Genomic DNA, 261,425 nt, shown 5'->3' with positions numbered 1-261,425 from the left:
CCTTAGTTAATAGTTCCGCAACTTCACATTTGAGTTCTTTCAGAACTCTTGGGTGAATGCCATCTGGTCCCGGTGACTTGTTAAGGGGGATTGTCTGCCTCACTGGGCCCCAGAATGGACCCGGCTAAGGGGTCCCTTTCGCTGTACCGACAAGCTCTGTTTTGGACCGTGTTCCTGTCATCGAATAAACCTCTGTGTTACTGGCTGGCTGAGAGTCACGTCTGACTGCAAAGTGCGGGGGCAGGACCCGGTGGTTTCCCCAGGACCCCGCCTGGGCGGACTCGCTGTGGGAAGCGCACGGAGGGGCAGAGGATGCTGAATGCTCCAAGGAGAGACCCAGGAGGTGAAGCCGTGTGAGCTTCTTGCCCTGAAGACAGTCTGCTCCGAGGGAGAGGAGGCTCCCCAGAGTCCTGCCTGGCTTGGTGGGGAGCAGTTCCAGAGCATCGCCCGGGGACTCCGTGACAGGGGGCACGGAGAAACATTCATTGGGGGCGCAATGGGGCCTGGGCCAGCCTCCACGGGGGCAGGAAGGGAGCGCCACCCAGCCCCACTCCATTCTCAGCTCTGCTCTGGCCCCGCCCCCACCCTCGGCCCCCAACTTTGGCCCAGTCGCGGCTCTGCACCCAGCTGCAGCCCCAGTTTTGGCCCCCCTTTCCCTGTTCACATAACCCCCTTGTTTGATATGAGTGTCACTGTGGGTGGATAAAGGACGGGTCTATCAGAAAGTTTAGCCTCTGGGTCACAGACTCATCGAGTTTAAGGGCAGAAGGGCCCATCAGGAGCATCTAGCCGAGTTACTCCAATGGAGACCGACTCCTCTGGTCATGAACAAACTACTTGGCAATATTGTGTAACCAAGGGCTTTGCCTAGGTCCACACTGCTTCTCTGGGGGCCTGATCTGAAATCTGTGGGTGGCTTCCCGCTGCCTTCCCCGGGAGCGCGCCTGCTCCTGGCACTGCAGACGAAGCTGGGCAGTGACACTGGCTGGCTTATGGCACACAGACCCCAGCGCGCTGCTGCCGTCTGCCTGGCCGGGATGGCCACGCACCAGAACCATGCCCTACCTGGCAATGCGCCCTGCATGTTACCACCGCCCCGCCAAGGGGCGTCAGGCCGGAGGAAACCCACTAACTGAGCCAATGGAACCAGGCTTGCCTGGTATAACTCCCCAGTTGACCTGCTCCACCTAGCCTTGGACTCTGACATGGGGGGGGAAAGGGATCTGGGTTTGATACCCCAAAAATCTTACAGTGCCCCCCCAAGTTCACCCCTGTGTACTTAGCACTCCCCAGGCATTGATTTGACCTCATGGCCACTGTGTTAAATAAACCGTATTATCCCCATCGCTCTGATGGGGAAACTGAGGCAAGGCGGTCCCCAACTTCCCCAGTGGGCATTGGTGATGCCCAGGCCTGTACACAGCCACCGCCTCTCCCCACCGACTCCCCAAAACATTATCTAACCCCGGAGCCAGGCAGGGATTCCCACTCCATTCCCGGGGGTATCTGGAGGGGTCAGAGGATGGGCCCCTGGCAGGGTGATTGGCTGCCGCCCCTGGCCTGGCCTTTGTAATGGAGCACCCCCGGGAATACAGGGCTACTGCTGCAGGCCTGGCTGGAGGAACCTCCCCCACTTGGTCCTCCATTGCCCTTCTCCTGGCGCGGGCCTAGGCCCGGGGACGTTGGCGTGCAGGCCTGTGCCCTTGCGTGTGCGTGTGTGTGTGTGTGTGTGTCCGAGCGTGGCCCCAGGCACAGCCAGCGCGTGCCCACGCACGTGCGAGCCCCGGGGCTGGCGTGTCATCTCTCTATGGCTCCACGCAGCCCTGTCGCCTCCGCCGGGCCACGTGCCGAGACCTACGGCAGCCACAGGGCCCCGGCCTGCCCCCAATCCCTCCTGCGCGCAGAGGAGGGGGCCGCGTCGGGGAGCTGCCATGGCCCAGGCTGATGCAATTACCCTGGAGGGAGGCAGTGGCTCTGCACTGTGCAGGCAGAGCGCTCAGTCGCTTTCTCCTCCGTCTCTCCCTCCATCCCCCCGCCCGGCGCTGCAGTGCCTGGCACACCCCCTGCTTTCTCTACAGAGAGGAGAGGGAAAAAATCCTGCTGACATCATCCAGCATGACAGGGCTCTTCGAGCAGCAGCAGCCCCGGCCCCCCCCTCCCGCGCAGCACTAATGCACTGGCTCTCGAGGACCGCTACGGCGCAGCCTCCAGCCACATCTTGGGGCCGTGGGGGGAGGGAGGGGGGCAGGTCACAGAGCCCATTCTGGGCTGCCGAGCTCCCTACGCACTGTCCTCGCTGATTAGCCGCGGGATTCCTGCCTGGCACGCAGATCGAGAGCGCTGGCTGCAGCCGGAGAGTCGCACGCGCACGGTCCCTCCCCGGCCTTCCCTCTGGATGACAGATCATGCCTGGAGAATCCGCCAAGGCTGAAGGGGCTCTGCTGCGGATGGACCCCGGCGGCCTGCGCCCGGCAGAGGCAGGTGAGTGCCGAGGGGAGCCCTGGCATCTCTCCTGGCGCCGGGAGTTGGCGACGTGAACGCGCACCCTGCTGGGGAACGGCCGAGAGGGCTGGGGGGGGCGTGTGAAGGGGTCCCAGACTGGGTGTGGAAGCAGCTCCCCCCCCATCCCCAGAGCAGCCAGAATGGCAAAGAGAAAAGGGGGGTTGGAGGAGGGAGGGAGGGCAGAGGAGAAGGGGTTGGAGGGAGTGGGGAAGACGGTGTGGGGCTGGATGGAGGGGGAGAGATGGTGTGGGGCTGGGTGGAGGGGGGAAGACAGCAGGGGGCTGTACCCCAGCAGTGAGGGGCTGTACCCCAGCAGTGGGGGCTGGGAGAAGGCAGTGAGCATACTGGAGAGTGGCAGGGGAGAGAACGTACCTAGCAGGACGATAACAGAGGAGCTTGCGTTTGTCTTGGGGGAGATCAGAGGGGCTTTAATGTGGCGGGGATCTGGGCCCTTAACACCGACACTAGCAGCCGGCTTGGGGCTGGGGGGGCCAGTGGAATTTGCGTTCTGGGGGTCTCTGCTGAGCCTGGTTATGGGGCAGGGGAGGTGGCTGTCATACACATGCCCTTTCTGGGGACACGGACGGCAGTCGGGCCCCAGTCCCTTCCCCGTCTGCTGGGGGAGCTCACCAGGGACCCAAAGCGCCCTGCGAAGTTAGATCAGAACACACTGCTCAGCTGTTTGACAGGCTCCCCCACCCCCCAGCCCGGCCGAGCTGTCAGCTGCACTGATCTTCCTGCTGGGCTGAGAACACGAGGGCAGATGTCTCACAGGGCAGCCCTCCGCACTCACACTCCCTCCTTAGATCTCCAGGCCCTCGGTATGCCTGTCCCCATTGTACAAAGAGGGAAACCGAGGCATGGGGCGATGGCAAAGTCTAGTCGGTGACGGGATGAGTCTCGCCTGCCTCCCAGGAGCAGTGTAGGCCTGAGGCCAGTATGTGAAGTGAACATGGGGTGGGGCTGGGCGGCGTTTCCCTGTCCTGGGGGGATTCAGCCTCCGTCAGATGCTTTCCAGGAGCCACCATCCGGCCCCTGGAATACACCAAAGGAATCTCCCATCCCCCTGGGCTCCCCCTTGCTCCTCCCACCCATTCCCATCTCGTTCACCAGCGCCCAGGCCTGGCTTCCTGCTGCATCCAGGACAGCCGCTGAACGGGGTCACTCAGAGACTGGGCATGTGGGTTTTCCTGTTTGATCCCTCACAGTCCAGTGAGCCTGAAAGTCATTCCCAGCCCCACTGACTCAGCTGGCATTTCCAGGGCACCTTCCACCCCCTGTTCTCAGAACCCGGCTCCGCCCTGGGAGGTCAGTCAAGATCACTAGCCCCATTTTATAGATAGGGAAACTGAGGCACCAGGCAGTGCGGTGACCTGCCCACAGTCAGCGACAAGAGACAGGATGAGAACCCAGGAGCTCTGGCTTAGTCTGAGGCCAGCACTTGAACCGTGCCAGGGCAGCTGTGAAGCTGTGCGCTGTGATCCCTCCTTACGCCTTTCCCTGCCCTAATCCTGGTGCTAATAGCACTCAGGGTCCATCATGGAGCTGCAGCCCCTGAGCCCTCCCGCACGCAAAGCACACAGGCCATCGCTGCCAGGCCTGGCCCACGTCCTAGAGCGGCAAGTGGCCAGAAGCGGGGGGAAGGCAGGGCCCGGGGCCGGGTGGCAGAGCTGAGGAGCAGGGGAGAGGTGCTACAGGACTCCTGAAGCCGCAGCACCATGCAGAGCTGTCAGGCGAGGATTCCCTCCCAGCCGCGTCTCCTCTTGTCACAGGCTCGAATCAGAGTCGCCAGCAGTGCCCGCTCCTCAGCTCGCCCTGGTCTCCTTGGAAAGGCCGGCGGCACCGGATCCCACCCCGGCCCTGCACATGGGCCTAGGGACATTTCCTCACCCCACAGGACGTCCTTGCTGAGCCTGGCCGGGCAGGGGCAGCCCCGGAGGCCTGAGCAGTGCTGGCCCTGGCAGCTCCCTCCCCTTCCTTGGGGGACCCCCAGGCCATGACGTGTTTGCTCTGGGCCTTGCCCTGCATGGGACACACACACATGTCCCAGCCGTGTCCGGGCTGCCAGCACAGCTCCTCCAGGGACAGGGTGGGCAGGACCTGCCAGATCAGCTGCCCAGTACCGTAAGGGCTACGTACCCTCTGTACACGAGGGGGGATTTTTCCCCATTAGCGGGCAGGCAAAGGTCAAACTGCTGGGCATAGCCTTGCTCCATAGCCCTCAATGCCACCGCGTGGGGCTGTACTCGCCGCTCCCTGACGGGATGGCTCGGGGGAGTGTCATCTAGTGGTGAGAGCAGGGGCTCTGGCCTGAGGCCAGAACACAAAGCCACACAATCCCTGCCCCGAGGAGCTCCGGGGCCTAACTGGGCAGGCAGAGCCCAAAACCCAGCATGGACCAGCGCTTTCTAGCCCCAGCTCCGTCACTGAGGCTCTGTGGGAAGATAGACCCAGCTCGCTCTGTGCCTCAGTTTCCCCATCTGTAAAATGGACAGCACTGACCTGCGGCACTGTTGCGGGGAAGGGGATGAGGGTTAACTAATGCATGTTTGCGAAGTGCTTTGAGACCCCAGGCAGAAAGGGACTAGAGATAGGTACTGGGTTATCATTAGTAAAGTGTGTGTGTGTGTGTGTGTGTGTGTATACACACACCACAATGTGTGTCTCCTGCTGTTTAGTGGGTGTATACAGATGTGCATGTGTCTGTGTATGCATGTGTTTGTCTGCCCATATTGTGCATGTGTACAGATCTCTGTGTGTGTGTGTGTATGTATCTGTCTCTGACTGTGTGGTGGGTGTGTACAGATCTCTGTGTGTGTGTATTTGTCTCTGGTTGTGTGGTGGGTGTGTACAGCTCTGTGTGTGTGTGTGTGTGTGTGTGTGTCTGCCTGCCTGTCTGGTGGGTATGCACAGATCTGTGTGTGTGTTTGTCTCTGCCGGTGTGGTAGGTGTGTACAGATCTGTGTGTGTGTTGGCAGATCTGCATGTGTGTGTGCTTGCCAGGGAGGAGCGTGTGCGTGCGTGCATGTTTCGGCAGGGGGTGGTTTGGAGGCACCTGTGTGTTTATTTCAGTTGTCTCGGTATCTGACACAGCATTTAAAATGTCTACAAACCCACCACTGAAAAAAGCCTGATGGCCTAATTATTGCCAGGGTGAGTGCGGGGAGGGAGAGAGAGATGGAGAAAACCCGCTCCTGGCGAGAAAGGCAAGCAGCCGTCTTGCAACAAAAGCAGCTATGAGAAGAGAACATTCAAAAGCCAGGGGCTCTGGACTGAGAAGCCCCATCCCGTCTCCCATCCTCTGGGACAGCAGCTTCTACGCCCGCTTACACCTGCCATGAGGCAGAGAGGGCCCATCAGCTGGACCAGAGGACTTTAGGCTTTAAATACCCACAAGGCCTTGAAGTAAGCTAGCTTAGAACTGAGGCAGCGTCCTTGTCCTCTCCTGGAAACCTTTCCCCAGCGCGCTATGGGGGCAGCCTGGCTCTGTGTATCCGTCACAGACACGGCCTACAAGGGTTTAAGCCCTGACAAAACCCACTGAAATCAATAGAAAGGCTGCCTTTGATTGGGCCCTTAGTGAGTTCATCTGTAACATGTGTGTCGATGAATGTGTGTAAGTGCGTTGTTCAGCACTGAAGGGGTTAATTTGAAATACATCCCGAAAAGGACTCTGGAGATTTTAGGCCCCAGCTTGGCCTGCTCTGAGATGATTCTAACCAGACGTGAGGGGGGGTTCGCTGGTTTGATACATCTAGCTGAAAGGGCCGTTGTCAGGTCTGCGTAGGCTCACAATGTAGATTTGGGGACAGTTCCCGACCTGGAGAAAGATCCTGATTTATAAGCCCTGGGACTCTGGCTCTGTTTAAAAAGATTTCGCAACGTCTCTTATTAGCAGAAATGTTTTCATGATTTTTTAAAAAATAAGGTTTTCAGTAACAAAGTAATAAAGGGAAGAGCTATGATAACATAACAAACGTCCGGTAACTGGGACCAGGCACCATTGCATGAAGGCACCAGAACCTGGATGTGAAACTGACAAGAAACAAACATGAAACTGACTAGCTTAGTTTCATAGTCCCAGCTGGGAGAAATTCCTTTTTACTTCAACAATCTCATGTTATTTGCAACATAGATAAGCAAATGGGCTTTTAACTGTGTGGAGCCCAATGCTGCAACCTTTTCTCACCAGATTATTTCCCACACAAGTAGTGCCCTGGCCTCAGCAGGGCCACGCACATCCAGATTACTTGCAAATAGAAAGGGTTTGCAGGGCCCGGAGTTTTAACCTGACAGTGCCTCTTTAAAGGATCAAAAACAAACCTGACACTTTTTCTGCTGAAAAACAATCATCATTTCAAACAATCAGCAACATAATAGCTTCTAGTTTTTATGGATCCTAAAAAATAAGTGTTTTCTTTGCTGGATTTGCAACAAAAGCAACTAACTAAAATCACAACCCCCATCCCAGAGCAGTGCTGACTCCAACATCAGGCGACATGGCTGGTGCTACATAGACAAAGAGTGGCCATTGCATAGAGTCTCAGATTTTAAGGCCATCTGATAACCTAGCCTGATCTGTATCCCACAGACCACAGACCTTCATCCTGTCACTCCTGCATTAAGCCCAATCCCTTGGGGTTGAACTAGAGTGTGTCTTTTAAAGATCCCCACTCTTGATTTAAAGACCCCATCCCCAAACCTTAATGCACTCCAAGATGCCATTGAAGGGGGAAATGTTAAACCCCAACAGCCGTGTTCAATGTTAAATTATCTCAAACCAGGAGTGATCTTTGTCCCACCTCCATTCCAGCCTCATAGGAAAAAAACCCAGAATTTGCCCAAGAATAAAGCGTAACCCACTGGTCTGACTGTGTCACATGTCACCCACTCTCTGCCTGAGCCACCCAGAATGAGAGGCTGTTTTATCTCACAACCGGAGAGCTCAGCTCTTTAGCTCACGGTATAGCAAGCAAACTGTGGTCCCTAGCTTTGCAGCAGCTCCCCACTGCAACCCCTGAGGGTGGCCAGCCTTTAAAATCAGCCTGGTTAAGGTTGTTGCTAAGTTGGACAAAAATCCACAGAAGAATTTTCAGAACAAATGGCCTCTAAAATCTTCTGTGATATTGTTGGTTGTTTCCCCCTTGGCAGAGGATGCTCGAAAAGCCCTGGGGCACTCAAAATAGATACACCTATTGCTCTTCATTCTCAAGTACATTACAAGCTGCATATACGATAGACTGCCATTGTTTGACTCCCTGCTGAGATGCAGCCACCTCTAAGGTGAAGGACACCATTCCAAACAGTACTGAGGAGACGCTAACTGGCCAGGGAATTACTCCTTTTGCTCAGGCACTAGCAGCTCACCTATTCAGCCTCGCTGATGGCTGAAGTAGGATCAGCTATATTTATAGAAGGATGTTACAGCAGATCCCTGTTGTGTTGTGACAGGCATTGAGGGCTCAGCCATGACCAGACATAGCACGGGGAGCCTGGTTGTAAGGTCTCAGCTGAAAGATCTAGTAACCATTCCATGGCTGAAGAAGAGTTTATAGCCATGATCAGAACTCAGGCCCTTTGGCTCCAGACCCACAGACATAAGTGCCGACTCCATGGGTGCTCGGAGGCTCAAGCACCCACAGAAAAAAATGGTGAGTGCTCAGCACCCACCAGCCATAGCTGTTGGGTGGGGCCGCAGATCAGCTGTTAGGTGGAGCCGCTGATCAGCTGTTTGTCAGCTGGCAGGAGGCACTTGTGGGAGGGTGCAAAGCAGTGAACGGTGGGCAGGAGGGGCAGCCTTGGGGAAGGGGACAGAGTGGGGACAGGAAGAGGTGGCATGAGGGCGGGGCCTCAGGGCAAGGGGGTTAGGGGTGGGGCCTCAGAGTGGAGCTGGGGTGGAGCACACACAGGGAAAAATAAACATCAGTGCCTGTGCCCACAGGCCCCTAGCAATCTGAGTTAAAAGAGAACCCCTGATAGCTGCCACAGCAGCATGATTTGTGTGGTCCGCGGAGGGCAGCCTGCTCATTGGCACGCTAGAGAGCCTGCCTCTGCAGCTAGGAGAGAGGGCACTGGTACGGTCACACCCAGCGGGCACACCTCTCTCTCATCCACAGGGACGAAGGCGTGAGTGCATTCTCCCAGGATTTGAGTCTCCTGCGCCCTCTCCTGGGAGGGAGTCCCTTTCCGCCTAGCCTTGCGCTGGGCGAATCCTCATTTACGCCCCATATGGTGCTAGTGATGGCACAAAGCAGGCCTCTGGATCTGACCCCCCTTGGGGGAATTCAGAGCTGGCCCCCACTTTGCAGCACAGGCCCGTCGCTACTGGCTGCCAGCACCGGGGAGAGGATCCCGAGCAGGCCTGGCAGTGCCTATGCAGCAGGGAATCGGCTGTGCAGGAGCAAGGAGAGTGCTCCAGTTCTGCTCAGAGCTAGGTGCATTCATTAGGCAGAGGCTGCTTTTCACCGCAGGCAGGAAGGGCAGGGGAAGTGCTGAGTGGAGGGGGAGAAAATCTCCTCAGCCTTCCCCAAACTGCCCCGATAGCTTACTGTGGAATTCTTGTACCTTAGCCTGGGAGCCAGGCGCTGGAAATCTCGCCTCGGCGTCTTCCAGAGAGCTCGGCTCAGTAACGAACCTACCCCGGCTTCCCACGCAGCTCGGCCAATGCAGCGGGGTCCTGACCGGCAGCCCCCCGGCTAGTCCACATCGGGGTTTCACCGCGTCTTCCCCAGCGAGCGGGCAGGAGATGGGAAAAGGCTGAAGGAGCAGCTCTTCTTCGGTTCCACTCCAGCCTTTTCACTTTGCATCTGGGGGGCCGGGCTCCTCTTGTCGGGATCCCCCCCCCTTTTTCACTAACATCCCTGGGGGGTGAATTCAGGGCGGGTGGAGGTGCCAGGCTGCCCGTCCTGGAGCTCCCTCATTAGCCACAGTGCTGGGGCAGCACAGACAGCAGCCGGGCTCGCTCCCCCGACACACCCTGGTGTCTCAATCCAGGGGACCATCTCCGAGGACAGTGGGGTTCAGTCTCCATGGCCCAGCCAGTCTGTGGCCTCTCTGCCAGCAAAGAGGCCGGTTTGGGGGTATCACAAGGGCTCAGGCGAATAGGGATGTTTTTCTAAAGCTGTTCACAATGTAAAGCCAAGTTGAGGCCATTCCTCATCATGGTTTTGCCCTTATTAAAAATGGCCTCCATTTCCCACTGTTCCCAACAGGACTGAAGCAACATGTCGCCCTCAGCCAAGATGGCCACCATGCTTTCCTCTCCCCCTCCCCCTATGAAAAGATGGCTCCTGTCTCCCATTGTCCTCAGTGGGCGGGAAGCCGAGCTGCTCTCAGTGGAGATGGCCACCGCCCATGGCCTCGTGTGGCAGGCAGGAGGCAGTGAGGGGCCAGAGCAATGTGGAGGTGCATGAACTGCTCGAGGGAGATGGGGGCACTGAAGAAAGGGTGGGAGCAGTAGGGAGGGCAGCTGAGGGGCAGGACAATGCAGGGAGGAGAAGGGAGACAGAGCCGGCATCGGGGAATGTGGGGAGCAGGATGGAGGCTGGGGAGAGGGGCCATGGAGTGTGGGAGGAGGTCACCGGATCTATGCCCTGGCACAGGAAAATGGCGAGCAGCCCAGAGGAGAGAGATGGGTAGTAACGAGCCAGCGCGGAGCTCAGCTGGGTCTGATTCTGCAGGGCGCAGTCTGGGATGGGCCTGGTTGTTCCCCCCATCAGCTCGAGTGAAGGGGGCCCGAACCCGGCAGGAACTGGGTGGGGAGCACAGGCAGGAGCCGCACCTCCCGAGCATGTCGCCCTGGAAGCCTCTCCCAGCACAGCAGAGGGGCTGAGCTTGTGGATGGGCCAGAGTCTAGCACCAGGCTCTGCGGGGCACACTCCCCTCCTACCAGCCAGGCTTTGGCTAAGCAAGCTAAGTGCAGTGCGCAGCTGTACACCCCACTCACTCCACGAGGAGCTCCGGCCTCCTGTGCTGGTGGCTGGTTCACAGAGGATGGGCCCTGGAGATCAGGAACCAGCAGCTCACTCGTCAAGATCCAGAGGCCCCAGGTCCGATCCCCAGCTGGGGACACGGCATTCGGTGGGGTCAGTAAAGTTCCAAGCAGCATTAACTCCTGCATTGGGCTGGAGGACAGGGGTGGCAAGCCCCCCACAGCAGCCCCTCTGCCAGGCTACCCCAGTGCCTGCAGGGTTCATGCCCCCTCAAAAGCTGAGTGCATTGATGAACCTGACAAGGCTCCCCATGCCCCCCATCCCTGCTGCTGGCCCTTGGTTACTAAAGTCCAGGCAACTGTTCCCACAGAGCCCTCGCGCCCTAGGGAAAGGGAGCAAGGCGATGTCATGTTGTACCCCAGATTATAGCTGCGCAGGGGGCCTCAGGGATGGTGAATGGGAGTAAAGCCAGGCTCCTCCAGCATTTACACCGCTGAAGGATGCAGTTACACCAGAGGGGGATTTGACCCGCAGACCGACTCATGAGATAAGCAGCTGCAGACAGGCTAGGGTGTGAGCCCTCTAACCGCAGGCTGACGGGTCCAAAGGCAGGCCAGGCACCAGGCTGGGACACAGGCAACTGGGGGGTCACATCCAGGCTGCGTCACTGCGGGTGGGTCACTTTGTGCCTCAGTTCCCGCTCCCTGAAAAGGGAATCAGGATAAGCCTGCATCTGTCTTGGCCAGCCCTTTGGAGCAGGGGCTGTCTCTCGCTGGGTCCTGACCTCAGCTGGAGTCTGGGAGGCTGAGACAGGCAGTAACCGCGCTGAAGGGGTAGTCAGGCTTTAAGTTACAATGTGGGCCGGGGGAGTTCTGCTTAGCAGAATCATTTGGGGTTTAGTTCTCCATTGGAAGTGGTTCCCAACAGACACCGCACGGTGCGTGATGTGCTCTTTCTGGGGGTGCTGGAACGGGGGCGGGGGGGGAAGAGGCCCCCCGCTGTTTACCGGCCGTAAGGGCGACGGCGGGAGGGGGCGGAGAGGAGGGTGGAGCCTTAGGGGAGAGAGGCGGCGCAGGAATGGGGTCTTGGGGCAAGGAGTGGTGCAAGGGCGAGGCCTTGGGGGGAAAGGGTGTGCGGGGGCGGTGCCTCACGGGGGAGGGGCAACGCAGGGGGGCCAGACCACGGTTCGGGTGCCTGTGTCCCCCCCGCTCCCTTTTAGGGTGCTGCCACCGCTCCTGGCCCTGTCTCTCCCCATCTGCCCAGGGGCCATGTCGGCAGTGGAAAGGAACGGCCATGCTGATGGGGTGAGCATGGGGTGACCCAGTGGCCAGCTGGCTTGGGGCAGGGAGTCCTGCTGGGTTAGCAGGGCTCAGAGCCAGCCGCCCGCCGAGCTAGCCGGGTACAAGGGGGCCTGGCTGCTCCGCTTGCTCACAGCAGCGTAAGCCAGCTCGCCTCTCCACCGGCTTTTGCTTTAGGGGCCTGGAGCAGGTAAGAATTTGGGTGGGAAAGTTTCTCCACATAGCTCTGCTGCTGCCCCTCAATCCCGACCCGCAGCCCCCTCTGCTTTCCAGACTTGGCCCCTTGCACCCCACTCACCTCACCCCACCCCGGTGAGTCTCCTCCCGGCCAGCTGCCTTGCGTGGTGGCTGTGAGGCGTACAGAGCTACCCATCCTGGATCGGGCCTCCGTCTCAGCCCGCCCACTCCAAGCAGCACAGGGCCTATCTAGAGGGGGACGTCTCTAAAGGGGATCAAAGCTGCTGCAGAAAGTGGGGCTGGCTGTTTGGGGGCGGCAGGGGGGATGCTCTGCCCTCTAAGTCAGTCCTGAGCCACTGCCCCAGCCCCGTGGAGGGGGGCGCTGCGCTGCTGAGATTGAAAACTAAGGGCCGCGTCCTGCTGTGAGCACAATCCATCCGCGGTGAAACGTGCACAAGGGAGGGTGAATCCAGCAGGTCTTTACATCCTGCTTCCCTAACCTCCTGCGGCTGGTTCAGCTGGCTACAATATTCCTCTTCACTTCCTGTCCTAAACACTGTCGCGCACAGCGTGGGTCACTTCTGAGCCGCTGAAACCCACTGCTGCGTGGGGCACAACCTTTCACGCTTGCTGGCTGTGGGCTTTGGGCCGCCGTGGCTTGCCGGGCCTCCCTGAGAGAACAGTCCCCAGGCCACAGCTTTGTAAAGCTGCCGTTCAGGCTGAGAGAAGAGAGTAATTTAAGGGTTAATGAACCTTACAGGGCCGTGGGGTTATTGAACGGCAAACAGCCCCACACCTGGGCATTCCAGGAGGTCAGAGCAGCCTGGAAAGAAACCCACCAGGTGGAGGAGTCCGTGGTTAAGGCACTCGACTGGGATCCAGCAGATCGAGCGTCTAGTTCTTCCTTCTGCCACTTGGCAAGTCACTTCCTCGGGCTGGGCCTCCGTTCTCCAGCCATACGTTGGAGCTACTGAGCCTTCGTTCCCCCAGCTGTTGTCCAGGGAGGCTGTGGGCTTGGCGGGCCAGGGCCTGTCTCTCGCTATGGATTTGTGCCCAGCACCATGGGGCCTTGGCCTCGGGTGCATGCGTAGGCTCGCATGTAATAGACCTAACGCTACAAGCTACGGTGGTGCCCCATCAGCCCTAACATCTCCCCTTCCCCTGGCCCTCCTCCTGCAGCCCCAGCCAGGCTGCGTGTCCTCAGCCCCCCGAGGGCCAGCTGCTGTCATGGGACCCAGAGGCTAACCAGCCACCTTGGCCCATCCAGCCTTTTCCCGACACTCACCTCGCGACAGGAACGACAGAGGCAGTTGGGGGTGAACCTCCGCAGTCCAGAGCCAGGCTCAGGTGTCCTTCGACCTGGCAGCACCCACATGGCTTTGCAGCTTGGTTCGGCTTGAGGGCACCGTAACCTAATCTTCTTAGCCGCCTGTTTTCCTCTGCAGCAGGCCAGGGAGAGGCTGTTTTACTGGCCAGCGAAACACAAGGTCCAGACAGAAGAGAGGGTTTGTGCTCCCTGCCTGAGGTGTGGGCAGAAAGTGACACCCCGAGTCCCCGCATGGCTGGGGAGCAACCCCCCGAGCCACCCCCGGGGAAGCGAACCCAGCCACCCGCCCTCGATAATAATAATTAGCATGTAACATCTCCCAAGCACTTTGGGAACATTAGCGAATTAATCCTCCTGCCTTGCCTCATTTGGATTATCCACCTCCTCCCTGAGCAGATGAGGGGAGACAGAGGCCCTGAGAGCAGGTGAGCATCTGGCTATGGAGGGGGCTAATTTACTGACTCCTTCCTTGGGCACAAAGCGAACCGCTGGCCTGGTGGATTCCCAAGGACATGGAGCCATGGTTACTAGTGCGAGGAGAGGGCACCACTAGGCATTGCACTCCTGCAGCCATGCTCAGAGCACGCTCCTGCAATGTGCACGGTGCTGTACGCCTTACGTACCCATCCCGGCCTCTCCGTGCCGGGCAGGCTGCTGTGAGCTCTTCGAGTGGCTGCTCCACGCTCGATCACGCTAACGCCACTATGGGGAAAACACTGACAGCCAGGCCAGATTTAGCTGAGACCTAATTGCTTAAATTGACGGCAGATGGTCCCCAGGGCAGGACGCTGCCTTGAGCAGCTCATAGAATGCGGGCCCAGTGGCGGCGCATGGGTTAGCTCAGCCCTAGAGATGGTCTTCTCTCAGGCGGGGGGGGATTAGCTAGTTCACTGCGTGTTTTAGACCTGGTGCGGTGCGTAGTGCACTAGACGACGACATGAGCTCGAGCCTTAGTTCTGCCACTAATGACTTGGGTGACCCTGGGCAGGTCACTTCCCCGTTCCCTGCCTCAGTTTACCCATCTGCTGAATGGTGAGCATGACACCGCCCTCCTTTGTAAAGCGCTTTGAGAACTGGCAATATGTATAATCAGGGTGGCGTGAGCTGGGAGTACGGTTATTCCTGTGCCGCTGCACCAGCCCCGTCTTTCTTTCGCCTGACCCGTTTGGTCCCGTTTCTCTAGCTAGTGTCTTGTGGGAAGAGAAAGGCAGGATCGACTGGTTTCCACATTCTGGGACCCCAGGGAATGGTGGCAAGCCCACCTGCCAGCCCAGCCAGCTTGGGTTCTCCAGAGGGGCCCCCTTACTTCATAACCCTGCCCCCCAAACCCTCCGTGGCTGTCGGGCCCTAAGACAACCCTCCATTCTGTGCCCCAGGGTTTTCTAGATTCCAAGGCCAGAAGGGACCCATCTACTCTGACCTCCTGCATAGCCCAGGCCAAAGAACTGGCCCCAAATAATTCCTAGAGCAGATCTAGGGTCTGCTGCCCTGATTGTCTCACCCCCAGCAGCTGGGAGAGCCCCCCTGTCTGAGCAGACCCCACATTTCCCAGCACCACTTTCCCTGCTGTTCCCAGAAACAGGCTCACGATCACCAGGCTCCACTGCCTGGCTCCAGCCCAGCCATCTCTGGCCTAGATCTGCTCCTGCTCATTCCTCAGTTCCTGGGCACGGTATAGAGTGTCGGAGTGGGCGGCCATGGCTCGGCAGACAGGAAGCCGGCAGCAGGTGCAGCTCTGGCATTGACTTGCGTCCTGCACAGCTGGGATCATGTGACAGGCTCCAGGCTGGAGTCATCCTGGCTCAGGGCTTGGCTAACGGCAGAGTCAAGGTGACCCCCCACCCCAGGCTGTAGGAGGGAGGAGAGGGGAGCCCCTGCTCGGCCCTGTAGGGCCAGGAGAGGAGGTGGTGTTTGGCTGCCTAGAGAAATGAGCATGGGGCCGGGAGCTAGCAATCCCCACGCGCTAATCCCACCTCTGTCACTTACTGCCCTTAATAGCTTGAACTGCTATAGCACGTCAGCATTTCATTCTGACCCCGACGAAGGGCAGCAGGGCTGTGACAGGATCTAGCTACAGTGGGGTTAGGTGAGATTCAGGGAGGTGACACCACCATTACCTGATGGAGCCTGCGCACGGCCCCAGGCAGGCGGTTGGCAGGACCCCTGCTTTTGTGTGAGAGGAAGCAGGGTTTGTAGTTACAGAAAAGGACTCAGAATCCAGAGCTTTGGAATCTATTCCTGACTCTGCGACTGACTCCCTAGGTGACCGTGGGCAACTGACTGTCCTTCTCTGCCTCAGTTTTCCCATCTGCAAAATGGGGATAATGATACTGGCCGACCTCACCAGCATTCGAGAGGCTGAGCTGACTAATGTGTGTCACCTGCTCCGGTTCTCTGGTGATGGTTGCTATGATGAGATCTGTGAATGGAAGCTCTTATGGAAATGCAAAGCCAAGGCCTAGCCATCCCCGCTGCCACCTTCCTAGTATTTATCCCTGGGCTGGAAAGGCTGCAGCCATTTTAACCCTTCCCCTTCCACCGCAACCAGGCTTGCAGTGCTGAAGACCTCTTAAGCCCCCCACATCCCATGGCTCAGGCTGCGTACACGCTGCTGTGGAAACCAGAGGCCAGGTGGTTTGAAATGTTGCATCATCAGGTGCAATGCCATAGCAACAGAGTCTAAGAAATCCTTAGCAGCCCAGGTGCCGACCAGTGCTGCGGCTGTCAGCTAGCCGCCATGCTTGTCATAGGCACAGCTCTCTGTCTCGGGGAGGATCCCAGGGATACGAGGACACAGTTAAGTTGATTTGGGTACCTTAGCCCTGCATTCACCTCACTTCGAATGGGCCAGCTTTCCGCTTGTGTTTCTTTAAACGACATTCGCATTTTCCCTGTAAGTCAAGGCAATATATTTACTGCCTTCACCCCGGCCTCCGTGTTTTGCCTGGCAATGTACGTTACACAAAGTGCTGATTCAAAGGGAGCCCAGCAGACAGTTCAGCTATAGGCACAGTACAAACAAATCTAGGCAGAACAGGAGTTTGCTTTCTGAAATGTGCCATGCTCCCAAGACCCATTACGAGGTGACCTTGGACAGGTCATGTCCCCTCCCTGTGCCTCAGTTTCCCCATCTGTATAATGGGGGTAATGACACTGCCTTCCTTTGTAAAGCGCTTTGAGATCTACTGAGGAGGAGGAAGGCGGTAGCTGAATGACAATACACAGCCATGTCCTACTATAATTTAGGTCAGAATAACTGAGCCAATAAAAACCACAGGGGAATTTATGGAGGCAGAATGTAGTTACCCGAGTTGGAACAGAGAAAATAAGTTGGCAGGATGCCCTCTAACTAGTCCCCTTTGTAAACTCTGTGGCACTGGTATGGTGAAAAGGAAAACCTGCCCCTTGTGGTGGTTAAGGTTGACATAAACACATCAGCCCAAACACTGGCTGGAAAGACGCGAGGGAGGCTCTGACTGCACAAAGCTAACGGGGATAAAGGCAGGTGAGGGGTGTCTCCGTAGGATTTCCCAAGCTACAGAGCCAGGTCACTAGCTAAGGTGTTACAGCTTCATTCTGCTCTCTCCTGCATCAGAGAACCCAGAGTTTAAGCAAAGCCTTGAGCTGGGGCCAGTCTGGCCAGGACATGGGAGGTTAGGACTGGGCCCAGCTGTAGGTTAAAATCCTCAGCAAACCAGGTGGCTGATGCTGGTTGGAAAGGAGCCGTTTCTCCTGTTTGCCTAGTTTGAGGCCAGGCGTATAGATTCACTGATCCCTCCGCTCAGCCTGTTGCACCGACAAACAGCTTGGGGATGTGGGCAGCAACTTAGCTGGAAGCTCATGCAGCAATGGGCCAAATTCCAGCCCGAGGTAAGCAGGGGCAGGCTCCGGGCTAAGCCCGTCAGCATGAGCCGCGATCCTTTTGCAAACCCACCCCATCCCAGACGGGTCCCTTTGCTGCTTACACCCATTTTCTGTCTCACCTCCACCACTGCTGACTTTGGCTCATAGACACAATCACCCTTGAGCAGAGCTACAGCAGGGGTGAATCAGCCATAATCGCTGCGCTGGCTGCATTTACTAGTGCATGGCTCCTAAAACCTGAGCAGGGTGTTTAATAGCAGGCACCCCCGTGGGCACTGGGGAGCATTGCTGTGTCAACAAGAGAGACTCACCACAGCGACCCAGGGAAACCTACGTCAGAGCCAGTTCCAGAGCTGGAGGGGACACCCGTACCACCCCCTCTCCCAAGTGCTGCAGGCAATGCCTGCCTCTTAAAGAGCCAGCACGAATTCTTCCTTGCCAGGTTAGGTCTCTGGCTGTTCCCACAGAGCTGCACTCACCCCACAGTGACAGGGGTTTGGGCCTGACATGCCTCTTCCCAGGATGCAGTGCAAGAGTCACCACATTCCAAGCCCCAAGCAGCGTAATACTCTATGGAAGTGACCCATGTGACTTAGCTTTTCTATGGCGCCTTGAATGATTCAGGGATCTCGGAGCCCTTTATCCATTAAACAGGCCCCAGAAATAAGGCTTAATTCAGCCTCACAGTGATATCTATCTGTGCAGGTCGGGCCTCACTGTTCATTGATTTTATATTAGCCCAGTCATCACTGAACTGCAGCCACCTCTGGGGTGGAACAGGGCAGCTGTCTAACAGCCCATATGATGTAATTGGGCAGGAGGGACTTTACAAGGGAGAATGGAATTACCTAAATTAAGTTTAGGCAAGACACTGAAGCAATGCTTACAAGGAGTCTCATGGGATTTGCAATGCCACAGCTGGTCAGAACCTTATTTCAAGACACCTCCCACCCCCAAAACCTCCAGGTAGCCATGGCACCACCCTGCACTGGGCTGGTGGCTCAGTGCAGCCTCAGAGAGAGGAGAGCTACAAAGCAATTCTCAGGTGTTCCTGCCTGGTGGCCCATCCCCCAGCCCAAGCTTGCTGAGTGTGGGAACACTGACAGGGCCCCAACAACCCACTGCCTGTGGAGGCTGAGCTAGAGAAGCACCATTGCCCTTTGCAGGGGTCCAGAGCCCAGCTCTCCTTCCTCAGAGCACGTCTCCGGAACAACCTCTGACCAAAAAGCATATGCTGGGGGTGCAGGGCATGAGGGAAATACAGCAAGGACTCAACTCCTGAGGAAAAAGACAACTACCTGCTCCCCCAGTAACTCAACATCCTCACTCCCTTCGACCCCTGTCCCAGTGCCCAGCTACCCTGAGCGAGGTGACTCTCACCAAACCCACTAGCCACCTCCCTCCATCACACTGTGCCTATGCAGCCTGCCTCTTCTTCCCCTTAGTGCTCAACAGTGAGCTGTGGTTACACCCCCCTGAAACTAGCCTAGCAACAGGCACAGCCAGGCCCTAAAGGCAACAGGAGAAGATTAAAAAACCTTCCCTCTGAAAGCTACCAATGTGGTTTATATAAGGCAGATTTTTAAACCACGCCCCCTGCCTCCCAGAAGTCAGTGCAGTGCTCAGGCTCCGCCCCTTCTCCTACCTGATAAAAGCCGGTGTCCTGGCTGGGTGTGCAGGTTTCTAGGGGATGGTAGACTCCTCTTAGTGGCTATTGGTTTGGAGAGCTGAAGGGGGTCCTGGGCCCCACCCTTCTTGTTAGGAGGAGGGTGACTTTACTGCTCTGGCTGGAGGGGGCTCCGTTCCTCCAGCCTGATGAAGACAAAGGCTCTCTGAGGTCCAAGGGCATTGGGCTTGACTCTCCAATGTATTCAGGAGAGAATCAGCTGCAGCCAGTTACAGGTAACTCCACAGCACTGGGGGGAGGGGTGTGTGGGAGCTGGCTGGTCTCTGTTCCTGGGCTGTGCTTGTCTTGCTGTTCTCCCCCATGGGGCTGGGCAGACAAGCCACAATCTGTGGCTGTTGAATGGGCTCTGGAGTGAGTTGCTGGGCCCAGCTCTTACTCAGTGGAAGTGTGTTGCTCCCTGACTCTCTAGGAGTCTTGGTGGCTATGGGGGCTGGCCTTGCCCTATAGGAACCTGGCAGTGGGCCCTGCATTGTAGGGCTTGGGGTGGGAGATGCCTACCTGGTGGTCTCTTTGCTACCCCTGTGCTGTGGGCTCTAGGGCTCTGGAGGCTTCCAATGCTCTTTCCTAGCCCCATCCTTGCTGTGGGTGCTAATGGGGTGATGGACTGGTGCTGCCACCCCAGGGCAGTGCTGGGAGCTGGACAATCAGGCTGTGCTCAGCTGAGCTAGGGGTGTTGCTCAGAGTGACTGGCAGCTCCTCAGCCAGCTTGTGGCTGTAGGGTCAGCTGGGGGGGGTAGTATTTGGGGGGGAATCCTCCATGCAGAATGGAGGCTCTGCAGGGAGTGAGGCTAATGACTTGGTAGGTGGCCTTCTCCCTCTGGGTCAGGTCAGAGCTGCTGTGTGAGCCTGCGGTAGTGACTGGTGTCAAACCTGACAGCTTGTGGTACTTCACACCATGGGGTTTCTCCCCAGTGTCTTGGGCAGACTGTGCAATAATTGTGCAGCTAGATTCTGTCTGGGGCTTCAGCTGAGTAAGGCACTTGTCGCTGCCTCTCCAAATGCTCAAGGGGGTGATTGTTGTGCTCCACCCCAGATGTGGCTGCGTGCTGGGGGTGAGGGTGGTTCTATCTGTAACTCTGTGAAGTGCTTCGGGGATTTTTCCTTCTAAAAATGTAAAGTGGAAAGCCCCCCCCCCATGCTGAGGCAGGACCAGATAAACCTTGACCACCCCTGACAGGTGTTAGTCTGACCCAGGGCCGGTGCAACCATTTAGGTGACTTAGGCGGTTGCCTAGGACACTAGGATTTGGGGGGCACCATTTTCTTTGGCAGCAACTGCAGTGGCCGGATCTTCGGCCGCCCTGGTTGCCGCTGGCATTTAGGTGGAGGGAGCTGGGGCAGGGGAGCATGGGGAGGGCTGCCTGCAGCAAGTAAGGGGGTGGCATGCAGGGTACCCCCTGCCCCAGCTCACCCCTGCCCCGCCTCCTCCCCCCAGCACACCGTGGCTGCTTCACTTCTCCCGCCTCCCAGGCTTGTGGTGCCTAGGCTGATTGACACCACAAGCCTGGCAGGTGGGAGAAGTGAAGCAGCCACGGTGTGCTGGGGGAGGAGGCGGGGCAGGGGTGAGCTGGGGTGGGGGGGGTGCCTCAAGGTGGAGGGTGGGGAGCTGCTGCAAGGGGGCGCCTCAGGGCAGAGGGGAGCTGCCACGGGGTGCCTCAGGATGGGCGTGGGGGGGGGCGCAAGGTGGAAGTTTTGCCTAGGTCATGAAACATCCTTGCACCAGCCCTGGTCTGACCTGTTCTTAAAAACCTCTAGTGACAGGGATTTCACAACCTCCCTTGGAAGCCTGTTCCAGAGTTTAACTACCCTGAGAGTTAATTTTTTCCTGATACCTGACCTAAATCTCCCTTTCTGCAGATTAAGCCCATTACTCCTTGTCTAACTTCCAGTGGACATAGAATCATAGGCCTGGAAGGGACCTGGAGAGGTCTAGTCCCCTGCACTCATGGCAGGACTAGGGATTATCTAGACCTGGAGAACAATTGGTCACTGTCCTTTATAACAGTCCTTAATATATTTGGAGATTGTTACCTGGTCTCCCCCCCCCCCTGCTCAGTTGTCTTTTCCCCAAGACCAAACATGCCCATTTGTTTTTAAGCTTTCCTCCTAGAAAGCTTAGGTCAGGTTTTACATCGTTTTGTTGCTCTCTTCTGGAGTCTCTCCAATTTGTGTCTTTTTCACCCTACACCAGCTGAGGACTTGCCAGTGCAGAGTAGCCTGGGCCAGCTACCTCCTGAGTCTTGCCTAAGACACTCCTGTTAACGCATTGTGATGCAGTTGCAAAAAAGATTAATATTCCGCACTGACTCATTCCATTTGTGATCCACTGTCCCCAGATCCTTTAAGCGGTATTACTGCCTAGCCCATTATTCCCCAGTTGTTAGCTGTGCAGCTGATCGTTCCTTCGGCGGTGAAGTGTTCTCGGAGGGGAGTATTCTCTAAATGTGTAGAGATCCAACGTGTCTTGGAGTCTAGACAGGTGAGATGGGCTGGCCCTGCCCTGCCAGGCTTACAATTGAAACTTAGTCTCAAGAGACTAGACATTTACCCGGAGATGGACCACTTGGGGAGACAGGTTACAGCCTTCTATGTTGGGGCATAAAACAGTGACTAACTGGTGGGGGTGGAGTTAGGAAAACTCCTGTGTATTCCACAATAGTCCCGTATGCTGTTCCTTGTGCCTTTTGGAGCATCTAGTATTGACTCCTGCCAGAGATGAGATACTGGACTAGAGGGGCCATTAGTCCAATAGAAACTGATCATTCCTGTGTCCTGTGATCTAAATAGACAAGAGATGGTGCTGGATGGGACAAGCATCAGCATTGCAAACTGTCCTAAAAACTGTCTTGGAGCTAGTACCAGCTCCTCAGTCTACAAGGATGCTGAAAAGACTAAGATCTGACTCATGACACATGTTAGTCATATTCCCCTCCCCCCCCCCACCAGCAACTATCAGCTTGTTGCAGTGAGAACCTTGCAGTGACTCGCAGGAGTTCAGCGCTGTATCTCCCTGATTGCTTGGGCGGGATGCGGAGCTGCTCTGCAGTGACCTGCAGATGTTGTATATGGACCTGGCTACTGGGGATGGTGCTGCTGGAATGAGGGGTTCTCATGAGAACCGAACAGGAAGGAGAACAATGGCTCAGGATGTCCCACACCTCAAACACTGGAGTTGTGAGGAGACAGTGCTGGATGGGACAAGACCTGGCAACTCCCAATCAAAGAGCAAAGCAGCTTCACGGGGGCAGTTGGGAAGCAGTTCCAGGAAACCAGACACCACCACCCCCTTTCCGGGTACCTGGACGGAGGGAGGGGGCAGGAAGGTCTGCAGAGGCTAGACCTGCCTCTGCTACCAGCAGGGATGGGGGGGGAAGCCTAGGGTTAGGCTAAACCGGGGCAGGCAAACGTTTTGGGCTGAGGGCTGCGTTGGGTTTTGTAAATTGTATGGAGGGCCAGTGAGGGGAGGGGGTCATGGCCTGGCCCCACCTCCTATCTGCCCCCCCAGGACCCCTGCCCCATCCAGCCACCCCTTCTCCCTGTCCCCTGATGGCCCCTGGACCCCTGCTGCCCCATCCAACCCCTCCTCCCATTCCTGACTGCCCCCTGGAACCCCTGCCCCCATTAAACCCCCTGACCACTATCCACACCCCTGCCCTTGACCACCACCCTGAACTCTCCTGCCTGGAGCATGGGTGGCTGGAGCCGGGCCATGCTGCCACTGCGCAGCACAGAGCCCGGGTCAGGCCAGGCTCTGCAGCTGCGCTGCCCCAGGAGCTCACAGCCTCGCCAATGCACCAGAGCGAGCGACCTGAGGCTGTGGGGGGAGGGGGCACAGCAGGGGAGGGGCCAGGGTAGAGCCTCTCGGGCCAGGAGCTCAGGGGCTGGGCAGGATGGTCCCACAGGCCCGATGTGGCCCACGGGCTGTTCACCCACCTCTGATCTAAAATACAAGTTTCTTTAGCTGCCTTAAAATCCACTTTCTCTTGTGCTTTGATCCCCCGTGGGAACAGCCAGTCTGGTTTCAGAAGGCGGCTGGTCGCGGTGGCTGTGGCTGGTCAGGCTCCCACAGGCGAGAAGTGCTGGCACCAGAACGCAGGCAAGCCCCCCGGGCGAGTGAGATCGCTAGAGGGGCTGGAGCCCTGGGCCTGCTCCACGTGGTAGAATTGCAGCCTGCCACCCGAGGAGAAGGAAGGGCGCGAGGCCGGACCCCCGTGGGTGTGCTTGGCGACCAGCAAGCCCTGGAAGTGTGCTGGGTGCAGTGCCCGTGAGGGACTGTGCGCCTGGACTGGGTTTCTTGCCCCCGCTGTAGCCTTTTGGCCGTGGCTGAATCACAGCTGTGGGGCTCTGGGGGGAGATCCCAGGCAGCAGGCCACACTGTTTAGCTGCAGAAGTGGCTCAAGTGAAAGAATCCAGCGTGGCTTCTCAAGGGTCCCAAGTAAATCTGTTCTCCTCCTGCCCCAGGCGCCTGAAGCCAGTGATCCAGCAGTAGTCAGGGCCGTAGCCTAGGACTTAGAGCAGGGATTTGAAGCCTGCTCTGCCATAGGCTCCTGTGTGACCTTGGGCAAGTCCCTTAGTCTGTGCCTCAGTTTCCCATCTGTGCAATGGGGAGAACAGCCTTGCCCAACCTCGCAGGGGGTTGTGAGGATAAATACATTGGACTGTGAGGTGCTTCGATGTTACAGGAATGGGTGGGGGGGAGCAGGCAGAGAAGTATTTTAGATTAAATCAGGTTTCAGAGTCGCAGCTGTGTTGGTCTGTATTCACAAAAAACAGGAGTACTTGTGGCACCTTAGAGACTAACAAATTTATTTGAACATAAGCTTAAATTTGTGAGTCTCTAAGGTGCCGCAAGTACTCCTGTTAGATGAAATCAATGACCAAAGGCCTGACAGCAGGAGCTGGCTCTAATTAGCTGCTGCCAGTTGGTGGCAAATAATTATCTTGCTGGAAGACCATTCCTTCCTGCCAGAGGCCACTACACCAGTTCAAACTGGTCACTCCCCAGCAAAAGGCTCCGGAGAGGTTCTGGGGAGGGGAGTGGTTTGCCGTTTCCTCTAACGGGGTCAGTGTCACTCTGGCTGCCTCCAGCCCTACCTTCCATGCAGCTCCTGATCCTGGCAAGCCTCTTCTCTGGTAATGGGAGCTCCTTGGAGACACCAGCTGAACACAGCACTTGCTTGATGCTCAAGTAATGTCTGAGCTCACTAGAGGTGGGAAGCTGGCAAAACCCAGCTGTTCTCCCCCCCCCCCCCCCGTCTCCTTGGTGCATTTGAGTGCTCTGCCTTGCTGGCGTCCCAGAGCACTCTCTGGTCTGTTGCACTTGTCTTGTGAGCTGCGTGGACTCCCTCTCTGAAAAGACCTTGGTATCTCAGCAGGGAAGCAGGAAACCTCCCTTAGGGGCACTCTGCTGCAAGCTTTTTAAATCCATTTGGGAAAAAAAGCTGAGCATCCTTTTAAGTCAGGGCGTGGTCTCCATAGCAAAGACCGAAACGATCATTTGTCTCTGGTGTAGAAATTTTCCTGTAATGCTGATCATGCTCCCAAGGTCGTGCTTGGCATCTGCTAGGTTCAGTGCAGGTTCTCTGCGGAGGCTCCCACAGCGCCACGTCCCGCACAGGGATCTAGAGCAGACGTGGAGCCCTGCTGAGCAAAATGGAGCTGGAGTCAGAGTAACACTGGGTGTGGTGCAAAGCCGAACATGGCAGGGGAAGTTCCAGCAGCTACTCCCATCAGTGCTTGGTGTGAATTCAGGGAGTCTGGTTGGAGCTGATCTGGGTGTAGATCCAAACTCCCTGTGCATGCTCCCTGGGGGAAATGCTGAGTTAGGCAGGATTTCATAGCTCGGTATTGCCCTCCCGGAGAGTGTAGGGAATGGTGGTGGAGAAAATCAATAGTCTCTGTCCTCTCCTCCCTGATAGATGCACCTCACCTTGCATGGGAGAGCAGCTGAATGTAAGCAGCAAAATACGGGTAATAACTACACTTACAGGCTAGGGGCAGGAGGGCAGGCTCCCTAGGCAGATTCTAGCCTTACAATGTGTACATACCCGACAGTTACGTTACTGGACATCTGCCAGTAGAGCCTGACAAAGGTCCTGTGTAACTAACGCCAGGCACTAGTGTCAAACCAAACTCTCCATCATCCCGCTGGGAGGAGAACCGCCCTCCTGTCCTAAGCAGAGTCTGTGCGACAGGACGGACACAGCCAATGGCGCTGCTCACTTGGCTGGGGGCTCGGTAAGGGACTGCAAAGCCGCTCACCAGTCAGGGCTGCAGTGCCTGGAAGTCGCTTCCCCTCAGCGGTCAGATCAGGGTTCTGTTCTCGGCCCTGCCACAGCTTGCTGAGCAGGCTGCTGAATCTCAGTGGCTCAGACCCCACCTGGGGGGTGGGAGGGAGGGATGGGGAGAATCATCCTTCATGTCTCAATCAAAAGAGCAGCTTTGGAGGCAAAGACCCTCAGTGGACGTATGCCAGGCACAATGGGGGCTCTGATCTCGGAGGAGGTCCTGTGTGCCCCTATCCATCACTAACAGGGCTTGTAAAATGTACATCAAGGCAACCAAGCTGGTTTTAAGGTGGACCTGACCAGGGGTTTTCCCAAAGATCCTCCAGATAGGAGACCTGGCCCCCAAAGTCCCTTTCTTTCCAGTGCCATGGGCTGAATGTGAACAAGAGACACTTCGTAGCTCCCGGGAATGAAGGGTAAAAGCTTTCAGTCGGGGCGGTCTTCAGAGTGACCCCGTCTCCTTCCCACACGGTGTTTCTGGGAAGGCCGATAGCTAGAAATCCCCAGTGCCTCGCCTCTCCTGTCTGAGGCCTCGCTGCTGTGCCCGGGCGAAGGGGAGCGGTACTTAGCAGCATATCGCTGCGCTGGCTGGAGTTGAGCAAAGGAACCTCTAGGTTAGACTGTTGGATGAACTACAGTCTGTCTTGCTGGTGGGAACCGAATAAGAGATGCAAGCTGGACAGAAGGCCTTGAGCAGACTCTCGTGAGTAGCAATCCAGCCCAGGGCTCCTGGGGCTCAGCCACCTTAATGGAAGCTAGAGGTGGATCAGTGTGTTTACTCCACCCCAGAGGTGGCTGCATCTCGGTGAACTATGATGTCTGATTAATATAGCAGGTGCCTTCTGGATGAAAGGGGCTGTGTCTAAATAGTGACCCTCCCAGCACCTCCCTCTTCTGCTCATCTAACTTTAATACCTTCCAAATATTGAGGCAGTGGCTTAAGTGGATTTAGCTGCAGGTGGCTCCTGCAGTCTGTGCACTTCATGGTCCTGCCAATGACCTTGTAATCCCTGGGTTTATTGTGTCTCGCCTTCTGATGCTCTTATCCACCCAGCAGCTCGATCGTGGTGGGGTTTGAAAAGGAGGTGGGCTTGTGGCATTCCCCCCCAGGGAAATTTCCACTGTCTGAGCTGCCTTCCTCCCTCTCATTTAACTTCCAGGGCATGGTTGGGATGGAGCCTGGGCCATTCCACTTCCTCTCCCCCACCCCACCCCCCAGCTTTGTGTGCTTGGCACAGTCAGTCCAGCTCAGACTGTCAGAGTATATCATGAATCTCTGCCAACGCCGAGCATCCTCTCTAGACAGGTGAATGGAGGAGCAGATCCAATGAGTCTGCAGCTGTCCTGGCCTCAGAACCCCAGGGCCCCTGTTCTTAATGTAGTACTGCCCATCCAAAGAGCTCACTTCACAGCTACAGCCTCACGGCATCACTGAGCCATGCGAGCACTGTCCTCGTTGTGGAGGTGGGTAAACTGAGGCATAGTGGCCAACGTGCCCAAGGTCTCAGACTACAGGTCTGCTGTGTCCTAGGCCTTAACCTCAAGGCAGAATAAACACTTTCTTTTGCCTTCCTACAAACTGTCTGTTTGTGCTTGGTAATCAGGGGGGATGAATTATTAGGCCAGGACCCAGGTTGGAAACCCTTGGATTCTTGGAACCACAGGTTCCAAGCCCCACAGGGTTATCTCCAGACCTTAATCCTTCTGCCTTGGCTAAATGGAGCTGCCTGCAGCTGACAGGATAAGGATTAATCAAGTCCTGTCTGAGCTTCCTAACTCCCCTGGCTACTCTTATCAGGAGTAGCTTCATAGAATCTCAGGGTTGGAAGGGACCTCAGGAGGTATCTAGTCCAACCCCCTGCTCAGAACAGGGCCATCCCCAACTAAATCATCCCAGCCAGGGCTTTGTCAAGCCTGACCTTAAAAACTCCTAAGGAAGGAGATTCCACCACCTCCCTAGGTAACCCATTCCAGTGCTTCACCACCCTCCTAGTGAAATAGTGTTAGCTAATATCCAGCCTAAACCTCCCCCACTGCAGCGTGAGACCATTACTCCTTGTTCTGTCATCTGGTACCATTGAGAACTGTCATTGGGTAACCCTGTCTCATCAGGTAGTTGCACTTCTCTCCCCCACCCCAGAGATGGCTGCGTGTAGCTGAGGCAGTACACATGGAGAGGAAATAGAGATTTGTAAAGGCCGTGTGGGGTGCAGGTGAGGGGAGGAGGAGGATGGTGGCTTTGGGGAGAACCCTGGAAGAGGTAACTTGGGTTTCCGGGTCTGTGGCGTCTCTGATCGCTCGCTCCGTGAGGTCAGACTGTGACTAAGTCGAGACATGGGGAGATGGTGGCTGAATGGGAAGCTGCTATCCGGAGTCTAGGGTGGAGCAGGGCGTGGAGGCCATTCCCATTTGAATATCTATTCCACAACAGCGGCTCTTGTGCACTGCAGCACCCTGTAGACCGGGGGGGGGCCGGGCAACCTGAGCCCCAGAAGGAGCCAGCATTTCCCAATGTGCACTGCCGAAGAGCCACAGTAGCACGTCAGCGGCCCCCCATCGGCTCCAGCCCCCAGTGTCTCCCTCCCGCCAGCAGCACCACTGATCAGCACCTCCCCCTCCATCCCTGCACCTCCCGCCCACCGCACTCAGCTGTGTTGTGGTGCCCCGGAGGCTGGGCGGGGGGGAGGAGCAAGGGCAGACTCGGGGGAAGGGGCGGGGGCCTTGGGGGAAGGAGTGGAGTGGGGCTGGGGCTTGAGCAGTGAGCACCCCCCAGCACGTTGGGAAGTTGGAGCCTGTAGCTCCAGCCAAGGAGCTGCAATTAACCTCAGAAGAGCCGCATGTGGCTCCAGAGCCCCAGGTTGGCCATGCCTGCTGTAGCCCCAAACATACAGTCCCTGCCCCCAAAGAAATTCCCCTAAACAGACACAGGGTGAGAAGGAAAATGAGATCACGTCACCTTTGTCTGGCTTAAAGTTGCACAGCAGATCAGTAGCACAGTTAGGCAAGGAGCCCTGGTCCAGAGCTCTCCCCACTAGGCCACGCTACTCCCCAACACCCTGGAGAGTTTGCTGGTCTTGTGCATTCAAGGGGAGCTGCATTCCTCAGTGCTCCTTGCCCCCGTCCAACTGACCCTTCAGGTGTAGTGATCAGGTCAACAGCAGCTTCGGTCCATCCCGCCCCCTTCTCTCTGGGGAGGCAGCTGCCTTAGGAGTAAAAGAAATGGCCCCTCTGCAAGCCCTGCAGCGTACGCTGTGTGCGCTCTGGCTGCAGGCCCGGCTGTCTCCAGTGAGATTCTTTTCCAGACATCAGCCAAGCGGGCATGGGGGTGAGTCAGCATTTTAATGGGGAACATCTAGGGTGCTGCAGCCGGGCTCTGACTCCAGAAAGTGGCATTGTCTGTGTTTTCTGCACTGGTACTGTCAGTGTCCCGGCACCATGGCAGGATCTGTTCCCTGGGCTGTGCTCTTTGGGTGCAATTGAAACCAGAGTCTGCTGCCTTTGTCCAAGACTCCAGGCTATTCGGAGGAGTTAGAACACTGGTTTATCTCGGCGTGACTGTGCACCTGGGGAAGGCTCTGCTTCAGGTGCATCAGGGAGCCTTTGTGTCCTGGTCCAATGGGTCCTGTCGTGCATGGCATCCTCACACAGCTGCTGCACGCCCGGGCTGGGTAAAGTGACTGCTGGAGACAGAGAATGAGCTGGCAAGTTTCACTGCTACAGCACTGGGTGCTCTTGCATTAGAGCTTTCTCGTAGCCAATTGCTGCAGCTCTCCAGTCAAACAAGGCAACTGCATTAGCCTCCCTGGACACTTGTGCGTAACTTTCTCTCTGCTCTGCGTCCTACCTTGCCCAGGGAGCGGCTGAGGCCTGACACGCCATCTCTACCCACAAAACTGGGTGGGGGGATGTAATGGAAGCACATCTGAGGGGATGGGGATTTGGGGGGCGGGGGACTGGAAATGGGATCTAGAGCCATTCGTCCAACAGCTGCTTTGGCATCTGGGTAGCTGTAGTGCCTGAAAGCTGCTCCCCGTCCAATGGCTGTTTGGTTGTCAGCGTGAGACAAGCTGCTGATCTCAGCTCTGTTCCTAGTCTGCCAGAGCTGGAGACAGCAGCGGTGGGGTTTGTTGGCAGATTCCCTAGGCCTAAACTATGGGAGTAGCCCTCAGGTGCCAGTCAGGGCAGAGACTAGAGCTGTGTAAAGAAGTGAACAGAAGCAGGGAGTCCGTCCTGCTCCTCGCAGGTCCTGATCTGTTCCCTAGCCTGGCTGGGGGCTGGATGTGGGTGAAAACATCCAAGCCTGGGGTTTCACAATGACTGTTTGCCCAGAGGTGCTCAGGACGTGTTCCTTTATCTCCCTGCCAGTGACTGACCCACGAAGAGCCAGGTGCTGAAGGGAGCAGCTTTCTGAAATGTGTGTGTGGAGTGTTTGCCAGTGGTTTGTACAAACTAGGATCAATCCATGAACAACGTCAGGGCTAAACTCGCAGTTAACATGGCAAACAATGAATAATTTGCCCAACATGCTAATCAAATGGCTGGGGAAGCCTGCTCCATCGAAAGAATATCTGGGTCTCCAAGGCTCTGTCGGTTCCTTTCAGCAACACACAATTGACTTAGTTTCTTTAGTATGGGTCTGCCAAGCATGGCTTGCCCAACAATTAAATTGCCCAGTACTTATGTATCTGACTCTCTTACACTTACGTTATCACACGCTGCTGAGAGATGCTGTCTTGCGTTCACATAAACCTCTGACGTTTTAAATGGTAGCAATATTTTAGCTTGGTTTGGTCACTAAGCAGATGCTTATGTTGAAACTGTCCACAGTCAAGTCTGACTTCTGATCAACAGAAACCTGGTTAAAATCAGACACTAGAACTAACAAAACTAAAATCATAGGCTGAACTTTTCCTAAGGGAAACACTAAACTTCAGTCTCATGCACTATTTGTGTAGTCTGTATGGCAAGGAAATTAATGAAAGAGCATCCTCCACTAGCTGGAAGTAGCCTCTGCCCAGCTGAATGGGGTTGTACTTCAGCATTTGACTATCCCTACTTCGAAAAGTGACCCTGTAAATGGCACTGTTTACTCTAGAGTTCCAGATCATGGGTGACCAGTGCACCAGAGGGAGATGGTGCTCTTTGAATTGCCAGTGTTGCAAACCCTTGTGGGATCTAACCATCCAGCTGACATTCGTTCCTCATGCAGTCACAAATGTTCTGCAGGTCAAGCCCTGCTCCCTGCTGAAGGCAGGGGTTGCACAAGTGTAGCTGACTGGAGCTTGGTGAATGATGCTCATGCACAAGGGAGAACAGAACCAAGTCGACTTGCTGGTCCTTAGCTGGGCAGGTTCTGCAGAGGGTAGTGGAACAAGATCCGTGTCTTGTTGCAAACAGGATTGGCTGTGACTGGATATGAATGGGGCTGGATCTTGAGTGAGAAGGGGCCAGCTTAGCAGAGTCCCTCTCCAGAGTAGAACAGCACTTGAGACAGGCTTTTGGGGTGGGAGGAGGTGTCCTCTTGCTAGACTTCAGTCTCCCCACCTCCCTTGCCTGGAACCAGGGCTGGAGCTTGTACGTGGGAACCAGAAAACGCAACTGGCCGCTCCAAGGCTACAATGAAGTGCAGACCCCCCTGGCTGGTGAAAAGCAAATCTGGGTTGTGATGCTTTCATCCAAGGGGTCTAGTGGCCAGGCTGGAGCTCCGAGTCCTTGCAGGCTTAGCCCTGCTGCAGCATTGGGTGGCGTAGGGGAGTCATGGAGCAAGTGCCAGACTCAATGTGTCCTTCTGCTCTCTCCCCAGATGGCTCTCGGAACGCCTCCAGCACGTCCACCCCCAGTGGTGACTCTTCACCCGCCTCCGCCCTGACTCCACTGCAGGGCTCCCTGACAGCAGCCCCCGATTGTACAAGCCCCGCTGCCATGGAGCCCACCCTCTGCAGCCCAGGAGCCCTGGCCTTCCTGCCGGCCAAGAAAGAGGACAGGCCCCAGCCAGAGGGAGCCAGCTGCGACACAGCTGTCGGTAGTTCCCCCGCTGGCCTGGCTGCGCTGAGCGAGTGCGGCCAGGTCCTGCTGGAAACGCCTCCCAAAGGCCTCCATGAAGTGCTGAGTGTGGACATGCTGGACACCAGGATCGTGATGGGGGAGGAGACCCAGTGCAGCAATGACGAGCCGGACACGGGGGTGGAGCTGCACAGCTCGCTGCTGGACAATAAGGCTCCCGCATCAGAGGCAGCTGGCACCGAAAGCATCGCAGCCGATGCCGGAGAGGAGTCGAGTGATGACGAAAATCGGATCCCAGAGAGCAGCTCCGAGGCTGCTGGGAAACTCTCTGCCCAGGCCACACCAGGGGAGTCTCCCTGCCCCAAACCCAGAGACAACAGGCAAGTGTGTCTCTATCGGCCTCCTCGTCTGCTGCCCTGGGAGCCCGAAGAGCCGAGCATGGCGCTACAGGAGAAGTTGTTTTCTCAGGGTGAAACCACGGCCGATGTGCCTTCCCCATCTCCCGCACCTGCCAAAGACCCCCCCGATGAGCTGGCCGAGGCAGGGCCCTTGCACCCCTCCGAGGTCAAACCAGTCCTGGATCCGGACCTGTACTTCACGGCCCCTTCGACGCCAATCAAAACGGTCTACTCCCACCTCAAGCACCTCCCTTACGCCAAGGACCGCCTGAGCGAGGAGCAGAGCGACATGGACAACGAAGGGCTGTGCTCCCCGCCCACCTCTCCGTCGGGGTCCTACATCACCGCCGAGGGGGGCAGCTGGGCTTCCTCCGGCACCTCCAGCACCTCCCCGTCTTGTTCTCCCAACCTGATCGCTGAGTCAGAGACCATGGAAGCCTCAACTGCTTATGGGGAATCCCTGTTGGAGCTGGAGCTTTCTGAGGAGCCGGCTCGGTTTGCCAGGAGCTCCTGTCTGTCTCCTGAGCAGCTGGAGGAGGAGGAAGGTGACCTCTCTTTGGAGAGACTCTCCTCTGGCAACATGACTCTGCCTTCAGTGCCAGTGGAGGAGGAAGGGGATGGTCAGACCACGCCAGAAGAAGAGTGGGACTCTGAAATTGCTTCCTCTATTGCATGGGTCCCGCTCACCACAGAGCCAGAGAATCCAGGGGAGCTGCTGCCAGCTGAGGAGAAGGACCTGCCCCATCCAGGAGGAGACTCTGGGGATGAGCCACTGCAAAGCACCTTGGACAGGCAGCTCCTGAAGGTGGAAGTCTTCACCTCAGATAAAGCCAGCGCCAACCTGGGGACAGGGGATGCAGCGAAAGAGCCTCTGGAGTCCAGCCTGTTGTCCTGCTCCCCCATCCCCTTGCCAGGCCTCCAGTCAGAGTCCAGCAGCGTGTCTGGGGCAAGCTGCTCCTCAGATGCAGAGACGCCCAGCAGCCTGCAGGCCGAGACCACTGGCTCCTCAGCAGAGCTCCCATCAGACTTCACAGACAATGACCAGATGATCCCTGCCACTCTACTGCCCTTTCGCGGGAGCCTGATCTTCGAGGCCGAGTCGCTGGAGATCACACTGTTCCCCCAGGGGGAGTCTGTGGAGAACGACGTCGTCTACGGGGCGGAGGAAGATGACAGCACCTCTGCCTCCTTCCTGCACTCTCTGTCGGAGAACTCCATCAACGAGGGCGTGGACGAGTCCTTTGCCTACCAAGATGACACTTCCCAGTCCTCCGACTCCGCCTCGTACAACGGCGAGGCGGACGAGCGGCTGTACAGCACCGAGCAATACGCTGTGGTGACCCCCTCAGCTCAGGAAGAGGAGAAGCCAGCTGCAGAGGACTCTGAGCAGGGGGCCTCCTGCTCGGGCAGTGAGAGCGAGATGGAGACGTCATCGGATGCCTCTGACACCGATGAGGAATACGCGGCTTTCTCGGCTCTGGACATGGAGCTGGGCACAGTCCCCCACACAGGGGTGGAGGTTGGGTTTGAGCCAGAGGGGAACGTGGTTCACCAGGATAAGCTGGAAGGATCCACAGAGGAGGAAGAGGGGGAGGCAGAAGAGAGGCAGCCACCAGCCCAAAGTGAGGGGATGCCGAAATCAGCAGCACTCGCCGAACCCAAGGCAGCGCCGGTGGATGAACACAGCGACTCTGAAGACAGCCCAGGAAGCGGCAGCGTCTCGCCCGCAGGCCAGGGCTGGAGCCCCTCTCTGAAACCAGACAGCACACCATCCCCCGGGGAGTCTGCGCCGAGAGCCGAATCTGACCAGGCAGATGATTCTCCAGGGGATACTGGCCCCTCCTCAGAGAGCTCCCTAGAGCACCAGTCCTCGCTGTCAGACATGCAGGAGGCTCTGGAGAAAGGGCTCCCCAACTCAGGAGAGTGTCTGATCGCCTGCTTTGATACAGACGAGGAGACAGAGGCCTTCCCCGGGCTGGAGGTAGTCATGGAGAATGCAGAGCCACTAAGCCAGTCGGCTACTGCTGAAGTGTGTGTGGCACCATGGAGAGGCGGGGATGGGACGGGATCTGCGATACCCTTGCCTTGGAAACAGAAGCCAGCTCCCACTGAGCTCACTGAGCCTACTGCCAGGAAAGCCAGTGATGCCTCTGTGTTTGAGATGAGCACCAAGCTGAAGGAGTCTGAAGCGCACCTCCTGGAGCTCCTAGACCAGGACAGCGCTTCTCTGGGAGGGAAGAGGGAAGGTCACTTCATGGCCCAACTGGGAGCCTCCGATGATGCCAACTTGGAACAGCCTGAAGTGACCAGAGCTGACAGCGAGCCAGCAGGAGAGTGCTTGATCGCCTGCTTCTCCTCCTCTGAGGAGGAGGAGCTGGAGGAGGCCTCCTCTCTTGATCAAGTCAACAACAATGAGGAACAAGGGGAGCTGTTCTTGGAAGCCAGCCTGGATTCCGTGCCCCCTCTGGGACAAAATGACACGCAGCCAAACGTGCTCATGGACACAGCCAGCCAGAATGAGCCCGTGTTGGCTGTGGTGGTGGATCAGCAACAAGAGCCCCCTCTTCCACCTGGGGATGCCGAGTCTCAGAGCCTGGACCTCCACGCGATGCAGAAAGGCCTGCAGGAACTCCAGAGGCGGCTGGATGGGAGCAGCCAGCTCTTCAGGCAGCAGGAGTGCAGGGAGCTGGATGCGAGCTCGGAGTCTGAGATAGAGACCTATGTGAAAAGGTACTTCGGCACAACGGCATTCTCACTGCTCCCTCAGGCCATAGCAGCTCCAGAGAGCACCAAATCAACCTGGGGGCAAGAAGCCCTAGGCAAGAAGCTGGCCTTGGCAAACAGCAGCATCCCTGAGCCAGTCTGGCCATGCTCAGGGACTGGAGAGACCAAAGACTCCAACTCAAGAAAACCTCAACTGGACGAGAGCAGCCCTGCCTCTCCTGGCAGCTGGATGCCAGTGGAAATGAACAGCAGCACAGACCAGAATCGAGAGGCGCTCGTGGCAAGCACAGAAGAGAAGTGGCTCACAGCTGAGGCTGCAGAATCTGACTTGGAATCCACATTTAGTGCCTCACCCGTTGCTGCGATGGGAGAGACCCAGCCAAAGGTGGCTGTTCAGGCTCTGGCTCGCCTGGGAGAACCTGTGGAAGAGGTAACCCCAGCTCCCTGTTCAAGCACTGTCAACCGTGACTTGCAGACCAGATCTGCTGAGGAAGCCACCTACGCTTCTGTATCAGGAAGTGAGGCGTGCGGCCAAACAGATCCTGTCTCTCCTCAGGTTTGCCCCCTAGGAGACCAACTTGAAATGGAATCTCCCACTGCAGCTGCTCCAGGCCAAACGCTGCCTGAACCAGGGGCTCAAGCGTTCCAGGCCCCACATGTCTGTAGCTTGGATCCAGACTTGCCTGAGCTGAGGGACAGCAACATGAATGTACTGGAGACAGCTAGCTCGGAGTCTCCCTGGGAGCCTGAGCGTGGGACTGGAGAGGATCAAGACTCATCTGTCTTAACAAGCTGCAGCGAGAACGTGGTGCTCAAAGGGGACATGGAGAGCACTGAGGCAGAAGAAACAGCCAAGAAAACTGGAGACCAGCCTGGCCGTGATGAGCTGCCTGGTGGGAAGGGGGCCTCTACCCAAGAGCAGTGGGTGGGTAGCACCCAACTTCCTCGGGAAGTGAAGCCAGCCGCTCTACAGCAGAGTGAGAGTCTGGGCGATGTGCCGGAAGAGGAAGCACTTGGCTCTGAGGCTATGTCCGAAGAATGGGTCTGCCTCACTGACGAGGAGAGGGAGGCCGAGGCTCAGCCCAAAGAGAGTCAGCCAGGAACTCCCCCACCCAAAGGAGAGATGGAGGTGGAGCTGGCAGAGAGTGCGGAGGCAGCTTCCGAAGGCAGCTCTTCCGCATTCAGCAATGACCTGTCCAGTGGAGACTCCCTGGAAGGCAGGCAAACACCAGGCTGTGCAGCGCTCAGTCCTCCCCTTGGTCTTGATGACAAGATGACCACTGCGGACACTACACAGGAGGAACCCGACAAGGCCGTTTCCTCCAGAGAATCTTCCCCAGAGCCACCAGACACCGCACAGTCCTTCATGCACATGGATTCCAGCTTCTTCATGGCCTCTGAGGAGAGCACGGGAGAGAGCACCAGACTAGTTGAGCCAAAATCCTCCGGGGAGGGGAGAGAACTGGGCGCTCCTGAACAAGCCGAGAGCCAGTTAACAGAGCAGCAAGAGGGTGACGTTCCAACAGAGCTGACGGAAGCAGTTCTACCACCGGAATATCTCCACATGGGCATCAGCAGCGACTCTCCATCCCTGCTTGTGCCCAACGCCTCAGGGGTCTCTTCAGCTGAGCACGGCCTGGCCCCGGAGCCCCCTGAGCACGGCCTGGCCCCGGAGCCCCCTGAGCACGGCCTGGCCCCGGAGCCCCCTGAGCACGGCCTGGCCCCGGAGCCCCCTGAGCACAGCCTGGCTTTGTGTTTGCACTATTCCTCCCTGCAAGAAGCTCCACGTTCCACTCGCTCAGAGTGCACCAGACTAAGAGCCAACGTGCCAGTGCCTAGCAATCAGCAGCTGCTCTTCACTGCTTCTGAGAAGGAGATCTACATAGGCGAGCCTGCTGTTCATGACCAGCCCCCCGCAGAGCCTGGGGACAGCTACCCCAGCACAAGCCTGGAAGCAGAAGGTCCTGCTGAATATTCAGGGCCAACAAAAACGAGCCCTGACTCGCTGGAATCCAAAGCCGTCATTGCAGAAAGCCTGTCGGTCAGCCTTGGATTGCGTGAGCCATCTGGTGCCTTGGTGGAGAACCCTGCTGACCTGCCAGCAGCATCTCGCGAGCGGCAGCAAATCACCGCCATGTTACAAGGCTCCTTTGGGAACCTCCAGGCCTCCCAGCTCAAAGTGGGGCCTCTTTGTCCTGCGAGCAGCCAGATGGTGACAGAAGCACAAAGTGTCCTTGCCAGCCTCAAGGAGAGGGTCTTGGAGAGCTCCTCCGGAGAGGCCACCCCAGACTCCCTGGAGGCCAGTGAAGCACAAGAGAGGGTGGTCGAAGCTCAGCCTGAACCTGAAACGCCCACTCATGAACCTGCTGCTGGCAGTGCCTCTCGGCAGCCCAGCGAGGACCAGGGTACTCGGCAGCCCTCCGAGGACGAGAGCGCTTCAGAACAAGCACAACTGGAGAGCATCTGTGAGACGCTGCTTGCAGCGGAGGTGACGCCCAGCCCTGTGCTACTCGCTTCCTCCATGGGCAGCAGTGAGTCAGTGACCCCTGTGCTAGAGGAACAGGATCTCTCTGCAGAGGAAGACTCCGGCCTGCACAGTGAAGGGCCCTTGGCGGAAGAGGCCGTCCAGACTTCCTCTGGAACTCATGCCAAAGACCAGGACCAGAGGTCACTGAGCCTGGAGGAGCCTGCAGAGCTGGGGATCTCGCCCAGGGCAGAAGAGCCCTGGGAGAGCCCTGGGGAGGCAGGTGTAGATGGTGCCATGCCAGAGGCCAGCCAAGCAGGACACCTGCAGAGCCCACAGCATCCAGCCGACGGAGGTAATCAGCAAAGCCAAATCCCATTGGACGATACTGAAAGCAGCAGAGAGAATGAGATGCTTCCAACTACAGAAGCAACCAGACCATTGATGCTCCATTCCTCTCCTTCTCCTGAGCCCTCGGCAGCTTCCCTGGCGAGTGATTCCCAGCCTCCCGAGTCTCCTCCACCAGAGCCCTGCCCCATCCCTGCGGCTGCTCCCCTCCAGCCAGGTCGGCCTGCCTCTCCTGAAGCTGCTGTGGAGGATGCACCTTCTCCTGAGCCCTCGGCAGTGTCCCTGGCGAGTGATTCCCAGCCTCCCGAGTCTCCTCCACCAGAGCCCTGCCCCATCCCTGCGGCTGCTCCCCTCCAGCCAGGTCGGCCTGCCTCTCCTGAAGCTGCTGTGGAGGATGCACCTTCTCCTGAGCCCTCGGCAGTGTCCCTGGCGAGTGATTCCCAGCCTCCCGAGTCTCCTCCACCAGAGCCCTGCCCCATCCCTGCAGCTGCTCCCCTCCAGCCAGGTCGGCCTGCCTCTCCTGAAGCCACTGTGGAGGATGCACCTTCCCCTCCTCCTTGCTCTGAACTCATAGAAGTGCCTCCTGCTTTATCCTTCCTGCCACCTTGCTCAGAGGATCCTATCCAAGGCCAAAACTCAGGGCTCCTCGCATCTGAAGCACTCTCTGTCGCAGAGGACGCTCGCGCTGAAGACCAGCCATCTCTCCTGCTGGATTCCAGGAAATACTTAGAAGGTAACGTCCCTTCTTCCCCTTCCTGCTCCCTGTATTAGGGGATGGAACATCTGCTGGGAATGACCTGGTCTGCCCAGGTCAGGGAGGGTAGAAGGCAGGTGCGTCTCTAGCCTGTTCTGTAAGGGAGAGGGTTAATATCAGCATAGGCTTAGTGGACCTAGTGCCGGTGGGCCCTCCGAGGACAGGCTTCTCCAACACAAACATCCACCAGCAGTTCTGGCCTAGTCCTATGGAGACATGTTTCTCTAAAGCACTTGGCGGCAGCAGACCTGCTCCCTTGGGAAAGCATCACTTCCTCAGAAGAGCAGGGAGACCCGTGCAGTGCATTTGACCAAATGTTCAGCCCCAGGAGCTGAACAAGAGCTTTCCAGCTCCGCTTGCTGCCAGCCCCTAACTTTCCCCCATGCACCAATGGGACTAAACCCAAACCCTGGCTATGGGGCAAGTGTGAAGGCCCCAGTTCTGTTCGGATGTGGCTCAGGCAATGCCTCTAAGGTTCTTGCCCAAGTCCTGTGTTTGGACTCATTGCATCCTGTAACCTTCACGTGAGCCAGGTAGGCAGGGTGCAGTGGTGGGAATGGTTAGCACACTACTACCTCAAACGTGTCACATAGTGACGGCTCCATGGATAGCATCCTTCCCTCCAAGTTGGTGCTGAACCAGCGCCCATCCAAGGTGCAGGGGAAAGGGCTTGTCCTGCTGCTGGATGCCCCCTAACTGCTCCTCAAGACCAATGTCCTGACTCCTTTGGGCCACAAAGGATCCCATGGCGCTCCTTGAAAGAATAGGTGATGGGCTAGCCGAGCTCCTGTCAAATTAATCTGCAGCTTCAGCTGGGAGAGTGTCCTTGGTGCTAGTCAGTCAACTGGTGCTAGTTCCACCCCAGAGAGCTGCATTTCTGGCTATGGTGAGGGATGATGGACAATCTCAAGCATGCATTGCAACAGTCACTAGCTCTTGGACTGGGAAGAAGCTTATCTCAAACAGGAACAGCTGCGTTCCTCATGCAGGGGGTCCCAGATCTGGAGGCTCTTATCTCCTGGCCCGGCCATGTCCTCTCTGCCACATCAGTGACCTCTGCACAGCTCTGAACTCAAAGTGCTGGGTGATGCATCTCCCAAAGGTGGCAGCCCTTTTTGTTTAGCTGCTTGGCAGGCAGCCTTGCTCTGCTAAAACTAACTAGGCCAATTAATCACTCTTCTAAAGAAGCCTTCCCAAGAGGACAGGTCCAGTGGTCCTCCCAGCAGCTGGATGCTGATGCCATGCATGGCAGGAAATTTACTTATAGAATATCAGGGTTGGAAGGGACCTCAGGAGGTCATCTAGTCCAACCCCCTGCTCAAAGCAGGACCAATCCCCAACTAAATCATCCCAGCCAGGGCTTTGTCAAACCTGACCTTAAACCTCTAAGGAAGGAGATTCCACCACCTCCCTAGGTAACCCATTCCAGTGTTTCACCACCCTCCTAGTGAAAGTTTTTTTTTTTTCCCCGAATATCCAACCTGAACCTCCCCCACTGCAGCTTGACACCATTGCTCCTTGTTCTGTCATCTGCCACCACTGAACAGTCTAGATCCATCCTCTTTGGAAACCCCTTTCAGGTAGTTGAAAGCAACTATCAAATCCCCCCTCATTCTTCTCTTCTGCAAACTAAACAATCCCAGTTCCCTCAGCCTCTCCTCATAAGTCGTGTGCTCCAGCCCCCTAATCATTTTTGTTGCCCTCTGCTGGACTCTTTCCAATTTTTCCACATCCTTCTTGTAGTGTGGGGCCCAAAACTGGACACAGTACTCCAGATGAGGCCTCACCAGTGTCAAATAGAGGGGAATGATTGCGTCCCTCAATCTGCTGGCAATGCCCCTACTTATACAGCCCAAAATGCCATTAGCCTTCTTGGCAACAAGGGCACACTGCTGACTCATATCCAGCTTCTCATCCAATGTAACCCCTAGGTCCTTTTCTGCAGAACTGCTGCCCAGCCATTCGGTCCCTAGTCTGTAGCAGTGCATGGGATTCTTCCGTCCTAAGTGCAGGACTCTGCACTTGTCCTTGTTGAACCTCAGGACAAAGGGGCAAGGGGCTCCAGGCAATTGCTGTGCTTGCTACCCCCTGCTGCCAGCCCTGGGTTTTGTATGTAGAAAACCAGTTATGGCACAGGTGGGCCATGGAGTTTTTGTAGCATGTTGGGGCAGGGGGGACACCCTCAAAGAGGCTGAGAGCCCCCTGCTCTAGGGCACCTCACCTTTACCCTTCCATGGGCCCAGTTAAGTTAGGCACCTGCCACCCCGTTCCTGCAGCTGAGAGTTTGCAGGGCCTTTTATCAGCGAAGTGGCCTTACCCAGTAATCTCCAGAACCTCTCTGAACAGAGTGCCCATGCTAAGCACACAATGCTCACCACTCCCAAGAAAGCACATGCACCTTGGTGGCCAGGCAGGATCAGGTTGGGGGAGGGGGCTCCTCCAGCTTCCTGCATGATGTGGTTGGCAGGATGTTGAGGGCTGGCAGCTCTTATCTTTGGGGCTGTATCCTGGAGCTGGTTCCCAAAAAACTTCCTTCTGGACCCCAGTTTTTATACATAAACTTGAGTCCTGCTTAGCTCTACCTTCACCAATCGTTTTAAAGGGAAGTCCTACCAAGCAGTATTTTCTGCCAATGACAGCCCATTATGAAACGATTCTTTACCCCACCAGAGCCCACCACCTTAGTTGACTTAAATCTTGCAAAATTAGTTACACCCCAGTCCAAAACAATCCAAGACCCAGCCAAACAATAGGGAAGTGGGGCCCACAAAGGCAGAACAATGGAAGTGGAGATTTTCCACTCACAACTGAGTGATTCCTTGCCAGGCGGAACGATGTCAAACCAAGTTTTCTTTAAACATCCTAAGCCCTGTTTTTCTCTGACGGTGGGTTCTGTTAGGGCAGGAGCTCCTTCCTAACCGCCCGATATTGCATTGTTTTGATGCACTCTAGATGGAATGTGACTCTCCGCTGCTTAGCCCAGGGTTGCTGCTGTCCTGATGTGGCTTGAGCTGCTAGCCCCCATGGCTACGTACTAGCTCAATGAGAGAGCCACGGGTAGGGCTCCTTGAGTGGGAATTTACACCTCCTGCTTGAAAAGGGGGCACATCCGGAGGGCTCTGGCCTGGATTCCCTTTGTCAGGAGCTGGAAGGCTGGGTGGAGCAGGGGACTAGGAATAGGGCCTCCAGGTTCTGGTCCCAGTGCTGCCACTGATGGGAGAAACGTGTCCCCATGCAGCTGGCCCAGCAGTGGGTTCCACTGGGCCCTCCGCTCTGGAAACACTAATCTGTCAAGGGGGGTGGGGGGCAAGAACCCAGCCTAATGCAATTCCTCCCTCCACTGCAGCTCTGGAGAGCTCCGCGTCCCCAGTCCTATGCAGAGACCCCTTCCTCAGCACCCAGGATTCTCGAGGGAGGCCCCAGCTCCCAGGGAACAAAGACGCCAGAGGGAGGGGTTCTGCCTCCGCAGAAGAGAGGCGAGCCCACCGCGGCTCCATCCAGTCGGAATCGAGCTCTTCCAGCGAGAGCGAGCCACCCTACCGGTGCCCGGAGATCGAGACCCTGCGGGAGGCGGCTGGCATGACGCTGCTGGAGGACAAGCCACTGGTGGGGCAGAGAAGCTGTGAAGTTAACCATAAAGGTACATGTGTTGCAGGTGGGAGGAAGGGGAACGACAGCCTCCCCAACCCTACTGAGCTCCATGCAGTCCTCTCCTGTCCTGGCCTCTGCTAGCTCGCCGGAGCATGGCAGCTCTCCTGCGGCAGGCTCGCTTCAGAGGCAGGTGTCTCAGCAGAACCTCTGGGGAAAGCACCCTACAGGTCCTGGGCCAGATCCTCGGCTGGTCATTGGCATGGCTTCATTGGTCTCAATGGAGCTCTGCTAACCTCCTCCGGCCCCTGGCACTGCTGGGTGCCAGAGCCAGCCTCTAGGGCTAACGGTGCCAGGCTACATCCCAGGGGTAGGACGGGGCAATGGACTATTGCCGGGAATGGCGCTTGCCCTAGGCACTCACTTGTGGATGCCCACAAAGCAGGAGGCTGATCTAATCCTCGTCTCCCGCAATGGGCTCCTGTAGTAGCTGCTGGATAGCAGCTGACAGGGGTCTGCATGCCCGGCGCAGCCTCCTGTATTGTACGGCTCAGTGTGTGCCGCGGGGGCGGGGGAGGGGTTCTCCAGCTGGAGCTCTGCAAAGCAAACCCCCTCGAGCGCAGCGAACAAAGGGGAGCGGCTTGGCTGGCTGCGCTGCCCTACGGACCAGCTGCACGGGGGGGCTTCAACGCTTTCTATTCCCCTCTTACGCAGACAGGCCTGGTCCTTGTCCAGCAGGAACTGAAACACGGGGGGAGGGAAGGAAGCTTCTCGCCATGCGATTCCCAGCACTGCCGCAGAGGCCCAGATAAAACCTAGGGCTGTGCATCGCTGACCCTTCCCAGGCCCAAACCACGGGCTTGCTGGGCCTGGCGCCTGTGCCGAGGAGCCGATCGCTCTGCTCAGGCCGGGGTGCTGTTCACCACTCAGTTCCTGAGGGGCGAGTGGGGTTCCAGGCCCCGATTCAGGATGGTGCGATATTAAAGCAAACAAGAGTGGATGTGGCTGTGCCTGGGTCCCTACCTAGCGTGGGGCACGTGCCCAGCTGCCCGTCCCAGTCCCACTCCCACTCCGTGCTGGGGGGGGGGGTGGCCTGCCAGCCCCATGAAGAACACAACCAGTGCAGTAAGTAACCAAAGCTGGGGCAGAGGCCCAGTGTGGGTGGGAGGCTGCAGAGTTTCACACCCCTGCAGCTCTGAGCAGTGGCTCCCACCCCGTCCCCCCTCAGTGAAGAGGATGGAGGCTGGGGCATGAGCCCCTTGGGGTGGGTGAGAATTGAGGCGGTGCCTTGAGCATCAAATGTAGTGAGCCTGGGCATGGAGGGAGCCTGGGGCCCTCCCTGGCCAGGACGGCTCCTGTAGAATCATCCCGGGTCCTATGCTTAGGTCTTGCCAAAGCACCGAGAGCTGCTCTGGGCACATCCAGGAACCCGTCCGCCGTCCCCCCATGTTGTCAGTGACTCACCGGGGCAGGGGGCTCCAGCCTCTGGGTTGGTAAACCAAGGCCTTGACGTGCCATCCCGCTGGCTGGAGCCCCAGCGTAGCGACACTGCCGTAGCACGTCTGGCCCGACAGCGCCTGGCGCCTAAGGCCCCTAAGCTACAGGTACCGAAGTGAAGACGCAGACCACGCTGACAAAGGTTTGCTGTGGGGCTAGGAACCCCTCTTCCCAGAGCAACGGTAGCTGGGTCAATGGGGACATTCCCTCCTCCGCCTACCCAGGCCCACACCCGGGGTTAGGTCAGCACGACACTCAGAGTGCATTGTCCACACCGGGAGTGCCAGAGGTTGCCTTGTAAGGAATGGCTGGGCCTTAGTCCTGGCCCCAAGGGACTGGGTCTAAACAGACGAGACACAGGATGGGAGGGGAAGTGAGCAGCCCAACGTCACTGGCAGAGCCAGGAAACCGCTAGAGTGTCTAAGGCAGTAGCCTGGGCCCATCTGTGAAGTCACATGGCCTCCCTCAGTGAGGCTTTACAACTGAGGTGCAAAGCACTCTGGGTAGCAAAGGTCCCAGGAGCAGGGTTCTCTCTTGGTAGTCTTGGGCAAACTCCAATCTGAGGAGTCCCAGGGCTTGAGGGATGTGGAATGTCTCAGCTGGAGACAGGTGACAATGAGCTAACGTTGCTGGTAAATAGGTGCCCCTTCCACCCCAGAGGTGGCTGCACTTCACTTCTAAAGCAGGCAGGATCCACTGGAGATGGAAAAGGCTGTGTAAATGCAAGACAGACAGCACAGCCCATGAACAGGGCATGGGATTGGCTCTTAGGAACAGAGCACAGGTCTCCTGGCTCTGCCACTGATCCACTGGGTGACCTTGGGTGTGTCCCTTCCCCCTCCTACCACTTGTCCAGCTTGATCATAAGCTCTAGGGCTATATATGTCCAGCACCGAGGGACAAGTCCCTCCTGGAACAGAGCCAGGTGCATCCCACCCACTGTCCTGCATTCCTGCCCCTTGGATGCCCCTGCACCTCCTGCCGAGCAATGGTTTCAGGGCCACTGTCAAAAGGGAAGTGGTGCTGTGGCCTCAACCTGGGAAAGAACTTGCATGTGCAACTGGCCTTTCCCGCGGCCATCAGGGCTGTGACTCGGTGCCGGGAAGGGATTGAGTGTCCTCGCCCCGGTCGATAGGATGGGTTAGACGGTTGAGGGGCTCCAGCCGTGGCACTGATGGTCTCCTCTCTTCCAGGCTCTTGTAACGACTCGGAGAGCAACGATGAGTCTATTCCGGAGCTGGAGGAGCCAGACATCTCAGAATCCCGGACAGCTCAGACTCAGGTACGGGGCTGCCCGGGGAGAGGCCCACACAGCCTGAGGGTCCCAGCACAGGGGCTGGGCACAGTAAATGACTGAACTAGCCTGAATAACCAGCTCCCTTGGCAGGGGGGGGTCTCTGCTTCCCAGCCCCCTGGTGGGAAAGGGGAGGCCTGTGGTACAGGACAACAGTAACTCAGCAGCAGACAGGCCGAGGTCTGAGAAGAAACAGGCCCTGGGAGGTGGGATTGTGAAGCCCAAGTACATGGCATGCAAGAAGAGCACCCCCCATCCATGGCAAGGGGTTGTGAACAGATCTCCCATCAGGCCCACCCTGGCTATGTAACTAGATGGGAGGGAGAGTGTCGTATTGCTCCTTCTGCCTGGATAAATGGGGGCGGGGGGCAGGGCTTACCAATGGGTGTCTCCACCACCCATTGGTATCTGAGCACCCTTCTGGAGTGCAGAGACCTTGGGAGGTGGCCTCTGTAGCCCTGGAACTCCTACAGCTCCCAGAGTCACCAGGTGTCCCTGGACTGGGAGCTGTCCCTAGCTGTGCCCTGCAATCCCTGCCATGGTGACCTGGCTGCAGGATACTCATCTCCCAGGGCCATCCTTGTCTCTGGCCTGGAGACCCTTTGGGGCAGGGGCAGTGTCTGACATGCTCCAGTGTCCATCCCACCCACACGTTCGTGGCAATGCAAAGGACAATGAGCCACGTTTGGCTTCCTCCCCTCTCCCTCCAATGCCGTCCTGTTCAGGAGAGGAGTATGTCCGGCAGGCAGCTTCCTCCCTTGTGAATCAATCGGGGGTCCTGGCTCAGGGTTGAGCTGCCTGCGGGGATCAGCTGGGCTGGGGAGATCCTGCTCTGCAGGCTGTGCCCTGTCTCCATGGAGTGGGGCCCGTGGCATGAGGCACTATCTGTGGGTGGGTCAGGCTCTGCTGGAGCCTGGCGGGGGGGTGGTGGCATGAGGGAGACGCAGCAGAGAACAGGGCAGCTGCTGCTAAGCCAGCAGCCCCGCCTGCTGCTGCTGCTTCTCTCCCAGCACGACATGCAGCCCGAATGGCCGTCCTGCAGCGGGAGCAGCATGTGCCCCTCTGCATGTGACACAGCTGAATGGTCTCTCCTCCCCCCTCCCCACCTCAGGGTGGGGCTCTGGACTAGGCTGGGGGGCAGTGCTGGCTGCCAGGAGGAGAGCGCCTGAGGAAAGCTCTCCTGGTGCAATTCCTAGCTGGAGGGTGGGTCTGAGAACCAGCTGAGCGACTGGCCTGAGGCACTGGGCTTTAGTGAGCTGCAAACCCTGCACCATCTCCCCAGAGGGCAGGGCAGGGTGGTGGCTTTAGACCTACGTCTCTGCCAGAGCCTTTCCAGAACGCACGAGACAGATGAGGGGAGGGGGGGCTATGGCACCTGTCTCTGGGGAGGGGTGTGAGGCTGTTCGTACCCACCCTGAGACAGGAGAACTTGGGATGCCAGCACGGGTGTCGGTATGTTTGTGTGGCACTCGGCTCTAGGGTGACCAGACAGCAAGTGTAAAAAAATCGGGACGGGGGTAGGAGGTAATAGGAGCCTATATAAGAGACCCACACATTGGGATTGACTCTAAGATCGGGACATCTGGTCACCCTACTCGGATCCTGTGGGGACTGCGACACACATGCCCAGTCTGGGTCTAGCCCAGACTCTCTGGCTTTGGGGCTAATGACTTAATTTGTGCCTGTTCCCCTGCTGGACACGCCATCCGGGGGGTGAATGTTCAGGCCTAACGAGCCTGGCGCTCTGCTGAAGGGGCTGGATTCTGGCACCGCTCCAGCCTCCCCCTTCCCCGCCTGGCGGTGGCCGGAGGCACGGCTGTCCTGGCCCCTGCGCATGGCTCCGTTCTGCCCTCTAGACGCCGGGACGTGGGGGAGCCGCTGTTAGAGGGCGCTTGTGTCTTGCAGGCCCAGCTAACGCACTCGCTGAGCACCGGGGAGGAAACCATCAGCAAAGCCAAGCAGAGCCGGAGCGAGAAGAAAGCCAGAAAGGTCCGTGTGGCATGAGGGGAACATGGGGGTGCCGCACCTTGCGCGAGGGCAGGGGCCGGTGGGACAGCCCCCCGGGTGAGCTCCTGCTGTGGGGGAGGGAAGCCTCAGGCTGCAGGCTCCTGGCAGTGCCTGTCCCGAGCCACGTCAGGTCTCTGGGCAGGACTCGCTCTGTGCCAGGGCAGGGGCTGGGAGTCAGTGGCTTTACTGTGCTGCCAACAGGGACAGGGTCCTGCTGGGGGCTGGAGGAGCGGGTGGAAGCTCTGGGCCAGGCCAGGCCTGCATCCAACACCTGTTTCCATCTGCCTGGGCGGTGACTCAGCTGGGAGCAGCCTGTCCAGTGCAGCAGCTCCTGCAGGGGAGCTGCTGAATTGGCCAAATGATCAAAACACAGACGGTGACCCCAGCTTCAGGATGCACCTTAACCCTCAAACCGCCCAGCACACCTCCTCCGGAGCCCCTGGGGCACAGCTGGTCCCCCGCGTGCCGTCTGCGGGGTGACGCTGGAGGGACATCAGCTGGGGCTGGGTGGAGCAAGCGTGTGGGCAGCTTTTAAACACAGGGCTGGGCCATGGGCCGGCTGGCGAGCCAGGGCCTCCTGAGCAGCAGGAGCACAGTCCCACCCCTTCTGCCGCGTGACGGCCCAAGGGGCTGCAGAGCTGAGGGGAGGCAGAAACGGGGAGCCCCTCGTGGCTGAGATGAGACCCAGCCAGGCTGGCCGACTAGCCACAGGTTTGAGGTGGGGATTAGGGGCTGGATAAGCCCGTCTGTGTTCGTCACTGGCTCTGGCGATTAGCCCTGATTAAAGCACCTCTGACGTGGAGCAGGGCTCCAGGCAGCTCACAGGTCTCTGTGGCAGTGGCTTTGCTGGGTCTGCCCAGGGATTGTCTGGGTTGCCTCTGGCACTGTTCCCCAGGGACAGGACAGCTCAGGATGCTGCTGGAGAGAGCTCAGGCACTGGAGTGGCGGCAGCAAGGGGTGGGCCAGGCTCCCAAGGAGCCTGTGGACTCCCAGGGCTCTGGCTTGTGCTGCCTGACCAGGCCTGTCATCCCTGGAGCCTCCTGCCCCTTTCCACTGGGCTCCCAGCCCTCCTGCAGCTGCACCTGCTCTCCTGTCAGCCTGCTGGGCCGATCCCAAGGCGGATCTGGGGGGCTCCATTAACACACCTTCTACAACCACTTGTGCGTCCTGGCCACACAGCCCCATCGGAGAAGCTGCCCAACTAGCCCTGTCCTATCACCAAACTCCTCTGGGCTGGGTGGGCGTCAGAGCAACCTACCACTGCGCAGAAGGGCTCTGGCCTGGCCGGATGGGTGGCCTTGCTGTACAGGGCGCTTCCCAATGCCACGTCACAGCAACTAGGGATGGGGAACGCTCACCGGGCTGCCCACCCCTCTCCCTACCGGCAGGGTCACACGCCTACTTCTCCCCTGCCTCTGCTTCCAAACACTGGCTTGTAAAATCCCTGCGGGGGCTCGGAAGTGGCACCAGGTGTAATGCAAGTCACAGAGACTGGGTTCTCAGGCAGGGCAGAGCTCACGTGGGAGATGGGACACTGGCCCTGTGACGTTAGCCATGGGTGTCTCCTGGCACCCATCAATGGCCCATTCCGGCACAACATCCCCTTCTCCTGGTCTGCGTAGCTCTGTGCAAGATGAGTCTGGCATCTCCAAGGAGCAGAACCGGGAATGGGCCAGCAGGTGCTGCCCATGGATGCCCCTGGCCTGTGCTGCCCCAGGCAACACAACCCACACTCTGAGATGGAGGCCATCCAGCCTCCCTGGAGGCAAACCAATGGCCAGCCTGCCATGGTGACTCCTGGCATCAGCCCTTCCATTGCGCCAGCCAAAGGCCTCGGCCAGGTCACCGCACAAAGACTGAAGGTGATTCCCCTGCCTCTGTCCGTGAGGCCTGGTCCAGGGTCCCCGGTCCATCGCTCCAGCTGCAGAGGCTGCTGCCGCCTGAGGCCACTAACCTGTTGGTCCGTCTCCCTTGCAGGCCATGTCCAAGCTGGGGCTGCGTCAGATTCACGGCGTCACCAGGATCACCATCCGGAAGTCCAAGAACATCCTGTTTGTGATAACCAAGCCGGACGTCTTCAAGAGCCCGGCTTCTGACATCTATATAGTGTTTGGAGAGGCCAAGGTGAGGCTCTGGGGGCACCCCGACCCCTCGGCTGTGTCCTGGGGCTCCAGTGCTCAGCAGGTGCCTTGCCTGCTGTGTTCGCCTGCCACTGCACCGTGGCCCAGAGCTGGTCCCTGGCCCAGGTGGGCAAAGCCTAGAGTCCACCTGCTGAGGGACTCCCACGAGCTGCTGCTGCTCGGCCTGGAATCTGACTGGCTCCTGCTGGCCAGAGCCTAGTCCCTGGTGTAAATGGGAGCCCTGACTAGCTGCCACTCCAGGCTTGGCCCTAGCCTGGCCATCACTCACTCCAATCCCCAGCCCTGATGGGGCCATTCTCCGGGGGGGTGGGGTGCTGAATTCAGAGCTGTAGAGAAGGAAAACTGGGTCAGCACCTCCCACCCAGCTCCTGTGCGACAGGCTCCTCACTAGTACAGTGCATTGCTCACGCTGGGCTTACCCCACCCATGGGGCAGGGACTCCCCCTCCTCTAAGACGAGTCTGGGCACAGGAGTCTTCCTGCTACGACCCCCCCCACCCTGAACAACTCTTCTCCACTCGCCTGGCCTGCACCATGGCGTTCCTCCTGCCCTGGCTCCTGGGGGCGCTGGTGCACAGCTGGTGCTCCCCATGACCTACCCTCCTCCGTGTCCTCGGAGCTGGAGGCAGGCAGGAGCTCTCCTCTACTTCAGACAGGCTCCCCCTGCTCTCACCCCACCCAGCCCTTCGTATGGCTGGCAAATCGCTAGCCGCCTCCCTGGAGTCACTCCGCCGGCCTCCCCTCCTGACTCGGGTCTGTCCCTGCAGATCGAAGACCTGTCGCAGCAGGTGCACAAGGCGGCTGCGGAGAAGTTCAAGGTGCCAATGGAGCACTCGCCTTTGATCACGGAAACAGCCCCAGCGCTCACTATCAAAGAGGAGAGTGAGGAAGAGGAGGAGGTAAGGCCTGGAGGAAGGAAGCTGGGGGAAGTAGCAGTCTGGTTCCACAACACGCCCTGGGCACCAGCTTGAGCACTGAGTCAGGTTGGGGGTGAAGGGCAGAAGAGATTTAGCTGGTGACACTTCATCCCTCTCCAGGGTCCATGGGTGTAGCCAGTACAGCGGAGGGAAGGTGACTGCTGCAGCACCACTTGCTGTCAGTCCAGTGTCTGGTCCTGGACTCCACCCCATCCCTAGTGCCCAGCGATGAGCTGCTGGGCCCAGCCTACATGGTGCTGAGGTTAGGAGGAGACGTGAACCAGCCACAAGGGAGAGAACTCTTGTGTCCCTCTTGGCTGTAACCCACTGGAGGCTCATTCAGATGGCCAGATGCTGTCAGCATGCTACTGTCCTTCGCCCTGCCTGGGTGCTGGAAACTGGGATAGCTTCCTAGGTAGCCAGCTTCCTTCCTGTCCTTCAGAGCAGCAGGGGGAGAAAACAGTCTAGTCTCTGCCTGGTGGGGGGACAGACCTAACTGGTCAGTGCAGACTGGTGCGTTGACAGGGATCAGTGGGAAGAAGGCAGGATGCCGGAGCATTGAGTGCCATAGTGCACCCCAGGGCTCTCCTACTGAGCTCACTGAGAACCAGCACGGCTGTGCCTGAGGACAGGCAGAAAGGTGGCCAAGGAGTGGGCTCGGCTAGCTTGGTCTGGCTTGAGGATACAGACCTGGGCAGTGGCCATCCCTTGTCCAGGGCAGATCTGTCCAAGTGACCAGCAGGATGAAGTGGTAACGCTCCTGCCTTGGGAGCCAATTCCCCTCCCCTTCCAAATGCATTTGATGCTGGGGTGTGAACAGGGTCTGGGGGTGGTACTGTGCCCCCTCCCTGGCTGGAGCATGATGAGTTCCTCCTCCCCTCCCCAGGTTGATGAGACTGGACTGGAGGTGAGAGATATCGAGCTGGTGATGGCCCAGGCCAACGTGTCACGTCCCAAAGCCGTGCGGGCGCTCAGACACAACAACAACGATATCGTCAACGCCATCATGGTAAGAGCCCAGTGCCCAGGCTATGCCTGGCCACCTGCCATAAGATCCTGCCCTGTGGTCACAGACTAGTCTCCATCTGAGGAAGCAATGCTCCAACTTCAGAGGGGGAAACTGAGGCAGGGACACAAGCCTCCCAAGAAGGCAGTAGCTGGCCAAGCCAGGATTAGAACTTGGGTCCTCCTGGCTCTGTGCTGTGCTTGAGCTACTAAACCTCCCCTGCCTAGAGAAGCTCTGCTCATGAGCAGAAGGCTTGTAGGGGGAGGTACTGCCAAGATCTGATGGAGAGGGGCCCTTCCACTTCCCACCAGGGGCCCTTTTGCCTTCCAGCCAGGTGTCGTCCTCCAGGCTTTGTCCTGTGTAATGATGCTGAAAACAGGTGACTAAAAGCGTTAAGCAAGGGCCTTCCTGTAGAGATGCCAGAGAGAACCCCTAGTGCTCCCCTCCTTGTACCCTGCGGTCCCTATCTAACCCTCTGCTCTCTCCTGCAGGAGCTGACCATGTAGCTGCTGGCCCGGATGTGCAAACAGACCCACCCCCTCTGTATAGATGCACAGTTACTCCTATACAGTACAGCTGGTATTAAATACTCTAGAACTGCAAATATTCCTACTAGTCTGCATCTCTCTTGCTGCTCAATAAAATGGCCTCATGTATTCACTTGAAATGCACATGGGTGTGGTCTCCTTTCTTCTACCTCAATCTAGGTCGCACATGAGCAGGCAGGGTGGGGGCAGGGCTGCAGGCCCCCTGTGGCTGAAGCTCCAGTTTAGCTGGGTGGAAGCTGGAAAAGAGGGCAGGGCCTGTCTGGGAGGACTGGTCCCAGCTGCAGCATAATCTGGCAAGAGGGGCAGGTTCTAGTTCTGCTCAAGCTAGAATAGCAGAGGATGCTGTGGCCAGGCCTCGCCACCTGAGCTTAGACCCAGGAGCTCAGCCAGGCTTGTGTTCGGGTGGCTGGGCACCCCTTCTGCCACATCCACACTAGCTTTAGCATGCTAGCTTGAGAGGCACTAGCATGTCTCTCCTGGGGCTGCAGTGTGGATATACCTGGCTTGTTCTGCTGAGTGCCGAGAGAACTGGGCTGGGCTTATAGAATAGCAGGGTTGGAAGGGACCTCAGGAGGTATCTAGTCCCACCCCCTGCTCCAAGCAGGACCAACACCAACTAAATCATCCCAGCCAGGGCTTTGTCAAGCCTGACCTTAAACCTCTAAGGAAGGAGATTCCACCACCTCCCTAGGTAACCCATTCCAGTGCTTCACCACCATCCTAGTGAAAGTGTTTCCTAATATCCAACCTAGACCTCCCCCACTGCAACTTGAGACCATTGCTCCTTGTTCAGTCATCTGCCACCACTGAGAACAGCCGAGCTCCATCCTCTTTGGAACCCCCTTTCAGGTAGTTGAAAGCAGCTATCAAATCCCCCCTCATTCTTCTCTTCTGCAGACTAAACAATCCCAGTTTCCTCAGCCTCTCCTCATAAGTCATGTGCCCCAGCCCCCTAATCATTGGCTGGACTCTCCAATTTCCACACATCCTTTCTGTAGTGGGCCCCCAAAACTAGATGCAATATTCCAATTGTGGCCTCACCAGTCCCAAATAGAGGGGAATAATCACTTCCCTTGATCTGCTGGCAAGGCTGTAATGCAGCCCAATATACCATTAGAGATTCTGGCAACAAGGGCACACTGCTGACTCATGTCCAGCTTCTCATCCACTGTAATCCCTAGGTCCTTTTCTGCAGAACTGCTGCTTAGCGAGTCGGTCCCCAGTCTGTAGTGGTGGCTGGGATTCTTCTGTCCTAAGTGCAGGATTCTGCACTTGCTTTGTTGAACCTCATGAGATTTCTTTTGGCCCGATTTGTCTAGGTCACTCCAGACCCTATCCCTACCCTCCAGGCTATCTACCTCTTCCCCTGCCCCCGCCCCTCCCCCAAGCTTAGTGTCATCTGTGAACTTGCTGAGGGGGAGATCATTTCCCTCATCCAGATCATTAATGAAGATGTTGAACAAAACCAGTCCCAGGAGTGACCCCTGGGGCACACTGCTTGAGAGCAGCTGCTGACTAGACAGTGAGCCATTGATCACAGCCCAATGATCTAGCCAGCTTTCTATCCACCTATAGTCCATTCATCCCATTTATATTTTTGTAACTTGCTGGCAAGAATACTGTGGAAGATGTATCTCAAGCTTTGCTTAAGTCAAGATATATCCTGTCCGCTGCTTTCCTAATAACTGGCTCTGTGGCTATCTCATCACAGAAGGCAATCAAGGTGGTCAGGCATGACTTGCCCTTGGTGAATCGATAGTGGCTGTTCCTGATCACCTTCCTCGCCAAGTGCTTCAACATGGATTCCTTGAGAATCTGCACCATGGCTTTTCCAGAGACTGAGGTGAGGCTGATTGATCTGTAAGTCCCCAGAGTCACCTCCGTCCCCTTTTCTAAAAGATGGGCACTACCATTAGCCTTTTTCCAATCATCCAGGACCTCCCCTGATCGCCATGAGCTTTCAAAGATAATGGCAAATGGCTCTGCAATCACATCAGCCACCTTCCCTTCCCAGGTAAGGGAGGGGCCTCAGGCAGCACCCATGGGTGGGGTAAAAGTGCCAACTTTCTAAGCACACACAACCAAATGCCCCTGCCCCACCCCTTCTCCAAGGCCCTGCCCTCATTTGTTTTTACCAGGCTGAGGCAGGGGTTGGGGTGCAAGGGCTCCAGCTGGCAGTGCAGGCTGTGGGCCAGGGATGAGGGCTCTGGCCTGGGGTTGGTGGGAAGAGGGGTGTGGGCTCTGGATGCAGGCAGTGAGAGGTGGGGGTGGGGCCAGGGATGGTGGGGGTGGGAGAGGACTCCAGACTGGGGCAGAGGGGGTCAGATGCAGGGTTGCTGAGGCCTTTACCCCAGCTCCTGGGAAGCAGCCACCAGGTCCCTGCAGCCTCTAGGTGCATGGGGAGCCAGGGAGGCTCTGTGTGCTGCCCCCAGCTGCCACCCCTGGCTAATGGGAGCTGCAGAGCCAACCCTTGGGGCTGGGCCAGTGCATGGGGGCCCATGCATCTAGCAGCTACAGGGACCTGGCAGCTGCTTCCAGGAGCTGCAGGGAACCTGCCTTAACCCCAGGCCCCCACTTTAACAGCCTGGTCGGTGGTGCCCTTTGCAGCCAGGCGTTCCAGCTGGAAACCGGCCACCTGGCAACCCTAGAGTGCTGGGGCTTCAGACATAGACCAGCAGGCACCTGGCGTCTGCACTTCAGACAGCTCAGTGTCTGCAGCCGAGGGGGAGGGATGAACCTAGGGGCAGTGTGGGGAAATCACAATCCCCTAACCAGGGCTGCCCAGAGGGGGGGGCAAGAGGGGCAATTTGCCCCAGGCCCCGAGCCCCACAGGGGCCCCCACCAGAGTTTTTTGGGGCCCCTGGAGCGGGGTCCCTCACTCCCTCCGGGGGGCCCGGCAAACTCTTGCGGGGCCAGGCGCAGGAGCTGCTTCTGCTCCCGGTCTTCACCGGCGGGGGGTCCTTCCGCTCCCAGGTGGAAGGACCCCCCGCCGGCGAATTACCGCCGAAGACGGAGCGGGACCCGCCGCCGAGTTCAGCTCGGTCTTCGGCGATAATTCGGCGGCGGGGGGGGCCCTTCCCTTCCGGGACCCACCGCCGAAGTGCCCCGAAGACCTGCGGCGGGGCCCCCCTCCCCCGAATTACCGCCGAAGACCGGGCTACACTTCGGCGGCGGGTCCGGTTTCGGCAGTAATTCGGCAGCGGGGGGGCCCCCGCCGTGGGTCTTCGGGACACTTGGTCGGCGGGTCCCGGAACGGAAGGGCCCCCCGCCGCCGAAGACCCCGGGCCCCCGGAATCCTCTGGGCGGCCCTGTCCCTAACTCCAGGGGGCTAAGCCAGGGATCTCGCTGCCCTACAGCAAAGGGGGGGGGTCTCTTTGTGACACCACAGTGGTCTGGGCTGGGCCTGCCTCCCAAGCTCAGTGCGGTTTGTATCCCTCCTGGTTTTGCCAGGAGTCTCCCGGAATCGGGCTCTAGCTCCCGGGGGCTACTGAAGCCAAGCTGGGCGATTTTAAGCACTTAAAATCTGGTGGGGCGAAGGCAGGCTCCCTGCCTGCCTTCACTGTGTGCTGGGAAGTAGCCAGCATGTCCCTGGGGCCCCTGGGGGGGAGGAGCAGGAGGTCTCCATATGCTGTCCCTGCCTGCAAGCACCACCCTCGCAGTTCCCATGGGCCAGGGATGTGCTGGCTGCTGCTGCAAGCAGGGCAGGGCAGACAGGGAGCCTGCCTTAGCCCTGCTGACTGGGAGCCACCCAAGGTAAGTCCTGCCTGGCCAGAGCCTGCACCCCTCGTCCCCGCCTGCACCCAAACCCCAGCCTGGAGCCCCCTCCTGCCTCCAACCTCCCTCCCAGAGCCTGCACCCCTCGTCCTGTCCTGCACCCAAACCCCAGCCTGGAGCCCTCTCCTGCCTCCAACCTCCCTCCCAGAGCCTGCACCCCAAGCCCCCTCCTGAAGCCAGCACCCCAAACCCCCTCCCCCAGCCCTGAGCCCCTTCCTGCACCCAAACTCCCTCCCCAAGCCTGCACCCTGCACCCCCAGCTCTGGGCCCCCTCCTGAAGCCAGCACCCAAAACCCCCTCCTGCACCCCAACCCCCTACCCCAGCCCTGAGCCCCTTCCTGCACCCAAACTCCCCCCAGACCTTGCACCCCACATCTGCTCCTTTACCCCCGCCCAGTGAAAGTGACGGAGGGTAGGGGAGAGCGAGCGACAGAGGGGGCAGGGATGGAGTGAGTGGAGCAGGGCCTTGGAGAAGGGCTGGGGGCAGAGCATGGGGGTTCGGATTTGTGGGATTAGACACTTGGCCCCCCTACAGCTCAGTAGCAAGGTGGAGCCAGTCCTAGGCGCTGGTAAGTCTGAGCACAGGGCCCCTGGCCAGCGGGGCTAGGACAGCTCCCGTTTCCATAGTCACAGGGACTTCCCCCTCTCCCCCATGGGCCCTGCAGCGGGCAGGGGCCAGCAGGCCACAGCCTAGTAGTTGGATGCAGGCAGCAGCTGTACCGGAGGGTCAACGAGCTGTAACAGGGTCAAAGTTCCTAGCTGGGGTGGGAGTGGGGGGGGGCTTCCCCTGCCTAGGGCTGGCTCCTAGGTTTTTGCTGCCCCAAGTGACTGGGGGGAAGGGGGGGGGGAACAAAAAAACCCCACGAGCAGCAGCACTTCCATCGTGCTGCTTTCTTCTGCGGTGGCAATTCGGCAGCAGGACCTGCTGCCCCAAGCACCTGCTTGCTGGGCTGGTGCCTGGAGCGGGCTCTGCCCCTGCCCCCGCCCCCTTGCCCAGGCCAGAGTTCTAGGAGAAATCTTCCCCCAGGGAAGGGGGGTGCAAGTGAGAACTACACAGGCTGTTGGGGGTGTAGCTGGGCCTGCTCCATCTCCACTGCTTGCGAGCTGGGGCTCATGGAACCCAGCCGCTGACCCCAGAATTCTTCCCCTCTCCTGCAGGGAGCTGGCAGGCTCAGCCCCTGCCTCGGGCACCCCCCCGCCCTCTCTGCCCCTGCTGACACTGGGGCCCAAGAGCCCAGCCCAGCTGCAGGGTGCCCGAAGGATGCCCGGCCCTCCAGCCCATGGCGCTTGCCCCTCAAGCCCATTCTTATTACTGCTCAAGGGAACTATCTGAGTTCTCTGAACCCCACACCTGGCATTGGCACTGCTTTCCCTCCCCATACCAGCCCCCTTGGGCCTGTACCTCGAGTGCCATAAGACGTAGCTCTGACACAGCACTTTTCCACCCTCAGACTCAGGATCATTAGCCCCAGTTATAGGTGGGAAAACTGAGGCTTTTCCAAAGCGACTCACCAGGCCAGTGGCAGAGCCAGGACTAGAACCCACGTCTGAGGCCCAGTCTAGTGCTCTATCCACCAGGCCACACTGCCTCATGGGCCAGTTCCCAGCTTGAGTCCCCAGTATGTAAAGTGGTAATCCACGCCCCGTGGGTTGATGGCTGCTGCATTCAGGCAGGGGCCTCTGGCTGCCCTCACCCCCCTGCCCCTGCCCGAGCAGCAGGCTGTTTTTTTTGAAGGCCTGAAAGTTTGTTTAGTTGCAAAAACAGCTTTTTCTGCAGCTCCGAAAGATGAAAGGCTTGTTGGGGTGGGTGGTTGCTGACTCCACACTCCCCAGAACCGCTGAGCCTGCTGTTCCCGGTAGAGGCCACAACGGGGGCAAGGGGAACCTGCCTGCTCTCGCATCCCACCCCCACACCCCTTCTGCACGGGTGACGGCTGTCTTCTCCATCACACTGCTGGGGAGAGCTGAGCATTATAAAAAAAAAAAAGTCTAAGCTGTTGAAACCAAAAGGGGTAGGTCTGAAGAATTTCCTGATGCAAAGCTTTGAGAGGGAAAAAAAAGGATTTTTTTACACTTTCAAAATAAAATCATGTTTGTTTTTTTCCCTGACTTGAGACAACCTTTTGCTTCAAAATTTAAGCTAAGTAGGGTACACCTCCCACCCCTATTTTAAAGTAATGGTTAAAGCTTATACTCAAATAAATGTGTTCATCCCTCAGGTGCCACAAGTACTCCTGTTCTTTTTGTGGATTCAGACTAACATGTCTGCTACACTGAAACTGGTTAAAGTCAAAGCACTGGTTTAACTTTTTTAAGATTTCAGCTCCTGAAAATGTTACTTGCCATTCATCCCACTTGGGGATGGGAAAGTTTCCAAAGCTTGAATTTTTGTAGGCTGGGAAAACAGGCTCCTGCAGCACTGGCCTTGCAGATAATCAGTCACCAGCCTGAGAGGAACTCAGGGCATCCCACCGTTGCTAGTGGTGGTGATGATGAGTGAGGAGAGGGGTTGCTGAATGCTACATAGTGACATGGCCTCTTTCATGGGCCCTGGCTCAAGTCCAGTCCACATGAGCAGCAAGTTACTGGCTGGACTCTGGTTCCCTGTGCAACACGTTTGAATCTCATTTTAATATCTAACGGACAGGGCTGATATCCCAGTCCATCCCCACAACGGCCCCCCCCTGCAGCGGGACCCAGGCCTGAGGGGGGTTGGAGTCCACCTGCTCCTGTCATGCTAGAAGTGAAACACAGCAGGAGGCTGGACCTTGCTGTTCAACTGCAGCTGTTGTAGGGTTAAGTTGGTCCCTAAGTACAAAGCTGGGAACCTTAGAAATACAAGAGAGCCAGGCCGCTGGCATTTTGATCTATTTGAATAATCGAAGTGGTACTTTCCGGGCCTCCTTGGTTGCAAAGATTTGAACTGCTTCCTGAAGGTCCACACTCTGAGCCAGCTCATGCTCTATTGAGATGGTTGCAAGGCTGACCAGCCTCTCGGGTCATTGTGGAGCATAGATATGTTTTTATTAACTTCAGCTTGGAGAAGCTGCATTCTCCACTGGCAACTGTTACAGGAAGTGTTAGAAGAATGCACAGAGCAATGAAAGCAGTTGGAAAGAGGGTGGTCATCTTATTTGTGCGCACATATTCCAGAACAGCCTTTGGCGTTGATCCTGATGAAACGTATCTTGAAAGGGCTTTCAGATCACCACCTAAATCACTTGCATCAATATCGCACATGTCATCATGTGTCAACACTGTCTCTAGTGCCCTGCATTGCTGCTGTAGGTCTTCAGATATAGTGAGGAGTTTTGGAATATCATACAACATCCTAAATACACTGCTGTGTTCCTTGAGCTGCATGAAGTGTTCAACTGACTGTATTGCATAATCTAGCATCTGGTTAAAGAATTCAACTTTGAATTGTTGTTTGGGGCCTCTTATGGGATTATCCCGTGTGCCTCATAATCAAAATGTCGTCTTCTTCGGTGACTCTTGTATTCTTGAATGGGTGGGAAAATAGCCTCAGTGTGAAGTTCCTCTGCCAACTTCTGCGGACGCTTCAGAATGTTTTGAAATCCCTCATCTGACCGGTAAGACTGTAGGTGTGGCTTTGCTTTGTCCAGTTGTTCTATTGCTCCAGATATATCAAGGTCAACACCTGTGGGTCTCTTGCTTTCAAACAGTATGTCATGCCACAACACTAGGCCACATAACTTCAAATTTCTATGTATGTTTATCATGATTCCATTTCCCTCTGCCACCTTTCTCCCAAACAGTTCCTGTCCTAGCATTATCCTCCATAATGGCAACTATGGCATCATCTATCTTCCCAATTTGGTGTTTGATAGGCTTTATCACCTCCGCTCGACTTTCCCATCGTGTGGCACTCAGTGGTTTCAGTGTCAGAGACGATGTTCCCAGATGTTGCTTCAAAATTTGTCATTGATGAGTTGATGCAGAGAAAAATACATAGAGGGTTTGAATTACATTAAAAAAATTGGCAGCCTGACTAGAAGCTGATGCTGTATCACTGACCACCAAATTCAATGAATGAGAACTGCAAAGGACAAAAAAAGCTCAAAGGTTTAACTCTCGGATCCGTGTCTGCACTCCTCTGTTCTTTCCTCTTATGTTGGCACCATTATTGTAGCCCTGACCTCTCATGTCAGCTATCGCAATTCCCGTATCTTCCAGCTTTTTAAAGCACATTTGTCATACCAGCTCCTGTAGTATCATCAATGTCAATAAATTCTAGAAAATGCTCTAACAGTCACCATTGCAGGGACATTTTCACTAGGTTCTGTTGTTACAAAATGCACCATTAAAGTAATTTGTTCCGTATGGATGATGTCAGGTGTGCAGTCCAGAATAACAGAGTAATACTTGCTGACTTCAGATCTGCCACAATCTTCTGTTTGACTTTTGTTGCCAGTAACTGTGTGATCTCATTTTGAATTGTTTTTCCCAGGTATTGGTGTGTACACATTTCTTGGATGGTGACTCTTCTTAGATGCTCCTGCAGTACAGTATCAAACTCAGCCATCAGCTCCACAATTTTAAGGATGTTTCCATTGTTTGGCACATACAACTGATCTGAAGTGCCACACAGTGCTAGGTTTTGGGTAGCAAGCACTCTCACAATGGCAATGAGCCTTTTCAGAACATTTTGCCAGTAAAGAGACACCGATGCAATCTTCTCTTGATGCTGATCATCTACGGTGGCCTTTAACCTTAGTCTCATCTCAAGCTCTTTCCACCTATGGAATGCTCCCTGGTGATTTGCTGCCTTTTCATGGCATGCCAGATTTTTCCTTTGTTCCTGTACAACCCAATGTGGCTGGAACATTAGACTGGAAGAGTTTGCAACAAAACCAGTATGCAGCATTCTGGGTTTTTGAGTATAAGCCATGGACTCGCCACTTTGTCACCATTGGGGATTTCATACCAGTAATGTGTTGGATGGAAACTTCTATTTTCATTGTCTTTGGGGAACATGAAGTTTTTCACTTGCTGTGGCCCATGCAGTACAAGGAAGTCCCTCAGGCTACTGCTCAAGTGGGTCCACAATCCTGGATCATCTAGACTTAAGGACCTAAACTCAGCAGCAGCAGTTTCTTGCGCTTCCACCACACTCTTCTCTGATCTACACTGTTCTTCAGGAATGTGCATGGTTACATCTATTTGAGATGGAGATATGGATGCTGCAGTAGCTGCCAGGTCACCTGCACTCTGACTAACTGGAAGATCAGGCATCTCCTCACCACTCACATCCTCACTGGGGCCGGAAGGCTCACCGTGAACATTTGTGTCTATGTATCTGAGGAGAGCTCCTTCCTGCTTAGATAGAAAAGCTTCCTTTGCTTGCTTGCTTTTTCTGAATGCTGTCCCAGAGGGGCATTTTCTTCTTTCACTCATGACTGCTGTTCTGTGCCAGCTATAGTTGCTCTGAACACTCAACTGAAGGGGACAAATAAGCAGGCTGGCAGCAGGGCCTGAGTGAGGGAAGATATCAGCATCTTAAGGGCCAAACTGGCTCCTACTACTTCAGTTGGCTGCCTGTTCTCCTCAAGTGGGTTCAGGGAAGCAGCAGGAAACAGGAAGCTCCCTGAGAAGCTGGTGTTAATCAGTCCAGGCTCCTGGCAGTGCTGGAGAGGTACATAAGAGGCGACTCCTTCTCTCTCTCCCTGCAGCTCCTATTGCTGTGTTATTCCCTCTCACCTTTCCTGCCTGCCTGTTCTGTCTCTGGTGCCCTCCTTCCTCCAGCACAGCACTCCACCATCTCTGTGCATCTAGAGCAGAGAGAATACATATGCACCAGCGGCAGACACAATTTTCTACACTCTGGGTCCTAGTGGTGCCCCCCGCCCCCCACAGGCTGGCACCTGAGGCGGCCGCCTAGAGTGACCAGATGTCCCGATTTTATAGGGACAGTCCCGATATTTGGTGCTTTTTCTTATATAGGCTCCTATTACTCCATCCCCCCATCCCGATGTTTTACACTTGCTGTCTGGTCACCCTACGGCTGGTTCAGTTCACCTCATGGTAACACCAGCCCTGGTTAGAGCTGATCTCCACCTCAATCTGTCCAGCGTTAGGGCTGCCCTACGGTGTGACTTCCAGGCCCACGCAAGAGAGGCAGGAGGACAGGGGGGAATAGAACCCCCCACTGCTGCTGCCCAGGCCAGGGTCCTGTCTGCTGGACCCCCCTTCCGTTGCCTCCTGGACTGGGAAATATGGCACGACCTCTCCTGGAAGCGGAGGAACAGGTTAATTTTGTTGCTAGCCACAGGAGTTAACTGTGTCCCACCTCTCGGTCTTGCCACACATGCTAGCAAAGTTGCATGCAAGTTAGGAGGAGAGATTAAAAAGACTGGGACTGCTCAGGTTGGAAAAAACCACAAATAAAGGGGGCCATGATAGAAGTCTATAAAACCATGCTCTGTGCATAAGGAAGTGATATTTACCCCCCTTCACATAACACAAGAACCACGGGGCACCTGATGAAATTAATAAGCAGCAGGTTTAACACACATAGGGCAGCACTGCTTCACAGAATGCAGAGTCAATCTGTGGAACTCCTTGCTAGGGGACACTGAGAAGGCCAAGACTATAACAGGGTTCAAAAACGAACTAGATCAGTTCATGGGGGACAGGAGTATCAATGACTATTAGCCCAGCTGGTGAGGGATGCGCTCCCTGGGCTCTGACTGCCAGAAGCTGAGAGTGGACAACAGGGGATGGATGACTCAGTGATTGCCTGTTCTGTTCATTCCCTCTGGGGCACCTGGCCTTGGCCACTAGCAGAAGGCAGGACACTGGGCTAGGTGGACCATTGGTCTGATCCATTCTTATGCTGCCTGTTACAACAGCAGCAATTTAACCAGCCGCATCCCGCTCCAGGTTTCTGCATTTAAGTAGCAAGATTTAGGATTCTCCATAGTCAGCAGCAGACCCAGCCTTTTTCAGATCATCTCCCTCACCTGTGATGTCTCCCTTTAAAAGAACTCCCCCCTCTCATGCCCACCTGTTTGGTAGATGTGTGGTTGCCCCTAGTGCTGCTTTGGGTATAGGGCACATGTTAGCCTAAAGGTTTCTCCTAGCACCTGAACGCTGATGCCTAGAGGGGTAAAGTAGCCATGAATGCCCTGAAGAAAGGTTTGTGCTGGCATAGACCCAACTCAGTCTAGGCTGGAGAAACTTCTTTGACTATTCAAGTTCTGGTTGAAGATTTGGATCAGTTCAAAGTGTGTCCCTAGTGTCAGGGGGAAAGGGCCAGAAAGGCAGAGCATCCTTACCCTTCCCTGTGCCCAGGCACTTCCTGACCAAGGGCACCCCAGTCACAGCCACCTTGAGCCCCAGGGTCCTGCACCAAAGCAGTGCACATGACTCCTGGAGCAGATACCCACTGCAGCAAGGCAAGACCTTCCCCCGCCCTGAGGAACTTGCAGTGCAAATGCTGAAGTCCAGAAGTGGACATTAGGATTGGGCCAGCTGGAGGGTGAGCAAAGCTAGGAGCTCACTGAGCATTTACACTGGTCTTGCTACTAGCTGACAGGACAGACCTACCCTGGAAGCAGTGTATCATATGGACCAGTCACTAGCGCCTTCGCTCAAAGCTTGCACCTGGCTCTGTACCTAGCTCTGTACTCGGCCCAGAAGTGTTACTCTGGGTCCTCAGCCTTGTACGATGCAGCTCAGGCTGAGAAATCTCCCATGTTTGAAGCCATCCTCTTCTCTCCCCTTCCCAGAAAACTGGTGCCATGGTGGAGCTAGTGCCCTTTATCCATACACATCTCCTAGAAGCAAAGAGATAGCTCAGGCTGAGGAAACTGGGGTTATTTAGTCTGCAGAAGAGAAGAGTGAGGGGGGATTTGATAGCTGCTTTCAACTACCTGAAGGGGGGTTCCAAAGAGGATGGAGCTAGACTGTTCTCAGTGGTGACAGATGACAGAAGAAGGAGCAATGGTCTCAAGTTGCAGTGGGGGAGGTCTAGGTTGGATATTAGGAAACACTATTTCACTAGGAGGATGGTGAAGCACTGGAATGGGTTACCTAGGGAGGTGGTGGAATCTCCTTCCTTAGAGGTTTTTAAGGTCAGGCTTGACAAAGCCCTGGCTGGGATGACTTAGTGGGTGTTGGTCCTGCTTTGAGCAGGGGGTTGGACTAGATACCTCCTGAGGTCCCGTCCAACCCTGATATTCTATGACATTGATACCAGCCCCATTTCCATTCAACACAGCTAGAAAAAGCCCTTTGCCCCCTCAGCAAAGGCAGCTCTGGGGCAAGGCGTTAAACAAGCCTCACAAGCACAGTCTGCTCAATGTGTGCCTATCAGTTGTTAGGATGATATTCAACCAAAGGTTATTAACTAGATGAGCTAAATCAAAGTAGTGTCCTAAGGCATTTCCAAGAGCAGGGGAAACAGGGAGAGGTTAGAGAAAAGCCACTGAAAAGACCAAATTTCACTGAGATCGGAAGTGTGATCCTGGCACTAGAGGGCCTGGAAGGCTCGAGGTTGCTTTGACAATCCCAGTCTAAGTGAATTAAGTTGCCAGCTTCCACTCACTATCACATAACTCCTCTAACATCAATAGGAGCTGGGATTTGGGCTTCTTGGTGCCAGGCTTCTAACATTTCTATTGCTAGTAAAATAAATGAACAAATACTCTTCTGCCTTTCCAAAGTATTTAACAACCACCCCTATCTCTAATCAGCAGAGCTCAAAGCACTTCACAAAAGACACCTCCTCCTTTATCCCCATTTCACAGATGGGGAAACCAAGGCACAGGGCAGTGACTTGTCCCAGGTCACCCAGCAGGTCAGCAGCAGAGCTAGGAACTGAAGCCAACTCTCCTGAGTCTCAGTCCATGGCTCTGTTCACTAGGCCACAATTCACTGAACAGCTGGAGGGTGAGCAGCAGGCAGAATGGGTGGATAATGGCGACATCGCGCTTGCTTGGACATAATTAGAGTTAGTGGACAAGGAACGCTGGCAGGTAATACGTGGGTTTACTCAAACACTGCCACTGGTTCTGGCTTGGTAGAAACAGGTAGATAGACCAAAAAACTGGCTGACACTGAAAATGAATGGCTTGTGGCAAGTGGAAGAGGGACAGTGGCTAACGCTGGGTCCCACAGCTGTGTGATGAGACCCTTCTTTTAGATCTGCATTACTGATTTAAAAGCAGAACAATGCAGCCTGTTAGACTTCCGAGTCAATACTATAGCGAGAAGAGCTGCAGCTGTTAGTGAGGACAGATTCATCAGGCCCTTGAATTACAAAGCAGGGGGCACAAAATAAAAATGAAATTCAGCGTGGAAAAAAATGCACAGCAGGAGAAATCATCAGAACCTGCCCAAGGGGAGGGACAGATCAGGGAAGCCATCCCCTGGAGCAGAGCTAGATCCAATACCAGGAAGCAGCACATTAGACGAGTTTGCAAACAACTCCAGGAGAAGCCAGTGCGGAGTGGAGGTAAAATCATTGTAGCACAGAAGTGACAGGGACGCAGCCCTCTCTCTGCTGTTCTGCAGCAGCCCCTGGGGGAATGTTGTATTCAGCTCTGGCCCCTACATTAGCAGAAAGACATGGACAAGCTGGACAGAGACCACCATCAGCGAGGCTCAGGGGACTGAGTTCTGAAGGCGAAGGGCTAAGCCCATATAGAGTGGCTATGTGAGGGCCGTCTGCAACTACCGAGGGGTGTGGACACCAAAAGGGGAAGAGGATTTCACTAACGGAACAACTACGCATACGGGATACATAGGCAGATTATCTTGGGAAAGCTACAACGCCACCACACAGCAGCCTGGGCAATAGTCTATTACCGGCGTCTGGAGAAGCTCAATGGCTTGAGTGCAAGATTAGACCAGGAACTCGAAGAAGAACTAGCTTGCTGTGGCAGAAACTGACTGGATGGGCTCCTGTTTCTCTCTCAGACGTCCATGACCTAAGGGCTTCAGCAGCTCACCAGAGAGGGCAGCAGCCGCCCGTCCTGGGGAAAAGAGGAGAATGTTGCCAGACTCGGACGTTTCTGGAACCGCCGGGGCAGGGCAGGGCAGGGCAGGCAGCTGTCACCCGGGAGCACCTGGAATCTGTATTTTATTAGTTCCATTCTATACACGTTCTTCTCCATTACATTAGTAAAAGGCAGGCGGTAGGGAAGAGGCAAGGAGGTCACTGACGCTGCGTGTGGTGGTATCTGCATAGCATGAGGAGATAGGGGCAGAGCGTTTAGCTTTGGGAATAGATTAGTAACAGCGAGCCGGTCTCCTCTTCCCCACAACTCAAGGACCAATCATTTGCGCTGTCTACTGCAGCCATCCAGGTGACACAGCTCAGTCCCTCAGGGCCTTTTCCAAAGCCCACTGCAGTCAATAGGACACTTTCCAGCAGCTTTCTATGAGCTCTGGATCGGACCAGGGCTGTGATTCTTCAGACTGAAGCTGGACAAAGGTGCTTTCTGCTAAGCCCAGGAAGCCAGAGAGAAACAACACTTCCCCTGAGTGTATCATTGTCCAGGACAAACACTGAATTTAGACAGAGGACAGCACACTGCATGAAAGACCAGAATAAGCATCAGGTGCAGAATTATATTTACCTGTAACAAATACTCCATACATAAAAGCATACATACAAAAACACCAGCATAAAAATGATGTTGGGATGAAACCAAGGCAAAGATCATCACAAGGTAAAAACATACTTCAAACATGCAAAGTCCCCGTTTTAATGTACGAAACTCAACTGGATCTTTGGTAGCTTGGTTGGCTTCATAGTCCAACCAAAAATCTTTGAATGAAAAGGGAAAGAGACGTGTCTTTTACTGGTAGACCAAGGATCTGATGTGCTTAAGAATCACTCTGGGCCTGTCTGGGACGAAGCACCCATTGCTCACTCACTGGCTAAACTGAAAACTACAATTAACACAGTTAATACCAGAATTAAGTCACGTCTCCCAATGAATAAAGTATAAAAAATACTGCAGCTGATCTGTCTTTTATAGATTTCATTATACAATTGTTTCAAAAATATGATTTTATTTTCACAAATCTTCAATGACTGTTAAACTTCATTTCTTTCCAAACAGTGAATATATAAAAAGGCACTAAGAACTCAAACTACATAAAGACTCTGGATAAATGCTCTCACATCCCCCGTTTCTGAAGAATTGATGGATTTAGCATTGGACCAATGTTTTGTGCTGTTAAAAAAAAAAATCTGTACTGCACAAATCCTGCAATGCACAAATCCTGCAGGAATATTTAACAGGCATCCACAAGAGGCCTGCATCCAGTGGAAAGGTTAAAAGCATGTTATTACCATGGGTTTCCCACACCACCGCCTTGCACCTACCCATTGAGTAAGATCAACTGTGTCCCCTTTAACAGCAGTGCTCTCCAACACAACACTAACCAAGAAGCTACAATGCCTCGCTCCCCACGGCATAGGAAAGATTGGGTTACACAGAGCTGAAACGCACAATGATGCCAATTTAACCAGAAGACAGGCAAAAGGCGAACTTGTTAACCTGAAAAGAAACCACAACGTTTAATTTCAACCTCCAAGTTCACGCACCTTCTGGCATCTTACTTCTTTAGGTTGCAAGGATGTGAATTTGTGTTTTGCCCAGTTGATCTCAGACATTCAGAGTCACACATAGAAATTGGTGACTTTACATGTGGGCTGCCGTATTGTTCCACCCTGCCATGGGCCTGCCGGCTAGTTACTAGCCAAACGGGGGACACAAAGCTGTCTGATCAATTTAAGAACTCATTCAGAACACGCGTATATTTTTCAATTAACACGTCTTTGGCGTCAGCAGGCCTGGAGACCCTGCCGTTAAGGTGCCAACACAGTAAGCATCAGCAGGTGAGCACTGGGGAAATCCTGACTTATGGCATCATGGTGTTGAACTAAAATAAATGCAATAGGCTAATTAATGACAAAATGCAGTCAGTCATTCAGCTCAGGCAAACACTTTCCCACCTGCTCCCTCCCTGGGGCTTGTCACACGCGCTTTGCCCCAAAATGAACCCCAGACATGCCCCCTTTAGTGCAACGTTCCTCATGAGGCCCCATATCACAGAAAGCCTCTTCGTGAAGCCAGTCAATGGTGAAAGGCTCCCACTCCCAGGGTAGCATGCCAGTGCCACAGCAGAGAGAGGACTAAGCCCACTCCAAAGAGGCCTTCAGTGGGAACTTAGGTGGCATTACAGACACACTGGGGAAGAATTTAATCCCATGTAACTCCATCTGCTCCACAGGAGAGCTTCCACCAGGCCAGCGACAGCTGAAAGTGGACAGAGCAGTATCTCTCGATCAAGGAGGAGAGCCAACAATGCCTGGAGGATGTCCTGTCTAGTCAGAAGATGGTGGCAGCAAGACAGTATTGATGCAGCAGAATGTGCTAGGCACAGAGCAGCCTGCTTGGGATATAAAAATCCTCCCTCCCCATCTCATAGGGGTCACATTAGAAGCTTGTCATGGGGCCAGAGGCTCTTCAGGGAGTATCAGGGCCTAGCTGGCCCATGACGACTCTGTGGGGAACACCTGGGAGCCTGAGGTGATCCAGGTGGGGCCCCTTTAACGGATTAGAAATGGAGCAGCTGTGTTAGGAGGAGACTACCACTGTATAACAGGAAGTCACCCAGGGAGGGGAGATGCTCTCTAGAGAAGCCCTGCAGCTGATGCAGCCTGGAGGAACCCACAAGAGGAGGACTAGGCCTCTCTGGGAATAAGCCCTGAATGAGCGCTTAGATTGACAGTGAGAAGGGGAGCTCCTGTCAGGAAGCTCCAGGAAGAGAGCTGGTGTTTGCCTCAAGAGCAGAGGCACCTGCAGTTTGAGCCTGGCTCCTGGGAAGGGAGCAGCAAGGGGAAGAGCACACTGACCAGGAGACACATACCCCATAGAGGGAGCAAGTAGAGACTGAGGCCCAGCATGGACGAGGTGAAGCAGCTGAGTCTGGGAAGGCCGGGGGGCTGCTGGCAGTTTTCTGATGAGAAGAGGCAAGAAGACACTGGCAATTCTGGTAAGAAGGAAATGGAGACCTGGGACTATTTCTTTAAGTTAGTTATTGGTTATTAATGAATGAAGCTCCCATGAATAAGGGATTATTGAAGGCAAAGTGAGTCAGGACTGATTTATAGAGTCAAAAGGGGAAACTGAGGCCTGGCTCTTGGGCCTGTGGCAAAGCTATACACATTTCTTGATATTCCAGTTAGCTTAGAATCTAAAAGCATCACATTTGAATGAAAGATCCTAAATCTTGGAAACTAGTACAAAAATTGAGGGGAATTATTAATCCATGGAGTAACTCCACTGAAGACAATAAAGTTACACCAGAGATAGATTGGCCCAGTCAAAATGTTTCCCCAATAGAACAGTTTGGAAAATCCAACATCAAGACATAGTTGTGCACAGCAAGAGAAGCCTGCTTTTCTGTTGTTTGGGCGCATGCTGTGGGACTTGCCAGATGTCCAGGAATTCATCCAACAGGGCACAGCAGCCTCAGTTTTCCTCTGTCCTATACATTTAATTTGCAGGATGCTACTTTAACTGTCCCAAATTTGGGGCATCCTGACATGCTGTCCTGGCTTCACTTCAATACACAAAGCTGTCGCATCATCATGACCTGATGATGCTACCATGTACTGATGTAACACTGCATCAAGACAAATGTCAGGCTACAATTTTATTGTGCTGGACAGATCTCACTGCAGTCTCGGTCACCTGACCGTTTTACCATCTGCAGAGAAAGCATACCTCTGCTGCAAGAGCTCATGTCAATTCCCCTTTACTTCTCTGATGTTTTTCAAACCTTTTCAAAAATCGGAAGTTAGACTCCTGAAGAAGTGGCAAGCTTTTCGAGTGCTGTGCATGCCGTAGTCCCAGGGGAGGTCAATGGGAAACTCTGGTGCCCAGTATTCCTGAAAATGCAGGCACCTAACGGGGGCTACAGAATATACGGATTTAACTTTATGTTCCTGGGTTTGAAAGCCTCTCTTAAGTTGATGGAAACTGTAAGAATGATCCATGTAGAAAGTAATCACGTCACTGTCATCTTAGGGTTTCTGAAGAATAGAAAGGCTCTCTTCTGTACAGAAAACTAGCCTAAGGTAAATCAGCAATGGCTTTTACTTAGTCCAAATTGCATTAAGAACAACCCTGGAAACTGACAGAAGACGAAGATGAGGAAGTCATTTCAGAAGTGTTTTAGACTTAATACCATTACATAAGCTAAAACAAGCAGAGCTTTAAGGGTGTAGCAACAACCCAATTTCTTCCCCGTACCTAAACAAGGTTACTACCGTACTAGGCAGTCAAGATGTAGAAGGTTTTCTTGATATCGTCTGCCTCTCAAAATTATACAGAGTCAATACTGTATTTGAACTCAATTCTTAAACAGACCATTCAGTCAGAAATTGCAATTTCCTATCCATTTCTTTCCCAGAAAAACACAATTGTAAAGAGAGGTGGAAAGCACCAGAATAAATGCTCCTTTCAGCGTAAAAGAGAATGATTGTGGTCCGAGGGGAAAGCGCACCAACACCGGGACCACTTGTATGGTGCTACTCCAGCTCTTTCCAACACTCCTTTCTCCTCTGTGTCCGTGTGCACACGTGTGTGTGTGTGTGTAAGTACACACACGCACGTGCGTGCTGGGAAGAGGGGGCTGAGAGACAAGCGGTGGTTGTAATGCAGGGACAGCCAAGCTTTGAGAGGATGGAGGGCAGCACTGGTCATGAACCAGGAGCCCAAGAGCTGCAGCTGCTGCACACAAGATCTCCATCATTTTTGTATACAAATAAAAAAGCGCACACAATAGATCTGACATGTTCTTTGGTGACTTGAATGTTCCTGTTGGTTAGACACTCCCAGCAATACAAACCTGCCACTGATGGGTTCAGTCCTCCCCTTGTAGGTCACAGGGCTCCAGGACACCCATGCCGTTGTGTATTCCAAGTGCCAAGGGTAGCAGAAACCAAGTAATTGAAGGCAGCCAGCTTAGGGAGCAGCCGTGTGCTTCCTGCTCCAACTCCCCTATTTAAAACAGGCTGTGCTTCGTGAGGGGGTGTCTACACTGCGATTAAAAACCCGCAGCTGGCCCAGGCTGCAGGGCTATTTCACTGCAGTGTGGGCTTGGGCTGGACCCTGGGCTCTAGCACCCTGCAATTAAACAGCCCCACAGCCCGAGACCCATGAGCCCAAATCAGGCAGCATGGGCCAGCCGCGGGTGTCTAATTGCAGCACAGGCATAGTGAGAGCATTTGCAGGAGGCAGGTGATTGAATCTGCTGAAATGCAAAGCTAACATGTGGGGAGAGAGGGAAACCCCACTGGAGAGGCACAACAGGAGGGGAACCCCTAGAAAGCAGTAAGGCCCAGAGACACGGGGCTGCTAGTGGACAGCAGGAACTTGCAGTGTGATATGGAGGCAGAAGGTAGCCTATGTTCAGAATGCCCCTGACCAGGGAGATCTTAGTGCCTCTGCCAGCAGGCTCTGGTAAGGCTGCCTGCCGGAGACTACATTCAGTTCTGGGCACTGCGAGGCCAGAAAGATGGTCTGCAAGTAGGCCAGAAGTTAGAGAAGAGCAGAGAAAGGATTCTGGGGCTGAAGTGACTGGTATGCACGGGAAAAAATAAGAGTAGCTAGCGTGGCTAGATGAATAGCACTTGGGGAAGGCGGGTGTGATAATGGTCTATGAGTAATGGAGAGATAGAAACATCAAGGTGGAGGAATAGTTTAAGGTGTTTTTGGAAGGAGTAACGGGACACAAATGGGGGAAGGGGCAGAGGGAAATTAGCTGAATCAGGGAACACTTTCGAATGGTGGGGAGAAGTGTCTTGCGAGTGCTGGAACAATAATTGATACCACTTGGGATATCCCTAAATACTGGACTAGACAAAAATCAAAACGTACTTGGGGAACAATGCTACATTGGATGGGCACGCTGATTAAGAATGGTTTCCATCTAGTTTCTAGGGCCATGACCTTTTAGAGCCAAAGGCTTGTTTTGCAGGAAGAGCTGCATGTGTTTATCACATGATTAGAAAGCAAAAATAACCTCTGTGGTGCCTGTCTCTTTCCATGGTGGAGAGAGACATTTGGGGAACTTCAGCAGCAAGAAACTCACCAAAAGCATTCATGGTTTATGCTCTGCCAAACGGGTTTTTTAAAAGCACAAGCAAACATTAGGTATGTAACGAATCCCTACCAGATCCCATCCTTGAGCAGCTTCCTGTCTTCAGAGACCACGCCAAAGCATCCTCAAATTCTCCAAGCACAGTTCGGTTCTTATCAAAAGTCCCCGTCAGCCACTGCTGTGTGTCAATTCCTTACTAGTCACTTACGTCTGGTTTCACTGGACAGTACCATTCTAGCTCGGAAAAAATGAAATTTGAACCATCCAACCGTGGATGGCTTTGCCTTTGGGATTTGGTTTTAAAATTGTCATCCTAGGGTCCTATCTTTTAATTTCACCAACACTGAGGAAAAAGGAATGACTAAGAAGATGGTTCATTTTTATTTTTAGATCATAATCTATGAGCATTTTTCCTTATATCAGGCAGTGGACGTTACTGAAAATGTAAAGAATTCCAGTGAAGTTTCAGGCCAACAGCACTGTAGGGAAGGAGAACTGCATGCTGCAACCAGGTGAAGTTAACTGATGTCTTGAAGAGGAGGAGATCCCTCAGCCAGGTCAGTTTATGACTGTGCCACAGGGTCCTGTATTGAGCACAGAAAAATAGACTTTGGATATCTCTTGTTTCAGTGGAAGTATGCATGGGAACAGAATGCCAGCTCTGTTTGATGTCCTATTCTTGACATGCCCAGCCACCAGTACGGGATTTTAATTTACTTTCAGTTATATCAAAAAAAAAAAAGAAGTGAAGAAAGAAGCCTCTGGAGTCCATGGACAAATAGGGTTTTGCTACTGAAAGGGCTGAAATATCAACCAAATGTTCCTTTGTAGGTCAGTTATAGCGGCCACTATAGATATTATGGCATGGAATTCAGATACAAAAAATACGTGTATTTATAATTGCCTGTATAATATATACAACCTGTACATTAGATATCTATACATCCATCCCACTAATTTCATAGAAAGTTTACTTTATCAGTTTAACTTGTTACCATCTCACCCTTCAAGGGTGACCAAAATCCACTCCCCATGCAAATAGCTACTGATGTTGAACTCAACCTGGCTGAGAATTTCCTGGTTATTGTAACCTTAAAGGGGAAATTCTAAGCAATAGAATAAATTTATTGTCACTTCATGTCTGAATTCACCGCCATCTGTTGGAGTCAATCCTGCTAGATGCTCAGAGCCCTGAACTCCCTAACAGCGTCAGTCCTGCAGGAGGTGCCCAAGCACCTTGCGAGGACGGATGCTACGGGTGTTGGGGAGGTATATATGCACCATGGGGCCCTCCTCTGGGGAGCAGCAGGAAACCTGTCACGTCTACTTGTGCTGGACTGGGATTGAGATCGGCTTTTACTGAGTGAACAGTTGTGCTTGTGAAGGTTAAGGGGCTAGCAGCACTGGAAACGTGAATCCACGTAGCCCCAGGCCAGAGAGCACAAAGAGCCACAACAGGAGCTCTCACCACACACATGCACACGCACACACACACTAGCCCAATCAATAACTTTGCTAGAGGTAAAAATGTGGTTCCATCTCCTATTTCCCTCAGGTCCTAGGTTTTTCCTGAGCAAAGACTGCCAGCCATGCTGAATGGCAGGATTGGTTTTAGACCTAGACTGTCCACTAGGACAGCGCTAAATGCACCAACACTCGTGCCCTACTCTGCACTATGGGCTGAATTTGAACCAGAGTGCTAGAGGCGAAAGGCCAAGGTTACCGACTCCCCTCCTGCAAGGGGACAGCCCAGAGGTCACATCTGCAGAGTTCCCTCTGTGACCAATGAAGAGCAGCCCACGTTGGCCTTCGCTACAAAACAATCACGTCAGTATCGCAGCAGACAGCCTTCAGGTTCGGATTAGAAATGTTTCGACAACACCAACAATAGGTTTAAATTATTCACATTGTGGTAAACTTCATTTTAAAAAAAGAGTCTGAGTTACAATAGGAATATCATGTGCAAAACTGTAAACCCGCCATCGGGTCCCAGTGAGCTGTTACTGCTCAATGCAAGTTTCTTGCCTCAGCTTCGTTGCATCACTCCAGAGCGACGCCAGCAAAGAAAACACAAAACCAAAGAAAGTTCTAAGAAGTCAGAGGAAGGGACTCCGGTTCCATCACCCAACCCGGGTTTCCTCTCACACAGCACGCTCACCTGCACGAAGACACACACATGCCTTCACAGTAAGAGGGCACCAGCCACCATCACAAAATGGGCACCAGTGAAGCCATTGACAAGGCGGGAAAAACAATCACATCCCAATTCATCCTTGGAGCCTCTTTGAGACTGGAAGGTCAGGAAGACAGCAGCAAGCGTTGCTGCAATTGCTACATGGGGGTGAAAGAGAACAATAAAGCCCCTTTGAAAGGAGCTGTCTTCTCATCCTCCCTCCCGCAGCTGTGTCTCATGATGAATCCTGGTCCATGCTGCAGCCAAGAGCTTCAATGTCATTGCTTATGTCAGAGATCATTCGGTCCCACTCGTCTCCCTCGGAAGGGGCAGACTGGTCATCCGAGCTCCCCGCAGCTCCATTCCCATTGGTCGTTGAATTGGAGGTAGTGCTCAGAGTCCGTCTGTACCTCCCGAAACTGTCTGTGATAATTCCCCGGCCATCCTTCACCCCGATGGTTTCTAGGAAGTTCTCAAAGTGTTGGCTGTCCTTTTCAGGAATGAACGGTCTAAGGCCTTCCCCAGAAAATAAACAAGGAGGAAAAATTAGTCATTTGATACATTTAGCATGACAATGTTACACTGATCAAGACTATATTCGTGATGTTCTTATCAGGGAGAGCTTTGCCCAAGTAAAGGCTTCAGGATTTGGTTGTAGGACACCAAGAAAGTCAAGATGTAGCAACTGAACTCATCCTATCTCCTCTCCCCCAATATCTGAGGCTCAAATAGCCGAGTTTTTTGTTTTAACCAAAACTCAAGTCACCCAAACTGCTAGTGACCGTGTGTGATGGTGTCACGTCACTTCCTGTGCTACAGCAGCTTCCCCATCTCTAAAATGGGGTCACTTTCTTACTTCACAAACGGGTGGCGACACTTAATTAGCTCATGTTAGTAAAGCTCAAGGAGATCCTCAGACGCAAGGGACCAGAGGAGTGTAGAGCACTACTGAGTTAAAAAAAAGAGTCAAGAACAACTGCTCTGTATCTGACACAATGTACTCCCAAGCACACGCTCTTCAGTTCTGCACAGTCTGCAGGAGAAGGCTCCCCTTTCAGCGCTGCCACCTCCTGTGGGTTCAGAGAGAGGTACTCCAGCGCCAATTATTTCCACCTTTGTCCCCATGCAGCTATTAAACATCTCTCCCAGCCTGACCAGCAGGATTTGGGGTATCCGGAGCAGCTCTGACCCCTGGCCAGCTGAAGAACACTTAACAGCATACCCCGGTTATTGTTTAGACTGTATAGTGCCAGCCCCAAAGAGCGTACAATCTAGTTTGAAACCAGACACAACAAGCAAATGCAAGAAACAGGAGGCAGGGAGAGGGAGGAGAATACTAATGAGATTCGACAGACAAGGTGAGTGAGGTAGTATCTTTTACTGGACCAACTTCTGTTGGTGAAAGAGACAGAAGTTGGTCCGATAAAAGATATTACCTCACCAACCATGTGTGTCTAATATCCTGGGACCAACACCGTAAACTAATGAGATCATGCAATTACATGCTGTAGGCTCGTTAGGGGGACAAACTTAATTGTTTTAAAGCAAAAATCAATTGTCTGTGACTGCCATTCAGCCTCTCCATCAGAGCTGATTTCTTAGTAGGTCTTCCAACCTGAGCTCATGGCAATATATTCCTTCTGTATAAAAGGAGGTCCCACCCTTTGACAGGGTTCAGTATTGAGTCCAACCATGACTCTATCCTAAGAGCCCTTCTACAACCACAGCTAGAGGACCTGAGGCAAACAGGAACCAAAAGGCTGTTTAAAAGAGGATACAGGAAGCAAAGATCCCCCAAATCACTAATCCAACAGCCCAATTCAGCGCTGACTCAGAGGCAGTCCCAGTGGCGCCGGTGAAGTTGCAATGGGGTAGAAGTCAGCACTGAACCAAGTCTATGCATTTTAAGACCATTTCCAAAGTAGTTTCCCCAGCCAGGACCAGAGTTCGGGGTTGTTTACAGGCGAGTCTCATCTTACGCTGGGGTTAGGTTCCGCTGTCAGTGTGTCAAGTGAAAATCGCATAGAGTCAAAATTACATTGAGTGTAATGGCAGGCGGAATCGCCCGCACTACAGGTACAGTATTTAAATGGTTATTTTTCTCTTTTTTTTGTTTTTGCCAACCGCACAAAGCTGAATTCGTGCATGTTAAATGCGCGTAAGATGAGACTCGCCTGTATTTCATAGACAAGAGTTAACAGCATCAGCCTGATCAGTGTGGGGGAATGCTCTGCTGTAGGCACTGGTGGAAGCAAATCTTGCAAGGAGGAACATATTGCCGAACTCCTGGGTCCTGGCAAGAGAAACCCCATTTTGTTCACCCATGAGTCATGATCCTGCAGTAAGCCTCCCAAGGAGCACGCTCAGGGCCTTAAGGCATCTCCGTAATTTGCAAAACTACTTGTGGATCCTGTGGAATGATTACAGGGCTCTCCGAGTTTTGTCTCGCTGTTGGAGGGGAATCTGGCAGGTTACACAGAAAACTGTGTGTGTGTTGGGGGGGGGGGGGGAGGAGGTAGACCTACTCATCACATACAGCCTCCAAAAAACTGCAATTTACTGTTAAAAGCAAACTGCTCTGGCAGCCTCCGTGCCTGTTTGTGCTTCTGAAGACTATTCGCAGGAAAGAGATTTCACATTTTAGATGATTGCTGTGATTATGGTTAGGAGCAGAGAGGTTATTTTACCTCTGTACTTGGCACTGGTGCGACTGCAGCTGGAACACAGTGTCTAGATCTGGTGTCCACAATTCAAGAAGGATGTTGATAAATTGGAGAGGGGTCAGAGAAGAGACAAGAGATTGATTAAAGGATTGGAAAACCTGCCTTATAGTGTTGGACTCAAAGAGCTCAATCTATTTAGCTTCACAAGGAGAAGGTTGAGGGATGACTTGATCGCAATCGTAAGTAGATACATGGGGAACAAATATTTAATAATAGGCTCTTCAATCTAGCAGAGAAAGTTATAACAGTCCAATGGCTGGAAGCTGAAGCTAGACAAATTCACACCGGAGAGTAATTAACCATTGGAACATTTTACCAAAGGTCGTTCGTGATAGATTCGCCATCACTGATCAGATTGGATGTATTGCTAAAAGCTCTGCTCTAGGAATATCGTGGGGAAGTTCTCTGGCCTGTGTTCTACAGAACGTCAGACTAGATGACAGTGATCTCTTCTGGCCTTGGAATCTAGGAATCTATTATCCTGCACTGATCCTTTTGGTAGAATCTGACGGTCAAGGCTAGAATCAAGAATCATACCCAAACTTCTCATGAAGAATTAAGAACATAAGAACAGCCATACTGGGTCAGACTAATGGGTCATCTAGTCCAGTATCCTGTCTTCTGACAGTAGTCAGTACCAGAAGCTTCAGAGGGGATAAACAGAACAGTGATCCATCCCATCATCCAGTCCCAACTTCTGGCAGCCAGATTTACAGACATGGAGAGCATGGGGTTGCATCCCTGGCCATGCTAATGGCCACGGATGGACCCATCTGCCATGAACTTCTCTAAATCTTTTCTCAGCTGAGTTATACACAACATTTCCTGGCAACGAGTTCCACAGGTTGACTGTGTGTTGTATGAAGTACTTCCTTTTGTTTATTTTAAACGTGCTGCCTATTAATTTCATTGGGTAATCCTGGTTCTTGTATTACTGGAAGGGATAAATAACTTTTATAATAACCATTCACTTTTTCCACGCTACTCATGATTTTATATGCCTCTATCATATCCCCCCTTAATTGTCTCTTTTCTAAGCTGAACAGTCCCAGTCTTATTAATCTCTCCTGATATGGAAGCTGTTCCATACCCCTAATCATTTCTCTCCATCATAGAAGCAGAGACATGGCATGACAGGGTAGGACTTCACCTAAAATATCTCCTCCTTAACACTTTGGTAGGCTTAGGGTTTAACTACCTTATTTCACAGAATCATAGAACATTAGGGTTGGAAGAGACCTCAAGAGGTCATCTAGTCCAACCCCCTGTTGTGACGTTATGAGTGTTAAATAATATTTCGTTGAAAGGTGACAGGGCCAGAAAGAGTTAATTAACTCAGACTGACCTGACCCATGGGTGAACTGTGGAAACTGGTTAGGAAGATATGCAAATGACTAGAGCTTTGAAATGCAAGTCTGCATTGTTAGAGATCAAGGGTAGATGTTTGCTCAGGTCTTGTGATGTAAGCAAACAAGTCTTGTCTATTGCTATAACTTTAATTTAAAGATCAAAAAAGGAATATTAACATTTGTGATGATACTTGAGTGAAATAGTATTATTGTCTCTATGTCTCTTTGAAGGTTGTGGTAACCTGTATCTGAACTGTTTAATGGATAAGTTACCCTGTGTTAATTGCCAGGATGTTTGGAAGGAGAGTTGTTTTCTGAGGCCGAAAGGCTGCTGGAAATGTATAAGAACCCTGGGACACGATCCTACTTCATCTCAGATCTGCTTTGGGTTTCAAGAGGGGGAAACCTTAAGCCACAAGGATTGAGATCCCCAGTCATTGACTGGAGCCGCCCTGAATATGGACATTGGACTGTAATCTATGGACTATTTCCAAAAGGTCTTTTGGCAACTACAAGCTCACCTCTACTATGTATCTGAACCTCAAGTCTGTACGTATATTCATCTTTTAACCAACACACACTCTCTTTTTTTAAATAAATTTTAGCTTAGTTAATAAGAACTGGCTATAGCGTGTATTTTGGGTAAGATCTAAGTTGTAATTGAACCTGGGTATGTGGCTGATCCTTTGGGATTGGAAGAACCTTTTCTTTTGTATGATGAAGCAAGATTTTCAGTAACCATCATCATATCTGACAGGCGTGTCTGGACGGAGGCCTGAGCCTGGGTACTTTAAGGGAACTGTGTTGTTTGGACTTCTGAGTAACCAGTGAGGTGCTGCAGAAGCTGTTTTGTGCTGGTTGGTAAATCTAAGCATTGGAATAACCACCAGCGTTTGGGGTTTGTCTGCCCCGTTTTGTTTGCAGTTCACCCTGATTGAGTGACCTCAGCTGGCTCCCACAGGCAGCATCGTCACACCTGTTCAAAGCAGGACCAACACCAACTAAATCATCCCAGCCAGGGCTTTGTCAAACCTGACCTCAAAAACCTCTAAGGAAGGAGATTCCACCACCTCCCTAGGTAACCCATTCCAGTGCTTCACCACCCTCCTAGTGAAATAGTGTTTCCTAATATCCAACCTAGGCCTCCCCCACTGCAACTTGAGACCACTGCTCCTGGTTCTGTCATCTGCCACCACTGAGAACAGCCTAACGCCATCCTCCCAATCTATCAACGTAATCAATTATTATTAAACTATCTTTAATAAATATCTAATTTATGGAGTTAATTATATCCAAACTGTAGGAAGCTTCTTGTTCTTCTTCACTTTGGCAGAGCAACAACTCGCAGTAGAGCTGTCTGATTTCCGGAGGGTTTTTCCATCGGCGTTGGCATGCGCTGCCATGGAATACATGCCCTTCTCCTTAACTATGAATGTTTTCCTTGTAGTTCTCAGTGAGGCAGTATTGCACAGAGGAAATAACATGGGCTCCCTCTGGTGGCCAACATAACACATTTGCAGTCCCATGGATGTGGAAGGAACACCAGTCACATGTTTGCTAATGAGAATTCATTAAAAAGAGTGGAGCTAAAGCCCAAAGGATTGCTCAGCACTGAGACACATTGTGCAGCTTTACAGATCTTAATACGTTAACAGCATCAACATGCAGATTAAAGCACATTGAGGAAAAGGTTCTGAGCTGCTTCTAGGAACATCTGTCGCCGTTCACTTCCCCGTTCCATGAGCAGGGCTGTTGTCTTGCTGTGGGACTACAGTACAGCATTATGCTTCCCACCAGGAGCCTAAGCATCACTGCCCGTAAGACTGAGGCCACAGATGTCATTTTAAAGCAATGGAAATCAAGACTTGCAGAGGTGCTACGCTATATGTTAGGAACATGGGTTGTTTTTCTTTTAATAGCTCATTTAATCCAGGTAAAACTAAACCCATGCTAAAAACAGAACTTTCCTTACAATTCCCACTGTTCGGAGGGAGCAGAGTCCAATGGCGCATTGTTCAAACGGCAGGGTGGCAGCTTCCTGTCTGATTGTTAATTATTCTTTAAAACACTTCTTTGTAAGTGTTAGTACATAGGCTTATTTGCCAGCCTGAGATAGAATTTTGGGTTTGACGTTTTGATACTCTTATATCTTATACTAATAAGTGTGAAGATCAATTAACATAGACTGTGTGTTGCATTTCCCACAACCAGATGGGGCTTTTAGTACAATGGGAAAAGATAAAGGGATACAGCTGAAGTGTTGCTGGGCATGGTGGGAATGTAATATGAGTACACACTTGAAGACCCCCTCAACTCCTTATCTTTCTGTCTGTGATATGAGAACCAGGGGAGAGGGTGAAGGGAAGGCCCTCTAACAGTAATTAGATGTAGGCATTAGAAACGTCTAACACTGAAGGGTTCATGGGGGGTGGGATAGCTCAGTGGTTTGAGCACTGGCCTGCTAAACCCAGGGTTGTGAGCTCAATCCTTGAGGGGGCCATTTAGGGATCTGGGGCAAAAATCTGTCTGGGGATGGGTCCTGCTTTGAGCAGGGGGTTGGACTAGATACCTCCTGAGTTCCCTTCCAACCCTGAGATTCTATCATTTAAACTAAGTCTGTTTAACCTAGAAGATAAAGGTCCTAGCTCTGAGCAAAAGGGCCCAGCCCTGGTCCTTTTCAAGTCAATGGGGACAGCAGCAGGCCTGCTGAGTTCCAGTCCTACTGGTGTTGTACCTTGTTGCAAGGCTGTCTCTCTCCCTAACCCTGCTGTCATACCATAGGAAAGATGATCCAGTGGACTGGGCAGTAGCCTAGGGCTTTGGTGACATAGGTTCCATTCCCTGCTCTGACACAGACTTCTTAAGTGACCGTGGGCAAGCCACTTAGGCCCAGATCCTCAAAAGGTATTTAGGTGCCTAACGCCCATTGATTTCAACACAAGTCAGGGGCCTAAGTACCAGTGAGGATCTGGCCTTTAGCATCTCTGTTCTCAGTTCCCCGTGTGAACAACAGCCCTGCCTCATGGGGGATGCGAGGGTAAGTAGGTTAAACATTGTAAGGCCCAGATACTATGGTCATGCAGGCCATACAAGAACCTCAGGTAGATCAATCACTACGTTTTCAGCACAGGGCTCAGACCTGCAGCCCATACTCATTTTAGTTCCACTGATATTAAATTAACCCACAAGGGGATATTATACCCTCTACAGCAACCCACAGACCACTTCTGGCAATACGTTCCCAGACTGTCTGGAACTCCTCAGGAATCTTTACTGCCTTTATCCATAGGGGCATTTATGCTACATTCAAGGAATTGAGTGGTATATATAGTGGCCTGCCAGTCCCCACCCACTCCCATTTTCATGGGTGCTGGGTATTCATACCATATCTAGTAATTTGTAATCATGTTGATAGAGTAATTCTTGCCTTTTTTCTGGTGCAAAGAAAAGACAAACCTCCAAAACAAAGACAGACCTCCAACTGAATATTTCCCACGGGGGATTGGACTGGTAATGAGCTACAGAGCATTTCACTAATTTGACTCTGACCTAGATCAGTAGTAGTTAAGTCATTACCATCCAGGGCTGTTCAGTGGGCTGCATGAGGGGTATCAGTCCAGAAAATGGGCATCCACATCACCACCGGCCTACCTTCGTCCTCTTGCTGGGCACGTTTCAGAGAAACCAACATGGCTTTTGGAGACCGAACTGCCCCGTCTCTAGAGATCAGAATTGAGGAACTTTGGTGGGAGGCTGCCACTTCCTGTGCTGTACCAGTTCTGTGGTTTGATCTACCAGACACTTTTTGTGACCTCTAAATTCATTCATAAAACATACATCTCACGTACACGAAGACACAGCTAAAGAGAGCTCAGCCACATAACGATGGGGTATCTAGTAAAGGCTATGGTGAAGGGATAGTCTTCAATGATCAAAGTATGCAGCTGGTGGTAGCTGTCTGTCTCGCTATCACATATTTATGTGGCCAAACTGTTCTCTCCAACTCCTTGTTTGCACTACAAAATGTTTTATAACATTCAGACCACAGGAGTAGTCAGATAGCAACAGCAAGCAGGATCTGGCCTACAGTGATGCTGTCCAAACAATATCACTCCCAAAGTTGTAGAGGAGTCAATAGGTTTGTTAACATCCAAGTTAAATGCAAATGAGTTGCAAATATTGATTAAACAGAGGCAAGAGGTGCTGGGGATTAGGAGTCCAACCATTTTTTTTCTAATTGATTTCACTTCTGGGCACGTTACGGACAAAGGTAACAGAATGAAATGAGGTTGGAACCCAGCAATAGAGAACAAATGTCACCCCTTTCTTTCTCAGGTGTACTAGGCATTGCATTCCTGTAAACGTATCCTCCAAATCTGACCCATTTTAATGTATTTGTTTTTATTTATAATGCCCGGAAGCCCAGACCCTCAAAAGATCCTTGGGCTCTAAACTTCCATAGAACCTAGGATAAGTCTCTTTGCGTAAGGTTAAAAACAGTGTCACGTAATACACTGAACCAACAGCTGCTCCTCATCTCAGACCCAGAAAATAGCTACTCAGAGATGGACTAGAGACCCAAACACCAGTCCTTTTATGCCCTTCCAAACCCAAAAGCTGGGCAGAGATGGGCCTTGCAGAATCTACAAATTAAGGCTATGGCAGATGTTGAGGGGGAAGAGAAAGTTACTTACCTTATAGTAACTGGAGGTTTTTCAAAATGTGTGGTTCCTATCTGTATTCCACTGAGTACGCACGTGCCCAGAGCTGGAGGATTCTGAAAGCAGCATCCATTGGTTCACATGTGTGCCCTGGCTCACCTCATGCCTCTGACCAGGGAGATAAAGGGCAGGGTGGACCGACTGCCTCCCCAGTTCCTTATTCACCACGAATCAGAGAAGATCCAAAACAGAGGGAAAGCAGGGTGGGTTGTGGAATACACATAGGGACCACAAATCTCAACGAACTTCCAGTTACAATAAGGTAAACTAAGGTCAATTGCAAGTTTAAACTAGTTTAAGTGGTGAATTCTCTGTCCTCTCTGTCACTTGAAGTCTGTAAACCATGATCTGAGGATTTCAGTAACTCAGCCAGAGGTTAGGGGTCTATTACAGGTGTGGGTGAGGTTCTGTGGCCTGCAATGTGCAAGAGGTCAAACTAGATGATCACAGTGATCCCTTCTGGCCTTAAAGTCTATGAGTAAGTAACTGTCTCTTCTTCAAGTGCTGGTCAAAGAATCATAGAATATCCGGGTTGGAAGGGACCTCAGGAGGTATCTAGTCCAACCCCCTCTCAAAGCAGGACCTAACCCCCAACTAAATCATCCCAGCCAGGGCTTTGTCAAGCCTGACCCTAAAAACCTACAAGGAAGGAGATTCCACCACCTCCCTAGGTAACCCATTCCAGTGCTTCACCACCCTCCTAGTGAAAAAGTTTTTCCTAATATCCCAACTTAAACCTCCCCCACTGCAATTTGAGACCATTACTCCTTGTTCTGTCATCTCGTACCACTGAGAACAGTCTAGATCCATCCTCTTTGGAACCCCCTTTCAGGTACAGTCAAACCTCGCAATAACGCGCCCCGCCATAAGGCGAAAACGCATACAACGCGATCATAAGTTGGCTCCCCTTTAAGGCCTAATGCCAGTGGTCCCCAACCCCATGGCACCTGCCCGGACATTGATGTGCCCTCACCTAGTGCCCAGCAGGGGAGAGAAGCTGCGGCCCCGCGCCTGCCGGGGACACAGAACTCCGAGGCTGCGGGCTCCGGTGCTCACTGTCCCCGGCAGGCGCGGGGCCGCGGCTTCTCTCCCCTGCTGGGCACTAAGCACTAGGGGCACTATGAGGCGCACATCAATGCACCGCGTTGGGGACCACTGACTTAAACTGACCGGCTTGAAACCCCGCTATACCGCGACCCCGCATTTATCGCCATGGAATTTTTTGGACCGCAAACATCGCGTTATAGCGGGGTTTCACTGTAGTTGAAAGCAGCTATCAACTCCCTGCTCATTCTTCTCTTCTGCAGACTAAATAATCCCAGTTCCCTCAGCCTCTCCTCATAAATCATGTGCTCCAGCCCCCTAATCATTTTTTTGCCCTCCACTGGACTCTTTCCAATTTTTCCACATCCTTCTTGTAGCGTGGGGGGCCCCCAAAAACTGGACACAGTACTCCAGATGAGGCCTCACCAATGCCAAATAGGGGGGAATGATCCCGTCCCTCGATCTGCTGGCAATGCCCCTACTTAGACAGCCCAAAATGCCGTTAGCCTTCTTGGCAACAAGGGCACACTGTTGACTCATATCCAGCTTCTCGTCCACTGTAACCCCTAGGTCCTTTTCTGCAGAACTGCTGCCTAGCCACTCAGTCCCTAGTCTGTAGCAGTGCATGGGAGCCTTCCGTCCTAAGTGCAGGACTCTGCACTTGTCCTTGTTGAACCTCAGATTTCTTTTGGCCTATTCCGCTAATTTCTCTAGGTCCCTCTGTATCTTATCCCTACCTTCCAGCGTATCTACCACTCCTCCCAGTTTAGTGTCATCTGCAAACTTCCCGAGGGTGCAATCCACACCATCCTCCAGATCATTAATGAAGATATTGAACAAAAACGGCCCCAGGAGCGACCCTTGGGGCGCACTGCTTCATACCGGCTGCCAACTAGACATGGAGCCGTTGATCACTACCTGTTGAGCCCAATGATCTAGCCAGCTTTCTATCCACCTTATAGTCCATTCATCCAGCCCATACTTCTTTAACTTGCTGGCAAGAATACTGTGCGAGACAGTATCAAAAGCTTTGCTAAAGTCAAGGAATAACATGTCCACTGCTTTCCCCTCATCCACAGAGCCAGTTATCTCCTCATAGAAGGCAATTAGGTTAGTCAGGCATGACTTGCTCTTGGTGAATCCATGCTGACTGTTCCTGATCACTTTCCTCTCCTCTAAGTGCTTCAAGATTGGTCCCTGGAAAAATCAAGGAGCAGGTCCTCAAGGTGAGGCTGACAAGCCTGTAGTTCCCCAGATCCTCCTCCTTCCCTTTTTTAAAGATGGGCACTACTTTAGCCTTTTTCCAGTCATCCAGGACCTCGCCTGATTGCCAGGAGTTTTCCAAGATACTGGCCAACGGCTCTGCAATCACATCCGCCAACTCCTTTAGCACCCTCGGATACAGTGCATTTGGCCCCATGGACTTGTGCTCTTCCAGCTTTTCTAAATAGTCCTGAACCACTTTTCTCCACAGAGGGCTGGTCACCTCCCCTTCATACTGTGCTGCCAGTCTGGGACCAACCGACACTGCTTTCAAAATTCTCCAGCCTCGGGTGCATGGAGCAAATGTGTACTCACCCTGGAGTATGTGTAGGGACTAGCACTTGAAAAAGGGAGCGTTTAACTACGTAGAGTTTAGAGGCAGAAGGGACTGCCGGATCATCTAGCCTGACCTCCTGTATTGACTGCCCCTCACACAACTCTCTGCTGGCAGCTCGTATACCAAGCGGCTCCCACTTCTGCACCTCCACTGACTGCAGCTGGGACAGTATCAGTCTCAGACATGACCCAGCCTGCTCAGGGCTTTATGGGTCAAAAACTCTTTCCCCATCTGTGACGTTATTGACATGAACTGGGACCATATACATCATGGTTGCAACAAAAGTCCTGTAGTGGCACCAAATCTTTTATAAAGGGGGTCAAATAAGGTGTGTAAGACAAGGTTAGGGTTTGCTGGTTATGATTATGCTGTCTGCATGTGTGTATTGTTTTTGTAGTTGAACTTATGAATGTTGGATCTATACTGTCTGTATTTCAAATTTGTACTGTGCTTCTGGGTGACACCCCAGACAAGTTGGTGTCAGCACTGCCTAGCCTGCTTGATGGCCCATTAAGGACCATCAGCTATACAACTGACCCACTGAGAGAAGGCAGATACGCCTTGGGACTCAAGATATGCAGGGACATGCCTACGGACAGAACTCTGAGGTTTTTCCATGCCACGTGGTGGACAGCTTGTCTTTGGGACAAAGAAAGCAGAGACCACATGGCAAGAGAGACTATAAAAAGCTGCTCAGCTCCTCCATCTGGTCTTCAATCCTTCTTCTTACCTCTGGAGGAACTTTGTAACAAACGGAAACTCTACACAAAAGGACTGATGACCCATCCCAGCGGGGGATGTTCCAGAGACTTCATTTGAACCTGCAGTTTATTCTATCACTGCTAGAAGACTGAACCAAGAACTTTGCCATTACTGTATGTAATTGATTCCATTTAACCAATTCTAGCTCTCATCTATATCTTTTTCCTTTTATGAATAATCCTTTAGATTCTAAAGGATTGGCAACAGCGTGATTTGTGGGTAAGATCTGATCTGTATGTTGACCTGGGTCTGGGGCTTGGTCCTCTGGGATTGAGAGAACCTTTTTTCTTTTACTGGGGTATTATTTTCATAACCATTCATCCCCACAACGAGTGGCACTGGTGGTGATACTGGGAAACTGGAGTGTCTAAGAGAATTGCTTGTATGACGTGTGGTTAGCCAGTGGGGTGAGACCAAAGTCCTCTGTCTGGCTGGTTTGGTTTGCCTTAGAGATGGAAAAACCTCAACCTTGGGCTGTAACTGCCCTGCTTTAAGCAATTGGTCCTAAATTGGCACTCAGTTGGGTCTCACCAGAACCAGCATCGTTACACCATCAGCCTTCACCTGGAACTCAGCAGGCAGACACTGTGGATCTCAGAGCGCTGGTGTCATGGGCTCTCCAAAGATACATGGCTGGATAAGCTGCTGCTGAACTCTGCGCCAGCTTCAGTTTCCAGATGGATTTAAAGGCACAGACCCACACAGAGGCAGGGCAAAGTCCTTGGATTCTAAATATCTAGCTTTAAAAAAAAAAAAAAAAAAACCTCCTTCACACTACCAAGACATTTTTAGATGCTATTTCTGTTGGACCAATGGGAGGGAGGTTATGTTCTTTCACTTCCCCTGTTTGTTCATTAGCAGAACCAATGTTATTCCTAGAGCTACGCAGACATTAATGAAAACGACGCACACTAACGTGACAAGGGTATGACATGGCCCAGACAGGCTCAAAGGGCTCTGTCAGGTTAAAAAGGCATTTTTAAAAACAAGGAGACAGATCTTCAGCTGATGTCACTGGAGCCCTACTCCAACGATTTTAATGGACGCTAAAGCGGGGGTTCTCAAACTGGGGGTCAGGACCCCTCAGGGGGTCACGAGGTTATTACATGGGGGGGGTCGCGAGCTGTCAGCCTCCACTACAAATCCCACTTTGCCTCCAACATTTATAATGGTGTTAAATATATTAAAAAGGGGCGGGGGGGGGAGGGTCGCACTCAGAGGCTTGCTGTGTGAAAGGGATCACCAGTGCAAAAGTTTGAGAACCACTGTGCTAAGACAATCTACAGCAGTTGAGGAAGGACTTTAAATGTCTGATTAACAACACTCTCTTGGACTATTAACATTGAAAAAAAATTGACAATGGAGTTTGCTATTCATTATTTATTTCTGCATTTCTTTTAGCTTGGATACTGAATTAAGTAGTCCGTTCACTTTCCAGTGAAGGATGGTGCCGTGTTTCGGTTGAAGACAATGCAAGGGGAGGGCTGAACGTAAGCCACCTTTCCAATGGAATTTTAAAAACATTTCACAGAAATGTTGCTCTGGAGCCATTCCCAAGGCATCATTTTAATAGGGACAGGCTGATCTGCATGTGGCCCTGCTGCCCTCAACAGAATCGCATCAGAACTGTTCAAATGTGTGTCACAGGCCCTGTACTGCTACCAGCAAAACATCCCACCCATAGTTCACATGGTGGAGACCCGTACTTTGGAGCTGGAGGAACTAAGCTTGATCACCACTTTTTCCAGAGAACTGCTGGGGGGCCAGCGTGTGCAGCATAGGATCATCACCAGCTGCCTATAGACTTCTCCCATTGCACTGCTGATCAATGGGGAAAGCAAGAGCAAGACAAGTTCACATTGAACTTTGAAGAGTACTGATGTCAGTGACTATTACTCAACCAAAGTGAGCAAGAGCCACAAAGCGCTTGCAGCTTTACTGTACAGTTTGGCATATCAAACCCGAGTCTTGGGAGAAGGAAGGTTGTATCCTCCAGAATCCGCTCCCTTAGGATCCTGCATCAGTTCCAACTATACTTCTCAGAAGGTCTGAGCATGATTCCCTTGGGCTTGACAGCAACACCAGAAGCAACTTGCCCCAAGGGGTTCAGGATGAGAGAGTCTGATCCCCCACAGGCCATCTTTCCTCTCCCTCCCAGGTCTGTTATCTTTATGTTAGTCCAGCTTAGCTGAAACTTACCTAGTAACAGGAATTTCCTACTGTCCCCATAAAGCTGTCTCAGGTTGATGCAGAATTCGTGTATTGAAGCCCCATTGCGATATTCGTGCAGGAGCATTGCAAACTGCTGGATCTCTTGAGAAGAGAGTTTGGTTCTTAGCTAAGGAGAAGAAGCACAAGGCACGATTTAACCTCATTTCTAATAGTGGAGAAGCCACGGCTAGTGAGGAACAAAACATTCAATGGGCTCTGTTAAAAACAGCAAGTAAGGGTCACTCAGTGGTGGACAAAGCAGGGACTGACACTCTCCTAAGATAAACTGACTGTTTAATTACATTAATGACTGAGCCCATGTCGTTGTTGGCAAAGGGAGACAACGTTGTAAGAAATCCACCCTCAAGTGGCACAGGTTAACCTAGAAATGCTGTTCCATCTTAGGGAGCTCAAGCTAATCAGTGTCTAGGCTGACTATAAGTGGGTGTTTAAGAAACAGGCGCTAAGGCCCAAGTAGCAGGGTGGGGTCTTCAGACTTTGCCCATCTGTCTTTGCAAAGCCACCAATATCCCTCTGACATCACCAAAACCCAGCAGAAACAGCCCTCATGCACCCACCTTCCCAAACACACACCAAAGTCCTCTGGCTGACAGCAGAGTTCTCCTACAGGCTCCACTCAGTACTGCTCAGTGCATCCCCCAGAAAGGATGTGGCAGCTGCAGACCATGGCGATAGCCAGATGCACTCCAGAGGAATCAGCTTGAGAGCAACACCATAGGCAACCGCAGCCAGGAGCTACACTCTGAGCGTCAATCACCTGGTGTGTACAGGTACTAACAGCAATTCACATTTTGCAAACTGTACCTAGTTTGTAGGCGAAAAACCCATTGCTCACAAAGGGACTCTCAGAAAGGAGGCAACCGATTAATACGCTTTGTTTAAATCCTTCTTAGGTTATTTCTAACCCTATTAATTCAGTGACCAACTTCAGTGATTGCTCCTACAATTGTGCGCCAAATGCCAGTTTAATAGCATGCTCTACGGTCCTACCCATTCTGGCAGCATCACCACTTAAGCACTGTGCGTCACAGGAATCAGGGAGCTTTTATCTAAGACTGTTCTCATTCACAAGAACCTTTGCTAGAAGGAGGGAGGGAGTAGCCCTGGGAAATTGTGCTCAAATCATTTGCTTCCAGAGCCAGCTTATGTTCAAACCCCATTTAGGTCCAAGTGGAAATTAGCTTGATGGCATCTGACCAGAATCCCTACAATTCCTACGTGACCATGAAGCAATGTTGTACGAGAGAAGAAAACAAACCAAGGTCGTTTATAGGACTAGTGCCGTCAGAGCTTGCCGTGGGGGTCTGACTCCATGCTACAGACACAAATGCATTCCCAAGAATGCTGGCCTGGCTGACACTACCATAAAGAGATCATGTCACCTTGCACGCACGGCCACTCTCTGCTACGAACAGACAGCGCCTGGCCTCTGATGCAGACATTCCTACCGTCATCATGTAGTCCTGGAGCAGCTCCGTTGCCGTGGTGCTCAGCTCGCTTTCGCTGACCGTCTTAACGTGCGGAGACTGAGGCGTCGAGAAGGAAGAAGGCGAGTTGCCGCCTGTATCCGAGGATTCCGGAAAGGAGCTGAAATGCAATGGATCTGTGAGCCACCTTGAGAGCTCCATTACTGCCTAGCAGAGACACACTGGAAGAGTGTCCTGGGGAAACTCATTTTTAGCTGAGGCTGTCTTCCTGTATCGGAAGGATTCTGGGGACTTGGATGAGGTGTTAGGCCCCCACCAAATTTAGCCAGCTCAGAGGGAAGAGTTATCAGACAACTCTTGTACTCAACTGCTACGTGGGAGGGAAGCATATTCCATGGCAGAGGTGGGCAAACTATGGCTCGTGGGACCATCCTGCCTGGCCTTTGAGCTCCCAGCCGGGGAGGCTAGCCCCTGGCCTCTCCCCCGCAGCCTCAGCTTGCTGTACTGCCAGTGCTCTGGCCAGCAGGGCTGCAAGCTCCTGCCGGGCAGTGCAGCTGTGAGAGCCGCCAGGGGTGTAGTGTGTTAAATTGCTCCCTGTAGGAATGTGCTACTTACGGAGCACCAGGACTAGCAGCTGTAAGTAGTACATTCCTATGGGGAGCAATACAATACACTACACCTGGCTAGGGAAGGCTGTGCCTCCCCCAACAGCCTGGCCCCTGCCCCCTATCTGCCCCTTCCCACTTCCTGCCCCGACTGCCCCCCTCAGAACCACTGACCCATCCAAACACCCCCTGCTCCTTGTCCCCTGACCGCCTCCCCAGAACCCCACCCCATCCAACCCCTGCTCCTGGTCCCCTGACCGCCCCTCCCCTCGCCACACCCCTGCCCCCTGACAGGCCGCCCAGGACCCTACCCCCAGCCAACCGCTCCTGTTCCCTGTCTGCCCCTTATCCAACCCCCCCACGCCCTGCCCCCTTACCATGCCGCTCAGAGCACCCGAACTGGCAGCCGTAAGTAGTATACCGTAAGTAGCACATTCCTACAGGGAGCAATTTAATACACTACACCCGCCCTCCATACACTTTCGAAACCACGATGTGGCCCTCAGGCCAAAAAGTTTGCCCACCCCTGTTCTGTGGGCTTCTCTGGAATACTGTACTAAATGTAGCTCCAAAGCAAGGGAATTTGAGCAGGCAGGGACAGAGGGCTATATAGACAGCAATATCACTGTCGAGTATTCCAGCTGTAATTATCAAAAGACATTCAGTGTGTGTGTGTGTGTGTGTGTGTGTGTGTGTGTGTGTGTGTGTGTGTGTGTGTGTGTGTGTGTGTGTGTGTGTAAAAAAGTTCCCCTTTTTAGACTGTAAACCCGAAGTCAGGGCTATATAAATAAAGTATCATCCATCTAAGCCAAAGCACCCCCTTCCAGAATGCGTACGATCAACTTACAAAGTGCTTGCTTCTGTTTCGTAAGATTCTTTAATGTCCACTTTTGTTGAAGAGTCATCTGCAAGGAAGATAGTCCAGTCAAGAGATTTACAGTCACAAATGCTGTCTATTTCCTAACCTGCTGGTCATGGACATGGGTAGTTCCAGTCTGAGTGTCCAGGGCTAGAGTATGAAAAATAAGACCTACAGAACAGGGGTCGGGTGCGGGGAGGGAGTCTTCTGTCACTTAAACAGTATCAGGCGGCCAAGAGCAGGACAATGCTGAATTGCAAAGCACCACTTTATTAAACTGCCTCCATGGATTAAAAAGGAAACAAAATACAGATCGTCTGTGGAAAGGTGCAGGACAGCTCCCATGTTTCAATCTCCTACGGCCTTGCTTGCCCCGCAGCTACGGGAAAGCGACAGCTCCAACTGATGATGATCAGGGAGGAGATAGTTCTTTGGGCCATTCAACTCCACACAAAGGTTAGATCAGGGCCGCAGCTGTCACGAAGCTGGTGCATTTGAGATGCAGCTCCCACTCGCAGTTCACAATACATTTAGTAGTAAGACAGGGCCCCAGGAAGCCCTATGGTTATTAAAGCCTCTGATTGGATCCAGTTTCTCCGTCATAGAACCAGGAGCGTGAACAGGGAAGGGAAGCAAAGGGTATTGCTACACCAAGTGCTGCGGCTCGTATGAGAGCCTGAGGCAGAGCAAGCCTGGGTTGTATGGGGTAGGGCGGAGGGGTGGATTCTTCCTAAGAGTGAAAGGAAATGGCTCTTGACATACCACTGTGCAGGGACATATGGCGCGTTGGTGTGGAGGCCCCATCAAATATTGCTCTATCTAAGAAGTCTATCGTGGACTCAGTGTAAACGATCTGGAAGACTTGGCTGAGAAGTGAGCAGAGTTCCTCTGCAGTTACCTGGGGAGGGAGAGAAAAGGGTCAGTCAGGGAGGTTATGGGGCAAGATGCCCTCAAAAGAGGCAGCACTTGCTTCTATTCATCCCCCAAAGGAGCTGCACCACAGGGCACGCTCAGACGTATCCCCACCTGTATTTATAAGGGCACTACATCACCATTAAATAGAGGGAACCCCACGGTTCCAGAACTGGGGGTGCCTCAGGACACTGCAGACTGGAGGAGCCTGGCCTGTTCAGGGGATTTCAGTACCTGTGCTCGTAAAAAGGCTTGGTAAAGAAACAACCCCAGAATGTGAGCACAGCCGTGTGCCCCCAATTCTGTTATTTTATACCCCAGGATGGTCTCCAGTCCATGAAGACTGACAGATTTCATGCAACCCAGATACACTCATCATCGTTTCACAGATCTAACCTGAGGCCATTTGATGGTAGGAATGTGGCGTATATTGAAAACAAACTCTGAATATTCAAGTACCCCGACTACGTACCTCATGGTCTTATTTCTATAACCTTGTCCTACTCTCCCCCTCAGCCCACTGGGTTTGCAGCTACCGTCCCACATCTGTCATACGTTACCTTAGACTGTAAATGTTCTCGGACAGCAACCTGTGCCCCTCTGCACGGCCCTAGCACCCCCTGGGAGCTGTCCAAATAACAGAGTTTAAGACAAAGGAGGGCAAAACCTCTGCCCTTCAGGTAGTGGATTTATGCTGTGGCTGTTGCTCACCCTCTTTTTCCTGGGCAGGAGGAGATTACGAGAGAACCACCTCACAGCGGATCATTACGCCCTCTTAGCGGCAAGCTCAGCAGCACTGTAAGGGTGCAGTGGCCAAGCAGCTGCTTTCCCAGATTCCTGACTGCGGAAGTGTGAGCTGGGCAGCAGACAGCATCCGCAAGGAAGAGCTGTTCTCTAGTGCATTTGAATTAGACTGTGAAGCTTGAGATGGGGACCACATTTCCTTATTTGTACAGTGCCTAACACACCGATGAAGCCTTAATAATTCATTGAATAAATAGGTTATATACTATTCTTGCCTGCCAAGCTTACCCATCGCAAGTTACTACAGGAGCAACTTATATTTCACATTGGGATGGATTCTGATCTCATGTTATACTACATAGTCTGGAACAACTCCTGTGAAGTCAGTGGAGTAACTATAGCTTTGTGTGTAGCAACTGAGGGCCAGAGCAAGCTATTTATTAACACAGAATAATCCCATGCAGCCTTCCTGCCATTCGATTGGACAGGTAGCAGCATCAATGCAAACCGAAGAACTACTGTTCCATGGGATCTTGACAGAAGTTACAATATCAGGACCCAAAATTAAGACCATCTGGATCTACAAGGTAATTAAGTCTTACTTTGTTCTCTGTAGCCAGGACCACCAAACAACAAGCTTCGACAGGTACCACTCCACTCTCAGACAACGATCCTGAAGTAAGTGCTTTGGAGCTTTCTGCACAAAGACTCTGGCTTGGGGAAATCCCAGGGTCCTGAGCTGAGAAACAGAGAAGCTATTAATGAATAGCAGCAAAGAATCCTGTGGCACCTTATAGACTAACAGACGTTTTGGAGCATGAGCTTTTGTGGGTGAATACCCACTTCTTCGGATGCATGTAGTGGAAATCTCCAGGGGCAGGTAGAGGGGGTGTGTGTATGTGTGTGTGTGTGTGTGTGTGTGTGTGCGTGCGCAAGCAAGAAGCAGGCTAGAGATAACGAGGTTAGATCAATCAGGGAGGATGAGGCCCTCTTCTAGCAGCTGAGGTGTGAAAACCAAGGGAGGAGAAACTGGTTCTGTAGTTGGCAAGCCATTCACAGTCTTTGTTTAATCCTGAGCTGATGGTGTCAAATTTGCAGATGAACTGAAGCTCAGCAGTTTCCCTTTGAAGTCTGGTCCTGAAGTTTTTTTGCTGCAGGATGGCCACCTTAAGATCTGCTATTGTGTGGCCAGGGAGGTTGAAGTGTTCTCCTACAGGTTTTTGTATATTGCCATTCCTAATGTCTGATTTGTGTCCATTTATCCTTTTCCGTAGAGACTGTCCAGTTTGGCCGATGTACATAGCAGAAGGGCATTGCTGGCATATGATGGCGTATATTACATTGGTGGACGTGCAGGTGAATGGACCGGTGATGGTGTGGCTGATCTGGTTAGGTCCTGTGATGGTGTTGCTGGTGTAGATATGTGGGCAGAGTTGGCATCGAGGTTTGTTGCATGGATTGGTTCCTGAGCTAGAGTTACTATGGTGCGGTGTGCAGTTACTGGTGAGAATATGCTTCAGGTTGTCTGTGGGCGAGGACTGGCCTGCCACCCCAGGCCTGTGAAAGTGTGGGATCATTGTCCAGGATGGGTTGTAGATCCCTGATGATGCGTTGGAGGGGTTTGAGCTGGGGACTGTAGGTGATGGCCAGCGGAGTCCTGTTGGTTTCTTTCTTGGGTTTGTCTTGCAGTAGGAGGCTTCTGGGTACACGTCTGGCTCTGTTGATCTGTTTCCTTATTTCCTCATGCGGGTACTGTAGTTTTGAGAGTGCTTGGTGGAGATTGTGTTGGTCTCTGTCTGAGGGGTTAGAGCAGATGGGGTTGTACCTCAGTGCTTGACTGTAGACAATGGATCGTGTGGTGTGCCCGGGATGGAAGCTGGAGCCACACCATCACCGGTTCATTCACCTGAACATCCACCAATGTAATATATGCCAGCAATGCCTCTCTGCTATGTACATCGGCCAAACTGGACAGTCTCTAAGGAAAAGGATAAATGGACACAAATCAGACATTAGGAATGGCAATATACAAAAACCTGTAGGAGAACACTTCAACCTCCCTGGCCACACAATAGCAGATCTTAAGGTGGCCATCCTGCAGCAAAAAAACTTCAGGACCAGACTTCAAAGAGAAACTGCTGAGCTCCAGTTCATCTGCAAATTTAACACCATCAGCTCAGGATTAAACAAAGACTGTGAATGGCTTGCCAACTACAAAACCAGTTTCTCTTCCCTTGGTTTTCACACCTCAGCTGCTAGAAGAGGGCCTCATCCTCCCTGATTGAACTAACCTCGTTATCTCTAGCCTGCTTCTTGCTTGCATATATATACCTGCCCCTGGAGATTTCCACTACATGCATCCGATGAAGTGGGTATTCACCCACGAAAGCTCATGCTTCAAAATGTCTGTTAGTCTATAAGGTGCCACAGGACTCTTTGCTGCTTTTACAGATCCAGACTAACACGGCTCCCCCTCTGATACTATTAATGAATAGTGAGAGGAAAGGAGAGGAGGGGATATGGAAGTGATTAGCTCACTGATGAAGACCAAGGCATTGCATGTGGCCAACTGCCATCCTGATCGGATTCCCATTGTTTGGGACAGGAGGAGTTTGTTTTTCAAACGCACTATCCCCTCACGTGTGTGGCCTGTGATTCGCCAGCATTTCCTCCATCTTTAGGAATAGGTTTGAGATGGCGACACAGTTCAGTTCCCCACTCTCATTCTGGAGTTTGGCAACCAACTTGTCAGTTTGGCAATTCAATCCATTCAGAGCAAATCAGATTTTGCCAGTTGAAAAGTGTAAATTGACCAAGTTTTGTCACTGTAGTCCCCATTCCTGTATTTCATAAGAAATTTCAATTAGGATCAGCCAAGTACGGTAGATGGGCTAAGCTGCTTTGACTATTTTTCATGTCAGCTACAGCTGAGCTTAACTGGCCCATTATACTGTGAGAACGAAGGAATAATTCCGCGTCTTCCTAAGCCCCTCTATATCATGCGCTTACAGGCAAGTGTCCTGTAAGAGTGCAAGGAAGGTTGAGTGAATTAAACCTGGAGTCAACTCAGTCAGGCTATGGGGACTGCAAAGCTGCCACAGAAGGAAGGCAATAGTCAATGGCAAGAAGAAGAAAGCTCCCTCTTGTGGAGCAGCAGTAGCTAGTGTAGAACATGGATCCAGGCCTCAGATCCATGCATTGTATAAAACAGAAACTGTTCAGATTATGAGGCTCTCATTCAGTGAAGGGTTCTGACAACTTCATGTATCACTAGCTTCACTGTTGTGGTTTAAGCAGCTGCAAGAACCCACCAGTAGAGTTACAGCCTCACCACTGAGATATTCTTTTATTCTCTATATTGCCCATCTCGGTCAAACAACAAATCGCTGCCATTAGATTCACCAGGAAGAAAAGTATCAGCTCCCAGAAACAATTACACCAAAAGGTGCGTTTAAATGTAGTAACCAGACCGGACGGAGAGATTCCTGAGCAGTTCCTGACTTTTACAGCAGTCTCGCATGCGAATTCAGAACGAACTCGCAATGTGTGCGTTTCTCCTTAATGCTAAGTGAGACCTGGGATGTAGGCATGTCAACTCTAATAGACGTGCACTATAGAGAGCACATTTGCCACCTCAGCGAGGTGAGCACTTCTAGGGAGCGACGCCTGCAGTGAGTTTGGACACACTGGTGTAGTAGTTATTAGACGCAGAAATCTCTCAAAACAGCCTTCTAATAGGAGGAGTGAGGGGGGAGAGAAACAACCTAACTCGTTTATGAATGGGATTATATGGCAGGGTTGGCTGTGACAGCAGGAAATCCCTTCCAGCCTTATGTTCCTATGTTAAAGAAAACCACAAACAAACAAGCACCAGTTCTATCCAAACTTACTGGTGCTTCTAAACGGATGAAATATCTTGTTCACATGCACTGGGAAAATTAATGGCTGTTCCCACTTCACTAAGCCGATCTGAGCACGAAGAGCCTTAAATTGGGTGTAAGCATGACGTATGCCCACTGTAAGGTCCCTTTACACCACCAGAGTGGTGTAAAAAGGCCTTAGTGTAAATGAGACTCAGGCCCTTAGACTCCAAAATCAGAGAACAGATGCAACCTGCATTGCAATCCCTGTTCTGGCCACAACCTACCTGTTTTCAGCACTACCAGGTGTGAGGAGTCATCGCGGATGTATGACACAGATGCGATGTCATGGATGGGGACCCTGAGTATGATATCCTCTCCATCCCGCCACACCAGCTTGACGTTGTAGGCAGACAGACTAATCACAGCATCATGTTCCTGGGTCAGCTGCCCTGGGAGCTGATGTGCCCTCTACAAACAAAAAAAAACTTTCATAAAAAAGGTAGAATAACTTCCCGTTTCATTACCCCCTGGTGATAACAATGGCAGTACATCTCCCCGAGGAGGAGGGGAACACCCATATACCACCCATCTGCCCTTCACATTTGCTGGGCACCTGGTAATTGGTCATGTACAAATCACCTTCACTATTAAAATACAAGGACTAAGATCATTTGAGAATAGGAACCAACACGATACACATTTCAAACAATCCCATAATAACCCTCTTTGCTTAAGCTTCTCTTCTACTCGTGACTTCAGTCATCTACCCCTGCATTACATCGCATCCTAGTTCTTGAGCTGCAAGACTTCTCAGAAAAGGATCAAGACATTAACCTCGCTGCCCAGCAGCATCCATATCTATGTGCAAATATTGACTAAGAACAGTAGCAACTGTACAGCTGATATAGTTCATTCAGCCAGGGCTTGGGATACAGCGCTGGAATGGACTGGTACCCACCTTTGCATTGTCTATTAAATGTAATATTTCAGTACGACTGGAGGGATTCAGGTACCCTGGGATGGATGTTAGTTGGCCTAAATACTGGGAAGGAAAAAAAAAAAAAAAAGGTTGATTACCATGTGATCCATAAACCAACACACTGAAATCCTTCCATCTGTGCTCACAGAAATTGGGATAAATTGAAAAAAGAAAAACACGTAGTTGGAAATAACTTCTTGAGCCTGGTCTGGAGAGAAATATTGCCTGGTTGTTGCCTCAATGCCACCTTTAGTAATCACCTGAAACCCACTCATGACAGAAGACAATTGATGGAGCTACTCAAGGTGGTCACGATTTATACAGCTGACTTCTAGGAGTTGAAATTCTGCCTCTTTCAGCTGGTCACAGGGTGAGCATCTAAGTCTAGTGGAGCATAATCTAGCACAGAGGTTTTCAAACTTTTTAGGCTCCATACCCCTTCCCGAATAACGTAGTCTGCCACGTACCCCTACTAGAGATAGGTAGAGTATGACCCTATGATTAGGCTGCCAAGTCTTACTAAATAAAATATGTTGTCTGCCATTATAGGCTTTTTCTCACATACCTCCCAATGAGTGCTCATGTACACCAGTTTGAAAAATACCACTTTACTGACAGCTGTCATTCTCCAGCAAGCATCAACTTCCTTCCAACTAGATTTCTGTATAGTCAGATTATACAATATTCTATTTAGCATCTTTCATACAGGCTGTATCCCAAAGGCTTTACATGAGTTGAATATAGTTACAGAATTAACGAGTGACCAGGAATAGATCGTTTTCAGCTGAAATGTCAGAGCAGACAGCTGATGAGGGGGAAATACACAAGAGGGCTGTTCCAGATGGCAGGAGCTGCAGAGAAAAGTCTTGTATTACGAGTGCTGAGATCACGTAAATGGACGCTGACACACAGTCCATTAGGTCAGCCAGAGGAAGCCCCCTAGGGATTTAAAATTTTGAACTTGACCCTAAAATGAAGGGGGAGCCACTGGAGCAAGGCTGCTGCGCTCCTTTGTGTTCCCTGTGTCCACTGCACCCATCGCTGAGGAGCTACAACACGCATGGAGACAGACGTCGATCACCACAATTCACAGGCACATGGGCATCTCCATGTCAGCAGCTTTTCCCCTTGAAGAGATGCACAGAGAAAAGAGTGGAGAGCTGGGCGAGTGAATTCACATAGGATTTCAAATGCAATTTAAATGCCCAGGATCCTATTCTGCAATGTGCATTGCAGCAACGTAATCGACCAAACCATTTACTGAACCTGGCCACGAATTCAACAGGAGGTGGCGGCTGAAAGGTGAATGAAAGAGACAGCTCCCCCTCCGGCCCAAAAGAGTTACCTTGACTTCCTTTTCAATGTAGTCATTCAGCAATATGTCTGGTTCAACTCGATCAGGCAAGGTCAGCAATACTGTATGAAGAGGTCGTCTTTCCGTAACCTTTTCCTGGGCCTTTTTATCCCGACCTTTTTCGCCTTTCAGGAAGACGCGTTTGAAAGGGGACACTATTCCAGGCTGCTGGCAGAAACAGAAAGAGTGGCGAGTTAGGGTTATGTTCAGCATGATGTAGAATTAATGCACATGACTGAGTCTTGTTAAAAGCAAGGCAGAGAGTTTGAGGTGAATCAACTACTGTGCAATGAAAGGGAGTTAGAATCCAGGAGCAATACAACAGTGAACTGTGCGAGCTCTGTTTCAGTGTGCCGAGCAGTGAGTATGAGCATCCCAGCTCCTGGTGCCACTGTCTCTCCTGAAAAATGGCTCATTATTCGCCTGATAGGCTGCATGGGATTATTCTGTGTAAATAACTAGCTTGCCCCGGCCCTCTGTTACTTATGCATAAAGCTATAGTTATTCCACTGACTTCACAGTGTTGCATGAAGTCCATGATAATTCCACCATCAAACCGTGAACATTTCTCAAGTGGCCTGGTCCACGTCAAGGCTAGTGTTCCACTTTTACAAAAAGCTGCTCCCAAGAGTGCAGTTTCCCAAGTTTCCACCTCTTTCTCTCTCCCACACACCTTACTGACCACCACAGTTCTGTGCAGTGATACCCATCAACTCCACAACAGTAAAAAAAAAATGGATCAGGATAAACGTTTACTGAACTGCCCAGGACATAACCGTTGGCAGAATGAATAAGACAGCCCAAATTACAGTGTGGCTTTGAAGCTCTGGATCAAATTTAAGACTTTATTGCCAACCATAGAACCACAGGGTTAGACGGGACCGCAAGGGTCATCTAGTCCACGGGTTCTCAAACTTCATTGCACCGTGATCCCCCTCTGAATTTTAGTTCTAGCCTCCAAAGTACTGGCAACTCCCTCCCCCAGCTTTGTCTCATCTGCAAACTTCATCAGTACGCTCTCTATACCTACATCCAGGTCATTAATAAAGATGTTAAACACCGGACCCTCATTTGAATCCTCCCTCCAATCCGATAACATTCCATTAACAGTTACTCTGTTGTGGTTGTTTAACCAATTATGTATCCATTTAACTGTAGTTCTGTCCAGGCTGCATTTCTCCAGCTTATTTATCAGAATGTCATGTGGGACTATGTCAAAAGCCTTCCTGAAGTCCAGGTACACGTGTCCACTGCATTCCTCTCATTCACCAAATCAGTCACCCTTGTCAAAGAGTCAAATCTGGGAGAAATTATCTTTCCAATGACAGATGGCAACCTCAGAGTCAATCATTCATACCAACATTCTGAATCAGGCTACATACAATATGACAAATATAAACCTTATATTTTATAAATGGTAACATAGAATGGTATATAACATTTATGGAACAGCCAAAGAGGGATTGTGTTCTCAAACACAACCAGAACCTCATTAGTGTCTGGCTTTCGCAGCCTAACTATTTCATTAATGCATTTTGAAGCAAGTCATAGACAGACTTGGAGCGTACTTTCCTCCTAACCCGTTTCTTCCAGGAATCCTTCCTACTTCACACTTCTCAATCTCCACACCTTATATTGTTGTCCCATGTCCTTCCCATCCTAGCTTTTAATGTAGTTATTTTTTGGTCTTGCCCTTCATTTGTGAAGTACAATATAAATTTACAGTGCTGGATAGCAGCAAGCAGTTTATCATGACTGACCACCTTTCTTCAAAATTATAAACTACTACTATATTCCCCTTTCAAGTATCTAAATATGTACACATTACAATTATTATATATATATTCCAACAGAAAAAAAGGTGTGCCTTCAAATTTTTATGAAGTATGCAACTGTATGATTCAACCCAACATCAACAGAAATGAATCAGTCCTGATGAGATCAGAGAATTAACATTACGAGTTTCAATATTGATCTACTCTCAGTGGTTTCCTTATGAAATTGGAGGTTTGAAAAATCAAAAGGAAGTTCTGCAAGTTCAGTCTAGGGTCTGGAAAGAAAAAACCTAGCTGAGTTCTTTCTGCTTTTTGAAGTCACTAATGATAATAGACGCTCTGTGATCAGAGCTTAGCTAAATTATCCTGAAGATGTGCAAGGCAGAACAGAATCCAGCTTGTTCTTCCAAGGCTGTACATGCACTGCAGGGCTAATGAGTTGTTTGTGTCAATAAAGTAAACAGCTCTGCCTCAGAGATGCAGCGAGAAGATATGCAAAGTAAGGAAGTGCTATTTTACAAAATAGCTTTGCAGACTCTGATGGCACTTTAACTTGCTACCATCTGTTAGCAACATGCTTTTATGATCAAATTTAGTTTTATTCCTTGTTGTGTTCTCTGAGTTACCATTATTAAAATATGAATGTGCCAGCCAACAATTCAGATGAATAGTTTGAGAAGGAACCCAGTCGAAAAAATAAACTGCACAAAGACTGTGAAAGTTACTGCTTTAGGAAAGAAAAAAATCTAACATCAGGACATGAATATAGTTAATATACTGCTAGGAACAGACAGTCTCACCCCCATGTTCTGTAATTTCACCCATATTGTAATCTTCTCAGCAGCAAAATACACACACACGTCAACTTTAGTAATCTCAGTTAATACCGACAAAGGCTTTAATCTAGCAAAAAAGGAAGGGAAGCAGCAGCATCTTCAAAGTAAATACAGCTCCAATGTAAGGAGTCAGATAGAACCTTTAATTCATGTTTGAAAATGGGACTTGGGCTCCTATGTCACGGAGGCGCTTTTGAAAGTCTCACTGAACATACAGCCCAGTAGCTGAGTTTTCAATCAAGGCACTGCGTGCGCACACACTTCCAGTGGGAGGACTGCCACCACCATGTGTGTGACACAGTTCATGTAACTGCACCAGCAAACCACAAACAAATGCACTACAGAGACCCAAGCATACATCCCTGCCAAAGCCAGAGAGACACACACAGCAGCTCTGAGTAAGCTTGCCTTACTGTAAAATGGCCAGGTAGACACACAAAAACTTGTTAGCTAAAATGTTTAGCAAATGGTGCTGGAGTTTATAAATGCAGCACTTAGTGCCTGCACAAGCACAAGCGTCCTTTTCCGTAGTTTGTACTAGAAGGGAAGAACTTCAGAGTGTGACCTCTCTCAGGATAGGTCTACACTGCAAACCTTACAGCCACACAGCTGCAGTTGCTCTGCTATGGCACTTCAGTGTAGACACTACCTACGCCAATGGGAGGGGTTCTTCCATAGGCGTAGGCAATCCACTTCCTTGAGAGGCCATAGCTAGGTTAACTGAAGAATTCCTCTGTGGACCCAGTACTGTCTACACCAGAGGTTGGGTCGGCAAAGCTACGGTCTCAGGAATGTGGATTTTTCAAATCCCTGAGAGACGTAGCTATGCTAAGGTAAGTTCCTAGCATAGACCAGCCCCCAGAAAGAAGTTATTTGGTTAGGTCTGCAGTTCAGGGCATGTCTACACTATAATCTTAAATCAACCTACATTAGGTCAACTTACAGTCACCACAGTAATTACACCTCTACCCCGATATAACGCAACCTGATATAACACGAATTTGGATATAATGCAGTAAAGCAGCACTCGGGGTGGGGGGGCAGGGCCGCGTGCTCTGGCGGATCAAAGCAAGTTCGATAGAACGCAGTAAGATGTTTTGGCTCCCAAGGTCAGCGTTATATCAGGGTAGAGGTGTAGTGTGCTGGCTGATGGCCACACTTCCCTCCTTCTGTCAGTGATGTGTCCTCACCAAGAGCGCTTCCATCCACTGAAGAGGGCTGACAGCCATGGCTCCCAGCTCCGTGCAGCTCCCCAACAGGAGTGGTGGGGGAGGGGAGGACAGCTGCCCAAGGCTTCTTGCCTCTGACGGGGAGATCCACACCTGGAGTCTGGCTGCCATGCTCCTGGTAGGGAGCCAGGACCCCGGGGGGCAGCAGGGCTCCAAGTGGGGAGTCCACTTGGCAGCCCAAGGTAGGAGCCTGGGTGGCAGCCTGGCTTGGAGGGGAGACCAGGCAGCTGCCCGGCTGGGAGCCACGAACTGGCTTTCTTGTCTTGACAAGAATGAGAGCCAACAGCCAAAGGAAGGAACGGTGTCTACACAGACACTGTCACCCTAACTACCCTGACATAAGCCCGACGCCTCTCAAGGAGGTGGAGTTATGATGTTGGCGTAGTACAGTACTTACATCGCCGGGAGCAAGGCTGTAGCGTAGACACTGACATAGTTAGGTTGACATAAGACGGCTTATGTTGAACTAACTCTGTAGTGTAGACCAAGCCTTGGAAACAGCACATGCTTCCCACTCTGGCTTCCCCCTCTCCTCTGGCTCAAAGTGCAGGTCAGACGAGCTCCAGCTGGCTCAGCAAGCTGAGGTTTCAGTTTTGTTGTATGGTAGTCAGCCATGAAGCTGTGTTTCCCCAATAGCAGACCTCTGAGTGCTTGGCCTTCCTGGGAGACCTACAGCAGGTCAATTAATTTCTGATTCTCCACCTTTAAAACAGGAAGTACAAGCGGGGGAGGGCTTGGGTTTTTTCCTTATTTTTCTGTCAAGCTCTATGCACCCCTAAGCGGGTGTAGAAGTTATTAGCTCAAATAGCAATGCTTAGCTACCTCCCAGGCGTGTGGTAAAGCACTGCCAGCGCCTGAGACAGAGCAAAATATTGTACAGAGGTTTACATCTTGATTCAGTAACATTAGCTAGTTCATTCCTCCACTTGTTTAACGCAAGCAGTGTCCACTTCATAGCCTCTTTTCTAAGGAACCATGGTCATTAGGGTTGTATGCTGCAGATCTCGTCTCATTTCTTTGACCCTTGTGGTAATTTGTCATGTTTACTGTATATAGTCAGTCTGTCACGTTTTCCTGATGTGCAGTCTGTGGTTAAGATTACTAAACAGTGCTGCAAGTTAGCGTCTGTAGACTTCATTATATTCCTTTTTTCATTTTAGACTGATATCTACTAAAACAAGTTCGTCTTTCCTAAAACAACCACACGCAGATCCAAAATCATTAAAAAGAACATCCCCCAGATCAATTCTACCAAGTCCACGTTTAATAATATTTCCCAGCCTCCAAATTGTGCTAGGCGCTATCCAGACACAAGATAGGCTAGTCCCTGACCTGAAGAGCTTACATTCTCCATGGGCATGCCATGGAAAGGTAAATCTAAAGGGAGAGGACAGGAGGAATGGGGACAAAGATTACAAATACAAGATCATGTGTCTGCTTCAATGGATTCACACAAGCCTGTTCTTTCTTCCCAACAGTAGCAAATATGGGGGTGAATGTGTGAGACTGGTTGGACGCCCTAAGGTGCCACCTGATGTGCTGAGATACCACTGAGCCTGCCTGTTCTGCCTGCCTGGGCCCCCTTTCTACCTCTCTGGCTGAGCCAGGCTATTAAGCCTCCTCCAGCACACACACAGTCAGGGCCACACTCAACTGCAGAATGACACAGACATGGAGATCAGCTCTGGGGACTTGCTCTAGCACTCAGGTGTCCATCTCCCCGGGAGTGCAGACCCAAAGGTATATTATGAAACACGCCTCCTCCCTCAATGTGGAGGAAGGTATGCACAGCCTCTCCTCCCCCCCCCCATTATGAATTGCACAAATGGGTTTATATTATAAACAAGAAATAAGTTTATTAACTATAAGAGGCAGGTTTTAAGTGGTTAAGGTAGCAAACAGAGCAAAGCAAAGCAAATAAAACAAAACACACAGACTAAATTTGATTCACTAAAGAAACAGGTTACAAAATGCAATTGCTCACCCTAAATATTGTCACAGGTAGATTACTGAGTCTTGAAAGGCAGCTGCACTGGCCTGCAGCCTGAGACTTCAGGTAATTCCCTCCTGAATTACCTGAAGTCTCTGGACGCCCTCCCAGCCTAGGTTCAACCCTCTCCCCCTCAGTTCAGTTCTTACTTCCAGGTGTTTCTCAGTGTCTCTTTGGGTGGGGAGGCAGAGGAGAACCACGATGTCACTCCCTGCTTTTTTATAGCTCTCGTGTACGGTGGGAATCCCTCATCTCCCAATGGAAGAACACTAGCATTCCAAGGGGTGGGTCCAGTACCAGGTGACGCAGATCCACGTCTCTGCAGGGCTGCGGCAGCCATTACTTGTAGCTGTCTGGAGTGTCCACAGGAAGACTAAGCTCTTTCACAGTCCATTGTCTTTACTAATGGGCCATTAGCCCTGTCTGGCTTTTCCATTGTTATATCTGAAGGGCTAGTTCTGGGTGACACCCAAAGTAACACATTTGAAATACAGATACATAGTCAATATTCCTAACTTCAGATACAGAAATGATACAGGCATACAGATTGGATAACCACATTCAGTAAATCATAACCTTTCCAATGATCTCTTACACGAGCCATCTTGCATAAAGTACATTTTAGGTCATATCCATATCATAAGCATATTTCATAAAGAATATGGAGTGTAATGTCACAATGTGATCAAGCCAGTCATGACTTTTAAAAAAGAACTATTACCCACCCCCTCTTTTCTATTGACTAAACTCCAAGACAGGAACAGCAACCTCTGCAGCAAGAAGTAGAGCAGAGCCCATCAGAAGGAACCAGCTACGCTTTCTGAGTCTGAGCGGTTTAAAGACCTGAAGTCAGCAGTTTTGCCTGAATATGGACTGCAGCATTTAGCACTTCGATTCTATTAAATTATATAAAACACCAGAAATAGAGTAGCTGGCCTCCATAGCTTACTTCTGGTGAAATGAGAAAAAAATCCCCAAGATTACTCTAGAGAGATCCAACTACACCTGCATCTCTAGAAATAACAGTTGAAAGTAAATTTAAGGGAAGAGACATAAAAATCCGCAAGTCATTTTCAATATGGCACCCAAAATCATCTCTCAGACTAACATGGATTCGCCCATCCCCATGTCCCCCCGCTCCATGCAGGGCTCTGGTAGCTTTGAAAATATTAGAGCTCCTATGTGACACGTATAACCATTTGACCCAAACTACATCTAACCCCCAGAAAAGATTTTTGGTTCTAGCTTCACAACTTCATCCAGGCTACAGACAGGTATGAGGACACACAAGAAACATGCTTGTTCCCAACTAACCTGCACATCCCAGTGCAATGAACTGATCTCCCTCTCTTTTAAGTTCAGAGCTCTACAAAATTCATTACCAGCGGAGAGAGTCTGGATTTCTGAAAACCTCAGAGAAACGGAAGTAAGACAGCAACCTACAATGCAGAACCGAGAACTACTGAACTCTGAAGGCCATTTCTGTTAAGAGTCAATACAAAACCTACACCTACCTCGTTCTCCATTTATGAACCCAGCTAGGAAGAGCAGAAGCAAAAAAAAGTGTTGTGGAGCTACTTTTGCAGCTCCACAAAAGTCCTGTTTCACCTGCAGTGCAGCTAGTTATTGTAATCTTACAGGCTTTCAACTTGCTGTTGGATCATGTGGAGGAGCAAGGCATAACTGTTAGTTTTCACTCTTCAGCAATAATATGAGCAGGAAGTGGAGTAACCACAGTTTCCGCCTGCTAAACACACTTGTACTGAAAAACAGTGAAAAATCTAGTTGATGTGAACAAAAGGTCCCAGTGGGGGGAAAAAAAACAGTCAGATGAACATTTAACAGTAGCATCTTCAGTGCTGCCACTGATCAAAAGGAATTCTCTTGGGGAAGTTCTATGGGCTGTGTTCTGGAGGTCAGGCTAGATTATCACAAAGGTCCCCTCTGGCCTTGGAATCTATGAATCAGCAAAGCAGTGCTTTCCACCTAGCAGGTACTCATAGTTTGAGGGACTCAAGTCTAGCATAGAATAAGACAATACCAGAAATAGCAAAGAAACCACACTGTACTAACTGCTCAGGATCCATCTCCAGCACTAACTTTCCTTGACTATCAGTCACCTGTGGCTTTCCTCGATCTGTGCCACCAAGACAATGGAAATCAGCTGGGGAACTCTTGCTAGTAGTCCCTACGTTTGTAGATAGGTACTTATGCAAGGAGTTGTGAATGGAGATACCCCCGCAATGTGAGACTTTTAAAAACCAGCTCCCCTCCCTGCTTTCACCTGTGCTACAGCCACTTAATACTTTAAGACCCTATACCAAGCTTTTTAAGATCAAGACTTGGAGAGTTCTGACAGGGATTAATTCAGAATTTATGGCAAGAGGACTTTTAAATAAGGCCCATGTCTATGTTACAAAAAATTGCCAGCCCTTGAAAACCAGGTCAGGAAGTGTGTGCCTGACAAGGCATTCCAGAAGACAGTCCTGCAAAGAAGACCATGAAAGGAGAGTTCAAATAAGCTTTGCAAGGCTTGGACATAAATTGCAGAATATGGGATCAGAAGAGTAATTAGAATTAGCTGCAAGCAATTTCACATACAGCAATAAAATTAAAAAGCCCAACATGATTATTCCCTAATGTGACAGACTTGTTAAACAGGGACAACACAATTTATAATTTAAGGGGAAAGTATTTTACGATTTATTTAATCAGCCAAATTTGTTAAGCTTCAGAACACTATACTCCCTTAAGTGTTTATGTGTAGTCATGTACCATTGACCATTTACACATAAACACCTCGGGCTGGCTTCTTAACTGGGTGTATCTTGGGTGATGGATAACTGGCTGCCAGCAGCAGTACTACGATAGGCATAGCCAGGTACAGAGGGAAACTGACGAGGATTAGGATCCCAGTGAGGTTACCTTTACAGCTGGACTCAGCAGGTCAAGTTGCCCTTTGCAGCCAGTACAGGACATGAATGAAGACAATTCTCCACTCTTGCTGGATACAATTAGCAATTTCTAAGTATTAGATGCAATACTTCTCGTGTGTCAGACTAGATATAGCAGAAACATATACATTTTGGGGCAGCAGGACATAATTTTTCCTTGAGATTTGTAAAGCAGCCAATGTGGCCAGTCAATTACAAAATGAACACTCCTTTGTCATTGTGACGGAGCGATTCTGGCGGGACCCAACTGAGAGTGCCAAATCAGGACCAATTGCTTAAACTGGGCAGTCACAGCCAGTAGGGCTGTTTTTTTCCACCTCTAAGGCAAAAACCAAACCAGCAAAAAAGGACTCTTCTCCACTGGCACTCCTAACCACAAGTCACACAAGCACCTTCTTAGACACTCCAGTCTCCCAGTATCACCACTAGTGCACTGGGATATGGGATAAAATGAAAACAAAAAAACCAACACCCAAAAAAAGAAAAAGGTTCTCTCAATCCCAAAGGACCCAGCCCCAGACCAAGGTCATATACCATCAGATCTTACAAATCAATCACGCTGTTGCCGATCCTTTAGAAAATAAAAAATAAGGTTTATTAAGGGAAAAAAAAAAAGGTAGAGAGAGAGGTAGAATAATTTAAATGGAATCAATTACATACAGTAAATGGCAAAGTTCTTAGTTCAGGCTTGGCAGTGCTGGAGTAAACTGCAGGTTCAGATTAAAGTCTGAATACCCGCTGGCTGGGATGGGTCATTCAGTCCCTTGTGTAGAGCTTCAGTTCAGTCAGTCCCAGAGAGAGGTCAGAAGCAGGATTGAAGACAAGATGATGAGGATTAGTTAGATATAGATAGAGATTCCAGGTCCCCTTTCCTTTTTGTTCACAAAAAAAAAAAAAAAAGCAAATGGAGCCTGGGTGGAGTCAGCCAGTCCCTACTTTTTGCTGAGTCACAAGCTCTCTCTTTCTCTCCATGGGTCAATTGTGTAGCCGATGCCCTTAATGGGCCATCAGCCAGCTAGCAGGCATAAGCTCAGCTGGAATCTTTGCTTTCCAGAAGCAGAGCACAATACACACAACAGACAGACAGGAGCCTTATAACTTCAACTACAAAAACACACATACAGTACAGCATAGCATAATAATAATCATAAGCAACAACCCAGAACCAGGTACTTACCTTATATATGACCTATGACCTTAAGACTTGGTGCACTACAGGGACCTGGTTGGCAATATGTGTTCTATATATCCCCATTTATATCAATAACGTCACAGTCATCTTCTGCCATTAGAATCTCCAGATGTGTCATTTCCTAGTCCTCCTCCCTTTGTTCCTTCCTGATCGTCGCTGTGGCATAGCCTGGGATGAGTCAGGGTGTAGCAACAGAAAGGAATTAAAATAAATGTCTGTTACAAAAGGCATTGGACTGGGACCAAGAGATCTACTGAGAAGACCCAACTGTAGAGATGACAACAGTTTTGAAAGGCTGCGTTTACTCTTGGAAAAATTAAAACTGCCAATGGCACTAATAAGAAAAACACACACACGCCCAGGAGTCTAAGGTTCAGACAATTAGTAATACAAAATATGGAGCATTTTACTTCTAGGTAATTAGTTTTAGTGTGGAACCAGGTTAGAAGGCAAATACCAAAAGCTAGCTGGTGGTTTGTGTGAAAGAAATGGTTGTCTTAGTCCAACTCCTAATAACAGTCAGGTATTCCCACTGAAAACATCTCAGTCCAGATGTATTTAAGCACCTAACTCCCGATATCTTTGGGGATCTGGGCCTTTACTGAAAATGGAAACTAGGATGTAAAGTGGAGAGGCCATGGGAGAGTGAACTATATCCTCTTGTCGTAGGCCTGTCCCGCCAGCTCACACCGAAGGGCCATGAGTGGGCTTGCACGTTTGGGGAAGTAGGCAGGAAGGAAGTGCTCCCTGCCAGTAGCCGATGCTGTATGGACTCTGGATAAAGTGAGCGTCTCTTCTCCAGAGAGTTCAAGCCATTTCATGGCTCCTTTTTAAAAACACATTCACATTTTAAACCAAGAGCATGACAGACAGGGAAGCAGTCAGACAAGCGGCACTGTGCGTTTCAGACTTTGCATGCTGCAGAGATCTGCAGTTACTGGTAACGAAAGGATGCGATGGACTGTATCTAGAGCTGCCCCGTAGCAATCTGATGACTGTTTTCAGGCAAATTTTTCACACTGAGCAACTGGAAGTGCAACACTGACACTGTTAAAGGGGTGATGGAAGAGCTGCTAGTGGAAAAAGTAACTCACCCAACCACAATGAAATCAGTGATCACGGCAAAATTGTAATTGATATTTGCATTCTACCCATCTAGAATTCCCCCCTGCAGCTTGAAGTGGAAAAGCCTCTTTCACTTCCTTATTTGAAGTGCTGCGTCTAACATTGCTGTGCTGTTAAACAGTGGCTGACATCACCCCACATGTGATGCACTTTAGTGATGGTGAAGGGAGACAAGGGCGTAAAGCTGGAGGGATTCTTTGGGATGAAAGGCACCACACAAACTCCTCCCTTTCCAAAGGTCTAGGCTGTTTATCCAAGCCTCCTGGATTTGGCACACTCTGCCCCTTCTCCCTAGTTTTAGCACGTTCCAATTCAGTTTGTTATATCTGGTTGGTTTGCAACAGTAATTCCATCTACCAGATGGATCGTTTAGACTCAAACCGCAATCTGTTCTTAATTGATAGAGAAGAGAACATTTTATTTATGGAGTTAGCACACTAAGCCAGATCCATTCAGAAATATTCATGGAGCACACATCCAATGATTCTGCTTTTCAAATAGTTGTGGTTTGTTTGTTTTTTTTAAACAGTCAGCTCACTGGATAATGTATATATGCAAACAAGTTTTGCCAAGGGAAACAGTGGTGATTGGGGAGGAGGGATAGTTCAGTGGTTTGAGCATTGGCCTGCTAAAGCCAGGGTTGTGAGTTCAATCCTTGAGGAGGCCACTTAGGGATCTGGGGCAAAAATTGGTCCTGCTAGTGAAGGCAGGGAGCTGGACTAGATGACCTTTCAAGGTCCCTTCCAGTTCTAGGAGATTGGTATATCTCCAATTATTACAATCAGTACATACATCAGAAATAGCCTGTATTAGTGAACATTGGGAATACATTAAAAACAGTCTACACTGATTTTGAGAGCACTGCTTGGCATTACCTAACATCAGAAAGATATCCAGTCTGGCTGATTTAGCACAGACAGAACTCAATCTATCTAAGGAAAATTGCACTTTTGTCAATGTCCTATAGCAGCTACAGAGAAAATCCCTAACTGATGAACATTTCTATGAGCAGCCTCAAAGGCTGCTGAAGTAAAGCTTTCCTATTGTTTATACTGCAGCTGTGCCTGGAAGCCCCCAGTAGAATTAAGACACCCCCCCTTAGGCACAATAACATGAACACAACTAACTAACTAACGTCTGTTAGTCTATAAGGTGCCACAGGATTCTTTGCTGCTTTTACATGAACACAAAAGAAAACAAACCGTCTCCTGCCCTATGAATTTACCATCCATTTTAAAAACACAAAGCACATTCTTCTGCCCTGTGCATCCTCTCCCCTCCCTTAAGTGGAAGGCAGTCAGTTCAGAAACGAAACAGACTACATATTTCTGTAGCATCTCTCATTTAAAGTCTCCACACACTTCACGAAAGGTAGTTATGTTTCATTCCCATTTTACAGTGGGGGCGGACTGAAGCACAGATATTAAGTTGAATTATGATGAATGCTCTCATTGAGGAATTCGTGACTTTCTACGCAAGAAAAACAACAGTTTGGGTTAAATAAGGAAATTTATCCTTCAGCTGACTACAGCAACATCACCGGTAACATACAGAAATACTTCTTGGATTTGCCCTCTAGAACTATTCGCTATAAAATAACCCATAAGATTTACTGAACCCAACATGATTTCAATTCCTGGAGTGCTGGAGGTTTGGTACAGACAATGCAACATTCATACACTTGCTTCAAGTACAGTCTCATAACTGCGCAGGGCTTTACCAAGAGGCAGCAGCATGGACATACTTGCAGTCACTTTCACACAGCTGCCCACAAGGGTCCAATTAGCACAGTGGCTCAAACTTTTTTTACTGGTGACCCCTGTCACATAGCAAGGCTGAGTGTGACCCCCCCTTATAAATTAAACGCTTTTTTATATATTTAACACCATTACATAAGAACATAAGAAAGGCCGTACTGGGTCAGACCAAAGGTCCATCTAGCCCAGTATCTGTCTACCGACAGTGGCCAATGCCAGGTGCCCCTGAGGGAGTGAACCTAACAGGCAATGATCAAGTGATCTCTCTCCTGCCATCCATCTCCATCCTCTGACGAACAGAGGCTAGGGACACCATTCTTACCCATCCTGGCTAATAGCCATTTATGGACTTAGCCACCATGAATTTATCCAGTCCCCTTTTAAACATTGTTATAGTCCTAGCCTTCACAACCTCCTCAGGTAAGGAGTTCCACAAGTTGACTGTGCGCTGCGTGAAGAAGAACTTCCTTTTATTTGTTTTAAACCTGCTACCTATTAATTTCATTTGGTGACCCCTAGTTCTTGTATTATGGGAATAAGTAAATAACTTTTCCTTATCCACTTTCTCAACATCACTCATGATTTTATATACCTCTATCATGTCCCCCCTTAGTCTCCTCTTTTCCAAACTGAAGAGTCCTAGCCTCTTTAACCTTTCCTCATATGGGACCCTCTCTAAACCCCTAATCATTTTAGTTGCTCTTTTCTGAACCTTTTCTAGTACTAGAATATCTTTTTTGAGGTGAGAAGACCACATCTGTACACAGTATTCGAGATGTGGGCGTACCATGGATTTATATAAGGGCAATAATATATTCTCAGTCTTATTCTCTATCCCCTTTTTAATGATTCCTAACATCCTGTTTGCTTTTTGACCGCCTCTGCACACTGCGTGACATCTTCAGAGAACTATCCACGATAACTCCAAGATCTTTTCCTGACTCGTTGTAGCTAAATTAGCCCCCATTGTGTTGTATGTATAGTTGGGGTTATTTTTTCCAATGTGCATTACTTTACATTTATCCACATTAAATTTCATTTGCCATTTTGTTGCCCAATCACTTAGTTTTGTGAGATCTTTTTGAAGTTCTTCACAATCTGCTTTGGTCTTAACTATCTTGAGTAGTTTAGTGTCATCTGCAAACTTAGCCACCTCACTGTTTACCCCTTTCTCCAGATCATTTATGAATAAATTGAATAGGATTGGTCCTAGGACTGACCCTTGGGGAACACCACTAGTTACCCCTCTCCATTCTGATAATTTACCATTAATTCCTACCCTTTGTTCCCTGTCCTTTAACCAGTTCTCAATCCATGAAAGGACCTTTCCTTTTATCCCATGACAGCTTAATTTACGTAAGAGTCTTTGGTGAGGGACCTTGTCAAAGGCTTTCTGGAAATCTAAGTACATTATGTCCACCGGATCCCCCTTGTCCACATGTTTGTTGACCCCTTCAAAGAACTCTAATAGATTAGTAAGACACGATTTCCCTTTACAGAAACCATGTTGACTATTGCTCAAGAGTTTATGTTTTTCTATGTGTCTGACAATTTTATTCTTTTCTATTGTTTCAACTAATTTGGTTAGACTTACCGTCTGTGTAATGCCAGGATCACCCTAGAGCCCTTTTTAAATATTGGCGTTACATTAGCTAACTTCCAGTCATTGGGTAATTTAAAGGACAGGTTACAAACCTTGGTTAATAGTTCTCACATTTGAGTTCTTTCAGAACTCTTGGGTGAATGCCATCTGGTCCCGGTGACTTGTTAATGTTGAGTTTATCAATTAATTCCAAAACCTCCTCTAGTGACACTTAAATCTGAGGAACTGTCACAGATTGGTCACCTACAAAAGCCAGCTCAGGTTTGGGAATCTCCCTAACATCCTCAGCCGTGAAGACTGAAGCAAAGAATCCATTTAGTTTCTCCGCAATGACTTTATCATCTTTAAGTGCTCCTTTTGTATTTCGATCGTCAAGGGGCCCCACTGGTTGTTTAGCAGGCTTCCTGCTTCTGATGTACTTAAAAAACATTTTGTTATTACCTTTGGAGTTTTTGGCTAGCCGTTCTTCAAACTCCTCTTTGGCTTTTCTTATTACACTCTTGCACTTAAGTTGGCAGTGTTTGTGCTCCTTTCTATTTGCCTCACTGGGATTTGACTTCCACTTTTTAAAGGAAGTCTTTTTATCTCTCACTGCTTCTTTTACATGGTTAAGCCAAGCCACGGTGGCTCTTTTTTAGTTCTTTTATAAATGCTGAAGGCAAAGAGGGGCTTGGGGTGGAGGTTGACAGCTCGTGACCCCCCCCATGTAATAACCTCTGACCCCCTAAGGGGTCCCAACCCCCAGTTTGAGAACCCCTGAATTAGCAGCAGTGAAGTGTACCAAGTCTTGTCAAACTCACTCTGCGGCTGGAGAAAAACAGGGAACACCATCTGAGGCACTAGAGCCATCTGACTGCAGACTCAGGGTGACAGCAATGAAATCCTTCATATACAGTAAAAAGAACAGGAGGACTTGTGGCACCTTAGAGACTAACACATTTATTTCAGCATGAGCTTTCGTGAGCTACAGCTCACTTCTTTGGATGCATAGAATGGAACACACAGACATGAGATATTTATACATACAGAGAACATGAAAAGGTGGAAGTATGCACAACAACAGGAAGAGTCTATTCTTCCTGAAACCTGTTCTTATACAGTAGATTCTCTTCACTCCCAATTAAATACAAGCTGACATTCTGCAATAACAGAGTAGGATCCCCTCTCATGAAAGAAAGCTTCCCATGTACCATTGGTGAGGGGATTTTTAAGCCACGATCTGTTACGTAAAGCACTCCTTGTACACTAAACTGCAATTTATCTTCAATTAAAATCCCATGTAGACTACTAAGCAAACTAGGCGCAGCCATCAGTACAAAAAAGAGTTTACATTCACTAAATTAGATTCTCCAGTCGAGCACACAAACTTTATGTACAAGCAAGCGTAACACTGCCATTTTCACCTGAAAAAACCAGAAGATTGAACTCTTGCCAACTGCAGTGTCTATCTCCTGTCAAGCTGACCCCAAAGTACTTGTCAAAAATATTGGCAGCATATAAACTCATCTATGAGCCTATTATGAGAGGCTCATTAAAAATCATTACTGATTGATCAGAGGCCAAAACCATCAAGACAAACACAAAAGTTAGACCCTTCTAACAAACTCCTTAAGTGACTCAGTCTAGACTAGATAACAAGGAAAGAGACTCCAGCCAAAATACTGGAATGGGTCTATTGGGGAGCGAAGCAGGGAATGAAAGCCACAAACCCCAGGAACTCATGAAATGAACTATCCATGGCACCATAGGCACCAACTCTGTGGGTGCTCTGGGGCTGGAGCATCCACGGGGAAAAATTGGTGGGTGCTCTGCACTCCCTGGCAGCTCCCTGCCCAGCTCACCCCTGCCTCCACCCTGCCTCTGCCCCTGGGTGCACCGTGTGCCCGCTTTTTCCCCCTGGCTCCCAGCACTTGCACCATGAAACAGCCAATTCGCGAGGCAAGCACTGGGGGGGAGAGACAGTGCGCTGGGGGAAGAGGCGGGGCCGGGATTTGGAGAAGGGGTCGAATAGGAGCAGAGTTGGGGTGGGGACTTTGGGGAAGGGGTTGGAATGGGAGCGGGGAAAGGATGGAGTTGGGACAGGGTAGGGCACAAGCACCCACCGGCACCAGGGAAAGTTGGCACCTATGCATGGCACATTTGCCCAGGGACTGGCAAACCATCAATGGGAGACTGAATGGGAACACTGGATCCTCATGTGAAATGGTTGCCTGTATAACCTCTACATGCCACAATCTACACAGGACAGAACTACAGTCACTGAACAACCGAAATTGCATCCAACACTTCCAAAGTACTGTTCTCCCGGATTAGAGAAGGAATGCACCATAAAAACTACAAAAGAATGTTACTCTGACACCTCCCCGAAGCTGAAGGACAAGTATGCACCACCCAGCACCAAGCCCACCACAGCAGTATTAGGGAGTGGCAGCGCCTCTCTTCCATTCAACAAGCTTGACACAGATGTTAGTGCTAAGGCCTACTCTGCCCCCAGATTCTTTTGTACCATGATGGGTGTGGTTTCCACCACCCCCACCGACAGTCATACTGATATAAAGGTGCCTTATGCCAGCATAGTTATACCCCCTGCCATACAGAAATAAGCAATACTGGTATAAGACACCCTTATGTATCAGCGTAACTGCATCCAGACTAGGCGGGTCCTCTCACTTTAACTTGTGTGTTTAAACAAGCCCTTAGGCCAGTTTGGTTTTTTATGGCAGCGACAGAGGAGTTAAATCCTCCCAGCTGTTTCCTTCTGATGAAGTTGGGCGGTGACTTGTGTGTGACCTTTTACACTTTGCAGCGGAAATAAAATCTTACCAGAGAAACACTTTTCCCTTTTCTCCTCTAAGTGATTCTAAGCAAACACTACGCCCTCTGCTGGAAGAATCGGCTATGGACTATTAAAACGGCAACAGCTGGGTAGAGAATCGTTCTTGAATGTGTTACCTATGAGCTCCTTTGGCATAGCTGATGCGCGAGGGTAAAGATACTGGCATAGCACTGGAAAGCTGCTAGTGGTTTGCTAACACAGCCTGCTCCATCAGCGTGCGTCACTTCTACGGGTCCCTTTACAGGAAGATCAGAGATGTGCTAGCCCAACTGTATTCTAGACCAGAGGTTCTCAAACTGGGGTGGGGTGAAATGTATTCTGGGGGTGGGTGAGAGGCTTACGAGGGGGGGAGGGAGGAGGAGGAGAAGAGAGACCCTACTGCACACATTTTACCCACAGCAATGAACAACTAGCAAAGCTGATTCCTCCAGACATATCAGGCCCTCAGATGACGCTGTGCATTTGACTCTAGATGGCACTGAGCATTTAGATGGATTTCTGCATAGTATTATACAAAGTCATAGAATCTCAGGGTTGGAAGGGACCTTAGGAGGTCATCTAGTCCAATCCCCTGCTCAAAGCAGGACCAACCCCCAACTGTGGTTGCCATCTGTACATCAATCCGTTTGCTATGACAGGCTGTGCACATTTAATTGTGAGCACTGACCACAATCGCAGTTTTGCTCTGTCATAAACAGTTAGTTAAGGGTTAAGGGTTTTTTCCTACCTGTAAAGGGTTAACAAGCAGTACCTGTGGACACCTGACCAGAGGACCAATCAGGGACAAGATAATTTCAAATCCCTGTGGAGGGAAGTTTTTTTTTTTCTGTTCTTTGTTTTTTACAGAGTCTCTCTTGGGAGTTGAAGGAGTCCAGACATCTTAATCAAGTCCTCCCAGGTTTCTGCAATAAATTCTTCTATTCAAGCTAGTGAGTATTAGCAAGGAACTAGTATTCTTATACTTTTATTTCTGTATTTGCAATTCTGTGTTTTGCTATAGAATTTCTTTAATCCTGTACTGTTATTGCTTTTACTGAGAAAGAAAGGAGGGGGAATTCTCTCCAGAGATTGATAAGTTTAGACCCTGTGTATTGTTCCATCTTGGTTACAGAGACAGTTACTTTCTTTTTATTCTTTAATAAATTCTTTTCTTTGGACTTGGTTGATCTTTCCTTGGGTGGATTCTCAGGGAAAGGGGGGGAGGGAGGCATCCCTCTGTAGTTGGATCCCGGTATCTCTCCTAGGAAAACGGATGGGGGAGGAAGCAGTGGGGAATGGTTTATTTCTCCTAGGTGTAAGAACTCCATGGATTTGGGGCTCTTGGGATCCCCAAGGATTTTGGGGAAGGACTGTGTCCCAATACACGTACCTTATTGGGTGGTGGCAGCTATTTTACCAGATCTAAACTAGGATTTTAGTTTAGAGGAGTCAATGCAGGTCCCCATATTGGAACCCAACAGCTCCAAGTGGGGGTGAGACCTATGACATGCTTATTACAATGGCTCGTTGATGCAACAGAAAAAAAATAAAAGTGAAAAACAAAGAAGCTGAAACTGATTCAAGTGAAGCACTGCTGCCACATATATATCAGACTTTAAGGTCAGAAAGCACCATTATGATCATCTAGTCTGACCTCTTGCACAACGCAGGCCACAGAATCTCACTCACCCACTCCTGTATCAAACCTGTCTCTGAGCCAGTGAAGTCCTCAAATCATGGTTTAAAAGACTTCAAGATGCAAAGAACCTTCCAGCAAGTGACCCGTGCCCCACGCTGCAGAGGAAGGCAAAAAAACATGGCCTCTGCCAATCTGCTCTGGAGGAAAATTCCTTCCTGACCCCAAATATGGTGATTAGCTAAACCCTGAGCGTGTGGGCAAGACTCACCAGCCAGACACCCAGGAAAGAATTCTCTGTAGTAACTCAGCTCCCCTCCCATCTAACATCCATGTAAGCACTTGTGGGGCGTGAAGGGGGGAGGCTATAGACTATCCAGTACACATGGGCTTACCAAGACTTGTCAGACCCCCAAAAAAACCAAGTTCACCCTAGTGAGGGAAACTGTGCTAGAGACACTTTTGTGATGAACAACTCTCTGTACTGATTTCTTTCTATTCAGTAATAGAACTGCACTTCTGTCTGGCTCAGAGGAGAGATCTGATGCTCTCCTTCTGTCTGAGAAATAGTGCAATAAAACACAAGCATCACTGACCTATATGAATATTCAGTTCAGACCTTTACTACACTGGGGTATTTACCCTGGTTGCAGCCATTGGTGTCAAGCCACTAGTGTTGCTGTAGCGGTGCAAACTCCAGGTGAAAACAAGCAAAACTGTACAAAATCGTGGTTTGCATCAGTGCAGATAACCGTGGCTTGAAACCAGCCCTAAGCTGCAATGGGGCCAAATTGTGGCTGTGGCTGTCTACACCAGGGGCTTGCACCAGTGGCTGCCATCCCCACCCCATCCCCCAATGGCTGAAAATCCTCAGTACAGATAAGGCCCAAGAGGTGGAGGAGGAGATGGAGGGTGAGTATAAGCAAATATGTGATCGCGCAGTAAACTGATCACAAACTATTTTCCAAGTTAGAACATAATTACATAGAATTCAACAGACAACCGAGCCCGAAAGTTCTGTGCTTTCTTCCCCTCCATGGGCTGCAGAGATACATGGTAACGGCAGGAGTTAAGCCAACATGGTTTGCAGTGTCATCAGAACTTAGAAGTATTTACAGCTTTCGCTGCTTTCCCAGCATTTCAGATCACATAAGAGTTTTATTTTCAATCCCATAGGAAGTGTCCCCCACCCTTCACCCAGTTTATTTTAGGGAGATTTGACTTAGTTACAGAAGAAAAAAAAACTTTACAGACCGGATTTGTGGGTTTTATGAAGAGCTCATTGTTTGTGTTGTGATGAGCAGGCGACTGCCAATTACAGTCTGCACACCACAGACCTCAGCCCCAATCCTGTAATCACATCCGTGTGGTGGACTCCCCAACCTGGGCCGAGGCCCACTGACTTCAGTGGCCTCCACATGGGTGTAAGGGTCTGTCTGTGTTCTGGTTGCAAGATCAAGGCTCTAATCACATAAGAACAGTGGTCCAGTTTCATTACACAAGAGTTACACTTTAGTTAGTTAGTACTTCCATACCAGGCAGACTCAGTTACTCTCCAGATGCAATCAGTAGAAAACGTGTGCCTTCCGTTCGTCACACTGACAGCAAACAAGAGACCCCAACACTGTTCTGTAATCCTACCTCTGGATCTGGACACTGTCCCACTCCGACCTCCCTCGTGCCTTCCCCTCCCAACCTCCACCAGTCAGACTTCTGGCTAATGTCACCTATTAGCTTCACTGTGCCACTTCCCACCCAACCCTGTCTACCTGTAGGCCCTGTCTCCCACTGCCTTTTATCTGGACATACTGGACAAAATATCCATAGGAAGAGAGGGTATTAACCCTTCCTTTTCTACTGATTATTCACATGGGAACATTAAGTTATTTATTCAAACAAGTGTAATGCCAAACTTTAAAAAGCATCAGCTGGCGTGACAGCCCCTCGCCTGTTCGCAGCAGGGTTAACAATATAAACAAAGCAGAAGGGGTCGGTTCGATTTTCGGTCAGAAGGTGATTTGTAAAGCACTGACAGGGTATGTCTAGACCAGGACTTTGCAGTGCTTTGCTCACCATTGGTCTAGCACCAGTGCAAATGCTAGGGGCTGGTCCACACACTGTTTTTGTACCAGTATCACTATTTTGGTTATAAATGTCACACCTAACGAACAAGGCTGAGATCACACCCCATCACCCACTGGGCCAACAAAGCTACGCAGGCAGAAGCCTGGAATGTAGATCTGACCGGTGGTAGGGGTGAGGTACAGCGTGTCTAGATGAACCCTTGACAAGGTGCAGGTGTCATTACCACCATGTTGCTAAGGCTGAGCGGGGTCAGGCACTGTGGTGAAGATGCCTGTGCCCCTGTCTCCACTAGCACTTCCCCAATGCTAGCACTCTTCCCAGGGTTGGAAAGTGCCAGTGTAAACAAGATTTAAGATGCAGACACAGATAAGACAAGATGCTCCAGGAAAGCCAGAGGAACGTGCAAGGTCAGAGGTTGTTTTTCTGCTCTTGCGCTTCTATTCCAGAATAAGCTAGTGGGGGGGGGGGGGAGGGACTGTGGCCTCGGTGTATTGGTGGCAGAGCTAGGAATTAAATCCAGCTCTCCCAAATCCCATATTTAACCATAAGACCATCCTTCCATTCACTGGAAGAGCTACACAAAAGTCTTGAGCTTTTATTATTTGTATTACTATAGAGCCTAATAGCCTCAGTCATGCACCAGGACCCCAAAGTATCAGGGGGTGGCTGTGTTAGTCTGTATCCACAGAAACAAGGAGTGCGGTGGCACCTTAGAGACTAACAGATTTATTTGGGCATAAGCTTTTCTGGGTAAAAACCCCACTTCTTCAGATGCATGTATTTTGGGGAGAGGATGCTATTGCTAGCATCTAGGCCCAACTACTCGACACAGCAGTTACTGCATTGCCATGGTGGATGAAACCATTTCTCTTACGGGATCTGTGGGCTCTGAACACCGTAGTTCTGGTTGCTCACTGCCCGCCTATTGCAAGCCTGTTCTCACACACACTTAGCTACCAGTCTCCTTTGTGATTCCTGTCATTTCAAGAGTGAATGCTGTTTGGGCAGCCGGATTAAAGGCCATTCAGCCCTTTGAGTGAAGTGTGGGGAAAAATGCAGCCCAGTTTAAAAGCGGTGCAGGTTGGTTTTGTATATGAACAAGAATTAGATTAACTTTAATGCAAACCAATGGGACTAATTCTCATTTACTGCATTATAAAGCATGGGCCAGACAGTGTTCTGAATGTGAATTATCTAAGCTATACAGTGCTATTGATACCCAGCATCCTGCTTTTTTCCTCCTCTCACATCATATCTCAAGTACAAGTATCCTGGTTCTCAGGGTAGGATGTGCCAGTATTACCGGTATCTAAAGGCTTGTCTACACTGGCAATTTACATCACTGCAACTTCCTCGCTCAGGGGGTGTGAAAAAACACAGCGCTGTAAAGTGCCAGTGTAGACAGTGCCCCAGCGCTGGCAGCCACACCCCTTGTGGAGGTGGGTTTTTTAGAGCTGCGCCGCGACCACACAAGCCACGTTAAAGCATTGCCAGTGTAGACTAGCCATAAAATTGGCATGTTTACGTTAGCTATATGGAGGTTGCTTCCGCAATTCTGGACTATATGGACATGATTGCTGGGCAGATGCAGAGTCATTCTTGAATATGTTGAAGTAACTTAATGGGTAACGTGTTATTGCGGTGGATGCAAATATTTGCAGTAGCAAAGTTTTCAAATCAGTTACCAAGTACATGGCAGCAGCAGTGCAACAGGTAAAAATATTGAACAATTAAAACAAATGCTAAAGTAGCGCCAAGCATCTTATGGTCAATGTGAGAACCAGGTAAATGCTATCAAGAGAGGGCAGCCAGATTTCCTCTGAGAAGTTAAGCCAACCCAGCTTCATTGGATTTTTCATCTCGAGCTTACTCCTGCATGATATAGTTATAACCTGACCTAACCCCCAGCGTACACAGTGCTAGATCGACGGAAGAATTCTTCTGTAGACCTACTACAGTGACAGGTGAAGCCTCCCATCATTGTAGCGAATGGCTACACAGATTAGCACTACAGCTGTGCCACTGCAGCATTTCAAACAAGCTAGCCCACTGTCACTTGGAGGTGGTGTTCCTGCAGTGACGGAAAAGACCTTCAGTCTATACTACGGGATACCACCAGTGTAGACATACCCTATGACAAACTAGGGCTAGTTTAGAGCCCTTAGAGTAAGTGGGTGTCAAACAGTAAGCTAGTCTCACTCTAACTATATCAGTACTGCTGCCCCACTATGATCTGGAGGAATGCAGTCATTACGGATTTGGTTTTGCCTAGAAGCAGCCTAAGAAGAGCTGTTGCCTCTACCTTGGAAAAGCTTGTTCTATTTCCAGGAGCAAACTCAGAAGCAGGAAGAGTCAGCACATGAGCACGTAGAACCTTCTCTGCTGTGAATCGTCAGGGACTGAGGTTAGCAACAACTGCTGTGGGCAAGTGTGACGTACTGTAGGGAGGAGATGCGCCTGGCCAGTATATCTCAGGACAATTTTGTATCTTGAAGGCGCTTAGTGTGAATGTGTATCACAGGACAGAAGCAGGAACTGACTTTGTTCTCTTCTGTTTGCTTCACAGGCTCAGGAACAAACACCAAACTCTTGGACCACAGAGCAGCAGTTTCATTGCTCAGTTGCAGAGAAAGCCACACAGAAAAGGAGATCAAAAAGATGTACTTGCTTTACACCAATCTTTGCACTGGATTCTGACAGATTTATGCACATATCAAATTGTAAACACAGAAGGCAAACATCAGAATTTTGATGCCAAATGTAGATCTGTTTGAGTTACTGCCTATACGTATTCTGCTGACACAGTGAAATCAAAATGGCCTTGTTTTGCTGCCAGTAGTCACAACTTACACCATCTAGTAGAGTCTTTCGTGTTTAGAGGTCGGTTTCTCAGGCTCTCTCTTCAGCAGTTTTCACTAGTCTCAAAATATTAAACTAGGAGGAGAACTGATGCTTTAAGACATGTCCTCATTCAGAGGTGGCTGTTTAAAAACACTCTGCATCATCAAAGAGCCTGATGTACCCCAGCAAAAGCCTAGCTCAGCACAGAACATGCTGCAGTGCAATCCCCTTTACAACCTGAAGCTGCTGTATTTTCTAGCTCTCCGGTCTTTAGTGGTTATATTTGTGAAGCAGCAGTAAAAGTTAACATGGAATGGAATGAGAGACTCAACCATTAGCTCCTACCGCACGTTTCACATTCCTATTAGAATATGCTGTCATCACAAGCAGATGGGCGTAGATGCTGCCCTGAAGGTAGGAATATTTCCTCCCCCTTCCCCAGAAAGTGTTGAGCACTGCACTGGGCGACAGAGGCAGAGTCACTCTCCCAGCAGAGACCCATGTCTAATTCTGTTGAGCTCCATACAGAGGATCATCTTCAATCAATTTTAACAATATGATTATGCAAATCAGAACTGTAAGTAGGTTCTTTGTGACTCAAGTGTACACTGACTAATAGTAATCAAATGAAATCAATACTACCTGACAGAAGACATGGTAAACAGTAGCTCTGGCAACGTGAAAGGTAATGCGTATGTAGTCAGCCAAGGAACTCCCAAATTCTAAAACTCCGACAGATTTAAAACCCCTTAAGAACTCCTCTACAGGGGGATTGTCTGTAAAATGAGGCAACTTGTCTAACTCCCAGGGGTGCGAGTGATCAGTGAGTGTTTGAAGTAGCACTGTGAGCAGGGTGGATTGATTTAAAGAAGTGGAAAGCCTTGATTTAGATCAACTTTTCCATTTGTATTTCAGTTCTTTTCTAAAGAAAGGTGCATTCTCACTGGTTGATACAACCTCTAAAATATGTTGATTTACAAACTAAATAAAGCCTTTAGAGTAGGTTTGGTACATCTTTTTGCTACCTAGGAAGGTACACTATAATATACATTTATTTAAGCAATTATCCAATTTCATATTTTCCTATTTTTATGAATTGTGCATATGTAGTATGTTAGAACATGGTGAATGATGGGTGGAGTTATATTCATAATTTGAGAACTGAGCTAGTCAGAGCTGAAGTAGGGAGAAGCTATAAAATAGGAGCACGAGACCTTAACAGAGGGGCTCAGTGGATGACCCTGATGAGATATGTGATGGTGTGTCACGGAGTGTGGGGGAGTCATGGCCCTGCACCCCCCACTTCCTGCGATTCACCGTGACTCTCAGCCAGTCAGTAAAACAGAAGGTTTATTAGATGACAGGAACAGTCCCAAGCAGTGCTTGTAAGTACAACCAGGACCCCTCAGCCAGGTCCCTCTGGGGGGCAAGGAGCTTAGACCCCAGACTTGGGGTTCCCTGCTTCCTCCCAGCCAGCCCAAAACTGAAACCAAAAAACCCTCCAGCAGGCTCTCTTCTCCCTCCTACTCTCCCCCTCTCCCTTTGTCCCGTTTCCCGGGCAAAGGTGTCAACTCACCCCACCCCCCTTCCTGGCTCAGGTTACAGGCTCAAAAAGAACAGGAGGACTTGTGGCGCCTTAGAGACTAACAAATTTATTTGAGCATAAGCTTTCGTGGGCTATAGCCCACTTCTTCGGATGCACAGAATGGAACATATATGAGGACGGACGCATGCATGCACACACACACGATGGGAGTTGTCTTACCAATTCTGAGAGGCCAAATTAAGTAAGAGAGAAAACTTTTGAAGTGATAATCAAGATAGCCCAGTACAGACAGTTTGATTAGAAGTGTGAGAATACTTACATGCGGAGATAGATTCAAGGTTTGTAATGGCTCAGCCATTCCCAGTCTCTATTCAAGCCTAAATTGATTGTATCTAATTTGCATATCAATTTGAGTTCAGCGGTTTCTCATTGGAGTCTATTTTTGAAGCTTTTCTGTTGCGAAATTGCCACCCTCAGGTCTGTTATTGAGTGACCAGACAGGTTAAAGTGTTCTACTGGTTTTTGAATGTTATGATTCCTGATGTCAGATTTGTGTCCATTTATTCTTTTGCGTAGAGACTGTCCGGTTTGGCCAATGTATATGGCAGAGGGGCATTGCTGGCACATATCACATTGGTAGATGTGCAGGTGAATGAGTCCCTGATGGCACGGCTGATGTGATTAGGTCCTATGATGTCACTTGAACAGATGTGGACAGAGTTGGCATCGGGCTTTGTTGCAAGGATAGGTTCCTGGGGCAGTGTTCAGGTACCTTCCCTCACCTAAAGTCATCCCCTGCTCTCCCCTCCCCCATGCAGACAGCCCCAGTAAAACTAAACTACATTCCCAGGTCAATCCACCCTGCTCCATACTGAGTCACATGGTGTCCCCTGGGGCTAAAAGCCAGGCTCCATTAAAATATAGGGCTAAATTAAAAAGCCTTTTCAGTCTCTGAAGTTTGAATATGTCCTGAAACAAATACTGTAAACAGAGCATAGCATAGGCACCTGGGGTACACTGAATTAAGGATGGCCTTACTATTTGCAGGATCCCAAGCTATCATGCCATTCACAATCCACTTCACCCACAGCTTCCTCCTTCAGGCCTACTGAGCAGCAGATCAAAAGTACAGCTAAGGCCAGCCTGCAACCTGCAGAGCACATTCAGGACCCCAGAACCTGAGTTGCTATTTCCTGCAGTACTGTGCACTGAAAGCCTTGTTGGGGGGGGGGGGAGGGGGGGGAGTAAAGCATATTCAGAAACAGCCTGTAAGAACAGAACATTGCAGTCCTTCCCATACCCTATGCGTACTTGGGAACGTCACATATTTCACACATCACAGCTATCTGAAAACCCTGGTGGAGAACCAGGCAGTTTTATAAGATCTCAAGCAAGATATTTAAAGCTTATAACCCACAGCACACACTTAACTGAAAACTATATCCACTAAAAGAACGCCATTTACCTTCACCCCTATTGGCTGCCTTGATTTTCAAACCAAAGTTTGCTGGTAGCAGTGACGTCACACCAAAACCAGAACGCAAAATTTTTGCATGAACGGAACTTTAAGACAGTTTATTCGGAAAGCCCCTTCTATTCTGGTTAGCGGGCAGCAATCAGCAAACAACCTGGATGGAAAGGCGTTTATTTGTACGCTCAGTTTGCTTTTTTCACTTATACCAGCGCATACAGCCAGTTCTAGATAAGGGTGTGTCAGTATTTGCTTCAAACTATGTGTTTGAGAAACTTACAATTAAGTTAGCTTGGGCTGAAGGCTGAAATTTGGCAGTTAACATCTCAGTCTGGGAGCTGGGTTTTTGTGGTTAACTTGCTCTCCTTCCCTAAAATTTTCCCTTTTAAAAAATTGGATGTCAGTAAAAGCAAAAAGGGGGAAACAGGATTTATAAGCCAGAGGAGTGAAAAATGCTCAACCAGGTTTTATCAAGTTGATAAAACTGCTGTAAAAGGTTTTAGAAGCATGGTTCCAAAGAATGACGTTGCCATGCAAAAGTTCTGAAGTAATTAAGAACAAAGCTCTAGGCACCACACCAAAGATATGCAGGGTAAGTTCAGTGCTTTGAAGCTCTTGATAAACACCAGGAGAATAGCCAGTGTTTGGCCCTTCTGCAAACCCATTAAAAACAAGCAGAAGTTAACCCTTCCTAGGCATTTGGGTGAGGTACACAGGCTCTTTTTTGGGGGAAGGGGTTTAATTAACATAGTAGTGCAAACACAGGACACAACTGTCTATATTTAAGGCTACGTTTTAGTCCCGGGTATTTTTAGTACAAGTCATGGGCAGTAAATAAAAATTCACGGCTGTGACCGGTCCATGACTTTTACTATAGATCCTTAACTAAAAGTTGACCAATGGGAGCTGCGGGCGTGGCGCCTGCAGGCAGCCCATGAAGGCCCCTGGCCCCCCTGCCTGGGAGCTGCAGGGACATGCCGGTGGGAACTGGGGAGCCCCCCTTTCCCCCCCACCCAAGGTAAGCACCGACTCACACCCCAACCCACTGCCCCAGCCCTGAAACTCCCCAAAACACCCAAACTGCTACTGCTGGCCATCCCCATAGCCAGCTCGGGCAGCCCTTGAGCCAGCATCAGCTGCTGCAGAAGTCATCGAATCCGTGACAGACACAGTCTTATCTGTATTTGGTCTGTCTCTGGTGCCAAAGATCGTTCAGCTGAAATAGCTATTCCTTTGTAAGATTCCTTGGTGTAGACATTATCAAAGATGGCTCCAAACCAAGTCTGGTGAGGGTTTGGTTTTGTTTTGTTGGGGGGGAGGGGAGGGAGGAATGGGAACTAGAGGCTAAAAGTTACCATTCTGAATTTAATCTATACATGAATTTGATTAATCTCAAACCTGAAGTCCCTCCTGAGGTGTTGGTGATGGGGGGAGCATATAGCACCAATAAGAGCCCCCTTCCCACATAAGCTTTAACACATCTATCGCTGCCATAGTAGGGAGAAGACTTCATGCCACTGCATATTCGCAGGTTCTCCACAAGAACTGAATGGAACAGCGTTCCTGGCAAGTTTTCCAACTCCCATGTGTTTGAAGCAATCTGACTTCGTGTCCGCAGGGAAAAGGAATGGGGAAGTGTTGTCCATGAGAATCCTTGTGTATAATAATAATAATGCTGTTTAGAACAGAGGTTTTGAAATGGTGGTCCGTGGACCACCAGAGCTCCACAAGCTCCATTCAGGTGGTCTGTGGATAGTTTCCTCTAAGGTGCGCACCTAGGTGGCCACATACGAGAGAATGAAGGGCCACCCACCTAATTAGTGGAGCCATGCGTGCTTGGCTCCACTAATTAGGTGCCTGGCCCCTGGAGAAGACGCACATGTAAATAGGCAGTAGGTCGGAGGGGGCGGTGGGAATTTGGGACATGCAGGGCTGCGGGTGGCCAGAGAAAGAGGTGACTTTTCCCAGCTCCAGGGCTGCGGCTGCCGGGGAGAGACCCCCGCCCCCCATCCTTCCCAGCTCCAGCTCCAGGGCTGCTGCTCCAGGGAGAGAGAGCACATCCAGTGCATTAGAAAGGTAAGACTACCGATATTTAAAAAATGAGTTGTGTGCTTTTATTTGTAGAACAAAAAAACCTTAATTATTAAGGTTTTTTTTATATACCGCTTTTATCTAAAGTGCTTTACAATAGTTAGCTAATGGTATAAACAACATTCGGAAAGATCATTAAGTGGTCTGCTGAGACCCTCAGCAATTTTCAAGTGGGCCGCGATAAAAAAAAAAGTTTGAGAACCACTGGTTCAGAAGATGAAACAAAAAAGGGTGCAGTAGAAACAGAGGGCAGAGACTTCTGCCTGTCATCTGGATCTCTGCCTCCTTCCAAACGAGTGCCTTTGTTTGCATCAGAGGCCTGTTGATGCTGGGCCTGCCATTAGAAGCTGAGGCAGTCCTACTAGATTAAAAGAAGGCTGGTAAAGCCCCTGTGATTTTAGGATTATGCTGGAGCTTTTCAGTGTCTGTCCTTTCACCTGAAGGCAGAGCAGAGAGCAGCAGCTGCTGGCTAGGTGCCCAGCTCTGAAGGCAGCAGAGAAGCAAAGGTGGCATTCTTGTAGGTAAAATTCCCCCCCACCCCTCTAAAGCTTCTCACACATACCCAAAATACATTCCCTCCCCCCCAGTTTGAGAACCTCTGCATATAAGCCACAAAGCCTGCTAAAGGATTTGGTTGCAGGTGCTGGAAGAATTCAAATCAATCTAAGGGACCGTGTCATCCTGTCCACCTCTTTGTGAGGTAGAAAGGCAGAAGACATCAGTATCTGTCAAGTCCGCTGCTGGTTCTATAAGATTTTCCTTCACGGGTACTGCAACCTAGACACTTGTAACTGAATCCGCTACTCATTATGCCGAGGTAGTGGCCCATTAACTGCATCCTTCTCACTTTAACATGCTTCTAACAGACTGTCTGTGGAATCTACATTTGTGTGGTCTAGACGCTATGGTGTTTAATATATAGATACCAACAGATTGAGTTATTCACAGGTGACTCCCAGAAGCAGGCAACATTTTATTTTAAAGCTATTTCTGTACACAATAGAGCAGGGGTAGGCAACCTATGGCATGGGTGCTGAAGGTGGCACGCGAGCTAATTTTCAGTGGCACTCACACTGCCTGGATCCTGGCCACTGGTCCGGGGGGCTCTGCATTTTAATTTAGTTTTAAATGAAGCTTCTTAAACATTTTAAAAACCTTATTTACTTTACATACAACAATAGTTTAGTTATATATTATAGACATAGAAAGAGACCTTCTTAAAATCTTAAAACGTATTACTGGCAGGCAAAACCTTAAATCAGAGTGAATAAATGAAGACTCGGCACACCACTAGTGAAAGGTTGCCGACCCCTGCAATAGAGCTTCATTAATGTAAATGATGCAGAAAAGCTTCATTTGCCAGCTCCCTAAAAGTGATCTTATGGCCAAATCACAGGTCTCAAAAGAAACATATCAAGATTAAGCAAAAAAAAGCTACATGGAAGAGCCAAGCGCAGTACAAGACAAAGCCCAGCCCTCCTGTGCTTCCATGTTTAAATCTGCTTTGCCAGCTCTAGCTGGGCTCCAGCAAAACCAACAGGATTTTCCTGTAAGGCAAAATTAAAGGAATTTTCCCTATTATTTTTAGAACAGTGTTTTTTCACACACACCCCTTAAAAATTTCATGTAACTCAACTTAGGTCTTTACCCACAGCATTTTATTATATACTGAAGTGAGGCTGAACTCATACATAGAGAAACTATGAAACAAAAAAAACATGCGATGCCATGTTTGCCCATGAATGAGGTTTGCTGAAATGGCTTTAGAGAGGAACTGCAAAACAAGTTAAAATTGCCCAATGCTGCATAATGGGCGTGGCAGGGAGAGGGGAGAACAAAGAAAGATATTCTAACCAATCTTTAAAAAATAAAATAAATAAATAAATAGATAAAAAAAACCACACACCCGTCCCTTCTAAAATCCACCCAGTGAATTTGGGTTCCCTCTACTGTACTCTGGAGTACTATCACATAGCTGCAATTGCAACTCAAGCAGTCCAGGATATTTGTGAGAACATGGAAATATTCATCTCGAGATGCTCTCCGTGACTCAGGAAGCACGCAGCTGATCTCTCAAAAGGAAAAGTTTTTGAAAGATTAGTTCAGTCCTATCTGCTGAATGCTCTCCAGGGCCCAGTAAGTGGAAACAATCAAACAGAATTACAGGCTGAAGTTTTCAGTTCACATAGGATACCTGGATCAGGGCACACAACATCTCCAAGTTCATCAGTGTTGCAGAATGCATAGTACCAGCCCATCGGTGTTAAAACATTGTTTTGGTCTTGCCTGAATAACTGGGACCAAACCACATTCTAACAGGACTACGGAGCTGCACTACAGCCTTTAGTTGGTTCTGGAAGACAGCTAAATACCACAGGAGTTACACAGCCTAGGAGTAAGATAACTAGCACATATCCTGAACTTTGTCCTGGCCCTCTGAACATCCAGGCCTAATTATGCATAGTGGTTTTGAAATGGGAGTTTCTATGGGGGATTAAATCAAGCAATGCACCTAAGGCCACATCTACACTACAGGGTGCATAGCAGAACAGCTGTGGCATCACAGCTATGCCAGCACAACCCCATAGCATAGACACAAACAGGGATGGAAGGGGGGGGTTCCCCGTCACTGTTGGAACACCACCTCCTCGAGCAACAGTTGCTAGAAGAATGCTTCTGTCAACCTGTTCATAGAGTCTACCCTGCGGGTTAGCTCAGCATAGTTATGTCGCTCCTGGGTGTGGATTTTTCACACCCCTGAGCAATGTAGCAACATCACCCTAATTTTTAAGCAAACATAAGAACAGCCATACTGGGTCAGACTAATGGTCCACACCACTCATGATTTTATAGATCTATAATATCCCCCCCTTAGTCATCTCTTTTCCAAGCTGAAAAGTTCATCTTTTTAATCTCTCCTCATATGGAAATTGTCCCATACGCCTAATCATTTCAGTTGCCCTTCTCTGTACCTTTTCCCATTCTAATCTTTTTTGTGATTGGGTGACCAGAACCGCACGCAGTACTGAAGGTGTAACCAGGCCTAAGACATCAGGCTGGATTTCAACATGAATCACTGATAAGTCTGTTAGCTAACAAGCTATAAGCTACATTTTAGACCTAGGAACTATATAGATGCGTTTACTAAATTTACCTCCACAACGTGTCCTGTATTGCACGTCGATTTTGAAGTGCCATCTGACAATGGCTAAAGCAACTGGTATACAGATTTCTCTTATTAGGCAAAAAATATGCTAGTTTTCCCCTCTTACCACCCCTCCCAGGCTGGCTGTTCCCCCATCTGGTTTATCTATTGACTCTAAATTGTAAGCTCTCTGGGGCAGGAACTGTCCTACATGCATAGACAAGCACCAAGCATAAAGGGGTTGTCTAGGTGTTACTGTAACAGAACTAACAGCTGTAGGTTTTAATCTTTACCCTTTAAAGCTATTCCTGAAAAGTTTCAGTACTATTCAACTAGAGTCTTACTAACTCCAGAATGTGCTGAAGTGCCAATTCCTGAAAGCCTAAGTGTACTGAGGTTTCTGCAGGAATGCCACTGGATGTTGCCATCTTTTAGAAATCAAGGGTCCCTGGTTAACAGTACGAGTTCTTGAAACCAAGACTAGAAAGTGTTAAAATAGACTAGTCAGACATAAAATATTAAATCACATCTTCTGGAACTGTATTTTCCATTTACGTTTGGGCAGCAGGCAAGCAGCACTAATTTCTTTCCTTGCATTTCACGCTGACTGTAGATTCCAAACTCTAGAGACTCTGTAGGATACCATGATAATGCTGTCCCGAATCCTTGCACTTGGCAGTTATCTGTGACAAGGACTGTGATAGAGACTGCAAGTGGAAAACAGTTTCCTCTCCCCACCACCATACAGGTTTCAGTGGTAAGTGTAGTGTGAGATCTAACATCCTATCACTGGAATAGCTAAATTTTAATTTTAATAAACACTTCTCAAAATTAGCAATTTAAATGACATATTAAGTAAATCACCAAGGACTGGAGGCTTGTCATAAGGAGCCCTTTACACATTTTATAAATAAGATAGTACACAGATACAATCTTTCCAACCTCAAGTGTTCAAAAATCAGAGTCAGCCCCCAACTCCCAGCCCCATTCTGATTTTTAAGTTTGAGAGCTTGTCATCATTGAATTTGGAGGGGACACTTCACTTGTTTAAAGCTGGTAGTATTTTTAAAAAATGAAAGCTGAGTTGTTTGTGCAATCTCTTGATTTCAGCAGCTGGAGCTTTAAGAAAAAAAACAAATATTGCAAGATGCTCAAACGTGAGAGTGGGCAACAAAGAGAGCTCCACTTCTCCCTTAATTTACCAGGGCAGTGAATGGAAGAATTTTGCCGTGCCCCAAAGGTCAGACTCAAGCTATTCATCTGTTTTGAAATTTAACAAATTAAAATCCTGAACAGACTTAAATCTAAGGAAAGCAGCTCAGATTTAAGTCCCAAAATCTTGTGAGCTTTACACACTACAGCTACATTTAACCAAGTGCCAATTTCTTTGCTTCTGCATAAGAAAATGCAAGAACCAATAAAGCAATGTTACATCAAAAGTTTTCCAGCATAAAGCACTGGCTGAACGCAGTGAAACAAACTTAAGTACAACTATACATACCATGGTGGAGATGACAAACGCTCCTAAAGCGGTCCCATGCCAGAGCAGCCTTCAGCCATTGCTAGGCTCCTAATCATCTGGAAATCAGTGAAACACCCAGCGCTTGGTTTGCTCCAGACTATAGCAAGCATCTGAAATATCAGACCCTCCCAGTCCTTGTTTAACGGGAAAAGCCATTCCCAGGAACTGTCCATTCTATTCACCGTTTCAAATTCCCCATCTCAGACAGGATTTGGAGAAAGTTTTTTTTTTTTTTTTTTTAAAGGACTGACTCCACCCTGACAGGGTGTGGTTTTCCTTTCTTACAGGCAGGAAGTCTTAGCAATAAAGCAGAAGATGACAGAACAGAGTGAGGCTAGATGTCTCTTGCACACGAATATTTGAAGTGGCGGGTGTTAGACTTGCCATTTGCTTTAGGTAAATCTTACTTCAGTAATGGCAGCATTGGTACTTCTCATAGTAATAAATACTAATTTAACTAGTTATTTATGGCATCCACTCAAAATCCAGTTCACAGAGCTCTAAGGTTATGTCTCCATAGCCTGCTAGCATAGATGCAGCACACAGTTGACAGGATATGTGCGTGTCTGGAGAGGTCTGCAGTAGAAACACTGCAGCTGCACTGCTGTAGTACTGTCTAGACACTTACTACAGCTATGGAAGGGTTCTTCCATTGCTGTAGTAAATCCACCTCTCCAAGGAGGTGGTAGCTAAGTCGATAGAAGGATTTTTCCATCCACCTAGTGCCGTCTACTCTGGGGTGTAGGTCAGCTTAGTCTCTCAGGCTGTGAATTTTTCACACCCCTGAGCATTGTTGCTAGATTGACCTTACTTTCTAGTGGCAGCAAGCCTGATGCTCTGCGGGTATAAGAACTCCGCTACATCAAAGAAGCCCTTTTCTGCCAGCACAGCTGTGTCTACGCAGGGGGTTGTGTTGGCATAGCCATGTCACTAGAGGGCATTTTTTTTTCCACACCACTGACTGACAAAACTTGGATGGGAAGAGCTATAAATATAGACCAGGCCTTAATATTCAAACTGGGGTTGAGTTTATAGTTAAAGTTGATTGCATTCTCTTATGCTATGTGACTGAAGGCAGGGTTGTGCCTCCAACGAGGTCAGTCTAAGGCCATCCAGCCACCCCCACACCAAGACCAACAATCATAATTAAACCAAAAGTGTCACAGCCCTCTAGATTAAACTACTGTGTGCCACAGGCAGGGATCAGGAGGTATCAAAGTGCACAATGCCGGCGGCCCTTGCAATGGTAGGAAATTGAATTAGTGAGATACAAGATGATCATAGCAAGTGACCCACATGGCCATGCCCCATGCTGCAGAGGAAGGTGGAAAGTCTCCCTATGGCCACCACAGATCCCTGCCAATCTCACCTCGGGGAAAATTCTTTCAACACAGAATATGGTTAGATCAGTTAGACCCTGACCAAGACAACAGCTAAGCACTTGAGAATTCTCAGTACCACCTTAGAGCACCAACCAACCCCAGTGTCTAATCTCTGCTTCCAAAGAAGGGGGGGAAAACCCATAATCTACCATCTTTAAGTTCAGCTGACCCTAGTAAGATTACAGCACCATTTGTTTTGTGGAGATAACTCAATGGATTAACATCAATTAGTGGCATTATTAAAGCCACCTTAATTAGTGAACCTGTGTATTTATTGGATCTGTTTTGTTAAGGGAAAATCTGCTTGGTGGATTTTTAGTTAAGAACATCTGGAAGATTTTGCTGTTGTGCTAGTGGTTGGCTAAATAATGGTTAAGCTAAAAATACCCAGCAGATAAACACATAAAAAAGCTTTGACTGCAAGTCTGAACATACATGTCAGACTAAGCAAAGAATCTGAAGTGTTTTCTTGTGCCAGTCTCTCTTTACTAGATTATCCAAGAGCCAAAAAACAGGCTATGGGCAGAGCTACCAAAGGGATCTTTTAAACTAAAGGATCACCTGAGTTTGAGATCTGCACATTTCAGCTTTCCCAAAGACAGTTCAAACGCACCCTAGTCTTTCTGAAGAAAGAGAGCATATTGTTATGGCTGTCAAAGTTTTGACCTAGGCAATGAGATCTCCAAGGAACACCTTGGTGATGCACAAGCGATGTTATGATTCAGTAGGTTGAACTCTTCTGTGTAAGTCAGCATTGGCCAATTGGAGCCGCTTTCAGATGAGTGGGAGGAGAGGGGTCCTGTTTGTGTGCTTATCACAAGAGGCCAGATCTCAGGGGTATCATCACAATCATAAAAGTTAGGTCTTGTGTACAGTCCACCCTACAAACGCAGGGATTTTGGGGGCAGGAGGGGAGTGTTTTAATGCTTAATATTCCAAGGCACCTTCTGCCAAAGATGGGACATTAGGTCTGATGCGCTAGCCAAATTCCAACTCTGCTAGTTTCATTCTGCATCCTAGAGTTAAACTTTACCTTTTCAAATGGATACAGCATTCTCCTCCTGTCCTAAACTGTGGTGCTAGTCTACACTAGAAAATAAGATCGACCCAGCATGTCTCAGGGTGTGAAATAGCCACATATCCGAGACACTGCTATGCCCCCTGCATAAACGATGCTAGGTCAATAGAAGAATTCTTCTGTCAACCTATCTACCAACTCTCATGGAGGTGGGTTACCTGCAAATGATGGGAAAGCCCCTCCATTGCTCTAGTGTCTATGCTGAAGTGCTAAAGCAGTGCAGCTGTGCCACTGTAGCAGTTTAAGTGTAGACATGGCCTGTTTAGTTCTACCCTGGAATCCCACAGAGTTATCTGTTATTACAGAGGTGGCTAAGTATTATACCTCAGGTACTGTGAGGTTCAATCCCCTTGACACTAGGATAATAGGTACTCTACAGCATTTCTGGAGTAGCTTCTTCTGTCAGGTCAAGGTCCTATGACAGCCACCACTTGGCAGCAATATCAAGGTCAATCTGAGTTACAAAGCAACCACTGGAGCTTATTTTTGTACTTGAAAGCTTCTCCATGAGTTAGAGAAACCCGTTATTTTGGTTTGTTTGGAAATCTTTCTACCATCAGTGTTCCTGTGCCAGTTCATTCAATTCTGAGAGGATTCAAGAGAATCCATCTCCCTTATTACACACTGTCTAAGGATGGGTCGATTACACTTTGACCTTTGTTCTTCACATATTTTAACTGCTGGAATATACTTGGCAGTCTTACTAGCATTCATGAATCCTTTCACTTCCTTTCACTGTTTTACAGCCAAAGTACATTTCAGAAGTTTTGCAGCTTTCTGCCTACAGTAAATACAGAGTCAGGCTTGGCAGGAATGCTGGCTACCTCCAAAGAAGCACAACCCTGAGAGCTCACCATAGTCATGCAAATCTGCAGAATGTTCCAAGCGACACTGATCACAATCCTACTAGCCACGCCCAAACTCAGAGGTACCCAAGTACATAAAGTCTAACAATACTTTCTGGGACTATCCCATAGCCGTCAGCGTGATGCTTTTTACTGCATGAACTCTCTTCTTGGGTCCACGATGGAAGAAAATTTCAGCCATGTTCGAGGGCTTGGCTATGCAGAAACTAACTTGCATCTTCAGTTCTGATTGTAAATCTGTGTAAGGACACTTATTTTTGAATGATTGTCCTATTTACCGAAGCAGGATGCTTGTATTCAGAAATAAGTGTCTTTACACAAACTGGCAAAGAGTTCTGTGGCACCCTAGGGTACGTCCAGACTACCCACCAGATCGACGGGTAGCAATCGAGTTATCGGGGATCAATATCACGTCTTGTCTAGATGCGATATATCGATCCCTGACCGTGCTCCCATCGACTCCAGAATTCCCCCAGGGCGAGCAGCAGTAGCAGCGTCAACAGGGGGAGCCATGGCCATCAATCCCGTGCTGTGAGGATGGGAGGTAAGTCAAATAAGATAGCGTAGCTGAAGTCGACGTATTCCCGTAGCTGAAGTTGCGCATCTTACGTCGACACTCCCTGTCCCCCCACACACAATGTAGACCAGGCCTTATAGACTAACAAACGTACTGGAGCATGAGCTTTCATGGGTGAATACCCACTTCATCAGATGCAGCATCCGACAAAGTGGGTAATCACCCACAAAAGCTCATGCTCCAATATGTTTGTTAGTCTATAAGGTGCCACAGGACTCTCTGCTGCTTTTACAGATCCAGACTAACACGGCTACCTCTCTGATACTTTACACAAACTGGCCCTGAAATAACTGAAGGTGTGAATTACAAGTGATGTAGTTATTTTAGTTCCAGTTGCAATGTAGCTAAGACTATACAGGTAACATAGGCATTACCATTCCTTGGTCAGACCCAAGGTCTATCCAGCGCAGTATCCTGTCTAACTGGGGCCAGAACCAGAAGCTTTAGAAAAAGGTGTAAGAACCTGGCAGTAGGCAGATGTGGGATCTGTAGCCCCACGGTCTCATTCTGATCTAGGAGATAGGTATATCGTTACAAATAAATAATAATGGGAGATATACCTATCTCCTAGAACTGGAAGGGACCTTGAAAGGTCATCCAGTCCTGCCCCCTGCCTTCACTAGCAGGGCCAAGTACTGATTTTCCCCCAGATCCCTAAGTGCCCCCCTCAAGGATTGAACTCACAACCCTGGGTTTAGCAGGCCAATGCTCAAACCACTGAGCTATCCCTCCCCCTGCTGAAGATTGGCTGGTTTGTGTTAAGCTGTGAAGAATGAGGTTTAATGTACCTTCCAAAAAAACCCCATTCATAGCTCTATACTGAAGCCTTCATCTAACTCACACCCTGCAGCTTTTCAGCAGTCTCTTGAAGGAGCCCCGTCAGTGTGCCAGACCTGCAAAGGGTCCCACTCTTCTACAAGGGGAGACCACACAGCTGCAACATCTAAGCCTTAGCACCTAGGCTCTATACCATGAGCTCTGCCCAGGGAGTCCAACAGAGAGAGAGACTCCTGTTCAGAGACTTTTTGCCCTCTTCAAAGATCAAAGCACCTCAGCAATTATTTACAGTGACACCAGGCAGCCTTTTCTAAACAGAGTAGGATTTGCTAGTCAACTGGAACATAACACTGGGGATTCCTCAGGCCAGCACAAAGGCACAGTCCATGCTGACTAAAGCCCCCTTGAGCCATGCTTCTCTAGGCATCACTTAGTTTCCTTTCTCTCTGCCCCCCCCCACCCCCCATCATCAGTCCCAGGTCAGAGCTGCTGTCTCTCCCCCAAGCCCAGCTCTTATCCTAGCCTCCTGTAACCTCTCAGTCCAGTGTCTTCCTCCTGCAGACCCATGTTGAGTTCACATTTTCCACCTGCCCAAGTTTCCTGTTGATAGGTGTCAACTGTTCAGACCTTGGGGTTCTCATTGTCTTCCCGGAACCTCCATTGATACCGGTTGGTTTCAGACAGTCCTGGAAGACCCATTTACACCACCCCAGACAGTTACATGACACCAACTCTTACCTCCTGCTGTGCTCCAGGACAGCATTTTAACCCTTCTATATTCAATAGCAGTCCTTTGTCAGGTAAGTCTGTGCCATGCTTGAGACAAGGTGGGTGAGGTAGTATCTTTTATTGGACCAACTTCTGATCATAAGACAGACAAGCTTTCAAGTTTACACAGAGCTCTTCTTCAGCTTTTTGGGACACTTAAGACCCGATTTTTCAGAGTACTTAGCATAATATAACACTTTGAAAGTTCAAAGCACAGCTCCCACTGACTTCAGTTGCATCTGTGAGTGCTCAGTACTTCTGCAAATCACACCCCAGGGTATCAAACTCAGGCACCCAGAAAGTGAGACAGTTAGTGACCAGTGGTGAAAAGTTTGATTTCAGTGATATATCAGCATCACATAGGAACTCCATGGCAGAGGTAAGGATAAAATAGAGTTCCCCAGGGCAGCACTCAACAGCCTTAACCAGGAGATCATCCTCTCTTCCTGCAGTCCCACCTCATTCGCTACATACCTTCCGACTGCTGCAAGAAATGAGGCAGGGGTCCCACAGACAACACTTGCTCCATTACACAACCCTGATTCAGCCCCAAAGCAGGTTCATCCTGTATCTCCCTGCAGTATCTTTCTTATAAGCCTATTCGTCTCACTTCCATCCCTGTTTGTTAATAATTGGAGATATACCAATCTCCTAGAACTGGAATGGACCTTGAAAGGTCATCAAGTCCAGCCCCCTGCCTTCACTAGCAGGACCAATTTTTGCCCCAGATCCCTAAGTGGCCTCCTCAAGGATTGAACTCACAACCCTGGGTTTAGCAGGCCAATGCTCAAACCACTGAGCTATCCCTCCCCCCTATCTTTCATTGACTCCATACTCTTGTTTTCTGGACTTAGTGGTTCCTCTCCTTGGTTGAGGGGGCAGGCCTTTGGTTCTGAGTGGGCCTAGATCAAGGATATAAACAGGCTTGTGCACCGAATGAACCCAGGATCCTGTGGGGAAAAAGTCTGATCATATAATTAAAGAGTATAATGCATTCACACAAAGGGGCTAAATTCAGGTTGTACAAGCAACTCTCGTAGATTTGTCTACGATTTCCTAGGTTTAAAAAAAAACTGAAAAAAAAATCCATCGTTAGCTGCGCTGGAACATTTAGATCCACCCCAATGTCCTCTGCCACTTGAGCTAATGGAGTGGCTGACAGCAGTAACAGGTTGTCATCCTATATGTGGACCAGAGTTAGAGACGAAGGAAATACTTTGCCAGAGGGTTTCACACCTATTTGCTTACAGCAGAGGAATGGTGAGACTCAGGACTCCTGGTTCCAGTCCAAGCTTCGGTGGGGAGTGGGCTTGCTCTAGTGGACACATTCTTTTGCCTATTTCTCCACTAATCTGTCCGACCTCTTCCCCACCCACAGCTCCTCATCTCAATCCCCTCACCTAGCCAGTCCCAGTCTCCACTCCTCAGGCTTCTCGTCCCACTCTTTGTCCATCCAGTCTCCCCATTCCTGGGTCCTCAGCCAATCGGTCTTCTCATTCCCCACCCAGCTCCACCAAATCTCTGCATTTCCCCTTCCCCCAGCTTCTTGTCCCAATCTCTTTGCCCAGCCAGTCCCAGTTCTCTACCGCCCTCAGGCTCCTCGGCAGATTTCGGTCTCTCCTCACCCACCATTTCCCGCTCTGGCACCTAATCCCAGATTCCTTGCCCAGCCAATCCTCTTCTCCCTTCCCCTCCCAACTCCGTGCCCCAAATTACTCCTGCCCCAACTCCCCAGGTCTTGTCCCTTCTGCACATGATTCAGGCAGTTTCGTCCCCCATGCTAACTGGGCCCAGTGTGGGTGGGGAATGAGAGCACAGGAGACACAAGCTCCCAGATATTAGTTCTGGTGCATAGACCCAGTACAGTCCAGAACAGCAAGGAATTGCAATTGCAATTCAAGTCCTGTTCAGCCCTGGGCTGGAGCACAGAATCATAGAAATCTCAACGGGTCATCTAGTCCCGTTCCCTGCACTTAGATAGGGGGCTAAGTATTATCTCTAGACCAGCCCCGACAGGTGTTTGTGTAACCTGTTCTTCAAAACCTCCAGTGATGGAGCTTTCACGGTCTCCCCAGGTAATTTTTCTGGTGCTTAATTGCCCTTAGAGTTGAGAAGTTTTTCTAACAAGCCTCCTTTGCTGCAATTTAAGCCCATTATTTCTTGTCCTATCCTCAGTGAATAAGGAGAACAATTTATCACCCTCCTTTTTACAACAACCTTTTACATACTTCAAGACTGTTTTGTCCCCCCTCAGTCTTCTCCAGACTATACCAATCAGTTTTTTCAATCTTTCCTCTTAGGTCACGTTTTCTAGACCTTTAGTCCAGAAGAGAGCAACAAAAATGATTCTCCAATTTGTCTACATCTTTCCTATAGTGTGGTGCCCAGAACAGGGCACTGTACTCCAGTTGAGACCTCATCAGTGCTGAGCCGAGTGGAAGATTACTTCTGTCTTACAACACTCCTGCTAATACATCTCAGAATGATGATCACTTTTCTGCAAAAGTATTACATTGATGACTCATATTTAGTTTGTGATCCACTATAATCCACAGATCCTTTTCTACAATACTCCTTCCTAGGCAACCATTTCCCATTTTGTATTAGTGCAACTGATTATTCCTTCCTAAATCAACACCCCCACAATACACCTTTCAAAATCCTCCGACACATGCCTATCACAACATGTAGCGTACACCTCATCCAGCACACTAAATGTCCCAATAACTATGCAGGTGAAACCAGACAACCACTATGCTGTCAAATGAACTTGCATAGAAAAATAAGAAAAAAAATCACCATATCACCAGTGGGTGAACACTTTTCACAGAGCGATCACTCTATATCTGACCTCTCAATTCTCATCCTCAAAGGAAACGTGCACAACACCTTCTAATGATGAGCCTGGGAGATTAAATTCATAATTTTGCTAGATACTGAAAATCATGGACTGAATGGAGAGCCTGGATTTATGGTTTATTACAACAACCTATAACTCACTTACACTCCCTCAACTTCCCACCCATGACTGGAGAGGTAATAATGGGCTACTTCAACTTCACTTGAAATGCATGTTAACGACTTATGCTAAACAATCTGTTCCACCTTGTGTGACACACACAGTACATTACACAGAGCTCTTCTTCAGGTCTGGGAAAGCTCAAAAGCTTGTCTCTCTCACCAAATGAAGTTGGTCCAATAAAAGGCCTTATCTCACTCATTCTGTCGTCCCAATATCCAAGGACAGCACAGCTACAACAATACTTCATACAGAGATGGCACAGAAGTTTCAGCTGCCTTAGGTCTGGTCCATACTACAGACATAAAATGATATAACTACATTGCTCGGGGTATTAAAAATCCACACCTCTGAGCAACTGAGGCATAGCCTACACTACAGAATTAGGTCGACGTAAGACAGCTTACATTGACCTAACTCTGTAAGAGTCTACACTCAAACGTAGCGTCCACCAATGTAACTCATCCACTACACTGACTTAACTCCCCGTCTGCAAGATGCATAGCACTTAGGTTGATGTAGTTTGGTCAATGCAGCATCAGTGTAGACACTGCATTGTTTACATTGACTGTTGCTGCCTTTCAGAAGCCATCCCACAATGACAGTTAAAATCAGTGCAAGCACGCCTGGTGAGGACACACCCCACTGACACAAAGAGTGTAGTGTGGAGATACAAAAGCAGTCTCTGTACGTCAATGCAACTTATGTCAAATTTTGTAGCGTAGATTTGCCTGCATTTATACTAACCTAACTCCGTGTATACGTTGACAGGAGAAGCTCTCCTGTCAACATAACCTACCTCCCTGAGAGATGGTAGCTAACTACATTGATGGGAGTGCTCTCTCCCATCGGTGTCGGAGCATCTTCACTTAAGCGCTACAGCTGCATCAGTGCAGCTGAGCCAATGAAGCATTTTAAGTGTAGACCCCGCCCTTAGCATCCACGTGTAGTTGAGTATCTTTTTGTTCTCTAACCAAAGTGGCTCCTAAAAGCTTAATCTTTGCTGGTCACAAACAAATCTAATGTAGTCAAAATGGCAAATTTTAAAAGAGTCCTTAAACTCTTAGTGTCTTGTGGTAACGCATTTCACATGTTATGCATTGCATTTCTTGGTTTTAAAATTATTGCCTCTCAATATCACTGAAATCCCCCTGTTCACATATTAGGAAAATACATACAAGTGCACGACATAACTTTTAATACCATATATTATTCTGTACCACAATCATGTCATTGTCATCCTATCTGAAGTAAGTCCCAATCTTTTCCTTCCCCGTTCATAAGGTTGCAACCAAGAAGTTTAGTGTAGAAATTGCATATCACTAAGGAGATTTTTCCATGTGACTAAGGCTGTGGCTACACTTAGCGCTTCAAAGCGCTGCCGCGGCAGCGCTACCGCGACAGCGCTTTGAAGTGCTAAGTGTAGTCAAAGCGCCAGCGCTGGGAGAAAGCTCTCCCAGCGCTGTCCGTACTCCACCTCCCTGTGGGGAATAACGTACAGCGCTGGGAGCCATGCTCCCAGCGCTGGGGCTTTGACCACACTGGTGCTTTGCAGCGCCGCAATTTGCAGCGCCGCAATTTGCAGCGCTGGAGAGGGTGTGTTTTTGTAAGTGTAGCCAAGCCCTTAGTTAGATTGCCTGACGTAAAAACAATTCTATCTCCTTCCTTGTTAATATATTTCATATTGCAGCCTGACTGATGCTTCTATATGTATTTAAGGGTGATCATGATGGTGGTTTGATTTCCTTGAGCAGGGTTGTGTTTTCAAGATGTGTTTTTTCCTCCTAGCAAAAACCACCCAGTAACTTTTCACCTTCATTTTAACTTTCATGTCACACAGCCATTTATATGAACACAGTTCTACATGAAAATTATTAGCTTATCTTATTTTTCAGTCCTTGAATCCATTCGTTTCTCCGTCTAAAATGTAATAAATATGAAGGCTGCTGATCAATATTGTAAGCGAGTGATTAGACAGGATGAATGTCTGAATCAACATCTCATGTTGTAGTAGGAGGAAAGCACTTCATTACTTCAGTTCATTTAAACTGCAAACATTGTCAAGACTTAAGTAGCAAGATAAAAAGGCTTCCTGCTTCCCCAAGTGCAGAAAATGCGTGTGTAAATTCTACAGCATCAAGGTATGCTATTGAATGATACTGTCTGTTGAAGTGGGAGATCAGAGCATGAAGTTGATCCTGCAAGTAAGATGTATTTTCAATGACTGCAAGGGCAATGTAGCTGCAACAACAAATTCCTGTGCCACGCCTTCCTGCAGCTATTCAAGAGCATTTTTTGGGTGTCCAAAAAAGAGCAAAGATCAATGACTATGTCATAAGAACAACTGAAAGGCAAATAACTGAACTGAAAGTTTGGAATTTTTTAAACTAACATCACCTTGAAATGTAGCACAAGATGAGCTATTTAATAAGGAAAAATTGAAGTACTTTCTCCAGGATACAATTTCTCCAGACATCAACTTGCAGGTTTATTAAAACCAGATGCTGCAAGTGACTAAAGAGGAAATATTAATAGTCAGTGCTAGAAGAATCAACACTGGCATTAATGCAAAATGGTTGGTCATAGAGGACAAGCAGTTAAATTGTTACAAGCATATACACACAGGGAGAGGAAACATTCCTATTTTGTGCTACTCCTTCTGCAGCAACAAAAAACCACAAAGTACAAAGTGTCAGTTTCTGAACATGTGAGCATATCACAAGGTCTTTAAATTTCCTCAAAACAAAAACTTCAGATGAAATCATCCTAAACATCAGAGATGGGTTCTCAGCCATTTTTCCAAGAAGAGTTAAATAATACCACTGAACAGTTCTAATGCATGTTGTGGAAGTTCAGGCATCAGTCCTTTTCAGTCTCACAGCAGGTAAGCGCCTGAACTTCCCAATGACTATAGAATACTCAGAGTATCTACATTTCTATCCTCCCAGCTACCATAAGTATCAATATTTGCACTGGTTTCAGAGTAGCGGCCGTGTTAGTCCGTATCCGCAAAAAGAACAGGAGTACTTGTGGCACCTTGGAGACTAAAAATTTATTTGAGCATAAGCTTTCGTGGGCTACAGCCCATTTCTTTGGATGCACTGAGGACTGATCAAAATACAACACACACTCAGCATGAGGGGCTCTGCAGATAAAAGTTCACAAAAGCAACTGAAGGCTTCAAACAGACTTGATGGAGTACAGGCTGGCAACACTTGCTGCAGTATCGGTGAAATCTAGATTGACCTAGTAAGAACTGGACCACCACAAGGACAGGAGAGAAGCAACAGAACCTTTCTTCCACTTGCTCCTAAACACAAAGATAATCTGTTGAGCACAAAATAGGAAGAGGCCATTGAAACATAGCTGCTGGAATCCAAGCCTCATGTCATCCCTTCTCCTAGCATTTAACTGGAGATCCAGATATCTACCCAAATCTGTTTCCCAAGGAGGTTGACATACATCATTCACCATTTGGATGGCAAAGATTGTGAACAGTCACTGAAGACAAGACAATTGCATTCAAGTGTCAGCTTTCTACAGTACTCGAACCTTTATGCAACCAACTCAACCTCCATCATGTTTGGATAGGTATGGGTGATATTCAGAACTAAAATAAGTGTTGAAAAAAAGCAAGTAAGTTGAAAGAGTAGGAAAACAACAAAAGCCGGAGGCCTAGCCAGTCAAACTGGGAACATTAGTGTTTCCATCACATTTCAAACTTTCCATTTTGGACAGCGTGCCATTTGTTTCATGAATATGATTACGATGTAAGCACACAGTATGCAATTGAAACAAGACAGCCTGTTTTCACTCAGATGGGATTCTCCCCAATAAGAAATTGTAATGACCCTTGCTCTAACACATTATGTGACAATCTGAATTTCTGGGTTTAAACAATTTAAAATCCAACCTGCACCTCTCTCTAATACACATTATACAATAAACACAGGAAGGACAATGTTGCACCTAACAGCTAAAGTCTCTCCATCAGTGATTTCATTAGCTCAGCGCTGCTGTGGATTTTACAGTACACAATGGAGTAACATGCCCATTTCACCAGCCAAATAAACAGGCTCAGAAGCTGTGACTTGTCCCAAGTCATGGGAAACCAGTGGCAGATATGAATACACTCCAGAAGTCATTGTTTAATTCCATAGTGACAGGAAATGCCTAATCTCCATGCTCTAACCACTGAGACTGCTTCAAACATTACTCAAAATGAAATCACAGCCTTATGATTTGTGGCAAGAACTTGGCCCTGCTGCAGTACCATTGTGGCTGTCTCTAGGTTCTGGACTTTAGAATAGTCATGGCTCAAATTATAGGAATTATTTTGGGAAAGTTCTATGGCCCGTGTTATACAGGAGGTCAGACTAGACAATCACACTGGTCCCTTCCGATCTTGGACTCTATGAAAAGCCAAGCCTATATATATATATATATATATATATATATATATATATATATATATATAAATGGTGTGGAGTTTGACACCTGCTGGCCAGAGACTAAGGACGGGTCTACGGATGGACATATTCCTGATGAACTCCATGTGTGGAGACATATTCCAGAACAGGAGTGCTTTGTTTCTGCTCTGCTCACCTTCATTTCAGGTCAAGAGAACAGAAAGAAGAAACTTTTTTCTGGAATAAGAGTGTCCATCCATTGCATTCATCAGGAATAAGTCCATGCGCAGACCAGCCCAAGGGTGGTGAGCAGCTCACCTAAAAGCAACAACCGAGCCACCCCAACTGGGGCAGCAACAACTAGATGTGTAGTAGGTCGTAAGATGCCTGTCTATACTGGTCAAGGAAGCCCTCCTAGCAACCAAATATGCATCTAGTACCATTTCAACTTTACATGGGCCTTAGTCTATGGCATTTTAAAGCTGCTTCATATGCTGTAATGAGATTTTATATTGCAACCTCTCCTGTCCTTAAGATCCTACTCAGTTCCTCACTGCTGTATCTAGGCTTGAATGGCTACCTTGCATTAGTAAAGCTGGTAAAAGGCAATGGAATGCACACAGAATGTAGCTTCAATAGGGTACAATATGGTCACAGGGTAACACCCTACAGCCTGGAACAGTAGTTTTGTTAACTGACACTATTTGTTTTGAGATCATAACCTTAGCTGGGGGGTTAAATACTGAATACAGCTCCAGAGCATTTCCTGACAACACTACAGGTACCCCCATTTAGGATAGCAGTCACTTATAACATTAAGAGGCTTGTGCTAGCACTGATCATTTCCCCTGGATTCTTTCTGAAAAGGTCTTCCTCACTCTCCCCCTTCACCAGAAGGGTTTTAAAAATTGCAAAAGTGACCAGATTAAGTGTGAGAACACATCAAAGTACCCAAAACAACTGTGCTTTAAACAGCTTCTTTTTTTTTTGGAACAAGCTCAAAACAATTTATATTCAGCCTCTGAGCATTAATGTTACATATAGAATACTATGAAGGGAAAGTGATCTAGTGACAGGAGCACACAAATAGGAGGCAGGGCTTGGATTTTGTTCCCAGCTCTGCCACTCACTTTCTGTAGGACCTTGGGCAAGTCACTGAACACGTTTCTCAGGTTCCCCATCTGAAAGATATTCCTATTTTACAGGGATGTCATGAGGTTTGTTTGTAAACTGCTTTTAGGTCAGAATGAAAAGCCCTATCAGTGCAAAACAAAGTGAAATATTACTGGATTTGAGTTTGGAATGACTAAAGAATTCCAGACTAGCAGGAAAAGTTACAGTTTCTAAACATGTTAACACCCTGGTCACTAATGAAGAGCATCTGCATATTTCACTGGGAAACTCTGCTGCCACCTTCTGAAATAATGGTTACTGCAGGTATCTACAATCAAAATACTGGACTAAAAATAACTTGTTTTCCCACAGTTATGACATCACAAGCCTGAGGGGTAATTGTTTCCCTCTTCCTGGTCAGTTAGATGCCATAGTCAACAGGGTCTTCACTATTGCTCTGAACAGCATGTATGCTGGTATTAAAGAGACAAGATTGGTGAGGCAATACCTTTTATTGGACCAACTTCTATTGGTGAGACAAGTGTTCCAGCTTACACAGAGCTCTTCTTCGGCTCTGGGAAAGGTACTAAAAGTGTCATCGCTAAATACAAGTAAAAGTTTTGTTTGATCTCTTTCACCCTCCCCTCTTTCACCCTGGGGGGAGGGATAGCTCAGTGGTTTGAGCATTGGCCTGTTAAACCCAGGGTTCCGAGTTCAATCCTTGAGGGGGCCACTTAGGGATCTGGGGCAAAATCAGTACTTGGTCCTGCTAGTGAAGGCAGGGGGCTGGACTCAATGACCTTTCAAGGTCCCTTCCAGTTCTAGGAGATAGGTATATCTCCAATTATTATTACACCCCAAAACACTGGGTGAATTTGACAACATTAAAAGCCAAGACTTTCCATCCCAGGTCAGTGCTAAGTTAGGTTTGCTTAAGTTCACCACTTAAACAGCCAACCTACCTTTGTGGGAGTTGCCTTTTAAAAAAACAAATGGGGAAAAATTAAGGGTGCATGGGGAGTTGAATCATTAATCTTGTACTATGTATTCCTCATTAAATGAGTTACAGTAACAGGTTACAACACAGATGAAGTACAGTGCTCTTGTAGGATTATACAGTTCTAAGACATCTTGGCATGAATTGGTTGTCTTGTTGGCAGTTTCAGCAAAGAGGCAGAAGATTGAGTAGGCCACAAAGACTAAGCTATCCTCTGACCCTTAGAAGGGGTCTCTAGGTGTTTGGTGACATTGGTGAAGCAGTGTGGAGAGACTTGTACTGCTGCTGCACTCGATCTAGAGGACTGCAGGCTCCAGGGCTGTCAAGTTGGCACCTTTCACGAGCACTATAGCTACACAAAGAAAGAAGACATGTCTTTTCTGAAACTGAACCGCAAGTGTGAGTCTAGAGTTTATTTAGAAAGACTGTAAAAAAATGGAAGCCATAGTACAAATCTAATGCTGTATTCTAAAGACCCTTCTAAAACTACTACATAAACAAAGCAAACACCTCTATAAGCAGTCATGGTTTCCATGAAAATTTTGAAACAGATATCTACCTCTACCACATTAACTCAAACATACAGACCTGCAGGAATAGTGGCACGGTTTCCAGCTCTTTCATTAAACCCAATTAGGAAAGTTATTAGTTGCAAGTGTTAGCTAGCATCATACTCTTGGGAAGTACCAGTCTCAAGAGCATGAGGCACATCACAGGGGAGAGATTAAAAAACCCACACACACCATTAGAAAGGTATAACATTCACACAGCATTTCAGCCACATATAAGGTATTGTAATCTAAACAGGTAAGGGTCCCATGCATTCTCCCATTCCATCACAGGTTGCTTCCTTTGCAGGCGTGTGACAGCTCTTAGCTGTAATTTTGCTATGCATCCACTTGTTGCTGTGTTATGCTAGATCTGTCCAAGTCCCATTCACCTGGGAGACAGACTCCCACAATCAAGGTTCATTTAAAGGAAGATTTTTAGCTCTTTCCATTTTGCAAGAACAGATTTGGGGAGCATTAGGTCACTCATCCCCACCAGTGGGTCATTCATGGTGCCCCAGCTGGAGTGCAGCAAGACTAGCCAGGGCCAGATCAGGCTTGAGAGCAGCCTGGGGCATATGAGGGCAGCAAGAAATAGGCTTCATGCTGTTGGAAAACAGAGGATCTTCCTGGAGACACTAAGCCTGAGGTGGAGGAGAAAGGAAGTGCACCCTACAGAGGAGGCCCTAGTCTCTGCTGCCTCAGGGGCAATGATGGGGAGGAGAAGGGTTTAGCAACGCTGGGGGGGGGGGAGGAGAAAAGCAGCCTCAAGCTGGCCAGAGGGGAGATACAGCAGCCTCGGGATAACGCTGGGCAGCCTCCGGGGAGGGTCAGCAGACCCGCAATACGGAGGGAAGCGCCAGGGTTCAGCAGCCCGGGCGTGGGGAAGCGCGGCCGTGCCAGGGCTGGGGAGAGGAGGGGATACAGCAGCCAGGGGGCAGAGGGTGGCCGCGTCGGAGCCCCCTGGGGGTGGGGGTGGAGAGGGCTGGGGAGGAGACCACAGCTTAGGGGGAGGGGCAGCAGTGTCAGCGCCCCCCAGCACGGAGGGGGCGGCAGGGCGAGTCCAGCAGCCCGGGGGTGGGATCCAGACACGCCCCGGGGGGAGGGGGGAAGCGGCAGCGCAGCCAGGGGGCCCCGGACCAGGGCACAGTCCCCAGGGTGCAGGGACCCGGCCCGCGACGGGGGGTTAGAGCGGCCCGGCCCGGCCCCGCTCTCACCTTCTTGCCCTTCTTGCCCTCCTCCTCCATGTCTCAGGCGGCGGGTGAGGGGCGGCGGCTGCCCCGGGCTCCTGCTGCCTCCTGCGGCCCCGGCCCCCCGGGGGCATCCCCGCGGCCGCGCGCTCCCTCACCGGGCTGCCATGGCCAGCCCGCGCCCCGCCAGCCCCGCGCGCGCTCCCGCCGGCCCCCGCCCGGACTCAGCGGCAGCGGCAGCGGCAACAACTTTTCAATCCTGCCGCCATCTTGGGCGTCGGCTTCCCGGCGTGCTCAGCGCGGGGCCGGCGCTCCCCTCCCCCGGCGCCCGGAGGGCTGACGTCAGTCCTCCAAGAAAGGAAAAGGAAGGGGGACAGCGCATGTGCGGAGCGGCCGGCGCGAGGGGGTGGAGGGAGGCAACAGAGTTGCGCATGCGCTGTTTCCTCACTCCCACCCCGTGCTGCGGAGGCTTTTATGGGTGTCACCCCACCCGCACACGTGGGCCCCTGCCCCGCCCCCTCCATGCCCAGCATAGCCCTTCTCCCAGCCCTGCTGCCCCTGCCACCCCCCTGGGGGCTGGGCCCTTCTCCCCTGACTCCCATCCAGCCACCCCCTGGCTGCTGCACCAGTGCCGGCCATGGAGCCCCGAGTGCAGCCCCCCAGCCTGGCCAGGCGGAATCCAGGGAGCTGGGAAAAACCGCAGGGGCGAGAGGAGCAGGCTCAGCTCCGCGGGCTGGTGCAGTGGCCTGTGACCAGAGAGCAGGGTGTGGGTCACTGGCCTAGCCCAGAGCAACGCCACGCCCAGAGTCTGAGCCAGGCCCTTGGCTCAGCCCATCAGCTTTATACCTGCCACGAAAAACTAGCCCATCAGTTACCCCCTTCCATCCCTGCCCCAAGGATCCCGGTTCCCTACAGACAGCTACTCTACTGGCTGCTTGCCTGAGTCGCCCTGCTCCAGCTGTCATACCCCCACACAAGCCCCACGGTCTCCTACAGGGGCCTTCCCCGCAACCAGCTTAGCCACTTGCTGGCTTTTAGAATCACCTGCTCTCTCGCCGATCTCAGTCTCAGCTGAGAGGCAGTTTGTCCCTCACAGGTGAGGCTGTGCCCAGCTCCCCTTACAGGGCCAGCCACCCTGTGACCCCGGGGAATTACTTTGCAAAAGTACTGCCCTTTGCCTTCAGTAAATGTGATGGGTTGCATGGCTCAGCAACTGTCCAAGCCAAAGCCACATAGGAACTGTTGCCAATTCGCACACTTTGATCACGAGTCTTATGATATTTGGTGGCATGTGATTATCGGAGAATTTCAGATTTTGTTTTTAAAAGTCTAGCAGATAAAAGCTTGCCACTATGAACCCTGAAAGCTCAAAAAAACAGACACCTTGTTAAAAAAAACATGATTTTTAAGCCAATCTCATGATTTGTAAACCAATGTCATGATTTTTGTTCACTTAAGTTTGGCAATACTGTATAAGGAGCAAAAAAACAGAGGTTTGTAGACCTCTTGTAACCTGCATATTGAAATGTTGGATGAAGTTGATAAAGATAAGTGTAATAAAACCTAACAGTTTTCAGGTTTGAGCTTTTAGTTTGGTTACAGAACATTTATTTAATAGAAGACCACTAGGTGACACTTTGAATGATACAACCAGAGTATGTTGATGCGTTCGTACCCACATTGTGTGTATTTTACGCAGTGTGGTAGCCATGTCGGTCCCAAGATATTACAGAGCTAAGGTGAGTGAGGTAACATCTTTCATCGGACCAACTTCTGTTGGTAAGAGAGAGAAGCTTTTGAGCTTCCACAGAGCTCTTCTTCGGGTCATTGTGTGTGTTTGGCACACAGACACGGTGTGTGCACCCGTACCATAGGTGACCATGTAGGTGGAATAAATGTGCACAATAGGTGATTAGATGGTACATGTGTACATGCAGTCACGCGTGGTGCTTGTGGGTCAATTTTGTGTAGGGTGACCAGACGTCCCATTTGGGCTGGAACACAGTAGCGTAGCTGTGGGGGAGAGTGGGACAGTCCCTTTTTTTAATCCCTGTCCTGACTTTTTTGGCAAAAGTGGGCATTTGTCCCATTTCCTCTTGCCAACTTGATCAGTTGGCAACAGCAAATAGGGGTGGGGGAAGTGTCAAAAAAGCAGGATGCGGGGGAACGTGTGGGGGAGGCAGCGATGCCAGTTGAGGGGGGGGAGAGAAGGACTGTGGCGTGGGGGCAGGCAAAGCTTAGGCCAGCAACGACCCCAGGGCAACCAACTGCTCGCCCGAGCCCTGCCTCCTCCTCGCCGCTAGGTGACACCATCGCCCCGCAAAGGAAATGGGGGGCGGAGTTGGGGGGAGGGACGCGCTGATGACGCGAAGCACACGCGGGGGGGCTTAGTGCGCAGGCGCAGACGACATGGCGGGCGAGGTGGCGAGTAGTGGCTGCGGCGGCGCCGGTGAGTTTCTAATCCGCCTCCATCCGGGGCCTGCGCTGCCCTGGGAGCCCTGTGCGGGTGCAGCCGGGGCCCGCCCGCTGCGCTGCGTTGGTGGCGGGAGTCGGGGGCTGTGCCCGGGGTTCAGCCCCACGTGGAGGTGAGAGAAGATTCGGTGCCCCCCCCCCCGGCCATGTGGGGACTACAAGTCCCAGGAGACAGCGTTCCCCACCGAGCCCTGCCGCCGCTGCCGCCGGGGGAGCGGTGCATCTCGGGAGCTGTAGTCTCGGAGAGGCGGCTGCACGTGTGCTGCCGCCGGAGCGGGCCCCTCTCCGCGGGGTCTGACCGTCCCTTCCCGACGGGCACGCGCCGGGCTGGGCAGCACGGGCCTTGCCGCGCCAGGGGCTCCGGGCACGGGGCTGGTGAGGGACCCACGGGGGGACCTAGGGCAGCGGGTAGCTGGGATCGGTGGGGATAGTCTCACTCAAGGGCATCTCCCAGTCGGGGGGGGGATCCTGGTCTAAGCATCCGGCTTCAGCTCTCAGGGTGCAGGTCCCAGCAGCAGGGCCGTCCTTAGGCACAGGCAGCCGCCTAGGGCACCACTAGGTCAGGGAGCCAGGACAGACGGGAAGCAGTGGAGCATGTAAGAGCGGGCTGCTGGGTCCTAGAGAGAGCCAACTGCAGCACAGTCTGAGGGAGGGGATGGGCTGCTGGGGTCTCTGGGAAGGGAAGGGGAGGGGTTGGGGAAGGAGCTCACCTGTGAGTGTGACTCTTTCCCCCTGGCTGAAGTGAGGTGAGGCAGGCTCTGCGGATCTGGAACCAGTATCCTTGTCCCCCATAACATCCATTCTTCTGCCCCATGGAGCACTCCCTCCTTTCTCCCTCCTCCCCAGGAGCATCCCTCTCTCTCTCCTCCCTCCCCTCCGTCAGGGCTGGGTTGGGTGAGGTGCTGGGGGGTAGGTGGGGGGAGGAGGCTGCCTGCTGAGGAATGAAAGTGAAAGTAACTCACTTCAAGGACTGGAATGTCACACAGGGCTGGGCTGGGGTTAGCCAGATGTGTGTAAAATCAGGACAGGGGGTTGGCGTAGGGTGACCAGATGTCCCTATTTTATAGGGCCAGTCCCAATTTTGGGGTCTTTTTCTTATATAGGCTCCTTTTACCCCCCACCCCCTGTCCTGATTTTTCACACTTGCTGTCTGGTCACTCTAGGTGGGGGTAATTGGTGCCTATATAAGACAAAGCACCAAATATCGGGACTGTCCCTATAAAATCAGGACATCTGGATCTGGTCACCCTAGCTGGGGAGCGCCTCTCCCCTGGGCTGGCAGCTGCCAGCGATCCATCTCATCCGGGGGGAGCTGCACTGGGCAGGATTAGCTGCTGTGGCTCCATGGGTGACCTGTCCCTGAGATCAGATGCTGTGCTAACTTCACCATGGTCCGTAAGGCTGGTGGTGGTGCCCATTGGCGTGTGATTGGACCTGAGGGTTTGCTGCTGCTGTTGCCACTCTGCACCCCAAGAGGTGGATTTGGGGGTCTACTGCAGCTGTTGGACCAGCAGGCTGGGGGGTGAGCCAAGCATGAAAGCAGTGCTGTGTTGCCATTTAGATTGTCATTTAACAACTTTGTTTGCCAAAAATTCTTGCTAACAATCCTGAATCCAATTTCAATATTTTTTTTAAATTAATATCTTAGCCAAAAACAGAAAATTAAGTTGTTGACAATTATTAGTGACAGGTTTGGTTTGAGGCAGGGAGTGGGCCAGTTTTCATCAGAGAAACAAAAAATGTTGACTGACTTTCCTATAGCCTGTTACTCCTGATGATAGCCCTCCAACAATTGTAATATGCTCATCTCCTTAATAGTGTATAAAGCAGGGGTCGGCAACCTACGGCACACGTGCCAAAGGTGGCAGGTGAGCTGATTTTTGATGGCACGCAGCGGCAGGCTGAGCGGCTCAGCCCATCACTGCTCTGGGGTTCTGGCTGCTGCCCTATTGCCAGCTGGGATACCAGCCGCCGGCCCCACTCAGCACCTGCTGCTGGCCTGGGGACCCCCAAGGAACCCCAGACTGGCAGAGGGCTGAGCAGGCCGGCTGAACCACTCAACCTGCTGTCAGCCTGGGGTTCCATTCACTCAGCTGGCAGCGGGCTGGGGGGTTGAGTGGCTCAGTCTGCTGCCAGTCTGGGGTGCCGGCAGCACTCAGCCTACTGCTACTCTGGGGTTCTGGCTGCCGGCCTCTTGCCAATCAGGAGCCCAGCCAGCCTGGGTGAGCAGAATCCCAGGCTGATAGCAGGCTGAGGGGGGTTGGCGGCCGGGATCCTGGGTGGCAGGAGTTGGTAGTCAGAACCCCAGACCAGCAGCGGGCTGAGCAGGGCCTGGGATCCTTGTCTAGGATTCCAGTCACCAGTCTCGCTCAGCCCGCTGCCGGTCTGGGGTTTCATTTACTCAGCTGGTAGTGGCCTGAGCAGGACCTCAGATAATAACAATAGTTTATTTATATGATATAGACATAGAGAGAGACCTTCTACAAACATTAAAATGTATTACTGGCATGAGAAACCTTAAATTACAGTGAACTTTGCACACCACTTCTGAAAGGTTGCCGACCCCTGCTATAGACTGACCATATGTTGTACTAAGATTCTCCTGCTTTTTTTTTTTTTCCTGTGAGTCAGTATAGCTTTTGCCAGCCCAGAAGTTGGGCAGCCAATGTTTTACATTTTCACAATGTTTTCTCCAACTTTCATAAAGTAAATACATAGTTAATATGAGTTAAAAAGGCCAGGGACACTTCCTTGTGAAGAATCTGTATAGCAGATCATGCTAGAGCTGTGAAAATGTCAGTTTTTGATGGAACTTTAGAGACAGTGATTTATCATGTATTTTATCATGTGAATGTGCTGCTAGTGCCAATGTCTTTCCAAACAAAAATAAGGCACAATAGGACTTCTGTAACATTTCTGTGCTACCTTAATCTAGATGAGATGATTCTGTGCTGACTTCATTTTGGTCACTTTGTGCTTTACCTAGCAGTAAAACTAGGGTTATATTTTCCCACTGTTTGGAAACCCAGCTTATTAAACTGATTTTGCAGCCAAAAAAGCCAGAAAGATTGCTTTTAATTAAAAACAAATCTTTGTTTCAATACCTCTTCATATAAATTGCCAATAAAATTTTGACAAATTAAAAAAATTATATTATTTGCATCATTCTGTCAAATCAGAATTTTTTCTATAGGGCTACTTCTTTAGTGCTAGTGCATCAGCATTACAGTGTGCTTAATTAAGTTAAACTGGTTTTAATAACGTGAATGTGGCAAGTTTTCCAATACTGTATGCTTATATTTGTGTTGCTAAGAGCAGATTAGGCACAGGGGCACCAGTTTAATAATCTCACCTAGGGCACCATAAATCCTAAGGACGGCCCTGCCCAGCAGAGTGGGTTCCACTGCCTACTCTCCGGGCAGGTCAGCTGATCTCTGTGCAGGTTAATGTGTGCCTCCTTCAGACAGTGCCACAGAACTAACCCTCTCTTGGGAACAGGCCAAGGCTGCTCTGATTCCACCCTTGCCTGCTCCATAGTGTCACTCGCTTTAGGAGTGAGTGATGCACATGTGGCTTGTAAAACACTTTGAGACGACAAGGGCATAAATATCTCAGAAGAATCCTATGACCGACCTGCCTGGTTAAGTAGATTCTACATCGTCTTCCGCTAACTAATCTGACTCTTTTTTTTTCCTCTTCTCATTTTCCTGTTTGTAGAAACGATCTATGGTTGGAGGGGCTGGGCCTGAGGAGTGCACAATGCTGCTGAGCTAGAAAGGTAAAGATTTCTGTGTGTTTGAACTGCATCAAAGAAATTAAACCTCCCATATGAGTCTTCCCCTGTTCCTTTGCCTGCCCCAGGTGAGCAAGCCTTCCAGCATGGCTGGGTCTGTGGTGACCCTGGTCATTCCTGTAGCGCTTGCGAGAGCAGCCCTGAGATGGTTTGAGGCCTCACTCTGCTCCTTTTCAGAGTGAGGTTATAGAAATTTCAGACAGGCCGAATCGCATCAAGGCAGAACCACACAGAGTCTAAAACATGCATGACAAGCCCTTAACCTGGACTCCCAATGTCTGCCCCACCCGGTGATCTGTGAGCATAAGTAGTGTGAAAAACAGTGAGGCACGAACAATGTTTATTACATAAGGATGGTCATACTTAGGTCAGAGAAGGGAGTTACCTTACAGGTGGGGAACCAGTGTTGATGAGGCCAGTTCAGTCAGATCCACGATACCACATCCACCGTGACTGAATTGGCCTTGTCAACACTAGTTCTCTGCTTGTAAGGTAACTCCCTTCTTTTCATGTGCCAGTATATTTATGCCTGGATCTGTAATTTTCACTCCATGCATCTGAAGAAGTGGGTTATTTTACCCACAAAAGCTTATGCCCAAATAAATCTGTTAGTCTTTAAGGTGCCACCGGACTCATTGTTTTTGTTGATACAGACTAACACGGCTACCCCTCTGATACTTTTCTGAACCCTGTAATAGTCTTATCCTTCACTACATCCTCTGGCAAAGAGTTCCACGGGTTGACTGTGTGTTATGGGAAGAAATACTTCCTTTTGTTTGTTTTAAACCTGCTGCCTTTTAATTTCATTCGGTGGCCCCTGGTTCTTGTGTTATCAGAAGGCGTAAATAACACTTCCTTATTAACTTTCTCCACACGCTCATGATTTTATAGATCTCTATAATATCCCCCTTTTTTCCAAGATGAAAAGTCCCAGTCTTATTAATCTCTCCTCATATGGCTGCCATTCCATACCCCTAATCATTTTAGTTGCCCTTTTCTGAACCTTTTCCGAGTCAAATATATCTTTTTTGAGATGGGGCGACCACATCTGCACGCAGTATTCAAGATGTGAGCGTGCCATGGATTTATATAGAAGCAATATGATATTTTTTGTCCTGTCCTTTATTAATGATTCCCACCATTCCATAGCAAAACCTGTTCTACGCCCTCCTTTAGTCTCCTGCACCCCCTTTCATTCTGGATCATTGTGTTAGGATTTGTAGGACAGATCTTGCACTTGTAATTTTTTGCTCCACAATAACATAGAATAAAGTTGCATTTCCGGTGTTACCATATCTTGTCTTCCTGCCTGCAGCTTGTGGCTTCCCTGTCTCTGTGCTGGTCACATGGAAGGGCTCGTGCTATGGAAAGTGGAATTGGTAGGTAAGCTAAAAACCAGACCAGTTCTGGGCTGAAATGTCTGATCTTCTTGCCTCACCCCCCACTCCCAGACGTGCCTTGGAGAAACCAGAGTGTCCCAAAGCCAACACCTGCTTTAAAAGAACCTAAACAAACCCTTGGAGCTTGATGAGCAGAGATGGAGCCATCCAGGGGAGCTATACTCCCCTGAACAAAACAGAGCCTTGCATGTTGATACCTGCCAGAAAACAGGGCAAGGCCATGCAAGGAGTGGGCCAAAAATCCAGCCGTTGTGTTTGGTGCTGGTATTTCTGTTCAGCACATTGTCTTTGGCCAGGCTGCCGAAGCCTGATCTCCGCATCTTACGGGTTAAGCATAGCTGGGTTGGACTGTGGCTGGGTAGGAGATGTCCAAAAGAAACCCCAGAATGGTATGGGCTCAGTCAGAACTCCTGAGTTGGTTTTGAGCAGAGCCCCAGAATGATGCTTTGCTGCATGTAAAATGGGGAGCTGAGGCTTTGACCACTTGGCATGTCCTCAAGGGGTGGGATCATGTTCTAAGCATCCAGCTTCAGCTCTCAGGGTGCGGGTCCCAGCAGAGTGGGTTCCGCTCCCTACTCTCCAGGCAGGTCAGCTGATCTCTGTGCAGGTTAATGTGTGCCTCCTTCAGACAGTGCCACAGAACTAACCCTCTCTTGGGAAAGGCCGAGGCTGCACTGATTCCACCCTGGCCTGCTCCATAGTGTCGCTCGCTTTTGGGTGGCTGCCTGCCTTAGGAGTGAGTGATGCACGTGTGGCTTGTAAAACACAGACGACAAGGGCATAAATATCTCAGAAGCATCCTGTGACCGACCTGCCTGGTTAAGTAGATTCTACATTGTCTTCCACTAACTAATCTGACTCTTCTCTCTTCTCATTTTCCTGCCTGTAGAAATGACCTCCGGCCTATGGTAGGAGGGGCTGGGCCTGAGGAGTGCACAATGCTGCTGAGCTAGAAAGGTAAAGATTTCTGTGTGTTTGAACTGCATCGAAGAAATTAAACCTCCCATATGAGTCTTCCCCTGTTCCTTTGCCTGCCCCAGGTGAGCAAGCCTTCCAGCATGGCTGGGTCTGTGGTGACCCTGGTCATTCCTGTAGCGCTTGCGAGAGCAGCCCTGAGATGGTTTGAGGCCTCACTCTCCTCCTTTTCAGAGTGAGGCTGTTAAAATTTCAGACAGGCCGAATCGCATCGAGGCAGAACCACCCAGAGCCCACAAGTAGCTAATTATTTTTTTGTCAGGGTCCAAATTTCTTGCTCAAGGTCTAGACTCCAGAGGACAGTAAAACAACCAAACAATCCCACCACCACCGACATCACCACCACCAGTAAAGACAAAGATTTGGGGGTCTGTTCAAGAGTGTCCGGCAGTCCAGATTTGGCCTGTTGTCCACCTGTTGACCATCTCTGCCTGAAACATGCATGACAGGCCCTTAACCTGGCTTCCCGCTTTCTTCCCCAGCCATTAGGGATCTGTGAGCATAAGTAGTGTGAAAAGCCCTGATGCATGAACATAGCAAAATCTGATCTAAGCCCTCCCTTGGTCTCACGTTCCGCTTTCATTCTGGATTGTTGTATTAGGAGTCACAGGATGGACCTGGCGCTGGTTATATTTTTGTTCCACATTCACATTTCTAAAGCTGCATTTCCGGCATTACCATATCTTGTCTTCCTGCCTGCAGCTTGTGGCTTCCCTGTCTCTGCGCTGGTCACATGGAAGTGCTCATGCTACGGAAAGTGGAATTAGTAGGTAAGCTAAAAACCAGACATGTTCTGGGCTGAAATGTCTGTTCCTCTCCACACCCCAGCCCTGCTCCAGAGAAACCAGAGTGTCCCAAACCCAACGCCCACTTTAAAAAAAACAAAAAACCCCTTGGAGCTTGATGAGCAGAATGGTATGGGCTCAGTCAGAACTCCTGAGTTGGTTTTGAGCAGAGCCCCAGAATGATGCTTTGCTGCATGTAAAATGGGGAGCTGAGGCTTTGACCACTTGGCATGTCCTCAAGGGGTGGGATCATGTTCTAAGCATCCGGCTTCAGCTCTCAGGGTGCAGGTCCCAGCAGAGTGGGTTCCGCTCCCTACTCTCCAGGCAGGTCAGCTGATCTCTGTGCAGGTTAATGTGTGCCTCCTTCAGACAGTGCCACAGAACTAACCCTCTCTTGGGAAAGGCCGAGGCTGCACTGATTCCACCCTTGCCTGCTCTATAGTGTCACTCGCTTTAGGGTGGCTGCCTGCCTTAGGAGTGAGTGATGCATGTGTAACTTGTAAAACACTTTGAGACGACAAGGGCATAAATTTCTCAGAAGCATCCTATGACCGACCTGCCTGGTTAAGTAGATTCTACATAGTCTTCCGCTAACTAATCTGACTCTTTTTTTTTTTTTTTTTTTTTCTCTTCTCATTTTCTTGCTTGTAGAAACGATCTCCAGTCTGTGGTAGGAGGGGCTGGGTCTGAGGAGTGCACAATGCTGCTGAGCTAGAAAGGTAAAGATTTCTGTGTGTTTGAACTGCATCAAAGCAATTAAACCTCCCATATGAGTCTTCCCCTGTTCCTTTGCCTGCCCCAGGTGAGCAAGCCTTCCAGCATGGCTGGGTCTGTGGTGACCCTGGTCATTCCTGTAGCGCTTGCGAGAGCAGCCCTGAGATGGTTTGAGGCCTCACTCTCCTCCTTTTCAGAGTGAGGCTGTTAAAATTTCAGACAGGCCGAATCGCATCGAGGCAGAACCACCCAGAGCCCACAAGTAGCTAATTATTTTTTTGTCAGGGTCCAAATTTCTTGCTCAAGGTCTAGACTCCAGAGGAAAGTAATAAACAACCAAACAATCCCACCACCAACGACACACCACCAGCAGTAAAGACAAAGATTTGGGGGTCTGTTCAAGAGTGTCCGGCGGTCCAGATTTGGCCTGTTGTCCACCTGTTGACCACCTCTGCCTGAAACATGCATGACAGGCCCTTTAACCTGGCTTCCCGCTTTCTTCCCCAGCCATTAGGGATCTGTGAGCATAAGTAGTGTGAAAAGCCCTGATGCATGAACATAGCAAAATCTGATCTAAGCCCTCCCTTGGTCTCACGTTCCGCTTTCATTCTGGATTGTTGTATTAGGAGTCACAGGATGGACCTGGCGCTGGTTATATTTTTGTTCCACATTCACATTTAATACATTTCCATTTCTAAAGCTGCATTTCCGGCATTACCATATCTTGTCTTCCTGCCTGCAGCTTGTGGCTTCCCTGTCTCTGCGCTGGTCACATGGAAGTGCTCATGCTACGGAAAGTGGAATTAGTAGGTAAGCTAAAAACCAGACATGTTCTGGGCTGAAATGTCTGTTCCTCTCCACACCCCAGCCCTGCTTCAGAGAAACTAGAGTGTCCCAAACCCAACGCCCACTTTAAAAAAACAAAAAGAAACCCTTGGAGCTTGATGAGCAGAATGGTATGGGCTCAGTCAGAACTCCTGAGTTGGTTTTGAGCAGTGCCCCAGAATGATGCTTTGCTGCATGTAAAATGGGGACCTGAGGCTTTGACCACTTGGCATGTCCTCAAGGGGTGGGATCATGTTCTAAGCATCCGGCTTCAGCTCTCAGGGTGCAGGTCCCAGCAGAGTGGGTTCCGCTCCCTACTCTCCAGGCAGGTCAGCTGATCTCTGTGCAGGTTAATGTGTGCCTCCTTCAGACAGTGCCACAGAACTAACCCTCTCTTGGGAACAGGCCGAGGCTGCACTGATTCCACCCTTGCCTGCTCTATAGTGTCACTCGCTTTAGGGTGGCTGCCTGCCTTAGGAGTGAGTGATGCACGTGTGACTTGTAAAACACTTTGAGACGACAAGGGCATAAATATCTCAGAAGCATCCTATGACCGACCTGCCTGGTTAAGTAGATTCTCCATCATCTTCCACTAACTAATCTGACTCTTTTTTTTTTTTTTCTCTTCTCATTTTCCTGCTTGTAGAAACGATCTCCAGTCTGTGGTTGGAGGGGCTGGGCCTGAGGAGTGCACAATGCTGCTGAGCTAGAAAGGTAAAGATTTCTGTGTGTTTGAACTGCATCGAAGAAATTAAACCTCCCATATGAGTCTTCCCCTGTTCCTTTGCCTGCCCCAGGTGAGCAAGCCTTCCAGCATGGCTGGGTCTGTGGTGACCCTGGTCATTCCTGTAGCGCTTGCGAGAGCAGCCCTGAGATGGTTTGAGGCCTCACTCTGCTCCTTTTCAGAGTGAGGCTGTTAAAATTTCAGACAGGCGGAATCGCATCGAGGCAGAACCACCCAGAGCCCACAAGTAGCTAATTATTTTTTTGTCAGGGTCCAAATTTCTTGCTCAAGGTCTAGACTCCAGAGGAAAGTAATAAACAACCAAACAATCCCACCACCAACGACACCACCACCACCAGTAAAGACAAAGATTTGGGGGTCTGTTCAAGAGTGTCCGGCGGTCCAGATTTGGCCTGTTGTCCACCTGTTGACCACCTCTGCCTGAAACATGCATGACAGGTCCTTAACCTGGCTTCCCACTTTCTTCCCCAGCCATTAGGGATCTGTGAGCATAAGTAGTGTGAAAAGCCCTGATGCATGAACATAGCAAAATCTGTACTAAGCCCTCCCTTGGTCTCACGTTCCGCTTTCATTCTGGATTGTTGTATTAGGAGTCACAGGATGGACCTGGCGCTGGTTATATTTTTGTTCCACATTCACATTTAATACATTTCCATTTCTAAAGCTGCATTTCCGGCATTACCATATCTTGTCTTCCTGCCTGCAGCTTGTGGCTTCCCTGTCTCTGCGCTGGTCACATGGAAGTGCTCATGCTACGGAAAGTGGAATTAGTAGGTAAGCTAAAAACCAGACATGTTCTGGGCTGAAATGTCTGTTCCTCTCCACACCCCAGCCCTGCTTCAGAGAAACTAGAGTGTCCCAAACCCAATGCCCACTTTAAAAAACAAAAAGAAACCCTTGGAGCTTGATGAGCAGAATGGTATGGGCTCAGTCAGAACTCCTGAGTTGGTTTTGAGCAGAGCCCCAGAATGATGCTTTGCTGCATGTAAAATGGGGAGCTGAGGCTTTGACCACTTGGCATGTCCTCAAGGGGTGGGATCATGTTCTAAGCATCCGGCTTCAGCTCTCAGGGTGCAGGTCCCAGCAGAGTGGGTTCCGCTCCCTACTCTCCAGGCAGGTCAGCTGATCTCTGTGCAGGTTAATGTGTGCCTCCTTCAGACAGTGCCACAGAACTAACCCTCTCTTGGGAACAGGCCGAGGCTGCACTGATTCCACCCTTGCCTGCTCTATAGTGTCACTCGCTTTTGGGTGGCTGCCTGCCTTAGGAGTGAGTGATGCACGTGTGGCTTGTAAAACACAGACGACAAGGGCATAAATATCTCAGAAGCATCCTATGACCGACCTGCCTGGTTAAGTAGATTCTCCATCATCTTCCACTAACTAATCTGACTCTTTTTTTTTTTTCTCTTCTCATTTTCCTGCTTGTAGAAACGATCTATGGTTGGAGGGGCTGGGCCTGAGGAGTGCACAATGCTGCTGAGCTAGAAAGGTAAAGATTTCTGAGTGTTTGAACTGCATCAAAGAAATTAAACCTCCCATATGAGTCTTCCCCTGTTCCTTTGCCTGCCCCAGGTGAGCAAGCCTTCCAGCATGGCTGGGTCTGTGGTGACCTTGGTCATTCCTGTAGCGCTTGCGAGAGCAGCCCTGAGATGGTTTGAGGCCTCACTCTCCTCCTTTTCAGAGTGAGGCTGTTAAAATTTCAGACAGGCCGAATCACATCAAGGCAGAACCACCCAGAGCCCACAAGTAGCTAATTATTTTTTTGTCAGGGTCCAAATTTCTTGCTCAAGGTCTAGACTCCAGAGGAAAGTAATAAACAACCAAACAATCCCACCACCAACGACACACCACCACCAGTAAAGACAAAGATTTGGGGGTCTGTTCAAGAGTGTCCGGCGGTCCAGATTTGGCCTGTTGTCCACCTGTTGACCACCTCTGCCTGAAACATGCATGACAGGCCCTTAACCTGGCTTCCTGCTTTCTTCCCCAGCCATTAGGGATCTGTGAGCATAAGTAGTGTGAAAAGCCCTGATGCATGAACATAGCAAAATCTGTACTAAGCCCTCCCTTGGTCTCACGTTCCGCTTTCATTCTGGATTGTTGTATTAGGAGTCACAGGATGGACCTGGCGCTGGTTATATTTTTGTTTCACATTCACATTTAATACATTTCCATTTCTAAAGCTGCATTTCCAGCATTACCATATCTTGTCTTCCTGCCTGCAGCTTGTGGCTTCCCTGTCTCTGCGCTGGTCACATGGAAGCGCTCATGCTATGGAAAGTGGAATTAGTAGGTAAGCTAAAAACCAGACATGTTCTGGGCTGAAATGTCTGTTCTTCTCCACACCCCAGCCCTGCTTCAGAGAAACCAGAGTGTCCCAAACCCAACGCCCACTTTAAAAAAAAACAAAAAACCCCTTGGAGCTTGATGAGCAGAATGGTATGGGCTCAGTCAGAACTCCTGAGTTGGTTTTGAACAGTGCCCCAGAATGATGCTTTGCTGCATGTAAAATGGGGATCTGAGGCTTTGACCGCTTATAATACAGTAACTGGTCCCATTTTGGCACTCATCTCAGGAGTGTGTGTTAACCCCAGTGTGCTGGCCAGGTTCCACCATGGGAAATTCCAGGAAGGCACAATGTAAATAAGGCTTTGGCTACACTTGCACTTCAAAGCGCTGCCGCGGCAGCGCTTTGAAGCGCTAAGTGTAGTCAAAGCGCCAGCACTGGGAGAGAGCTCTCCCAGCGCTGTCGTACTCCACCTCCCTGTGGGGAATAACGTACAGCGCTGGAAGCCGCGCTCCCAGCGCTGGGGCTTTGACCACACTGGCGCTTTGCAGCGCCGCAGTTTGCAGCGCTGGAGAGGGTGTGTTTTCACACCCTGCTGCAGCGCTGCAAATTTGTAAGTGTAGCCAAGCCCTAAGCCTGTAATGTCAGTGACGTTATTCTTCCCCCAAACTGTTGTATTGCTGATGGAAATGAGCTGCTGCGTATTAGTGCTGCAGGTAATCACTATATAAAATTCACACCCATGTTTGGGTCTTTGGGGTTCAGATGATGCAGCATAAATGCTGTTGATCATTAGAAGTAGGAATCACGAGACTGCAGCCTTAGTTATGAATGCACTGATCTGTGGCAACGTCCATATGAATAAATATATCAGCTTGTGAGAGTCTGGGTGGCTGATGCCGCTTGCCACAGCATCTATTTCTATTGTTTAAATGGTGCTGTTTTCCTTGAATAAGAGGATCTATTGTGTGCTTGACAGGCCAAGTTCTTTCCCGCAAGCCTTCCAGCATGGCTGGGTCTGCCTCGTGACCCTGCTCATTCCTGTAGAGCTTGCAAGAGCAGACCTGAGATGGTTTGAGGCCTTGCTCTGCTCCCACTTCGGAGTGAGGTTATAGAAATTTCAGACACTCCTAGGCAGCGCACAGGAGCATGGAGATCCCAAAGCAAAGGGCGGGGTGATATTCTTTAGAGTAAATCTGTGGATTGAATCTGTCGGATGGAGTAATAATCCTGAGACGATAGCTCCTTGTGAAAGGATCCTCTGAAACACCATTTCTCAAATGTGGCCACCAGTGGATTTTTTTGCAGCCATGACAGCCTCCAAAGAGCCCCAACAATTGCTGAGATGTTAAGTATTAAAGTTGTCTTGTGAATGCCATGAATCATAATGTGCACTCATGCCCTTCTAAATATTACAGTACAGTGCAGGGAGAACTGAACTGCGTAGGGGTGGTTTTCTTTCAAGTCACAAAGTATATTCATTGGCTAATAACTATGTTTACATGTCGCACTACTGTAGCTCCGTAAGCGGCTATTGGCCAGCATCCTTGGCAAGATCACTGTGTGGTGTTTGGGTAGGTTGAGATTGTTCGTGGCAGATGGCGAAAGAGTTAAAAATAGAAATGGATATCAGAAAGGTTTTCAAACCACCAGTGCCAGAAAATGCCCCTGCATGTGATGCAGAGATGGTCCCGGAGGAGCTACCTGCTGCTAAGAAAAGCAGAACGTGGAAGGAAGAAAATCGAAAATTTCAGGAGCAGTGGGAGATGCGGTTTCTTGTGCTTCTCAAGCCATCCCATTCCACTTCTGAGCAAGTTGCGGTGTGTGCTGTTTGTAAGAAGGAAATTCGTCAAATTAAAATGTACGCAATGCAGCGTCACTATAAGACTCATGCAGAGGAAGTTGAACAGAATTACCGTGGTGAGTTTCAGAGGCGCAAGCTGTTAAATGATGCAAAAACCGAGCTCGAAAGACAACAGCGACTGCCCAGAGATTTCCTGAAGAAAGCAGATCAGATCTGGGTGGCTACTATTAAAGCGGCTCTGCTTTTGGGGCAAGCAAGGAAATCTCTCGACGACGGAGAACTCGTGAAGAAAATTGTTCTGGCCGTTCAACCAGAAAATACGCTTTTCAGAGAGCTACCACTGAGCAACGACACGTTACAGAGGAGCACAAGAGATCTAGCGAACTTTCTACAAAACGAACTAGCCGAGAAAGTCGCAGCGAGCCCTTTCTACAGCCTGTGCTTGGTTGATAGCCTGGATGTCATGAAGAATCCCCAGATAATCGTCTGCGTTCGCTTTTTTGACTCTTCTCACTGTTGTTTTATCGAAGGCGTTTTATGTCAGGTGAGCCTCACAGATAGGCCAACTGGCAAACATGTTTTTCGGTGTGTTCAGGCAAGAATGCAGGAATGCCGGGTTAGCTTTGACAATCTGTGCGGCTTGACAGCAGATGGGGCAGTGGCCAGGCAAGGTGCCCAAGCAGAGGTGTTGAATTGCTTCCAAGAAAGCTGCCCTCAGAAACTTTTTCTGTTTCGCTGGTTTGTCCACCAAGAAGTACTTGCCAGCAAGGCTTCAATGGAAAGTATGGATGAGGTCGAATCCATAGTGAAAAAGTGCATCCGTGCCGTGAACACCAGCGGTGTCAATAAAGAGAGATTGACAACTCTGTGGGCCACGGGCTCTGAGACACACAAGGTGCTGCTGAATAACAACCTGGTCCACTGGCTTAGTTTTAATGACAATGTACAGTGGCTGTTTGAGCTCCGGGGAGAGCTCATTGAGGTTTTGAACACAGTTTCGCCGGAACTGTCCCAAAAGCTACAAGATCCAGAAGTACGTGGTTGTTTGCTCTTTTTGAAGGAGTTTTTACCAAAGCTTGCGTCCTTGAACCTGGAGCTCCAGATACCTCAGCTAACAATATTTGACCGCGTTGAAGTAATTCATACATTCCGAATGACCATCGCTGACATCGTCCAGCAACTACAAGAGAAACGGGACTTTTCCGTTTTTTCTGAGCTTAGTGGGTTTCTCAGCTGTCAGGATGAGCACGTGCAGCGCAAGGTCGGCTCAGCTGTAACCAAATACCTGCGTAGCCTCTTGGAAGATCTTGAAAATTGTTTCAGCGAGGGACACTTTTTCCGTCAGTACACTTTTGTGACGGACCCATTCAGCAATTCTGGTTCAGGGTTTTTGGCAGCAGACAAACTAGCGGCCTTGCAAGACCGATTAGCTTCCTTTGCCTCTTTGGATTTAAGGAATCTCCAGTATCTCATGGTGCACATGCGCAATAATGCAAGGCTGAAAACATACTTCAGTCAGCCCGGTGTTACAGTGCAGCAGTTCTGGCTCAAAGTGTACCTGTCTGAGGACACCTACAGGCCTCTAGCTAAAATTGCTCTGCTTTTCTTGTCCCTGTTTTCAACTACGGTGCTGTGTGAGAGGGCATTTGGTGCACTGCACTGTCTGAAGAGCAAGTACCGAAACGGCCTCACTGATGCTAACCTGGAAGCTTCCCTTCTAGTTTCACAGGAGACCCGAGATCCTGCCGACTTCCCATTCCAAGAGCTGCTGAACTTCTGCAGGTAGTCTGAGCCACACCGTGGCTGTGTTAATGAAATTAAAGTTCTGGGGTTTATCACCCTGTATTGGTAAAGGACAGTACGACAGGATTGTTTGTTACTACTATTATTGCTAGATCGGACTGATCTTTTTTGTCCAGGAAAGAGAACGTTTGCACATATTTGCAGATTTTTTTTTTCATTATTTGGACTTTTAATTATGTCAAGGCATTTTTCAGTGTCGTTCCAAACTGTTGTACAGACATCCACCTTTCACCAAAAAAGACAGGAATGTGCCACGCACCTTATTAGTGTTCTGTTGTGCTGAGCTCCAGTAAAGGATAGAGACGGCTGGGCATTATTTTTATTATTGAGTCTGAAGAAGGGAAGGGGAAGAAAAAAACCCTACATAAATAAATGACAGTGCCTGGGATCTGTGGCTGTGCGTACTTGTTTTTCCTAAAGTTAGTCAAGTGTTTTAGGAAAAATTGTCAGAGTGGCCAGCAGCAGGAGCGAGAGTGGCTGGGATCTAGTGGGAAATGGTTCCCTCCAGTTGCAGTATTTAGGTTTCCCCCTTCCCTTGGGGAAGTTATTCGACAGGCCAGTTGCCGGGAAGCTTGAGCTAGTCCTAGGTCTCTGCACTGCAGTCCGGGAGATCTGCCTTTGATCACCTGTCTCTCGCTTCCTGAGGTGGTGGAGGCAGCACTTCCCCCACATGGGTATAAATTTGGGGCGAGGAGCCAGGAACCTCTGAATTTTAAAACCAGCTGCCTGGCTGACTGTGGGCAGGCCTCTTAGTGTGCCTCGGTTTCCCTTTCTGAACCATTGGGGATAACACTGCTTTTCCGGGGGGGGTTGTGGGGATTACCTGGAAGATAGCTGAGCACCAGCTGTTTCCACTGTAGCAGCCCCTCTGACCTGTTGCCAGAGCACTGTTGAGATGCTGCAGTGTCCTGGCCTAAGTTCCCTCTAAGCTGCGTGGGAGTCCTCTTTCCCTGCCGCAGCCCCGGGACAGCCTACACCCAAACCCCTCATCCCTGGCTCCACCCCAACCCTCTGCCCCAGCTCTGAGCTCCCCCCCACACCTCGAACCCCTCATCCCCAGCCCCACCCCAGAGCCCGCACATGGGGCGGCTCCAGGCCCCAGCACGCCAAGCGCGTGCTTGGGGTGGCAAGCCGCGGGGGGCGCTCTGCCGGCGCCGCGAGGGCGGCAGACAGGCTGCCCTTGGCGGTTTGCCTGCGGATGGTCCGCTGGTCCCGCGGCTTCGGTGGACCTCCCACAGGCAAACCGCCGGAGGCAGCCTGCTTGGGGCGGCAAAATCCCTAGAGCCGCCCCTGGCCCGCACCATTAGCCAGAGTCCACATCCCCCCCCCCCCACACCTCTGTCCCAGCCCTGAGCCCCCTCCCACACTCCAAACCCCTCAGCCCCACCCCAACCACATGAATGTTGTTAAGTGCACTGATACGAAGGTCATGTGTCACACACACCCTCCATACTGGTGCACAGAGCAAAATTCATTCTGCACATGAACATAAAAAATGAGAGGAAGTGCTGGTCCTGGCCCGCACGCTGGTGGCCGCATGGAGCGAGGCGGGAGAGTTGGTCTCTCAGCTGAGCTGGTCCTTGGTCTTTCGTGTTCAGTGAGTTAGGATCACCCTGACGATGGTCAAAGCTGCAGCTGTCTAATGACCGTTCCTGCTTTCTCCTTTGCAGTCCCGGACCTGACAGCAGCCACGCTGGCCCCAGATCTGTCTAGTTAGTGACATGCCAGGAGGAGTGACCTCAGCTGGGGAATCCTCTGAGGCATGGGAGGTCCTGCTTAAAGCACCTGGCATAGTCATAACCTCCTCCTCCATAGTGTTGGATAAGAATTGGGGATGGCCCCTGCTCTTTCTGGGGGGCACGGCCAGAGTCTGGTTCTTAAAGCCCTTTGCATGTGATGAGTGGCCTTGTTTGAACCCTCTGGGGTTAGACAACCACCCCTCCCATTCAGAGCCTTTCCAGGAGTGGCCCCTAGCCCATGCCACTCACTGCCTCTGAGCACCTCCCCATTGGGCTGTTCTTCAAATAGGCGAGAGGCTGGCGGAGGGCAGTAGCTGCGGTGTTCCCCGGCCCAGCCTCCCGCTGGGCCGATCAGTGATAGTTAAGGGGTTGGTGTGACCGATGGAGCCCACACCAGCCTGGGCCCTTCCTAGGGGGGAGAGCACCTCAGCCTGGGCTGCCAGCGGCTGTGGGGCCTGAGCTGGATTCTCAGATTAAGAGCAGGCTGGCCCCAGCGTTTTCTGTGATGGGGCTCTTGGCTCTGCGAGAAGTGTCCCCATCCACAGTGGCCGGTGTGTCTCGGCCTTCAGGGCCTGCGGCAAGGTGCCTCCATGGGGAGTTGGTTCTGCCTGGGGGAGGGTATTGAAGGGGGATGAGCCCTGGGGAGGGAGGTGGGCTGTAGCTTTGGTCCTGGCAGGGACACCTACAGCCTTGCCTTACCCACTCCCGCCTGATCCTGGGTTAGCAGCAGCCGCCCTCTTGGTTTCCTTAGTCGGTATCCACGGAACTGTGCCAAGGCCGGGAGGCCTTTCCCGCTGCCATCAGCCAACGCTCCCAGGTGGCTGTTCTGGAGAGAGGTGGCCAGTAGCTGACTAGCCATGACCCCAGGGGGAGCTGTGGGTGCTCAGCAGCACTGAAAACCAGCGCCCCAAAGTCTTACCAGACGCTGCTGCTGTGCTGGGGTCCTGCTCCCCCTGTGCCCTGCTGCGTTGAGCCAGAGGCTGGGCCGGCCCCCGGAGTCAGCACTCAGATGAGGGGAATACGCCAAGAGCTGGGTCGTCTTCCCAGTATTTCCTGTGGTTCTGCTCTGCTGTGGAGGGCTGAGGGATGCGTGGGCTCCACTGGCAGCTGATACACCTGCTGGGAAGTTACCTTCCTGCCCTGACTCAGCAGGGAGCTCCACCATGCTGCAGTACTTGGATGCAGGTTTAATGCTCCCCAGAGCAGAGCTGCAGCCCCAGACGGCTCGGTCGGTGGGTGTTCTCGGCTCCCCGAGTGTGGTGCTCCGCAAGGAACGCGCCGTGACCTCGTCCACTGCTGCTTGAGTATCACCCCAGGGGCTCGTGCCCTTCGTGTTCCTTACCTGCTCCCCAAACCGTCTTTCCCCATCACCACTCTGGCAGCTTCCTGTTCTACTGGAGCTGGCCCCGAAGGGCGGCTTGCTTCCTCCCAGCGTTGGCTGCATTTCAGATGGGTGTGTGGTCACAGTTCTCCCCTGCTCATGTAGCCTGCAGCGTTTCCTTACATGGGCAGGTACTGACATTAACGAGATGTGATTTGTTCTTTGGTGCGGCTGCTGGGTGAAAAGGAGCCATCGCTCACCATGCTGGGGTCACGGCTGCTGGGCCTCAAGGAAGCAGCATGGACTGAGTGCAGGTGTGGAAATAGGGACTTGGTTCCAGGGGTGAAAGTAAAATTGAACTCTTACCAGTAGGGGGGCTGCCTCTGTGCCCCTCCCCCGGAAGGGGCAGGGCCTCTGGTGGAAGGGGGCAGGGCTGGGGGTCAGCATCCCCCAGCCAGCCCCTCCGGGCTGCCTGGCCACACCACCTGGGGCTCCAGCCGCTGCTGCAGCAGCACTTTAAAGTCAGCTGTACAGGCCATTACCGGCGGCCCCTTTTTACCAGTACGCCATTCCGACCCGTACCGCCTGCCTTTACCCCTGCTTGGTTCTGAGTTCCAGTCCCAGCGCTGCTGGGGCCTGTCTCCTTGGGCAGGTCCCTGCGGGCGCGACTACGCATGCTGCAGGCCTGTCCTTCCCTCTGCGGCTGCTCAGCACGTCTGGCAGGCAGCTGCTTGGCTCCCCCGGGCCGGTGGAATGGCTGCGGAGCGTGCTGGGAGAAGGACACCGCTCAGACCCAAGGTGGAAAAGGGCCCCGCATGCTGTTAGGTCATCTGTCTAATCCCTCCCCTGGCGCTGTGAATGCGCTACACCCCTGCTGCTCTCTGCAGTGCGATTCAAAGACCAGCCAGCAGAGGGAGCGCAGGCAGGGAATACACGGAAAGAGGAAGTTGCTACAAATGTCTTAACCTCAAGCACTTCTGTAAATAAAAATACCCTTCGGAGGGTAGCGGTGGTAGCTGCGGCAGGGTCTGCAGCTGTGGGAACCGGTAATGGGGACCCTTGGTCCTGGAGTGTCCCCCATGGCCCACTAAAGCACCACCTTTGCATCTCTGCCTCAGTTTCCCCAAGTGGGCGGCAATAAGTCCAATGAGGCTTATTTATATTGAACTGTGCCCCTTGGGGGCTCTGCTTTGTCTGATCCCCGGGTGGAGCATTGTACAAAGAAGCATCCCCCAAGCAGCTCCAGCTGGAAGGGGTGTGGGGCTGAGTTAACCTCAGTCCAGGTCCCTTACCAGCAGGCCCCTCTTGTCATCAGCAGGGGAGGGGTCTCCTCTTGGGTCACGGTCCCTACAGAGATTAAAGTGCAAGGACCTTCCAGACAGCCCGTGATTCCCGTGCTCCGGGGCTTTTGCTGCCACCTGGTGAAGGCCTTCGGGGGGGGGGGGGGGCAGACTCTGCTGAGACTCGCTGTTCAGAGTGCCCCCTGTTCGGAGCCCTCTGTCTCCCCCAGCAGCATTCTTGTGTGGGGCCTTTTTCTGGGGCGCCCCCTCGGGAGCTTTGTGTGGCCCAGGGACTGTTCCTTGCCCCAGGAGCCTCCCTCCTCTTAGGTTCCCCCCCACAGGCATAGCCTGGCCGAGGTAGGCTGAGCCCCTGCCCCTTTCAGAGGGTCAGCTACCCTCTGTCAGACCCCTCTGTGGCCTCACGTTTGAACAAATCCTTGTAAGCCAGCGCTCTAGCCATGGGCCCACCCACTGCCTGGGCCCGTTGGGATATTCTGCTGTGCAAGGCAGAAACAGTCCTCGGTGGCTGTCCTGCAGTGGGAAAGGACAAAGCAACCTGAGCCCCAGCCACTGCCCTTCTCTCAGGCCACCGCTGCCAGGCCACTCGCAATCCCCACGAGTCCAGGTGCCCTCTGCTGCTGCCCACTCAGCAGGTCTTTCCTCGGGGAGCTGGCGGGCAGGAAGGCGGAGAGGCAGGGCAGGACACTGCACTGCTTTGGGTTGGCTGGCAGTGCCCTTGAACTGAGGGCCTGTGTAGGTGGCTTAGCCAGCCCGGCCATTGAAATGAAAAAACCCAAAGTGAGAGGGTTACTCAGTCCCTGAACACAGTGCCAGGGCTGGGTGCCCGCTGCTGCTGCTGGCAGTGGGGCATAGTGCAAACAGGACATTCCCTGCCCAGATGCTGCTTGCTGAGTTCCAGCGCTGACTGGCCCCGCAGGCTCCTTTGTCGGGTCCGTTTTCCGGGTTGGCGCAGGTCTCAGGCTGCTGCATGCAGGGATGGCAAAGCAACTCGGGGTCAGCGGCGTCGGGCGAATGATGGCTGCCCTGCTGCGCGGGTGATTTCCCTCCTCGGTTGATGCTCAGAGCTCTGTCGTTCCCATGGACCTGCCACGGCATCGTCTCACCTGGATGGACTGGTGCCTCTGTCCCTGCGCCCTGGTGATGTGTCCCCGCTGACGCATGCTGCGAGCCCCCAAGGATCACACAGGATTAGTTTACACGCTAGCCAAGCCGACCTGTACCATGGAACCCATTGCTCCGCCTGGCGCTGGAATGAGGGTGCTGCCCACACCTGTTCTGTGGGACTCAGGAGCGCCCCCTAAAGGCCAGTGTGTGTGCGGTAAGCGTGGCACCCAAGGAGCTGAGAAGGTAAGACTCTGGTAGTGCATGTTAAGCCAGAGGTGGGCATGGGCGATTTCTCATCACTTGTGTGACGTCCCCAAGGGAAAAGCCCACCTGGCAGTGACCAAAACCTCCCTGACCCCCAGGAAACCCCCAGGGATCATGCTCCCCTCCCCTTCCAGGAAGGCTTTGGCAGAGGCTGCAGCAGTTGGGCCAGTTAGCCCCGGGGCGGGCAGGCAGGATGCCCTGCGGTCCCATCCGAGCATGTAAGTGGCTCTGGTGCTGGGAGGAAGTGATGTCACCCGGCCACAGGCCGGGCCCAGGAGTTGCACGATGACAAAGCAGGGAGAAGTGAGAGATGAGCAGCCAGCCCAGCATGGTTTCCACTGCAGCTATTTCAGGGTAGCAGCATGAATGCGAAAACCCGCTGCTCTACCTCCAGTGGGCAGGGCAGAGTCTGGGCATGCTGCCCCCAACACCCAGCAATGGGGGGGGAATCTCATCCCTGCTCCACAGCCCCCTGCTGTCCTAGCCCTGACCCCACCCAGCTGGGCCCATGGCCCTGCCTGCTGCCCCACAGCCCCCTGCTGTGCCAGCCCTGACCCCACCCAGCTGTGCCCCCACCCAGCTGTGCCCATGGCCCTGCCTGCTGCCCCACAGCCCCCTGCTATGCCAGCCCTGACCCACCCAGCTGGGCCCATGGCCCTGCCTGCTGCCCCACAGCCCCCTGCTATCCCAGCCCTGACCCCACCCAGCTCTGCCCATGGCCCTGCCTGCTGCCCCACAGCCCCCTGCTGTGCCAGCCCTGACCCCACCCAGCTGTGCCCATGGCCCTGCCTGCTGCCCCACAGCCCCCTGCTGTCCCAGCCCTGACCCCACCCAGCTGGGCCCATGGCCCTGCCTGCTGCCCCACAGCCCCCTGTTATCCCAGCCCTGACCCCCACCCAGCTGGGTCAGTGTCCTGTAGGATTCCTGCTGTGACGGGCTGGATCACAGAACCCACCGTGGGAGCTGCCAAGACTACTGCCCCTGCTTTCCTGCCCTGTCAGCTAAGGACGTCCCTAAGGCAGAGCCCTGCCTGGATTGAGCCAGACCCACTAGCCTGCTGCAAACCCAGACCTGGGTCTGAACCACGTCCCCTAACAGCTGCAGGCTTCACTGAAAGCAGCTCACAGACGTGTTTTTGTTTTTAACACTCAGATACCCAACTCCCAATGGGGTCTAAACCCAAATAAATCTGTTTTACCCTGTGTTCGCCCTCTATAACACTGATGGAGGGATATGCACAGCTGTTTGCACCCGCCCCCCCAGCTATTAACACATACTCTGAGTTAATTAATAAGTAAAAAGTGATTTTATTAAATACAGAAGGTAGGATTTAAATGGTTTCAAGTAGTAACAGACAGAAGAAAGTGAATTTACCAAGCAAAATAAAATAAAACACACCAGTCTATGTCTAATACAGTAAGAAACTGAATACAGATAAGATCCTCGCCGTTTCCAGAATGCTCCTTTTACAGACTAATCTTTTAGTCTGGGCCCAGCAATCACTCACGCCCCTTGCAGACACTGTCCTTTGTTCCAGATTTTTTTTAGGTATCTTTGGGGGTGAAGAAGCTTTTTCTTTGGTCAGCTGAAGACAAAATGCAGAGGTCTCCCCTGGGCTTAAATAGAGTCTCTCTTGGGGGTGGAGACCCCCTCCCCTCTCTTATGCAAAGTCCAGCTCCAAGATGGAGATCTGGAGTCACCTGGGCAAGTCACGTGTCCATGCATGACTCACAGTTTCTTACCAGGGAGCAGCCATGGGTCACATGCTACCTTGAACGTCCTTAATTAGACTTCATATGTGGATTGGTGCATTACAAGAGTCATTGTTTTTTAAGTGTTTCTTGATTAGGTACTTAATTTGCACATTCCTTTCTCCAGGAACTGACCAAAGGCTCGACTAAGGTTATTTAGAAATCAAGCCAGTACACAGCCAATATTCATAACTTCGAATACAAAAGTGATGCACGCATGCAAATAGGATTAACAGATTCAGTAGATCATAACCTTCACAGAGATGTGTTACACGGCGTATGTAGCATAGCACACAGTCTAATTATGTTATATACATAAACATACATAAGAATATTTTCATAAAGCCTCATGGGGGCACTGACCCTCACACCTGCCACTCTCCCAGTGCTGCTCTCTATGCCCAGCTCTGCCTGCTCCAGCCTGGCTGGGGGGCAGGAGTGCAGCTCACTGAAGGCTTCTGGGTAATTACTACAGAGTGAGGGAGATGCAGGAATAGGGGCAGTGAGGAATCCCTCCCCCCAGTGGGCCAGGCTGGGTGGCTCCCGGGGGCTGGGAAGGAACCTGCTCTGCCAGGTTGGGGATCCATCCTGCAGGGCTCCCACATGCCCACCTACAAGGAAAGCTGGCTGGTGGGCCTCCCCAAATCCCCCCATGTTGGGGGGCACTGCCCCTTGCAGAGCACAGCTCCATGGCACACAGCACCCCTGGGTGGGGTCCTGGGCCCTACCCCCTGTCTGCAGGGGAACTTCCCCCCCCCATCACACTAAATGGGGCAGGATTCAGCCCTGCAAGAGATGGGCAGACGGGCACCCAGCCGTGCTTCCTGGTGTCATGTTGGGGCGACGCGGGGTTCCCGCTCAGCCGGGCTAAAACTACGTCACCCCACCCCCCCGGCTGACGCCACTCCCTGCCGCTCAGGCAACCTCCGCACAGGAAGCTGAGCCCCGGCAGCTCGCGGCTGGGTTTTGAAAGTCATCTTTCCTCAGGCTCGTGCTCTCTCCCCCACCGCCCAGCCCCACACGTCCCCTCGCCGTCCCCCAGCAGCATGGCCGAGCAGGAGAGCCTGGAGTTCGGCAAGGCCGACTTTGTCCTCCTGGACCAGGTGACCATGGAGCACTTCATGGAGAACCTGAAGCTGAGGTAACGGGTGCTGGGGTCGGAGCCCCTGGCAGGAAGGCAGAGGGCGGGCAGGTCGGGGCAGCGAGGAGAGCTTGGCCCTGAGGTGCAGTTGGCTTGCACAGGCCTGGAAGGGCCGTAGTAGGTCAGGGTACAGGTGGCAGGTTGCCCAGCTGCAGCAGAAAGCAGGGCTGGTGTTTCAGCAGGAGGCGCTCTGCAGCCCGTCAGCCCCGAGCCTGGCGCTAGGAGGCGCTGTGGTGCCAGAGGGACCATCTCCCCGAGGAGCCAGGCTGCCTAGAACCTGCTGTCTGGCGGGCAGTAAAATTCCCATGGTGCTTTTCTTGCGGGCGAACCCTGGCGTCCGGGCTGAATTCCAGCCTGGGGTTTTACGCTGGGCTGCCGGACTGCCCCCCGGCCGTGCCAGCAGGACGTGGGACCCCTTTGGCACGCCCCGTTTCAAGCTGGTTTTTTAGCCAGGTCACGGTGTGGTGCTAATCCGGGACTGTGCATCCCCCAGCAGAGAGGAGCAAAGCAGCCCCCCTGCAGGTGGGGCGCGTGAAGGGCTTGTGGGATCCTGTCGATCTATACATGTGGGTGGGGGGGAGGCCGGATTAGAGCCCTGCAGCTACAGCATCACATCCACAGATCTCTGCCATGGCAGTTAAAGGAGCGCTCCCTCAGCTAGTGCTTGTAGTAGTCCCTTATACTCTGGGCTGGCTGTGAGAACTGTACAGCACCGAGCACCTGCTCAATACAGAAAAACAGCAAGAGACGGGCCCAAACCTACCCCTGAAGGCTGGGGAAGCGCCAGTCTGGGTCTGGACTGGTCTTTCTCTCCTCATATGGGATGTTACACACTCCGGCAGGGGGAGGGGTGTCCTAAACGTTACTGCCTCTGATGTGGGAAGGCAGAAATCTTGTCCTCTCTAGGCAGCTGCTCAAAGCAGATGGGGGAAGAACTGGGTGGGGTGGCGGGGCTTGTCCCAGGGCGGGGGAGGGTGTGACAGCTAAGCTGGAGCTTGTGAAGATGAATTTGCCTTGCCGGGGGGCCCAGAGGAGCCAGCCGGGCCTCAGGAGATGCTGAGGGTCCAGGGGGGAGGAAGGCTGTCGGGATAGGCCTGGCGGTGCTAGAGCCGCATGCCGAAGGGTGCTGTGATTGCAAAGACAGAGAGAGCAAGGAGGAGAAACTGCCCTAGGCTGGTCTCCAAAGGCACTGAGCACCCCAAGGTGGGGACAGCCCCTTTCCAGATCAGGCCAGGTAATCCTGTGTGGTAACAGGGACTGTACCCAGTCCCTGGTGAACAAGGGGTTAACTTCCGCCCAGCTGCCGCATCCCCTGGCACGGCTCTCCAGGACACACGGGATCCTCCTGGCAGGCAGGAGGTCACGCCCTGGGCTGGGCTGAGCCCCCAGCAGGACGGGTGGCCTGTTATGTGTAGTGTGGTCGTGTCTGCCGGCCCCAGTGAGGACTGGGGTGTCATTGTGCTGGGAGCTGTACATGTGCCATGAACCAACAGCCGCGTCGCCAGCTGAACTGGCCGGGCCATGGGCCCTACAGCCCCGTCGGCTGTATGTTTCTCAGCCGTTGTTTCTGGTCCCTTTGGGACTGTAACCAACCTCCAGAGCTGAGGTCCCTTGTTGGCAGCATGTTCCTTTGTATCCCCTCCCTTCTGTGTCCCCCTCGGGAGTGTATCTGAGATGCGGCTCTGAGCTCTCCCAGCCCTGGCAAGGCAGTTGGCTGCGAAAGCATCGCAGCTGCAGTTAACAAATCCTCTAACCCCTCCCCTGGGAGGTGTCTCAGTATCATGATCCCCCTTTTATGGATGGGGAAGCTGACACAAGGCCAGGATTTGCCCACGCTCCCACTGTGTGTCTGGAACACCGGTGGGCTCAGAACCCCACCTCACGTGTCCTAGTCTGACCTCTCGGTAAAGCTCTGTCTCCCCAGTCTCTGGTGAAGTGTCCTTTGAGTAGCTTCTGCAGCCCCAGCAATTGGATCGGAGCCAAGGTCCAGCTAGTCCAGAGGATCCTGCCTCTGGCGAGAGCCAGCAGCAGCTGCCTCCGAGGAAGGTGTAAGAACAGTGCAGCAGCTGCGAAGGGATAATCTGTCCCCACCCCCTCCCCCCGCCAGGTCTCAGACCTGACCTCTGAGTTACAGGTTGGCTTCGATCCTGGAGCAGGAGGGGTTCGATCCCTTCCAGATCTCTTTGTAAGCATCAATGGCAAGGCTTCGAAACAGCCAGCCTACGCCTGCCGGCCCTGCTCTGAAATGGTAGGCTTGTTCTCCAGAATCTGTGCTTTCCTTTTTCAAACAAAGGCCTTCTCAAGCTGTTCTGGCTGCAAAGAAAACCTCAAAATCGTGATGCGAGTGTCAGCTGTGCAGAGCTGAGTCTGGCAGAGACTGGCTCAGAGGTGTGAACTTTCCCACTCATCTCGGGCAGCAGATAACTCAGTTGTCCAGGGATGATAATTGATATGGCAACACTTAACTATTTCATCCCCAGTGCAAGGATGGAGCCGGAGGGTTACGGGGATGGGACACTGAGTGCTTCACTGAGTGACAGTGTCTCATTTGGGTGGTGTTGGTTCACTTTTCCCACTCAGGGAGCTAGGCCCAAGGAGCCCAATGTTGCCATGAGGTCCATGATCGGATTTTGAAAATGGCGTCTCATTTTGGTGATGCTGATGGGTGGAGCTTATTTTGGGAGCGGAGCTTGGAAGAGCTCCAATCTGATCCTAGGTGCACTGTGATAACATTGGAAGTTCTCCATAACCTCCCCCCGCTTAAAATGGCCTCAACAACGTCCTGTGGCCAGGAGTTCCACTGGCTCATTATGCTTGGTGTGAACATGTGTTTCCTCGCATCTGTTTTGGATTTGCCACATTTCAGTCTCTTGCTCTTGTGTCGTGAGGCAGGGAGGACAGCAGCTCCCCATCTAGCTTCTCCATACCAGGGGGTCAGCCATACATGACACACTCAAAGGCACCACCGTTAATACTGCCTTAAGCATCATCCTTGTTGGTTTTGCTAAGGCGGCTCCTTGCCTGCCTGATGCTCTGGCTGAGCTGCTGGGCAGCTGATTGTCCCCACTATTATATTTCCCATAGAAAGGGAATGTCCCAGCCATAGAATCCAGGTGTCAGTAACGTGTCATCATCCCACCCAAGCTGGCTTTAGGATTTTGGGGGGATAGATCATCTCCCTTCCTTCCCTCCAACCCGCCCCTCCCCACACACACATCCGCTCATCCTCTTCCTCTAAACTCAGCCAGATCCTTGTGCTTTCCTCCTTGGACCAGGGGCTGCCCTCGGGATGCCTTCATTTCTTCTCTGGGCTCCCCCACCAAACCGGCACTGCTGTCTGTGCCGATGTCCCACCGGCTCCATCGGGGCTCACTGCCACCCATGACTCCTGTGTGGCCACCCTGAGCGAGAGGCACTGCAGGGGCTGGGCGCTCTGCACAGGGCAGCCAGCCCTGGAAAAACAGCTAGGCACTGGGCTGGACTTGGTGGGACGCAACGGCCCTGTGTTACGTCCTGGCTAGTGTGCACCAGACCCGCTCAGCTGTGTGTTGGATCACAAGCCCCTCGTACTGCTGCAGCTGAAGGAGATCCTCCCTGGCTCAGGGCACTGAGCATCTTTGAGTCTCAGGTCTCCTGGGACAGAAGAGGTGCACTCTGGTTAGAGATGGGAGTGCAGCTAGGGTCAGGAGCTAATGAGGCTTGGAAGCCAGGAAGGGGCTACTCAGAGCAACCGGACACACCGGGAGCAGGAGGTGGGCTTCTGGTGAGGAGCTTAAAGGAGGAGCCCTGTGGGCAATCGGGAGGAATTGCCCACAGCAGGGAGGCAAGGGAGTGCTTGCTGGACCAGGTGACCGGGGAGCTCCCTGGATAAAGGGCCAGAAGGTGAAGGACCTGGGACAGGGAGATCTGTTACCCAGACTATGGGGCCCGTGTCTCGAGCCGGGCACAGGAGAGTTAGCCGTGCATGGTAGCAGCGTGTGGGTGCAGTGATGGCTGCCACTGTGGAGTGCCGGGGCTCGTCTCCAGATTGCTTGTGGCGTTGGCCAAGACATCCAGGTCAGCACCCGGCTCTCACTTCTCTCCCAGTGCCTGTCCCCCTGCTGAAGCACAGAGCCGGCAGGTGGGGAGCAGCCAGGTTTGCTCTGAGTCACACCCTTCCGGGCTGGCCGAGTTCTCACGGGGAGGGAGTTCCTGGCTCTCCGCCTGTTAACAAGAAAGAGCTGGTTTCCCCACTGCAGAGCAGGCTCCCCCTCCCGACACACGCCTCTCCTGTCTCCTGGGGCCCCCAAGCCATCCTTCTGCGATCCCAAGAATCCTCGGCTCCCCCCTCAATGTCCCAGAAGCCTTTGCACTCCATCGACCTCTCCACATCCCGGAGATGCTGCAGTCCATCAGAATGTGCTGACTGTTCTCCGTGCTAGCCAAGGGCCAGGCCATAGGGACCTAGGCTGGATCTGACCCAAGGCGTGTGTAGTCTGGTCTGGCTCCGGCGCCAGCTGCTTCAGAGGAAGGAGTGAGAAGCCACCACTGCAGGATGTGGGATAAGCCACCTCTGCGTAGCTCTCCTCTGTCCCTGATAGGTCGGCATGCCTGCAAGTGGGACAGCCCCCTCCGTCAGCAACCCCTTGGGTGGATTCGGTGTCTCCTGGGACCTCGCCCGAGGAGCCCACCCTTAGCAACCTCCCACACAGACACACCCCGGGCAGATGGGGCCTCGCAGAACTCAGTCAGGTAGGGGCTCAGAGGCCATGGGGGCAGGCCCCCCATAAGAACCGAGAGACAGCAGATGGCTCCAGGGGGTCAGGAGAGCAGGAACACGCCTGGTGCACCCCGGCTAGGTCTGGTTAGAGATGGGGTCACAGCTGGGGTCAGGAGCATGCCGGTGGTGGCTGGAGACTGGCCTCATGTGTGAAGTGCGGCGCACCATGCGGTAAGGAAGTGCGAATGGGACACCCCGCGATGCCTTGCTAATTTCAAGCACAAAAGGCTGCGTGCAGGGCCATGTGCGAGGCAGGCCGAGGCTGAGGCCAGGCCACCAGAGAATTGCAATGTGAAGCACTTCCAGGCCCCTCATCCGCCCATCCCCTCCTCCCAGGCCCTGGTGGTGGGTGTGGGTTGACTGGTCCCGCTATCCCTCCCTGTTCTCTCAACCCTTTAGAACATAAGAACATAAGAACATAAGAATGGCCGTACTGGGTCAGACCAAAGGTCCATCTAGCCCAGTATCTGTCTACTGACAGTGGCCAATGCCAGGTGCCCCAGAGCAAGTGAACCTAACAGGCAACGATCAAGTGATCTCTCTCCTGCCATCCATCTCCATCCTCTGACGAACAGAGGCTAGGGACACCATTCTTACCCATCCTAGCTAATAGCCATTTATGGACTTAGCCACCATGAATTTATCCAGTCCCCTTTTAAACATTGTTATAGTCCTAGCCTTCACAACCTCCTCAGGCAAGGAGTTCCACAAGTTGACTGTGCGCTGCGTGAAGAAGAACTTCCTTTTATTTGTTTTAAACCTGCTGCCTATTAATTTCATTTGGTGACCCCTAGTTCTTGTATTATGGGAATAAGTAAATAACTTTTCCTTATCCACTTTCTCAACATCACTCATGATTTTATATACCTCTATCATGTCCCCCCTTAGTCTTCTCTTTTCCAAGCTGAAGAGTCCTAGCCTCTTTAATCTTTCCTCGTATGGGACCCTCTCTAAACCCCTAATCATTTTAGTTGCCCTTTTCTGCCCTTTCTTCCTGCCACCCATCTCACTGGCCCTGCAGGGACCCCCAGCCAGCAGCCAGGAGCACAGAGCTAACAGCATGACGCACCCACACACCTCGCCTGACGTGTGGCTGCCAGTTCTCAGTGTGTTCGTGCCAACCTCTCCCCTGCCGCTGTGACGGAGCGAGCTCGTCTAGCTGCACCCAGCTATTGTCGATCCCTAATGCCTTGGATTAACCCACCCCACGACGTGTACCCCACCTGCCCAGTGACTGCAGCTCAGAAGGCCCCTCCTCCCAACCAGCAGGGCTAGAACCATTTTTAAAGGGGAGCTCAGCTCCCATGGGAATGGGGTGCCCCTTCCGCATGCCTGGTGGAGCACTGCCCGCTGCTGGGTTAGGAGCAGGGACACCGGGATGAGCGGTACCGAGGTGCCAAACAGGGAGCGTGGTACCAATCCCCACAGAACCGCAGACCCATGGCAGCTGGGGCAGTCTCGACCCAGTGGCCGGCTCTGACTCAGTGAGGTCGCTGGCTGTTCCTCCGGGCAGGGATGGAGGGGCCAGCCGTGAGTGCAGTGACCCGGTGTGAGCCCGAGGCTGGCTCTGGAGTTCGGCCTAGGAATGCTGCTGATCAGGGAGTGGGGTAGTGGGTCAGTGAATGGGGCCGAGCTCTGGAGAGGGGAACGTGGGAATTGCCAGGCTGGATCAGAGCAGGGTCCAGCCAGCCCAGAACCCTGTTGCCAGCAGAGCCGGAGCCAGCTGCTTCACGGGAAGGTACAAGAAGCCCTGTTGGCAGTATACGTCCATCAGGGAGTCTAGCAGCGCCCTGCGGGGTGGCTGTGCCGTAGGGGGCGCGGCTCCGTGGGTCAGACGGGCAGTGCCCTGCGGGGTGGCTGTGCCGTAGGGGGCGCTGCTCCGTGGGTCAGACGGGCAGTGCCCTGCGGGGTGGCTGTGCCATAGGGGACACTGCTCCGTGGATCCGATGGGCAGCGCCCTGCAGGGTGTCTGTGCCCTTGGGGGCGCTGCTCCATGGATCCAACTGGCAGTGTCCTGCGGGGTGGCTGAGCCATAGGGGGCGCTACTCCTTGCATCCGACGGGCAGTGTCCTGCGGGGTGGCTGTGCCATATGGGCACTGCTCTGTGGGTCAGATGGGCAGTGCCCTGCAGGGTGGCTGTGCCATATGGGCGCTGCTCTGTGGGTCAGATGGGCAGTGCCCTGCAGGGTGGCTGTGCCATATGGGCGCTGCTCTGTGGGTCAGATGGGCAGTGCCCTGCAAGGTGGCTGTGCCATAGGGGGTGCTGCTCCATAGCCTGGCAGGGCAGTGCCGCGCAGTGGGGGTATGAAGCTGTTGGAAGGCAAAGCTCCAGGGACAGCTCTTGTTCTGGGGCGATGCAAGAGGCCGTGTGGCCGCGGCGTTTCCCTTGTAGCCTGAGTGGGTTTGGTCCCTGCAGGTTTGAGATGGGGCGGATTTACACCTACATCGGGGAGGTGGTGGTCTCCATGAACCCCTACAAGCAGACGCAGCTCTACGGGAAGGACGTGATCGAGCAGTACCAGGGCCGAGAGCTGTACGAGCGGCCGCCGCACCTCTACGCCGTGGCCGACGCCGCTTACAAGGCCATGAAACGCCGAGCCAAAGACACCTGCATCGTCATCTCAGGTCTGAGTGGGCGGGGGCAGCCGGAGCTCCTCTGTCTGTCCATCCGTCCGTCCATCCGTCCCACACACGTACTCACGTAGGAGCATGTATCCCGGCTCCTGCTTCCTCTGAGATTTTTGTCAGCGCCAGCCCTTGGCGCATCGCTCCGACATGCTGGACCCCCACCCAGCTCTGCTGAGCACCTCCACCCCGGCCCAGTGCCCCCTGCTGCCCCTGTCCTGTGCGATCTGAGGCCCATTCTGCAGCTGCCCCAGCTAGACCAGCCCTCGACCCCACCTCCCCCTGGAATTCTAGTCTTGGCTCCCTCCTGAGCTGGAACCCCCAAGTAGCTGGAGTCATCTGGGGCGGCTTCAGGCTGTGAACAAACGTTCCCTTGGGATCGGGCTGGCAGCGCTGCACTCGCTCCCCCTGGCCCCCAGGGCACCTTGGCAGCCAGCGGTGCAGAGATGGCTCTGGCATTGCCCTCCCTCCTCCCCCAGGCATCACCTTGCTCCCCCCCGCCGCCTGCTCAGCTGGGGGTCACACTTTCCCTGCGAGCTCAACAGTTCAAATATGGCCCAGTGGGCCATGCCTGGCCATCCGCGAGCTGAGTTCCGCAACCTCAGGGCAGGTCCTAGTGGCCACAATACTGACAGCCCATCACCAGCAAACCTGCATGGGAACAAGGGCTGCACAGGCCACGGAGCCTCAGCTGCCCCCACCCAGCTGACGGGGCCCTGCCAGGCCAGGGCTGGGCACAAGGGACGGCTGGCGGAGGCTTGTCCGCCTGCAGGGTGCGCTGGCACCGAAGGCTCCTTGCTCCAGCCCTGAGCTCACCAGCTGCCGGGGTCGCAAACCCACCCCCTAATGTGGTGCCTGGGAGCTATCGAGTGGCCTCTCACCTCCCGGGCGTGTGCCAGGGGCGGTGGGCATTAACCTAGGGCAGCAAAGCCTCGCCCGTCCTGCTGTCCTCTTCCCATCCTGTCTGTCTGTCTTGCAGGGGAGAGTGGTGCTGGGAAGACGGAAGCCAGTAAATACATCATGCAGTACATAGCGGCCATCACTAACCCCAGCCAGAGGGAAGAGGTGGAGAGGTGAGAGGTCACAGCAGCATCCTGGCACGGTTGGGAGGCCGTGGCCAGTGCACTGGGCTGGGACTCAGGAGACCTGGTCTCTGTTCCCAGCTCTGCCCATGACCTGTTAGGTGACCTTGGTCAAGTTCCTTCCTCCCTGTGAACAGCTGCTGCTACCCTCAGGAGGTGGCAAGTGCTGCGGCTCGTCCCTGGGTGCAAACAGGAGGGGGGGCTCATTCGTGGCAAGCCCCTGGACGCGCCAATCCCGATTCCGGGGGTAATGCAGCCCCACCCTCCCGTGATGTTCCCCTCATTGCTTCCCGCCCGGCCCAGGGTGAAGAACGTGCTGCTCAAGTCCAACTGCGTCCTGGAGGCCTTCGGCAACGCCAAGACCAACCGCAACGACAACTCCAGCCGCTTCGGCAAATACATGGACATCAACTTCGACTTCAAGGGGGACCCCACCGGCGGCCACATCAACAACTACCTCCTGGAGAAGGTACGGCCCTGGGCCCCCTCCGGGGCTGCCCGAGCAGGGAGGGGCAGTGGGGGGGGCGGGTAACGTGCACGGCCGGGGGAAGAGGATGGAGGTGGGCACCACGGGCCCAGGGCTCGGAGCAGTGCCCTTGTGGCACAGCATCCAGCTGGTTCGCGTGCGGGTCGGGCCCCAGGGTCCGGGTGGAAGAGGCCGAGAGGATGAAAGGCATCCTGGGAATGTCAGAGACTACGGGCAGGCCTGGGAGGCAGCGGAAAGCTTGGGCTGAGCCCCCTCCTCCCTCGCTAGAGAGGCGCCGTCACCCCGGGTTGGAAGAGCCCCTCTCCTTTTAACTCGGGCTGTGGTAAGGGGCGGAAGGACTCGGTTCCTCCTTAAATCAAGCACCATTTGCTCACGGTGTCCTTCATCGATCCCAGGGCCAGAAGGGACCATCATGATCATCTGGTCTGACCTCCTGGTTTAGAAAGATCTCCAGTTTGGTAGATTGTTCCAATGGCTAATTACTCTCACCATCCAGAGCTGACACCTTCTTCCCAATCCGAATGTGTCCAGCTTCAACTTCCAGCCATCCGACGGCGTCAGACTGTTAAATATCTGTTCCCCATGCTGGGACTTAGAGGCTGGGATCAAGTCACCCCTTCACCTGGTGGGGGACAGAGATGTTGCAGGGCTGAGAGGGTCCATGCCTGGGGAGCAGATGCAGAACATGGCTTTTGGGGGAGATAACTGGATGTTTTCTGAGCAGATTGGCCCTCTCCTGGCTGCGCTGGTAAATACCTAGCAGGCAGGGCCAGGCCTCGGGAACACAGGGACCCTCCCTAGATCCCTCAGCACTGAGCAAGCAACTCCTTTGTCGTTTGTTTGTATTTGAAGGCGAGCAGGGGCCTTGGTTCTCCACATGTGAAGCCTCCTGTTTCAGCTCCATCCTGGGGAGCGTTAGCTGGGCTGTCCTCTCTGGACTGGCTGAGAGTTCCCGCCTGGCCTGAGCTGGCTCCGATAAACCCTAGAAATCGCGGTGTGCTAGCGCGGTCCCCAGGCCCTCCCGTCACAGGGTGGCCTGCCCCTCTCTGGGCCGGGCAGCCCTGTTCGGTTATCAGACCCGGCTGGGGAGGGCTCTGACGTTTCAGCTAAGGGCTGAGAGATCTCAGATGGAGGGGGCTGCCGGAAGGAGGCTAGTGCAGGGGAAGAGATGGCAGGGAAGAGGCATCTGGGGCCTGCAGCCTGCTGTGGATGGGGGAGTGCATCCAGGCATGGTACCAGTCCTTGCTGGGCTGGGAGACAGCCCAGTGGCCATCACCTCCTAAGCATCCGATGGCCTGGAGGTCGTGCGGCCCTGCTAGGGGAGCTCACGCTAGAGATAGTGTTGTCTAGTGGTGCGGGCTGGGGGTCAGGAGCCAGGCCCTGGCGTGCTGTGGAACCCTATCATGTCCGGGCCTCACTTCCCCTGCTGGAGAGAAGGACACTGACCTGCCTCGGTCAAGTGCTTTGAGTTCCCCCCAGGGAGGATGCTCCCCGAGTGTGACGTATCCTAGACCCCGTGCACCCCGAATGGCAACGAGCCCTTCCGGCGAGCTCTACTGGTGCTGTCTTGCGCGTCTCCTGTTTGGTTCTTCCGCCCCTCTCGGTGACAGGCTCCATTCTGGTCCACTGCCTCCCAGGCCTGCCCTTAGTCTCTGACATTCCCAGGATGCCTTGCATCCCAAAGCGCGGCACACACAGAAATGGCCTCACCCCTCACTGGGATGCAGCCACCTCTGGGGGGCAGCGCAGCAGCTGTTTACTAGTGCACACCCCAGCTTAGGGCAGGAAGGGAAGACGGCTGTTGGATCCACGCTGCAGGGGGAGTTGAAACGGACAGGCCATAGCGACTCACCAGCATTTATCAGGACACTGGAGTTAATGCTTCTGCTCTCTTGAAAAAAGAACCGGCTCTTGAACGGTCCCCAGTAGCCAGGACCTCGGCAGGGCCTACCCCCCCGCCCCGCACAAGGCCAGGACGCTGCTACATTGCTGCATGAACCTCGAAGGGCTGGTTTCATCCTACAGCAAAAGAAGGGGGCTAGGTGGGACGCCTGGGGCAGACAACGGCCGTCCTGCCGGAGAGGCTCCCTGAGGCACAGGGAGGGATCAGCCCTGTTCCGGCTGCCAGCGCTCTGGGTGTGGACTTTCCTTTACCAGGGACCGGTGTGTCCTTTGAGACGAGGGGATTTCTGTGGTCTCACCAGCCCGTTGGCTCTGCTTGGAGCAAATCTGGCAGCTGGCGGTGACTCCTTAGCCTCTGGGGCTGAGCTGTGTGTGCCAGCATGGGACCCACAGTGATGGGGAGCTGCAAGGACCGGCCTGGGGCTGCGAGACACAGCCCCCGCAGGCACTGACTTCCTCTGGGCTTTCCCTTGCAGTCTCGCATCCTCCACCAGCAGCCGGGCGAGAGGAACTTCCACTCCTTCTACCAGGTGAGTCGGGGGGAATCCTGGGGCGACGGGGCAGTCCGTGGGGCGGGGGGATCCCCGGGGGGCTGCAGGAGTTGGCTCCCTGGGGAAGGGGAGGGGATAAGGAGGTGATTACAGAAAGACGACTGACGGACGGGAAGTGCGCCCATCAGTAGCAGAGGGAAATGCCGCCAGAACCCGCCCAGGTCTCTCTAGTGGGGCCCGCTGCCAGTCCGGCTTCAGCCAGGGCCTCTCGGCTTCCCGCCCCCAGCAGCAAGCTAGGGCACAAGCTGCAGGAGTGTCAGGCTGCCCTGCTGTGCCACTGGGTGTGCCGCAGGTGCCAAGGCAGAAGGGACTAGCTGGGGGTGGTGCCCGGGCAGAGCCAGCCTGCGATGAGTTCACTGGCACCTTTAAGGGGTGGCAGCAGCCCAGGCAGCTGCAGTAAAGAGAGGGAGGCGGAACAAGGAGGAAGTGGGGAAGGTTCATGGGCCCCCACCCCACCAGCCACAGGGGCACATCCTGTGGCTTTCCTGCCGGCTGTGGCCAGTGCGCTCTGGGCCCCAGCTGCTGCCTGGCTGGGAGCAGAGGAGGATCCCGCTCGCCCGGGGAATCTGGCGCTGCAGGGGCCTCGGTGCAGAACGGGACTGTGCTGGGCGCAGGGACTTGCCGGCGATGCCCCAGCGGCTTCCGCTGCTGCTGCGCGTCCCTTATTTATAGCGAGCTGGGCCCTGGGCGGGTAACCGCAGGCCGGTGACTCAGAGGAGCCGGGGAAGTGCGTGCCGTCACCTCGCGGAGCTACGCGATCTCTGGCACGCTGCAGCCGCCCACCTCCTTGGGCTCTCGCTCAGCCCTGGCTCAGTAGGGAGCACATTAATCAGCCGCCCCGAGGATGGGGCCCAGCCATTCCTGGCTCTCCTTCCCCCTCTCCCCCCAGGTTGGGCTGGGAGGGCAGAGCTGAGGCTGCTAGGTAGGGTGACCAGACAGCAAGTGTGAAAAATCGGGACGGGCTGGGGGGTAATAGGCACCTAAATATCGGGACTGTCCCTATAAAACTGGGACATCTGGTCACCCTACTGCCAGGCCAGTCTCCTCCCACCTTCGGCACCACGGTCCTGCTCCTCCTCCTCGCCGGCCAACACCTCGCTACCCTGACCCCCGTCCTTTCGCTGGGGCTCAGCTCCCTGGGAGCACCCACCCTCCCGGCTGTGCTGGGCGAGCTCCCTTGCCTTCAGAGGCCAGCCAGAGTCCCGGGCAGCGGGTGCCAGACATGGCCCAGGTCCTCGCTATCCCCGCACCCCGGGTACGAGCGGGTCTCATCCCTGTCTCTCCCCCTCAGCTGCTTCTCGGGGCCTCGGACGCTCAGCTGGCCTCCCTCCATCTCTGCAGAGACCCTGCAGCCTACCGCTTCACCAGCGAGGGCGCCAGCAACAACGTGAGTCCCGGTTCCACGCAAGGGGGGACCACGCCAGGCTCCTCAGGGTTCCCCAAGTGACTAGTGATTGGGGGGCTCAATTGTTGGGAACCCACCCAGAGACCCGGGCCCGGTTTGTGGCAAGTGCTGAGCCTCCACCCTGAGAATCAGGCCCCTCTAAGGGTCTCAAGTTGGGCCCCCCGCAAATCACTGGTCCCTTGGAAACCTGGGCCCAGGGATCTTCCTGCCCCTGTGCACTGGAATGGGGAAGGCAGGGGCCGGGTGGGTAGCTCGCCATGGGGAACGGGACTGGGAGCTGCTGCTCCACACCGGAGCCGGCTCTCAGCGCAGCAAAGCCCTGGCTTCCCGACAGGCGCCTCCCGGCTGGGCGATCGGATCAGTGGGCTTCCCTCAGCCCGGACAGGTGCAGCTTCAACACTCGGCAGGGAGGGAGCTGCTGGGGCACGCCGGGACCAAACACATCCCTGGTGTAACCAGGCACAAATCCCATTGACTCCAGTGGAGGCTGCAGCCACCTGCTATCTAATGCAGCCACACAGTTTACACCAGGGCTCCCATTAGGCTGAAGTCCCGTCCCCCCACCCCTGGCCGTCCCCCATCGGGGGGCTAATCACAGTTCCTGGGCAGGGGTCTGTAAGCATCCCCGGGTTCATGTACATCCAGCACCGTGAAGGGAGACAGCCCTGCCTTGAGTGTGGGCCATGCCCATCGCTGGGCACCTCTCTGCGTCCCGCTCCCCCATCGCACAGAGGAGACGCAGGGCAGGCGGCACGTGGAGAAATCCAGCTGGACATGGCTCTGCTGCACACAGCTCGGAGGGGGCCCGGGGTGCCAGGCAGAGGGCCGCTGAGCCGGTCACCTCCGGGCCAGACACTGCAGTGGTGGGCACTAGGTAGATCGTCAGTTTCACTCTCACCTCCTGGCTGCCTGGTGGCCTCTGTGAAATGAGTTTGCTGGCTCTCAGCCCAGTTCTCAGTGGATCCAAGGTCCTGCACCCATGGGCAGTAGCTGCTGGCAAGGACTGAGTGGGCCAAGGCGCCTGAGCGATCCCCTTGCCGGTAGAGATGGTCCCTCCGGGGCAGGGGCAGGCACCCTGGGAGGGGCTGTGGGTGCAGGAAGCCCAGCATGAACTGTGGCCAAATGGAGGACTCCAGGGCCATGCAGCTGGCTGGGAACTGCTCATCTCTCTACTGCTCTTCCCCTCCCCCCGAATCTCCCAGCTGCTGGCCTGTGATCAGTCCAACTTCAAGGGTGTGGCAGACGCCATGAAGGTGATTGGCTTCAGCCCGGAGGAGATCGACTCAGTCTACAAGATCCTGGCTACTATATTACACCTGGTAAGCGATGGCCTGGCCGGCGGATACATCCCTTCCCCTGTGCCCAGCTGGCCCAGCCAGCACAGGGCTCTTAGCGCCCGCTGTGTTCTGGGTCAGCGGGGCCCCTTGAGCCAGCCCAGCCACTCTGCAGGGAGGTGTGTGACCGACCAGGATGTTCCTGCAGGAGTGTCGCCCGGGGCTGGGCACAGGGCCCCCCGGATCGGAACTTGGATCAGCCCATGGCAGAGACAGGGGATTGGCTCAGTTTGGGGCGGGGTGCTGGTTCGGCCCATGGTGGGGGGGACAGTGTCAGTTTGGGACGGGGTGATGATTCGACCCCTGGCAGAGGCGATTCGACCCCTGGCAGAGGCGAGGGGTGGGTCAGTTTGGGGCGGGGTGCTGGTGGGGCCTGTGGCAGAGATGGGGGTGGAGTTCTGGTTCAGCCCATGGCAGAGATGGGGGTGGAGTTCTGGTTTGGCCTGTGGCAGAGATAGGGGCAGTGGGCGGGGTCAGGTTGGGGCGGGGTTCTGGTTCGGCCCCAGGCAGAGACAGGGGTGTCACGCCTGGCCCAGGTTCCTTAGAGTGGGGAGGAATTTCTTTAAGTTGCTCTAAAGTTGTGGGCAGAAATCTAGAGAGGATCCTCCCAGAGCATTGCCCTCTGGAGCCGGCCCTGCTGCCAGCCAAACACATGCCAGGCTGGTTGGCAGAGGGCTCAAGGGAAATGCACATCATCAAGCTGAGCTGGGCTCCACCGGCCCTTGCGGGCACCCTGGGGGAATGCCCGGGCCAGCCACCCCACCCCACCCGGGCAGCAGATCAGGGCCCAGCACCTGACGGCCCAGGAAGCCAGCGACTCTGCCCCGGGAGGCGGGGGGGTTGGGATTGAGTCTTGCAGGACCCTGGGAGCGGAGCTGGTGGGTGCTTGGCAGGAGGTTAGCCTTCGCGAGGGCACTTGGGAGCACTCTGGAACGGGCCCCGCCCACGGCCCAGCTGCCAGCCTCACTGCACGCAGACATGGGCCCACGGGCGTACGGTGCCATGTGTGATGATAACCGGGAGGTCTGGGCTTCGCTGAGCAGTGCCCGCTCCTCACGGCCCTGTCCCCTGCTCACCCGGCAGGGCCCGGGGACTGCGGGGGACTCCGGGTAGGGTTGCCAACTTTGAAATATTTAAAAACCGGAGACTCCAGCAGGAGTTCTGGAATGTTCCCCCCCACCCCCATCTCTTCCCCCCTGAGGCACTGCCCCTGCCCCGCCTCTGCCCTGAGGCCCCGCCCCCTTTCAGTCCTCTTTCCTCCCCCCCCCCCAGCTCGCTGCTCTTCCCCCCGCCTTGCACCGGGGTCAGGAAGGACCCGCCTGCAGAGCTGGGATTGGGAACTGCAGCCACCTGACGCAGCTAGGAGCCGGCCCCAGCTGAGTAGGGGTTGGCTGGGTGATGACCTGGCACCTTCCCACCTCCCCCACCGGCTGTAACCGGACATTGGGTGTCTGGTCAGTAGGTCTGATTGGACACTGTCAGGTCTCCTTTCCTGTGTTTCTAGGCGTCGGGTCCGTGCGTGTTTGTGCGACGTCTGTCCATTGTGTGTCCTGGGGCGGGGTGTAGGCATTAGCCTCCCTGCGCACGGTGTGTTTTCTGTGCCCACTGAGGAACGTTCGCAAGGCTTAAGGCAGAGATGTACATAAAAGGTTGTTACAAGGAGAGAGAAGAATTGTTCTTGTTAACCTCTGAGGACAGGACAAGAAGCAAAGGGCTTAAATTGCAGCAAGGGAGGTTTAGGTTGTGTGACGAAGTGGGAATGTTCTGGCTGCGTTATGTGAATGCTGAGTGGGGACTGTTGACCTGGGAAGGTTGCAGGGGAGTTGTGTTGGGACGGCTGCCTTGGGGAAGGGAGGAGACCTGAGCATGTAACCTGAGACCCCAGGAGGGGGGTTGGAGGCCAGGTAACACCTCTGCCCAGGAAACTGGACAAAGTCTGGGGGAGGAGCCGGAGGGAGGCTGAGTGAGAGGCTGGAGGGTTTTTCAGTTTGGGAGCTGGCTGGGAAATGGAGAGGGCGCCCTGACCGGGGCTTGGGCTTCCCATCGGGGCTGTGGCCTCCCTGGGGGCCCCAGGTGGACCTAACTACAGGGGGTCCTGTTGTCTGTACCGGCAAGACCTGTTCTGGACTGTGTTCCTGACATCTAAATAAACCTCTGTCTGGCTGAGAGTCACGTCTGACTGCAAAGTGGGGGTGCAGGTCCTCTGGCTTCCCCAGGACCCCGCCTGGGCGGACTCGCTGGGGGAAGCACACGGAGGGGCATATGCTGAATACCCCAAGGAGAGACTCAGGAGGTGAAGCCATGTGAGCTTCTTGCCCTGCAGACAGTCTGCTCCAAGGGAGAGGAGGCTCCCCAAAGTCCTGCCTGGCTTTGTGGGGAGCAGTTCCAGAGCATCGCCCAGGGACTCTGTGACAGGTTGGACATTTAGGAAAAACTTCCTGTCAGGGTGGTTAAGCACTGGAATAGATTGCCTAGGGTGGTTGTGGAATCTCCATCATTGGGGATTTTTAAGAGCAGGTTTGACAAACACCTGTCAGGGATGGTCGAGATAATTAGTCCTGCCTTGAGTGCCGGGGACCGGACTAGATGACCTCTCGAGGTCCCTTCCAGTTCTGTGATTCTGTGTCCCAGTGTCCATGGGGCACCGGTGGCTTCCCCCAGCTCAGGCCCGTGCAGGGGGAAGCCGGTGCCCTCTCCCTGCTGATTGTGTCTCTCTCGATGGATTTCCAGGGCAACGTGAGCTTCGTCGCCGAGGGAGATGCCGCGGCGATAGAGAACAGGGAGCTGGTCTCCCAGCTGGCGGAGCTGACCTCCACCGAGCCGGAGAGCCTGCTGAGAACCCTGCTGTACCGCGCAGTGGCCACGGGCGGCGGGGAGGTCATCGAGAAGGGTCACAGCGCCAAGGATGCCAACTATGCCAGGGATGCCTGCGCCAAGGTAAAGGGGAGAGGAGCTGGGAACCGGGGCCTGCCGAGCCCCCCTACCCCTCTGTGACCTCCAGTGTCCTCCTTACAATCGCTCTGATGCCCCACAGCTCCCCCGTGGGGGGCGCCTTAGCTGCCCCCTTGCCTTCCCCATCACTGCCCACTCGGGGCCAGGCTCCCAGCTGGTACACGTGAGCTCGCGGGAGTCACGCTCGCCCCCAGCTACGTATCGGATTCTCTCTCTCTCCAGGCCAGGCAGCTGTGGGGCAGGCTTCCCCCTGGTCTGTGACCGTCACCCTGCCCACAAGGGACTGGGCAGCTCTGGCCGCTCTGCGCTGGGCCGGTGGCACCCTGGCTAGTTTGCCATCCCGTGCTGATGGGGACGAGTTAAATGAGGTCACTAAACGGACAGCAGCCGGCCCCACAGCCTGGAGTGGGGCTGTTCTGACGTACCCCACATTCGTCCCCATCCAAGGCACCCGGGCTGCAGTGTCTGGAGTGACGAGTGTAGATAGAAACAGGTCACAGGCCAGGAGCTGCTCAAAGCCCTTCCCGGGGTCAGCCGCTCCAGACAGCTCCATGGCTGCAGCCATGTGGACGTGGCTGGTTATACCACACTGGGGCAGCAGTGGGGATCGAACCCAGAGCCTTCAACTGCAAAACCCCCACAGCCCCTGGGCTTAAGGTGCACCCCGTCCTGCAGTAGGGTTAAGGCTTATATCCACAGCAACCACTAGATGGCAGTAGAGTTGCACAGCCATGACATTTCATCCAGCAGGGGGCAGTAGTGAAACCTGCACATCAGCCTCCCCCCCCCATGTCCCAGTGCCGACCACCTGTCCCCGCCCCCCAGAGGGCGTGGCTTAAGCACGCCCGCTCCTGAAAGGTACAGTGCCCCACACCCGGTGGAAGGAGTTTCACCCTTACCAACCCCTAGGACTAGCTGTCGGGGGGAACCTTCTGCTTCACAGCGTTTCCCCCCCCCCCCCAGGCCATCTACGAGCGGCTGTTCTGCTGGATCGTGGGGCGCATCAACACCGTCATCGAGGTGAAGAACTACGACGCCCGGCTCCACGGCAAGAACACCGTCATCGCCGTGCTGGACATCTACGGCTTCGAGATCTTCGACAGCAACAGGTAGAGCCCAGCCAGCCAGCAGGACCCAGCGCTACCCACCGCCTCCTCTCCCAGCATGCACCAGGGCTGGGGTCACGCGTAGGGCTGTCTTGCTGTGGCTCGATCCTGGACTGGGGGAGGAGGGCAGGTGGCCAGGGCCAGTGGCTCAGGGTAGCGCGCAGCTGTTGACGTGCAGAGTGACGAAGGGGCGGGTGTAGGAGCTGGGCCCTTCCAGATCCGGCAGCTCCAGAGGGCCTTGAGGGAGAGCGAGGAGGGCGGGTTGCTGGTCGCAGGGGATCAGGCCAAGGGAACAATCAGCTGGGCTGGATGGTGGCTCCATTTCCCTGCGGCTCCCAGGCCCGGTTCGGGGGAGAGCCGGGGACTGTGCACTGCACTGAGAGCTTGATCCCAGGCCTGGCCCCCGCAAGCAGGGCCATGTGGGGCTGGGTCACTCTGGAGGGAAGGTGCTGGTGGGGGCTGGGGGCTGCTGTGCTTCCTAGAGGGGGCTAAAGTGGAGGTGCTGCCACCCAGGGCCCGTGGCCCTGCTGATGAGAACTGAGGGGTTCATGTGGATCCAGTTTCAGCCGGGGTCGCGAGTCGGCCGCTAGACATTTCCTGCACTTTTTAATTTGCTGTGGCTGCTTCTTCACTGCTCCCCTGAACTCCTGTGCCGCGTTCCTGTGCGCTGTGCAGCAGCTGCTGCATTCCAGCCCAGAGGCGGCTGCATTGCAGTACATGCCGAGTGCTTTGTTCGAAAGGTGCAGCACACCTGCCCGGGGGGTTAGCGTGGAGCGGATCCCAGCGCCCCTGGGAACCGAATCCTTCCTTGGTTCTGGGCATGGGGTAGCAGCATGTCCAGCCAGCCTGGCCTGGGAGCCCAGTGTGTTCTCCAGAGTGCGAGGTGGGGTGCGGTGTAGGGTGGGGAAGGGGGCATGGAGGGAGGGAGACCCCAGTCCCCTGGAGCCAGGGGTACAGACCATGAGACTCGGGCACTTTGCTGGTTTGCAGCTTCGAGCAGTTTTGCATCAATTACTGTAACGAGAAGCTGCAGCAGCTGTTCATCGAGCTGATCCTGAGGCAGGAGCAGGAGGAGTATCAGCGGGAAGGCATTGAGTGGCAGCACGTGAGTGCCAGAGCCCCAGGGGGGGGTCCCTGCCCAGAGGGCAGGGTGGGGGTGCAACGCCCATTGGAGTGGGGGGTCCCTGCCCAGAGGGCAGCGTGGGGGTGCAACACCCATTGGGGTGGGGGGTCCCTGCCCAGAGGGCAGCGTGGGGGTGGCAGCGCCCCATTGGGGTGGGGGGTCCATGCCCAGAGGGCAGCGTGGGGGTGCAATGCCCATTGGGGTGGGGGGTCCCTGCCCAGAGGGCCGTCTGGAAGGGCCCCTCCCAGCGATCGGCATGACCCTCACCCAGGGCCGGGGCAGGCAGCGAGGGCCACTCCTGCCAGGGGTGCTGGGTCACACAGTGGCCTGGCGCTGGGCCGTGAGCTCTGCCCCAGGGAGCTCTCAGCTGCTGGGGAGTCGCCTCCCGCCTGCTGCTGCGCCTGCGTCCCCACTCCCCTGCTCCGAGCCAGCGACGTTGTCTCCTGGGGGGCCTGCCGGAGGCTCCTCCCGCGCCTGGCTCGGGGGGGCTGTTGTTCGCAGAGGGCCCCTAGGGCAGGCTGTGGCCCCCGAGCATGGGGGTCACCCCGAGAGCCCCCCCAGGGCCGTGCCCGGTAACCTCTGCCTCCCCCCTCGCAGATCGAGTACTTCAACAACCAGATCATCGTGGACCTGGTGGAGCAGCCGCACAAGGGCATCATCTCCATCCTGGACGAGGCCTGCCTGACGGGGGGCCAGGTCACGGACGCCATGTTCCTGGAGTCCATGAACACCAAGCTGGGCAAGCACCCGCACTACACCAGCCGCAAGGTAACGCCCCGCGGGCACCCCAGGGTCCGATGGGCGGGGGCTGGGCTGCCCGTTGGGGGGAAGACAGAGGGCTCAGGACTGGGAGGGAGACCGGGTCCTGCTGGGAGGGAGAGGCCCTTCCGGGGGAGGGGGGCGCTGTCTCGGGGAGCTCCTTGGATTCTGCAGGAGCGGGGCAAATTTAGCCTCCCTGTAAGCTTAACCCCTCCAAGCCAGTGCCCCCCCCAGTCCCCAGTGCTTCTGGCTGGAGGGGTGGGGGCCGGAGGGCTGCTCACTGGTGCATTCTGGGTATGCTGGCACCTCGTGGGGCTGCCCAGTTCGTTGGCCTGGCACTGGGTGGGAGGGGGGCTTGCTGGGGCATGGGGGGAAGGGGTGGTGCAGGGCATGAGGACAGGGGCTGTTTCCCCATGCCAGGGGTATCAGAGTATGGGGGACTGGCCTGCTGGCCGCCTGTGCCCTCCTGGCTCAGCCCACCGTGTGTTCGCAGCTCTGCGCCACCGACAAATCCATGGAGTTCGGCCGGGATTTCCGCATCAAGCACTACGCCGGGAACGTCACGTGAGTCCTGCCCCCCGGGATCAGGGTGACGCCCAGCGGGCAAAGGAGCGGGGTCCTACCTGGCATCTCTGTCCAGCAGGGGCCCTGTCTGGAGAGAGGCAGGGGACTCCGGGCTGACCCGGAGGGCTGGTGGCTTAGTACCAGTCTGCAGGGGGTGGGAGCCGGAGCCGGGCAGGCCAGGGGGGTGCCCCACCCGGGAGGCGGGAGGGGCAGGAGTGCACCCTGCATGCCGGCCAGGATTTCCACCTGCAGGCGGCCCCAAGGGGTTGGTTTCTCAGCAGGTGGCTGCTCAGCCCTCTTGGAAACCAGGCCAGGTCTGGCCCCTCTGAGGCCTCTCCAGGCACAGCTCAGCTCCCCGGTCCCTTGGCCAGCTCTTGGCCTGTATCGTCCAGCCAAAGCCAGGGGCTCCCCCTGCCCCGTCAGGAGACTCCCCCCGGCCTGGCCAGGCTCACGGGCAGTTCTGCTCTTTCTCTCCACGGCTCTCGGCAGCTACACGACCCCCTCGGCAGGCTCACGGCCTCCCTCGCTAGCAGACCCCGCCGCTCGCCCCCTCTGCGGCTAGTCCTCAGCCCCTTTCCCCGGCTCTTCTCCAGGCCCCGTTGAAATTGGTCTTGTCTCTCGCCCGGGGGCAGGCTCCCCGGGCCTCTCCCCTCCCCGCCCCAGGATGCACTGGGCTCTGGGCCCGGAGCTAGGCCTGGCGGGCAAGGGACTGTCCCGTGAAATTCTGGGCAGATCCCAAATGCCTCCCGCCGCTGATCCCAGGAGCCATCACAGTCCTAGGATTTAGCCCGGACCAGGCGTCTCTCGGGGGGAGGGGTGCCCGGGTGGACTCCAACTCAGCCTGTCCCTTGAAGGGGAGACGAGCGTGCGAGGAGCCGGCTGGGGCGTAGGAGCCTCCTGACGCAGGCACGTGGGGGAGGCTGCCCCCACGGCCCCTCGCAGCTCTGCATTGCCGTTCACAAGGAGAGCCGCCTCTGCAGGGCTGCTTGCTCAGAGATTTCCAGGCTCATTGTTAGCTGGGCATGGGGGAGGCCTGCGCCCTGTGTCAGGGGAGCTTGAGTCAGGCAGAGGAGTCAAGCCCACAGCCATGGTACAGAGAGCGAGCACAGGACCCGGGCCTGTGTGCTTGGCTCCCTGGGGGTGGGAATGCATGGCTGGGCAGGAGCGGGCATCGCTGGCTGTGCACCTGGGTGTGAGTGTGTCTCCCCGTGGGGCAGTGCTTGTGCATGTGTGAGTGTGCAATGGCATGTTGGGATGTGCATCTGGTGTGAGTGCGTCTCCCCGTGGGGCAGTGCTTGTGCACGTGCGAGTGTGCAATGGCATGTTGGGGGTGTGCATCTGGTGTGAGTGCGTCTCCCCGTGGGGCAGTGCTTGTGCACGTGCGAGTGTGCAATGGCATGTTGGGATGTGCACCTGGGCATGAGTGCGTCTCCCCGTGGGGCAGTGCTTGTGCACGTGCGAGTGTGCGATGGCATGTTGGGGTGTGCACCTGGGCATGAGTGCATCTCCCTAGAGGCTGTGCTTGTGCACGTGCGAGTGTGCGATGGCATGTTGGGGTGTGCACCTGGGCATGAGTGCGTCTCCCCGTGGGGCAGTTCTTGTGCACGTGCGAGTGTGCGATGGCATGTTGGGGTGTGCACCTGGGCATGAGTGCATCTCCCTAGAGGCTGTGCTTGTGCACATGCGTATGTGTGATTGCATGTTGGTGGTGTGCATGTGGGCATGAGTGTGTCTCCCTGAGGGAGTTGTGCATGTGCACACTTGTGTGTGCAATTGCACGTTGGGGGGATCTGGCAGGAGTGTGTGTGTGTTTGCACGTGTGTGTGTGTTTGCACTGGGGGGGTAAAGGAGAGGAGGGTCTCAGGGGAATCCCTCAGCCATTTGGGGTGTCAGTCACATCACCCATCTCTCCAACCCCATCTAGCTCTTCCCCCGAGCTCTGACTCCGTGCGGGCAAAGGCAGTCGGCAATCGCTCACACACGGCCCCGGGAGGCTGGAACCCGCTTGGTCGTGGGGAGGGAACGGTCCTCTCTGACTCTTTGCAGACCTCCCACGGGGCCTGGGCACCTTGAGTCAGACACCTCTCTAGGGGGAGGGCAGCCTCCTCCCCATCCCCCAGGGTGTGGGGGGGCTGCAGTGTGGACCAAGGGGGTTATGGGTGCATGCTCAGGACACTGAGTGCGGCAGGATGCAAAACCAGATGCACCCTGCACGATCAGGTGACCCAGGTGCCACCCTTTCAAACTGTGCCTGTGAGGACACTGGCCCTTTAAGCCTTAAAGGTGCCACAATCATTTTTAGTGGGAAAACCCCCATGGTGTGTGTCACGGAGTCCCCGGGCGATGCTCTGGAACTGCTCCCCACAAAGCCGGGCAGGACTCTGGGGAGCCTCCTCTCCCTTGGAGCAGACTGTCTTCAGGGCAAGAAGCTCACACGGCTTCACCTCCTGGGTCTGACCTTGGAGCATTCAGCATCCTCTGCCCCTCCGTGCGCTTCCCACAGCGAGTCCACCCAGGCGAGGTCCTGGGGAAGCCAGAGGGTCCTGCACCCCCACTTCGCAGTCAGACGTGACTCTCAGCCAGCCAGTAACACAGAGGTTTATTCGATGACAGGAACATGGTCCAAAACAGAGCTTGTAGGTACAGTGAACGGGACCCCTCAGCCGGGTCCATTTTGGTGCCCAGCGAGCCAGACAACCCCATCTGCCCTCACTCTCCATCCCCAGCCAGCCCCAAACTGAAACCCCCTCCAGTTCCTCCTCTCTGGCCTTTGTCTATTTCCTGGGCCAGGAGGTCACCTGATCTCTTTGTTCACCTTTAGCTATTCCCTTGCAGGGGGGGAGGGCTCTGGCCATTTGTTGCTAGGAGACAGATTGTTGGCCATTTATGCACACTGGAGACTTAAGAAATGCATAGGGGAAACTGAGGCACCCACACAGTATTCAGAGGAAACATTAAGAACAGTCCCACTTCGTCACAGTGTGATAACCACCAGCCCCTTCCTCCCCTGCCCATGTCTGCCCTAGCAGGATCCCAGCTGCAGCCCATCCCGGGCTGAGGGGTCCGAGTGGAAGGACAGCACCCGCCTCCCCATAGCACAGGGGAGCAGCCGGGGTTGGAGGTGACCCGGCCCCCATTGTTCTGAATTGCAGGTACTCGGTGGAGGGGTTTATCGACAAGAACAAGGACACCCTCTTCCAAGATTTCAAACGGTTGATGTACAACAGGTGAGGGCTCCGGGTGCCTGCTGCAGGCCCATGGGGCTGAGCCTCGCCGGGCACGTGGGGCCGGGCCTCAGCTCCGGGAAGGGGGCGAGAGCCGCAGCAAGAGAGATCCAGCGGGATCGGGGGGTCTGGTGCTGCAGATGGGGCTCAGGCTGGCTGCCCTGACACCTGCATCCCCTGTCAAGCCCCAGAGCAGGTACGGTGCAGGCAGCTGCCCCCACCAGGGTGTCTCGGCCATGACCTAGCGGGGAGCTGGGTCTCCCGGCCAGTGAGCCCTCAGCCGCCCTTCGATCTGGGGAGCCTTGGATCAGGATCTGGGCCCTGTGGCCCATTTCCATCTCAGGGTCCTGCTCCCCCTGTCTCTCTCCCGGCACCAGGGATCCCGTCCAGGCAATGGCCCAGGAGGCTGGAGGGAATACGGGGGAGGGGAGGAGAGCTCTGCTTCGAGGTGGTGTAGGTGGATCTTCCACAAAAGTCTCCAGCCTACAGTAACTCCCTGGACAGCAGGGACGAACGGGGCCCGTGCTCTCCCCTCACCCTGGTGTCCCCGTCCCTGAGCGTCGGCTTCCCGGCCCCTCACGCCCCTTGCTGATCTCTCCCCAGCACAGACCCCGTCCTGAGGGACATGTGGCCGGAGGGCGAGGTCAGCATCACCGAGGTGACCAAGCGCCCCCTGACGGCCGCCACGCTCTTCAAGAACTCCATGGTGGCGCTGGTGGAGAACCTGGCCTCCAAGGTAACCTCCCAACCCCCACCCCGGCTCCTTCTCGGTCATCTGCTTCACCAGGGCCCTCTGGCTGCTGCCGGCAGTGAGGAGGGCTGGCCAGAGGTCCCAGGGTGCCCTGTGTGACAGAACAATAGGATACCCCCCCATCACGGCCTTTCATCCTCCCACCTCCTCCCGTACACCCACAGGAGATGCTCCTTGGCCTCTAGCTGCCCCTGTGTCTGGACTGGGAGCGCGGAAGGACCTTCCCAGGGCAGTCAGGGAGCTTGGCCTGGGCTCCTGGGGCCAGTGTCGTGCGGCAGGCAGGGCCCTGGGTGGAGCTGGCCCTGCACAGCCACTGAGCTTTCATAGGCCCATGGTGGCCACTGGCAACACGTAGGGATGGGAGATTGGCAAAGGTGGGATACCCCGAGCTGGGTCTGGGCCCAGGGCCTCCCCCGGTTCCAGGCTGGATTCTGGGTCCTTAGCAGGCAGTGCCGAGCCCAGGCAGGCTGAGGTTCAGGATCCGGCCTCTCCCAGATCTCAGGGAGTTCGGAACGGCCCGTCGGAGGGGAAGGCTCCGGCTGTCAGGCCGGAACCTGAATCCAGGCTTGGCGTTTGGGGTTATGCTCTAACAGTGCCCCTGCACCTCCCCTTCCAAACACGTCTGCCACCTGGACGCTTCCCGGAGCGCCCCGTCCCTGAAGGGCCCAAATCCCAGGAGAGGGGCAGGCCTCCTGGCATTTCCAGCCCCACACGCCCAGGCTGCCCCTAGTGCACATCCTCCTCGCCCTTCCAGCACTGACCCCTCCAGTCACAGAGCTGCCCCGCGGCCCCCTCCCTGCCCAGCTTCTTGGGGCCACCCCCCACGGGTGGCAGCATGGCTGGCCAGCAGGACACCCAGCCCTACATCTGCCACCCGCTCTACTCCCCAGCAGCCTGTGAGCTTGGTTGGTGGCTGGGCAGGGGCGAGACAGCTGGATGGTTCCCCCCACCCTTCTGCCCTTGGCCCCATGTGACGGTGGGTAGCCCTGATGGATGAGGTCTGGGAACGTGCCATGCTTGCTCCTGCCAGAGGGGGAGCTGTTGAGTGCCACAAGGGCCTCCCTCCCCAGGAACTGGGTCCTCTACCTGCCTCCCCCCTCTGAGCTGCTCCCCTCCCGCCCCGGATTGGCCCACTGCTCATTTGATTGGCTAACTGATGAGTAGCTCCACCTGGGCTTCTTAAAGGGCCAGCTCCTAAGAGGGCAGTGTTAGCACCTGGCGCGTAGTCACCTGTCGGTTTGTTTCCTGCTGGTCAGCCGGGTCTGGGTGTGAATCCTGACTCGCTCAGCAGCTGAGGGCCCCTGAGATGGACTTGACAGAGGCTGCCTGCTGGTTCCTAGCCAGAGCCAAGCGGCAGATTGGCCAGTGTAGCCGATCCTAAACAGCAGCATCCCCCAGCCAGCGTAGCCCTTCCTGACCTGGTCTGCCCTCCACCGATCCGCTGCCCCGGCCCCAGCCTGCACACGCACCATTCAATTCACCGTTTCCTTTGGTTGTTTCACCGCAAGGCTAAAGAACTGATTTAAAGGGGAGCGTGTGTGTCTGGCTGAGCAGAGATACACGAGGACCCCAGCTGCCTTGGCAACAGGCAGCAGTGAATAATACCCATGAATCATTTGGCATTTGCTCCCATTTCTGATCAGGAACCTGTTCCCAGAAGCTGCAGCAGCTAAAATTAGCCCTCGGTAGGAAGAGAAGTAGTGAGAGGCGGGGGAGGGAGTCAAGGAGAGGGTTGGGGGAGGGGAGCCCAGATGTGTGCTGCTGGACCAGACAGACGTGCACGTGGATCCATGCTGGCACGGAGCCACCCAGACAGGCATAGGCAGAGGCGCACGCCTGGCTGCATCCCCAGCCAGACACGGCCATGCAGGCGGAGATGTGTGCACAGACATAAGGACATGTAGACACGTGGCCACCCAGACATACATGCACAGATACACGCAGACTTAGTGCGAGAGACACACAGCTATGGAGGTGTGTACGTGCGATTGATGCACACAGGGACGCGCACTAAAGCAGACCGGCACGTGCCTGGAGACACCCCCAGTAGCCGGCACTTGTTTGGCTGTGGCGATGGGACTCAGCTCGGGCTTGTGGCACAGGTGTTGGAGTAGAGCTGGCCTGGGCTGTGCCTGGCACTGGAGAACACAAACCCCGGGCGATGCTGGATTGACTGTTTCTCTAGCTGCTCATTAGCTCTGCCTGGGCACCGGCTGCTGCTGCTGTCACTGGCAAGCTGATGTCTCAGCCAAATTTAGCTCCAGTGTGAGCTGCAGGGAGGCTCAGAGCTGTGATTATGTCTCCTGGATCAACCCAGCTGGAGCGGAGGAGCTGCCTGTCCCAATCACATGGCTGCAGCGCTGCTCCCATCCACCGGAGCCCCCAAAAGGAAACACTTGTAACAGGTTGCACTGTGCTGCACACCCTAACCCATGAGAGCACCATGGGGACAGCTGTGAAGTGGCTCCTCTGCTCCCAAAACACACCCCCTACCATCTGAGCTGCAGGAGGATCCCTTCCAGCAGTGCGGGACTTATGACACACAGCTGAGCAGTTCTGATCTGTCCAGCAGAGGGCAGCTGAGCGGGGCAGGGGCTGTGTCATTCCCCATGGCCCAGATCCACGAGGTCGGGGCTACACCCTCCGCTTTGGTGCCGTGTCTAGGAGGGCGTCTTGCTCTTCCTCCAGGGTTGGCCACGTGCCCTCAGCCCCTTCAAGCCTGAACGTCTGGGCCTCCAGACCCCCTCCTGAGCTCTGCTCAGTGAGTCTAGGCGAGCTGAACTCCTGAGGGAGACCTGCCCGCTCTGCAGGGGCTAACGCGCCTCGCCAAGCGTGGGCAGTGCCATTCACACGGCGCTGTCGGAACGAGCGGGTTTCTCGGGCGCCTGGCATGCAGCCTAGGAACCCTTAGCTTGGGCCAGAGAGCTGCAGCTTAAAGCCTAGCCCAGTCTAGTCAGCCCAGAGCCAGGCCGTGCTGAGCCCCGGCTCTGTCTGTCTCCCTCTGCCTGCCATGGTCAGCTCCCCGGTGAGATCCCCGAGGCCTCCCAGCTCACACTTTCCCAGGCCTTGTTCTCCAGCTGTGCTCAGCCTCCCCGCAGGGAGGTGGGGAAATCCCCCTCCCTCTGGGTCTGTGGTCACCAGGCCCCAGTAGCCCGGTGATTGGGTCGGTCAGCCTTGGCCAGTCCTTTTTAACGCCCCAGCCCCGCTCAGGCAGCTGGGTGATGGCCAGACCTGTCTGCCAGCCTGCCCTGAGAGCACCCTGCGTAGCCATGCAAGCTATAGGGAAAACTGAGGCACGCAGCGGCATCATAAAAATAGTACAGAAAATTCCCATTTCATCACCCTGCCCCACTCACACGTGGCCCGGGCATGGCAAGGGGATGGGGATGGACCATGCTGAGGAGGCGGCGATGGGCCAGGCCTGGCTGGTTCTCCTCTCGTTGGAGCCAAACTGCAGCCTCAGCAGTGATAGTTGTTTCTCAGGCCCCAAAGCTCTGAAATTAGCCGGCCGCCCAGACCTCAGATAGACACCGCCTGCCCTGTGCCCCGGTGAAGAGCTGCATGGCTGGGTGGTGGGTGTGAGCATCACAGCCTGGGCTTGGCAGAGTGGCCAGCAGAGCCCAGCCCGGGCACTCTCTGGAGCAGCAGTGCCATTGCGTTCACCCTGTTGCTCCCCTTGGAGGGGCATGTTTCCCCTCTCAGGCGGCAAGGCACATGCCCAGGCCCCAAGCGCACCCTGCGCTGCCCCAGCCCTGCTGGGCTTCCACCCGCCCCTCCACGTCCCAGGGCCTGGCATGCCCCAAATGCAGCCGCCTGCCCCGCTCCTTGGCTGGCCCTGGGCGTCCAGCCCCGTCAGCGCCCCTGGGCTCACCCTGCAGCTGGGGGATCCCCCGGGGCAGCCCTGCCTTTCCCAGCCTTCTCCTGGGCTGGGCTCTGGAGACAGAGGCCTCGAGGGGCAGAGCTCATCCCCAAAGCAGGTGACCCCTCCTCTCTCCTCCCTTCAGCCCTGGGCCTCCTTCCCCACCGGTGCCCACATACGCCCTGGCCTGGCACCACTCCCCCTGCTCCCTGCCCAGCCATCCGGGGGCTCCTCCCGACACCCCCTTCACTGGCATCCCCTCTCCAGAGCCTCCACCCCAGAGTGACGGTCCCAGCCGCAGCTCGAGGGCCCCTCCCCCCCATGGTTTCACTGACACCCCCTCCTCTCCCCCCAGGAGCCCTACTACGTGCGCTGCATCAAGCCCAACGACCAGAAGTCACCGCTGCTCTTTGACGCCGAGCGCTGCCGCCACCAGGTGGAGTACCTGGGCCTGCTGGAGAACGTGCGGGTCCGCAGGGCCGGCTTCGCCTACCGGCAGCCCTACGAGCGCTTCCTGCTCAGGTACCTGCCCCGGGCCCCGTCCCGCCCCCGCTGGCCCAGCCGCCCACCCCGTCCCGCCCCCGCTGGCCCAGCCACCCCGCCCCATCCTGCCCCGCTGGCCCTCCCGCTCCATCCCGCCCCCACTGGCCCTCCCGCTCCATCCCGCCCCTGCTGGCCCAGCCGCCCCGCTCCATCCCGCCCCCGCTGGCCCTCCCGCCCCGTCCTGCCCCCGCTGGCCCAGCCGCCCCGCTCCATCCCGCCCCCACTGGCCCTCCCGCTCCATCCCGCCCCCGCTGGCCCAGCCGCCCCGCTCCATCCCGCCCCCACTGGCCCTCCCGCTCCATCCCGCCCCACTGGCCCTCCCTCCATCCCGCTGGCCCAGCCGCCCGCTCCATCCCGCCCCGCTGGCCCTCCCGCTCCATCCCGCCCCGCTGGCCCAGCCGCCCGCTCCATCCCGCCCCGCTAGCCCTCCCGCCCGTCCTGCCCCGCTGCCCTCCAGCTCCGCCCCGCCCCGCCCCGCTGGCCCAGCCGCCCGCCTCCATCCCGCCCCGCTGGCCCTCCCGCTCCATCCCGCCCCGCTGGCCCAGCCGCCCGCTCCATCCCGCCCCGCTAGCCTCCCGCCCCGCCTGCCCGCTGCCCTCCAGCTCCGTCCCGCCCCGCTGGCCCAGCCGCCCGCCCCGCCCCGCCCCGCTGGCCCAGCCGCCCGCCCGTCCTGCCCCGCTGGCCCTCCCGCTCCATCCCCACTGACCCAGCCACCCGCCCCGTCCTGCCCTCGCTGGCCCTCCCACTCCATCCCGCCCCTGCTGGCCCAGCCGCCCCGCCCGTCCTGCCCCTGCTGGCCCAGCCGCCCCACCCCGTCCTGCCCCCACTGGCCCAGCCGCCCGCCCGCCCCGCCCCGCAGCCCTCCCGCCCGCCCGTCCTGCCCCCGCTGGCCCAGCCGCCCGTCCCGTCCTGCCACCATTGGTTCCCGGCTACCCCACCCCATCCTGCCCCTGCCGCCCCCGCTGCACCTCCCCTTCCCGCTCCGTCCTGACCCCGGTCCCCGCCATGGGTCAGAGCTGCCCCTTCCCTGGAGGCCAGCCCGGCTGCTCTCCATGCTCAGGACCCCGCTGTCTCCATGCTCAGGTATAAGATGACCTGCGAGTACACGTGGCCCAACCACCTCATGCCCACGGACCAGGAGGCCACGCGGGCCCTCATCGACCAGCACGGCTTCCAGGACGACGTGGCCTATGGCCACACCAAGCTCTTCATCCGCATGCCCCAGACCCTCTTCTGCCTGGAGCAGGAGCGGGCCCAGCTCATCCCCATCATCGTGCTCCTGCTGCAGAAGGTGAGAGAGCACCAGGGGGTGCTGCTGAGCTGCTCTGCCCCCCCCCCCCGCAAAGAGACGTGATCCCCTCCCTGTGTGTGAGGGAGTGGGGGCTAGGGGTTAGAGCAGGGGAGCTGGGAGTCAGGACTCCTGGGTTCTATCCCCAGCTCTGGAAGGGAAGTGGGGGCTAGGGGTTAGAGCAGGGGAGCTGGGAGTCCTTCATGTGGGAACGAATGACACGGCTAGATTCTCGCTAGAGAGGATCAAGGGAGACTATGCCAGGTTGGGTAAGACGCTCAAGGAAATTGAGGCTCAGGTGATCTTCAGTGGGATTCTACCTGTCCCTAGGGAAGGGCGCCAAAGGGGTGAGAGGATCATGATGGTTAATAGTTGGCTGAGGGAGTGGTGTTACAAGGAGGGCTTTGGGATGTATGGGCACTGGGAGGCTTTTGGGGACAGACAACTGTTCTCAAGGGATGGGCTCCACCTAAGTAGGGAAGGAAGCAGACTTCTAGGAGGGAGGCTGGCTCATCTGATTAAAAGAGCTTTAAACTAGACACTGGGGGGAGACGGTCGGGAGAGGTCCTGGTGCTCTCCACGCCAAATTTTCACATTGGGAGTGAGGACAGCAAGATAACAGATATAGCCAGAGGGGGCAGTTAAGTGTAAGGAAGAGTGGGGACAGATTCTAGATCTACAAGTCATACTGGAAGTACTGTGTCCATACCGAGTTGGGTAAAAAGAGTGAGAGGAGCCCAACAGGAAAAATTAGGATGTTTGTTCACCAATGCGAGAAGCTTAGGTAACAAAATGGAGGAACTGGAGCTCCTGGTCCGGGAATTGAAACCGGATATCGTAGGAATAACAGAAACATGGTGGAACAGTAGCCATGACTGGAGTACAGGTATGGAAGGGTATGTGCTGTTTAGGAAAGACCGATGCAAAGGTAAAGGTGGGGGAGTAGCACTGTATATCAATAATGAGGTAAAATGTAATGAGATAACTAGCGCTGCAATGGACAATACGGAGTCTGTTTGGGCAATGGTCACATTGGGGAAGAAAACTACCAGAGCCTCATCCAGGATAGTGATTGGGGTGTGCTATAGACCGCCGGGATCTAGCTTAGAGATGGATAGGAGCTCTTTAATGTTTTTAAGGAGGTAAACACTAATAGGAACTGCTTGATCATGGGGACTTTAACTTCCCGGATATAGATTGGGAAACAAATGCTAGTAATAATAATAGGGCTCAGCTTTTCCTAGACGTGATAGCTAATGAATTCCTTCATCAAGTGGTTGCTGAACCGACGAGGGGGGATGCCATTTTAGATTTGATTTTGGTGAGTAACGAGGACCTTGTTGAGGACATTGTTGTAGGGGACAACCTTGGCTCGAGTGATCATGAGCTAATTCGTTTCCAAATAAATGGGAGGATAATCAATAGTGCATCTGAGACTAGGGTGTATGATTTCAAAAGGGCTAATTTTACTAAATTAAGGCGACTAGTTAGGGAAGTGGACTGGGCTAACATATTTAGGGATCTAAGGGCAGATGACGCCTGGAGTTACTTCAAGTTGAAGTTGCAGGAGTTGTCAGAGGCATGTATCCCGAGAAGGGGGAAACGGCTCGTAGGTAGCAGTTTTAGACCGAGCTGGATGAGCAAGCGTCTTAGAGGGGTCATTAAGAAAAGCAGAAAGCGTGCACGGGAGTGGAAAATGGGAGGGATCAGCAAGGAAACCTACCTTATTGAGGTCAGAGGTGCAGGGAAGCTGTGAGAAAGGCAAAGCGACGAGTGGAGATGGATCTAGCGAAGGGATTAAAACCAATAGCAAACGGTTTTTAGCCATATAAATAGGAAGAAAACCAAGAAAGAAGAAGTGGACCGCTTAAAACTTTAAATGGAGTGGAGATTAGGGATAATCTTGGAATGGCACAATATCTGAACGAATACTTTGCCTCGGTCTTTAATGAGGCTAATGAAGGGCTAAGGAATAGTGATAGAGGGACCGATGGGAATGAAGATATGGGGTAGACATTACGGTAGCTGAGGTAGAAGCCAAACTGGAACAGCTTAACGGAAGTAAATCGGGGCCCGGATAATCTTCATCCTAGAATATTAAGGAATTGGCGAGGATATTGCTAGCCCGTTAGCGATAATCTGTAATAAATCCCTACATTCGGGGATTGTACCGACTGACTGGAGATTAGCTAATGTAGTTCCTATCTTCAAGAAGGGGCAAAAAAGTGACCCGGGGAATTATAGGCCTGTTAGTCTAACATCTGTAGTATGCAAAGTCATGGAAAAAATCTTAAAAGAGAGAATGGTTCCTGAGCATGAGGCCGATGGCAACTGGGATAGATTACAGCATGGATTTACGAAAGGTAGATCGTGCCAAACCAACTTGATCTCCTTCTTTGAGAGAGAAACAGAGTTTTTAGACAAGGGAAATGCGGTGGATCTCATATATCTGGATGTCAGAAAGGCCGTTGATACGGTACCGCATGAAGAATTACTGGTTAAATTGGAAAAGATGGAGATCGGAGTGAAAATCCAGAGGTGGATAAGGAGCTGGTTAAAGGGGAGACTGCAGAGGGTAGTATTGAAGGGGGAACTGTCCGGTTGGAGGGGGGTTACCAGTGGAGTTCCTCAAGGCTCGGTTTTGGGTCCGATTTTATTCAATCTATTTATTGCTGACCTGGGAACCAAGAGTAGGAGTGGGCTGATAAAGTTTGCGGATGACACCAAGTTGGGGGGTATTGTCAATTCGGAAGAGGATCGGGATATTCTCCAGGAGATTTGGATGACCTTGTAAACTGGAGTATTAGTAACAGGATGAAATTCAATAGTGAGAAGTGTAAGGTTATGCATTTAGGGATGTCTAACAAGAACTTTAGTTATAAGCTGGGACGCACCAGTTGGAAGTAACGGAGGAGGAGAAGGACCTAGGAGTCCTGGTTGATCGCAAGATGACTATGAGTAGGCAATGTGATGTGGCGTTAAAAGGCTAATGCGGTCTTGGGTTGCATTAGGCGAGGTATTTCTAGTAGGGATAAGGAGGTGCTAGTCCCGTTATATAAGGCGCTGGTGAGACCTCATTTGGAGTATTGTGTGCAGTTTTGGTCTCCCATGTTTAAGAAGGATGAATTCAAACTAGAACAGGTACAAAGAAGGGCCACTAGAATGATCCGAGGAATGGAAGGCCTTTCGTATGAAAGGAGACTTGAGGAGCTCGGTTTGTTTTCCTTAACCAAAAGAAGGATGAGAGGAGATATGATTACACTCTTTAAATATATCAGAGGGATAAATACCAGGGAAGGAGAAGAATTATTTCAGCTCAGTGCTAATGTGGACACGAGGACGAACGGATATAAACTGTCAGTCAGGAAATTCAGGCTTGAAATTAGACGAAGGTTCCTAACCATCAGGGGAGTGCAATACTGGAACAGTCTACCGAGGGAAACAGTGGGGGCGAAGGACCTCCACGACTTTAAGATTAAGCTAGATAAGTTTATGGAGGGGATGGTATGATAGGATAACGGGCTTAGTCAATAGGTCAATTATGTGCCTGGTATGATGTAACCTTTTCCAGAGGGTTTGGCTGGAGAGTCTTTCCCGCATGCTCGGGGTTCAGCTGACCGCCATATTTGGGGTCGGGAAGGAATTTTCCTCCAGGGAAGATTGGCTATGGCCCTGGAGGTTTTTCGCCTTCCTCCGAAGCATGGGGCAGGGTTCACTTGCTAAGGAGTGGGTGGATCGGCTTATGTGGCCTGCATCTTGCAGGAGGTCAGACTAGATGATCATAATGGTCCCTTCTGATCTTGAATTCTATGATTCTATGATTCTATGAGTCAGGACTCCTGGGTTCTATCCCCAGCTCTGGAAGGGAAGTGGGGGCTAGGGGTTAGAGCAGGGGGGCTGGGAGCCAGGACTCCTGGGTTCTATCCCCAGCTCTGGAAGGGAAGTGGGGGCTAGGGGTTAGAGCAGGGGGAGCTGGGAGTCAGGACTCCTGGGTTCTATCCCCAGCTCTGGAAGGGAAGTGGGGGCTAGGGGTTAGAGCAGGGGAGCTGGGAGCCAGGACTCCTGGGTTCTATCCCCAGCTCTGGAAGGGAAGTGGGGGCTAGGGGTTAGAGCAGGGGGAGCTGGGAGCCAGGACTCCTGGGTTCTATCCCCAGCTCTGGAAGGGAAGTGGGGGCTAGGGGTTAGAGCAGGGGGGCTGGGAGCCAGGACTCCTGGGTTCTATCCCCAGCTCTGGAAGGGAAGTGGGGGCTAGGGGTTAGAGCAGGGGGGCTGGGAGCCAGGACTCCTGGGTTCTATCCCCAGCTCTGGAAGGAAGTGGGGCTCGGGGTTAGAGCAGGGGGGCTGGGAGCCAGGACTCCTGGGTTCTATCCCCAGCTCTGGAAGGGAAGTGGGGGCTAGGGGTTAGAGCAGGGGGGCTGGGAGCCAGGACTCCTGGGTTCTATCCCCAGCTCTGGAAGGGAAGTGGGGGCTAGGAGTTAGAGCAGGGGGGCTGGGAGCCAGGACTCCTGGGTTCTATTCCTGGCTATGCTGCTGACTTGCTGTGTGAGGTGGGCAGGACACTCCCCTACTCCCTGCCTCAGTTTCCCATCTATGAAATGGGGCGATGACCCTTCCTGACTCAGCGGGGGCTGGGCGAGGATAAATGCCATGCTCTCTCTGTGGGGCTCCCATGCGAACGACTGTTTGTCCCTGTCTGTGCAAGGCTTTGAGATTCTCGCATGGACGGCGCTAGAGAAGGACCAAGTATTACGGCCATTCCCAGCACCCACGCTGTGGGATGGGCTGTGGCGGCATCAGCTGGGGAACAGGTCCCAGGGTGGTGGTGCCCCCCCCGCCTGCTTGGTGGCCTCCGTGAGCCGAGTCTGCCAGGTCTCAGGCCAGTGGAGGCGTGTCCGTGTCCTGAGCCCCACGCTCCAGGTTGGGCCGCATGGGCTCAGGAGCCAGGGGTTGTCTGTCCCCAGAGCTGCCCCGTGGGGGCTTTGCCATGTGGGTGGGGTGAGCTGCGGTCTGATCCCTCCCATGTCCCGGTGCCACAGACCCAGCTCTGGCAATGGCTTCGCCTGGGAATGGCCCCTCCCCACTCCTGTAGGGACTGTGCTGGGTCAGGAGGACGTCAGGGTCCATCAGCTGCTGTGCTGTCAGGGCGGATTAGCAGCAGCCTCTCGGCACGTGGGAGAGCGAGCAGGGCACCTGGGTGTTCTGATCCCAACCACCCATCGGGCGCTGACCCGCTGGGAAGGAGTCAGGACGCAGGCAGAGGGGGAGGGCGGGCACTGCCCGTGATCCGAGAGGAACCTGGTGGAACCGAGTTGCCGGCAGGCGAGGTCAGACAAAGGGGGCGCAGTGCCAAGGTTGGGCCCCAGGTGCTCGCTCTGCCCGAGAGTCCAGTCCCCTGACTGTGCTTGCCCCGCTCCAAGCCCCCTAACCTCCTTGACTGCCCTGGTGCTGCTGCTCCGCGGGGGCCAGCCCTGACCCCGTTACTATCTATAGACGTGGCACCGTTAGCAGATTTCCCGACAGCCGACGAAGCGTCTGGCTGGAGAGCTGCTTAGTCACATCAGGAGCATCCCGGTGACGGGCTGATGGTGAGCGCCGGCGCCGGAGTCCTCAGGACCCGAGTGCCAGCATCTGCAGCACTGCCCGGTCCCCAGGGGCGAAGGGCATCCCTGGCACCCCAGAAAGTCTACGTGTCTCTGGGTGGCCACTGGAGAAGCTGTGGAAAACCAGAATTTCCGCCCCGCCCCAAATCCCGATTTCTCAGCATTGGTCCCCAATGACAAATCCCAGAACATTTCCACTGGGAAACGTCAAAGCGTTGTTGGTTTTTTTTATCGACACCAGCCTGTGTCCACCTGGGCCACCACAATGCCCTCGGGCCCTGGTCCTCCCTTATGGACTCTGCCTCTGTCCGGACTACATCTCCCATGATGCACCACAGCCTCTCCCCATGGCTGAGCCACCTCCTGGTTCTGATGGCAGAAGTTTTGGTTCAAAACTCTGCAGCCACCCCAGGCTGGGCTCCCAGGCCCTAGAGCCAGTGTGCTATGGGCTGCCTTTTTCCTGCTGTCACTCCCTCTGTGCTTTCACTTCAGTGCCAAGAGCTCCTTCACTTCCTGCCCTAAACGGCTGTGTCACATTGCCACATGCAAAACAGCTGCTGCATCCCACCCCAGAGGTGGCTGCCCTTTGGTGGTGGGTGGAGGGATCCCCGGGTGCCTGGTTTGTAAAGGGCTCTGGAATCCTCCTGCGGCAGAGAGGGGAGATGTGGTGTGGGGCTGGACATGGCCCCATGGTTTGTGTGGCTCTGAATGCTGGCCATGGGGTTTGCTCCTGATGGCCACAGGGCACTGGGTGTGGGCTCCTGGGGGCTGGCAGGTGGGGCCTTGCCAGCAGAGCTGTGACTGCGCCTGTGTGTCTGTCCCAGGCGTGGCGGGGGGCCCTGGCCCGGCGGCGCTGCCGGTACCTGCGTGCCATCTACACCATCATGGGCCACTACAAGCGGCACAAGGTGAAGACGTACCTGCTGGAGCTGGTGCGCCGCTTCCAGGGCGTGCGCAGCATGGCCGACTACGGCAAGAGCGTGGAGTGGCCCGACCCGCCGGCGGTGCTGGCGCAGTTCCAGGAGAACAGCAAGCTGCTCTTCCGCAGGTAACGCCGGGGGCGGAGGGGGCCCCCTGCACGCACGCCCTGCTCCCCCCGGGCCCCTCGCTGACAAGGCTAGAATCAGCCACAGTGCAGCTCGGCCTATGCCCCTCGCTCCTGACCCACAGCCCCCTGGCTACCCCAGCCGCAGACCCCCGCAGCTCTGCCCGTGCCCACCTGACTGGTAGGCAGTGATTGCTTCATCCCCACCGGGGTGCGCCCCAAGGCAGCCGGGCGCAATGCTCTCCGATAAGCCGAGGGGAGCAAATGCAGGCCCCCGGCTCGCAGCCTGCCCGGGTGGGATGCTGTGCACGAGGCTGCCCCCCAGAGGCCAGGGCGCTGCGCTCCGGGGCAGGCCAGGAACCTAGCAGGGCAGCCAGGATCCCTGAGCCCCCTCCCCTCGCTGCAGGTGGCGAGCCAGGCAGATCGTGAAGAACATCCCTCCCTCGGACATGGGGCAGATCCAGGCCAAGGTGGCGGCCATGGAAGTGCTGCAGGGCTTGCGCAAAGACTGGGGTTGCCAGAGGAACTGGGGCCGGGATTACCTGTCGTCGGTGAGTGTTCGGCCTGGGGGGCTGCCCGGAGCCCGCTGGGCCAGTGATGCTGGCAGAGTGGGTTCGGGATGGGAGGCAGGTGGGGAAGTGGCGTGGCCTTGGTGCTCCAGCAGGGGGTGCTGCTCTCTTGGAGGGGAGCAGGGCACCCCCCTGCTCCCAGGCTGTGAAAGCAGCGCTAGGGCAGACGGGTGCTGTGCTCGGGGGCGTCCCAGCTGGGCGAGGGGCGGGGGAGGCAGCTGCCTGCCCGAGCATCTGCTCTCGCCGCCCACAGCTGCTTTCTGCTGCCAGGCTCCAGTTGCCATAGTGACAGGCTCCCGTTAAAGCCCCATTTCTCCCTTTGTTTCTCCCGGGCTGGTCCCTGTGCCCCCATGCACCCCCTCCTCTGGGCTCTCCCGGCTCTGCCCCCTCGCCCCTCCCAGGTCCGGGCTGAGAAGGAATGGCTGGGGGGCCCTCGGCTCATGCAAGCCAAGCAGCATGTGGCTGGGAGGCGTTCATCTCTGTGAGTCGATGCCCCTGTACAGTGCAGGGGGCGCTGGTCCGCCCGCAGGAGGGGCCCACCTGTCACTAAGGAGCCTGGGAGCTCCTGTAACTATCAGGGGGGTCAGGCCAGATTCCAGCTCTGAGGTACGTTCTGGCTCCCATTGTGGCTTCAGCTGGATGCAACGTTTTCTTTGATTATTTTTTTTGGCCACGTTGCTGCGGGATGTTAAACAGCAGCTGCGTCCTACCCCAGAAGTGGCTGCATTTTGGTGCTACTCCATCTCCATTCCCCCTCAGCTGGCTGTGTGGTGCAGCTCCCTTCTGCCTAGTGCCAGGCTGAGTGCCAGTATGCAAGTCCTTCTCTTTGCCTCCCCAGTTGGTACAGCCAGGGTGACTCTGAGCTCCAGTGCCTCTCAGTCACCGGGCTGTGGGCAGTGTGTGTGGGGGGGTCACCTGCCCCTCACTGGCCTAGGCCTGGAAACAAAACTCCCCATCTCTCCTCAGTAGGGTCACGTGCCAGGCAAGCTGGGAACTGGGCTGCAGTGGGGTGACAAGTCTCCCCTGGGCATCAGGATCCCCACTTCAATTATGCCAGCCTAGACCAAGAGCTGCCCACCCCCACGCTGCCCGTGCTGGGCATTGACTGGCCTCTTGTTCTCCTCTGGCTCAGCAGCACTGGAGCAGGTGCCTCCTTGCTACACTGAGCGTCCTTTTGCTGCCTACTTCCTGCGCTGGCAGCTCTTCCCCGGGCTGTGACTCAGCTCCCCAGAGGGGTCTCAGTGTTCCTCTCCCCCGGGAGGATCCCAGCGTGGATCCGGCTCTCCCAGCCAGCACGTTTCAGGGGGACTCCATTGGTCTGGCTGTGTGTGTGTGTGGCCGGAGACCTGCACCGGCTGGGGGTGGATGTCTGCACGGGTGTGCTTTGGGCAGGCATTGTGTGTGTGTCTGTGCGAGTGAGAGCAGGAGTTTTGTGTCTGCCTGTGTGCATGCGCTCCGCTGGGTGTGTGTGTGTGTGCATCTGTGTGCGTGTAGCGTGTCTGGGCATGTTCTGGGTGTGTCTGTGCACATGTGCACGGCTTGTGTCCGGGGGTGTGTGGGGTGGGGAGTTGGGGCTGTCCCAGGCTCTCCCTGAGCAGTGGGCATCCACAGCCCAAGAGGCTCCTGCCTTTCGCTGGGAATGGGAAGTTGTCTCCAGCAGCTCTCGCTCGGGCCCTCAGAGAGGCTGGATTGTTCCTCCCCAGCCGGCTGAATTAACCCCACAGCTGGGCCTGGCCACGGCCACATGGCACTTGCTGATCCAACGGGGCCCGTGTGGTGGAAATCTCCCAGCCCCTCCAGTGAATTCACCCGTCAGGGCTCTGAACACTGGGACGGTCCCCACAAGGAGGCACAAGTCAGGGGAGCAGACGCCCTGCAAGCCCCTTCTGGTCATGCCGTGCCAGGAGAGGAGTGTGTGTGGGTTTGATTTGCAGGGCCGCCCGGGTGCAGGGGGGGCGCCATTTGCTAAGATCGAGTGTAAGTATCTCTTGGCCGATCCAAGGCCGTGATCAAGTGTCTTGATGTTTTTGGTCTTTTGGCCTTGAGATGAAAACCTTGTCTGTGTCTCTGGGACACTGAAGTAAAACTATTTTCTATAGTATTGCAACGTATTTTATGGAAGGGGCCCCCAAAATTGCTTTGCCCCAGGCCCCCTGAATCCTCTGGGCAGCCCTGTTGATTTGGGCCTGACTCTGATCTCACGCTGCCTGCTTCGCTGTCCCTCCCGATTTACACTGCTGAGCCTGTGGCTAGCAGCGGGATGAGGCCCTCGTGTCTGAGCCAAGAGCAAAGGCCTCTGCAGGTGGCTGCCGCTGTCTATGGTTTCCTGCTAGTTCGCCACAGAACTGTACTGGGGAGGAGATCCTAACAGCTCTCGATTGTGCCCTTCAATCCAAAGTGCTCCACAAATTCAGTGCACGCCGCTGGAATGCAGCCACCTCTGGGGTCAGCTGCGGCAGCGGCTTAATAACACGCAGCAACACAGCTGCGTAATTTAGGCCACTCAGTGAAGGATCCTGTATCCACTGGGACCTTTAGGAATGAGTTGGAGGAGAGGAAGCCAAGGAAGTTGGCTGTTAAATGTGTCGGTGGACTCTGAGGCAAAGGGAGTAGCCAGGCTCCCAGACTGGAGGTGTAGCCTGGATCTGCATACAGAGCTGCACCCACTGAGCTAACACTTTCACTAAAGGTGTAATCAGCCTGTGGAACTCACTGCCACAGGATGACGCCGACACCAAGAACTGAGCAAGATTCCAAAAGGCTGTTTATCTGGCTAACAGACTATCCAGAGTGACCATGGTTAATGCTCACACACTCCTGCTTTGGGGCTTAAACCAACCTCTAGTGTCTAGTGATCAGGGTGAGACCTACTGTGTGGAGCACATCTGCTTCTCGGGGGTCCGACACCTTCCCCTCCAGAGCACCTAGCGCTGGCCCCAGGAGAGCCGGCAGGCCGGACTAGTCTGTCCTCAACCTGACCCAGTATCTGTGCACCCAGGGTGGACACCGGCACTTTGACTTAAACCTGTTTGGCTTTAGTGAACTCACAAGTGCCAGCTAACGCGACGAAACCGGCTCCAAGCCAGTATGAGAGCGAGGCACCGGGCTGCCCATCGGGCATGGAGAGTGACCGGCCGGGGTGGGGGCGCCCGGTTAACTCAAAGCACTGCATGGAGCCAGGGCCAGCCAGGGGCCGATCAGGATGCGGGAGAAGAGTGAGCTCAGGGCTGGGGAGGCATCAAGGCCATGGGAGAAGGCAGAGAGACCCTGGGCCCGGAGGGTGCTACCGAGGCAGTGGATCCCAGCTGGGCATGGGTGGGCAAAGGGCTGGAGACTGAGTGGACCTGCTGTGGGGTTTTCTCCTCCCCACGGGCATCACTTCAGTGCCGACAAACAGGGAAGAGCGTCAGCAGCTGACCCCTCGGCCCCACCTCGGCTCCATGCGGGTCTCTCAGTCGAGTGCCAAGCAGCCCCTGCCCTGCTCAGCTCCAGGGAGCTGCTACCGGCACAGTCGCGCTTAAGCTAGTGAGAGCCCCTTCCCGCTCCGTGCTGAATCCGCCGGCCCCCCGCACAGGGAGCTCTGCCTCCCGCTGGGCATGGCCGTGGGGAGATCCCACCGCAGCCCCTCTCTGCCTGACGGAGCCTCTCCCGGGTTCTGTTCTGCTCTCCAGGTGGCTGAAAACCCGGTCATGGCCGCCCACTTCGCCAGGAGGGTGCAGGCCCTGAGGGACAAAGTGCACTTCGGCTCGGTGCTGTTCTCCTGCCATGTCCGCAAGGTGAGGAGCCTGGCGCGGCAGGGCCCCTGGGGGGCGGGGCCCCCCTCCCTCCTGCCATGGCCCTGCTCCGTGTGCTGGACACTGCCTGCCTCAGCCCCTCCGGCCTGGGGAGATCCCCAGGGAGTTTTGGGCCCACCTGCAGTCCATGGTGCTGATGAGCCATTTCCCTCCCCCCCGCCCTACAGGGACCTCATTCTGCAGGGTCCTCAGCACCCTCGTTTCTCCAAGCAGCCGGGGGTGAGGGGAAGGTTCGGGATCGGGTGTCCATGACAGTGGAGCACTGAGTGGCTGCTCCTGGGAGGGCAGGAGGGAGTCCTTCCCCCCCCAACCCAGCAGGGTTGGAGAACAGGGGAGCTGGGGACCCCTGGGCAAAGTCCTGCCTCTCCCCGCACCCCAGGTGACTTTGTCTCCCCCACCATGCAGATCAACCGCTTTAACAAGCGCAGGGACCGGGCCATTCTCGTCACGGACCAGCACCTCTACAAGCTGGAGCCCAGGAAGCAGTACAAGGTGATGCGGACCCTGCCTCTGAGCATGGTGAGTGCCCTGCGAGCTGGGCCAGGGGGCGCCTTAACCCGCAGGGACTGGCCCGGTGCAAGGGGCTGCTCTGACAGCAAGGCCCCTGTCTGCAGAGCGGGGACAGCAGGGCGAGGGTCCCTCATTCAGCCCACAGCTGTGCCCTGCCGGGACCCCTGCGGGGCCGAGAGGGGAGCTGAGCCTTCACGACCCACTCAGTCCGGGGGCTCTCTGCCATGGCTGCCGGCCAGGGAGTGGACACTTGAATGTTGGAACAAGAACAATGGGACCTTTACATCAGCCAAGCAAGGGAGAAGACAGCAGTAGCAGGGGGTGCCCATGGGATCTCCCCCCAAGGAAGGCAAGGATGACACTGGGAGAGCATAGGGTCTGTTATACCAGCACACAGCTCCTGGGGTGTCTTGAGCCCTCCCATCTCCCTGGTGGATCATCAGCAGACTGGATACCACAGCCAGCAGCCCTGATCGAAGCCATGTGGGCAGAGCAGGGATGGAGAAGACCAAGCTCAGCTGCTCTGTCCCCCTTTCAGTGCTGGCTGGTGGCAGTAGTGGGATTTCCCCAAGAGACGCCTAAACCCCAGTGCGGCCAAGCAGGGTAGTTGGGGAAATGCTGGAAGTTGATCCAGAAGCAGCTGGGAAATGTCCTTTCATGGGGAAACCCAAGACCTGGGTAATAAGGCGGAATCCTAAATACCCTTCCCGAGATATTCGCCACAGCATCTCTGTTGTGCTAGGCGCTTTTCTTCAGAGCCCGTGTCCCTCCTGGCTGCGATCCCATAACACCCCGGCGCTCTTCTTAGGAGCGCTGAACTGAGCGGCAAGCTGAGATGCAGGGCACCTGTGGGCAAGTCACTGCATCAGCGGCAGAGCCAGGAACTAAACCCAGGACTCCCAACGCCTAGTCCTCTGCCTTAACCACTAGCTGCTGCTCCTTCTCGCAGCCCCCTCCGTGGTGTTACAGTGAGTAGCACTGGGGGGCAGAGGGCACCATGCTGCTCCAGCATTAAACCTGGACAGGATGCTGCAGCAGCAGCATCACCACCCCAAGCCTCAGACACTTGCCTTGCTCTGCAACTTGGGGCCTGGATTACTTGGCAGGCTCATCTAGGCATCGCTCACCAAGTCAATTCCCTGCTGTCGCAGGGACCTCAGCCCCTCCTCTTCTCTGCATAATCACATGACTCCGGGAGCTGAGGATTTAATAGAAACATCAGGTACTGCGAAGTTAATGATAAAGGCACAAGAGCTGGCAACGCTGGGGCAGGGAATAGTCCTGCGTTTGCAGGGTGACAGATTAGATCGCCTGGGCCCTTTCTATCCTTAACTACTGCGTCCTGGAGAAAATTCCCCTCTCCGTGGTGCCCCAGCAAAGCAGCTGCTGCAGCGCGGGGGGCTGATCTGAGGGGAGACGCCTGGTCTCTGGGCACAATGGACCACTTGGCACATGGCGAAGAGGAACATGTGATCTGGAAGGGATGACATCCCCTGGACCCTGCCACATCTCGTCCCATCAGCCAATCAGAATACAGAATCATCTCCATGCTGAACAAACACTAGCCAATTTGCCATCTCATTGGCTGATGTGGTGGCCGGTTGTGGGTGGGCTTAGAAAATGAAAGACTAATAGCAAAGGGGTGACCGGAGACTCCCAGCTACCACGCTGCCCTTTGCCCCCTGGGGGCCATGTGGGGAATCGCCCCCTGCCCCCTGCCTCAGTGAGTGTTTCTCCTGTGCAGGTGACGGGGGTGAGCGTGACCAGCTGCCAGGACCAGCTGGTGGTGTTTCACACCCAGAACCATGACGACCTGGTCATCTGCTTCCATAAGATGCAGCCGGAAGAGGACAACCGAGTTGGGGAGCTGGTGGGGGTGCTGGTGGACCACTTCAAAACGTGAGTGATGGCATTGGTGCAAGACAGGGCAGGAGATCGGGGCAGGGCTGGGTCAGGGTGTGGATGGGAAAACCTCGGTGGTGCTGGTGCTCTTCCCTAGGAGTCAGGGATGAACCCAAGGCTATGGTGAGGTGCTGTCCTGCAAATTGGCTATAAAGCGGGACCTTGACTGTTTGTGACCATTACAGATCTTGTGGTGTTTTAGGGCTCTGTCCCCCAAAGTCTAGGCTAAATAATTACATTCCCCTTCAGGTATCATCCGAACACAATAGTCTAGATTTTCTCTCCTAAACTCCGGTGTAGCTGTTGCTGTGTGCAGTCGAGCAGCTGCTGTGTTCCACCCCAGAGGTGGCAGCATTTCAGCGCTGAGCGGAGTGCCATGACTCCGGTTCTGGGTCATAACCCTCGCAGAGGGTAACTTCAGCAAGGGCCGGGGTTAGTGCTTGGTTTGGCCCTGAAGAAGCCTGCAGTTGATGGCAGCTTCCCTTGGGAGAAGGAACTGATCAACTTGAATCTCTTCCCAAGCACTAGGGGCCTGCATGAGACAGTGGTGGGTCGGGGGGCTGTGCCTGAAGCATCTTTCGCGATGGGCTGGGTGACAGGAGGTCTGGCCCCTCTGGCCTGTTCAGACTCTGGCTCCCCAGACAAAGGCCACCAAAGGACTATCAGTCGGTCGCTGTCACTAGGCGGCTTGAGGTGACCGGTGGTGGCTAGTGGATCTGAGCCACGCCCGGGAATTATCCAGCCATGGTGGCTCAGTGGTTAACGTGTTGGGCTTGAAATCCGCCGGGGCTCCCCCTCCCTACCCCGCATTCAAACCCTGCTCCCGGTGGGTTGGGCCTGGATTATACAGGCTGTCGGAGGAGAGGATCCCAACGGTCCCTTCCGGCTTTGTAGTCTATGACCGGCTCTCAGGCACCGGCGGCGCCTGGGATGGATTCAACCCCACAACCGAGAGTCGAAAGGCTCCATGGACCATTACCAACCCCGGAGCCCTCCCGCCTGTACAAGAGGGAGCGTGTCTGCGCTGGCAGGGAGAGCAGCGCCGGTCCCTCAGTGCCGATCTGGAGTAGCTCCAGTGGCAGGGATGCTGGGCATCGATCCTGGGCGGAGGAGAGCTGAGGAGGCTGCTGGTGCTGGTTCCTGCCTGGGGGCAGGTGGGGGGCGTGCAGGCCGAGGGGGAACCGGCTGTGCTGCCGGGAAGGCAGCCTGATCTCCTAATCAGGCATTGTGCGAAGGCACGCGGGCCCATTGCAGCCTCCAGCTGTCACGGCAGCAAGCCTGGAGGCCAGGAGCCGGCTCCCTGCCCGCAGGCGCCCATCTGGGGTGGGGGGTTGGGCCGGATTAGAGAGTTCTTCCTGAACCTGCTGGCCCCCGCCACTGTGATGCAAAGCAGGTGTGGGAGCTGGCTGGGAGGGGGCTGAGCCCAGATCCGGGGGCACGAAGCCGGCTCCAGAGCTCCCAGGCTTTGTGGGTTACAGCCAGGGTGCTAGCGAGCCTTCGCCAAGGCTGCGGGCTGCTCTCCTCCCTGGCCTCCAGGGAGCACGAGGGCCCGAGCGTGACAAGCGGGTGTGTTCATGTGGCCGTGCTGCAGAGCGGCTGGGTGAGGGTGTGTGCTGGGGGGACAGAACAGACCCATATGAAGCCGTGGGTGGGTGGAGGAGGGGAGGGGAGGGCAGGGGGGTGTGGGCATGCGTAGGTGTGTGCATGCATGGGGAGGTTGTGAGAGGGAGCTCGCCCCATTTGTGGGGCACACCCCCAGCTGAGCCAAGTGAGGAGCCCAGGGGCAGGCAGGTGATGTGGGTCTGGTTCTCCCTTTGCCTGGCTCTGGCAGTGCCACGCTCTGTGCCCAGTGTCACGGACAGGGGCTTTGTCGGTAGCATGGGCGGAGGGGGGAGAGAGGCCGCAGCGTGTGCAGGTGAGGGCAGCATGGTGCCCGCTGCAGGGTGAGCCCGGCGGACGGGGCACTGCTGACCCCCACAGGGCTGGCTCTGTGCCGGCAGGGCAGTCCGTGCCACGGCCCGCAGCGGAGCAGCAGGTGCCAGATGGATGTCTGTCTACCGGAGCCCCCGAAGGATTGACCGAGGGAGGAGAGTGGAGAGAGGGGGCTGGGGGTGAGCTGGCGCCATCTGCTCTCGGCAGCTGCTGGCACAGGTCTGCCCAGACGCAGGGAAGAAAAGAGCTGTGCTGGGGGGGGAGGGGGCTGTGCATTGCCCCCCCTCCCCCGGAGCACTGTCACAAAGTGGATTGCAGGGAATTACTGCCTCCCGCATGGGCCCCCAGATGGTAACACCCCTCCCAGGATGGGGCCTTCTTAAAGGGCCGACGACCGCCCTTTGCGGGGAGATAGACACAGATGGGTGGGAATGACGGACGCTGTGTCAGACTGCCGGACGACAGCACAGACTGACTGTGTGTGTGTGGCAGAGCCCCCAGCCCAGCCCCCCCCCCAGAGCCAGCAGCCGCTCTCTCCCTCCCCCTCCCTCGGTCGGTCGGGGGCAGGTTGGACGCAGGGTGTGCCTACCCCTGGGCCCCCCCGCCCCAGGCACTCCCCATCCCCCCCCCCTCACCCCCCCTGCCCCCCTGGAACAGCTGGCCTGCTGCCCAGGGCAGAGGCCCAGGGGGCGCCCGTCCCGGCCCAGGCCCTCTGGGCCCAGGCTGGTCCCTCCCTTGTGTTGCCACTGCAGCTTGGCCTCCTCGGCCTGGCCGGGGAGGGCACCACACACTGGAGAGGGGTGTGGGTCTGCCCACACGGCAGGGCTGGGAGAAGGGAAAGTCCCCCAGGCTCCACTGCCTCTTGGGTCCCACACACGCACACACATGCCTATGCACATGCACACACATGTGCGCGCGCACACACACACACACACACACACAGCTCACTGGTGGCTCCCAGGGAGCCAAGCTGTCATTGGGTGGGTCAAGAGATCAGCTGGTGCCATTCTGGAGGAGCTCCAGGGGAGTGGGGAGGGATAGCTCAGTGGTTTGAGCATGGGCCTGCTAAACCCAGGGTGGTGAGTTCAATCCTTGAGGGGCCCACTTAGGGATTTGAGGATTTAGTTGGGGATTGGTCCTGCTTTGAGCAGGGGGTTGGACTAGACGACCTCCTGAGGTCCCTTCCAACCCTGATATTCTATGACTCTCTGCCTGGTTTCCGTGCTGGAGCTGGTGGGGCCTTAGGCCAGGAGCTGGCCTCCGGGCAGGGATCTGTCAGCTGCCTGAGGCGCTGTGGCCTTGGGGAAGGGCGGGCAGAGCTGGGAGTTCCTGGGAAGCAATGGGCTGGTGGCTGAGGAGCTGGCTGTGGTGCTGAAGGGTGGCAGCCGGGAATTGGAGCTGCCTTGGCACAGACTTGTCCCAGGCTGAGGTCTCCCTCCCCAGCTTTCCTCCTCTCCAGTCTGAACTGCCTCTCTCCCTGCGTGATCCCCCGCCTGCCTGGGGCTTTACCTGGATGGAGGGATGACAGGGCACCAGGCTTGGAGTTGGGACCGTGGCCTTGGATAATTCACAGACCTCCATTCCTGCCCTCTTTGTGAACGGCTTTGGGATCCCCAGAAGAAAGGGATTGTGGGACTGGGTCCTTACCCTGACTGCGCCTGGCTAGCAGTGGGAGGGTCGCCCCAAATGAAGCAGCCTTCCTCCTAATCCCAGTTTGAGAGAGAACGGCTGGATGTTTGCCTTGTCTCCCAAGAAATACCACAGGGGCTAAGCCACCCCCTGCCAGTGTGGGGTGCGTGTAGGACTGGGAGCCAGGGTTGTCTGGCTTCTGTCCCCAGCTCTGACACCAATTCCCCTCTGTAGCTTTGAGCCAGCCATTTTAATTGCTTGGTGCCTCAGTTTCCCCATCGGTGAAATGGGAATGTAGCTAGTTGCTGTTTATAGCATCACCATAGAAGGGGCCTGTTGGACCCTCCTGGCCGTGCCCAGGAGTCCAGTGCAGCATTGTGCCCTACACTCTAGGCTCACTCTTCCCTCCGGAGACTGTCCCACAGCCTGAGCAGTGGGATTTTAGCCACAGGTGCCAGCCCCTAGCGCGGCACTATGCACACTGGTGTAGCTACCCCCAGAGTGGCACTAGTGCAAGTCACACGGGGCATGCGTTCATCGTGTCGACACGAGGGGTTTTCACCAGAGCAGCTACACCGCCAGCTTCAGTCCCAGCCCAGCATTGGCTGAATGTGAAGCATCAGTAATGATCTCTGCACCCAGGCAGGGAACACTCATTCCACCACAGCCCCTGCCTGGTGTGTGTGTGGGGGGGTGTTAGGAAATAACTGTCCAACTGGACGGGCATTACACTGGGCTCCCCATAGACTGGGGCAGGGCAGAGCCAGATCTTTCCCCAGGCTCCAGTGTTCCCCTTCCCCCACCCCGAGAAGGTGGCTGCCCCTTTAAGAGTCCCCACAGCTGCTCCGGCTCCTGGCTCTCATTTGCATTTCAGTCCTAGCTCTCTTTTGTCCTGCCTTAATAGCTACCTAGCAGCCTTCCCTGCTCCGTGCACGGGCTGATCCTGCCCCGCGCTCATGTCTCCTTAACACAGCACAGCTGCTGCTCCATTCGCTGCCCCTCCCCCCCAGACACTAGCTGGAGTTCGCTCCCTCTGCCAGGGCTCCCGCCCTGACGGGCATAATTAGTAATGCCCTGCTCAGATCTCAAAGCGCAGCTCAAATGAGCTCAGTGTCATTAAACCCATTTTGCAGGTGGGGAAATTGAGGCACAGAGGGGCTGTGACTTGCTCAGGGTCATCCAGCAGGCCAAGGTTTGACCACGGGTCTCCTAAATCCCAGCCCCATGCTCCAGCCACTAGACCACACTCCTTTAGGCCTTCAGGTCTGATGGCAGAACAAGGCCCCTCCAGGCTGGGCGTGGCTATCGGGCTGGAATTTAAAGCTCGTGTGGGCCTTTTATTTTTAGTGTTGGAGGCAGCGTCAGGACTCCTGGGTTCTCTTCCTGGCCCTGCCACTGACTCGCTGTGTGAAATGAGCACCGTGATACTAGCCACCCCATTGACTAGCCACAAGCCGAACTCACATGCCCTCTGCCATGCGGGCGGAGGAAGGCCCTGGCATTTTTCAGCTGAGTCGGGGTTTGCTCCAGCGCCCTTGGCTCAAAGTGCCCGATCCCAGCTGTTGTGCAGCATGCTCTGTTGCCTGGTTGTGAGCCTCCACCCCAGGGGTGGCTGCATTTCAGCCTCATATACCCGTCTGTAAAGCGCCCTGGGATGAAAGACGCTGTGGAGACCCAAGCTACTACTCTATGTTCTGTCTGTAACTGGTTTCCGTCCCCCACTGCCTGGTCCCTGGGTGTTCGCAGGAGGCCAGGCCCAGCAGAGTCCATCACCCGCTCTCCTCGCTGGATGTCTGGGAGACGGAGCACAGGGAATTCGCACCTCCAGCTCCACCAGATTTACAGCTGGGAGTGCTTGAGCTCTGAGCATCCTCAGCCGGGTTTACTCCACCCCTGAGCCTAGGCATTTCGCCATAAACAGCACACTGTGCTTCCAGCCGTGCTGACTCCCAGCGCTCTGCAGGGTGCAAGCCAGCCGCGCTGGAGCCTGCCAGTTTGCTGGGGCATGGACCAGATGTGCCGGCGGCCCGGAGGTTTGCAGAGGGAAGCAAACTCCGGTGTGACGGCAGGGCGCCTGGCTGGGGTGGGGGAACTGCCGCCTTCTGTCATTGCGGGGACCCCTGCAAAGCTAGTGGCCAGCAGGAGAGAGGGGTCAGAGAAACAGCCCCTCCCAGCGTGCTCTCACCCATCTGCATGCGTCTCCCCACACACCCTGGGAATAGCGCTAGCCTGCTGGAGGTGTCTGCCCCAGGCTGGGCTCCCCTACTCCGCCCCCCACAGCAGCGCCGACTCGGGCTGGTCCCAGGCCAGGCTGGCAACCCAGCCGCAAGGCCAAGGCAGGATCACCCAGGGAGCAGTGCCCAGCGTGGCAGGATCCGTACACTCGGGTGCCGGAGGGGAGGGGGCGGCAGGGAGGCGTTAGCGTCCTTGCTGAGATGATGCTGGCCTGGTGGCTGGGAGCGCGTGCGGCTGCTGCTGCCTGGAATGATGAGCAGATTGCTCTGATCTGCAAAGCCCCACATGCCTCGGGCGACAGGGCCTGCTCGCTGCTGTCCTGGCTGGCTGGAGAAATCACACAGCGGGTTCCTCTAGCTGAGGGGTTCTCAAACTTCACTGCACCGCAGTCCCCGTCTGACAGCAGAGTTATCACGCGACCCTGGTGGGGGGGGGCAGAGCTGCCCCTGGCAAGGGGAGAGGGGGCCGCAGCCCAAGCCCTGCCACCTCAGGTGGGGATGGAGTTGAGGCTTCATCTTCAGCCCTGGGTGCCTGCAGGTCTAATGCTGGGCCTAGCGACCCCGTTAAAATGGGGTCATGACCCACCTTGGAGTCCTGACCCAGTTTGAGAAACGCGGCTCCTCCCAGCCGAGGATTGCAGAGCGCGTGTGGCCCCCGCTAAGCCTCAGTGGGCAGGTCTCAGGCTCCCCTTTGGGCAGATGGGGAAACTGAGGCAGGGAGCAGCCTAGTGGCTTGCCCAAAGCTCCAGCTCATGTTGAGAGCAGAGTTGGGAACAGAACCCAGGGCCCTTGTATCCCAGTCCACTGCCCCCTCCCCCATATCTGGCCCTTACCAGCCATCACCTTCCGGCCCCACACACGCTGCTCTGCGTGGTGCAGTCCCCACGTGCCGGAGATGTTCCACAGCAAGGCGGGTGCGTCCCCGAGGCCGGAGGCCATGGGGATCGCTTGCTCGCCCAGCACTGCACCCCGGCCCCGCCTTGGCACAAGCCCAGGGTTCTCAGCCACGGTGCATGGGGGAGCCTGGTACAGAAATGGCTGAGAAGCACTTGGGGTGCTCGGTGCACCAGGGCTTGGGCGTTGCACCCCGTGGGGCAGGGAAGAGGAACCCGTCAGAGCAGAATGCAGCTGTGGCGAGATCCAGCCGGGTGGGCCAGGCTGGCCCCCTGCACACTCAGCCGCCCCTGCAGAAGGAGCCTAGCTGGTGTCCCACTTTGCAGATGGCTCTGAGCCCGGAGATGGTTGCTAGGTAACTGCAGGAAAGCTCATTAACAGCTGAGACTAACTAATGAGCTGGGGAAGCAAAAAGCAGGCGGGGGGGAAGGTGTCAAGGTGAGAGAGGAGAGGGGAGACCCCGCCCGGGCGGCACTGCCGGCTTGGCCCAGTTTGCAGCCCGGCGTATGAGCCGCTCTCCCAGCTTGGCACTGTCACTCACGGGGGCGCAGGGGTAAAGAGGCTTCAGAGGCAACGGTGATGGGCACAGCCAGACTGACTGCATGGGGCAAGCCAGAGGCTCGGGGTGGAGTCAGGCATGTCCCAGCCCAGGTTGGCATCGCAGAGGGCGGTAGCTTTGCTGGCAACTCAGCAGTGAGGCCAAGGGCTGGGTCACCCAGGGAGCCTGTGCTCCCCTCCCACCTGGTCATGGCATGCACCTCTCCAGGGGTTCGCCCATCGCCGGCTGCAGAGGTGGGGGCTGGAGCCAGGAGCCAGCCTGCCGGCAGCACTGGCTGGAAGAGCCCTGAGAAGCCCCGAGCCTGTCTCCTGCCGGGATGCCGCCAGCTGGAAGGCGGGGGCGGGGGAGCAGGCAGACAAGGTGTGAGGCACTGGCTGTCTGTTGCAGGGACCGTGTTTCTGTGGCAACTTGGCACGGCGCTGTGTCAGCAGAGCCGGGCGCTGCGCCTGCTGCCACTGCTCTGCTCCTCTGCCATGGGCCCTGGTGTCAGCTCTGGGGCCCGCTCCAGCTCCCACCGATTCACCAGGAGCTTTCAAGGGCAGCGGGATCAGACCTGGCTCTGACCTGTGATTATATCAGCGTGGAGCTCTGGGAGCAGGGCCCCCCGGGGATGGGGGTGTCAGGGAGCCGTCCCTGAGGCTGAGTGACCAAGGTGTGGTGCTGAGGACCTGGCTTCTTGGCCCCCCTGCATCCAGCTCCAGCCAGTGCTGCACCAAGAGGCTGGAAGGGATTCAGAGAAATGCAACAAATGAGCGATAAGGGCCAAACCCATGGCAGGTGTAATTCCAGGGTTCACCGGGGCTGGCGGTGCAGCCTGGCTGCCTGACGAGCAGGGGCGGCCCTAGGATTTCCGCTGCCCCAAGCAGGGCGGCGCGCGCTGCTGAGCTGGCGGTCCGGTCGGCGGCTCCCAGTGGACTCCTGGGACACGTGCTGCGGAGGTGCGGAGCCGCGCGGGCCGGTGGGGCCATCATCCACAGCATGCGGCGGGGTCACGGGGGCGCGACCAGCGGACCCTCCTGCCCTCTGGCGAGCTGGACGAGCACCGTGGGACGGCGCCCGCCCTGCCGTGCGCTGGCGCCTGGAGGCCCTGCTGGGCTGGGTGACAAGGCAGCAGGAGGAGGTGATGCTCATCCCTAAGGAGGGAGAGGAAGTGACTTGATCCAGTGGGGTAAATCCAGGGAACCGGCGGGTGCCACATTCCCGCTGAATCAGGCCAGGCCCTGGCAGCCTCGCGATCCTGCATTGCCCTCAGGAGATGGTCTGGGTGGACGTATCTGTGGTGTTTCCGTCTCCACTTTCCCTGAGGCGTTTCACTGTCTGGCACAGACGCGTCCCAGACAGGCTCTCTGTGCCCACTGCGAGCCCTGCCACCCGGCCAGGCCTCCGCCCGTCACTGCTGCAGTCTAGGAGTGCCGCCTGCAGCGCCAGGGGCTCCTGGCTGAGTGGTTGCAAGGTGACAGCGGCACGGGCATTGATGCAAAGTGCTGCGATGCTGACGCAGGCTATTCCTGTTCCTGGCCCCGGCCCCGGTCGCTGCTGGGTGGCCACTTTTGATTTTCACACTTGTCTGAGTGTCGATAGCCCTGTTGGCAGGAGATGCAGCACCTCGCTTGGGGGAGATTTCTATCGCCTCGTCCTGCCTCTAGCGGGCCCAGAACTTCGTACCTCCAAGGGAGTTTGTGCCTAACCCCAGCCACTTAGTGCGTGGCTTGCCCTGAAGCAGGAGGGTTAATATCCCTTGTAATCAGTCTCATTGAATTGTGAATGCTATGAACGGCCAGTCCCTGTATGGGCGCTGCTACGTTCTTGGCCTGGAAGATGTCTTGTGGCAGAGAGTTCTGTAGGACAATGGTGGGTACGCAGGCTAGCGTCTGGACAGTACAAAGCGCTGTGGTAACAGGATCAGTGACCCCCCCAGAGGGGGCCACCCTGTTAGCTGGACTGGGACCCTGCTTAAAGCCGCCAATTAACTTCTGTGGGCTCATTGTGGAAGGCGCAGCTCCCGAACGCTGCCAGGCGCGAGAGAGGTGGGCATGGCCTAGTGGGGTCTGTGGTAGGGAGCAGGGGGACCTGCCGGGAACGGCCAGGCGTGGGGGCGAAGGGGCTACCTCTGACTCTGGCTGGCCTCCTCGTGGCCGGGAAAGAGGGGCAATGGGAGACCAATTGATGCATAGGAGTCTGCCGGGGCATTTTGCAGCCACACCACCATGTGGCGCTGTCTCCTGAGAACCACCTAAGGGCAGTATGCTGTGATCCCCTGGGGAGAATGCCCCCCACCCCAGTGATTCCTTCCCATAGGCCCGGGAGCTGTAAGGTGACCAGCCCATCATGGCCCCCCCATTGCTGAGGGGTGGTACCTGTAGGCCGGATGCCTGGCCTGCAGCTGGGCCTGCGGATTGGTACCATGAGTGGGGTTCAGGATCGCGGCTCTGGTGCCCATCTCTCTGCTAGACATCGATACCTCGGTGGGGATCGGAGCTCAGAGCTGGTGCCCAGGGCCCACCTCCTCAGTGGAGACCAGTTTCTCTTCTTTGCCTGGGGCCAGGTCCCCATCCCCTTATCCAGACCATGTCCTCAGCCCCAGGCCCAGCCTGGTCCAGCCCCTGTGCGTCTCTTGGCTCCGGTGAGGGGGGTTCGGACAGGGCAGCAGGGACCATGCGTCTGTGCAGTCAGCTGGCTGCTGCTTGGCATCCTCGGGGCTGCTGACGCCTGCATGCTGCGCTCTTGGGCACGGATCATGGAAGGGCACAGGTCAGGGACGGGCACCTCTGTGCCAGGGTGAAGGGAGAATCCCAGCCCCCTGGGCAGAGCGGGCAGGGGCGCGAGGCTCCCTCGTCACAGATAATCACTTCTGCAGGGTTGCTTCGCCCCAGATCTGTCTGGCTTTTATTAATATTTTACCGCAGTGCAAGTGCCGCTGACGCAGCCCGAGCCAGAGAGCTGGTTTATTCCTGGCTGGGATGTGAGCACGACCCTCCAGCATTTCCAGAGAGCGAGGGGGAAATCACGCGGCCCCAGCACTAGGGGGCAGCCGGCCTGCACCTCCCCTACTCAGGGGCTGATGTGACCTCCAGTGTATGGGCTGTAGCCCCTCTAGGGCTTGTGGCAGGAGGAACTGGCGGGGCAGGTCTGGCCAGGCCCACTCCCACCTTGCCCAAAACACCCCAGTGCCAGTGCACTTCCCCAGGGTCTGATGCCGGCCCTGCGGGGATTGGAGCCAGAGGGCAACCGTGCCCCGGGTGCCAAGTGTTGGTAAGGAATCCATGAGCACAGCCCATACGGAGACAGCCCCCGCCGCTGTCCACCCCCCGACACACACACACAATGCGTGGCCATCTGCTCCGACAGCACAGGCCTCTGCCACAGGAGCTAGAGGAGAATCTTCCTCAGCTGCTGCGAGTGGTGAGGTTGTTATCCTCTTTGCGGCACGGCCTCTAGGGGGTGACAAACTACCCCCCGTCTCTTGCACACACAGACACTTGAGCAGCCCGGCTGCTATCGCAGTCACAGATGCCGAGGGGCACAAGAGGGGGCAAACCCCAGCTTGGTCATCCCTCGGCCAGCGAGCTAGCAGAGGGCAGTCGGTCTGAGCAGCAGGCAATGGCTTGTTGGGGGCAGGGGGTGTCTTTGAACAGCTGCTGGAGGGGGACGTTGGGTGCCTGGGGTAGGTCTGAGACAGACACCAGGCCGGGGTGGGCGCTGCCTCCCCCGCTGTGCTGAGGGGCGACAGAGGGACAGCAAGGGGGTGCCCCGGGCTCGGTGAGGGGGCAGAGCTCCGAGGCGAGGCTGGGTGTGGGTGCAGGACGACAGGCGTGGACGCAGGGTGTCTGGGAGCCTGTGTAGCTGTGTGCGGATGCCTGCGCCCGCGGGCGGTGACCTGCCGTGGCCACGGGGGAGAGCCGGGGCGGACGTATCTGTGCGCGGCTGGAGGCTGATGCATCCAGCTCTAGATGTGTTGGTGGCCGACGGGGGGGCTGGCCCGGGTGCTTCTCCGTGGGTTCTTGTACTGCTCCCCTCGCCGTGTGGTCCAGGTTCATGGCTGCCGTGCCGTCATGTTCCTCCTCCTCCCCCTAGGCCCTGGAGCCAGCTCCCCAGCTGAGCGCGCCCCTGGGTGCAGCCGGATCCCTGAAGCCGCAGCTCACCCCAGGGAGGCTGCCGGGAGCTGCCTCTCCTCGCTCCGCCGCCTGGGCTATAAATAGTGCCACCCAGCTGCCCTCTCCCCGCAGCGCCAAAGAAACGGCCCCTTTGTTTTCCAGCCAGCTCCCCCCGTGCCAGCGAGTAGCCATGTGAGCCGCCCGGGGCGATGGCCTGCGTGGCACCAGCTCTTGACTTCCTGCCCTGCTCCCTGGAGGGGCTGCCAGGCCAGGGAGGGGGGGGCAGGAAGCCGTGCCGCTCCCAAGATGGGGCGGGGAGGAATGCGGTGCTAAGAACGCAGGGAGATTTTGGGGTGGAGCCCGATATCCAGGAGACACCTGTGATGGGGGGGAGGGGCTGGCACTGCCCTAGGGGAAGGCCAGGGGCATCCCGCAGGGGCCAGTGTCAGTTAGCCCTTTCCTGCCCCTGCCAAGCCGATGCCACCGTGGGCCGTTCCCCGGGGCTGTGCCCCGCGCTCTGGCTCTCAGATCAAAGGCGTGGGGCAGGAGCCCTTCCCCCGCAGTTCCTAGCCCCTCGTCAGATCCCAGCCAGCCGGCAGGGGCCTTGGCACAGCTGTTGGTTCCTGGGCTCGATTCCTGCTCTGAAAGGACACACGCGACCTGCGGGTCATGCCGGGGTCGAGGGTCGTTCTCCGGGTGGCAGCACGTGGGCTCACAAAAGCGACAGCTGTCAGGCCGGCTTGCACGGCGGGGTGGGGGTGGGGGGGGAGGTGAGGCCTGGCCCCAGGGAACGTGCTCAGAGACCGATGAGTGAATCCAAGCCCTGAGAACAACCACCCCCCTCCCCACCAGCCCCTCACTAGGTGGTCAGAACGGTCCCTTCTTGGGCCCACGTGGAGAGCGAGGGCTCGTGGTCCGCTTGGCAGAGTAACCGGGGCCTTTCGGGTTTAGCTTGTTGCCTTGGCTGCCCCACCTAAACAAGGCCTCGGCCGTCCTCCCGGGTGCTTTATCTGGCCCCGAGTGCCTCATGCGGTTCGGAGGGGCCTGTGCATACTGCCGTCCTGGGGCGTGATCACACCAGAGCTAGCCAGCGCGAGGAACGAGCACTGAGGAACTGCCCGGCGCTCCAGGCAGGCTCGTACGCGCTGCTGAAACCTCACGGCCCCGCTCCCCGCAGGAGCTAGCCGGGCCTGGCTACGTGAGCTGCCGTCACGCCCTGCCAGCTCCCTGCGGCTGCTCCCCGGGCGAGGGGGAGTCAAAGCAGCCGCCTGGCCGGCCGGCCCATTGCTGCGACTGGGGTTGCGAAACGCGAGGGTGCTCGTGGCTAGTTCGTACTGTCAGCCAGTGCGCGCGGAGCTCTCTGGCACTGCTGGACACGGACGCCCTCGCTCGCACATGGGACGTGCTCTAGGACTGCTGGGCCTCCGTCCGCTCCCTGGCAGCCAGCGGTGCTCCACCAGCTCAGTAAAGACACACTCGCCCCGTGAGCTTTGGGGAGAGCTGGACTCCACGGACTCAGCTCGGTGTGGGCCACCCCTGGTTCTCGAAGGCGAGCCTGGGGCCTAGCTGTGCGTGGGGTGGAAGGGCTGCAGGAGGGAGCTCGGGGGGGGTGGGTCTCAGAGGCCAGGCTTCAGCCCGATCCCGGGCGTCTACACTGCTAGTGTTAGTCCCAGGAGTCTGAATCAATTGGGCTGTGCTCGGAGACTCGGTGCCGCGGGTTTTTCTTTGCAATGGAGATGTACCCCCCCCCCGCCATGTCCCTGATCCCATCTGTGCCAACCCCCCCGTGCCTGCCTAGCCTGTACTGCACCGCTCCCTCCCTTCCCTCAGTTCCCTGCCCCCCTTCCACATCCCTCCTGTGTGCCCCGGTCCCCTCGCCATGTCTCTCCGCGTCCTGGCAGTCCGCTGCCTCCTCTCCATGCTCCCCTGTGCTGCCCTCCGCCGGAGTCTGCTGGGAGCTGTATGGCGCTGGGACGGTACCAGGTCTTCCTTGTGCCGGGCTGGAGGGGCCAGGCTCACATGCCTCGTCTCATGCCCCCGCTCTGAGGGGTGGGGACATTTGCTGGGGCTGATGTATTTGTCATGCCAGCCCCAGCAAACACACTAAAGGGCATTTCTTTGCAGCCAGGCCAATAAAACCGGCCAGCCCAGGCCAGCCTCCTGCTCCAACGCGTTTTTCTCAAAACATCCCAGAGAAATTCTACCGTTACACAAGCAGCAGCATGTGAGAGGTCAGGGGGTTCTGATTCTTCCAGCGGAAATGAAGGGTGGAGTTCCCAGTGGATCTCCTCATGCCAGGCTGGGTTGTCCGTCATTACGGACTGGCCGCACTGCACTGTGACGGCTCTATCCATGGTAGAGGCACAGCGACAGAGCTGTGAAAGGCTGTAAACAGCTTGATTTTTGCAGTAATTATTGGGACATCAGACACAGATAAAGTCATAATCTGTTTCCCCTGGGGATTTTGGAATCGTTAAGATCTTTGTACATTAGAACCAGGCTTGGGAGGGTTCAATCTTTATCAGTAGGTGTCGATTTCACCGTAAAACACATGAGCCAACGTCCAAAATCTTTCCATCAGTAATAATAGGCAAAGAAAGAAAAATCTGCTTGAGAACTGAGTAGGGTTTGATTTACGGGTATTTACTTGGTGTATTTTGGCATGCGATGTTGACAGGTTGTGTTTTAATGGTTGTAGAGCTTTAACTTTTTGAATCTCAGCACCTCCAGTCATTAACTAATTATTGTCTAGACCGGGGTCGGCAGCCTTTCAGCCGTGGTGGGCCGAGTCTTCATTTAATCACTCTAATGTAAGGTTTCGCGTGCTAGTAATACATATTAACATTTTTAGAAGGTCTCTTTCTCTAAGTCTATAATATATAACTAAACTATTGTTGTATGTAAAGTAAATAAGGTTTTAAAAATGTTTAAGAAGCTTCATTTAAAATTAAATTAAAATGCAGACCTGGTGGCCAGGACCCGGGCAGTGTGAGTGCCACTGAAAATCAGCTCGCGTGCTGCTTGCCTGATCCTCCCTCACAATTTCCCACAGCTGTGAACATTTAAATCAATGCAACCAAATGCTTAAAATCAAACATCAATATTATCCTTCTAAATTATAAAAAATCACATTCTGCCGAGCCTAATTCTAACCCTATCAACCGGCTCATTGGCAGGATTTCAGCCAGGCTTGGAATAATATTGTCTATTGAAGGTCTTTGCTTTCCCAAGGGGGTTTCCACTGGGGGAAAGGTCTGTCCCCTTCCCTACCTGCGTGTTGTCTCAGACACAGCGTTACCTCTCGGCATTCCTGCATCTGTCATCTATTGTTTGTCCTTTGCTGGATTGTAGCCACGCAGCCAGCTCCTTGCTTATTGCAGATTACAAAGCATAGGGCCTCATCCTGAGCTGGTATAAGTCCACCGCTGAAATTGATGGAGCTACACCCGTTTATACCAGCTGTGGACCAGGACCCCAAAATTCTGAGCTGGATTTTGAGCACTGGGAAGTTACACGGAGCTCAGGGGCAGGGTTTTAGTTAGAAGGGGCCACTTTCAACAGAACCTGAACTGCCCCCACGTGTGCGTCTGGCCCTTTAATGCCGTTGGCGCAGATTCCAACTGCAGCGATGGGAGAGAGGATCAAAGCAGCGCTGACCTGTCCCCTTGGAGTGACTTGCTGTGGAGGGAGGAGGAGGTGTGTGTTCTGGGACCCCATCCAATTCCCTAGGCACAGCCCCAGGGATTGATGTTTGACAGGGGAGAACTGCAGACACCAGTTCCTCCCCACTGCGCTTTTAAGAGCAGGAGCAACAGAGAGACCTGGGTTCATTTCCCAGCTCTCACCCCCCCGCCCCCAGCTTGGGGGGAAGGGATAGTTTAGTAGTTTGAGCATTGGCCTGCTAAACCCAGGGTTGTGAGTTCAATCCTTGAGGGGGCCATTTAGAGCAAAAATCTGTCTGGGGATTGGCCCTGCTTTGAGCAGGGGGTGGGACTAGATGATCTCCTGAGGTCCCTTCCAACCCTGAGATTCTATGATTCTCTGGGCCAGTCAGCCTAGATCCTCCAGTGTAGGGATGGCCAACCTGAGCCAGAGAGGGAGCCAGAATTTATCAATGTACATTGCCAAAAAGCCACAGTAATACATTGGCAGCCCCACCTCCCGATCAGCTGTTTTGTGGCTTGCAGGGAGGGAGGGGGCATGAAGGGGTGGGGGCAGGGCCAGGGGCTGAGCAGTGAGCACCCCCTGGCACACTGGAAAGTTGGCACCTGCAGCTCCAGCCCCGGAGTCGGTGCCTATACAAGGAGCCGCATATTAACCTCTGGAGCCACAGGTTGGCCACCCCTGCTCAAGTGAAATCAGTGGCAGTTAGGAGGCCTCTGCTTCTCCAGGTCAGGTGGGAGCTGGTGGCACAAGATTAGGCATCAAGACTCTTGAATTCTGCGCTCAGCTGGGCCCCAGACTTGCTGTGTGACCTTGGGCAAAGCCTGACGGACCTTCCCCAGCTCTCCCTGCTATTGTGAGAGAGGTCCAAGCACTGCACTGGGAGCCAGCAGAGCCTATCACTAGCACTGCGTCACTGAACCCTTCCATGCCTCAGTTTCCCTTGCAAGCACATGCGAGATAAGCCAAGGCAGGAAGCGCCTTATGGCAAAGCCGAGCCTGTTCATACGAACGAGGTACCTTTCCGAGGGGCTACGCAGGGCAGTCAGCCCGCACATCAGAGCACTTCAGAGCCCGCTGAGGCACCTTGCCAGCGCCGTGTGGACAAGCCCTGAGAATGACTCAGGATTCGCTAGCAGTGCCGACCGGCAGGAACACGGTTAACCATGGCAGGTTATAAATGGGAGTGGGACAATTAGCTCCCCAATTAACACCCACCGTGTGAAGCTCACACATCCTGGTTGTGTCAGTCTGGCAGGTGCCACATGTGGCAGGCTGGGGTGTCAAACAGACAGGCTGCTGGCTTCGCTCCCTGCTAAAATAACAGCGGAACAGGCCTGAGCCCACCCTGCCCTGACAAATGGGAGCACGGCAGCCATGGCCTGGCCGAAGCTGGATTTTAGGTGAAGCTCCTCAAAGGTATTTAGGCTCCTAACTCCCATTGGAATCAGCAGAGCTGAGCCTTAGCCACGGCTGTCGCCGCACTCGTGCACAGGTTTGACACCAGTGCAGTGCGGCTGGCACGAGTGTCCTCGCACGCGCACACACTCTTGTGCTCCTGGGCACGAGAATCACCCCTGCCGACCTGTGAGCCTTGCTGCCGGGTGCTGAGCCCTGCTGACCCACTCTCTCTCCCCCCTCCAGGACGAAGCGCGAGCTGCAGGTGCGCGTGTCGGACTGTATCCAGCTGAGCCTGCGCGGGAGGAAGAGGCTGGTTGCCGTGGAGATGCGCCACGAGCTGGCCTTCCCCGACTTCGGCAAGAGCCGGGACGGCTTTGTGCTTTACTGTCCCAGGAGATGAGCCAGGGCCGCCCGGCGGGTCCCGGCTGGACAGCAGGGGGAGGGTCTGCTTGGCTGCGAACCCAGACCTGCCGTTCCCCGTGGGGAGGAGCTGGGACGCAGGACGCCGGGCCCTGCTCAGCATCGGGCCCTCCCTTCCTTTGGTTTTTCGCTAGGGTTTTGTAACCTTGTATTGAGTGAGTTCATCACTGTGGCCGGAGCCAGCCGGAGCCTGGAGCCCGCCAGCCCCAGACCCCCCGCCCCCTGCCTGCTGCCTGCGGGCCCCGCTTCAGGCACACCGCCGGGGTGGAAAGGGCAATGGCCTGCAGGGCCCAGGCAGCTCAAACCCCGCGGCCGTGGGACACCCCCAAATATGCACGAACCACCGTCGGGCTCGTACCAGACACACACCCTGGAACGAGGGACACGCAGACACAGAGCCCGCAGAGCCTCCGGGAGCAGCTCTGCAAGGAGCACCCCAGAGACGTGCCCCGAGTCACCGTCCGGACTGCAGCAGAAGGGCTTCCTGAAGCTCTGGGAAGGGAGCACGGGCAGCCCCAAGGTGGGGAGAGACAGTCACCCAGGGCGGACCCCCCCCTTCCCTCCCCCGCATCACCCAGGCAGCCCTTGTCTCCCAGTTCCAGCCTGTAGCGCTGCTGGGGTTGAATTCATCTGTAACCGCTGCACTGAAGCTGCCACCCTGGGCGGCCAATCAGCACCTACAGCAGCGATGTTTGCAGGGGTGCGGTCTGGGGGGATGGGGCTGAGCCCCCCACAGCTGCTAGTGGCTCTCCCCTTGCATCGCATGGAGCCAGTCGCAGGGCTCCTCTCATCGGTGCTCCTCTGGGCTGCTGGCTTGGGGATCATGCCCTCACCCTCTCTCCTCCGTGGGTTCCCCTGGCTCTGTGGCCCCCTGGTTCCCAGATCACCAATTTCTCCTTTAGCAGCTCTTCTGCCCTCTCTGTTGGCGGCTGCCCTGGCTCGCTCCTCTTCGCTGACGCCCTGTGCCGAAGTGGGAATGCTCTTAATGTTTTCTCTGAATACTGTGTGGGTGCCTCAGTTTCCCCTATGCCTTTCTTAGGTACCTAGGTGTGGGGATCAGGGTGTGTGGTTGTTGCAGAGCCCAAGAGAGCCCCTGTGATACTGTCTGGACAGAGAATGACCAGCACTCTGTCTCCTGGCAACTAATGGCCTCTACAAAGGTGCCAACTGAAGATGTTGGAGAACAAAGAGATCCGGTGACCGCCTGGCCTGGGAAAGGGACAAAGGCAGAGCAGGGGCTGGGGAGTTTCAGTTTGGAGCTGGCTGGGAAAATGGAGGGGAGGCCAGGAGGTCTGTCTGGTCTCCCCTGGCCCCCCCAAGATGGACCTGTTGTCTGTACCTGCAAGACCTGTCTTGGACTGTGTTCCTGTCGTCTAAATAAACCTGTTTTACTGGCTGGCTGAGAGTCATAGTGAATCGCAGGAAGCTGGGGGTGCAGGGCCTGGTCTCCCCCATACTCTGTGACACCCCCACCCCCAATCTTTCACCACCTGCCTGCTTCCACCTCCCCAAGGTTTCCCCGGCCAGCCCCTGTGCTGAGTTCATTGTCTCCCTGCCCGGTCCTCCTCTCACGGCTGCCCCAGCCTGCTCTTCTCAGAATTCCTCGCTCCCTGGCCTCCTCTCCTCCAGCTCTTCCTAGTCCTGTCCTTCCTCTCCGAATCCCTCCAATCCACCCTCCCCCTCTGCAGCCCAGCCGCTGCTCCCCGGTCACCTCCTATCTCCACTGCCACGAGCTGCTCCTCTCCCCCCGTCACACCCATCCCGTCCATCCAGCATGCAGGAGCCAAGATCTTCCCCTTCCCCCCGCATTGGCCACCTCCCCCCGTCCCCCACTCCGACTCCCATTCATTCTGCTTCTTTTTACCCTCTCCTTTCACTGCTCCCATCAGCCCCTTCTCCCAGCCCTGGCTTCACACCTTCAGCCACTCTCAGAGCAGCCATCAGCCCTGCATGCACCAAGCACCTGCTCCTTCCACTCCCTCCCTGTCCTGGGGCTAGAACAGAATGTCCCTTCCCCACTCCCAGAGAGCACTCTTATAGCCCAGCCCTTCCCAGCATGCATTGCTGCCAGGCCTACAATTCCTATCAGTTTGGGGAACTACACCTCCCAGAATTCTCTTGTTCTGGGCTGGGTCCTTTGCCTCCCTTAAAGGGCCAGCAACACATCTTAACCCCCACTTTTCCCATGAGGGTCCTGTGCTGATCTCCTGATGGCTGCACCCCCTTCCCCTCCCTCCCCTGCGCACCCCTTCTCATGTTTGAAGGTTTGCCCCAAGGGTTGTATTTGACTGGATAGGATTGTAAACGCCTCTGAGCACTGACCTTTCTTACAGCCCCAGGCATGCTCTAGAAATAATAAGGCCAGTACAGATAACGGGCCCCACAGGCCTTCCGGGGCTCTTCGTAGTAAGGAAATGCCAATGATGCTGCACAACTTGTGAATAAAAAGAGCTGTGTTTTCCTGGGTGCGGCCGGTGTCAGCTTTCCTGGATCGGTGCCACGCTCCAGAGGGTCCTAGTGGAAGCCAGGCAGGGGTTGGTTATTGATTGAGTCCCACAAAAATAGGGACCCATCCATAGGCACCCCATCTGGTCCTGGTCAGACCCCACGGCCTGCGCCCTGGCGTCATAGGAAGGGTATGGCAGAGCCAGAAGTACCCCTGGGGCCATTGCAATGAGCAGCGTCTGGCTCGGGGGGCTGAATGATCCATCATGTGAACTGATACCTGCTGAGGGTCACACATCTACCTGCTTTGAGCTTTCTAATAGCACAAAACCAAACACCTCTGCCCCGCCCCCAGCCTCGTGCTGATGCACGTTTGGGGCACAGCCCCTTGTAGCTGCAGAATGCTCCGGGAGAGGGGCACCCCGTTCCCGAGGCCCAGGGAGGATGGTTCGAACAGAGCTCCCCCGTCAGTTTCAGGTGGGCTGTGCCTGAGATGGTGTGATTGTTATTATTTCTAGCTGTAGTTACAGGCCGGGCTGTGGGGTCCTGGGTTGAGATGGGTGCCAGCTGAGCAGCAGCCCCCAGGGGAGCCCTGCAGCCTTCTCCCCTTGCACTGTGACCCCAGCAGCTCTCAGCCCCCCTGGGGTGGAGCTGGGTCAGTGTTTGGATGGGAGGCCTCCAAGAAATGCCTCGTTGCCTCAAGACGTTGTGTGGGCCGTGCGGTGGGTGGTGCGCTTTCCCCAGTCAGAAGTGAGCCAACAGCCCAGCATAACACTAGGGGGCGCTCTGCGGCGGGGGGCCTGTATCAGGGAGGTGTTGGCCAGTCGTGGTTATTATTTATATTAACGTAGCACCTCGAAGTCCCTGTCATGGTCCAGGCCCCCAGCTACTTACTAAAAATCCCACAGTGCTTTTGAAGTGTTGGGTTCCCCGGGCCAATTCTGACTTGGGGGATCCCCTCTGCCTCCTGGCAATCCCCTCGCAGAGCCCCTGGATATGGGGTTCATCTTCACTTCCCATCCCAACTGCTGTGCTGTATTGCTGTGCTCCGTCGGCCAGCTGCTGCGTTCTGCCCCAGAGGTGGCTGCATTTCAGTGGTGGGTGGTAATCCCTGCTCATTCCTTCCTTCATGGGGGAGCTGTGGGGCTTCTCCTGTGCTGCTGATGTATTCTGAGAGCCCCTCAGATGTGGCACCCGAGTGGGCAAAGTGAGATCAATAACAATGCAAAGCGGGCGAAGGGACTCCAGCCACCATGCAATACAAGCCCCAGCCCCTTTCGGCCCAGGGCCACTTCATGGTCGCCCTGGGGCCTGGCTGGTGGAGCACAGGGCCACAGGGAGTCATTCTAGGGGCGCTTGCTGTGTCTTCTCGCCTAGAATTGGGCACCTGGCAAAGGGTTAAGCAGAGGGAGTTTGAGATCTAGGCACCAGCTGGTACAAGTAACATTTCCCAATCAAACCCAGGCAAGAGGCTTTTAATAGCATGCTGTTCCCAGCCACCCCCAGTCTGCAGCGCGCTGGCTGGGCCTGGAATGGCCAGGCACACTCAGCTGCCAGTGAAAGTCACAGCTTCACGCATCTGGAGGCACATTGGGAGCAGCACTTCGCTGCCAGCGACGCTGCGGTCACCCTGCCTCTCTCCCTGCCCAGAATGGGTGGGCCAGGCACCATCGCCATCCATGGAGACGCCCCCCTCCCCAGCAGCCAACGTGCCGCCATCCTCAGGGTCTGCGCCCCTGCCTGGAGTGGGGACTGGGTGTTTCCCGCAGAGGCATGGGGCCCAGATGCTGTGGAGCTAGCTTGCTGTTGTAACGATGCTGCCTCAGCTGGGACATGACTGAGGATCAATTCAGGACAAATTGCTCAGAGCAGGGCAGTTACAGCCCAAGGCTGGGGTCCTTTGCACACCGAACCAGCCAAACAGAGGACTTCGGTTTCACCCCACTGGCTAACCATAAGTCAGACAAGCAATTCCCTCAGACACTCCACTTTCCCAGTATCACCACCAGTGCCACTCGTTATGGGGATGAATGGCTATGAAAACCAACACCCCAGTAAAAGAAAAAAGGTTCTCCCAATCCCAAAGGACCAAGCCCCAGACCCAGGTCAATATACGAATCAGATCTTACCCACAACTCACGCTGTTGCCAGTCCTTTAGCATCTAAAATCTAAAGGTTTATTTATAAAAAGAAAGAAATATAGATGAGAGCTAGAATTGGTTAAATGGAATCAATTACATACAGTAATGGCAAAGTTCTTGGTTCAGGCTTGTAGCAGTGATAGAATAAGCTGCAGGTTCAAATCAAGTCTCAGGAACATCCCCAGCTGGGATGGGTCAATCAGTCCTTTGTGCAGAGCTTCAGTTTGTAGCAAAGTTCCTCCAGAGGTAAGAAACAGGACTGAAGACAAAATGGAGGGGTTTCTAGGGCCTTTCATATCCTCTGCCATGTGGAAGGACCCCCCCCCCCTTTGTTCTTTCTGTGGAAAATCACAGCAGCAAAGTGGAGTTTGGCGTCACATGGACAAGCCACATGTCCATGCATGACTCAGTTCTTTACAGGTAGAGCAGCCATTGCTCACATGCTACCTTGAATGTTCCCAGGAATCATATGTGGATTGGAGTCTCCCAAGGTCCATTGTCAGTTAAGTGTTTCTTGATTGGGCACTTAATCTGAAGAGTCTCTTCACAATAAGCTGGCCAAATGCTTCACTGGTGCTACTTAGAATCAAACACATTGAGCTACAAGTACATAGCCAATATTCATAACTTCAAATACAAAAATGATACACGCATACAGACAACATAATCATAACCAGCAAATTACAGCCTTTCCATAGACACCTTACTTGACCTTCTTTGTACAAGAGTGGGTGCAACTATAGGACCTTGGTTGCAACAATGATCTATATGGTCACAGTTCATGTCAGTAACGTCACAGCTGCGCCCAGGACAGTGCTGAGCAGCCGGTGGGCATTAGACCCTGGGACCAGCTGCCCAACTCTTCAAGCCACAGCTGCTTGTTCCTCCTCTCCCGAGCCAAACTGCACACACCCCAGAGCTAGCAGGAAGACAGGGAGCCACCATGGGGGCTGCCCAGGCTGCTGCTGGGGCAGGTGGCCCCTGCTGGAGACTGAGCGTTGCCATCACCAGCCAGAGCACAGCCTGTGTGTTTCCCTGGCCTTTGGGATGGTTTCCGAAAGGAGACTTTGTTCTAACATGTGGTACTAAGCCCCTGGCCACGTAGGACGCTGCCATTGCCATTTTGCTGCCCCCGGCTCCTTCTGCTCCCAAAGCACAGGCCCCTGCCACTTGAGCAAAAGGAGAATCTCCCTTAGCAGTATGAGGCCTATGACACACAGTGGAGCAATTCTGATACCACCCAGCAGAGGGCAGTGGCGCACACGCACCCCCTCACTAGCCAGTTCCTTGTACTGTTCTATGTATAGGAGGGAATGCTGGGGTGGGGGTGGGGCGCTGAGGTTAGAATTGCGGGGGGCGGGGGGCGGTGCTGCGAGTTGGATTGAAGAGCAGGGGCTGGCCCAGGCCTGGCACAGCAAGGGGGAGCTGTGGGTCAGGAACAAGCAGCACTGGCAGAGTTGGCGATGGAAACTCACCCAGCAGCTGCCTGGCTCCAGCTAGTGGTGCCAAACCTTTCCCTCCAAAAGCCTCCCCCCACATACCCACACCCCAGACATGGCTGCTACAGTACCTTTTCCTAGCCAAGTGACAGCCATGGGAACACCCTGTCTGTCTCTCAGGGAAACAAAGCCTCCAGGACACCGTGGCCATCCCTGGGCTGGGATTCGGAGGCTGGGAGGCCGTTACCAGCTGCTGCCTTTCTCGCTGCAGCGCATTTGGTGGGTCCCGGTCCAATTCCTGAGCCACCAGGGGTCCCACCACTAGGCCTGGCATCACTGGGGGGTGAGGGGTGTTTCCAGCCCGTGGGGCGGGCTTGGGAGAAGCTGAGGAGCAGCTGGGGGTCTGCCACCCATGCTGGACCCATCCTGCGGTTAACCAGCCTTGGCCTCCAGGAGCATGACCCAAGTGTCCTTCGCTAGCACGGTGTGTGTCCCCAGGCCCTGAGTGTGTTCTCCTCCCCCAGCCGTGGCACAAGGCGAGTGAGTGCAGGGGACCAGCCCAGAGGCAGGCGATGTGGCTTGACTCCCGGTTCCCTCCCCGGCCCTCTGGAGATTCCCCCCTCACCCCCGGCCAAGGGGCCATGTGCCGTATGCACACGGGAAGGAGCTCGTCTCTGACGCACCAGCCGGAGCGCCCTGGCTCCTCACTCAGCTCTCCAGCTGGGCCAAGGGGAGCGACACAGCAGGCTCGGGTCGTGCGACTGCCCCAACTGCCAGCCCCTAGTCCGGGTGCCTCACGGCCCAGCTCCCTGCCACCTCTGCCCCGGGAGGACATGGTCCCTGGGATCCGAGCAGCTAAAGATGGAGAAGCTGAGTGGATGCCCCCGAATGCGTCGCTGAAGGGCCGGTGCAGGGCTGCTCCCTACTGTATGCGTGATGGTGTCTTGTCTCGTCAATGGCTGGAAATCGTCAATGCCCCAGGCTACAGCCAGGCCGTGTCTGCAGTGCAGGAAGGAGGTGTGTGTGTGTGTGTGTGTGTGTGTGTGTGCAGCTGAGAGCAGCAGGGACCCTACCCTCCGGAAGCCCAGTGGCCTGATGGTGACCTGTCATCGCACAGAGCCACAGCCCGGAGCACACCACCTGCCAAAGCAAGAGGAGCCCTGGAACGTGCCGGGAGTCCCGGTGATTTACGCCCATGGTGGGATGAAGGGAAAGCCGGGGCTCGCGCGGCTGGCTGTGGCATAGTGCGCTCTCAGAGAAGTGCTATAACGGCGACAGTCAGATTCCGGCCTCTAGCCTCTCTTCACCTTCGCCCGGCCCTGTTGCAGAGCAGAGCAATTGGCCTCAGGACTCCTGGGTTCCATTCCCAGCTCCTTGGGCAAGTCGCTGGTTCCCTCCCCTAGCAAAGGGGGAACGCTAACAGCTCCGCCCCCAGGTCGATGCCAGGGGCGTTACCGTTGGCGATGTGCTTTGAGATCCCTCTGTGGCGGGGGCTGTGTCCCTGCAAAGTGCTGCTGTTCCCTTCCCTGGCCAGGGCTTTGGGGCAGTCCCGCGGGTGCAGGGCCGGGTCCTGAACAATCCATCCCAGGGGTTGAATTTTTCTCCCCAGCTACGAGGCTCCCAAGCTGAGATTCTGGGCCCCGATTCTGCACTCGGGGCTGGACTCCCTGGCATGTTCTGCCGCTGCAGAATAAGGGAAACGCCGAGCCTTGCCAAGGAGTCGGGGCCATATTTAGCAGGTAATTCCCGGCCCAGCCTTGGACACAGACGTCCCCCTCGGGCAGGGCCCCATCTCCTTAGCTGTTTGTGGCTGGCGTCGCACCACTAGCAAAGCAGGAGGCCAGAGGTCTGGCTGTTCCGTGGTCGGCCGGCTTATGAGGAATGTCCTTCACCAGCCACTGGGCACTGGCTGCTGCATGAGCTCCAGTGGGGAACATGCAGGATGGGGCCTGATGAGGCCTGATGGGTTGGAAAGGCAGTGGAGATCCTGGCTGGAGAAGCCTGGCAGCGCCTGCGCTGAAGAGGCTGCTGATGGGTGTCAACGTGGCCATGGTGGAAATGGATAGCTCTGGTTTAGCACCACTAGCCACCCCCTCCCCAAAGCTGTGCAAATCCTGCTCCCTCTAGGCAGGCAGCTCAAAGCCGAGCCAGCAGCGTCCAACCAGGGCTGCCATGATGGGGCCGTAGCCTACATGAAAGGCGTTGGGCCTAGCCGGCTTCCAGTGGCCACTCCAGAACCGCAATTGGCAGCACTGTGCCCACAAGACTGGCACCCCAGTTTGAAAGGGGGGTTTTCTAAGCATTGCGCACTTGCCCATGGCTAGCGATTGGCCGCGAGGCTCCCACATGTGGATGCCGGGCATGAAGCGCTGTGGGTCTATCTACCCTGCAGTCGGAGCTGTGACCGCAGCACGGCGGGACGTACCCGCTGGAGCACAGCTAACGAGAGCCCATGCAGACAGCCCGGCTCTGTGCTGCTGCGGCTTCCCTGGGATTTTTAGCTGCGCGGGCTGGGCAAAGTGAGCGCCGGTCTGCAAACCCATGTGACAATCACACCTCGGCTAGCCGCGTAGTCCCCCCCCCACCCCCATATGACGGCTGCAGACCTGGCCACAGTTTAGAGGCCTTAGTCGGAAGCAGCGAGAGATTTCATAGATGTATATTTTTAAAAATCAGCCATTGGCTCTGCCTGATCCCCGCTCTGCTAAACATCTGTGGGGCTCCGCTGCCGGGGCTGTGCTGTGAAGGGCAGGCAGGAGAGGCAGGTGCAGCACTTCAGCCTCGAAGGCATGTTCAAAAGATGCCTCAGTATGTAAAACACAGACCAACTCACCACAGCTGGTCTGTGTGACGGAGCCAGTCGTGCCCTTGAGCTGTCACTGTACAGTCGTGCCCTGGCTTTGTGTCACTGCGCCTTGCTCTCTGATGCCCAGGTAGATGGCCCAGCAGCAGGTGGTGAGACTGACATGGAAACTGCACCTGGCCACTTTAACTCAAAGCTATTGGGCCCAAAACAGTGATGTTTTTTCTTCCTCAAAGAGAGGTGCTGGTTTCCTTACAAAGAGCTACGGATTTGTGAGTGTTATTGGCTGCAGGGAAGGGAGGAGGTTTAAACCCTGCCCTGTAGTGCAGGAGACCCAGATACGGACTGGGTGTCACAGACCAGGGGATGGGTGGTCAGGCCTAGTGGTCAGAGCTGTGACCAGAACAGTGCTGAAGCTCAGAGCTAGAGTCAGAGCCACGGGGCAAAGCCAGAGTCAGGAACCAAGCAGGGGGTGAGGCTGGGATCAAGGCAGCGCAGGAATGGTCGCAGCAGTGGGCCTAAGCATGGGGCAGCCGCTGGCCTCGTGCTGTGTCTGGGCTCCAGGACAGGCCTGGGGCCGCCTCTGAGCCACGAGGGTGACTTAGTCACCGAGGGCATTCGGCTGAGGCCGTGACGTCAGCCTCAGGGGAAGGCCGGGCTCGAGTCATGCCGAAACGCCGGGGGAGCCAGAGCAGTGTGCTGCCACTTCTGCGGGTCCGGGGCTGGGCGTCTCCTTTCCCTCCACAGCTGCACCGTGTCCTCCAAGCAGCCGGGGGCTGGGCCCAGGCAGGGGGCTCGGCGGTGGGTCAGCACAGCGGGAGCCGGGGACACTGCAGCTGGGACCGGGCGGGGAGGTCAGCGCTGGGTCGGCGCAGTGGGAGCCGGGGACACTGCAGCTGGGACCGGGCGGGGAGGTCGGCGCTGGGTCGGCACAGTGGGAGCCGGGGACACTGCAGCTGGGACCGGTGGGGAGGTCGGCGCTGGGTCGGCACAGTGGGAGCCGGGGACACTGCAGCTGGGACGGGGCGGGGAGGTCAGCGCTGGGTCGGCGCAGTGGGAGCCGGGGACACTGCAGCTGGGACGGGCGGGAGGTCAGCGCTGGGTCGGCGCAGTGGGAGCCGGGGACACTGCAGCTGGGACCGGTGGGGAGGTCGGCGCTGGGTCGGCACAGTGGGAGCCGGGGACCCTGCAGCTGGGACGGGGCGGGGAGGTCAGCGCTGGGTCGGCGCAGTGGGAGCCGGGGACACTGCAGCTGGGACGGGGCAGGGAGGTCGGCGCTGGGTTGGCGCAGTGGGAGCCGGGGACACTGCAGCTGGGACGGGGCGGGGAGGTCGGCGCAGTGGGAGCCGGGGACACTGCAGCTGGGACAGGGCAGGGAGGTCGGTGCTGGGTCGGCGCAGTGGGAGCCGGGGACACTGCAGGTAGAGCCAGTCAATGTCGGGAGTGGGCAGCAGGACTGCCTGGGCAGCAGAGCCCCCCATGGGCAGCAGGAATAGGGCACAGTTAAGGAGGAGGTGGGGACGAGATGGGCTCTGTAGCGAGTCACCCCCTGCTCCCCTGGGCCTCCCCCAGCAGCCCTCTACCCCACCTTCCCCCCAGGTCTCCCTGCTCCCCTCTAATCTCTCCTGGGGCCTCCCTCTGCTTGTCTCTTCAGAGGTGCCAGTTCTGTGGAGGTGAGGCGGACGCCACGGTTACTGAGGAGCTGTGGGCTGGGGGATGCGTTTAGGCCCAACCCTCAAAGGCATTTAGGCGCTGTGACGAAGTGGGATTGGTGTGACGTTATTGATATAAATTGGGACCATATAGAACATGGGTTGCAACCAAGGTCCTGTAGTGGCACCAAATCTTAGGTAAAGGGGGTCATATAAGGTGTCTAAGACCAGGTTATGGGTTGCTGGTTATGATTATGCTGTCTGTGTGCATGTATCACTTTTAGTTGAAGTTATGTATATTGGCTCTATACTGTCTGTATTTCAAGTTGGTGATGTGCTTCTGGGTGATATCTCAGACAAGTTGGTGTTAGCTCTGCTTAGCCTGCTTGATGGCCCATTAAGGACCATCAGCTACACAACTGACCCATGGAGAGAAGGCAGACACGCCTTGTGACTCAGCAAGGTATGCAGAGACTTGTCCATGTGACTGCAGACTCCATTTTGCTGTGATTTTCCACAGTAAGAACAAAGAGGTTCTTACACCTGGAAAAGCCTATATAAGGCTGATGCATCATCTCCATCTGGTCTTCAATCCTGCTTCTTACCTCTGGAGGGACTTTGCTACAAACTGAAGCTCTACACAAGGGACTGAGGACCCATCCCAGCGGGGGATGTTCCAGAGACTTGATTTGAACCTGCAGTTTGTTCCATCACTGCTGCAAGCCTGAACCAAGAACTTTGCTGTTACTGTATGTAATTGATTCCATTTAACCAATTCTACCTCTCATCTCTACCTTTTTCCCTTTGTAAATAAACCTTTAGATTTTACATTCTAAAGGATTGGCAACAGCGTGATTTGTGGGTAAGATCTGATGTGTATATTGACCTGGGTCTGGGGCTTGGTCCTTTGAGATCGAGAGAACCTTTTTCTTTTATTAGGGTGTTGGTTTTCATAACCATTCATCCCCAGGACGGGTGCACTGGTGGTGATACTGGGAGACTGGAGTGTCTAAGGAAATTGCTTGTGTGACTTGTGGTTAGCCAGTGGGGTGAGACCGAAGTCCTTTTTGTCTGGCTGGTTTGGTTTGCCTTAGAGGTGGAAAAACCCCAGCCTAGGGCTGTGACTGCCCTGTTTGAGCAATTGGTCCTGATTTGGCACTCTCAGTTGGGTCCTGCCAGAACCGCATCAGCCGGCTGGTCCCTGCTGACAAAGGCAGGGCTGCTACCCAGCGGGCCTAACACCCGGGGCCTCGCCCCAGGGAAAGCACAGGGCAGACCACGAGGTGAACTTGCCATGGTCACCCCAGGCGGGGGAGGGCATCCTCCTCACCCAGCTACCCGCAGTGAATACACGGCCAGGGAGAGCTGTCGGGCCCGCTGCTGTCCCGGCCCTTCCGTTCCTCAGCTGCCGCTCTCTGGTTCGCTCCCGCTTGCCTGTCTCTCCGTGTGGCTTCTGCGTTTCCTCCCTGCTGCAGCTCCCAGCTCCCACCTCTGCGGGGTCTGTGCCCATTCCCTCTTCTGAACTGATCAGCCATTGACCAGTTATTGTGGCCCCTGGATTGACCCTCCTGTGAGGTTACTGGGGTGCTAAGGCGCTCACATAGGGTGACCAGATGTCCCGTTTTTATAGGGACAGTCCCGTTTTTTGGGACTTTCACCTATATAGGCACCTATTACCCCCCACCCCCGTCCCAATTTTTCACAGTTGCTGTCTGGTCACCCTAAGCTCACATGTCTGAGTCCCTGTTCAGAGCTGGCTGCGGGTTCAGGCAGCCATCACTGCCTCCAGTTACTGTGACCCCTGGGTTACTTTACAGACAGACGCTGGAAACGTCCCTTTTTTCAAATGAAAGCTCAGCCTGTGGCAAGCTGGATGCGCCTCTCAGGCCACATTAAGATATGAAATGAGTCAGCTCTGCCCGTGGGCCCCCTGTTTGAAACCCCTCAGCTAGGGCATAAGCCAACCACACACTGATGGCAGATAGAAAGGAAATTTCCCCTATGGGCAGGTTGTTCCCGTACTGGCCGTAGCAGAGCTCCTTGCACCTTCTTCTGGACTAGACGGATGGCTGGTCTGATCTGATGTGGCAACCATAAGAACATAAGAATGGCCCTACTGGATCAGACCAAGGGTCCATCCAGCCCAGTGTCCTGTCTGCCGACAGTGGCCAATGCCAGGTGCCCTGGAGTGAATGAACAGACCAGATCATCAAGTGATCCATCCCCTGTTGCTCATTCCCAGCTTCTGGCAAACAGAGGCTAGGGACACCGTCCCTGCCCATCCTGGCTAATAGCCATTGATGGACCCATCCTCCATGAACTTATCTAGTTCTGTTTTGAACCTTGTTATGGTCTTGGCTTCACAACATCCTCTGGCAAGGAGTTCCACAGGTTGACTCTGCGCTGTGTGAAGAAATACTTCCTTTTCTTTTAAACCAACAATGAAACTGACGAGAAACTGAAATTGACCAACTTTGATTCACTGAGCTCAAGCTCCGCAGAGAACAAACGCTTTAAATAGCGAAGTGTTCTAATGGATTTGATTTTAATTGCTGCCCTTTTAATAGCCCGGGGTGATGCTAGCAACATGGAGAAGGAGCTATTGGCAACTGTGTTTATCTGGACAATGCCCCAGTGATGAGAACGACCTTCCTCAGCTTATTCTTCCAAAGAGCGAACCGGTGCGTGGCTGTGATGCTCGCTATTTTTACAGGGATGACTTCCTAGAATTCTCCCTTTAAAACCCGCACAGTGGCGTCATTCAGCAGTGACAGGTGGCAGTGGGAGGCGAACCTGACAAACACGTCAACAGATGAGGGGAAGACGAGCGGGATCAGTTAACAGCCCCGAGTCAAATGAGGACAGTCTCAGAGACAAGCTTCAGCAGGAGAGATGGGTTCAAACCTCGGGAAAGCGTCATAGGGTAAAATCTGCCTGAAGGCCAGGGGAGCTCCCTGGAAATCACATATGGTGGTCGGTTTGACCCTGAGCATGTGTCAGAAGCTGGGAATGGGCGACAGGGGATGGATCTCTTGATGATTCCATGTTCTGTTCATTCCCTCCGGGGCACCTGGCATTGGCCACTGTCGGCAGACAGGATACTGGGCTAGATGGACCTTTGGCCTGACCCTGTATGGCCGTTATTATGTCACGAGTACAGCCCTGCAGCTGCGCCTGCTCAGTCCGGCAGATGGCTTTACGAGCCAGCGAGGCTGCCTGAGCACTGAGTTCAGCAATCCAGTTCTTAAGCCCAGGAGCAGCAGTAGCTTGCTGGGGACCAGGTCATGAGGCCTAGTGATTAGAGTCCGAGTGCCAGAGTCAAGGGGTGGGACAGAGTCGGAGCCAGGAGTCAGGGCAGGCAGGAACAGGGCTGGTTCTGAGCCAGGAGCAAAGGCCGGGACAGGGCCTCGAACAAGGCTGGGGGCAGGGCAGGGGCTAGACTGGAGCTGTGGAGGAGCAGAGCAAAGCAGGAGCAGGGCTTGGAGAGAAAGGAGCCCAGGGAAGCAGAGACTCTGCGGGTGTGTGCATGGCGCAGCCAGCGAGCTGGGGCTGGGGTTGGGCTTAAGAACTGGACCGCTGGTTTCCTCAGCAGGTCAGGCAGGGTGGTGCCGTCAGGCCACCTCGCTGATTTGTTCACCGGTTGGGGGTCCTGAGCAGGTGCAGCTGTGGGACCTTCTTCCTGACAGCATGTGAGCAAGAACCAGCCAGCAGAGCCCTGAGCGAGCGAATGAGGGAGGGAAACCATCACGCAAATCATTAACGGTAATAAGCTACCCCTGGCACCACGGAGCTGCTTTTGCAGGAGAGATTTAAGGCTTTGCCGAGATTCCCACCTGTCAGGATGGTTCCGGGATAATAACCTGAACTGTGCCACACGGGGAAGGATCAGATCTCAGCTAGACTAGAGTGTCCCTCCATCCCAAAGGATCTGGCCCTCTGCGCTCTTCCGTCCGTCCCATGGGAGGATGCCGAGGTCCCGTCCTGGGCAGCGTTTAGACACTCAGATCTCCTGCGGTCTCGCTGGACGCCATGACCCGATGGCTGTGCAACCCCCAAAGTGATCCCAGCACTCGGAGGCAAGCAGCAGTAAACGAATCCCAGTCCCTCCAGGGAGGCTGCTTATAGGGACAGTCCTGATTTTTGGGTCTTTTTCTTATATAGGCTCCTATTACCCCCCACCCCCATCCCAATTTTTCACATTTGCTGTCCGGTCACCCTACCCCCCCTGACACACACACTCCCGGCGGTGGGAGGCTGGTGCTCGATAGAGGAAGAAGAGATTCAGAAAATCAAGGCGAGCCGGGAATGCATTTGGCATGTCTTGGGATCCCTGGGCTGTGATCATCAGGCCAGCAGGACCCCCAGGCGGTCGGTGTCTGCTCCAGGGAAGGGGCGGGGGGGGGCCTTGTGGCTAAGCACATGGGTAGGAGGCTGAAAAGCCGGGCGCTCGTCCTGGCCATGCCAGAGGCAAAACACTTAGGCCAAGAGTTTCAAGCCTTAGGGTCCATGCACAGGCACCTAAAGGAGTGGCCTGATTTCAGAAATGCTCCCCCCCCGCCCCCGTTCACATTGACTCCACTGTCGTAGCCATCCTGAAATGGGGGAGCTCAGTCCCAGGCTTGAGACACCAAAAATCTGCCATTTCCTAATCTTAGCGCCCCCCCGCCCCCGAAACATTTGAACGCTTTGCTCTGAGCGCTCTGGTTCCGTTTCCCCATGGGTGGGATTCGTCACAGCACATAAAGGCTTCTGGGCGTAGCAGCGTGTGTGACGAAAGGTTTCACCCTCGGGCAGTTGTGCTCCCAGACCCTCAGCTAACCGGGGCCGTGTGTTTGCCTCCTTCTAGAGGCGGCATAGCCTGCCCCTCCTCCCACGGGACGCGAGAGGTCTGGGGTCCGTGCTCTTCCCCAGCCGCTGTAGCCTATAGGGAGTTTGCTGACCCCAAGTGCCTTTGCAGATCGGCAGCAACGCAGGGCCTGGCTGTGCTGGGAGGGGCTGGGGCTGGAGCGTTGGGTTTGGGGGCTGGAGAGTGGCCTGGGAGCATGGAGAAAAAGCAGTCAGTCTGTGCCTATCTGACGTGAGGCTGAGTCCCCTGCTCCCCGGGGTCAGTTCCTCCAGGATGTTCTCCCAGCTCAAATGGGATCACACCAAACGTTGTCTGTCCTCTGGCAGTTCTACCCAGCGGCCTGTGCCTTCCACAGCCTGCTTCAGGGACCTGGCGTCACAGCGCTATTCCTGGCCCATTGCATGAGTCAGGGTTTAAAATCTACTTTGCTTTTGAGTCGGGGGAGGAATACTGCAGGGGCGAGGCGGACATGGCACCAAAGTTTGAAGAAGGATGTGTTTTTCAGTCTCAAAGGCCAACACACGTTTATTCAAAGTTTTCTGAACAAATTCCCACGAGACGTCTATCTGCAGTACTTACATGGTCCCCACTGCCATGGGATCTGAGCCTCACACCACTCCTGGGAGGCAGGGCAGTGCTGTTATCCCCATTGTACAAATGGGAAACTGAGACACAGAGAGTCTAAGGGACTTGCCCAAGGTCACACAAGAAGTCTGTGGCAGAGCAGAGACTCAAACCCAGGCCTTCCATGTTCTAGGCTAGTGTCCTAACCACAGGATCACCCTTCCTCTTTCTAGGACATCACTTGACTCTAAACATGTAAAAGGCAGATGAGATTTTTTAAAATATATTTTCAAAGGGAAGATGCTGCAAAAATCAGCCTTCAAACGGGGTCCTGTATGTAACCTTAAATACGGAGGGGCTGCTCTGTCCACACCGGAGTGCTGCTTACACCTCGCTTGGGAAAACAAGCACGTTTTTGTCTCTTTTGCAGGAAGAGCAAAAAGACACGGGCAAGATGGAATCGAAAGGAAAACCGCTCGGTGCGTTCCTGTGTGGAACCCTGACAGGGTGGGATTTTCAAAGGCCGATGCTGAGTGCTCTGGAAAATGCCACCTCCGAGGGGCCCGTCACTATGGCGGATATTCAGGGTTTTGCATTGCACTGTGCCAGGACAGCAAAGCTGGGCTACTTAGTTTCCTGTTGTGTTTCTAGTTAGTTTCACTGTCCACATTAGCCCGGGGTTGCTGTGTTTGGATTTTCAACCAGGCTGGGGAATGGCTACATACTGGCCACCTCCACTCCCACTTCATTTTTTTGCAGTGATATTTCGTTTCTAAATGTCATTAAAAAAACTCTTTTCCTATTAAGTCAACCCGTCCCCCTTTTAGGCAAATCAGCATTATGGCCTCAACTAGTGGACAATTTCTCTTTCATAGAAATTACTCAGCAATGGGAAACAGACTTTCATAGAATCAGAGAAGCTCAGGGCTGGAAGGGACCTCAGGAGGTATCTAGTCCAACCCCCTGCTCAAAGCAGGACCAATTCCCAACTAAATCATCCCAGCCAGGGCTTTGTCAAGCCGGGCCTTAAAAACCTCTAAGGAGCCCCAGTGCCCATGTACCTCCAATCAACTCACTGCTCCCTTTGACTTCAAGTTAGGCCCGTACTTAAGAGTCCTAGAGTCCGAGGCCAGAAGGGACCACAGTGATCAGCTGGTCTGTTCTCCTGTAGCCCAAACCATCGAGCTCCCCTGAAATAATTCCGGTTTGAACCAGAGCAGAGCGCCTATAAAAACATCCAGGCTTGACTTTAAAATGGCCAGTGATGAGCCTCCACCACACGCCCCTTGGTAAATTGGGTCATTCCCCTCACCGTTCAAAATTCACGCCTTGTTTCCACTCTGAATTGGCCTAGCTCCAACGTCCGGCTATTAGAGCTCGTTAGACATTTGTCTGCTAGACTGAAGCGCCCATTAGCAAATATTAGTTCCCAGTGAAGGTACTTACAGACTGAAATCAAGTCACCCCTTAATCGTCCGTTTGTTAAGCTAAATGGATTAAGCACCTATAATCTGGCCTGTGATGGGATGTTAGATGGGGTGGGATCTGAGTTACTACAGAGAATTCTTTCCTGGGTGTCTGGCTGGTGAGTCTTGCCCACACGCTCAGGGTTTAGCTAATCGCCATATTTGGGGTCGGGAAGGAATTTTCCTCCAGGGCAGATTGGCAGAAGCCCTGGGTTGGTTTTTTTTTTTTTTTTTTTTGCCTTCCTCTGCAGCGTGGAGCAGGGGTCACTTGCTGGAGGATTCTCTGCACCTTGAAGTCTTTAAACCATGATTTGAGGACTTCAATGGCTCAGACATAGGTTAGGGGTTTGTTCCAGGAGTGGGTGGGTGAGATTCTGTGGCCTGCATTGTGCAGGAGGACAGACTAGATGATCATAATGGTCCCTTCTGACCTTAAAGTCTAAGTCTATTACGAGGCATGATCTGCAATGCATGAATCATACCTGGCGCTCTTCCCTGACCCCAGCCAATTTATCAGCCTCCTTCTTGAACTGTGGGCACCGGAACCGGACGCCGTATTCCAGCAGCTGGAGCAGTGTGTAGAGCGGGTCACATAGTCTATCCTAGTGGTTTTCAACCTGTGGGCCGTGGACCTGGGGGGGCACAGACTACGTCTAAGACTTCCAAAGGGGTCTTCACCACCATTTGACATTTCTTAGGGGCCTGCCAATGAAGAAAGGTTGAAAACCGCGGGTCTCTCCCATTCGATGGATTTTGGTCACAGAGACCATATTTACTTCTATAGCCGTGAGGGTACGGGGAGAGATTTACCCACCTCTTGAACTCCCCACTGTATGCGGGTAAATCCCACCTTTGTCATTCCAACCCATGGCATGAGTGCACCCTGATCTCTGCACTCCACTGGCAGGCCTGGGCTGGGGGGCAGGTATGAAAGGCAGCCGTTCCATACACTCAATACAATAGGCAGAAATGCGATACCCTCGGCAGAATGGAGTAGCCAGGCCTACGTTGCTATAGGTGCATTTTGATAGTGCCCGTCCCTGTCTCGTCGATCCCAAGGCCAGAAGGGACCATTGTGATCATCTGCTCTGACCTCCTGGCTAGCCCAGGCCAGAGACCTGCCCCACAACCATTCCTAGAGCAGAGCGTTTAGAAAACATCCCGTCTTGGTTTTAAAATGGGCAGGGATGCAGAATCCACCCCGCCCCTTGGTACATTGCTCCAATGGTTAATGACTCTGTTAAAAATGTACATTTGTCTAGCTTCAACTTCCAGCCATCGGACTGGGACAGACCTTTCTCTGCTAGACTGAAGAGCCCGTTATTAAATGTTTGTTCCCCAGGTAGACACTTAGAGACTGTGATGGAGTCACCCCTTAACCCTCTCGTTAAACTAAATAGATTGAGCTCCTTGGGTCTCTCTCTAAGGCAGGTTTTCTAATCCTCTCATGGCTCTTCTCTGAGCCCGCTCCCGTTTCTCAGCACCTTTCTGGAGTTGGGGCACCAGAACTGTATTCCAGCAGCAGTCACACCAGTGCCCAATATGCCCGGGCAATAACCTCTCTGCTCCCACTCGAGATTCCCCTGTTAGGCATCTCAGGATCACATTAGCTGTTTTGCCCACAGCATCACATGTCCAGCTCATTATCTACCCCCACCCCCAGATCTTTTTCAGAGTCGCGGCTTCCCAGGATGGCGTCCCCCACTGTGAAAGTCCGGCCTGCGCGTTTCGGCCCCAGCTAGCCCAGGCGCTCGCTCTTGTTTCATTAAGTAGACGACTTTGTATTTTGCATGGTTTTTCCCCCATTTTATTTTGCATAAAGTGCCACAGTCATCAGCAGAACATATCTGACCCCACTGCTCCCGGCACCCTGTGACAAGGCTCCGTCCCTGGAGCACCTGGGGGGGCGGCTCGCTCCCAGCAATGACACATTTAGAAATCGGACACGTAGGCAAGTCGGAGATAGTAAATATTACAAACAGATTTCAAACACCTCCAGGGTCTGAGGGGAAGGGAAGAGTTTTTGCTTTAAATATCGACTGTCGTCTTCATTCCGCACTGGGAGGGGCATGAAAGCGAAGGCCCCTATGTCTGTCGGGAGCATCGCCAGATTGCAAGGTGAAACCTCCCACTGCAGTCTCATGGTTCTTTGGCCTTTGTAGCCACGCCCTGGTACAGGGACCAAGGGACAAGTTTCTGTCCGGAATCACCCCCCAAAGCCCCTCAGCTCATGGGCGTCTTTGGGGGCAGGGGAGGGAAGGAGGAGGCTGGACAGCTCCACCCAAATAAATAGTGGTTCCAAAGAAGAAATGCAACAAATATTAAAAATAAGCAGAGTCCAGTTCCAGTGAAAATGCATCAGTCTTGATCTGAGGAATGCGCTTTAATGTCCTCCCCGTCTGGAAGAAAATCCAGAGCGGCGTGTTTGGCTGGGGGGGATCCCCCCCTCCCAGTTTTAAATAAGAAACTCACTGCTGAAAAACAGCTCCATAAATGGAAAGAGAAAGATAGCGACAAATTAAATAAATCATCTTTACATGCACAATCGTCACATACCCGTTCGCGACGCTTTATACACAACAGGGCTATTTACACAACAGCATATCCACCGGGGGCCAGGGGACGTCGGGGAGGGAGGGAGGGAAGGATGGCGGTGGATGCTGGTTTAGCAGCAACTGGCGTGGATTTCGCCAATGGTCCCGATTTTAGGGTCACTTGGGGCGGGGCTGGGTGACACGACCTAAGCTTCTCTGGTCGTGGAGTTGATCGTTTAATTAAAAAAAGCAACAAGGCATTTGGGCCCATCCCCATGTTAGTTACTGATACTCTCTCATATAAAAATATACGTCTAGCTATGATACAATCGGGCTGGGTGTGTATATAAAGTGACTTTATATACCCTGCCTATAAATAACGTATCTCTGCACCCAAGCAAAGCCGCCAAGCGCCCCGGAGAGGTGCAGGGCCCGGGAATGCCGTCGGGGCGCTTGGGAAGGTCTGAACCGCCTCACTGCTGTGAAGGGGCCTTTGGCCTGACGGTGACTTGTCGGGGATTGTGCCCTTGCTCGGCCACGTTGATGCACAAAGAGAAGCCTGAGCTTGGGGGATATTTTGAATCTGATTTTTGTCCTGGTACAAATTGCGAGGAGTCGGGTCTGGAGCCCCCTGGGGTTTGCCGGAGGAGTCCCTGGCTGCCAGCGATAGCTCCCACCTTGAACAGGTGACTCTTTAACAAAGATGGCCTTTCTCCCCGGCGTTCATTGGGCATTGGCGTTAACAGCTGTCAGCACAACCAAAAGGGTTGAAAACAGGCCCTTCCCCACACGGCTGGAGCTCATTTTGTTAGGGCTGAAGCTGCCATAGAGCCACATCCTGACTAGCTCAGGTAAAAACCGACCCCTTTTTATGGGTCCCAGGTCTCAGCCCTCATCTACCCATCATAAAGGGAACAGCAAAAGGCACAAGCCCCATTTCTTTGCAGGGCCCCTTTAAGGGGGAGCAAGAAAGAGTCTACGAATGGCTTCCTGTCTCCTGTAAGGGCCAGATCCTGGGAGCAGAACTCTGCCTTGGGGATGCTGTTAAGGGCCTCAGAGCTAACCTGGCTGGGACCCAGCTGAGCCCGGGTCGGGCCTAGCGCAGGGCACCCAGGAAACGTTTCTGATGAGCCAGAGTAGAAGAACTAGGTGCCGTTTACCCCCGGGCTTATCGCTACGGCCCAGAACTCCCCAACCAGGCTGGTTATAAAACCTGACCGCGGCTGTATCTACCGTGTGCAGAGCGTCAATGAACCAGGGGCACCGCCCCGCACACCATGGCGAAGGCCACCGGTGCACCCCTGCAGCACCCCGAGCTCCCGCGAGAGGGCAGCACGGCCTCTGAGTGGGATGAGCCCCCGCACCTCTGGAGGCGCCTGACAGTTTTCACCAGCAGGCCGGCGCCTCCACAGGAAATCCTGTTGCGCGGGGTCTGGTAGCCTCCCCGGGGTTTCCCTGCCCATCGCTCTGCATGCGTTTGTCAGCTACCTCATTCCGTGTCCTGGGCACGGCCTCCAGCTGCAAGCCCGGGTGCTGGAGATGGAGGAGACCTATCAGACCTCCCAGCCTGCACCCTGCCATGCAGGATTGTCCCCTGCACCCCAGTCCAGCTCCAAGTGACCCAAGCAACAGGCCTCCGAGCTAGACAGGTATCCGGCTGCCTGGTCGCTGCAGTATCTGAGCACCTAGCCTCAGGGTTTCCCTGTAGCCAGGGCTGTAGGTCAGTGCTCTGCCTGCAGGATGAAAAGCCTCCCAGTTCTGATAGTAATTCCCTCTGCGGCCTCAGGCAAGCGACTTGCTGGCTCTGTGCCTCAGTTTCCCAATCTATAAAGTGGGGGGGGGTAATACTGGCCTCCCTCCCCGGAGGGGTGGGGGGCTGGGAAGAGTCATGAGTGCTGGTAGAGCATGCGAAGTGCGAATTCATAATGGCGACCCACAATCCACTGTGCCTTGCAGGAAGAGCGTCCCCGATATCCGCACCCCCCATCCCCTGCAGTCCATTTCGGTTACACCCCCCTGCTTATGGGGACACCCTCCTCTGGAATGGCCCGGACCCATCACTCCTCCAGCCATTCTACCCCCCAGCACCATCCCTGCAGCAGATCCTGTGCACCCCCTCCCTAGATCCTATCTGCAAACCCTCTTCAGAGTGGGCACGCTGCAGGGGCCCTGCCAGGTAGGGCTGAATTAGCCAGGCTGGGGGAAAACGAGGGAGCTGGGCCCAAGGCTGGAGCAGCCCCAGACAGCGAGGTGGGGGGGGGAGCACATCCCCCAGTCCTGCAGCCAGACTAGCAATGGGACAGGCAAGCAGAGAGAGACACCAGGTGCCGAACCCACCCCTCACGCTTCGTGGGGTACAGGAGACTTTTCAAATGAAATTTAGTCAATGTAACACCAGGGGAGCAAGATTCACGGGGACCTTGGCGGGGATCAGGGAGTAAAGGGGTCCAGGGGTCACTCGCACCCTGAAGGGACCTGCCAGGGGACGGGGGCAGGAAACTCACAAACGAAACCAGTAGCGCGCAGGCTTGCAGCACCTCTGCCGGTCAGCCCTGCCCCTGTCCCCGCCGCCAGCCCTGCCCCTCACCCCCACCCGCAGCCAGCCATCTCTCAGCTCCTCCATCCCCTGCTCACATCACACAACACCTCGGGGACCTGGCTGCTTCAAAAGCCAGGGGCAGCCACGGCCTGTTCAAACACTTCCAGCCCTGGCTCCTCACGCCCAGGACAATCAAAGCATGCAGAGGCCAATCCAGCTACCAGTACCCTCCATCTACAGCCTGGGCCCACTTCCTCCGCACCCCCACGCACCTGGAGATTCCTTACCAGGGGACATCAGCTACCTGGCCCAGGCATCGAACAGAGCCACCAGCCAGCGCCGATTCCTGGCTGCAGAGGTCAGGCAGGCACAGAGAGGAAGGCTCCGGCGTGACTGGCACTAACAGACTGTACAATGCACCGGCGTCTGGCAAGGAGGGGGCGGGAGGTTTTCTAAGCAAGACAGGGCTAGTCCGAAAGGAGAATTCACCTGTACAAGCACATCACCGGCCGAAACTAAAGCGCGCATCACGTGGCTATTTTAGACCCTCCCTGGAATTTTCCCCATCGCTTTGCAATGCATCTCAAGCAAACCCCAAAGAAGAGGAAATTAACAAGCCAGGAACATGGCACTGGGGGGTGAGGTGGGGAGGGGAAGGAGGGAACCTACAGGCACTTCTTGGCCTATTAAAAGGGAATCAAACTCTTGGCCTTTGGCTGCTCCTCGGCTGTCTCTGACACAGACACCGGAGCTGAAGGCTGCCTCCCCCACACTGCACACAGACACCCCCCCATTGTTGGCTCATGGCACGGGGGGAGGGGCAGCCAAGCCAGAGTTCTTGTAAGTGTTTGGATGAGTCTGGCCTGACTCGGGGGAGATCTGGCCCAGGCGAGCCAGAGGAAAATCCCTGGCTCGCTGCAAGCTGGTCGTTAAAGGTCACAGCAAGGCGAGGGCTGCGCTGCACATGAGGTTGGTGGGGAGGGGACCAGTTGGTCCTTAATGCCCTGAGCCAGTCACCGGTCCAGGACGCGAGCAAAGTCCTCGCGGGTGCTGCCTTCGTTTTTGAGGTCGGCGAAGACCTGGGTGAAGTAGTGGGGGTCCGCGTTGATCCGCAGCATCTTGCCGCTCATGGCGTTGATGATGCGAAGGCACCGGTCCCAGAAGGCATCCTTCGCCGCCTCCACCAGGAAGGGCTTGAGCGGGTAGGAGATCTCGTTGCCCATGTAGGAGTAGGACAGATAGAGGCAGGTGAGCAGCGCCGCCTGCAGGTTGTGCTCGCTGGAGACCGAATCCCCGTCGATTACCTCCCGGCACAGCAGGTAGACGAAGACCACGTTGACCGGGGTGATGAAGGCCTGGTCCTGCCAGCCCTGCAGCAGCAGCGAGCGGTCCACGCTGCGCAGCCACAGGATGGGCTCCGTGGGCGACAGGTGCTTGAGGCGGTAACACCGGCGGCAGAGGAATTCGCCCAGGCACTTGAGCAGCTCGCTGGTGGAGGCCTGGACGACCACGCGCCGCGGGGAGGCCGAGCTGCCCCCGCCCAGGCAGGCGCCCGGCTTGAGGGAGGAGACGGAGGTGGTGGAGATGCGCGTGGCGCTGAGCGGCGCCAGGGGCGGCCCGCCCCCGTCGTAGCTGGCGAGGTTGGCACAGGACAGCGACTTCTTGACGTTCTCGTGGTTGAGGAGCGCCACGTCCTTGGTGTGGGGGTGGTTGTTGTTGTTATTGTGGGCGGGCCCCTTCCCCCCGCCCCGGGAGCCTTTCTTCTTGGTGGAGGCCACCAGCCGCTTCCAGGTCAAGGCCGGGATGAACATGGAGTGGCGCTTGAGGTTCTTGTCGGCCTTCTGCCCGCTGCCCTTGGCGCTCGGCACGCCCGGGTAGTGCGCCAGCGAGCCGGAGGAGCCCTCCTCGTACAGGCTGGCCTTGCGGGAGCCCGGCGAGAGGGACAGCACGGTGCCCATGCTGAGGGAGGCAGGGAGAGGGATGAGCCAACGCGGGGGCTAGGATGCAGCCAGGCAGTTAAAGCAACGGGGCTGCCAGTGCAAATCCCTGCATGCAGCTAATCAGCAACCCTGCAACTAATGTGCCGCCTGGCAGGGAGGCCGTTCCCCAGCAGCCTGGCAGGGCGGCGGACAGCCTGCAATGGGGCAGTCGCGAACGCACCGTTCATTAGCAGCGTTGCATGGCGGTCCTGTGCCTGCAATTAGCAGCCTGGCACGCGCGGGTACTTAATTAGCAGGCTCGCAGAGCGCTCCCGTGCAGGCGATTAGCGCTCAGTCTTGCATGGCCAGCCCGGGCAGGCGACTCAGCGGCCGGCTCGAGCGCAGCCGGCAGGAGGATGCTGCAGCCGCCAGCCGCGCCGAGCTCCATCGAATCCAGTCGCCGCCCAGGCCCGCTGGCGGGGGGCGGGCTCCGGCACAGGTTCGCGTCCCGGAGCCGGGACCAAGGCAGGGAGCCGGGCGAGGCTCAGGGCTGCTCCCGGATCGCCGGCGGCTGCAGCCCCCGGGCCATGGGCTGGGACGAGCCGCCGTGCGGCGCTGCGAGGACGGCTCCGGGCTCCGCTCCGGGCTGGCACCGGCCGCAGGGAGCCGGCGGCTGCTGGCGATGGCGCTACCTGGGGCGGCAGCCGCGCCCCCCACCCCGGCCTAGAGGCTGCGGGCGGGGCCCCCCCTCTCTGCACTCAGAGCCCCCCGCTGCGGGGGTGGCTGGAGCGGGGGCGGGCGGCGACCCCTCCCGCCGCGGTCTCGGGTCCCCCGGCGGGGAGATGCTCGGGAGCCGGCCCAGGGAAGATGCGCCCGCGGATCCCCCGCGAATCCAGCCCGCTCTGCTCTCCCGGGGGGCCGGCGACCCCTCGTCCCCAGCCGCGGCTCTCTGCGGGGCCCGGCCCGGCGCGGCGCTGCCTGGGGAGAGCTGCAGCATCTGAGCCGCCGGCGCGCTGGAAGCGCAGGAGGAGGGACCGAGGGATGGTCCTTAGCAGCCACGTCCCCCCGCAGGCATCCTAGCGCGGTGGGGCAGGCGGGGCGCCGGGCTGGGTGGGGCTCTTGCTCCCCCTATGGCCGGGCCGCTGGAATAGACTTTACCGGGCAGACAGACAGGGCCCCCCCGCCCCACGAGATGGGCATTGCAGGGCAGGGGGTTTGAATCCAGGCTGGGCAGAACAGCTTCCAGCAGGGGCAGTTGGGGTACCCGCCAATAGGCCCCCCCTTGGCCAGCAGCCCTGGACAGGCTGCACCCCCCAAGCACTAGTAGGATCAGGGCTCTACCAGGCTTTGGGGGAGGGGTGCGAACACCTGCAGCCTGGGCTGGGGCGGGGCCAGTGGCAATGGAGGAGGGGGGGCATGGGGGAGGTGTGCTCCGCAGGGTTTGACATGCTGCCGGATCTGCGGGCACCTGCTGGATGGGGGATCCTGCAGGCTGCAATGGGATACCAGGTCTGCAGGGCCTCCAGGGGCAGAGGTTGGGAACGGGCCAGGAGTGAGGGGTGCAAACGAGCAAGCAGGGCCCAGTGTGGAGCCACTGCCCCTTCAGTGTCCTCTCAGCACCTCCCTTTCTGGGGCTGGAGGGGACAAGCACTGTCAGCGTCACAGGAGAGGTGGCTGTTTTGCCTTCCCTGCTTGGCCGGACATCCCCCACCCCCCCAGGTTCTGCAGGAATGCAGCTGTCCCTGGGCCAGGCTAATCCAGCCCCCTGTGCCCTGGGAAGTGGGTGGGGTGGGGAAGGGGGTTAAAGGCCAGAGGATTTGCCATCGCAGATTGGCCAGGCTAGGCCCGTGATCGTGCCTCTGCCCAAGGTTTGATAGATCGGCTGCCCCATGTGCATCGTGGGGGAGGGACGCCCCCCTGCAGTGA

General features: G+C 53.9%; 5 protein-coding genes and 6 non-coding genes across 19 annotated transcripts; 9 read left to right on the top strand and 2 right to left on the bottom strand.

Moving 5' to 3' along the window:
- Positions 1 to 18,791: 18,791 nt before the first annotated feature.
- LOC120398779 (NAC-alpha domain-containing protein 1-like) lies at positions 18,792 to 50,883 on the top strand. The gene is made up of 9 exons (XM_039526408.1): positions 18,792 to 19,001; positions 30,876 to 37,742; positions 41,110 to 41,403; positions 44,042 to 44,130; positions 46,048 to 46,131; positions 48,127 to 48,273; positions 49,057 to 49,188; positions 50,093 to 50,215; positions 50,704 to 50,883. The coding sequence occupies exons 1-9, from the start codon at positions 18,965 to 18,967 to the stop codon at positions 50,716 to 50,718; spliced, it is 7,788 nt and encodes a 2,595-aa protein (XP_039382342.1). The 5' UTR covers positions 18,792 to 18,964; the 3' UTR covers positions 50,719 to 50,883.
- A 14,227-nt stretch (positions 50,884 to 65,110) lies between these two features.
- On the bottom strand, positions 65,111 to 148,645 carry CCM2 (CCM2 scaffold protein). 3 transcript variants are annotated; one of them, XR_005593929.1, is made up of 11 exons: positions 148,395 to 148,645; positions 98,022 to 98,195; positions 96,656 to 96,739; positions 95,982 to 96,165; positions 92,437 to 92,573; positions 90,941 to 91,076; positions 90,167 to 90,224; positions 88,736 to 88,874; positions 87,255 to 87,393; positions 81,623 to 81,805; positions 73,246 to 73,372 (listed from the first exon to the last, which is right to left on the bottom strand). XR_005593929.1 is itself a non-coding variant. In XM_039523939.1 (10 exons), exons 1-10 carry the CDS (start codon positions 148,422 to 148,424, stop codon positions 73,092 to 73,094), a joined length of 1,362 nt encoding a protein of 453 aa, XP_039379873.1. In that variant the 5' UTR covers positions 148,425 to 148,640; the 3' UTR covers positions 65,111 to 73,091. The 3 variants fall into 3 exon arrangements, 2 of the variants coding, with proteins under 2 accessions (XP_039379873.1, XP_039379874.1); XM_039523939.1 differs by lacking the exon at positions 81,623 to 81,805 and having other exon boundaries at positions 65,111 to 73,372; positions 148,395 to 148,640; XM_039523940.1 differs by lacking the exons at positions 81,623 to 81,805; positions 148,395 to 148,645 and adding an exon at positions 105,375 to 105,526 and having other exon boundaries at positions 65,111 to 73,372.
- Positions 148,646 to 150,746: 2,101 nt separating this feature from the next.
- LOC120399334 (SCAN domain-containing protein 3-like) lies at positions 150,747 to 166,358 on the top strand. Of its 6 annotated transcripts, none has more exons than XM_039527523.1 (12): positions 150,747 to 150,816; positions 154,557 to 154,617; positions 155,948 to 156,011; positions 156,922 to 156,989; positions 157,710 to 157,777; positions 158,444 to 158,511; positions 159,249 to 159,316; positions 159,978 to 160,045; positions 160,783 to 160,850; positions 161,505 to 161,565; positions 162,302 to 162,369; positions 163,883 to 166,358. In XM_039527523.1, the coding sequence occupies exon 12, from the start codon at positions 163,962 to 163,964 to the stop codon at positions 165,951 to 165,953; it is 1,992 nt and encodes a 663-aa protein (XP_039383457.1). In that variant the 5' UTR covers positions 150,747 to 150,816; positions 154,557 to 154,617; positions 155,948 to 156,011; positions 156,922 to 156,989; positions 157,710 to 157,777; positions 158,444 to 158,511; positions 159,249 to 159,316; positions 159,978 to 160,045; positions 160,783 to 160,850; positions 161,505 to 161,565; positions 162,302 to 162,369; positions 163,883 to 163,961; the 3' UTR covers positions 165,954 to 166,358. The 6 variants fall into 6 exon arrangements, with proteins under 6 accessions (XP_039383457.1, XP_039383458.1, XP_039383461.1 ...); XM_039527524.1 differs by having other exon boundaries at positions 155,948 to 156,015; XM_039527525.1 differs by lacking the exon at positions 150,747 to 150,816 and adding an exon at positions 150,837 to 150,952.
- Positions 154,703 to 154,837, top strand: LOC120399731. The gene has a single exon (XR_005595329.1). It is a non-coding gene; the product is annotated as a small nucleolar RNA SNORA9 (small nucleolar RNA).
- Positions 157,075 to 157,209, top strand: LOC120399735. Its single transcript, XR_005595333.1, has one exon. It is a non-coding gene; the product is annotated as a small nucleolar RNA SNORA9 (small nucleolar RNA).
- Positions 158,597 to 158,731, top strand: LOC120399734. Its single transcript, XR_005595332.1, has one exon. It is a non-coding gene; the product is annotated as a small nucleolar RNA SNORA9 (small nucleolar RNA).
- LOC120399732 lies at positions 160,131 to 160,265 on the top strand. Its single transcript, XR_005595330.1, has one exon. It is a non-coding gene; the product is annotated as a small nucleolar RNA SNORA9 (small nucleolar RNA).
- LOC120399736 lies at positions 161,651 to 161,785 on the top strand. The gene has a single exon (XR_005595334.1). It is a non-coding gene; the product is annotated as a small nucleolar RNA SNORA9 (small nucleolar RNA).
- LOC120399733 lies at positions 163,356 to 163,493 on the top strand. The gene has a single exon (XR_005595331.1). It is a non-coding gene; the product is annotated as a small nucleolar RNA SNORA9 (small nucleolar RNA).
- An 8,043-nt stretch (positions 166,359 to 174,401) lies between the features above and the next one.
- On the top strand, positions 174,402 to 235,344 carry MYO1G (myosin IG). Of its 2 annotated transcripts, XM_039526244.1 has the most exons (22): positions 174,402 to 174,591; positions 181,767 to 181,975; positions 182,955 to 183,048; positions 183,361 to 183,526; positions 185,923 to 185,976; positions 187,289 to 187,384; positions 188,605 to 188,721; positions 191,467 to 191,673; positions 192,652 to 192,797; positions 193,785 to 193,899; positions 194,515 to 194,685; positions 195,170 to 195,240; positions 198,393 to 198,467; positions 199,068 to 199,200; positions 203,430 to 203,596; positions 204,701 to 204,908; positions 211,330 to 211,553; positions 211,957 to 212,101; positions 215,791 to 215,895; positions 216,319 to 216,432; positions 218,168 to 218,322; positions 234,975 to 235,344. In XM_039526244.1, exons 1-22 carry the CDS (start codon positions 174,497 to 174,499, stop codon positions 235,129 to 235,131), a joined length of 3,024 nt encoding a protein of 1,007 aa, XP_039382178.1. In that variant the 5' UTR covers positions 174,402 to 174,496; the 3' UTR covers positions 235,132 to 235,344. The 2 variants fall into 2 exon arrangements, 1 of the variants encoding a protein (XP_039382178.1); XR_005594629.1 differs by lacking the exons at positions 211,330 to 211,553; positions 211,957 to 212,101; positions 215,791 to 215,895; ... (1 more) ...; positions 218,168 to 218,322; positions 234,975 to 235,344 and having other exon boundaries at positions 199,073 to 199,200; positions 204,701 to 204,796.
- An 18,968-nt stretch (positions 235,345 to 254,312) lies between these two features.
- LOC120396687 (cyclin-dependent kinase 5 activator 1-like) lies at positions 254,313 to 259,796 on the bottom strand. Its single transcript, XM_039521728.1, has 2 exons — positions 257,868 to 259,796; positions 254,313 to 254,992 (listed from the first exon to the last, which is right to left on the bottom strand). Exon 1 carries the CDS (start codon positions 259,536 to 259,538, stop codon positions 258,594 to 258,596), a length of 945 nt encoding a protein of 314 aa, XP_039377662.1. The 5' UTR covers positions 259,539 to 259,796; the 3' UTR covers positions 254,313 to 254,992; positions 257,868 to 258,593.
- Positions 259,797 to 261,425: the final 1,629 nt, after the last annotated feature.

The sequence above is a fragment of the Mauremys reevesii genome, linkage group 2, assembly GCF_016161935.1.
Source record: "Mauremys reevesii isolate NIE-2019 linkage group 2, ASM1616193v1, whole genome shotgun sequence".
In the NCBI taxonomy this organism is placed as follows: domain Eukaryota; kingdom Metazoa; phylum Chordata; order Testudines; family Geoemydidae; genus Mauremys; species Mauremys reevesii.
The sequence above is the reverse complement of the archived record's forward strand: the minus strand, read 5'-3'. Positions and strand labels throughout refer to the sequence as shown.

Coding starts and splice junctions, on each gene's coding strand:
- LOC120399334 (XM_039527527.1), top strand. CDS start 163,962: ATGGCGAAAGAGTTAAAAATAGAAATGGATATCAGAAAGGTTTTCAAA.
- LOC120396687 (XM_039521728.1), bottom strand. CDS start 259,538: ATGGGCACCGTGCTGTCCCTCTCGCCGGGCTCCCGCAAGGCCAGCCTG.
- LOC120398779 (XM_039526408.1), top strand. CDS start 18,965: ATGTATTCAGGAGAGAATCAGCTGCAGCCAGTTACAG. Junction 37,743..41,109: donor TTCCAGGAAATACTTAGAAG/GTAACGTCCCTT, acceptor CCTCCACTGCAG/CTCTGGAGAGCTCCGCGTCC. Junction 49,189..50,092: donor AGAGTGAGGAAGAGGAGGAG/GTAAGGCCTGGA, acceptor TCCCCTCCCCAG/GTTGATGAGACTGGACTGGA.
- CCM2 (XM_039523939.1), bottom strand. CDS start 148,424: ATGGAGGAGGAGGGCAAGAAGGGCAAGAAG. Junction 92,574..95,981: donor CCTGGTAGTGCTGAAAACAG/GTAGGTTGTGGC, acceptor TCTGTTTCTCAG/CTCAGGACCCTGGGATTTCC. Junction 73,373..87,254: donor TAGGAAATTCCTGTTACTAG/GTAAGTTTCAGC, acceptor TTTCTGGGGAAG/GCCTTAGACCGTTCATTCCT.
- MYO1G (XM_039526244.1), top strand. CDS start 174,497: ATGGCCGAGCAGGAGAGCCTGGAGTTCGGCAAGGCCGACTTTGTCCTC. Junction 181,976..182,954: donor CACCTGCATCGTCATCTCAG/GTCTGAGTGGGC, acceptor TCTGTCTTGCAG/GGGAGAGTGGTGCTGGGAAG. Junction 215,896..216,318: donor TCTCCTGCCATGTCCGCAAG/GTGAGGAGCCTG, acceptor CCCACCATGCAG/ATCAACCGCTTTAACAAGCG.